The 288,358-nt window shown below is 44.4% G+C and overlaps 1 protein-coding gene across 11 annotated transcripts; it reads right to left on the bottom strand.

Moving 5' to 3' along the window:
• Positions 1–67,875: 67,875 nt before the first annotated feature.
• Positions 67,876–197,983, bottom strand: IL15 (interleukin 15). 11 transcript variants are annotated; one of them, XM_077279249.1, is made up of 8 exons: positions 197,786–197,974; positions 101,801–101,962; positions 100,817–100,879; positions 95,916–95,991; positions 84,837–84,872; positions 82,272–82,316; positions 75,987–76,139; positions 67,876–69,568 (listed from the first exon to the last, which is right to left on the bottom strand). In XM_077279249.1, the coding sequence occupies exons 4-8, from the start codon at positions 95,961–95,963 to the stop codon at positions 69,470–69,472; spliced, it is 381 nt and encodes a 126-aa protein (XP_077135364.1). In that variant the 5' UTR covers positions 95,964–95,991; positions 100,817–100,879; positions 101,801–101,962; positions 197,786–197,974; the 3' UTR covers positions 67,876–69,469. The 11 variants fall into 11 exon arrangements, with proteins under 11 accessions (XP_077135364.1, XP_077135362.1, XP_077135363.1 ...); XM_077279247.1 differs by having other exon boundaries at positions 101,795–101,962; positions 197,655–197,789; XM_077279248.1 differs by having other exon boundaries at positions 197,655–197,789.
• Positions 197,984–288,358: the final 90,375 nt, after the last annotated feature.

The following is a 288,358-nucleotide window of genomic DNA, read 5'->3' as shown; positions in this document are numbered from 1 at the left end:
TCTATCTGCAGCGCTTAGATGTTCCTCCTTCCCCTCTGGCTGCCTGACAGGTACTGCCTGGGTGAAGCCCAGTCAGCTTCTGCCTAACTTCCTATCCAGACCACCAGTTTTACCTAATTGTGAAGAGTGCCCTAATAGATAGGAGCATAGCTCCCCCTGGTGGGCTGGAGTGTGAAGTGTGTTGTGTGGTTTGTGATACCTGGTAAAGAGATCTCCTTTATTGCCTTCAGACGTAACATCACTCCCCCTGGTGGAAGAACGACATTACTACAATGACCAGGACCCTGGGGCGCTGCATAATGACATCATTGTGCCCTCTGAGTTGAGACGTCAGAGCAAAGGGGAAATGCTGGGAGGAGTGTCAGCTGATGCTCCTTCTTTCATCATTGCAATTAACTGTATCATCACATAAGATGCCGACACAGTTGAAAGCGCGGTGCAGTGTGGGAGACCTGCCAGGAATCACAGGCCAAATATACTCGGGGAACCAGCCCAGTGTTGTAGGCCAAATATACTCACCCTGCAGACCAGATTTGGTCCATGGGACAGAGTTTGATGTATGTGAATTATAGGGTGATTCCCCTCCTGAAGAAGAGAAGCCTTAGCGTTCCACATCTTTGGGTTGCTACGTTATCTATAACCTCATATGATTATCCCTATTTCTTATGTGCATATTTTACTTTTTTACTTTTAGCCTCCCTAAAGCTGTCAGTGCTCCGGCACCATCTCCGTAAATTCTATTTCAAACAATCGATTAATGCTTGTCACTCGCTTGCTATACACTCATCCATGAGACTGCAAAAATGTCTTTAGAAGCAGACAATTGTCACTAATTATTTTAACAAATCACTTCTGAAAGTAAACTAGTGAAAGTAAGATAAAGCAGACTCCACCAGCCCATTATCACCAGTCAGCAAACTGGGCTATGATGCTGCTAAGCCCCTTCAGCAGTATCTGTTCATTATAACTGCATGACAGCCAGCTTGTGATCTGAATGCCTGCTGGAGTCAGATAGCGATGAATCCTTTTTGCCATCCTAATGTTCATAATGACAGAAAGAAATGAGAGTCTTCAAAGTGTTTTTTCCTTAAAATGATGGATGTTGATGGAGAATAAGTAAAATAAGAAAAAAAAACTTTTATTTTTTCGGAGCACTTTTATTTCAAGAGAGTTGATGACCGGCCTTCTTTGTTCATAAACTTTCTCTCACAAACATAACTTATTAATTTAGACTGCTACTGTTACTTGCTGCACAGTTATAGGAACACATACTATCCTCATTGGGCGTCATTTATCAAAACTGGTCAGCCAGGAAAACCTGTCAAATAGTCCATAACAACCAATCACAGTGCTGCTTGTAATTTCTTGGCAGCAATTTTGAGAACTCATATCTAAGTTCTGATTGGTTGTTATGGACAAGTAGGACACTTTTTCTGCTAGACCATTTTGATAAAATAAGACTTTAAAATTAAAAAAGATATTCAATATTAGACTAACATACAGTTTGGCCGACCACTAAAAATTATTCTAAGATCGAACCCATCTGTACAGAGAATGAACATATCCACTTTGAATTAAATCCTAAAATTTGCAGTTGAAGGGAATCTGTCAGCAGATTTTTGTTATGTAATCTGAACACAGCAAGAGATAGGGACTGAAAGACAGATTTCAACCATGTGTCACTTTTTTGACTGTGTGCTGTTGTTTACTTACAGTGAAGGTTTTATCATCTGGGGATTATCACTACCAGGACTACAGCTCATGTGATCACTGGTCTGACTCCGCTCCCCTCCTGTGATAAGCAGCTCACTGTCAATAGACAATGTACATAGAGAGCCTCGTGTGGGTGGGGGAAGCTTTTTAAGCTCTGCTTCATGCTGCATCTAAAAACTTTCATTGTGTCACAACTGCTGCACCCAGTAAACTAAGTGATATATTATTGGGATCAGGCTTACTTTTCCTATATTACACGTGTGGTCAAAATTGTTGGTACCCCTCATTCAATGACAGAAAAACCCACAATGGTCAAGAAAAAACTTGAATTTGGCAAAATTAATAATAAATAAAAGATCTTTGAAAATGAACAAATTAAAGTGAGGCATTTCTTTTCAACCATGCTTCCACAGAATTTTTAAAAACATAAAACTCATGAAATAGGCTTGAACAGAAATGATGGTACCCCTGAAAATAATGTGACAAAAGGGACATGTTATATCAAGATGTGTCCACTAATTAGCATCACAGGTGACTACAATCTTTGAATCAGTAAGTGGGACTGTATATAGGGCTACAGATACTCACTGTGCTGTTTGGTGGCATGGTGTGCATCACACTCAACATGGACCAGAGGAAGGGAAGGAAAGAGTTGTCACAGGGAATTAGAAAGAAAATTATAGACAAACATGTTAAAGGTAAAAGTTATAAGACCATCTCCAAGCAGCTTGATGTTCATGTGGCTACAGTGGCACATATTATTCACAAATTTAAGATCCATGGGACTGTAGCCAACTTCCCTGGATGTGGCCGCAGGAGGAAAATTGATGACAAATCAAAGACGGATAATACGAATGGTAACAAAAGAGCCCAGAAAAACTTCTAAACAGATTAAAGGTGAACTTCAAGCTCAAGGAATATCAGTGTCAGATCGCACCAACCATCATTGTAAGAGCCAAAGTGGACTTCTTGGGACATGAGAGGACACCATTGTTGAAAAAAAAATCATAAAAAAGTCAGACTGAAATTTGCCAAACTACATGTTGGCAAGCCACAAAGCTTCTGGGAGAATGCCCTATGGACAGATGAGACGTGGAACTTTTTGGCAAGGCACATCAGCTCCATGTTCACAAACGGAAAAATGAAGCATATCAAGAAAAGAACACTGTCCCTACTGTGAAACATGGAGGAGGTTCTGTTATGTTCTGGGGCTGCTTTGCTGCATCTGGCACAGGGTGTCTAGAATCTGTGCGGGGACAATAAAATCTCAAGATTATCAAAGGATTCTAGAGAGAAATGTGTTGCCCAGTATCAGAAAGCTTGGTCTCAGTCGCAGGTCATGGGTCTTGCAACAGAATAATAACCCAAAACCCAGCTAAAACCACATAAGAATGGCTAAGAGGAAAACATTAGACTATTCTGAAGTGGCCTTCTATGAGCCCTAACCTAAATCCTATTGATCATCTTTGGAAAGAGCTGAAACATGCCGTCTGGAAAAGGCAACCTTCAAACATGAGACAACTGGAGCAGTTTGCTCTTGAGGAGTGGGCCAAAATACCTGTCGAGAGCTGCAGGGTACCATTATTTCTGTCCAGGCCTATTTCATGAGTTTTCTTTATTTTTTTTAATTCTGTGGAGGCATGGTTGAAAAGCAATGTCTGAGTTTTATTTGTTCATTTTCATAGATTTTTTATTTATTACTTTTGGCAGATTCAAGTTATTTATGTGACCATTGTGGGTTTTTCTGTAATTAAACAAGGGGTACCAACAATTTTGACCACGTGTGTATGTTATTCTTAGATTACATGTACAGTTGTAGCCAAAAGTATTGACACCCCTGCAATTCTGTCAGATAGTACTCAGTTTCTTCCTGAAAATGATTGCAAACACAAATTCTTTGGTATTATTATCTTCATTTAATTTGTCCTAAACGAGAAAACACAAAATGAATTGTCCTAAAGCCAAATTGGATATAATTCCACACCAAACATAAAAAAGGGGGTGGACAAAAGTATTGGCACTGTTCGAAAAATCATGTGATGCTTCTCTAATTTGTGTAATTAACAGCACCTGTAACTTACCTGTGGCACCTAACAGGTGTTGGCAATAACTAAATCACACTTGCAGCCAGTTGACATGGATTAAAGTTTACTCAACCTCTGTCCTGTGTCCTTGTGTGTATCACATTGAGCATGGAGAAAAGAAAGAAGACCAAAGAACTGTCTGAGGACTTGAGAAACCAAATTGTGAGGAAGCATGAGCAATCTCAAGGCTACAAGTCCATCTCCAAAGACCTGAATGTTCCTGTGTCTACCGTGCGCAGTGTCATCAAGAAGTTTAAAGCCCATGGCACTGTGGCTAACCTCCTTAGATGTGGACGGAAAAGAAAAATTGACAAGAGATTTCAACGCAAGATTGTGCGGATGTTGGATAAAGAACCTCGACTAACATCCAAACAAGTTCAAGCTCAAGCCAAAACTTACCTGAAAAAGCCTAAAACTTTTTGGAAGAATGTTCTCTGGTCAGATGAGACAAAAGTAGAGCTTTTTGGGCAAAGGTATCAACATAGATTTTACAGGAGAAAAAAAGAGGCATTCAAAGAAAAGAACACGGTCCCTACAGTCAAACATGGCGGAGGTTCCCTGATGTTTTGGGGTTGCTTTGCTGCCTCTGGCACTGGACTGCTTGACCATGTACATGGCATTATGAAGTCTGAAGACTACCAACAAATTTTGCAGCATAATGTAGGGCCCAGAAAGCTGGGTCTCCCTCAGAGGTCATGGGTCTTCCAGCGGGACAATGACCCAAAACAAATTTAAAAAAGCACTAGAAAATAGTTTGAGAGAAAGCACTGGAGACTTCTAAGGTGGCCAGCAATGAGTCCAGACCTGAATCTCGTAGAACACCTGTGGAGAGATCTAAAAATGGCAGTTTGGAGAAGGCACCCTTCAAATATCAGGGACCTGAAGCAGTTTGCCAAAGAAGAATGGTTTAAAATTCCAGCAGAGCATTGTAAGAAACTCGCTGATGGTTACCGGAAGCGGTTGGTCGCAGTTATTTTGGCTAAAGGTTGTGCAACCAAGTATTAGGCTGAGGGTGGCAATACTTTTGTCTGGCCCTTTTTTGGAGTTTTGTGTGAAATGAGCAATGTTTTGCTTTTTGCTTCATTCTCTTTTGTGTTTTTTCATTTAAGACGACAAATTAAATGAAGATAATAATACCAAAGAATTTGTGATTGCAATCATTTTCAGGAAGAAACTGAGTATTATCTGACAGAATTGCAGGGGTGTCAATACTTTTGGCCACAACTGTATAGTGTATATCAGTTATGTGCTGCATACAATAGTTATGCATTTGTAACGCTGCCAAAATAGGGATCAACTCTAAGCATAGTTTATGTCTCATGTATCACGGGTTCACAGAGAGGACCCAGAAGACTGCAGTGTTTGTTTTCACATACTCCTGCACTGACTAGAAGCACTTCACCATCATATTAAACAGTGCAGGTTTCTGATAGCAGTGCAGGGGTTAATCTGTTCAGTTGAGAGCTCTTGGACCTTTCCTGCTTTGATAATCTCAGTTATTCAGTGTTGGACACTCCCCTCTGCTATATATACTTATCTCTGACACTCAGGGTTTGCCATTGGTAGTTTCATACTGCCTGGTTCTGAAGTTGGATGTGTTGGTTGATTGACGAGGCTTTTAGAGAGTTGTACAGAAGACTGATGCTCCTCATCCTCTCCTATTTAGCTTTTCCTTTTTTTACTTCCCAATGTTCCCTCTCTGTTGTGCATGAGTGCATATATTTATATGATTGGTATTTTCATTTATCACTGTACATCTTACCTTGCTAGGCTGGTTTGTGTTTTCTTATACACTACAACTCTCCAACTCCCTGGGTGGAGGATGGGACAGACCAGGGCTGATTTAGGAGCTCAGTAAGGCACGTGACGACAGAGTCTTCAACATCAGAATTCATCTGGGAAGTTGGGATAGCTAGGGTGTCCCTAGCTTTAGTAATAGAGAAGGAGCCCCCTGCAATTGGGTTGTAACATCATGTATGCATTTTACGTTAAGCCCTTGTCACAGGTTCCTTCTCCAGTATCACACAATCAACAGAGCAAGAGAATAGTGAACAATTCCAAGACCTTTATTTAGGCAAAACACGAAAGGTCCATATATATACGATCCATCACACAAAGGATTAAATATTCCAGAACACGAATACAGTTCAGTTACAGAATAAAAGTCCAACAATCCAGCACAGAGGATAACAGTCCATATTCCCTTCTTTCTCTCTGATATGCTCTTCACATCATGGTTCCACATCAGACTGATCTCTGTGTCTCACCTCCCTGATTTTTACAAGTCTCTCCCCTCATTCACAGGCCAGGAGGGGGAAGGTCTCAGGGGCTCATTGTTTCAACAAGCTAGGTCAACATGTCATTAGCATATTAGCAAACAACATTATTCACTGACCCTGTGGAGAGATAACAATACAGAACTGTGGGGAGAATATCAGATGGCAAATAACAACTCATCCTACAAGATACAGTAACACCATGATAATCAGTAAAATAGAAATATACACAAAAATGATACCCACATAGCATATCACACCATCACAACCTCTCCCCCCTCATAATAAGTGAGCATGCCATTAGGTCTACACAGACCACTGGCCTGCTCACTTTAGTCCACTTTGCTCCACTGTTTATAGTTCCTTGTACAGTGGCAGGGGTTGCAATAATCATGAGCACTTGTCCATAAATTCCCGGGTCCTGGCTTTATGGTCATACCAGGCTTTTTGACTGGACTGGGCCGTTCGCTGATGTTCATTAGCCAAGGTAGCTAGCTGGGCGAGACAGTCTCTGAACTCTAGAATGTAGGGAATGATGGGCGTTACGGTATCTGCGATATCTCCCTCCAATTGTTCTTTCAGAAGAAGGCCCACGGACCTTCTGCTCCCACAAAATGACTTTGCAACTCCCCAATATCATTTCCAAGGAGGATATCTGCAGGAAGTCCTCCCATAACGCCAATCCAACACAGTTTTTCTCCAAAACCGAAATCCAAACATACCAAAGCTCTCTGTATATATTTGCGGACACCCCCCGCCAGGACAATGGGAATTCCTGGGCCCTGGTCAATTGCCTCAGGTCGAACCACACGGGGGTCAGCGATAGTCAGGAATGCCCCCATGTCTCTAAATCCTTACACTTTGTATCCATCAATTAAGACATCCTGCAGGTGGCAATGCCGTTGCTCTGTATTTCTGATGGACAAAGGCCGGAGTCCGTACACTCCAGGAGGGGTATCTATGGTGACATGGTCAGTGGTCCACTCTGGTGGGGGTGGGGGTTCCTTTTCCTCAGGCGGGATGGAGTGCACAAGATGCACTGGACGAGGTGGGGCTGCGTGGGGCTCCCTCCGAATCCTTGAGGGACAGCCAGACTGCAAATGTCCAGGTTGCCCACACCCGTAACATCTCCTCTCTGTAATACCCCCAGGTCGTGGTCGGAACTGTTGGGGCCCAGGATTGTGAGCTGTGATTGTCATCAGCCTGCGGCTGGGTGGAGGGGCAGATATAATCGGAGGGGGAAGGGGCACGGTCGAAGGCCGTGGTTCATTGTCCAGAAGCCTCCTCCATTGCAGTCGGATAGTAAGGGCTTCATCGGCCAGGGCTGCAGCTCTATCCACGGTGCACGGCGTGCGCTGCCGGACCCATTCCCGTACCTCTGCGGGGCACTTGGCAAGAAATTGTTCTATAAGGAACGCCTGTATAACATCTTCCACAGTAAAGGCATTTTCTGCCTCCAGCCATCTCCGACATGCCTGGGACATCTTATGTGCATACATCCTAAACGATCCCCCTGTAGTGCATGGGAGGTCTCGGAACTTGGCCCTATATGGGTCTAGGGTGATAGCATGTAATCCAGGATAGTCTGCTTTACAATGTTATAATCCCGATTCCGCTGTGAGTCAATGGTTCGGTAAGCCTCCGCCAGGCTACCGTTCAGGAGTCCCACTAACAAACGCATCCAGCCAGAGTGGGGCACCTCCATCATAGCACACTGCTACTCAAAGTCCTTGAAGAACCCCTCCACATCTCCGGAAGCCTCATCAAATGGCTTAAACTCTGTCTGGGTGCTCCATACAGGCTCCCAGATCGTAGGGTTTACATTCCACATTGCATTACTCCCTCTTTCAAGCTCCATTGCTTCTTGTCTCCCCTGTGCCCGGCGGGCAGCCTCCTCCTTGTACTCCTGAGACACGCCTGGGCCCAGAACCGCCATCTCTTCTTCGTACCACACCACCCACTGGCTTTTTGGGGTGGGGGTCCTCGTCTCCAGTGCTCGTCCTTCAGACATATGGGAGTAGGTGGTCTGGCTAGCACCCACCAGTAGATCGATTAAGGCCTCTTTAGTCAGTCCCCGGTAGTTCAGGCCCAGGTCTCTGGCTCTCTCCTGTAAACTGGATACAGTCCAATTTCTGTACTCACTCTGTGGGTGGTTCTCCATTAGGTTACGCTCTGTTGATCCCGCTGCTTGCCACCAGTTGTCACAGGTTCCTTCTCCGGTATCACACAGTCAACAGAGCAAGAGAATAGTGAACAATTCCAAGACCTTTATTTAGGCAAAACACGAAAGGTCCATATATACGATCCATCACACAAAGGATTAAATATTCCAGAACACGAATACAGTTCAGTTACAGAATAAAAGTCCAACAATCCAGCACAGAGGATAACAGTCCATATTCCCTTCGTTCTCTCTGATATGCTCTTCACATCATGGTTCCACATCAGACTGATCTCTGTGTCTCACCTCCCTGATTTTTACAAGTCTCCCCCCTCAGGAGGGGGAAGGTCTCAGGGGCTCATTGTTTCAACAAGCTAGGTCAACATGTCATTAGCATATTAGCAAACAACATTATTCACTGACCCTGTGGAGAGATAACAATACAGAACTGTGGGGAGAATATCAGATGGCAAATAACAACTCATCCTACAAGATACAGTAACACCATGATAATCAGTAAAATAGAAATATACACAAAAATGATACCCACATAGCATATCACACCATCACAGGCCTGTTCACTCTGTTTTTCTTTACTGCGTCTGGCGGGTTCTGCCTGATCCCCTATGGAACCATAGACTGCAATGACATGAATGGAGTTCAATTGAGCTCCAGGTATGATTTTCTTTTTTTTTCTGAACGTGTCCATCTGATCCAACAGCCTCAGAAAAGGGGACACTTTTAGAAGAAAAAACTCAAACTGAGACTCTAAGAAAATAAATCAGTCATTTTCAAAAAAAGAAAAACACATGGAATTCATTTGAACTCTGCTTATATCATTGCAGTCTGTGGCCTCATCGGGGATTTGTGTGAATGCTAATTCCTATTTTAGGGGAATTCAGGCAGAATCTCTGAAACGCAGTGTGAATAGGGCTTAATATACCATTGTATGGAATAGTGCTATACTATTTCAAACTATCCCAGTGCACCAGCCAGACACAGACATCAACCAGAAAACCCTTTTTTTTAATTAAATCTGTTGCATGTCAAGTCTGTCAGCATTTTTACACCTTTTTTTTCCTATTCAAATGAATGGGAAACAAAAATGCATGTAAAAAAAAGCCAGAAAAAAACGCTGAATTTTTCCTGCCAACACTCTGGTTTTTGATACAGAACGGTTTTCTGAGACTGTAGAAATAATTAACATGAAATGAAAAATCTCCCGCGGCTCCATCAATGTTGCTCCAGTGGTCTATGGTAGTCTTGGCACTTGGCTGCAGTGATCTTGTCATTTTACCTTCTGTTATAGCTGCAAAGTGAATAATGACCATCAGGGACACCGCAGCATCAGCACTACGTGCTGAGCTCCAATTTACCCCTATCACCGCTCACGCAGCGTTCAGCGGAAAGCAGTGATAAAAGGTCCAGGGCAACGATGGTGAGAACACATAGGAAGCCTTGTATTGTACTACTAATACCAGCCTACACAGCTTGTTCTACCAATGGAAGAAGGGCTGCAGCAGTAACTTCTTTCTGCAGTGAGAACCAGTCTGTAACTTGGCATTACTAGTACAATACCATACCAGCAGGACCGCTATCAGGGCATTACTGCCCTTACTGGCCCGGTGAGCAGAGAGGGGCCCCGAGCAGGCCCCTCACTTCTGCACACCTGGTACAGAGAGGCAAGACACAGGTGAGAAGTTTATATATATATATTTATATATGGGTATGTTCCCACGGTCAGTAACCAGCAGCACTTTGAGCACAGCACATGTCCGCTCTGTCCAAAGCGCTGCTGACTTTTGTACGTGCCGTGATTCCGCATGTGCTCATTGAACCGTGCGGAATCGCCATGTCCAATACAGTGTACGGGGACATTTATCTTGCAAAGACTGAGCGTCTCCGTAAGATAAATTGACATGCTGCTGTCTGGAAAGACGCGCCGCATGTGCGTATACGAAGGGAAGCCGGAGGTGTCCATGAACGCATAGTAAAGATGGGATTTCATGAAATCCCATCCACTATGATGTAACATCTGGATGCTGCGGGTTGGACATGGCAGACGTACGCAGCGTCCAACCCCCAGCGTTTACTGACCATGGGAATATACCCTAAGACACTGGCTGCAGTGGTGGGATTCAGGGGGCTCTCACCGGTTCAGTGACACTGCTTGTAAAAATAACAGGCAGTTGCCCGAACCGTCAAGAAGTGGTGCTGCAATCTGGTTTCCTGGCCCGCAATTTTCAACTAAATGTTCATCTGAGGAGGCACATTCAGTCGCAATATATTGCGGTAGAGAAAGCCACCAGATTTCTGCACAGCAGTAGTTACCAGCTGCCAGCCAATCACAGGCCAGCAGCTGACATCAGCGCACGCGTCGCTGGCGTATAACGTCAGTGTCATGCGTCGGCTCATCCGCATCTCAAATAAATGAGGGAGAGGGCACTGCTGGGCCATGGCCAGATAAGGAGAATTTTTTTTTTTACTTTCTTTTTGTACTGAAAGCCACAGGATGGGAGCTCATATGGGGCAGGATGGGAGCTCATATGGGGGCAGGATGGGAGCTCATATGGGGCAGGATGGGAGCTCATATGGGGCAGGATGGGAGCTCATATGGGGGCAGGATGGGAGCTCATATGGGGGCAGGATGGGAGCTCATATGGGGCAGGATGGGAGCTCATATGGGGCAGGATGGGAGCTCATATGCGGCAGGATGGGAGCTCATATGGGGCAGGATGGGAGCTCATATGGGGGCAGGATGGGAGCTCATAAGGGGCAGGATGGGAGCTCATATGCGGCAGGATGGGAGCTCATATGGGGCAGGATGGGAGCTCATATGGGGGCAGGATGACAGCTCATATGGGGGCAGAATGGGAGCTCATGGGGCAGAATGGGAGCTCATATGGGGGAAGAATGGGGGAGCTCATATGTCAGCAGGATGGGAGCTCATATGGGGCAGAATAGGAGCTCATATGGGGCAGGATGGGAACCCATGTGGGGCAGGATGGGTGCTCATATGGGGCAGGATGGGAGCAGGTTGGGAGCTCATATGGGGGCAGGATGAGAGCTCAGAGAGCTCATATGGGGCAAGATGACACCTCAGAGAGCTCATATGGGGGCAGGATGTGAGCTCATATGGGGGCAGGATGGGATCTCATATGGGGCAGGATGGGCTCTCATATGGGGCAGATTGGGAGCTCATATGGGGGCAGGATGGGAGCTCATATGGGAGCAGAATGGTAGCTCACATGGGGCAGAATAGGAGCTCATATGGGGGCAGGATGTGAGCTCATATGGGGGCAGGATGGGAGCTCATATGGGTGCAGGATGGGAGCTCATATGGGGGCAGGATGGAATCTCATATGGGGCAGAATGGGAGCTCATATGGGGCAGATTGGGAGCTCATATGGAGGCAGGATGGGAGTTCATATGGGAGCAGGATGGTAGCTCACATGGGGCAGAATAGGAGCTCATATGGGGGCAGGATGGGAGCTCATATGAGGGCAGGATGGCAGCTCATAGGGGAGAAAGATGGCAGCTCATATGGCAGCAGCATGGGAGCTCATATGGGGCTCAATGGGAGCTCATATGGGGCAGAATGGGAGCTCATATGGGGCAGGATAAGAGCTCTTAAAGGGGCAGGATAGGAGCTCATATGGGGCAGAATTGGAGCTCATATGGGAGCAGGATTGGAGCTCATATGGAGGCAGGATGGGAGCTCATATGGGGGCAGGATGGGAGAACATGGCTGGAGCTAAGAATGAGACACAAGGGGGCAAGGATGGGAAATATCATTACTTTAGAGGCTAATTAAGGGATATTATTACTGCAGTGATGTATTTTATTTTTGGAGGATACTGTTTTCAATCAACGGGGTCCTGTTACTCTACTGAACGACACTATGTCACCTTTTTTCTTTATCTGGTGTAGTGTAGAAATCGGGAAAAATTAAGTAATGTGTTCTGCAAGCAGTGCTCTAGATAACTGTGTTATTTCCTGCAGAGATGAGTCCTGGGTGGAAGAAGTGATGGCGGTCTGTGCTGGATGAAGATGAAAAGTAAAGATGGAAGACTTCATCTCGAGACGTCAATGGTGAGTCAGTGTTTTACGTGTACACACACAGTATACACTGTATATTATATACAAAGCTCCTGTGTACAGTGTCACGAGTGATCACTGTATTAATTGTACACTGACACTATTTACAGAGCTCCTGTGTATAATGTCACAGGTGATCACTGTATTATCTGTACACTGACACTATATACAGATCTCCTGTGTATAATGTCACTGATGATCACTGTATTATCTGTACACTGTCCACCGGTGATCCCTGTATTACTATACACTGACACTATATACAGAGCTCCTGTGTACAATGTCACCAGTGATCCCTGTATTACCTGTACACTGACACTGTATACAAAGTTCAGATCTCCTGTGTATAATGGCACTTATGGTGATATTAGTATTGCGTATTATTTTATTGATGATCAGTATTGTAGTAATCGGTCACTGTGTTGTGGTAATATGTGGTCTGGTCATGGTGTGGCGGTCTTTGTTCCTTGTATGTGGTATTATAGGTCACTATGTGGTGGTAATATGGTGTCTGGTCATGGTCGGTGGTATTTGTCCCTTGTATGTGGTATTATTGGTTATTTTAAAAATTGAAAAACAATTAAAAATATACCTAAATTGTATTGGATATTTTAACAAATGTTTAATAAGTTACAGTAGAGTAGAGCCTGGCCAAAATAGTATACAAAAGCTACTGGCTATGTATGTGATCTGGTGATGGGAACTTGTAATGTGTGATTGGTGAGGACGTGGTGCAGAAGTGGAGTTTTTCCAAGAAAGGGCAATGGGACTGTGGAAGGTTCGTGTGATTGGGGTGGAGCCTGTGTGAAGTCTCAAGGGGGCCAGAAAATGTTGCCAGTATGGGTCACCGAAATTCCTAGTGGCAGTCTTGAATACCAGGCTACCAACATATTGTCTCCACCACAGTCTTCAAAGCACAGCATTTAAATCATGCAGCAACGCTCAAACACTGTGCACTGATTAAGATCTGCTATATCACTATGAAGCCTCATGAGCCTTTCCTTCAGTGTCTGCAAAGTTCATCAGAAGAGATGACTGTCACAGGCTACAGCTTTCTACAGTACTGTAGCCAATAAGAAAGTAATGTATTCTGATGCACTTTACAAAGCCTCATTCAGACATCCCTATACTATAAACATCTGAATGAGGCTTTAGCCTAACATAGTAGTGCTTAGTCAGTGTTCAGAGCAAGGTCCCATATAGACTAAAAAATTAAGTAAAAAATAAAAAAGTAACATTCAAATTAAAATCACCCATCTTCTCCCCCATTAAAGTACTTTTTTTATTCATTAAACCAGTGTATAATTGTACACTGTAGAGTAAGCGTATATTCGCATACTCATCGATCTGTCTCCCCCTCCATTCCCAGCACCGCTTCAGTCCTGTAAGTGTCATCTCCATAGGCTAACAATGTAATAGCGATTTTCAGCTCACACATAATCCCCAAAGTGATTTGCTTGCTCGGAATCTGAAAAGAGGACCAGAGCAGTGGTAGGAACCAGATGAAGATGGCAATTGGTGAGTATATCTGTTATGCGCCAGGATTATCCCACTGCATGGGGTAGATCCCAAGCCTTATCTGCCTCTGTGGTCTCCCATTCTGCTTCGGCCGCAGTGAGAGATGCTCAGCAAAGACTTCGGTCTCAGCATCTTGCCCAGACTCGTGCTGTTCGCTTGGTTACTGCGGCTCTCCAGCCAAAGCTTTAAGGTAGTAACTAGCAAAAGGCAGCAGCAAACAGGCCTTCAAGAGGCTAAGTCCAGAAATCTCCCTACTAAGCATGCTCATGAGATGGCGCCCTCTCATTGGTGGTCGGTTGTCTGCTGCTTGGATGATGTGTCAGTTCCGGATTGGTCTACGAGCAAGGGCCTTTCTGACTGGATTTGAACAGGAACCTATAAAATGTTTCCTGGAGCGCACGCTGGTGCATTAAGATCATTTATACCTTATGAGTGTGTGGAACGTAACGGTTGTGTGAACTTGTCTTTGTGTGCCCAGGGCAGGTAGCCTTTAGAATTCAGGCACCCCCGGAGAGGAGTTTGAGTGAATTTAGGGCAGGCGTATAGCCTTTAGAATTCTGACCTCTCCAGAGAGGAGTTTGTGTGCGTGTACACACACCCCTAAGCCTAATCCCAACCCTTATCCCAACCCTATCCCTAATTCCAACCCTAATCCCAACACTAACCCTAATCCCAACCCTAACCATAACTTTAGCCCCAACCCTAACCCTAACTTTAGAACCAACCCAAATCCTAACCCCAGGCCTTTTGCTCAGCGGTATGATAATAAAGCATTGCTTTTAGCCTTGTTTTTTTTTATTTTACGGTATTCATTGAAGGGATTAACTAATGGGACAGTTTTATAGAGCGGGTCGTTATGGACGCGGTGATACCAAATATTTGTACTTTTATTGTTTTTTTTTATTTACATAAATAAATGGATTTATTGGAAAAATATATTTTTGTTTTCTTTATTTGAGGATTTAAAAAATATATATTTTTAAACATTCTAATTTTTTTTACTTTACAACATTGTCCCAGGTTGGGACATCACTATATCATGTCACTACTGACAGTGGCATCAGAGGGCATTACCAATGCGCAGCATGAGAAGCACCAGGTGGTTTAATTGGGATGTTTCAATGAAAGGTGGGGGGATTAGCCTCTCACCTGGAAGGGTTGTGCACCCCTGAACAACTCCAGTAGCGGACGTCTCTGTGCACTTCTGCTCTGTTGCTCTGAGACCGCTCCTGTGCTTCCTGGTCCGGTCACATGGGTCTAAGATCCAGTCACATGATGTCGCTTCACAGGATGTGACGTCACTTCAGGTCCTGTTGCCTGGAGATGAACTCTATGGCCCCACGCTGCTCCAGCCACAATCCCTCAAGGGGAATATCAATGTTTTTTTGAAAAAATATGTATGTGGTCAATTTACAGACTCAAGCAGTTTTCAATATGTCAGGGGGTGCTGTTTTTAAAATGGCATAGGTTTTGGGGGTTTCCCAATATATAGGACCCCCAAAGTCACTGCAAACATGGATAGGTCCTTAAAAAAATAAATGTTGTAAATTTCCTTGAAAAAATGAAAAATTGCTGCTACATTTTTAAACCTCCTAAAAAGCTAACAAAATAAAAGAACATTTTACAAATGGTGCTGATGTAAAGCAGACATGTGAGAAATGTTATTTATTAATGTTTTTATGTGGTATGACTATCTGGATTAAAGGGATAATCATTCAAAGTTTGAAAATATCCTAATTTTTTTAACATTTTTCTCAAATTTCTGATATGTTTTGTGTTTATTTACACAAATCATCTACCTAAATTTACCATTATCATAAATTATAATGTGCCACAAAAACCAATGTCAAAATCACTGGGATTTGTTGAAGCGTTCCAGAGTTATTACCACATAAAGTGACACTGGTCAGATTTTAAAAACATTGGCCCGTCACTAAGGGGTTAATTGAGCAAGGAAAAAAAAGTCAATTTGAAAATGGTGCCTGATGCACCTGCGCAGTAGCAGCTATCGGTGTCTATAGAAATCCGATAGCTGCTATTGCGCAGGTGCTGGCAGCACCATCTTTCTGGAGAAGAAAAAATGTCCTCCTTCAAGATGGCGCCTCCTGCACAATAGCAGGTTTCGGAGATCGCTGCTGCAAAGGCACGGCGGGTGCCATTTTCCAATTGACTTTTTTTCCCTCGCTCAATTAAATAAGCAAAAGGGATAAAGTGCACAGTAAACATGCGGTTATTCCTGCAGAAGCATTTTTTTTTACTCAGTATGTGCTGATATTCATTATGCAAACTAGGGGGCAGGTCACTGAGGGATCAGTGACCTGTCAGCAGTCTGCATTATTAGGGTATGTGCACACGCTGTGGATTTTGCTGCGGATCTGCAGCGGATTTGACGCTGCGGATCCGCAGCAGTTTTCCCAAAGTTTACAGTACCATGTAAACCTATGGGAAAAAAAAACCGCTGTGCACATGCTGCGGAAAAATCAGCGCGGAAACGCAGCGGATTATTTTCCGCATCATGTCAATTCTTTCTGCGGATTCCGCAGCGGTTTCCAACATGCACCAATAGGAAAGTGCAGTTGAAAACCCACAGAGGAATCCACAGAAGAAACCGCGATGAAATCCGCAGTGAAAACCGCAGTGGTTTTGCACTGCGGATTTTCCAAATCCGCTGAGGAAAAATCAGCAGCAGAATCCGCAACGTGTGCACATACCCTTAGGCTATGTGCACATGCTGCGGATTTTGCTGCAGATCTGTTGCGGATTTGACTCTGCGGATCTTCAGCAGTTTTCCATGAGTTTACAGTACCATGTAAACCTATAGAAAACAAAATCCGCAGTGCACATGCTGCGGAAAAAACATGCGCGGAAACGCAGCGGTTTATATTCCGCAGCATATCAATTCTTTGTGCGGATTCCGCAGCAGTTTACACCTGCTCCTCAACAGGAATCCGCAAGTGTAAAACCGCATGTGGAATCCGCACAAAAACCGCCGAAAAACCGTGGTAGATCCGCAGTGCGGTTTACCTGCGGATTTACCAAAATCAGTGCATAAAAATCCGCAGCGTGTGCACATACCCTGAATATATAATCAGAGCACCACATACACCAACCCAGCCTTAGGGCACGAGAATCTCATTAACACAAAACGGAAAACAAAAGTATAATTTTATTCAGTATAATGGCGCCAACCTGACAGTGTGTAGGTTACTTTGCACACTCCTGCTGACAGGTTCCCTTTAAAAGGGTTTTACCAGGAACAAACTACATTTTAATCAATCGATCTTGGAATAATAGGAAGTTCCACTATTAGATGTACTAAAATGATGTTCCTGTGCTAAGATAATCTTATGAATGTACCCCGCTATGTACTGTCTTATTTGCTGTCTGACCATGCAGAGCTGCTCCAGTTCATGATCGGCACATACTACAACTCCTGGCCAGGGTAGGAAGCATAGGTCAATCAATGATAAGTGAGTATACAGATGAAACAGCATGGGCTCACAGCTGTTGCTTTCTGAGGTAACATTTCCCTGCTTAAGAAGTGAAAGTTTCTTCCATGTCTCTAACTCTGAGCTCATTATACATCAAATCAGTGATGTAGGAGCTTCAGCAGCCGCTGAGCTTATAGGTCAATGACTTGATTTATTATAAGCTCACATGCTCCTCACTAAATTAGAATATCATCAAAAAGTTAATTTATTTCAGCTCTTAAATACAAAACGTGAAACTCATTTTATATAGAGTCATTAAAGAGTGATCTATTTCAAGTGTTTATTTCTGATAATGTTGATGGTTATGACTTACAGCCAATGAAAACCCAAAGGTCATTATTTCGCCTGACTAGCAAGGTAAAAACGGGCTTTGGAGGGAAACTGTTAAAATGTTCTAAATTTTTGATCAACTGGTACTTATGCAAAAATTAGATTTTTGTCACTTATATGTTAGCCAAGGCCACCTGCACCCACTTTTTTGAAAAGTGGTTGAGCTTACCCAAGGGGGGTTTTGGCTGAGCATGGCTAAAAAAAACAGAGGAAAAAAGCTGCAACATGCACGATTTTGTCGGAGAATCGGATGGCACTTGCTCATTCAAGTCTATGAGTCCATGATAAAAATCAGACCTCACTTGGATAACATCCAACTACAGTCCCATTTTCTTGAGCTATCACAATGGAGAAGGTGGAGAAATGTTCTTTTTCTGTACAGCGAGAAAATCGGATCCAATTTTGTTCAGAGTATGAAAAGCATAATTGGACCGTTTTTAATGGGTGGAGAGAAAACGTGAACCTAGCCAAACACTGTTAATACATTTTTTCCAGAAGAGTTGCCTTAAGGTCTCTTTAGCTTTTGCTGGATATCTTCTAGGAGAACCAATACCCTCAAGAGTTATCTGCAATGATTGATTTTCCCATTTTTTTTGCTGTAGGGCACACAAGCAAACCACTCAAAAAAATGGTGCAATAGTCAAAAGTATAAAAATACAAAATCTTTATTAAATATACATGAAATGATACAAGGAATGAAGGTAATGGTGAGTTAAAAACTGCAAACACAGCGTATAAACCGCATGGAGTCAGACAGAGTAACCCACACCAGCGGCCGAGTGCAGTGCATTAGGGACCACAGACCATATAGTAATCACTGCCTGCTCCATATGTAATAATAGAAATAACCAAGCAGGAGCATGTAGGTAAAGTTAGTGAAATCATATATAATTAGGGATATAAAGAGTAGTCACCTAAGCGCATATCATACCGGCAGATGGTGCGGGAAACGTGTCCACTCCAGACCCACCCCGACGCGCGTTTCGGAGTTGTCCTTCTTCAGGGGCGTGTCATGACATTGCCGCACATATAATATATAGCCGTCGTAATTAAAGACCGACCAATAAACCGTCACCCCGCAATCACACGGCACACAGGTCGGCACCTGGAAGGCACGGGCCCATGCCATCCGGCGCCAGACCGCGATCCGGAAGAGAGGGGGCGGAAATTGGGAGTGCGCATAAGCGGAAATGCACTCGCGGCCATACATGAAAAGGGCAATATAGCGAAAATGCAGCACTTTGCCAGAACCTCAAAGGTAACAATATACAGTGCAACAATAACATATAGAAATATGGGCAAAAAACGATCATGCGCACAAAATACACAGTATACCAACAATAACAAAGAGTAAATTATATATTAAATATTAATATTCGCCAGTACACATGTATATTATAATATAAACGATCAAACATATATATATAAATGAAAGTGCAATCATGGCTATTTTCAAAAGAACTACCAATAATTATATACATATATTAGTGCGCCGATAGTACCATAGCAACATGTACATGATGTATAAGTAGCATGCAAAGCGACAGCAAAAAACAGCATATACTACACCAAATATCACCAATATTAAATAGCACATTGCATATAACATCATACATATATACTCATAAGACATCAATATACCAAATAATATAACATAGCTATACCGATGTAATAGACTATAGCTCAGATATCATATACAATAATAAACGATGTAAACAACAAATCAACACAGAGGACGTACCCTCAACATATATATATATATATATATATATATATATATATATATATATATATATATACATACATACACACACATGTGCATATACATACACACACATACACACATACATACATGCAAAAAACATCAAAATGGATGATTCAACGTCAAATTCATATCCAAACGTCTAGGGAGACATGGACCAATCCTGTGTCAATCCAATAGCATGGAGAAAATGGTGTAGACTGCAGGCATATGTCATGACAGACGGTATTAGGAATACTACAAAATATAAAAAAATGAATAAAGTGAGAAAATCACATAAAACAAAAGAATAAAAGACAAATATACAGTGGTTTACAGATAAGGCAAACCCAAAGAAGCAGCCAATTTAAAGAAAAGGGACAAATGAGAGGCATTCATTTAGGCCATATGGATGGACCGTGTTCAGCTGCCATATCCATCTTGTCTCCAGCCTCCCAAGACGTTTGGACAGATTACCTCCACGGATGTTAATCTTAATAGCATCTATACCCCGCACATGCAATAGAGCACTATTGCTATCGTGGAATAACTTAAAATGACGGGGGATTGTTTTCAGGGTGGCTGGTTCCGTGTGGCCAGCCGCCGCCTCAATGCCCAAAACATGTTCCCTGATACGGACCTTAAGTTGCCTGGAGGTAAGTCCAATATATATAAGGCCACACCACATGGACACGTGGCATGATAAACCACGTATCTAGTTGTACATGTGATATGTTGCCTTATTTTATAAATCTTCGTATTGTCAAAATTAGAGAACGTATCAGTACGAACCATGTTAGGGCAGGCGACACAGCCTCCACAAGGAACACAGCCAACCCTCCTAGGGAATCCATCCAAAAAAGTTGTCTTATGGTAGGTATCATAGTGGCTGGAGACGAGGAGGTCCCTCAGATTTTTGGCATGCCTATACGCTATAGACGGTCTATCCGGAATAATTTTAGATAGAGTAGTATCCACCTTGAGTATTGGCCACGCATTCAAAATGGCGGAATGAACGCTGTCGGACTGGGAGTTAAAAGTGGTGACAAATCTTGTCACCTGCTTAGTTGTGGAGGATTGGGATCGTGAATGATTATATAGAAGTAGGTGACTACTCTTTATATCCCTAATTATATATGATTTCACTAACTTTACCTACATGCTCCTGCTTGGTTATTTCTATTATTACAAATGGAGCAGGCAGTGATTACTATATGGTCTGTGGTCCCTAATGCACTGCACTCGGCCGCTGGTGTGGGTTACTCTGTCTGACTCCATGCGGTTTATACGCTGTGTTTGCAGTTTTTAACTCACCATTACTTTCATTCCTTGTATTATTTCATGTATATTTAATAAAGATTTTGTATTTTTATACTTTTGACTATTGCACCATTTTTTTGAGTGGTTTGCTTTTGAGCATTTGGTGTGTCTTGCACTACTCCATCAACAGGTATCTGCTATTTCTTTTATGTCTTTCTATGACAATATGATCAGTAGATATGCATACTTTTGCCTGTTATGTTTTCCTTGTTTATATGTAGGGCACACAAGCAACATCACAGAGGTCCTTTCAGGGGAAAAAGGTATTTCCTAGAGGCTCCTAATAGTAAAACCTAACACTGATCAGCTTGATTTTTGCGCCATTGACTGCATTTGAAAATAATGTCAAAATCAGACATAAAATATTTCCTTTTATAAAATTTTCATTTTATAAATTACATTTTTGCAGAATAAAGTTTCATTGTTTTACATAAAGTACAGTGATGTCTCCAGAATATGCTTCGCACATATTTGTTTTGCACTACACTGTGCATTTCACTTATCAAGGAATAGCACTAGAGGGTTTTTATTTTAAACAGACAAGAATCATTTCGGCACAGGTTTTCCGCTTTGGGCAAGAAAATAAGATGTTTATCTTGGTTAATCTGAAAAAATGTTAAGATTTGTAAAAATCCAAAATGAGATTTATTGTAACATATATCAGAAAAACTATATTTCTTATGGTCGCCTAGAATCAGTTGTGCATGTGTTAAAGGCTTTTTTATGTTATTTCTGTACATGTAGGTAAACTTAGGCATTTACATGGAAAATTCAATTAAAAAAAACAATAAACAGAATTTATTACAATCTGGAGAGTTAAAGAAATCATAATTCAAATGTTTAATATTAAAGTGGTTATCCTTTTGGACCTTTTCTTCCTATGGCGCTAAACACTTATGGCCAGGTAGTTGCTAATTAAGTTAAGCAGTGGGGAGCTGGCTATCAATCAACATTTTTAATACAGGATCTGCCTATAGGGGTGCTGCCTTATACTACAGGGTCTGCCTATAGGGGGGCTGCCTTATATTACAGGGTCTGCCTATAGGGGTGCTGCCTTATACTACAGGGTCTGCCTATAGGGGGGCTGCCTTATATTACAGGGTCTGCCTATAGGGGGGGCTGCCTTATATTACAGGGTTTGCCAATAGGGGTACTGTCTTATACTACAGGATCTGCCTGTGGGGGTGCTGCTTTATATTACAGGATCTACCTATAAGGGTGCTGCCTTATACTACAGGGTCTGCCTATAGGGGTGCTACCTTATATTACAGGATCTGCCTACAGGGGTGCTGCCTTATATTACAGGTTCTGCCAATAGGGGTACTGTCTTATACTATAGGATCTGCTTATGGGGGGTGCTGCCTTATATTACAGGGTCTGCCTATAGGGGTGCTGCCTTATATTACAGGAACTGCCTATGGGGGTGCTGCCTTATATTACAGGATCTGCCTATAGGGGTGCTGCCTTATATTACAGGATCTGCATATAGGGGTGCTGCCTTATACTACAGGGTGTGCCTATAGGGGTGCTGCCTTATATTACAGGGTCTGCCTATAGGGGTGCTGCCTTATATTACAGGGTCTGCCTATAGGGGTACTGTCTTATACTACAGGATCTGCCAATGGGGGTGCTGCCTTATATTACAGGGTCTGCCTATAGGGGTGCTGCCTTATATTACAGGATCTGCCTATAGGGCTGCTGCCTTATATTACAGGATCTCCCTATAGGGGTGCTGCCTTATATTACAGGATCTGCATATAGGGGTGCTGCCTTATACTACAGGGTCTGCCTATAGGGTTGCTGCCTTATATTACAGGATCTGCCTATAGGGGTGCTGCCTTATATTACAGGATCTGCCTATAGGGGTGCTGCCTTATATTACAGGATCTGCCTATAGGGGTGCTGCCTTATATTACAGAGTCTGCATATAGAGGTGCTGCCTTATATTACAGGATCTGCCTATAGGGGTGCTGCCTTATATTATAGGATCTGCATATAGGGATGCTGCCTTATACTACAGGGTCTGCCTATAAGGGTGCTACCTTATATTACAGGATCTGCCTATAGGGGTCCTGCCTTATATTACAGGTTCTGCCTATAGGGGTGCTGTTTTATATTACAGGATCTGCCTATGGGGGATGCATTATACACTGTAAAAATCAGACTGCACTCAGATGTCATCCGAGTGCCATCCTGTGATGAGGTCTTTTGGAATAACTAGGGTGGACCCGCAGATCCACAACAACGAACCTCCCAAGGGTGAGCTGACCAGGTAGACCACCCACTATACAGGGAGTGTTAGGGGCAGACCCAAGGGAGACTATTGCCGCAGAAGCTGGAACCCGGAGACAGGTAGTAGGAGGTACAAAATAGAGAAGCTAGGCGTAGGACGGGTAGAGCGGGGTAAAATGAAGTACAGTTAGGTAAGAGCTGGGTACAGGCGAGACCAAAGGAGCACTGCGAAGTGGAAGACACAAAGGAAGCAGGACAGGACAGAGACACCAGACTAACAGAGTACGGAGAGGACACTGGGAGGGCTGGACTGGACAAGGAGACAAGGAAGCCTGGGAGAGACAGAGAAGCTGAACTGGCTAGACAGAGTGGAGACTCAAAACAGGCAGTGCAAAGACAAAGGTGGACCTGAGTCACAGAAGCACAATTGACAGACAGGCAAGCAGCAGAGGAAGGAATCGCCTTATATACATGGAGTGCTGGAGGACTTCTGGGTCACGGTCCTCCAGGATCACAGAGAGGAGATACAGAGCGCCTGTAAATCAGAAAGAGGAAGTGCTGGAGTGGGCGGTGCGCACGTGCACCTGACGAGCACCAGGGAGCGGAGAAGAATGAAGGAGAGGACGCGCGCCTGCAGGAGGAGCGCGCCACAGCGGGTTAGTATGAGTGGAAGGAGTGGCCGTGACATACAATATAGAGTTTGCCTATTGGGGGTGGATTATACAATATATTGTAGGCCTATGAGGAGTGCATAATACTATATGGAGGCTTATGGGGAGTGCATTATACTACATTTAGGACTATCTGGTGCATTATACTATATGGAGGCTATCTAGGGGGCCATCATACAGTGTGGAGATTATAGTGAGGGGGCCATCGTACAGTGTGGGGATTACAGTGAGGGGGCCATCATACTGTGTTGGAGCCATCAAACAGTTTTTATTTTTTACGGGTGCTGCCTTATACTACAGGAGCTGCCTAATATTGCAGGGTCTGCCTATAGGGTTACTGCCTTATACTACAGGATCTTCCTATAGGCGGGCTGCCTTATACTACAGGAGCTGCCTATAGGAGTGCTGCCTTATACTGCAGGATCTGCCTATAGGGGGCTGCCTTATATTACAGGATCTGCCTATAGGGGTGCTGCCTTATACTACAGGGTCTGCCTATAGGGGTGCTGCCTTATATTACAGGGTCTGCCTATAGGGCTGCTGCCTTATATTACAGGGTTTGCCTATAGGGGTGCTGCCTTATATTACAGGATCTGCCTATAGGGGTGCTGCCTTATATTACAGGTTCTGCCTATAGGGGTGCTGTTTTATACTAAAGGATCTGCCTATGGGGGATGTATTATACAGTATAGAGTTTGCCTATGGGGGTGCATTATACAATATATAGTAGGCCTATGGGGAGTGCATAATACTATATGGAGGCTTATGGGGAGTGCATTATACTACATTTAGGACTATCTGGTGCATTATACTATATGGAGGCTATCTAGGGGGCCATCATACAGTGTGGAGATTATAGTGAGGGGGCCATCGTACAGTGTGGGGATTACAGTGAGGGGGCCATCATACTGTGTTGGAGCCATCAAAGATTTTATTTTTACAGGTGCTGCCTTATACTACAGGTGCTGCGTTATATTGCAGAGTCTGCCTATAGGGTTACTGCCTTATACTACAGGATCTTCCTATAGGGGGGCTGCCTTATACTACAGGATCTGCCTATAGGAGTGCTGCCTTATACTACCGGATCTGCCTATAGGGGTGCTGCCTTATATTACAGGGTCTGCCTATAGGGGTGCTGCCTTATATTACAGGGTCTGCCTATATGGGTACTGTCTTATACTACAGGAACTGCCTATGGGGGTGCTGCCTTATATTATAGGATCTGCCTATAGGGGTGCTGCCTTATACTACAGGATCTGCCTAAAGGGGTGCTGCCTTATACTACAGGGTGTGCCTATAGGGGTGCTGCCTTATATTACAGGGTCTGCCTATAGGGGTGCTGCCTTATATTACAGGATCTGCCTATAGGGGTGCTGCCTTATATTACAGGGTCTGCCTATAGGGGTACTGTCTTATACTACAGGATCTGCCTATAGGGGTGCTGCCTTATATTACAGGATCTGCCTATAGGGCTGCTGCTTTATATTACAGGATCTCCCCCTATAGGGGTGCTGCTTTATATTACAGGATCTGCATATAGGGGTGCTGCCTTATACTACAGGGTCTGCCTATAGGGGTGCTGCCTTATATTACAGGATCTGCCTATAGGGTTGCTGCCTTATATTACAGGATCTGCCTATAGGGGTGCTGCCTTATATTACAGGATCTTCCTATAGGGGTGCTGCCTTATATTACAGGATCTGCCTATAGGGGTGCTGCCTTATATTACAGAGTCTGCCTATAGAGGTGCTGCCTTATATTACAGGATCTGCCTATAGGGGTGCTGCCTTATATTATAGGATCTGCATATAGGGATGCTGCCTTATACTACAGGGTCTGCCTATAAGGGTGCTACCTTATACTACAGGATCTGCCTATAGGGGTCCTGCCTTATATTACAGGTTCTGCCTATAGGGGTGCTGTTTTGTACTACAGGATCTGCCTGTGGGGGATGCATTATACACTGTAAAAATCAGACTGCACTTAGATGTCATCCGAGTGCAGTCCTATGGTGAAGTCTTTTGGAATACCTAGGGTAGACCCGCAGATCCACAAAAACGAACCTCCCAAGGGTGAGCTGACCAGGTAGACCACCCCCTATACAGGGAGCGTTAGAGGCAGACCCAAGGGAGACTATTGCCACAGAAACTGGAACCCGGAGTCAGGTAGTAGGAGGTACAAAATAGAGAAGCTAGGCGTAGGATGGGTAGAGCGGGGTAAAATGAAGTACAGTTAGGTAAGAGCTGGGTACAGGCGAGACCAAAGGAGCACTGCGAAGGGGAAGACACAAAGGAAGCAGGACAGGACAGAGACACCAACAGAGTATGGAGAGTACACTGGGAGGGCTGGACTGGACGAGGAGACAAGGAAGCCTGGGAGAGACAGAGAAGCTGAACTGGCTGGACAGAGTGGAGACTCAAAACAGGCAGTGCAAAGACAAAGGTGGACCTGAGTCATAGAAGCACAAATGACAGATAGGCAAGCAGCAGAGGAAGGAATCGCCTTATATACATGGAGTGCTGGAGGACTTCTGGGTCACGGTCCTCCAGGATCACAGAGAGGAGATACAGAGCGCCTGTAAATCAGAAAGAGGAAGTGCTGGATTGGGCGGTGTGCACGTGCACCCGACGAGAAACCAGGGAGCGGAGAAGAATGAAGGAGAGGACGCGCGCCTGCAGGAGGAGCGCGCCACAGCGGGTAAGTATGAGCGGAAGGAGTGGCCGTGACATACAGTATAGAGTTTGCCTATGGGGGGTGCATTATACAATATATTGTAGGCCTATGAGGAGTGCATAATACTATATGCAGGCTTATGGGGAGTGCATTATACTACATTTAGGACTATCTGGTGCATTATACTATATGGAGGCTGTCTAGGGGGCCATCATACAGTGTGGAGATTGCAGCGCCCCAGAGTCCTGGTCGTTGCAGTAATGTCGCTCTGCCACTAAGGGGAGCGATGTTACGTCTGATTGCACTAAAGGAGTTCACCTGACCAGGTATCACAGTCACACATTACACTTCACACTCCAGCCACCAGGGGGAGCAAAGGGTTGTATGTATTAGGCCACTCCTCACACTCTGGTAAAACTGGGGGTTGGATAGGAAGTTAGAGAGAAGCTGACTGGGTTTTGCCCAGGTAACATCTAGTGAGAGGAGAGCGTTGCATGGGAAGATTCAGGGGGGTCCCTGTCAGGGGTGGGATCCTGACAGAGGCCTAGCGAAAGGACAGATTGTTACGAAGCCGTGCCTGCACCTCATTGCGGCGGCATCTTAAGAAAGGACACGAAGCGAAGGATATTGTGGAAGTGAGAAACGAGATCACAGCACAAAGGCGATAGAACCAGTAGGAGTCGTGCCCCGAGATCGGCAACATCCTACTGAGGCGCGTAGCCGGCGGCCAGAACGCCGAGAAAGTAACAGACTGTACGCATTACTTTGAACCAACGGCAGGACAGTTAACTTTAGGTTCACTGTCTCACCTTTTTCACCTAATGAAGACAACGGAGGCAATTGTGGGAGAGGGGCGTCTCTAGGGTCCCTATAAAATAACTCCAGGCCTACCCCGTCATACGGGTGTGTCTTATCTATATCATCTGGGGGACGGAGAGAGAAAGAACAGAAACATACACGACAGTTGTGAGGACTATCCCGTGGTGCTCAGCAGGGAAGTACTACAACACCCAGGCGCTAGTAGGTAGGCTACTGATTTCCACCTGCAAAGGGAACTCTGGGTGTGCCTTCGGACCGGCCGGTCTCAGCCAGCCCTGTTAACAGTGCTCTGGATTGCGGATGCCGAAGCCTTCAGTAAAGAGGTAAAGAGACTGCAACCTTGTGTCCTCGTTATTTACTGCGACCTACACCGTCACCTACATCTTTAATTGGATGCCCCTTAGCAGGGCCACGGACCGGGTCAGGCCACCGTGACATCCCCAGAACCGAGAGAGACCCGGTACCGAGTACCCCGCTGCCCTGCGTCTGGGGGCGCTCCAAACTTATAGTGAGGGGGCCATCGTACAGTGTGGGGATTACAGTGAGGGGGCCATCATACTGTGTTGGAGCCATCAGTTTTTATTTTTTACGGGTGCTGCCTTATACTACAGGAGCTGCCTAATATTGCAGGGTCTGCCTATAGGGTTACTGCCTTATACTACAGGATCTTCCTATAGGGGGGCTGCCTTATACTACAGGATCTGCCTATAGGAGTGCTGCCTTATACTACAGGATCTGCCTATAGGGGGTCTGCCTTATATTACAGGATCTGCCTATAGGGGTGCTGCCTTATATTACAGGGTCTGCCTATAGGGGTGCTGCCTTATATTACAGGGTCTGCCTATATGGGTACTGTTTTATACTACAGGAACTGCCTATGGGGTGCTGCCTTATATTACAGGATCTGCCTATGGGTGCTGCCTTATATTACAGGATCTGCATATAGGGGTGCTGCTTTATACTACAGGGTCTGCCTATAGGGGTGCTGCCTTATATTACAGGGTCTGCCTATAAGGGTGCTGCCTTACAGGATCTGCCTATAGGGGTACTGCCTTATATTACAGGGTCTGCCTATAGGGATACTGTCTTATACTACAGGATCTGCCTATGGGGTGCTGCCTTCTATTACAGGGTCTGCCTATAGGGGTGCTGCCTTATATAACAGGATCTGCATATAGGGGTGCTGCCTTATATTACAGGGTCTACCTATAGGGGTGCTGCTTTATACTACAGGATCTGCCTATGGGGGTGCTGTTTATACTACAGTATCTGCCTATGAGTGCTACATTATACTATAGAGTCTGCCTATGGGTGCTGCCTTGCGCTATAGAGTCTGCCTATGGGGGATGCATTATACAGTATAGAGTTTGCCTATGGGGGTGCATTATACAATACATAGTAGGCCTATGGGGAGTGTATAATACTATATGGAGGCTTATGGGGAGTGCATTATACTACATTTAGGACTATCTGGTGCATTATACTATATGGAGGCTATCTAGGGGGCCATCATACAGTGTGATTACAGTGCGGGGGCCATCGTACAGTGTGGGGATTACAGTGTGGGAGCCATCATACTGTGTTGGATCCATCAGTTTGGAGGCTACTAAGGGGTCAGTATACTGTGGGTGGTACTATACAGTGAGGGGGCATTATACTGTGTATAAGAGAGCATCATACGGTGTATAGGGGAGCTGTATGGGGGAGACTCGGGACATTATTAAATGTAAAGTGGGCACTTATTGTTATAGGGGAACTCAGGTTACTGTGATTTTCAAAGGGGCACACATGGCATTATTACTTTCTAGGGGCAAAATATGGGCACTGTTTTCTAGGGCACTTGCACCCAGCATTGCTATATTATAGAGGGGTGCTTTAGAATTTAGAGGGCACAGAGAATCACACAGCAGGTGCAGTAATAGGGACACATGCGGCAGCAGTGGCTCACTATTGGGGTATCAGGGGCAGTAATAGGGACATGTGGCAGCAGCGGCCCAGTTTTGGGGTATCAGGGGCAGTAATAGGGACACATACAGCAGCAGCGGCTCAGCATTTGGGGTATCAGCAGGATGAGGAGTTTGTGCAGGTTGGGAATAGATGGTGATGGCTGGAATATGAGAAGTGAAATGTGTCTTTGTTGTATCCTCTGCAGACGAGTCCTGGGTGGAAGAAGTTGTCATGTCGGTCTGGGCCAGATGGAAAAGACGGGAAAAGTGAACGATTCCATCAGAAAGGACGTCAGCGGTAAGTCACTATCTGTAACTCTGCTGTGATCTCTTATATGTTCTGCAGGGCTGGTTCTACCACTGACCATATGGTGGCAATATCCATGTTGATCTTTATATAGAGATTATCTTCAGTAATAGCGCGGTCATCTGCTGAGGTTCTCCTCCACTCTTAAGGTGCGTCACCCAGCTGTATTCAAGGTTACCTGGTTAGGGGCCCACTCAGAAGCTTCACCCCCCTGAACCAAAACCCTAGCTACGCCTCTGCATCAGAGGGATCTTTAAAATAATCTTTTAATCATGCATTTTTATAAAAACTATCTGCCTACGCATTTCTTTGATAGTAGAGTTATAACCTATATAGATGAAGCTGTTAATGTGCCACGGATACATTCTTTCTGGAAATCCACACATTAAATCAATGGAGCGCTTGATTTCAGCAGCTTGGGAAGTTTGGCAGATATTGCTTATAACTTTAAAGGGTATAATACAATGTAAAGGTTTCTTCTTCAGCTTAATACCTTGAAGTGCTGAGTTCATGCAATTTAGCCGGAGCAGCTCCATCAGATGGAGTGCGAAAGCATTAAATATGCACCATGCTACGCAGGAAATGATTACAGAACTTATCGCTCTGTCGGATAGTGTAGCTTATGTGATTCTTCCAGTCTCCATCATTAGGTAATATGCTGTGTAATCACTGCCTCTCTAAGTTTGTCAGAAAATCTTTTTCATTTACTTGTGGTGCCTTAAGGTCAGTGATACTATCAAAGAAACCCTGTAATTGTCAAACAAGCTTTTTCTACCAATTTCTCAAGAAGTTTTACTAGTGGCACGACAAAGACACAATCAACAATAATGTTCTCCACTTCATTTTGTAGTTTCAGAAATGGTGATAATATCAGACTGCACGGTCAGCATATCGTTTTATATAGATATATCCTGAAAGGTTCACCAATCCCCAAAGTAGACATTCTCAGACATTAGCCACATGAAATTTACTGTTCAGTATTATCCTGACTCGGCAGTGAAATTTCACAAAAATAAGATATAATCTCCTACTTTACTGCAGATGACTATGGAAACTAGAACTTCAGGGTAAAATCCCACATGGCAGATTTGGTGATGACATTTTTGCAACTGAAAATCAGTTCCAAATACATATTTTGCTTTGTTTCTGTAGCACGTCTTTGGACTTTTGCAAACCCCAGACACATGAAAATACAGTAGACATTTCTGCACCAAGTCTGCATGTGTGAATACACTGTACATTAACAAACCCTGATTGTAGGAGACAACATCCAGGTATTTTATACCACTTCTGGACCACCCATAGACAATTTTATGTAAGGGCGGTCCGCATTCTGCTCTGCAGTGATGTTCTAAAACGTTGCTGTGCACCCCATGTTGTACAAGCGATCAGCCGGCAAAAATCATCGTACCATATTGGGAAAAAGTAAAAAAGATTAAAAAAAAGTAAAAAAAATTTTTTTAAAAATAATTGTAAAAATATTTTTTTTCAATATCAGAGATAATAATAAAAAAAATCAAGATATTGTATCTGTAAATAAGTATTTGTATGAAAAAAAATATAAACAATAAAAGTAGACGTATTTGGTATTGAAGCATTCGCGACAACCCGACCAATAAAACTGTCCCACTAGTTAACCCATTTAGTGAACACCATAAAAAAATAAATAAAAAACAAGCCAAAAAACAGTGCTTTATCATCATGCCGCCGAACAAAAAGAATAAAACGCAATAAAAAAGACGGATATAACTAAACATGGTACCGCTGAAAACGTAATCCTGTCCTGCAAAACACAAGCTGCAATAAAGCTCCATCAGTGGAAAAATAAAAAAGTTCTAGCTCTCAGAATAAAGCAATGCAAAAATAATTATTTTTTCTATAAAAAAAGTTTTTATTGTGTAAAAGCAGCAAAACATAAGAAAACTATATAAATGAGGAATCGCTGTAATTGTACTGACCCGAAGAATAAAACTGCCTTATCAATTTTACCTCACGCGGAATAGTATAAACTCCCCCCCCCAAAAAAAAAATTCCTGAATTGCTAGGTTTTGTTCATTCTGCCTCCCAAAAATCAGAATAGAAAATGATTAAAAAATGTCATGTGCCCAAAAATGGTACTAATAAAAGCATCAACTCGTCCTGCAAAAAACAAGCCATCACATGACTCTATGGGCCAAAATATGGAAAACCTATAGCTCTCAAAATGTGGTGATGCAAAAACTATTTTTTGGAATAAAAAGCGTTTTTTACTGTGGTATAGCTGAAATTGCACCGATGGGAAGAATAAAGTTGCCTAATCACTTATACCGCATGAGGAACGGCGTAAAAATAAATAAAGCCAATTCTTCACCTAATTTTCATTCTGCCTCCCAAAGATCGCAGTAAGATTTGGTGCACATTTATCCTGCACTCTCTGTTGAGCGCTTGCACCAGGATTTCCATGTAAATCTCTGAAATACATGATTCAGAAGGAACCTTTGGCAGAAGATTCCCTATAATGAGGCAGACGGAGGCACTGTAGACGTGGTCTGACTTGTGATCCGGCAGTGTCCGTCTTTTTAGAATTGCATAAAAGTGCCATCGGCCACAGTTTTGTCCACTGCTGAAAAGAACACCACTGAACAAAGGCCAGACGGAGTCCAAACTAACTCTGCTGCCTCATTATAGTGAATGGATCCCTCGGGGGTTCATCTGAATCACATCACTCAGAGATGTAGATGGAAACCCAAAAGGTAAGTGGTCAGCGTAGAGCGCCAGATAAATGTGATCCCAAACGTTATGTAAAATGTTCCCAATACAAGCTTGAACTCAATCCATAAAAAAGCAAGTCCCCACTCAGGTCTGTCATCTGTTAACGGAAATATAGGGGGCTTCCACGTTACTGGTTGCACAAAGGCTCTGGAAAAGCGAAATTGCTCTTCACCCACCAAAAGAAATTAAGAAAATTCTGCGCTCCCAAATCCAAATGCATCCCTCACTTCTGAGCCCCACAGTGTACCTAAACCACATATATCATCCACGTTCGGCATTTCTGAAATGAGAGCCCGCCTAATTTATGGGTGCATGTCTCCAGAAGCCTGGGCTGGGCATAACGTACTGGTGACTGCAACGTACTGGTCCCGACAAAGTACTGGTTACTAAAATGGCAGTTTGCAATTTTCACTAGGCAACATTCATTCCTGCTTGCTTCTGGAAAATACCCATGGAGTCAAAATCGTCACTACACCTGTAAATAAATTCCCCAAGGGGTATAGTTTCCAAAATGGGGTCACTTGAGGTGGGGATTATGCTCTTCTAGCAATTAGGGGCTCTGTATATGGAGTCTGTAAATTGTTCTAGGAAAATCTGTGCTCCAGGAGCACTCTTTTCCTCCCGAGTCTCTCCACATGGGTAAGTAGTACTGTACAGCCACATATGGAGTATTGCCATGTTCAGTAGAAATTGTGGGACAAATTTCCGTGCCATTTTTACCCATTTCTTGTGTGAAAATTTAAATTCTGGGGCGAAAAAAAAAATGTTGGTGGTTAAAATGCAGTTATTTTTCTTCACTGCCCACTGGTATAAAATTTTATGACACACCCGTGGTGTCAATATGACCACTGCACCCCTAGATTAATTCATTGAGAGGTGTAGTTTGTAAAATGGGGTCACTTATGGGGGTTCTGCTGTTCTGTCACCTCATGATCTCTCCCAGTTTGTCATGGCACCTGCAAACCATAACAGTAAAATCTGGAGCTCCTTGCCTTTTCAGCTGTGCACTGTGCCTGAAAATATTTCCCAATTACATGTATGGTATTGGCGCACTCAGGAAAAAATAGACATCAGTTTGTTGTAAAAAAAATTCCTATTAGCCTACCTATTTTAGTGGTAAAAATTAAATTTATTCTTTCTTCACTGCTCCGTGGTATAAAATTCTGTGAGCACATGTGGTTTCAATATGATCACTGCACCACTAGATGAATTCATTGGGGAGTGTAGTTTGTAAAATGAGTTCACATATGGGGGATTCTGTTGTTCTGGCACCTCAGGGGCTCGGTCAATGTGACATGGCACCCTCAAACCATTCCAGCAAAATCTGAACTCCAATATGGTGCCTCTTCCCTTCTGAGCTTTGCACTGTGCCTCAAAAGTAGTATTCCCCCACATGTGGGATATCGGCATACTCAGGAGAAATTGCACAAAAAATTGTATGGTCTAATTTCTCCTGTTTCCCTTATGAAAATGCAAAATTTGGGGCTAAAATAATATTTTTGTAAGGAAAATGTGATTGTATTATTTTTACGGCTCAACGTTATAAACTACTGTGAAGCACCTGGGAGTTCAAGGTGCTCACCATGCATCTAAATACTTTCCTTAAGGGGCCTAGTTTCCAAAATGGTGTCAGTTGTGGAGGATTTTCACTGTTTAGACACATCAGAGGCTCTTCAAACCTGACATGGCGTACGCCAATTGTTCCAGGAAATTTTACATTCAAAAAGTCAAATGACGCTCCTTTCCTTTCGAGCTCTGGTGTGTGCCCAAACAGTGGTTTTCTCCCTCATATTGGGTATCGGCATGCAAAGGAAAAATAACACAACACATTTTGGGGTCCATTTTTTCCTTTTACCCTTGTCAAAATTAAAAAGTTGGATCTGAAGTAAATTTTTTGTAAAAAAAAGTTAAATGTTCATTTTTTTTCCTTACATTCTAAAAATTCCTGTGAAGCACCTGAAGGGTTGGTAAATTTCATGAATGTAGTTTTGGGTATCGTCTATCATATAGACCTCTCAAAGTCACTTCAAATGTGAGGTGGTCCCTAAAAAAAAAATGTAAATTTTGTTGTAAGAATGAGAAATCGGTATTAAACTTTTAACCCTTGTAACTTCCTAACAAAAAAAAATTCTTTCAAAATTGTGCTGATGTAAAGTAGACATGTGGGAAATATTACTTATTAACTATTTTGTTTGCTATATTTCCATGATTTAAAAGCATGTAATTTCAAATTTGGAAAATTGCTAAATTTTCAAAGTTTTTGTCAAGTTTCAGTTTTTTTTCACAAATAAATACAAGTCATATCAAGGAAATTTTACCACAATCATGAAGTACAATATGACTTGAAAAAACAAACTCAGAATTACCAGGATCTGTTGAAGCATTCTAGAGTTATAACCAAATAAAATGACAGTGGTCAGAATTGTAAAAATTGGCCTGTCATTAATGTGCAAACAACCTTCAGGGGTAAAGGGGTTAATAAGGAGAGGTTTACTCCTTACAGATTTTCATTTAAAAGTTGGGACCACAATAACACAAATAATTCTCAATATATGTAGTTGTGTAATCTGAAACTATAAAGTCTTTGTCTCCATTAACTTATTCTAAATTCTTATCTATACCTCATTTACATCAGGTGCTACAGATGCAAACACCCTATAGCAGAGTTTGTCCTGTGATCAGGAAAAGAAGATCTAAATTAAAAATCTAAAATCTTCAAATTGGAGACCTGCTTCTCATTGCAAAATATTCATTAGCTGTTTTAGCCAATACCTAGAACACATCGTGACCTAGACCATGGTGCTTTCAAGCTTTTAACCTGTGATTGTTTGGAAGCCGGTGGCTTCGCTTACTGTGCCTGCTATTAAAGAAATGAATATTTTCTGCTCTCCACTCTCATGGGCGTGGAGAGTTCTGAATATTAATTGATCTTTAGCAGCGGGCACAGGGGTTAGCCGCGGCAGCTGGCTCCTGCCTCCTTCGACCTGCACCTCCACCGCTGCTGCTCCTCCACCTCCCCACTACAGCAGTACATCATTTCAATTGAATGTGCATATAAGAACACACATTCAGCTGAAATAAAATGCTGCTGTGGTGGCCGGGCAGGGATGCCAAGGGGTCTACAGTGCCTGCGGACCACATGTTAATCTTTATTTTCAGTTTTGGCGGGGTTGGTGGATGTGGTGCTCTCATTATATTTTCAGAATGCAGACTGCTGCCAGGTCACTGATCCAGCACTGACCTGCCCCCTAGTTTGCTTAATGAATATCTGTACATACTGAAGAAAGAGGCAAAAATGCTTCTTCCGGCCATGGCACCTGCTCTGCAGCATAATCGCATGTTTAGTGTGGCAATGATACATTTTCTTGATATTATCCAGCTAGGGAGAAAAAAAAAAACAAATTGAAAATGGCGCCGCCTGCACAGTAGCAGCTATTGGTGTCCAGCTGTGATCCGATAGCTGCTACTGTGCATGTGCCGGCGGTGCCATCTTACTGGAGAAGAAAAAAAATTCTCCCCCAAGATGGCGCCGCCCGCTCCTGCACAGTAGCAGCTATTGGTGTCTAGCTGTGATCTGAGAGCTGCTACTGCACAGGCGTGGGCGCCGCCATCTTGGAGGATTTTTTTTCTCCTCCAGTAAGATGGCGCCGCCGGCACATGTGCAGTAGCAGCTATCAGATCACAGTTAGGCACGGATAACTGCTACTGCGCAGGTGCGAGCGGTGCCATTTTCAAAATTATTTATTTTCCCCTAGCTGGATAACATCAAGAAAATGTATTATTGTCACACTAACCATGCGATTATGCTTCAGAGCAGGTGCCACGGCCGACACCTGCCTGCACAGGCGTTTTTTGTCTCATTCTTCAGTATGTTAAGTATTCTTTATGCAAACTAGGAGGCAGGTCAGTGAGGGAGCAGTGACCTATCAGCAGTCTGCAATATGAATATATAATCAGAGCACCTCATACCCCAACCCCGCCTTAGGGCAGGAGAATCTTATTAACACAAAACTGAAAATAAAGATTAAGAAACAGCCACAAGACGGATTTCATCAACCAAGGTAGCATTTTATTCAGTATAACGGTGCTGACCTCACACTGTCTGTAGGTTACTGTGTAAAATCCTACTGACAGGTTCCCTTTATAGCCTCTTTCCATAGGCGCCCCGCTTGCCTGCTAAAAGGATAAAACTGCCATCTCTATTGCTGTTGGATACTGCAGCATCTTACTACCCTTCTCTTGAGTCCTCTGTTCTTCTTTACACACACCCAAATCAGCTCCAAATCTAAACATGCTCCTCCCTTTCCTCTTGCTAAACTTGAACTCCCTTAAAACCAGGAACTAAAGGTACCTTCACACTAAGCGACTTTGCAACGTTAACGATAGCGATCCGTGACGTTGCAGCGTCCTGGATAGCGATATCGTTGTGTTTGACACGCAGCAGCGATCTGGATCCTGCTGTGATATCGCTGGTCCTTGCTGAAAGTTCAGAACTTTATTTGGTAGTCAGATCGGCGTGTATCGTTGTGTTTGACAGCAAAAGCAACGATGCCAGCGATGTTTTATAATGGTAACCAGGGTAAATATCGGGTTACTAAGCGCAGGGCCGCGCTTAGTAACCCGATGTTTACCCTGGTTACCAGTGTAAATGTAAAAAAAAAAAAAACACTACATACTCACATTCCGGTGTCTGTCACACGTCCCCTGCCGTCCGCTTCCCGCACTGATTGTGAGTGCCGGCCGTAAAGTAATAGCAGAGCACAGCGGTGAGGTCACCGCTGTGCTGTGCTTTACGGCCGGCACTGACACAGTCAGTACGGGAAGCAGACGGCGAGGGACCTGACGGGCACCGGAATGTGAGTATGTAGTGTTTTTTTTTTTTTACATTTACACTGGTACCCAGTGTAAACATCGGGTTACTAAGCGTGGCCCTGCGCTTAGTAACCCGATGTTTACCCTGGTTACCCGGGGACTTCGGCATCGTTGGTCGCTGGAGAGCTGTCTGTGTGACAGCTCCCCAGCGACCACACAACGACTTACGACCTGGCCGTGATCGTTGGTATCGCTGGTCGTGATCGTTGGTAAATCGTTTAGTGTGAAGGTACCTTAACTCTCATTCCCTACTAAGCTCCTTCCCAACCCTGGGCTGGCTTTATAGATATCCCAGTTTACCCCTGTAACAAGAAGCCTACAGCCTTCAGAATGATAAAACATAGAAAATGACAAATCACATATAATACACATTCAAGAGTCTTAAGAAAGGGTGTCCCAAAATTTCTCCACCTTTACATATATTTATTGTATATACCCCATTTATAACCTCCCAGTATAATATCCATCACAAAATGATTAATGTCTTTCATCATATCTGTGATAATAGTACCCCAATAATTTCCTACTAAATCACTAGCCTTCCAGTATTTTTAACATTTTAAAGTAAAGAGCGAAGTATTTCTTATGATCTACATCTTGCCCACTGCAACAATTTACAATAAATTTTATAATGTATGCCTAACACCTTTTTTAGGCTGGTTTCACACTTGCGTTTTGATCTGCAGCGTTTGTACAGAAAAAAACGCATGTGTTTTTTTTCCCTATGTTTAACATTAAAAACGCGTGCGTTTTTTTTGTACGCGTTTGGCCGCACTTAACGACGCATGCATTTTTTGCTGCATGCGTTCTGTTGCAGAAATGCAACATGTAGTAATTTCTAGAGCCGTTTTTTTGCGGCAAAAAACGTATTGTTGTCTATGTAAACGCATGCGTTTTTAAGCACATGTGTTTGCTTGCGTTAAAAACGCATGCGTTTTTATAGAAAAAAACAAGAATAAACCCTGATAAGCCACCCCCCACCATCAAGGTGATAAAGGGATCCTAACCCTAACCATATGACAGTGAATACTCTACGAGTTAATATTTTTAGTACTCTATAGCAATACCGTATATCTTGGGGTGTCCACATTGAACAAAGCTTTTTATTAGAAGAATGTCCTGGTCACCAGGTCAAAATCCCTATGGATCCCTAGGGTTAGGGTTTGGATCCCTTTATCACCTTGATGGTGGGGGGTGGCTTATCAGTTACCTGGTGACCAGGACATTCTTCTAATAAAAAGCTACCCCTAACCCAAACCCTACCCCTAACACTAACCCTAGGGATCCTAACCCTAACCCTACCCCTAGGGATCCTAACCCTCTCCCTAACCCTAACCCTACCCCTAACCCTAGGGATCCTAACCCTAACCCTAGCTATTTCTATTTATAGTGGATTTTCTAGTTGATTTTGATGATTGGCAGCTGTCACACACTTCTCAGCATGCATTTCAAAAACGCAAACGCATGAAAAAACACATGTAAACGCGTCAAAACGCCACGTTTTTTTTATCGCATGCAAAAATGCATGCGTCTAAAAAAACGCAGCGTTTGCACGCGTTTACATGCGTTTTTTCATCACCTGCGTTTTTTTTTAAACGCTGCATTTTTAAACGCAAATGTGAAACCAGCCTTATTCATATAAAACCTTTATTTTTGCAAAATGAATATTTGCCATGCCTGGTATTTGTATTACCCCTGAAGCTGCTAAAGATCATCTTAAGTAAACAAGCATTTTATTTCCTCTTGAAAAATAAGTTCTGCAACATCACTGAAAAAAAAATTGAAAATACTAGTGTGACCCTAAATACACAAAGGGTTTGTCTACTACTAGGACAACAGCTTCTTAAACTAAAAGTCCGGCCCCCAAAATATAATAAGACCTATACTCCCCTCCTGTGCCCGCGTCGCTCCCGCGTTGTCAGTACTCGCTCTCCCAAGGGTTGTGATGCGGTGTTTTGACATGTGATGACGACACCCAATCAGTGCTGCTGTCACTGTCTCCGCCTTCGGACAAACTGAACATAAAGAGGAAGTCCGGGCTACAGCTGATCCCTGGCTTCCTCTTCATGCTCAGTTTGTCCAAAGGCGGAGATTCTTTTTAGAAAGAGGTAAAAAATATCTGCACATAAAACTCAGCGTACCCTCAAGAGAAATTAATGGATCTCAAAACACACACAACAGGTCAGTTTGCACTGTGTAAAAAAAGCACAGCAGGCATTAGATTTAAATAAATCCCATCCACTTTTGCTGGAACTATAAGGCACTGTTGTTTGCACAGCAAAAATACGTAGCATCAAAAATTTACTAGAAATTCATAGTGAAACCTTAGCCTAAATTAACAGCACGCTTTATATTATTTTTTTGTCGGTTTCTTTCTGGTTTTCTTTTGTATTAATGGTTAATTTTAGTATTTGCAGTGAAACCAGCAAACATGTTGCGCTTAATTTTATGCACAGCAGTGCTTTCCACGTACCACAGGTAGTACAATCGCTTTGCAGATAAGACACAGTCACCCTCAGTGTGAAATGGTAAATATATTTAGTACCAGCATTTAAAAAGCTTTACCCCACTAGCAACTATAGGATGAAAGGATAAAGTCCTTTTCTTTGGATTTTCAGATAGGCTGACAGCAGATGGTGATAATATGAGGAACACGTACTAATAGATTAAGGAAATAATAATGGTTTTATTTACACCGGGTATCCTGCTGAAAAAGAAAACTTAAATACGGTATAATTAAAAACAAATACAGTTGCAATTATTACAGAGTCCGCCATCCATCTCCAAAGACAAGCAGCTGTGCAGACTACTGATATCTACAAACAAAAATAATGTATTTGGTAAATACTGAAGTTAAATGAGCCATTACCAAACATCGGCACACCGTGAGTATTATAATTAGAATAACAAATTGATCACATTCAGATACCATTTCTTTACTAATCGCATTACAGAATAACTCTGTATCCTCATTAAACAGGAAGCTTTTTTTAGTTGATCTTCAGATCAGTAAAAAAAAGGTGGCTATTAATGGATTTAGAAAAATGATCAACATGTAAAGATAATTAGGGCTTGCTGAAATCAGCGTATGGATTGGACAAGTGCCATCCGATGTTTTATCAGATAGCCCTTTGACCAGTGTTATTCTATGGGGCAGTGCTGATCAATGGTTTGAAGCACAAATTGGATGCCACTGACCCATTCAAGTCTCTGGGTACATGGAAAACATCAGACTGCTCTTGGATGACAAATTTTGTTCTCCATCTTCTCCACACTTGTGCTACAATTCTATCATCTGAGTAAGCCAGAAGGCATAGACTGTTCTCTAAATCTTGACTTTTGAAATTATGCATTTGTTCTTCAGATGGTCAAGAACCATACACTGTTGTCATGAGTCTTCAATGTTGATTTTTTTTTATATTTTTGAATGGCTGATGTTGGCCTCTTATATCAGCTCCTATAGCTTTTTATCTGCTATCTTTGCAAGACAGTGATGCAGGGTCATTGAACAATGGACGTTTGCTTAATATGTTGAGTCAACCATTGTGTGGGTCCTGTGGCTGGTTGATTTGCAAAATGGTAAAAACTATGCTGACTAAACATTCAAACAATGTGATTTAATCACATCACATCTTCCTCTTGACCTCTGGCTGCTGGTTTGAACAATTGTGAACTATATACAGGGGATATGCCTATTGAAACAATATATTCAAGAGATCCAAACAACCAGAGACATTTTACAAAACCACAGCCAGGAACACTCTACAAGACAGCAGCCAAGACATCATGGCTCCATCACGAGGGACACAGATTTGACTTTCAACAGGATGTCAGCTTAGGGGACCACAGCTCTGGCTGAAAGAATAGAGAACTGCTCCATTGACCATCCCTGAACTCATGGATACGTTTGGGGTAGTCAAGATTTGGACCCACCAGTCACTTGAGCACCATGGATACATTTGGGAATGCCAGGATTTGTAACCACCGGTCACCTGGCTTCATGAAAATGTTTGGAGAAGCCAGGTTGTGACTTTCTGGTCACCTGGCTTTGTACCTCAATGGACTGTCAACTTCCTAAGCTTGTCGTTACCTCCTCTGTGCATGTGACAGGTGGAGGTAGTGTGACCTGGAAGCTTTGAAGTCACAGCTGCTCTTATCCCAGTGAGTCGGCGGAAGGGTGAGACTCTGTAATTTTGCACCGTTTAGGGCATTTTTCTGGGACTGTTCTGTGTTCTTTCCCTGTTTTGTGGTTCAATAAAGTATTGCCACACTGGTTTACCCTCAATTTTGATATGGAAGTGCCAGTCAGGTTTTGTCTGTATTTGACGGTGCACTCCTCCCTCCAGCCTGTGGCGGTTTTAATTGCAGCAGGATCCTATCTACCCATAAATTGAGGTTTTAGCCCACAAGAGGAATTCACACTAGACACGTAGGTTCCTAGCAAACCGGAGATCGCCTTGTCGTTGGCTACTGGGCATGTATGAATTTGCCAAATTATGTGTTAAGTATTTCCATTTTTTCTTATTATCTAGAGCAGTAATGCTATTCATATTTCATATTTACAAGCTTTAGCACTACACTGAGCAACTGTATTTGTTTGTTATATATAGAGATGACTACTCCTAGTTCACACCTGTACACACCAGTTTTCTAATTTGGAAGTGCCAGTCATTTTTTTTTGCTATTTTCATATTTTATGTCACACATATAAACTGTAAAAAATGTACGGGTCTGGGACTATAGATATGGATATATGCATGTGCCCACATTTCAGCATTGTTCCATTATTTTGCATTTTTAATTCTCTCATATCAATATTTATTTACATCCTCTGCACATCTTGGCATTCCTTACACTTTAATTGTTCTTATTATTTTATTTCATAAATTTTGTCTATTCTCTTTTTTCATTATTTCTGATAATTATTAAGTTGTTCACTCACAATTAATTACACTTCTCTTTTTGACATTTTGTCCATATATTTTTATAGATAATATGAATTATATATAATTGTACAGTCTACAGCAATACAGATATTTCCTATAATATATATTTCTCATTATTCTTTACACTGATACATATTTTTTTTTATTTTTTACATCTTAAGTATACTTCCCTCATCTATTGTTAAACAATTCATACCTATAACTGGTCACCATTTTTATATTTGATATTCTTTATATATTTATCTGGTCACCATTTTCATTCTTGTGAAAATTTAGTTGCGGTTCGGCTCCTTATGATGTCTATCATCTAGTGTTCATCTTTGGTAAACTACCCCTCATACACTCATAGTTGACCCACAGAGAAGGCAGTACACATGCGCGTTTTGGTGTCCGGGGCCTTCCTTGCCGACTGCGTCTTTGTGTGCCCTGTGACATCGGGTCACGTGGTTTCCCACATAGTCGCAGGCCACAGGACGCGGTTGTCATGGTTGCTGCCCTTCATGCGTCACACCATGCCTCCTCCATGATCATTGAACAGCACCCACACACCCTCAACTGTTGATTGTCTCATATTGCTTCACATACCATAATCCTTCCTTGATGACTCCCCCCCCCCCCCCCCCGACGAAGGCTGTAGCTGAAACGCACGTCAAGGTGAACGCCACTCGGAAGAGGGAGCATGATAGTGTAAGTCCTTATACCAATATTATTCATCTTTAAGTTATTTATCTCCTGTAATGGCGAATATTTTAAGTGACAGATATTACCCCATGTATTACAGATATGTGGCAGGAAAGGTGTTTTGTCAAGTATATTATTAATGCTCATGATTAAAATTTTGTTTTCTATAATGGCACATTATATACATCTGGATTTTCAATGCACTAGCCTCAGCACTTTCTATGTACCACACATTACAGAACTATGTAATCTTTTTGCAATAGCACTTTACATAAAATATTGTCTTATTTTGTGGTGCCTTGAAGTACACTGCTCAAAAAATAAAGGGAACACTTAAACAACAGAATATAACTCCAGGTAAATCAAACTTCTGTGAAATCAAACTGTCCACTTAGGAAGCAACACTTTGACAATCAATTTCACATGCTGTTGTGCAAATAGAATAGACAACAGATGGAAATTATTGGCAATTATCAAGACACACTCAATAGAAGAGTGATTCTGCAGGTGGGGACCACAGACCACATCTCAGTACCAATGCTTTCTGGCTGATGTTTTGGTCACTTTTGACTGTTGGCTGTGCTTTCACACTCGTGGTAGCATGAGACGGACTCTACAACACACACAAGTGGCTCAGGTAGTGCAGCTCATCCAGGATGGCACATCAATGCGAGCTGTGGCAAGAAAGTTTGCTGTTTGTCATCATAGTGTCCAGAGGCTGGAGGCGCTACTGGGAGACAGGCTAATACACCAGGAGACGTGGAGGGTGCCATATGATTGCAACAACCCAGCAGCAGAACCGCTACCTCAGCCTTTGTGCAAGGAGGAACAGGAGGAGCACTGCCAGAGCCCTGAAAATGACCTCCAGCAGGCCACAAATGTGCATGTGTCTGCACAAACGGTTAGAAGCCGACTCGATGAGTATGGTCTGAGTGCCCGATGTCCACAGATGTGGACAGATTGTGCTCACAGTCCAACACCGTGCAGGACGCTTGGCATTTGCCACAGAACACCAGGATTGGCAAATTCGCCACTGGTGCCCTATGCTCTTCACAGATGAAAGCAGGTTCACACTGAGCATGTGACAGACGTGGCAGAGCCTGGAGACGCCGTGGAGAGCGATCTGCTGCCTGCAACATCCCCCCAGGAAGAAGCGATAGCGAAACGCGCGTCGGGGTTATCCCTCCAAAGCACCACCATTTACACAGGTACTGGCAGCACCTTTTTTAGTAAATTCTTTTGCTGTGACATTGCTGTTGCAATGATTCTTATGTACCTTTAAGCACTGGCACTTTAATAGATTCCTCTTTTTACTGGGCACACTTGCCTCTTATTTTCAATCAATGCAACTTAACATTTAAAGGGAACCTGTCACCCCCAAAATCGACGGTGAGCTAAGCCCACCGGCATCAGGGCTTTATCTACAGCATTCTGGAATGCTGTAGATAAGCCTCCGATGTAACCTAAAAGATTAGAAAAAGAGGTTATATTATACTCACCTGGGCGGGCAGTGCGATCTGATGGGCGTCCCGGTCCGGGGCCTCCCATCTTCATAGGATGACGTCCTCTTCTGGTTTTCACACTGCAGCTCCGGCACAGGCGTACTTTGTCTGCCCAGTTGAGGGCAGAGCAAAGTATTGCAGTGCACAGGTGCCGGGAAAGGTCAGAGACAGGGCAGTCAAAGTACGCCTGCACCGGAGCCGCAGCGTGAAGACCAGAAGAGGACGTCATCTGATGAAGATAGGAGGCTGTAGATAAGCCCCTGATGCTGGTGGGCTTACCTCACCATCGATTTTGGGGGTGACAGGTTCCCTTTAATATTCATAAACCTGTATTTTGTATGAGTTTACACTCAACACATATTTATATAAGCTTTGCAACAAAGTGCCGCCAACACACTTATGTTTTATATGTTTTTGTATATACTGTGTTTTGTATTGAGAATAATTTTCCCACTGGGTTGATATATTTATCCACACTATACGGCTATGCCTAATGGCTTTTTTCTGATTTAATGTGTGTAGTTGCCTGTTTTTCAATGAAACCTACTGGTTGCTTGGAGGTCACTCTGCTCCGGGTTTTCTCCCCCCTTTTTTTTGTTATACTTTGTACATGTTCTCTAGTTTCATTTGAGCTACAATAATAAAAATATTAATTTTATTTTTTGGGTTTGGTTTTTTGATATATTGTTCAATATTGGAAGTCTCCCTATATACCTTGTTATATGGTCTCTTTGAATTGGTTTGATCCTTCAGCATGACAGATTTGGCAGTGGGTCAGTAATGGTGTGGGGTAGCATTTCTTTGGAGGGCCACACAGCCCTCCATGTGCTCGCCAGAGGTAGCCTGACTGCCATTAGGTACCAAGATGAGATCCTCAGACCCTTTGTGAGATCATATGCTGGTACGGTAGGCCCTGGGTTCCTCCTAATGCAGGACAATGCCAGACCTCATGTGGCTGGAGTGTGTCAGCAGGTCCTGCAAGATGAAGGCATTGAATCTATGGGGACTGGCCCGCCCGTTCCCCAGACCTGAATCCGATTAAACACATCTGGGACATCATGTCTCGCACCATCCACCAAAATCACGTTGCACCACAGACTGTCCAGGAGTTGGCGGATGCTTTAGTCCAGGTCTGGTAGGAGATCCCTCAGGAGACCATCCACCGCCTCATCAGGAGCATGCCCAGGCATTGTAGGGAGATCATACAGGCACGTGGAGGCCACACACAATACTGAGCATCATTTCCCTGTCTTGAGGCATTTCCACTGAAGTTGGATCAGCTTGTACCTTCATTTTCCACTTTGATTTTGAGCATCATTCCAACGCCAGACCTCCGTGGGATATTAGTTGTGATTTACGTTGATCATTTTTAGGTTTTATTGTTCTCAACACATTCCACTATGTAATGAATAAAGATTTACAACTGGAATAATTCATTCAGTGATATCTAGGATGTGAGATTTTAGTGTTCCCTTTTATTTTTTTGAGCAGTGTCTATAGGAGTGTTATGTGTGATATGATGACATCTTAATGTGCCAATTTTTGTCGACTTCATATCGATATCTTCTTTAGTCAATACCTACTGGGTGTGCGTCCCTTCTTTTTATTAATATTTTTTATATTTCTAGATTTTATGACATTGGTTTGTTATTCTATTTGTTATCACCTGATCTTAATAAAATATTATTTTGTTTCACAATTTCTTGATGGATTGGGACTTTTATAGTCAGATTTGTTCCTATCTTTTTTCCACTTGCCATGGTGCAGTGGCAAGTGGTGTAGTAGATGTGGGGTTGATGTCAGCTGTTTCATTTTCGCTGACATCAAATACAGGGGTTAGTAATGGAGAGGCATCAATCAGGCACCCCTATTACTAACCCCTTATTCAAATTTAAAAAAGATACAGACAGCGGAAAGTCCTTTATTTGAAAGCCAGAATAGATGCGCCTTTTCTGGAGTGGTTGTGGGCTGCTATTTTTAAGCTGGAGTGAGGGCCAAGATCCATGGGCCCTTCCTAGTCTGAGAATACCAGCCCCCAGCAGTCTGCTTTAGTTTGGCTGGTTATCAAAAATTTATTTAAATAATTAAAAAAAAAAATGGCATATGGACCCCTCTATTTTTGATTACCATCCAGGATAATTCTGACAGATGAGTGCTGCAGCCCACAAGTGTCATCTTTACTTGCGCTGATTATCAAGAATAGAGGGGACACCACACTATTTTTTAAACAGATTATTTATTAATTAAAAACATGTATAGTAAAATACACCCACACTGCACTAAAGTTCAGAGTCCTTACCGGACACATAGTGTGTGGTACCGAATACCCAACAAGGACTTCACACTGGAAGTGTATCGGTTGTGCCTAATAAAGCTTCGTGAAAGGCTGCATTGCAGCCAATCACCAAGCTTTATGAGTGTGGGCACTTGCTACTCCATCTCAGCCATCGCAAGTATTGGCATGATGGTGATTGGGGGGTGCATTACAAAGCTCTGAGAAAGAACACCTGGCGTGTTTGAAAGGCCGTGTTGCTACTTCTGGTTATATGAACCATGTCCTGCTTAATCCTGTTTTATCTGTGAACCAATGAATCGTGGAGAAAAATATTTTGGAAGCTGGTTCACCATCTTTTTTTTTTTACACAAGTGTCCAGACAGGGGACAGTTTTGGAATATGAGGTGGAGGAGGAACAGCAATGTTCACAGCAGGGTGGCTCTCAGATAAGCTCTCGGGCATCACTGGAGTGTGGCCGGAGGGATATTGGGACCGACATGATATACCTCTCACAGAGGACAGCTTGTTGTTGCCTCTGGGCAACCTTGGTACACATGAGCCAATATATTGCTGCAGTGCCTGCACAATGACAGCCATGTCACCCGTATTGCCATCAGTGCACATTACTGGATGGCCACCATGCTAGATTCCTGATATAAAAAGACAACATACCATCATTGCTTCAGTCACTGGAGCGGGATTGAAAAATCCGTCATTACAACAACGCACTGGTAGAGAAACTACTAATGGCTTTCCCACCTGACAGCAGTGTATCAGTGTAACAACAAGGCAGAGGCAGGGGAGGAACTCGCAAACACAGCTGTGGCATCCACACCACCTCGAAAGGCAGGGTTAGCAAAGCCGCAATTTGTCAACACTTTATGAGCACACCACAACATTTGGCACCCCCGTGTGGTACTGCCCATATCAGCAGGAGGCAGCATTTCCTCAACATGTACTCTTCTACCATGTCCATCCATATCCACTTTCTAACTGGTAGGTCTGCCCCCTTTAACAATTGGGTGTCCAAATTGGACACATGGCCAGAGCTTCCCCTTTATGCCTTGGAGGTGCTGGCCTGCCCTGCAGCAAGTGTCATGTCAGAGCGTGTCTTTAGCACTGCCTGTGGTGGCATCACAAACAACCTGTCCACCTGTCCACAGACATGGGGAAGCTAACATTCATAAAAGTGAATATCAGTTCATCGACTCCTGGATTCAGGGCTGAGTGGTCGCATCATGCTATTGCTCAGCAATGCATCCAGATGTATTACCACAATCATGAAGCACCAATAATTCCAATGATGGAGAGCAGGTAGTCCTAACTCTCCCAAGGCACCCTAGGGATGTCCTGACTGGACTACTCCAAAATACAATCGACACTAAAAAACGGAGCAAAAACGTCCACTTCAACATATTTGTATAAAAAATATGAATAAGTTTATTGTAATCACATTAATAATCAATATACAGATCATAAAGACACAAAATACAAAATGTGCATGCTGTCAGCACAGACATATGGCAGGAGGCATTACAAAGAGAATATGACAGTAGCCAAGTTTAGAGGGGGAGTACAAAGAGTACCCTTCAGGTTACAGCATTAGTCCCTATATGATGTGTGGCCCCATGTAAATATATCATTAGATCCAACAGTACCCATCACACGGCCACCACATGGATGAAGTCACATAGTTAAATCCAATAGCTGCTTACCCATTGGTAGTCAGGGTTCGTACTCCCACCTCTCTTGGCTCCCCGGACGCGCGTTTCGCGTGGCTTTTTCAACAGGGTATACATGTAACGCGTCTCATTGTGCTTTAAATACATTAAAAACCAGAAGTGAACGCCGGTAATTCCGGCGCATGCGCAGTGGCGTCCAGAATTCACCAGTCAGCAGAGCCGTCACTGCTGGGCGTGTGTCAGGGCGGAGCTCCGCCGTCTGACTAGCGATAGAAACAACACCCAGTTATGATGGACAGCCCTGTCGGAAGGTGAAAGGAATGGACGGCACCGGGCATGCGCACTATCGACGTCCATTTTCTAAAAGACCATGGCAGCGGCCATCTTTGCGGTGACTGATAGAAGCAAATCACCGCAATAGGGCACAGATATGGAGCACTGAGTACAACCAAACAGACAAGTAAGTGATGAGTGTATAAATAGTGCATATCATAAGGGAAAAAGGAAATAAATGAAAAAAAGGGGAAAAAAAATCGCCATCATCCCAAACAATGGACAATAATGGACATATAAATCTCCAACACCCCTTTATTTATAAGATCACACCAGTGACCCTCGTTATAGAAACCATACATAGCTTAACCGTCCCCAAATCTTAATTGGCCCCATAACTTAAAGGGCTTAATGAATAAAAGGTAAAGTGAACGTGAATAAGAGATGGACAATCCCATCACAAAAGGAGTAAACACCATACATGATCCATACATATTGAATATACATAATAAGTACCAATTAATACATATAAATAACACCACCAAGGGTGTCCCATACAAAAGAACATATGTGACAGAATATGTCTGCAATAGTGTTTCTGAGGCTCCATATATGTGGACAGGAAGACTCCCAATGTTGTGCCATATCGAATCTGTAGCCATGGACGTAAATAAACACTTACTAGAAAAAAACACAAAAAGAACAATTAATACAACAAATTTAAAATGAATGGTGGGTCATACACATGGGAGAGGACAGTCAGGCCCGAAGTCAAAAAGATTTATATATATACATACATACATAATATATCAGCCATATATAGTACTGCAAACTTGTAAAGCAGAACTGAAGCTGTGAGCAAAAAGCGCAGCCGGAAAGGCAGTACAAAAATCACAAAAATGGAGCGAAACTCAATTGTTCATTAAGTCCCCTAGGGGTGAGGGTATCAAGGGTGACAATCCACTTGCATTCACATTGTGCAAGTATTTTTGTCATATTGCCACCCCTAACCCCTCCATGTATTCTATCAATACCTCTCACCTTTAACCCCCTAGGGTCTGATCCGTGGAACATCCAGAAGTGTCTCGGTAAGGTCTTCAAACCTGACGGATCCAACACTTCTTTTGCCGCCAGAATATCTCTTACATGTTCGCGTGTCCGAACTTTCAATTCCCTAGATGTGAGACCAATATAAATCAGGGAGCAGGGACAAGTAGCATAGTATACCACAAAAGTGGTGCTACAGGAGATAAATTCCCTTATCTTAAATTCCCTGCTCCCATCAGAGTTCTTAAAGGTCCCACATCTAAGGATGTTCGGGCACGCGACACAAGAACCACACGGGAAACATCCTCGTCTGGGGTTACTCCTGTCAAGAAAAGTTCTATTTCTTGCTATATAATGGCTTCTTACCAGTGTGTCTTTCAGGTTTCTACCCCTTCGTTGTGTCATGAGGGGGAATTCCGTCAGGCAAGAAGCCAAGGCGCTGTCAGTTTGCAACACGGACCAGTGTTTATTGAGTACCTGACGAATATGGTGCCACTGGCAGTTAGAAGTGGAAATAAATCTAACTGTGGACTCATTGTTCGCTCCAGATTTGTTGGACTGCCCAAGTAAATCCTCTCTCCGTGTCGCCTTTGCCCGTCTATACCCTGCCCTGATGCTACGGCGACTATAGCCACGTGCCCTAAAGCGCTCAGTAAGGGTGGTGGACTGACTCTCGAAGCGGGCCTCTGTAGAGCATACCCGCCTATTCCTCAGGAATTGCCCAACTGGGATGGCTTTAATAACGGAATAATTGTGTGCCGAGGAGGCATGCAGCAAGGAGTTCACTGATGACTCCTTGCGATACAAATCGGTTTCAATGGAACCATCCTCGGCCACAACTAAGGTTATATCCAAAAAATTGATTTTGTTGGAATGCCACGTGTAGGTAAATTTTAAATTAAAATCGTTGGTGTTCAGTACCTGCATAAATTTTGATAGGCTGGCTTCGCCACCCTTCCAGACCATCAAAATGTCGTCGATGTAGCGAAACCAGCCTACCACTGGGTCCACGGCATGTGCGCCATCGCCCTGGAAGATGAATCTTTCCCAGAATCCCAAAAACAAATTAGCATAAGATGGCGCACATGCCGCGCCCATTGCAGTACCTTGTAACTGTAAATAAAACCTGTCCTTGAAAACAAAATAATTATGGGTTAAAATAAATTCAGGTAACTCCAAAATAAATTCAGAAAAATGTCCATCCCAGTTGGTAGTCTCAAGGAAAAAGCGGGCAGCTCTCAGACCATCTTCATGTCTAATTGAGGTATATAAAGAATCAACATCGATGGTAACCAAAATCATATCTGCCTCGAGAGACAGTCCATCCACCCTCCTGAGCACATCGGTAGTGTCTCTGACATAGGAGGGCAGCATCTCCACCAACGGTTTTAAATAAAAATCAACAAATTTACAGATGTTCTCACACAGCCCTCCCATGCCAGAGACAATAGGCCGTTCAGGTGGATTAACGGCGTCCTTGTGCACCTTGGGCAGGGCATAGAAAGTGGCAACCTTAGGGAACTTGGGCATAAGTCCATCAAGGACCTTCTTTGGGACAACACCCGACTTACTTGCCAGATCCAAAATATACTCCAATTTCCCAGAAAAAAACTCAGTGGGATTCTGGGGTAGGAGACGATAAGTTTCTTTACTTTTAAGTTGTCGAAATATTTCCCTTTCATATTTTTCTGTTGGCCAGATCACCACGTTCTTTATATACCTCAATTAGACATGAAGATGGTCTGAGAGCTGCCCGCTTTTTCCTTGAGACTACCAACTGGGATGGCCATTTTTCTGAATTTATTTTGGAGTTACTTTAATTTATTTTAACCCATAATTATTTTGTTTTCAAGGACAGGTTTTATTTACAGTTACAAGGTACTGCAATGGGCGCGGCATGTGCGCCATCTTATGCTAATTTGTTTTTGGGATTCTGGGAAAGATTCATCTTCCAGGGCGATGGCGCACATGCCGCGGACCCAGTGGTAGGCTGGTTTCGCTACATCGATGACATTTTGATGGTCTGGAAGGGTAGCGAAGCCAGCCTATCAAAATTTATGCAGGTACTGAACACCAACGATTTTAATTTAAAATTTACCTACACGTGGCATTCCAACAAAATCAATTTTTTGGATATAACCTTAGTTGTGGCCGAGGATGGTTCCATTGAAACCGATTTGTATCGCAAGGAGTCATCAGTGAACTCCTTGCTGCATGCCTCCTCGGCACACAATTATTCCGTTATTAAAGCCATCCCAGTTGGGCAATTCCTGAGGAATAGGCGGGTATGCTCTACAGAGGCCCGCTTCGAGAGTCAGTCCGCCACCCTTACTGAGCGCTTTAGGGCACGTGGCTATAGTCGCCGTAGCATCAGGGCAGGGTATAGACGGGCAAAGGCGACACGGAGAGAGGATTTACTTGGGCAGTCCAACAAATCTGGAGCGAACAATGAGTCCACAGTTAGATTTATTTCCACTTCTAACTGCCAGTGGCACCATATTCGTCAGGTACTCAATAAACACTGGTCCGTGTTGCAAACTGACAGCGCCTTGGCTTCTTGCCTGACGGAATTCCCCCTCATGACACAACGAAGGGGTAGAAACCTGAAAGACACACTGGTAAGAAGCCATTATATAGCAAGAAATAGAACTTTTCTTGACAGGAGTAACCCCAGACGAGGATGTTTCCCGTGTGGTTCTTGTGTCGCGTGCCCGAACATCCTTAGATGTGGGACCTTTAAGAACTCTGATGGGAGCAGGGAATTTAAGATAAGGGAATTTATCTCCTGTAGCACCACTTTTGTGGTATACTATGCTACTTGTCCCTGCTCCCTGATTTATATTGGTCTCACATCTAGGGAATTGAAAGTTCGGACACGCGAACATGTAAGAGATATTCTGGCGGCAAAAGAAGTGTTGGATCCGTCAGGTTTGAAGACCTTACCGAGACACTTCTGGATGTTCCACGGATCAGACCCTAGGGGGTTAAAGGTTAGAGGTATTGATAGAATACATGGAGGGGTTAGGGGTGGCAATATGACAAAAATACTTGCACAATGTGAATGCAAGTGGATTGTCACCCTTGATACCCTCACCCCTAGGGGACTTAATGAACAATTGAGTTTCGCTCCATTTTTGTGATTTTTGTACTGCCTTTCCGGCTGCGCTTTTTGCTCACAGCTTCAGTTCTGCTTTACAAGTTTGCAGTACTATATATGGCTGATATATTATGTATGTATGTATATATATAAATCTTTTTGACTTCGGGCCTGACTGTCCTCTCCCATGTGTATGACCCACCATTCATTTTAAATTTGTTGTATTAATTGTTCTTTTTGTGTTTTTTTCTAGTAAGTGTTTATTTACGTCCATGGCTACAGATTCGATATGGCACAACATTGGAGTCTTCCTGTCCACATATATGGAGCCTCAGAAACACTATTGCAGACATATTCTGTCACATATGTTCTTTTGTATGGGACACCCTTGGTGGTGTTATTTATATGTATTAATTGGTACTTATTATGTATATTCAATATGTATGGATCATGTATGGTGTTTACTCCTTTTGTGATGGGATTGTCCATCTCTTATTCACGTTTACTTTACCTTTTATTCATTAAGCCCTTTAAGTTATGGGGCCAATTAAGATTTGGGGACGGTTAAGCTATGTATGGTTTCTATAACGAGGGTCACTGGTGTGTTCTTATAAATAAAGGGGTGTTGGAGATTTATATGTCCATTATTGTCCATTGTTTGGGATGATGGCGATTTTTTTTCCCCTTTTTTTCATTTATTTCCTTTTTCCCTTATGATATGCACTATTTATACACTCATCACTTACTTGTCTGTTTGGTTGTACTCAGTGCTCCATATCTGTGCCCTATTGCGGTGATTTGCTTCTATCAGTCACCGCAAAGATGGCCGCTGCCATGGTCTTTTAGAAAATGGACGTCGGTAGTGCACATGCCCGGTGCCGTCCATTCCTTTCAACTTCCGACAGGGCTGTCCATCATAACTGGGTGTTGTTTCTATCGCTAGTCAGACGGCGGAGCTCTGCCCTGACACACGCCCAACAGTGACGGCTCTGCTGACTGGTGAATTCTGGACGCCACTGCGCATGCGCCGGAATTACCGGCGTTCACTTCCGGTTTTTAATGTATTTAAAGCACAATGAGACGCGTTACATGTATACCCTGTTGAAAAAGCCACGCGAAACGCGCGTCCGGGGAGCCAAGAGAGGTGGGAGTACGAACCCTGACTACCAATGGGTAAGCAGCTATTGGATTTAACTATGTGACTTCATCCATGTGGTGGCCGTGTGATGGGTACTATTGGATCTAATGATATATTTACATGGGGCCACACATCATATAGGGACTAATGCTGTAACCTGAAGGGTACTCTTTGTACTCCCCCTCTAAACTTGGCTACTGTCATATTCTCTTTGTAATGCCTCCTGCCATATGTCTGTGCTGACAGCATGCACATTTTGTATTCTGTGTCTTTATGATCTGTATATTGATTATTAATGTGATTACAATAAACTTATTCGTATTTTTTATACAAATATGTTGAAGTGGACGTTTTTTGCTCCGTTTTTTAGTGTCGAATGCATCCAGATGTAGTAGAGTTGGAGCAGATCGTAGGACATAAGGATTATTGACAGACAGGTGAGTACTGTGATTTTTTATTTTTACAGTAATAAATGAGTAGAAGAGGGAGGAGAGTGTTTATTTAAAAGTAAAGGACTTTTTTCTGTGTGCATCTATTTAATTTTCACTATAAAATAAGTATTTATTTAAATAATGAAAAAATACGATGTGGGACACTTCTATTTTTGATAACTAGCCAAGATAAAGCTGACAGCTGAGGGCTGCAGGTATCAGTTTAACTTGCGCTGGTCAGGAGGAATAGAGGAGACCCCACGCCAGTTTTAATTTATTTATTGCACAGGCAGGTGAATACTCTCATGATCGTACGTGTGCTCTCGCTGCTATCAGTGAGACCAGGCATATGATGATGAGTAGTACTCATCAGCCGACGCCTGTGACTGGCGGAAACATTTTTACCGCCAGTCACAGCTCTCTGACCAGTGGTAACGAACTTTCTGCCTATCAGAGCCGGTGTTCCCCACACTGTTACACAGATGAGTGTGGGAAACGACCGGATGTTCAGGCCCCTTAATTAATTTGAATGGGGTCCGGGTTAGAGTTCGGGTACCATTCCGGTACCCAAACGGATTTTTTTTTTTAAATGTACGGTTGAACCAGATGGAGCCCATCACTAATCATTAACATAATCGATCCATTTCGCATGAAGGCATCTACACTTGTGTGAGCTCTTTTAAGTATAATTCTGTTAGAAAAATTACATCATAAACTTATCAAAATGTATTGCATACAAAGAAGTGATATTAAAAATAAAATCATGTTATCAGAATATTTAATAATGAATTATATATATTTGTGCAGATAAATTCACTTTACTGCACTTCCTATTCATAGTAAAATTTCTTTTTGCATCTCTAGTAAATCTGACCAGTCATTGGAATTTACATTGTGAGCAAGGAAAACCAAAAGTAGTCTATATGGATCTCCATCCTCTGTGTATTTAGAGCAGAGGTGGAGAACCACAGATCCACAGGCCATTTACGGCCCACGATGACCTTTTATTTGGCCCGTGGAACAGATTCCTGGGGACCACAATGCTTGGGTCAGCAGCTGTATTTTGGCAGCCATCAGCCCTTTTATTTCTTTTTGCTCTGTGAGTGTGCACACTCAGTGTTCACTGCTGAACACTGCAGAGCGTGCATTGAAACCAATGCCAGCATCAGGACATACTTTGTGGGCAGAGTTAGTGCACGATTTTTGCAACCCCCGAAGGATGGTATAAATATCCAAATGGCCCTTGGCAGAAAAAAAAAGGCTCCCCACCCCTGATTTAGAGCATTATAGGGTTATTCTAAACCTGCCTTTCGGCAGTGTCTCATTACCATCCAGTTGTCTAGGTGGTGGTTGAGTGCTCCTACTTAACTGACAGTTCAGGTTAGTAGCATCACTGTACAAGCAAGAATAATCATGTGCAGCCATTGCAGCTTGATCACGGTCGTGACCTTAACCCACGGCAAAGGCGGTAAAAGTAGAGTGTGTCAGAAAACGATAGCAGGATAATGGGGCACTTTAAGTGAATCATTCCAATGGGAAAGTTATTTTTACCATATCTAGTGATACATAACCAAAATGAATGATTAAAATAGGGATATTTCTACTATTAAAGGGAATTTGAAATAACCTAGGATAAAAACAAAAATTAGCAAATACCCTGCAGTAAGTAAATAGTAACAGTACATGTAAATAACATGGGGTACTTAGTTGATACTATTATACTGTAGAAAAGCAGGAAGTAAGGTCATGGATGGAAGGAACAGTTGTGTGAAAAAGTGTTTGCCCCCCTTCCTTATTTCTTATTATTTTGCATGTTTGTCGCACTTAAATGTTTCAGATCATCAAATTGAAATATTAGATAAAGATAACACAAAATGCAGTTTTTAAATGAAGGTCTTTTTTTATTAAGGGAAAAAGAAATTCAAACCTACAGGACCCTGTGTGAAAAGTTATTGCCCTCCCTCCTTAAAACATAAATTAACTGTGGTTTGTCAAATTCCCTAGGCACACCCAGGCCTGGTTACTGCCACACCTGTTCTCAATCAAGAAATCATTTAAATAGGACCTACCTGACAAAGTGAAGTAGACCAAAAGTTTCTCAATAGCTAGACATGATGCCGCACTCCAATGAATTTCTGGTACAGATGAGAAACAAAAAAATTGAGATCTATAAGTCTGAAAAAGGTTATAAAGACATTTGTAAAGGTTTGGGACTCCAGCGAACCACAGTGAGAGCCATTATCCACAAATGACGAAACCATGGAACAGTGGTGTACCTTGCCAGGAGTGGCCAGCCAAAGTTACCCCAAGAGCGCAGCAATGACAAATCCAAGAGGTCACAAAAGACAACACATTAAAAAAAAACTGCAAGCATCACTTGTCTCAGTTACGGTCAGTGTTCATGACTCCACCGTAATAAACAGACTGGGCACACAAGTAGTTGTTTTGTAGTTTATTGGAGAGATTTCTTGGCTTGAAGAGTGGCTCTTGATAGATCTTCAAATAAAGAGATAAAATCATAGGGACCGAGGTTTTTTTTTTTATTTCCTTGTCAATGCTAATAGGTTATTTCTTGCTTGAAAGGTGTAAGAATTTACTAAAACATCTCTTGGAATATTGGGAGAGATGTAATGAAGCTTCGCTATCCTCTAAGCCTTGGCGAATATCTTATCATTGGGTATGTTTGAAATGAGTTGAGCTACCATTTTGGTGATATAGTTATCTAATTCAATCGGTTGGACTGATTCAGGAATGACCCTTATTTTCAAACTGTTCCTTCTAGAAATGTCTTCAAAATTGGACATACGAGATTTAAAAGAGGAGACTTCTCTTTGTAAAGAATTAATTGAATTCACCATGTCCACATAATTTTGTGTTGTCTTTTAATATATTCTGTTAATTAATTATCGATTCTTACTTTTGTTTTTGTAATTTCAGAGAATGTAACTAACTAAACTATGTGAATAAAGACTTTTTGCAAGGATATCTTGATGTGCATTAATATAATCTTAATGAATGTCTCTGATCGCGTCACTTTAATAAGGGTAACTTTGTCGGTTGCTGTTGTAGGTTTGTGAGGAAAATTACCTTCTGGGTTAGTCAAGTACCTGTCTAAATTATTAACTTGGGTTGGGAAAGGGCGACATTCAAGGGATACAAGTAGAGCATTGCATATTCTCCTCATAATCTCTTATGTTACAGGTGCATTGGTAGCGTGTATGTTTTCAATGAAATAATTATTAATGACCCGAGATGACCGATGACCATTTGACTTGTTAGAATTATTTTGTGATTGGATGTCTTGAGTTTTCAGAGCTTGTATCTGACTTGTCCAAAGGGTATTCAGATTTAACTGAATCAAAGCTATTGCACCTATGATAAGAAGATGTAGCGGATAATTCCTTTCCATATTGTTGGTCTGCCCTAATTCTGAGGATCTTCTGCACATTAGGTGCTAAAATAATAATAATAAAAAAAATACTTGATGTTATTTTTTTTTATTTTTTTTTTAGGCTGATCAGGAGCTCAGCAGAAACACAGCTGCTCCCTGTCCTCAGTAATCCACACCTCCAGGGAAGTTTATTTTCAGTTAATACAGATTTTACCTGTGAAGTGAAAATTTTGAGAGTGAGAGATTAGTCCAGAAGGAGTAAGAAGCAGATTTATCTGATTGTAACATATCCTAAGTGGGTTTTTTTCATGTGTATCATTGATTTATAAAATTAAAATCACTAACTTTTTAAGGTACACACGAGGGTTTTGGTCGGTTACTTTTTATGGCTGTTTTGGGTTGAGATGGGTGCACTTTAGCATTTTTATTTATTTTTTTAATTTTTACTTTATAGGTTAAAAGATTTTATATTTTGATAGAATAGACTTTTACAAATAAAGCAATTTACATTTTAAATGTTTTTTTCATTTCTTTATTTCTAAGTGGAGAAAGGGGAGAGGATTTTCATTTTATTTTTTTTTCTTCAGTATTGCAGTATATTGTGAAAATAACAGTCTCCTGGGCTTCACAGGAATATCAAGATTGTGGTGACAAGTGACGTCGACAGGCAAATGAGGACCTTGTGATGTCACGAAGGGATGGAGCAATGGGGGTAGATTGCACTGTGGTATCCTGGTACCCGTTCTACTGCTGCTGAATGAGACAGTTGTCGTGTGGCAGTAGATTTTATCCAGTGTCAGAATTAGTTTGGGCAGGAGAGATAATGCTGCACATGTGCTCTTCTGCATGCTAGCTATCCTGTTTGCTTCTAGCCAGGACCAGATCCATGTGGCTGCCACACCACAGACTTTGTTTAACCTACCCCCTGCAAAAGGGAATGGTAGGCTCAAAACTGTGAATACTTCCACTCTTTAAATGTGTTTCCACAGAGAGCCAATCTGTGAAGGTCCCTCCTAGATGTAATATTTCTTGGACTGCACATAGCACTTCCTCTAATAGCAAGTGAAGGGAACTCTGCTCCAGCTGCCCTGAGGCCATAACCTCACTTGTCTCATGAGGAGAGAACCATAACTTTCATATGCAGAATATACTGTGAACTTTGCCTTTAAGAGAGAGGCTGTACCCTCTTTCAGTAAAATTGTTATGTTTACAAGTTCACCTGCGTGTCTGGCTGCACAAACCACGGGCGCCCCAATCCTGCACCCAGACACCACCGCTACAGGAGTGCCCCTGGGGGGTCCTATACCATCCACAAGTGCCACCTCCTGCTTTTGACAATTGTTGTGGACACAATGGAAGTGTTGAGGGGTCCAGCGACCCATTTCAGCTACCGTGACATCATTATTTGCTGCCAGTGGGACTACATGCCCCAGCTGGTCCTTCTGCAAAATCTGGCGTATCCCCAGTGGCACACCATAGCACCACTTAAAAGCCGCTGTCAAGGATTAACAGCAATATTAACCCCTTAATCCCATATGATGTACTATCCCATCAAGGTGACCTGGGACTTAATTCCCAGTGACGGGATAGTAAGTCATATGCAATCGGCCGCGCTCACGGGGGGAGCGCGGCCGATCGCGGCCGGGTGTCAGCTGACTATAGCAGCTGACTTCCAGAACTATGTGCCAGGAGCAGTCACGGACCGCACCCAGGACATTAACCCCCCCGGCACACTGCGATCAAACATGATCGCAGAGTTCCGGCGGTATAGGGAAGCATCGCGCAGGGAGGGGGCTCCCTGAGTGCTTCCCGGAGACCCTCGGAGCAACGCGATGTGATCACGTTGCTCCGAGCGTCTCTTACCTCCTCTCCCTGCAGGCCCCGGATCCAAAATGGCCGCGGGGCTGCATCCGGGTCCTGCAGGGAGGTGGCTTACCAAGCACCTGCTCAGAGCAAGCGCTGGTAAGCCTGCAGCACAGGAAGTCAGATCACTGATCTGACAGAGTGCTGTGCAAACTGTCAGATCAGCGATCTGTGATGTCCCCCCCTGGACAAAGTAAAAAAAGTGTAAAAAAAAATTCCACATGTGTAAAAAAAAAAAAGTTCCTAAATAAAGAAAAAAAAAAACAATTATTCCCAAAAATACATTTCTTTATCTAAATAATAAAAAAACAATAAAAGTACACATATTTAGTATCGCCGCGTCCGTAATGACCCGACCTATAAAACTGTCCCACTAGTTAACCCCTTCAGTGAACACCGTAAAAAAAAAAAAACGAGGCAAAAAACAATGCTTTATTATCATACCGCCGAACAAAAAGTGGAATAACATGCGATCAAAAAGACGGATATAAATGACCATGGTACCGATGAAAACGTCATCTTGTCCCGCAAAAAATGAGCCAGCATCATCAAAGAAACAATAAACATGTTATAGTCCTCAGAATAAAGCGATGCCAAAATAATTATTTTTTCTATAAAATAGTTTTTATCGTATAAAAGCGCCAAAACATAAAAAAATGATATAAATGAGGTATCGCTGTAATCGTACTAACCCGAAGAATAAAATTGCTTTATCAATTTTACCAAATGTGGAACGGTATAAACGCCCCCCCCCCCAAAAAAAAAAAAAAAAAAAATTCACGAATAGCTGGTTTTTGGTCATTCTGCCTCACAAAAATAGGAATAAAAAGCAATCAAAAATGTCACGGGCCCGAAAAGGTTACCAATAAAAACGACAACTCGTCCCGCAAAAAACAAGACCTCACATGACTCTGTGGACCAAAATATGGAAAAATTATAGCTCTCAAAATGTGGAGACGCAAAAACGTTTTTGCTATAGAAAGCATCTTTTAGTGTGTGACAGCTGCCAATCATAAAAATGCGCTATAAAAAACGCTATAAAAGTAAATCAAACCCCCCCTTCATCACCCCCTTAGTTAGGGAAAAATAATAAAATTAAAAAAATGTATTTATTTCCATTTTCCCGTTAGGGCTAGGGTTGGGGCTAGGGTTGAGGCTAGGGTTGGGGCTAAAGTTAGGGTTGGGGCTAAAGTTAGGGTTAGGGCTAAAGATAGTGTTAGGGTTTGGATTACATTTACGGTTTGGATTAGGGTTGGGATTAGAGTTAGGGGTGTGTCAGGGTTAGGGGTGTGGTTAGGGCTACAGTTGGGATTAGGGTTAGGGGCGTGTTTGGATTAGGGTTTCAGTTAGAATTGGGGAGTTTCCACTGTTTAGGCACATCAGGGGCTCTCCAAACGCGACATGGCGTCCGATCTCAATTCCAGCCAATTCTGCGTTGAAAAAGTAAAACAGTGCTCCTTCCCTTTCGAGCTCTCCCGTGCGACCAAACAGGGGTTTACCCCAACATATGGGGTATCAGCGTACTCGGGACAAATTGGACAACAACTTTTGGGGTCCAAGTTCTCTTGTTACCCTTGGGAAAATAAAAATTTGGGGGGCTAAAAATCATTTTTGTGGCAAAAAAAAAAGTTTTTTTATTTTCACTGCTGTGCGTTGTAAACTGTAGTGAAACATTTGAGAGTTCAAAGTTCTCACAACACATCTAGATAAGTTCCTTGGGAAGTCTAGTTTCCAATATGGGGTCACTTGTGGGGGGTTTCTACTGTTTGGGTACATCAGGGGCTCTGCAAATGCCACGTGACGCCTGCAGACCAATCCATCTAAGTCTGCATTCCAAATGGTGCTCCTTCCCTTCCGAGCTCTGCCATGCGCCCAAACAGTGGTTCCCCCCCACATATGGGGTATCAGCGTACTCAGCACAAATTGGACAACAACTTTTGGGGTCCAATTTCTCCTGTTACCCTTGTGAAAATACAAAACTGGGGGCTAAAAAAATCATTTTTGTGAAAAGAAAAAAATATTTTTTATTTTCACGGCTCTGCGTTATAAACTGTAGTGAAACTCTTGGGGGTTCAAAGCTCTCAAAACACATCTAGATAAGTTCCTTAGGGGGTCTACTTTCCAAAATGGTGTCACTTGTGGGGTTTTTCAATGTTTAGGCACATCAGGGGCTCTCCAAACGCGACATGGTGTCCCATCTCAATTCCAGTCAATTTTGCATTGAAAAGTCAAACGGCGCTCCTTCCCTTCCGAGCTCTTCCATGCGCCCAAAGAGTCCTTTACCCCCACATATCGGGTATCAGCATACTCAGGACAAATTGCACAACAACTTTTGGGGTCCAATTTATTCTCTTACCCTTGGGAAAATAAAAAATTGGGGGTGAAAAGATCATTTTTGTGAAAAAATATGATTTTTTATTTTTACAGCTCTGCATTATAAACTTCTGTGAAGCACTTGTTGGGTCAAAGTGCTCACCACACATCTAGATAAGTTCCTTAAGGGGTCTAATTTCCAAAATGGTGTCACTTGTGGGGGGTTTCAATGTTTAGGCACATCAGGGGCTCTCCAAACGCAACATGGCATCCCATCTCAATTCCAGTCAAGTTTGCATTGAAAAGTCAAATGGCGCTCCTTCCCTTCCGAGCTCTGCCATGCGCCCAGACAGTGGTTTACCCCCACATATGGGGTATCAGCGTACTTAGGACAAATTGTACAACTTTTGGGGTCCATTTTCTCCTGTTACCCTTGGTAAAATAAAACAAATTGGAGCTGAAATAAATTTGGTGTGAAAAAAGTTAAATGTTCATTTTTATTTAAACATTCCAAAAATTCCTGTGAAACACCTGAAGGGTTAATACATTTCTTGAATGTAGTTTTGAGCACCTTGAGGGGTGCAGTTTTTAGAATGGTGTCACACTTGGGTATTTTCTATCATATAGACCCCTCAAAATGACTTCAAATGAGATGTGGTCCCTAAAAAAAAATGGTGTTGTAAAAATGAGAAATTGCTGGTCAACTTTTAACCCTTATAACTCCCTAACAAAAAAAAAATGTTGGTTCCAAAATTGTGCTGATGTAAAGTAGACATGTGGGAAATGTTACTTATTAAGTATTTTGTGTGACATATCTCTGTGATTTAAGGGCATAAAATTCAAAGTTGGAAAATTGCAAAATTTTCAAAATGTTCGCCAAATTTCCGTTTTTTTCACAAATAAACGCAAGTTGTATCGAAGAAATTTTACCACTATCATGAAGTACAATATGTCACGAGAAAACGTTGTCAGAATCGCTAAGATCTGATGAAGCGTTTCAGAGTTATAACCTCATAAAGGGACAGTGGTCAGAATTGTAAAAATTGGCCCGGTCATTAACGTGCAAACCACTCTCGGGGCTTAAGGGGTTAAACAGTGGATAAACAGCAGCGGAGTTAGAGGCAGTTTTCTGACTCTATTACACAGGTGGCACCTGTCCTGCGTGGAGCAGGCTCAGCTATTTAGCTCACTCCATACAACTACACCTGCTGCATAATATAACCTCCATGAATGGCCTTTTAATGGCTGTGTGAGTTAATAAGTGACGCTGACGACCAGATATTGGGCTGTTCTTCTGAGTACTTGAACAGGTATTTCTCACACTTATTATGCTAATAAGGCATATATATACTTTTTCCACTGGCGCTCCTAATAATATAGCCCTAATTGAATCACCTGCAGCTGAATAGTATTCTTATTCCACCAGAGAATTGAAAATTAATAATAGGCCTTCTTTCCTCTGCTGAAAGATTGTTACAATTCCATTTTGTTCTAATTCTAGTGTCTACATTACATATCTAATTACTAGACTCTGAAAACAAACAATTCAGAATATTCCTGGAGGGGGTTAAATTTGGACTTGGATTGTAAATCTGTAAGTAAACATTTGCTAACCAAACTGTCCTCCTTACTGGAATAATTCTCTGGTCTTTTCATATAATACATTTTAAGGGCCAATACGGCGCATAATTTACTTGACACAAATGAAAGTCTGAAAATGGTAGATGTTGGAGCAAATTTGAATCCCTTTTGTAATAGTGACTCTTCATCTTTTGTTAATATGTTCACTAATATTGAACATCTTTTGACCCTCCCCCAATACCATTTTTTTTGGATAACTTTCCCACCCTACATCCCAATTTCTTCATCTTAACTTTAAAAAGGACAGTCAAGCAGGATTCTTATTATTGCGATGGTCATCTTTATTTCTATTATTCTGACCTTTAAATTATCTTTGTTGTTGACACTTATTTTCATTTTTTTTTCTGTTTATGGTGCTATGTCTATAAGTATTAGCGGACATCCGCAATGATGCGGAATTACTATTAAGTATTACAGAAGATACTCCGCACACTCCATCAGATCCTCCGAGGCCTGTAGTTCCTTTTAAGGGAGGAATAGCTTCTAGATACATGCCCCCTCTATCACCAGGGAACACTATATATTTATTTGAGACCCAGGTACTCAAAGACGTAGAGGCCCTCATCTATCCCAAAGCCCCATCCAATCTTACACCTGAAGAACATAAGGCCTTAGAAGAGATGAAAGGATGGAAGGATACTATAATTCGCCCCGCAGACAAGGGGGGCAAAACGGTTCTTATCCCTAAAGAGCTTTATATTAAAGAAGCATTGAGACAGTTAGAGGATGGTACCACCTATGTTAGACTACCGAAAGACCCTACCAATAATTGGAAGTATTAGCGGACATCCGCAATGATGCGGAATTACTATTAAGTATTACAGAAGATACTCCGCACACTCCATCAGATCCTCCGAGGCCTGTAGTTCCTTTTAAGGGAGGAATAGCTTCTAGATACATGCCCCCTATATCACCAGGGAACACTATAGATTTATTTGAGACCCAGGTACTCAAAGACGTAGAGGCCCTCATCTATCCCAAAGCCCCATCCAATCTTACATCTGAAGAACATAAGGCCTTAGAAGAGATGAAAGGATGGAAGGATACTATAATTCGCCCCGCAGACAAGGGGGGCAAAACGGTTCTTATCCCTAAAGAGGTTTATATTAAAGAAGCATTGAGACAGTTAGAGGATGGTACCACCTATGTTAGACTATTGAAAGACCCTACCAATAAATTCAAGAATGAATTACGCTCACTGTTGAGACATACAGTTGAGTTAGGAGTCCTCTCATCAAAAGTCGCCGAAAAACTGCTGCCGGAGTTCCCCAGGAAACCGCATTGGTATCACGTCCCTAAAATTCACAAGTCTGTAAGGGACCCGCCCGGACGACCTATAGTGTCGGGGGTAGGATCCCTTACAGAGCCACTCTCTAAATATGTTGATTGGTTACTCAGGCCATTGTTGGTACATATCCCTTCGTACATTAAAGATACGGGTGCTTTTTTGAAACAAATACAACAGTTCACGCGGCAGTCGAGTTTTAGATTGGCATCAATAGATGTGACAAGCCTGTATACACGCATCCCACAAGAACAGGGAGTAGATTCAGTACGTCAAATCTTGAATACCACACGTAAGAGCACGGGAGTAGTTGATTTTATTTGCAATAGTCTTAAATTCATCTTGACACACAATGCATTTACATTCTTGGACCTCTGGTACTTACAAGTGGTTGGCACTGCCATGGGGACTCCGGCAGCATGTACTTTCGCAAACCTTTATTTGGGACATTTTGAAGAACTATATGTATATTCCTCCAAGAACATGTTCTTTAAGCACATAAAAATGTATTTACGCTACATCGACGATATGTTTATAGTGTGGGATGGGTCAGAGGAAAGTTTTGACCAGTTTGTCACACTATTGAACAATAATGACATGGGTATGGCCTTTACCTCAGTATTTGGAGGACTCCACCTAGATTTTCTTGATGTGAGTGTAGATATAGTAGATGGGGTTATCAACACGACGCTATACCGTAAAGCCGTGGCCACAAACGCACTGTTGCACTTTGATAGTTATCACCCTTACCATACCAAACATAGTCTTCCGTATGGACAATTAGTTAGAACTAAAAGGACTAACAATACGCCTGGAGGGTTTGTTAAGCAATCTGAGGAGTTGAAGGAGAGACTCAGATATAGGGGATACCCGGAGCATGTATGGCAAGATGCGCGTAAAAAGATAGAGACACGATCCAGTTATGGGAATAATGAAGTAAGGACAAAAGGCAAAAGATTCACCTTCTGTTTCCAATATGGCCCGATGGACAGACAAATAAGAACAGCGATCAGAAATAACTGGCATTTACTTGAGAGAGATAGGGATCTCACAGAGATCGTAGCCAGAGGCCCCCTCATCTCCAATAGAAGGAGCACCAGGGTTAGAGATGTTCTAGTACAGAATCGGGTCAAAGAGGATAAATCTAATAGTTGGCTAGATAATAGTATCCCCCGGGGCAATTATCGATGTGGGCACTGTACTTTCTGTAAACAACATATTGTAGACAAATCGCTACACATCGGACCGATAAGACATGAGGTTAGGGATCTGATCACATGTCAGACCAAGTATGTAGTGTATGTCCTCTGGTGTCCGTGTGGGCGATATTATATCGGCAAAACGATAAGATGCCTATATATTAGGATTAGAGAGCACTGTAGGTCAATTATTACCGGTAAGGGATCACCGAGATTAATAGATCACGTCCGGGACACTCACGATAGTAATCCAGGAATCCTGACCTTCGCCGGTGTAGAGCAGACCAGAGCACCTAAAAGAGGAGGGGACCGGAATAATATGCTACTGAGGAGAGAAGCGGCCTGGATTATACGTACAGGGGCCATGGGTCCGGCTGGACTCAATGATAAAGTGGATATGTCCATATTTTTATAAGTAATACGAGCCCCCATGGAGATCTGAGAGTATACCCATATTTCAAATAGGTGGTATCTTGGAGACATGGCAAAATTATAAATTACATCAATAGGCATAATAGTGGAGAGGGATGCCGAGCAGGTGTTTTCTGTTCTGTCCCCTTCTCACTTTTCCTCTTTTTTCCTCTTATTTTCCGTAAGGGTTATTTCAGGTTTCGGATAGATGTGTAAGCGCAGCAATTATAGTTCGCAGAGACAAGCGCAGGAGACTTAAAGTGAGCAGTAGTAGCGGAAGCATAATAAAATGATGATCGGATTAGGGTAATGTATTGCTAAATTATGCCAAATAGTAATTTGTATGTATACATATATGGTCTTGTACTAGGGTTATCATTATTATCATTGTTTTTAATCATCACATATTGTTTTTATATGTTCACTTGTTTTTTATGTCTTGTGCCAAGAGTGTACGGCATGACGCAGAGGGAGGAGCAAGGTCACTGCACCTGTCTTAAGGCGTCATGTCCGTCCATTCTGTGTACCCGTAGAAGCACCTGGTCGGTGCGAAACGGCCGTCGTTCGGCTCTCACAGATCTTGTAATATACACCCCCGTGCCGTGAAGACGGACTTCCAATAAAATCACCTGCAAAGAGATCGGTGAGTGCGGCCTTCATTTCTTCTTTGGCATATCGTTATGAAAAACACTTTTCTGGCAGAGGCACCCGAGATCAGAGGCGGAGCAGCTAGCTAGTTCGCATTTCAGAGCTCAGCTCATGTCAGCCGGCAGTGCGGGTTGCTGTTTTCTGTGCACATTTTATGTCTATAAATGTAGTAGGTGAATATTACATGTGCTATCCCGAACAAAGGAGAGCTAGTTTCTCAGAAACACGTTGGATTGTTTGGTGCATGCAACGTACCATAGTTGTTGTGACTTCATACAGGAACCTACAGCTCCACTTTTGAAAGGAAGATATCTGTGGAAAGTGCTACCAGTGGGCCACCATCCTCATACATTCAGTGGAATTATACGGCAGATTACAAACTTTGGAAACCATCACCAACCATAATACTTTTGAACACTTACTGGCTTGAACAGGTTGTCTAATCCTTGGTGTTATGTGTTTATCAACCTAATGTGCGTAACATTATATTAGCCTGTACTGTCATTTTGCACTAATAGTCATGTAACAATATAATTAATAGGACAAGTGCAGGATACAGATGTAGCAGTTATTAACTTATCCTGCATGCTGAACTATGCTATTTTTGTAGCACATCTATACTTTTTTTAATAGGAATCCTCTTTTTGTACGAGAGTGACAGTACTGTGACTGTGTGCTATTGTCCGTTATCTCCGGTGTATAAAGGTGACAGTAATCCTGCCTCTGATCATATGGAGTCTGCTGAAAACTCTTCCTAAAAGGACCGTAAATAGGAGTTTAAAAAAGCTCCAGAGGCAAGAGTCAAAATTGCAAGAGTACTATTTTTTAAATAAAGATTACAATATGAAAATAAAAATAATTGGCAAAATTAAAAAAATAATACATGTACAAATCTGTTATAAACAATAGGTAATTTTCTGATACATTCATTTAACAACGCCTCTGAGCCCCCAATGCAGAGAAGAAACCGTGTATAATCTTTTTAATATTAAAAATGAGATTTTACAGTTATTCGTCATTGTTTAGAAAACCAATTCATTAAGCCAATATAGTTAATAAACATAATTTATTATAATCAATATAAAAATACAAAGATATAAACAGATATGTATAAAAGGAGTTCTGTATAACAGGAGTTTTCTTTAATATAGCAATTATTAAATTTCACATCTCAGGCTCTGTTCACACTGGCATCAAGGCTTTGCCTGATGAATCCATTAATAATGGACCAAAATGGAGAACTTACAAATCCTACTGATTTGAAGGGGTTTTCCTTCAAATTAAAAGAAAAGTGGTCCCTAAAGGATTGCCTACTTGTAAAACAACAACTTAGGCTACGTTCACATTTGCGGTCAGCGCCGCAGCGTCGGGCGCCGCAGCGTCGCCGCATGCGTCATGCGCCCCTATATTTAACATGGGGACGCATGGACATGCGTTGTGCTGCGTTTTGCGCCGCATGGCCGCAAGCGTTGGACGCAAGAAACGCTTCAAGTTGCATTTTTTTTGCGTCCAACTTTCGGCCAAAAAGGACGCATGCGGCACAAAACGCAGCGTTTTAGCGTGCGTTTTGCCGCGTTTTTGTTTGCATTGTGCGCTGCGGCGCCGACGCTGCGGCGCACAACGCAAATGTGAACGTAGCCTTAGATAGTACTCATCCTCCCCTAGTCCAACGCGGTCTCTCCACTGCTGATTCAATCTGGGTGTTTTCGCTGCAGTGGAGCATTCACATTAGGGGAGCACAACAACAACACTTCAGCCAACCACTATGTTAGGTGGCTCATACCATCTATATCACTAAAGCCACAAAGCTCAGTGATTAGCTGCAGTGGTGATGTGAGCTGTCAATGTGATGTCTTCAATGCAGCCAAACCACAGAGACCAGAGCAGTGGAGAGCCAGTGCTGGACAGGGAAAGAGTAATTGCTGTCTGAGCTTGTTTCTTTATTAGTATGTAATCCTTAGGGAACCATTTTTTTTTTAAGGAAGATAAAACCCTTTAAGTGATAGCTCAGGTTTGTGTTTTCTTATTTTAGGGAGAGGAGTAGAGTGAACCAAGTATGTTAAATACAACATAAACTTGATGGAACGGAGTATAATTGTAGCCACCAAGGGCTAGGCTCACATCTGTGCTAATATTTTCATATTACTGTTCGGTGAGGGCAGGGCTGTGCGGCTGTCCGCATGAAATTGTAACTCTTTCCACTGCGGTGGTCAGTTTTTGTTTCACAATTGTGCAACCATTGACCTGCCACGAGTGGACGGAGCTTTGGACGTGGTGTCGCCGCACCATCTGGCTTTAGCCTTGAACAAATAGAAAACTGGATGACAGGACCAAATCTGTCATGTGATGGATAGAAATGGCATAAGATACAACCTATTGTTTTTCCAATATTTTATTGGAAATATTAGTCAGTCATTCAGAACTTTTTTTTTCGGACTTTTTTTTGACTGAACTCATAAAGGCGTAAACCTAGACTTAGCAATCAATGGAAATATTTACTGAAACATTTCTGTAGAGTTTTTGTTAACAACATAAAAAAGTAAAATAGTGAGAAAACAGCACTATAAACAGTCTTAATATAAATAATCTGACATCTCCACAGTCATTTCCGATGCAGCAGCTGCTGAGAAAACACGCTGTTAATTACTTAGCATTCATTTTTTGAGCTATTGATTCAAAGCTTTTTATAAATTCCTCAATAGATTTCTCCTCATATTCTTCACATTTTTTACAGGTATTAGGCTACAAAAAGAAAAGTAAAGAACAAATTAATATTGTGTCCTACAATAAAAAAAAAGTCATAATATTCACTTACGGACACAAGACTTACAGTTATATGAAAAAGTTTGGGCACCCCTATTAATCTTAAGCTTAATGTTTTATAAAAATTGTTTTTTTTGCAACAGCTATTTCAGTTTCATATACGGTATCTAATAACTGTTGGACACAGTAATGTTTCTGCCTTGAAATGAGGTTTATTGTACTAACAGAAAATGTGCAATCTGCATTCAAACAAAATTTGACAGGTGCATAAGTATGGGCACCTCACCAGAAAAGTGACATTAATATTTAGTAGATCCTCCTTTTGCAAAAATAACAGCCTCTAGTGCTTCCTGTAGCTTTTAATGAGTTCCTGGATCCTGGATGAAGGTATTTTTGACCATTCCTCTTTACAAAACAATTCCAGTTCAGTTAAGTTTGATGGTCGCCGAGCATGGACAGCTCTCTTCAAATGATCCCACAGATGTTCAATGATATTCAGGTCTGGGGACTGGGATGGCCATTCCAGAACAGTGTAATTGTTCCTCTGCATGAATGCCTGAGTAGCTTTGGAGCGGTGTTTTGGATCATTGTCGTGCTGAAAGATCCATCCCCTGCGTAACTTCAACTTTGTCACTGATTCATGAACATTATTGTCAAGAATCTGCTGATACTGAGAGGAATTTATGCGTCCCTCAACTTTAACAAGATTCTCGGTGCCGGCATTGGCCACACAGCCCCAAGGCATGATGGAACCTCCACCAAATTTTACTGTGGGTAGCAAGTGTTTTTCTTGGAATGCTGTGTTTTTTTGCCGTCATGCATAGCGCCTTTTTGTATGACCAAACAACTCAATCTTGGTTTCATCAGTCCACAGGACCTTCTTCCAAAAAGAAATTGGCTTCTCCAAATGTGCTTTTGCATACCTCAGCCGACTCTGTTTGTGGCGTGCTTGCAGAAACGGCTTCTTTTGCATCACTCTCCCTTACAGCTTCTCCTTGTGCAAAGTGCTTGACTGATCTCACCATTCTTCTCTGCCTTTCTGATGTTTTTCTTGGCTTGCCACTTCTGGCCTTAACAAGAACTGTACCTGTGTTCTTCCATTTCCTTACTATGTTCCTCACAGTGGAAATTGACAGGTTAAATCTCTTAGACAGCTTTTTGTATCCTTCCCCTGAACAACTATGTTGAATAATCTTTGTTTTCAGATCATTTGACAGTTGTTTTGAGGAGCCCATGATGCCACTCTTCAGAGGAGATTCAAACAGGAGAACAACTTGCAAGTGGCCACTTTAAGTAGCTTTTCTCATGATTGCATACACCTGGCTATGAAGTTCAAAGCTCAATGAGGTTACAAAAACAAAAAAAGTGCTTTAGTCAGTAAAAAGTAGGTAGGAGTATTTAAAACAAGAAAACTATAAGGGTGCCCATACTTATGCACTTGTCAAATTTTGTTTGAATGCAGATTGCACATTTTCTGTTAGTACAATAAACCTCATTTCAAGGCAAAAACATTACTGTGTCCAACAGTTATTAGATATATGAAACTGAAATAGCTGTTGCAAAAAAAACAATTTTTATAAAACATTAAGCTTAAGATTAATAGGGGTGCCCAAACTTTTTCATATAACTGTATATAAGGTATGTAATATGTAGTTTCTCCTTAATAATAACAAACCATATTTTTTGGATTATAAGACGCACTGTTTTCCAAAAAATTTCTAGGGAAAAAGGGTGGTGCATCTTAAAATCCGAATATAGCTTACTCGGGGGTGGATGGATGCAGTGGAGCAGGGTCCAAGGAGGCAAGGTTGCTGCAGGAAACTGGCAGTGGCAAACAGGAGTGGGGCGATGCTACAGGGTCCGGGTTAGAAGGAGGGGGTGTTCGGCAGAGTGAGCCTGCAGTGGGCTCCGGGCTTCCAAAAAATGTTGGGAGTCCCCTCACTTCCCATTCTGTGCACTGCGGTTGACTTCGGGAAAATGGCCGCTGGAGGTGGCGCATGCACACATTGAGATCTCGACTCCCAAGATCTTGTCTCAAGATATCTCAGCCTGTGCATGCTCAGACTTTGGAAGCCATTTCCCGAATTCCATCGCAGTGAAAATGATGGGAACTGAGGAGACTCCCGAAATTCTCTGAAAGCCTGGAGCCCTCCACAGACTTGCACTACCGAACACCCTCTCCTTCCAAGCAGCATCACCCCACTCTTGCCACCCCCAGATTCCTGCAGCAACAACCCTGCCTCCTAGGACCCCCCTCTTCCGCAGTCACCCCACCCCCCATAAGCTACTGCAACAGTGGACTATAAGAGACACCAGCATCTTATTTAAAAAAAAAAATTAATATTTGCTTCCTCAAAATCTGGGGAGCGTCTTATAGTCCGGTGTCCAAGCAAATAAGGTAGCACACTGTAGCGCTGAAACACGCAAACATGAAAATTTAACTGCATTACTGCACTAGAAATATGAAAAATGAGAGCGTTTAGCGCATAAAAAAGCCCAATTTTATGTGTACCTGGTAGCCACATTACGGCATCTCTCTTATATCAGGTCCTACGATTTCCTTCCTCACTGAGAATAAACGTCTCCATCTGAATGGGTGCCTATGAAAACCTCTTGTGAGACTACCATTCTCTCTCTGTGGAGGGGTAATGGACCTGCTGTAATTAAAACACCTGTGACTAGGAGGCGGAGTGCTCGGTCAGAAGGCTAAATAATACATTTGAAAAAATGCAGTTAAATTTTCATGTTTCATGTTTGCGTGTTTCAGCGCTACAGTGTGCTACCTTATTTGCTTGAATGTATAGGAGTTGGCGACTCTAGGTTTAGCACCTGTTCACACTTAGTCTATGTATGGATGTGACGGTCAGTTTTTTCAAATGTATTTATTTAGCCTTTTTTCAAATTATAGTCCGGTGTGTCTTACAATCTGCAAAATACGGTAAATTAAATGGATTGTTCACTTTAAAATATAAAATAATTGAAAAGGTTTCCTGTTGTAATTCTATATACAGCGGGAGAAATAAGTATTTAACACATTAACAATTTTCTAAGTAAATACATTTCTAAAGGTACCATTGATATGAAATTCTCACCTGATGATGGTAACAACCCATCCAATCCACATAGGCACAGAAATCAAACCATAGATGTCCATAAATTAAGTTATGTGAAATCATTAGAAATGACACAGGGAAAAAGTATGGAACACGCTTACAGAAATGTATTTAATAGTTTGTACAAAAGCCTTTGTTGGTGATGGCATCTTCAAGACGCCTTCTGTATGGAGAAACTAGTCGCATGCATTGTTCAGGTGTGATTTTGGCCCATTCTTACACACAAACACTAGTCAAATCCTCCTTCTATGAACTCTGATCTATAGGCTCTTGAAGTGTTTTAAATACAACATATGGGTTGCCCTCCCCCATCATGTAGTTCACCATCCTGGTCTATATGTTCCCCTTCCTGGGCCCATCCCAGTATAACGTGGCATGTAGAAGTTTGGGCATTCCTGGTCAACATTACTAGACAGAGAATTACCCAGATAGTTGTCGGCGCTTCCGTCACAAGATTCTTGTGGTAATGAAATAGAATTGTTTATTTAGGAGTTACAGGATAAAACAACGCGTTTTGACTCCAAACATCCAGGAGTCTTCTTCAGGTTATTTAAAAAATATGTATTCGCCGTTTACCGATCGGATACCAAATATGTGTATGTTTGATTTTTGTATGGTTTTATTTTGAATGGGGCGAAAGGGGGGTGATTTGAATTTTCAGATTTTTTTTAATCTTTTTCAATATTTTTAAAAACTTTTTTGTTTTTACTTTTTGCATGCTTCAAATAATCTCCATGGGAGATTAAAATCTGCAGTTGTCCAATCGCCTTTGCTACACACAGACTATGATCAGATCGCCTGTGCGTAGCAGAAATGCTCACTTGCTATGAGCACTGACCACCCGGCAGCGCTTATAGCAATCCGGCAGTGACAACCATAGAGGTCTGCTGGAGACCTCCAGTTGTCATGCCGACCCAACGGTGACCCGCGATCATGTGACAGGGTCACCAATGGGCAGGATTTCCCATGCACTTCCCAGAAGCACGAGTTAAATGTCACTGTCAGAGATTGACAGCGGCATTTAACAGGTTCGCGATTCCACCCGTGGCTATTAGAGGCATAATGTCAGCTGTTCAAAAAAGCTGACATGTGTCGGGAAAGATGTGGGCTCAGCGCCGGAGCCCACATCAAAGGGGGAGAAATGACATGCGCCATACATGTACGGCGCTTGTCGTGAAAGGGTTAAGGGGGGTTTATACCCACTACTGGTGTTGGTTTTTGTTTCAATAAATTGTTTGGGATGAGGAAATCACCATTGCATGCTTTTACCTAAATGCCCTACCAAGATGAGAAAATATCACTATGGCATGAATTTTTCACATTTTCTAAGCATTTTACCAAAGCCAAAAATCCTTAACTTTTTATGAGTAGTGTACTTGGCACATCATATGTACAGTGGATACCTCATCCTGGTATGTACAGTGGGTACGGAAAGTATTCAGACCCCTTTAAATTTGTAACTCTTTTTCATTGCAGCCATTTGGTAAATTAAAAAAAAAAGTTATTTTTTTTCTCATTAATGTACACTCTGCACCCCATCTTGACTGAAAGAAACCAGAAATGTAGAAAGTTTTGAAAATTTATTAAAAAAAAAAAATGAAATATCACATGGTCATAAGTATTCAGACCCTTTGCTCAGACACTCATATTTAAGTCACATGCTGTCCATTTCCTTGTGATCCACCTTGAGATGGTTCTACTCCTTCATTGGAGTTCAGCTGTGCTAAATTAAACTGATAGGACTTGATTTGTAAAGGCACACACCTGTCTATATGAGACCCACAGCTCACAGTGCATTTCAGACCAAATGAGAATCATGAGGTCAAAGGAACTGGCCAAGGAGCTCAGAGACAGAATTGTGTCAAGGCACACATCTGGCCAAGGTTACAAAAGAATGTCTGCAGTACTCAAGGTTCCAAAGAGCACAGTGTCCTCCATAATCCTTAAATGGAAGACGTTTGGGACCAGCAGAAGTCTTCCTAGACCTGGCCGTCCACCAAACTGAGCAATCATGGGAGAAGAGCCTTGGTGAGAGAGGTAAAAAAGAACCTCAAGATCACTGTGGCTGAGCTCCACAGATGCACTAGGGAGATGGGAGAAAGTTCCACAAAGTCAACTATCACTGCAGCCCTCCATCAGTCGGGCCTTTATGGCAGTGGCCCGACGGAAGCCTCTCCTCAGTGCAAAATATATGAAAGTCTGCATAGAGTTTGCTAAAAAATTCATGAAGGACTCCCAAACTATGAGAAATAAGATTCTCTGATCTGATGAGATCAAGACAGGCCTTTCTGGTAATAATTCTAAGCGGTATGTTTGGAGAAAACCAGGCACTGCTCATCACCTGCCCAATACAATCTCAACAGTGAAACATGGTGGTGGCAGCAACATGCTATGGTGGTGTTTTTCAGCTGCAGGGACAGGACGACTGGTTGCAATTGAAGGAAACATGAATGCGGCCAAGTACAGAGATATCCTGGATGAAAAAAACTCTTCCAGAGTGCTCTGGACCTCAGACTTGGCCGAAGGTTCACCTTCCAACAAGATAATGACCCTAAGCAGACAGCTAAAATACCAAAGGAGTGGCTTCAGAACAACTCAACCCAATTGAGCATCTCTGGAGAGACCTGAAAATGGATGTCCACCAGCGTTCACCATCCAACCTGACGAAACTGGAGAGGATCTGCAAGGAAGAATAGCAGAGGATCCCCAAATCCAGGTGTGAAAAACTTGTTGCATCATTCGCAAGAAGACTCATGACTGTACTAGCTCAAAAGGGTGCTTCTACTCAATACTGAGCAAAGGGACTGAATACTTATGACCATGTGATTTTTCAGTTTTTCTTTTTTTAAAAAAAAAAATTGCAAAAATATCTACATTTCTGTTTTTTTTCAGTCAAGACAAGATGGGGTGCATTAATGAAAAAAATGAACTTTTTTGAATTTATAAAATGGCTGCAATGAAACAAAGTGAAAAATTTACAGGGGTCTCAATACTTTCCGTACCCACTGTATGTCCCTTATCCTGGGCAACATGCTGATATACATGTTCCCGTATCCTGGTATATATGTTCTTCATCCTGGTATGCATGTCCCTTATCCTGGGAACCATCATACTATATATATCCTCTTTATCCTGGCATACGTCCCCCATTCTGCAGCTGTTCTTTAATGCATAGAAAATAAATGATCCTAAACACCTTTCCTTCACTCCCCTGCAGCTTATTTTTCTTCATTTTATTATATCACATAACTACAAATTAAGTAAAACATGTTATTGATACTTACCATCTTACTGCTCTCATATTGATAATAGCTCCGCATATGTTGAAGTGTATTGCTAAAGTTCTTGGCTACCTTTTCCTCTAATAAACTGATCTCTTCCAATAATACTTCAAATTCTTTATAAAAGCATTCAAAAATTGATTTTGTACATGTTCCCTGGAAAGAGGATAGGAAAAAAAACTTTAACCTGTTTAATAATGCTTACATCAACATTAGAAACAATAAAATATTCACTGAAATCATTACACTGCTATCATTGACTTTCTTTAATATCAGTGTATAAAAGTATTGAAAGCTGTGGCAGTAGTATAAAAATACAGCCCACTGAACTCACTAATCTACATGAACAATGAATATATGAATTGAACTACATTACTGCTAAATAGACTACATATAAATTGGAGGTGCTTTGCACACAGTTTGATTAAATTGGGTAGCCTCATCTGCCATCGACAAGGCTACGTTTTAAATGTGTACCTACACTAATAGGCTTACCTCTCCAGGGTTTAGGTCTACAAATCCTTCTGTCTTTATGGTGGATATCCAGGGCTTTAAAAAAATAGTCATGTAGTTTCTAACAGAGGCAATTACCTGTCTGTTGTACCCAGCGCCGGTCATTGACTGCTCCTGCCAGAGATTCAGCTACTCCCTGTCAACAGAGCAGTAGTTTCTCTTCCTGTTAACAAAGTGGGACTACTGGTGTCATGCTGATTGACAGCTGCCTAATTGGGGGAAGGCGGCTGTCAATCAACATGACACCAGTAGTTGCGCCCTGTCAACAGGAAGAGAAGCTGCTGACAGGAAGTAACTGAATATCTGGCAGGAGAAGTCAATGTCCAACACTGGGTACAACAGGCAGGTAGTTGCCTCTGTTAGCAACTACATGCCTTTTTTTACCCCTTAACTCCCGGAGCTTTTTTCGGTTTTGCGTTTTCGTTTTTTGCTCCCCTCCTTCCCAGAGCCATAATTTTTTTATTTTTCTGTCAATATGGCCATGTGAGGGCTTGTTTTTTTTCAGGACAAGATGTACTTTTCAACGACACCATTGGTTTTACCATGTTGTGTACTAGAAATCAGGAAAAAAAATTCCAAGTGCGGTGAAATTGCAAAAAAAGTGCAATCCCACATTGGTTTTTTGTTTGGCTTGCTTTCTAGGTTGACTAAATGCTAAAACTGACCTGCCATTATGATTCTCCAGGTCATTACGAGTTCATGGACACCAAACATGTTTAGGTTATTTTTTTTTTATCTAAGTGGTAAAAAAAATTCCAAACTTTGCTGAAAAAAAAAATTGTACAATTTTCCGATACCTGTAGCGTCTCCAGTTTTCGTGATCTCGGGTTGGGTGAGGGCTTATTTTTTGCGGGCTGAGCTGACGTTTTTAATGATACAATTTCGGTGCAGATATATTCTTTTGATCACCCCCGTTATTGCATTTTACTGCAATGTCGCAGTGACCAAAAAAACGTAATTCTGGCGTTTGGAATTTTTTTCTCGCAATGCCGTTTAGTGATCAGGTTAATCCTTTTGTTAATTAATCATTTGGGCAATTCTGAACGTCGCGATACCAAATATGTGTAGGTCTGATTTTATTTTTGTTTTATTTTGAATGGGGTGAAAGGGGGGCGATTTAAACTTTTATATTTTTTTCAGATTTTTATAAAAAAAATTTTTTTTTTTTACTTTTGCCATGCTTCAATAGAAGCTGGCATAGCCTGACCGGCTCGGCTACATAGAGGAGATGCTCAGATCACCCCTATGTAGCAGAATTACAGCACTGCTATGAGCGCTGACCACAGGGTGGCGCTCACAGCAATCCGGCATCAACAACCATATAGTTCTCCAGGAGACCTCTGGTTGTCATGCCGACACACTACTGACCCCGATCACGTGAAGTGGTCAGCGGTGCACGCATTTCCGACCCGATGGTTGGAAGCACTTGTTGAATGTCGCTGTCAAGAGTTTGACAGCGGCATTTAGCTAGTTAATAGGCATGGGCGGATCGCAATTCCACCTGCGCTTATTGCGGGTACATGTCAGCTGTTGAAAACAGCTGACATGTCGTATTTTTGAGGTGGGCTCACCGCCGGAGCCGACATCAAAGTGGGGGTACTGACCTCGAACATACTATTCCATCCGAGGTTAGTAAGGGTTAAAAAGGGCCAACAAGTGCAGGCAAAAGGGCCAACAAGTGCTAAGCATCTCTGGGAACTCCTTCAAGATTGTTGGAAGACCATTCCTGGTGACTACCTCTTGCAGCTCATCAAGAGAATGCCAAGAGTGTTAGAAGCAGTCATCAAAGCAAAAGGTGACTACTTTTAAGAACCTAGAATATAAGACATAATTTCAGTTGTTTCACACTTTTTTGTTAAGTATATAATTCCACATGTGTTAATTTATAGTTTTGATGCCTTCAGTGTGAATGTACAATTTTCATAGTCATAAAAATACAGAAAAATCTTTAAATGAGAAGGTGTGTCCAAACTTTTGGTCTGTACTGTATGTCTCGGTTTTTTTTTTTATAGTGGCAATTTGCATTACCTCAAAATTGTTATGAAGAATGTTTAGATGAATTGCAAAAAATTGCAAAGTCATTCCTTGAAAATTAAAGGGACTGTGTCATCCTCAATTTTTTTTAAAAAAAACTGAAAAAAAAAAATATATAAAGTATAAATGTTTTTTTTTTTTTTAACAATGTTTAATATCTTTAACTTTTAAACACTGGGGGAAGCGGGTGCTGAAATTTGTTATGAAAATCTAGAGTATTGCCGCTCGCTTAATGACTGCAGTAAAAGTGGGCGGCATCTGCTCAAATGTGCGTTATGTCCCTCTTTCTCTTCTGGGTTTTTGCTAAAGGATAATGGAGGATGATGACAACAGTACAGAAGCATTTTTTTGGAGACTGCAAAGTGATAAAGAGATGTGGACAGTGTCACCGAGGACAGCTGACAGATTCGATCATGTTGGTTGGTGCTGCACAGTGTATCATTGGCTGGGGTTACATATGCGCACCATATCACATGCTAGGATTAGATACGCTAAGTGGTTGGCGAGCTGGAAATAGCTACAAGCTACGAGATATTTATCGCACGCTGGGATTAGATACATGACGTGTATAACGCGCTGGGGTTATATACGCAAAGGGTTTAGATAAAGGGCTCAGCACAGTATCAGATAGGATGCAAGTACATACACAGTGTAAATCACATAATAGGTTTAAATAAACTGAGTACATCACAGAATGAGATTAGACACAGTCATGTCCGAAAGTGTTGGCACCCTTGAAACTGTTCCAAAAAATTAGGTATTTCTCCCAAAAAATTATTGCAATTACACATGTTTTGTTATACACGTTTATTTATTGGATCAACACTAGTGATGAGCAAATATACTCGTTACTCGAGCTGCCGCGATGCAAACAATCTCCGAGCAGTCATAAATACTCAGAGGTCACACGAGCATGCTCGGGAAAACCCAAGCAACGAGCATACTCGCTCATCACTAATAAGAAGGCGTACCGTACTAACATGTGGATGTGTTTGGAGGACACTAAGACACATGCGCTACTCAAGGTAAATATTAACCAGATATCTAGGCATCCCTTCCAAATAAGGGGCATTGGGGCATTACCATGACTGTAAGCCCGGCCATACATAGCTGTTAATAATTGCACTATGCCTTTACAAATATTTCTACAGCCTCACCTAACTTCCTTAGACAGCAATCCACAGCCAGCTCTTGGTAGGTAATAGGGAGCTCTCTTTTTGCTACCCCCTCCCGTTATCTTAGCTGATTGGTGACAATTACTCCTTCTATTATAGATGCAGTTTACACTTCGTGTCCTCCAGTCACATGACGAAACACATCCACATATTAGTACGGTACGCCTTCTTATCCTTATTCTCTTTTCCACCCACACCACATGACTGTGCCTTTTTCCTTGTGCTCTTAACTGCATATTTTGACTATTGATTCAACCATGACCATATTGTATATATTATTCTGTATATACTTCATTTTATTTGTTTTTTGTTTTTGTACATATGTTTTGTACGCATTACTCTTGTATATTATTTTGTCCACTCTGTAGTAACTGATGAAGGTCCAAGGGACCGAAACGTTTTTTTGGTACTACAATAAAATCATCACAGTATTAAGTTGAGTGCCAGGTCTTTTCTATTGTATCTCACGGTGTGGGAACCTACCTGGGCACCTCTTACAGTAGTGCTCACACTTTCTCTTCACTTAACTGCTGTAGAGCAGGCCTGTACAACATGCGGCCTGCCACCGGATTTGTTGCAGCCCACAGTGCTGTCAGGGAGATGACTGTTTCTTTCTTCTATATTCAAATGTATTTGCATCTTTTAGAAGTGAATACATTTGAACAATTGAGCGCCTGGACTGAGGCAGAAGAGCTCCCATCAGCTCCCGCCTCGACGTGCAAAGTCATGATGAGGTCCGCAAACTTCTGACCTCACTACACTGCTGCTGGCACCGACACCACAGAGGCAGCAGACAAGGCAGGCTCTGGTAAGCGCTCTATAGAGGAGCCGAAGATTAATGTGCCATCATTGTGGAGCAGAGGGGGTTGATATTACTGTGAGGGGACATAATAGGGTGAATATTGTGAAAGGAGCACAGTATAATGAGAGGTAGTGGGAAGTGCTTTAAGCAGAAGAGTGATGTGGGGGATATTTTGAAGAGGGGCTATGTATATGGCAGGGAGGATATTATGGAGAGGGACAATGTGGGGGATATTTTGCAGAGGGACAGTGTGGGGGAATATTTTGCAGAGGACCAGTGTGGGGGGATATTTTGCAGAGGACCAGTGTGGGGGGATATTTTGCAGAGGACCAGTGTGGGGGGATATTTTGCAGAAGACCAGTGTGGGGGGATATTTTGCAGAGGACCAGTGTGGGGGGATATTTTGGAGATGACCAGTGTGGGGGGATATTTTGCAGAGCAGTAGTGTAGTGGAGATATTTTGCAAAGTAGCAGTGTGAGGGAGATACTTTGTGTAGGAAACAGAATAATTATTTAATCAGACACATAGCCTGGGAGACTTATATTTTTATATATTGGGCCTTATAATATTTTGATTTTTAATGGCACCGTGTCGGGGAGGGCTGTTGAAGACTGAGTAGATGGAAGTCTAGAGAGATTAGCTCTGGGCGTGAAATCTCATCATAGCCTCTGGGCTTCATGGGGACAAAAAAGATGGGAACGATTCAATCAGAGAAGATGCCACCTATAAGGCACTTAGGTGTAAATGTATATTTGTGATACTGCCTGCTTCTCATCAGTGATTCAGTGCTGTGGTTCCTGTATGGTCCACAGTCTGATGATGGCTGGTAAAAACAACTCCTAGTATCTCTCTACCATTGTTGTAGGTTTATGCAATGCAATTGTATAAGGGGCTGACTTGAGATTGTAATTGATCGCTGTACTAAGCGTGGTGATTTATTCATTTACTGACCGAGGTTTTGGTGCTGCATTCATGTACTGATAATAGTTCTGGCACTGCATTAATTTACTGATGGTGGTTATGAAGCTAAACTCTGGTGCTGCAGTGTTTCTGATCTTGCACACATGTAACAAACCAAAACGTGCTTCATGGCAATGTTAAAACTTAATCTAAAATCCTAATTTTTGAGGACTTTTATGAGGAGGATTTGATGAGCTTCTGCACCAGAAACTGAGTAGAATCTCTCCAAATGCTCCTCAAATACTCAAATATTGGATCTGGTGGCGCATTAATGTACTGATGATCGTTCTGGTAATGTAGTCATATAAGTACTCCTTTAAATTTGTTGCTGAACTTGGGATTGGTTTAGTATGGCAATGCAGCCCTTGGACCAAAAAAAAATGTGGCGCACCCCTGCTGTAGATCCACAGGAGAAACTCCTATATGCTGAGACATTGCAGGGAGGAACAAAATGTTCACACACCTGTGCTACGTTTCGGGGTTCCCTCCTCCTTCTTCAAGCATGAGAATTTTAGAGAGTGTGAGACAATTCTGACACAATTATTCTAGCTGTGCTGGGTGCTGATTTTTAAATGATTTGTATGCAAGAAGCCACATTGGAGCTTTAATGTAAGTGCAAATGCATTCTGATCGCCGATTTCTGCATGGTTGTGCGAGTTGCCATTTTCCATAACAGTTCTGGAAAGAGAAGCTTTGTCAACTATGCAAATAACTCTAGCCAAACAATGTATGCATGGCTCTACTAGACAAAGCACTATTATAAGTACTGAGAATAAGTCATGACATTTACCGTACATACTTACAGTATAATCGTCAACTTTTGCAGTGTACAGCTTTAAATCCATTTGCTGCAGCAAAAATACAACATGAGAACAATTAGAATACTATAAAATATGAACAAAAGGGTATTACCGACAAAATATACTAATGGCATATCATTAGTAGATTGTAACAGGCCTAGTGTCCAAACTCCCTCCAAATGCTTAGAACGGAAAAAAAAGAGAGGGTGCATCACTTGGTAAAGTGCAGTGATCCCGTTCAACCCCAAATCAGCCACCCTCCTTAGCCCACACTGTGTAAAAACTGCAACACAGTCTCACCGATCTTGGCTCCAGGTGATGCATATCACCTGGTCAGAAATGACTGTGTCAAGAGAAAAGGTAAAACCACTGCTTTTTTATTCTAGGTGCTTGTTGAGTTTCCATTGATCAGACTCCTACAAACAGGCAATTGAGTCGGGAATCATGGAGTCAGAGACTGTAAAAATGTGCTGACTGACTTTAAACAAAATATTACCAGATAATATTGGTTAATTTAATGTCATAATTTTATAGGAATTTAAACAAGTATATATATATATATATATATATTAATATAAGGCCCTTATTTATTCAAGGATGTTACTATATTACTAAATTAAATTTGTTATGATGACGAATTATTCCCTATTTATGGAGGAGTCCAAGTTGGAGTCACAATGTGGAAAAAATAGTGGATTTGGAGTCTGAACCTTGGCTTATCATCTCAACAGTCTTACTTATAATACAAACAATGAAGACATATCCAACCAGCACATTATTAAAGTCTAGGATGAGAAACCCCTTTTAAAAAAGTGATGTCTAAGATTACACTTTTATTTAGACCTTTTATTTTTGAAGAATAAGAGGGCAATAGGATCTTCATAAAAAGGAGGGAATTCATTTTTAGTGATGCCCAAACAACAACTCTTTTGAATGGCAGCTGTGCTTAAAGGGATTGTCCACTACTAGGACAACCCCTTCTTGATCTAAATTTTTGGCACCGACCCAGCAGTGTCTGCATTCATGTTCCTAGGTTTCTCGTGTGGTTGTTATGACACGTGATCGAGGAGCCCAATTAGCGCTTTCGTCGCTGTCTCCGCCTTCAGACAAATCGAACATCAAGAGAAAGTGAGAGAGCAGCGGCAGCCCTGACTTCCTCTTGATGTTCGATTTGTCCGAAGGCGAAGACAGTGTTGCCAGCGCTGATTGGGCGCCGGGCAAACATGTCATAACAAACCACACGAGAGCTCTTGGAACACGTGACGACACCACTGGAATGGCTGCCCCGCCATGGGAGGAGAATATAATCTCATAGTCTTTGCACTGTACAGTGCCTTGAAATGTATTCATACCCCATGAACTTTTCCACATTTTATAACGTTACACCTACAAACTTAAATGTATTTCATTAGGTTTTTATGTGATATACCAACACAAAGTAATAAGTATTTGTGCAATGTAAAGGTAATGATACACGGTTTTCCATGTATTTTAAAAATATTAATCTGAAGCTTGTGACATGCATTTGTATTCAGCACCCTTAGTCAATACTTTGTAGGACCAGCATTCACTGCAATTACTGCTACAAGTCTTTTGGAGTCTGACCAGCTTTGCATATCTAGATGCTGAAATTTTTGCCCATCCTTCTTTGCAAACTAGCTCTAGCTCAGTGAGATTCAATGGAAAGCGTCTGTGAAACACAATTTTCAAGTCTTGCCACAGATTCTCAATGGGATTTTGGTCTGAACTTTGACTGAGGAATTCAAACACATGAACATGCTTTGACCTAAACCATTCCATTGTATCCCTGGCAGTATGTTTAGGGTTGTTGTCCTGCTGGAAGGTGAACCTACACCCCCAGTCTCAAGTCTTTTGCAGCCTCTAACAGATTTTCCTCCAAGATTAGCTCCATCCATCTTCCCATCAACTCTGACCAGCCTCCCTGTCCCTGTAGTAGAAAAGCATTCCCACTGCATGATGCTGCCACCAACATGTTTGACGGTGCAGATGGTGTTTTCAGGGTGATGTGCTGTGTTAATCTTCCTCTACAAATTGCGTTTTGAATTTAGCCCCAAAAGCTCTACTTTAGTCTCATCTGACCAGAGAACCTTCTTCCACATGCTAGTGGTGCCCCTTACATGGCTTAGTGTAAACAGCAAATACGACTTCTTATGGCTTACTTTAAAAATGGCTTTCTTCCTACCACTCTTCCACAAAGGCCAGATTTCTGCAGTATACAACTTAGTGTTCACACTGGTGTATAACACAGCCGAGTTGGAGTTCTACTGGATAGCACTTGGCCAAATGCTATACTATGTGGCAGTGCAGATATGCAATTATTTTCTCATGCCAATTCTGTAACAGCGACGTCGGTGCTGGTTGGGCGCTGGCATGGGAAGTGTGAAGGGGTTGTCCTAGTAGTGGACAACCCCTTTAAAGAAAGCTCTGGCTTTCACAGGTTTCCCAAGTGAAAACTTAATGGTGGATTACTATTTCTCACAGATTCTGCGTCCTATACTTTTATGATTTTATAAAATTGTATAAGTAGTCTGAAACAGATTTACTCACATAGTTATCTTTCCAATACTTACTGCTTTTAAAAATCTAAAAAAAAAAATAAAAAAAAAGGAAATATATGTAAGTTTAGCAGTTTTAGACATGTTTTATGCAATACATACAGTACACAAAATATGCTGATGTGATGTGCAAATCACATTAAAGATTGTGTGATCCATAACTTCTGATATAACTTGACGGAAATAGAGGTAAAAATTGCTCCACTCTTCTACTCCTGTTCTATATGCATGCAGGTAATAAGAGCTTTAGTTTTTATAATGTGTGTGCAATCATTTGGCAATTTGTATTTTTGATGAATAATTGAATCAATCAAAAAGGCTAATAAACATGAAACCTGATTATGAAAGTAAAAGTGAGGATTTGTCCTTCTTGGAATATCTTTGTGTGCATAATAATTGGGAAACTATTGGGGTGCATAATTACTGTGCAACTATATGAAAAATGCCAATTTTCCATCTCCATTATTTTCATCTGTTAAAGTGAGAATAACTAAACAACTCAAAATGTACAAAAATACTTTTCTGGCATCTAAAAACAAATAGTGTGGTACCAATATAATCAGTCTTCTTTTCAATAACAGTCATAAGCCTTTCTTCCATGGAGTCTGTCAGTTTCTTAATCTGTTGATGATCAACTTTTTGGGTACTATTAACCCCTTAATCCCGTATGACGTACTATCCCGTCAAGGTGACCTGGGACTTAATTCCCGGTGACGGGATAGTACGTCATACGCGATCGGCCGCGCTCACGGGGGGAGCGCGGCCGATCGCGGCCGGGTGTCAGCTGCCTATCGCAGCTGACATCCGGCACTATGTGCCAGGAGCGGTCACGGACCGCCCCCGGCACATTAACCCCCGGCACACCGCGATCAAACATGATCGCAGTGTACCGGCGGTATAGGGAAGCATCGCGCAGGGAGGGGGCTCCCTGCGGGCTTCCCTGAGACCCTCGGAGCAATGCGATCACATCCTCCTTCCTCCCTGCAGGTCCCGGATCCAAGATGGCCGCGGCATCCGGGTCCTGCAGGGAAGGAGGTGGCTTACCGAGTGTCTGCTCAGAGCAGACACTGGTAAGCCTGCACCGATGTAAGTGAGATCGGTGATCTGACAGAGTGCTGTGCACACTATCAGATCTTCGATCTGTGATGTCCCCCCCTGGGACAAAGTAAAAAAAAAAAATTTTCCACGTGTAAAAAAAAATAAAAAAAAAAATTCCTAAATAAATAAAAAAATATATATTATTCCCATAAATACATTTCTTTATCTAAATAAAAAAAACAAAACAATAAAAGTACACATATTTAGTATCGCCGCGTCCGTAACGACCCAACCTATAAAACTGCCCCACTAGTTAACCCCTTCAGTAAACACCGTAAGAAAAAAAAAAAAAAAACGAGGCAAAAAACAACGCTTTATTACCATACCGCCGAACAAAAAGTGGAATAACACGCGATCAAAAAGACTGATATAAATAACCATGGTACCGCTGTAAACGTCATCTTGTCCTGCAAAAAACAAGCTGCCATACAGCATCATCAGCAAAAAAATAAAAAAGTTATAGTCCTGAGAATAAAGCGATACCAAAATAATTATTTTTTCTATAAAATAGTTTTTATCGTATAAAAGCGCCAAAACATAAAAAAATGATATAAATGAGGTATCACTGTAATCGTACTGACCCGACGAATAAAACTGCTTTATCCATTTTACCAAACGTGGAATGGTATAAACGCCTCTCCCAAAAGAAATTCATGAATAGCAGGTTTTTGGTCATTCTGCCTCACAAAAATCGGAATAAAAAGTGATCAAAAACGGTCACGTGTCCGAAAATGTTACCAATAAAAACGTCAGCTCGTCCCGCAAAAAACAAGACCTCACATGACTCTGTGGAGCAAAATGTGGAAAAATTATAGGTCTCAAAATGTGGAGACGCAAAAACTTTTTTGCTATAAAAAGCGTCGCTGGTTTCACACTTGCATTTTTGTCTGCAGCGTTTTTTGCACAAAAAAACGCATGCGTTTTTTCCCTATATTTAACATTGAAAACGCATGCGGTTTTTTGTACGCATTTGGTCGCGTTTTCAAACGCATGCGTTCATTTTCAGAAATACAACCTGCAGTATTTTCTTGCGTTTTTAAGCACATGCGTTTGCGTTAAAAACGCATGCGTTTTTATCGAAAAAAAACAAAACACACTGAAAAGCCACCCACCACCATCAAGGTGATAAAGGGATCCAAACCCTAACCCTAACTCTACCCCTAACCTCACCCCTAACCGTTTAATGAACATTTTCTGACAGTCATAGTGCCACGTATTTAGGTGCCACGTATTTCAGTTGCACGTATTTCAGTGCCACGTATTTCAGTGCCACGTATTTCAGTGCCATGTATCATGTATTTCAGTGCCACGTGTTTCAGTGCCCCGTATTTAAGTGCCACGTATCACATATTTCAGTGCCACGTATCACGTATTTCAGTGCCACGTATTTAAGTGCCACGTATTTCAGTTGCACGTATTTCAGTGCCACGTATTTCAGTGCCACGTATTTCAGTGCCACGTATCACGTATTTCAGTGCCACGTGTTTCAGTGCCACGTATTTAAGTGCCACGTATCACGTATTTCAGTGCCACGTATGACGTATTTCAGTGCCACGTATTTCAGTGCCACGTATTTCAGTGCCACGTATTTCAGTGCCACGTATTTCAGTGCCACGTATCACGTATTTCAGTGCCACGCATGACGTATTTCAGTGCCACGTATTTCAGTGCCACGTATTTCAGTGCCACGTATTTCAGTGCCACGTATCACGTATTTCAGTGCCACGTGTTTCAGTGCCACGTATTTAAGTGCCACGTATCACGTATTTCAGTGCCACGTATGACGTATTTCAGTGCCACGTATTTCAGTGCCACGTATTTCAGTGCCACGTATTTCAGTCACGTTTAGGGTTAGGGGTAGGGTTAGGGCTAGGGTTGGAGGTAAAGTTAGGGTTAGGGTTGGGGCTAAAGTTAGGGTTGGGGCTAAAGTTAGGGTTAGGGTTGGGGTTGGGGCTAAAGTTAGGGTTTGGATTACATTTACGGTTTGGATTAGGGTTGGGATTAGAATTATGGGTGTGTCAGGGCTAGGGGTGTGGTTAGGGTTACCGTTGGGATTAGGGTTAGGGGTGTGTTTGGGTTAGGGTTTCAGGTAGAATTGGGGAGTTTCCACTGTCCAGGCACATCAGGGGCTCTCCAAACGCGACATGGCGTCCAATCTCAATTCCAGCCAATTCTGCGTTGAAAAAGTAAAACAGTGCTCCTTCCCTTCCGAGCTCTCCCGTGCGCCCAAAAAGGGGTTTACCCCAACATATGGGTTATCAGCGTACTCGGGACAAATTGAACAACAACTTCTGGGGTCCAAGTTCTCTTGTTATCCTTGGGAAAATAAACATTTGGGGGGCTAAAAATCATTTTTGTGGGAAAAAAAAGATGTTTTATTTTCACGGCTCTGCGTTATAAACTGTAGTGAAACACTTGGGGGTTCAAAGTTCTCACAACACATCTAGATAAGTTCCCTGGGAGGTCTAGTTTCCAATATGGGGTCACTTGTGCGGGGTTTGTACTGTTTGGGTACATCAGGGGCTCTGCAAATGCAATGTGACGCCTGCAGACCAATCCATTTAAGGCTGCATTCCAAATGGCGCTCCTTCCCTTCCGAGCTCTGTCATGCGCCCAAACAGTGGTTCCCCCCCACATATGGGGTATCAGCGAATTCAGGACAAATTGAAAAACAAATTTTGGGGTCCAATTTATTCTGTTACCCTTGTAAAAATACAAAGCTGGGGGCTAAAAAATCATTTTTGAGAAAAAAAAAAAAATTATTTTTACGGCTCTGCGTTATAATCTGTAGTGAAACACTTGGGGGTTCAAAGCTCTCAAATCACATCTAGATAAGTTCCTTAGGGGGTCTACTTTCCAAAATGGTGTCACTTGTGGGGGGTTTCAATGTTTAGGCACATCAGGGGCTCTCCAAACACAACATGGCGTCCCATCTCAATTCCAGTCAATTTTGCATTGAAAAGTCAAATGGCGCTCCTTCCCTTCCAAGCTCTGCCATGCGCCCAAACAATGGTTTACACCCACATATGGGGTATCAGCGTACTCAGGACAAATTGCACAACATTTTTTGGGGTCCAATTTCTTCTCTTACCCTTGGGAAAATAAAAAATTGGGGGCGAAAAGATCATTTTTGTGAAAAAATATGATTTTTTATTTTTACGGCTCTGCATTATAAACTTCTGTGAAGCACTTGGTGGGTCAAAGTGCTCAACACACATCTAGATAAGTTCCTTAGGGGGTCTACTTTCCAAAATGGTGTCACTTGTAGGGGGTTTCAGTGTTTAGGCACATCAGGGGCTCTCCAAACGCAACATGGCGTCCCATCTCAATTCCAGTCAATTTTGCATTGAAAAGTCAAATGGCGCTCCTTCCCTTCCAAGCTCTGCCATGCGCCCAAACAATGGTTTACACCCACATATGGGGTATCAGCGTACTCAGGACAAATTGTACAACAACTTTTGGGGTCCATTTTCTCCTCTTACCCTTGGTAAAATAAAACAAATTGGAGCTGAAATAAATTTTGTGTGAAAAAAAGTTAAATGTTCATTTTTATTTAAACATTCCAAAAATTCATGTGAAACCCCTGAAGGGTTAATAAACTTCTTGAATGTGGTTTTGAGCACCTTGAGGGGTGCAGTTTTTAGAATGGTGTCACACTTGGGTATTTTCTATCATATAGACCCCTCAAAATGACTTCAAATTAGATGTGGTCCCTAAAAAAAAATGGTGTTGTAAAAATGAGAAATTTCTGGTCAAATTTTAACCCTTATAACTTCCTAACAAAAAAAAATTTTGGTTCCAAAATTGTGCTGATGTAAAGTAGACATGTGGGAAATGTTACTTATTAAGTATTTTGCGTGACATATGTCTGTGATTTAAAGGCATAAAAATTCAAAGTTGGAAAATTGCGAAATTTTCAAAATTTTCGCCAAATTTCCATTTTTTTCACAAATAAACGCAAGTTATATAGAATAAATTTTACCACTACCATGAAGTACAATATGTCACGAGAAAACAATGTCAGAATCGCCAAGATCCGTCGCCAAGATCCGTCAAAGATCCGTTATAGCCTCATAAAGGGACAGTGGTCAGAATTGTAAAAATTGGCCCGGTCATTAACGTGCAAACCACCCTCGGGGCTTAAGGGGTTAAGCACAGGCTCCCAGACAATGTTCAGATTGGTGTTCTGTTTTCCGTCACCGTAAATCTTCAGTTTATGAAGGATCCACAAGTTCTCAATAGGGTTTAGCTCAGGTGAGGAAGAGGCCATTTCATTACTCTTTGATCCTTAAAGGGACTCTGTCACCTGAATTTGGAGGGAACAATCTTCAGCCATAGAGGCGGGGTTTTCGGGTGTTTGATTCACCCTTTCCTTACCCACTGGCTGCATGCTGGCTGCAATATTGGAGTGAAGTTCATTCTCTGTCCTCCATAGTACATGCCTGCACAAGGCAATCTTGCCTTACCCAGGTGTGTACTATGGAGGACAGAGAATGAACTTCAATCTAATATTGCAGCCAGCATGCAGCCAGCGGGTAAGGAAAGGGTGAATCAAACACCCGAAAACCCCGCCCCTATGGCTGAAGATTGTTCCCTCCAAATTCAGGTGACAGAGTCCCTTTAAGGCTATGTGCACACGTAGGAAGGGTCCTCTGCGGGTTCTCCCATAGCGGATTTGATAAATCTGCAGGGCAAAACCGCTGCGGTTATCCCTGCAGATTTATCGCAGTTTGTCTTGCTGTTTCCGCTGCGGGTTTACTCCTGCACTTGTTTTACTATTGATGCTGCATATGCAGCATCAATAGTAATGTTAAAAATATTTAAAAAATGGTTATACTCACCCTCCGACGTCCCGATCTCCTCGGCGCTGCACACGGCGGTCCGGTTCCAAAGATGCTACGTGAGAAGGACCTTTGTGACGTCACGGTCATGTGACCGCGACGTCATCGCAGGTCCTGCTCGTATAGCAACCCTGCGACCGGACGGCCGCGTGCAGCGCTGAGAGGTGAGTATATCATTATTTTTTATTTTAATTCTTTTTTTTTTACACAAATATGGTTCCCAGGGCCTGGAGGAGAGTCTCCTCTCCATCCCGGGTACCATCCGCACATGATCCGCTTGCTTCCCGCATGGTGGGCATAGCCCCATGCGGGAAGTAAGCGGATCAATGCATTCTTATGTATGCAGAATCGCCGAGATTCCGCACAAAGAAGTGACATGCTGCAGATTGTAACCCGCCTCGTCCCCGCGCGTTTTTTTCCGCAGCATGTGCACAGCGTTTTCACCTGCGGTTTCTTATTACGGTGCCGGTGTAAATCCGCTGTGTATCCCGCACAAAGAATGACATGCTGCGCAATGTAAATTGCTACGTTTCAGCACGTTTTTTTCCGCAGCATGGGCACAGCGTTTTCTTTTTCCTATAGGTTTACATTGTACTGTAAACTCATCGGAAACTGCTGCGGACCCGCAGCTGCAGATCTGCTGCAGATCGGCAGCAAAATCCGCATCGTGTGCACAGAGCCTTAATATGCAGAGCTAGCAAGCTGCACCTAATCTAAGCCTGCAGAGCTGGGATTTAACCCTAGCCTACCTGGCATTGCTACAACATCTTGGAGTTGGAAAATATGCATAAAAATTATGATATGGTCAAAATACTCACTTGCCTGATAATTGGATTTTACTACTACACTGTGTGCACTAAGTTGTGTGAGTAAATGATTTTAGGAGCATTTTAAGTCCCCGTCCAATAACTTGTTCTCACTGCTGCAGCGAACTAGAGTAGTGAGTGCTATCTGGTAAAAGATTATAGAAAGGTACACATAGATCTGAAAATAAAACTGCGTGTGTCCTTCTCCAGGGTGTTGGCATGAGCACTGCACATGTGTGTACCAAAAACAGTTTTTACCTTGTGTTGGATAAGAAAAAACATGTTTTTTTTAAAGGGAATCAGTCCCTGAAACCCTGAATCCAACGATGTATCACTTCGCTTACTATCTGCAGCCGTTCTGACGCGATATGAATTTTTAGATTTAGCATGCAGCACAGCTGAGTAAGCTTGCCCTGTTCACATCAGGCTCCATATTTACATTGTCTATAGACAGTGAGCTGTTTTTCACAAGATGACGCAGTGTCGGTCCAGCAAGTCCGTACCCGCTTGTCACAACAATGATAATATCCTAGTGATAAAACCTTCATTGTTAGTAAACATTTCCACTACTAAATAGAAAATCTCTGTGAAAATTAAAATGAGATAATCTAGGTTTATACACACAGGCTTCACTGAAACAGTGCACAATGGTATTGATTGGTTGCTGCGGCCATGGACCTCAGAGTGTGGTGACACAAAACCAAATTTAAATTTTCTTTTTTCAAAGCAGAGGTTTAACTGTGCAAAAGTAGTAAAACATAAGGGCCAATACATCAGTGTTTTTGCCTTAAAATACTGTGACCTTTTGCTAATTTTTGTGCAACATGGAGCTATGCAAAAACGTTGCGACTTTTGGTGTTTTCATGCCAGTTTCAAGTAGAACTGCCAAAATGAAAGGAATCGGGGAGGAGCCAGGCTGTTGCTACACCTGCCCGTCACAGTCATGGAAAGTAACAGCTTCTCTTATGCCAGAAATCTTACTCCAGCCCTTAACTAATTCATTAAGTGGTGTGCAACTCTTAATTAACTCAGCGCATTTTATTCCTACGTATATGCCCTTCATTAAGAGTGCTGTACAAAATATCTGTCTTAATTAATTGCGATTAAAAATTATACATATATGGTATCACTACAATGATACTAATCCACATAGTAAAGGTTACATGTTATTTATACCTCATTGTGAAAAGTGAAAAATTTAAGAAGCAAAAAAAAAAGTCAGAATCAATCCTTTCCGTATCTTCCCTGGTCAACTTGTGGTCACGTATTAGACTTCTGCACAAACAAAAATGGAGGGCACTGTGCCTCCCACTTTTCATTCTATGCCTCTTCCATGGTATTAAGCCTGTTCCACTGAACTAATACAATTACCGTATATACTCGAGTATAAGCCGAGATTTTCAGCCCATTTTTTTAGGCTGAAAGTGCCCCTCTCGGCTTATACTCGAGTCATTGTCAGCGGGGGAGGGGCAGTGGAAGGAGTGGCGGCTGTCACATCTTACTCACCCTCTCCTGACGCATCTCATCATCCTGACGTATCTCAGCATGTCCCTGCTTCTCAGATGGTCCCCGGCGCGGCAGCTCTTTCTGTGTTCAGCGGTCACGTGGTACCGCTCATTAAAGTAATGAATATGCATGCAACTCCACTCACACAGGCGTGGAACGCATATTCATTACTTTAATGAGTGGTACCATGTGACCGCTGAACACAGGAACAAGCTGCCGGCGCGCACCGGAGACCATTGGAGAAGCAGGGACTTGCAGAGACACCGCACCAGGAGGGTGCGAGTATGACGGGGGAGGGTGAGCCATGCGACATTCACCATTCCCCGTTCCACCGCCGGGCTGTCTTCGGCGTCCTCTGGCTGTGACGTTCAGGTCAGTGGTCGCAATGATGTGGTTAGTGAGTGCCCTCTGCCTGAACAGTCACTGCAGAGAGCCGGAAGACACAGCGGCATGCGGCGGTGGAACCGGGACAGGTGAATATCGCAAGTGCCAGGGGCCTGAACCAGCGGTGCCTCCAGCACCTGGCCACCATAGCGCGTGGTGTCCCCACCTGCTCAGGACACCGGCACTCACTGATAAGAGGTGAGTATGTCGGGTTTTTTTTTGTTTCTTTTAATTGCAGCGGCAGCAGCATATGGGGCATATTATTCTATGGAGCATCTTATGGGGCCATCAACCTTTATGGAGTAGTATATGGGGCATATTATTCTATGGAGCATCTTATGGGGCAATCAACCTTTATGGAGCAGCACATGGGGCATATTATGATATGGAGCATCTTATGGGGCCATCAACTTTTATAGAGCAGCATATGGGACATATTATGCTATGGAGCATCTTATGGGGCCATCAACCTTCATGCAACAGCATATGGGGCATATTATTCTATGGAGCATCTTATGGGGCCATCAACCTTTATGGAGAAGTATATGCGGCATATTATGCTATGGAGCATCTTATGGGGCCATCAACCTTTATGGAGCAGCATATGGGGCATATTATTCTATGAAGCATCTTATGGGGCCATCAACTTTTATGGAGCATTACATGGGGCATATTATTCTATGGAACATCTTATGGCGCCATCAACCATTATGGAGCATTTAACCTTTGTGCAACATTATATGGGGCATATTTTAATATGGAGCATCTAATGAGTCATTATTAACCTTTGTGCAGCATTATATTGGGCATATTTTTGTATGGAGCATTATATGGGGCGTATTTTGTATGGAGCATCTTATGGGGCCCATCATGAACTGTACGGAGCATTATATGGGGCTCTTGATTCAATATGGATATTCAAAATCATTTAACCTATTGATGTCTCAATCAATTTAACTTTTATTGGTATCTATTTTTATTTTTGAAATTTACCAGTAGCTGCTGCATTTCCCACCCTAGGTGTCACAATTCATGTATGGATCTCAGATTAAAACTTTTTCCTTTCAGGCTATCGGGGGGTTAATGCAGTTTTTCCCCGATTGCCGCTGGTGTAATTACATTGCTGCCTAGTCTGCTGATGTGGGTGGTGACCACTCCCACCTTCTTTCAAAAGGTAACCTGATGCATCAGCTGACTGTTGGTTATACAGGTCCTTTTGGAGACCAACCTAGCTGGAGAAGGAGCTTGCTGAGTGCTGTGGTTCTTCAGCTGAATACCTATATCTGGTGCCCTTCTCTGCTGTGCGGTGCATTGCAGCATAGAAAGCTAAGAGTGGTGTTTATTGTTGCTTTGTCCCTTTGTTGTCTGTAACTTCCCGTGTTGTATTAGTGCAGCAGTGGGCCAGTGCTCTCACCTGCCAGTTCCCTACTTAGGGATAAGAGCAGGGCAAGTGAGGGACTAGGTGTCCTGCTCGGTGACTGGTTGAAAGAACTCGTATAGGGATGCTAGTAAGATCAGGGCACAACCTCAGGTGAGTGCAGGAGGTGTCCATTCCCGGTCCCCTACCGACAGAGCCCAACGTTGTTAAAGTGTCCCCGCTGTACCCTTGTGTGTTTCGCAATTTTGTGACCATCCCCTTGTCAGGACGGGTCACACTAGGACAGTCACTTCGTGACACTAGCTTATACTCGAGTCAATAAGTTTTCCCAGTTTTTTTGTGGAAAAATTAGGCTTATATTCGGGTCGGCTTATACTCGGGTCGGCTTATACTCGAGTATATACGGTACATCACTTGAGTTCCCAGGATTCTAGCAGGCGCTCTCATGTGAGCTAACCTTGCTTAATACCTTTTTGGTGATCTGGTTTTCTCTTTTTCGGGCTATATTATACATATATTGATTGTATTTCTTGTGGGTGAGGGCATTGTAGGTTCTTCCATTTATTGTTGGGTTGCTACTTACTATATGGTTGCACTTTTGCAGGCTGGATTTTTTGCATATATCCCCATATTGGGTGCTGAATAATTGTTTATTCTATCTGTACATGTATTTGGCTTGTTTATTTAGGTAGAGGGGGAGCAGCAAGACATAGCCCCATTATGGGCAATAGAGTTGTTGGTATTTTTATGTGTTTTTAATGTTCATGTTTCTGGTTTAGTGTATATTAATAAAGCATTACTATTTAATTGTGATCTCTGTATTTGCGCATGTCTCCTTTCTTTCTTTTGCAAATGTATCTCGCTGCCTAAGTACTCTGTGGATATAGTGGAGGGTTATAAAATTTTTGTTTCTCAATTATATCATTTTCAGTTCTACAGTGTCATGCTGACATCTAAAGAAGGGATATTATCAGCAATCTGTGCAACATTAGCAACAAACACAGAAACCTAAGTAAATAAAAACAATGCTGAAGTAAATGTATCTAAAGGATACTTGCTTCTTTAAGAGCTTTCAGTTCCTTTAATATAAGTTTCCCAGATTTCATTTCAGTAAGACCATAATTACTTGCAAAGCTGAAAGTGAAAACAAAGAGAAAATATAAATGTTAAGTTTCCTAAATGCTCTTGTGCTACATATCTGTAATCTACTTTTACATTTTAATTATTAAATATATTGTTAAAGTGAACCTGTCAATACATTTTCCCATTATAAATTATATCCATTATCTTTTAGTAGCATGAATCAAAATGAACTCGGGTATCATTTTTCCTCAGAAACGCTGTGGTATTTTAAAGAAAATATAGTGCGAAGATAAGACAGGGACCATAGTCAAAGACCAGGTCTTTCTCTTGGGTCAACATGGAGAATGACCGGTCAATTGCAGCAGAGCGGGCTAGCGACGTAACGGGACTAGTCTGGTTTCCCAGTGCTGCTGCAGGTGATTGACATGTCTGCATATGTACACACGAGTGAGAGACTTGTCAATCACCCAGGGTGGGGCTGAGAAGAGCTGCATCTTTAAACCAAATCATCTCTTAAATGCCACAGCGTTTAAGAGAAAAATATACCATCCTGCAATCATGCAGCAAGGATCTGATTCACGCTGCCTGTGGTTTGAGCAGCATGAAATAGATGACAGGTTTCATTTAATACCACTCCTGTAACCCAAGTAAGAGTCCAACTCCCCTGCATACTTAAGAAAATATCTTTTATAATTGTTCTGCTCCTGATACGAATCGGCACGGTGCGGTCTGATGGGTGTGTCTTGACAAGTGGTGGGGAATCTTTTTTCTGCCAAGGGCCATGTGGATATTTATACCATCCTTCGGGGGCCGTACAAACTCTGCCCACAAAGTACATCCTGACTAGCACTGGCATCAGGACGTAATCTTTCATTGCACGCCACCGCCAGAATTTAGTTTTTTTGATCGCCGCTACATTGCAATAAAATGCAGTAACCGGTAATCAAAACATTGTATCTACACCAAAATTGTATCAAGCTCGATGTGCAAAAAATAAGCCCTCACCCAACCCCAGATCACAAAAAATGGAGATGGTACGGGTCTTGGAAATGGCCACATGTTTTTTCTAATAAAGTTTGGATTTTTTTTCACCACCTATACCAGGGGTGGGGAATTTTTTTTCTGCCAAGGGCTATTTGGATATTTATACCATCCTTCGGGGGCCGTACAAACTCCGCCCACAAAATACATCCTGACTCTAGCACTGGTGTCAGGACGTAATCTTTCATTGCATGCCCTTCAGTGTTCAGTAGTGAACACTGCATGTGTGTGCTAACAGAGCAAGAAATTAATGAGCTGGTGGCAATCAAAATACAGCTGCCTGCCCAAGCACTGTGGTCCCCGAGAATCTGCCCGGGGGCCGGATAAAAGGTCATTGAGGGCCGTAAATGGCCCGGGGCCTGAGGTTCCCCACCCCTGGTATAGACCATGCTTGGTAAGATCCTATATCCCTGTATTGGCATCCTCATGCCATAATTAATAAGACTGCCATCTCCAATACCATTCACAGAGGCTGTTCAACACTCATGCCTGCACAGTAGGTAACAAAAACTGCATGATGGGCTATAAGACGCGCATCAGCAATGTCAATCAAGTCAGGAGGACTGCATTTGTGGGGGGGGGAGGCACTGAAAACTGGCTGGATACAGCCATTGGACTGTCAGGTGCCAACTAGCATACAAAGCTGTACAATTACCAATGCTATTTTCTCAGGTATGCACCGAAGCGGGGCTCTTATAAAGAGATTACTGTAAAAAACGACTGGAAGGGTGGTGAATATAATTTATACAGGGAAACCAGGGGGACAGGTTCCCTTTAAGAAGTGAGTGGACCATTTTCTAAACAAATGACCAGTGTCTTTTTAGGACATATGGAAGATGTTCTTCTCTTCACAGTAAAATAAATACCTATATTATAGTAGAGGCCATCTTTGTAAAATACATACAATGTGCAATACCTAGAACTTAAACACAATTGTATACTATAGAGACATGCCAGAGGTTATAATTGGTAAAGGTCTTTGTCCTTAGAATGAAATGTGCAAATAACCCCTCTTGCAAATTTTGGTTTTGATTCTACATTTTTATTCATACAATTTACAGGACATTTTAAAAAAATATGATGGAATATTTATGATGGTTTTACACCTTTTATACCGGTTTTACCTTATTTTAAACAAAGGGCGGTAATAGAAATGCAAAGGGCACGTGAGATCCAAAACACAGCAGACGGCTTTATCCATAAAAAGATATTAGATTAATCATCAAAGTACATACATGATCGAGAAAAAATAAGGTGGCTAGCATTTCCTTATTTTTAGAGATTTTAAAAATACATTTCATACAAACAATGTTATGAACTACTTTGTTCCTAGGAAACAAATCAGTTGTTATTGTTATTAATCATGGCATTTTCCCACAGAGTTGAACGATAATGAACGTATAAGGTGAAGGAGTGCTCAATATATGTATGGTCACTCCACCTCTCCCTAGAGATCGAAGACAGACCGAACATGGAAAGCCATGTACAGATTTCCTGAGGCTGAGAAGGGGGCCGAGGCTGACATGTAGACTGACCACCGCGATAAAGTTTACATGAACAGGCACACGGCTTTTATAGCAACTCACAGACAGGAAAGCTTCTTTAAATTATTAAATTCAACTGAATCCTCGGCAAGATAAAAAGATTAAACAGAAATAATATTCACTGACAACCCCTTTACGTACTGAAGATTTTTGAGCTTTTTTTAATCTCTGCATTCCATCAGAAACAACTTTCTAAATTTGGTGTCTTTTTATATTCATGGCATGTTGCATTTTTGCGGTATGTCAGTTACTGTTTATATAAACATTTTCTTTATATAAATCAAATTTATTTAAATATTTTTTTTCTTGCAAGTCATTTATTTTTTAAATATTTTATCAATTAACTTTAATTATTGTGTTTTACTTTTAACCCCTTAATGAGCGTCGATACGCATAGCAACGGTGACTGTTAAGGGCCCTCATTCCCTCTTCAGCCAAAATTCCTACGGGTGATAGCTGTACTGTATATGACAGGTAAACACCCTGTGGTATCGGCCCAGGTTGGTTTTGGAGCAACTCCTTAAATACAGCTGTCAATCACAACAGTGGTATCTAAGCAGTTAAAAGTGGGTTAAAAGACAAGATCGTAATCGCGAGTGCATTGATATCATGAGATCATTTGATAGGCTCAGGGTATGGTGGCCTGTGAGATCCAGGTATAAGCTGATTCTCATGGCCTGTGAGATCCAGGTATAAGCTGGGTCTCATAGGCAGAGTCAATGACTCACTGACAAGTCTCATGGACTGAGGTACACGGGTACCGCAGTGTATGAGCCCATAGATCAAAGTGAAAACTGTACAAATCCCACAGTAGGCTTAGTGAAAAGTTAAATAAGTGTGAAAAAAAAACAAAGAACACAAAAATCCCAAAACCCTGTTTTGCCACTAAGAACGCAACCGTAGTGATAGAACAAAGATTAAAAGAAGACATAATAGGTATCACTGCCATGCAATATGGTTTTTGTTTCCTGAAGAAGAAGTAGGCTACGCTTATAAAAGTATAGAAAAATTTTAAAAAACAACTTTTTTTTTACATTATCTCCGGCATTTGATATTTCTTCCATCACCTGGTAGTGTGGATACAGACCACAAACTTTCCATTTGTTACACATTTCTCTGGTGAAATCACCCGTGGATCTTCAGCAGTCATAGGGGCCAGATTTATCAAACTACATTATGCCAGAATTTTGTCAGAAAGTTTTGAAAAGTCATCAAATTTTAGCTTAACGCCAGGCTGCGCTAAAAATTTATGACTTTTGACATTCTCAAGGCATTTTTGCCCAGCTTTGACCAAGTGGGTGGAGTCGAGATAAAATGGTGGTGTAGAAACTTCAACACAGTAAATTCATGACGAGCAGCAGTGTTTCTTATGCCACAAATCTTACCTCAGTCTGTAATTTTGGCGAGGTGCCCACCACTTTTACGATATTCCAGATTCACTAACAGGCCTATGCCTCTTAATGAATCAGGAGTGTCTAACTCCAGCATGTCCCTTCTTCAAGACCGGTGTGCCCAATGCGGGTCTTGATGAATAGAAGCCAAGGTGTTGTCATTGTGACAAATACTACTTTTTTTAAAGCTTAATTTCTTAACTTCTGGTACATAGTTACAGTTAGAATTCCAACAAAATAAAGTTAAAAAGAGTGCAACACTTCCCCGATAGATGCCGAGGAGGAAAAAAATCTGACATTAACTTTCAAAACACAATACTTTTGTTACCAGGTGTGATAAGCTGCCATCGACATGTTTGGAAGCATCTTCTGTCCTTCCACATGAAGGCTCATCTAAGTGTTCATGTGCACAGAGAAGGCGAGATACAAAGAAGGAACTTAAAACAACCCCCTTTTTCATGCCCTGTTGGAACATATGGATGTAACAGAGGAAAGTCCCCTGTCTCAGATACCTCATCTACTGGCCAGAGTGGAGTGCTGGTGCAATGAGTAAATATCATGTACCCCAGCACCGGGGTCTCCTGTGATCTACAAGCCTCCCGGAGTCTCTTGTGAACTACACGCCTCCCGGCATCTCTTGTGAACTACACGCCTCCCGGCATCTCTTGTGAACTACACGCCTCCCAGCGTCTACCGTGATCTGCACGCCCCGTTGTCTCACGTGATCTACATGCCACAACCCCAGTGTCTACTAAGTGATGTATACAGTAGTACAAGTCTCATATGTGATGTATATACTGCAGACCCCCCTCCCCCGCTTAAGTTCTATAACTGAGCAGTGACGAATTTCCCACTGTGAGGACACCTGCAGTGTAAAATACATCTGTGTTCAGAACTTACTGCTGCGAGATTCTTTTCAAAATTCATCTTAAAGAGTTGACTGTGCTCCAGACCGATGCAAATCTGGAAAAGTAGTTGCAAGTAGCAAAATTATTAAGCCATCATATCCAGCCATCACTTTATGGATGAATTAATTAAATGTATAACCAAATATAGGATGATAGATTTCAAGTTAATAATTTTGTAACCCCCCCTCCCCCCCGAGTGATGGTGTAAAATATCCAAATGGCCCATGGCAGAAAAAAAGTTGCCCACCCATGATCTAGATACTTAAACCACCAATTTATCTGGATTCTCTAGAACACAATTTATATGGTCATTGGTTACGGAACACTTCATAATACGTTTTTTTTCCTGGTTGATGAGGGGAACCAATAAAATAATCATGCATACGGCGGGGTCATCTAAGCTAAGATTGGAGCGGATGTTTTCTTTATCAAACCAAACTTTTCCTAATAGCCAAATCTAGTTATTTCAAATTCTGTCAAATTATGCTGCCGTTAAGGGATATTAAACATATTTTTTTAAAGATTCAGACTTCCACAAATACACTTAAAAGTTGTTTTTTTAAATATGGTTTAAACTGGGTTCACATATAGATGTCTGAGAAATCAGACCGATGTAACAGCTAATGAAATTGTGAAGTTGGTCCTAGTCTGTCATTTATAACCTATTTTGATTGTTTAGAGACAAAACTCCTCTTCCTCATTTAAGATTATCCTTAGAAAGGTGGGGTTTTTTAAAAAAAATTTATTCACAACATTGGGAGCAGTCTTTCACATTTTCCAGAAGCTGTTTACATGCTCTAATCATTGTAATTATCAGAAAAAATTCTACACGTCAGAGGAGTTTTCTGGCAGATGAGGTATATTTTTAGCCTTTCATTTCACAATTTACATACAACAATTAAGCGGGTTCTGGTCTGATCGGACCAATATGGATCAAATTTTATGGTATTTAAAAAACACCATTACTCACCAATACCTTAAGGTGATGTTAAATATTAATACAATTCGAGAATTCATTTATCAATGAGAATCCAGGAATAAAGTCGGTTACGATCTGTGAAGGTCATCATGGAGTAATTTACACTGTCGGAATGCCTCCAAAACTTCGTCTAGAACAGGCAACATTCCTACCAAAAGGCTGTTAAAAAAGAGAAAACATTTCTGTTAATACATATTGTAAGTTACGATATGCACAGTCAGACATTCCTGATTAGAATCATTGCAAACTTAAAGGGAACCTGTCACCCCCAAAATCGAGGGTGAGCTAAGCCCACCGGCATCAGGGGCATTCCAGAATGCTGTAGATAAGCCCCCGATGTATCCTAAAAGATGAGAAAAAGAGGTTAGATTATACTCACCCAGGGGCGGTCCCGCTGCGGTGCGGTCCGGTCCAATGGGCGTCGCGGTCCGGTCCCTCCCATCTTCTTACAATGATGTCCTCTTCTTGTCTTCACTCTGCGGCTCCGGCGCAGGCGTACTTTGTCTGCCCTGTTGAGGGCAGAGCAAAGTACTGCAGTGCGCAGGCGCCGGGAAAGTTCAGAGAGGCCTGGCACCTGCGCACTGCAGTACTTTGCTCTGCCCTCAACAGGGCAGACAAAGTACGCCTGCGCCGGAGCGTGAAGACAAGAAGAGGACGTCATCCTAAGAAGTTGGGAGGCCCCAGATCGAACCGGACCGCGACGCCCATCGGATCGAACCGCCCACGTGAGTATAATCTAACCTCTTTTTCTCATCTTTCAGGATACATCGGGGGCTTATCTACAGCATTACAGAATGCTGTAGATAAGCTCCTGATGAAGGTGGGCTTAGCTCACCTTCGATTTTGAGGGTGACAAGTTCCCTTTAAACTTCATTGTAAAAACCAAGAGGTAAAATTATGAAATGTCGACAACATAGGGAAAATAAAAGAAGAACCCAGATTTCACTTTGAGTAACTGCGATTTTAGGAGTTTGCTTTAGGATAATGCTAGGCTATGTTCACATGATGCGTTTTTGCTGCATTTTTTATGCAAATCTTAAGCTGTGTTTCACATTACAAGCAAAGCAAATGAGATTTCAGAAATGTCATGCAGACACATTGGTTTTATTTTCCTGACTGATTCGGAAAACTGCTGCATTTTAAAAAAAACTGCAGCATTTCGCTTCTTTCAGCATTTTTTGGCCCATAAACAATGGGTAAGTGCAAAAACGCAGGAAACAACACAGGCATCAGGTCTTGCTGAGTTTTTGGTGCAAAAACTTGAAGGAAGTTGCATTATGATTTTTCTTGGGGTACTAAAATGTATCTGCATGCACAACTATGTATATATAGAGATAAATAGATTTATTACCCATAAATAAATATTTGTATGAAAGAAAAAAAAACAAACAAGAAAGGTACACATATTTGGTATTGCAGAGTCCGTAACGACACTACTTATAAAATTGTCTCACCAGATAACCCCTTCAGTGAACAATGTAAAAAAAAAAAACACACACAAGGCAAAAAATGATGCTTTTTCGGAATACTGCCAAACAAAAAGTGGAATAAAACGCGATAAAAAGAAAAAAAGACGAATGCGAATAAAAATTGTATTGCTGAAGACGTCGTATTGTCCCACAAAAAACAAGACGCCATACAGCTCCATCAGCGGAAAGATAAAAAAGTTATAGCTCTCAAAATAAAGTGATGAAAAAATTATTTTTTTCTATAAAATAGTTTTTACTGTCTAAAATCGCCAAAACATAAAAAAATATATAAGTGTGTTATCGCTGTAATCGTACTGATCTGTAGAATAAAGCTGCGTTATCAATTTTACTACACGTGGAATGGCATAAAGAAAAAAAACAAAACAATTCCTGAATTGCTGGTTTTTGTTCATTCTGCCCCCCAAAGATCGAAAGTGATAAAAAATAATTATGGGCTCGAAAATGGTACCAATAAAAACTTCAACTCGTCCCTAAAAAGCCCTCCTTAAAAAGCATAGCAGATAAAGGAGAACGGATAGGGAAGGAACACTATAGATGGCTTCCTCAGGACCGCCAGAATGCAAATAGCCTCAACAAGCAGCATTTGTACAATGTTGCGCAGGATGTGGTCGTGGGAGGACAAGAATACAGGACCTACACGGTGGGTTAATGACATACAGGACATTACGGTCAGGGACATACTAGATGCCACTGTACAATGGTAGATTATCCCTTCTAGTAGTTATACAGACACGAACCTGTTACTCCTTCATAGAGTTTATATTACTCCATACATCAAGTCAAAAACGTCTCCTTCGGGTACTTTTGCCATATCACCATATGTGGGATTGTACCAAAGTTCAAAAATTATGGAAGTCTATTCATGCTAAACTCCAGAATCTCTGTGGGATTATATTTCTACTCATGCCACAATGGGCTATCTTTAACCCCCAAGGGTGGTTTGCATGTTAATGACCGGGCCACTTTTTACAATTCTGACCACTGTCCCTTTATGAGGTTATAACTTTGGAACGCTTGCATGGATCCCAGTGATTCTAACATTTTTTTTTCTCGTGACATATTGTGCTTCATGTTAGTGGTAAAATTTCCTTGACATTACTTGTGTTTATTTGTCAAAAAAACTGAAATTTGGGGAAAAATTTGAAAATTTCGCAATTTTCCAACTTTAAATTTTCATGCCCTTAAATCACAGAGATATGTTACACAAAATACTTAAGTAACATTTTCCACATGTCTACTTTACATCAGCACAATTTTGGAACCAAAATTTTTTGGGTAAGAGAGTTTATAAGGGTTAAAAGTTGACCAGCAATTTCTCATTTTTACAACACCATTTTTTTAGGGACCACACCACATTTGAAGTCACTTTGAGGGGTCTATATGATAGAAAATACCCAAATGTGACACCATTCTAAAAACAGCACCCCTCAAGGGGCTCAAAATCACATTCGAGAAGTTTATTAACCCTTCAGGCATTTCAGGAATGTTTAAATAAAAATGAACATTTTTTTTCACAAAAAATTTATTTCAGATACAATTTGTTATATTTTATTAATGGTAACAGGAGAAATTGGACCCCAAGAGTTGTTGTGCAATTTGTCCTGAGCACACAAATACCCTACATGTGGGGGTAAACCACTGTTTGGGCGCATGACAGAGCTCGGAAGGGAAGGAGTGCCGTTTGACTTTTCAATGCAAAATTGACTGGAATTGAGAGAGGACGCAATGTCGCGTTTGGAGAGCCCCTGATGTGCCTAAACAGTGGAAACCCCCCACAAGTGACACCATTTTGGAAAGTAGACCCCATAAGGAACTTATCTAGATGTGTTGTGAGAACTTTGAATGCCCAAGTGTTTCACTACAGTTTATAACGCACAGCCGTGAAAATAAAAAATCTTTTTTTTTCCACAAAAATAAAAATTTGGGGGGCTAAAAAATTAATTTTGTGGGAAAAAAAGATTTTTTATTTTCACGGCTCTGCGTTATAAACTGTAGTGAAACACTTGGGGGTTGAAAGTTCTCACAACACATCTAGATAAGTTCCTTGGGGGGTCTAGTTTCCAATATGGGGTCACTTGTGGGAGGTTTTTACTGTTTAGGTACATCAGGGGCTCTGCAAACACAACGTGATGCCCGCAGACAATTCCATTAAAGTCTGCATTCCAAACGGCGCTCCTTCCCTTCCGAGCTCTGCCATGCGCCCAAACGGTGGTTCCCCCCCAACATATGGGGTATCAGCGTACTCAGGACAAATTGCACAACAACTTTTGGGGTCCAATTTCTCTTGTTACCCTTGGGAAAATACAACACTGGGGGCTAAAAAAAAAATAATTTTCTCAAGAGTAACAAGAGAAATTGGACCCCAAAAGTTGTTGTCCAATTTGTCCTGAGTACGCTGAAACCCCATATGTTGGAGTAAACCCGTTTGGGCGTATGGGAGAGCTTGGAAGGGAAGGAGCACTGTTTTACTTTTTCAAAGCAGAATTGGCTGGAATTGAGATCGGACGCCATGTCGCATTTGGAGAGCCCCTGATGTGCCTAAACAGTGGAAACCCCCCTATTCTAACTTCAACCCTAACCCCAACACACCCCTAACCCTAATCCCAACCCTAACCACACCCCTAACTCCAACACACCCCTAACCCTAATCCCAACCCTAATCCCAAATGTAAATGTAATCCAAACCCTAACCCTAGCCCCAACCCTAACCCTTACCCCAATCCTAACTTTAGCCCCAACCCTAACTTTAGCCCTAACCCTAAAGGGAAAAATAGAAATAAATTTTTTTGTTTTATTATTTTTCCCTAACTAATGCGGTGATAAAGGAGGGTTTGATTTACTATTTATAGCGGGTTTTTATATTTGGCAGCTGTCACACACTAAAAGACGCTTTTTATTGCAAAAAAATTTTTTTTTGCATTAACACATTTTGAGAGCTATAATTTTTCAATATTTTGGTCCATGAAGTCATGTGAGGTCTTGTTTTTTGCGGGACGAGTTGACGTTTTATTGGTACCATTTTTGGGCACATGAAATTTTTTGATCGCTTTTTATTCTGATTTTTGTTAGGCAGAATGAACAAAAACCAGCAATTCATGAAATTCTTTTGGGAGGGCGTTTAAACCGTTCCGCGTTTGGTAAAATTGATAAAGCAGTTTTATTCTTTGGGTCAGTACGATTACAGCTATACCTCATTTATATTTTATGTTTTGGCGCTTTTATATAAAAACTATTTTATAGAAAAAATAAGGGAGGAGGTCGGAGGAGACGATCGGAACTATGCGATCACATCGCGTTGTTACGAGGGTGTCAGGGAAGCACGCAGGGAGCCCCATCCCTGTGTGATGCTTCCCTATGCCACCGCAACGCTGCGATCATGTTTGATTGCAGTGTTTCAAAGGTTAAAGTGCCGGGAGCGGTCCGTGACTGCTCCTGGCACATAGTGCCGGATGTCAGCTGTAATAATCAGCTGACACCTGGCTGCGATCGGCCGCGCTCCCCCCGTGTGCGCGGCTGATCGCCTATGACGTACTATCCCGTCCCTGGGAATTAAGTCACAGGTCACCTCGACGGGATAGTACGTCAGATGGCAGAAAGGGGTTAACATTTTAGACACTACTCCATATAAATTCCCTAAACACATTAAGGCTATGTTGGCAATCTGGGCCTCAGCTACCAGAAAAAGTATCCTGCAACATTGCCGAATCCACTACCACCATCAAAATCACTCATACAATCCAAAATAATGTTTCTTTTTCGGATGGATTGGCTTGATACCCTTACCAGTAAGGAAAAATTAACTGGGAAATTTTTAGTACATGGTCACTGTTCATACTATCGCTCCCTCAAGACACCAGAGACAAATTCAGGACACAATTGGGGAACACTCAATGGTACCTTCTGCAGACAATCAGCGGATCCACTCCTATACCTTGTATGGTTTGGGAGAGGTCGTGAGGGTGGGGGTATGTTTATGCAGCTCCTTCAAAGATATGTACAACTTTTCCATTTATTATGCTCTTAAACTCTTTCTTTAAGAATATGTACAACTTTCCTTTTTGCTATGCCTTTAACCCCTTCATGCCCTTGGGATTTTCAATTTTTCCATGTTCCTTTTTCGCTCCCCTCCTTCCCAGAGCCATAACTTCTTTATTTTTCCATCAATATGGCCATGTGAGGGCTTATTTTTTGCGAAACAAATAGATTTGATATATATATATATATAAGCATTTTTTAGCGTGTGACAGCAGCCAAATACAAAAACCCGATATAAACCTGTAGATAAATTCCCGTAATTATAAATATATATATATATATATATATATATATGTATATATATATATATTCCAAAACAGGGTCGCTTGAATGGGGGGGGGGGGGATTCTGCTCATTTATCACTTAGGGACTCTGTATATGGAGTCTGCTAACTATTCTGGGAAAATCTGCACTACAGGAGACAAAGGAAGCTTCTTCCATTCTGAGCTTTGCACTGTGCCTCAAAAGTAGTTTACGATCACATATCGAGTATCAGTGTAATCACAACAAATTTTGGGGCTAAAACACTTTTGGGTGAAAAATATATATATTTTTTCATTTTCACAGATCAATGTTGCTATGTGGAGCACAAGCGATCAGATGATTGCAGCTTCTAGTCTCCCATGGAAACTACTGAAGCAAGTAAAAAACAAAAAAAGTAAAAAAAATATATATATACAGCTCTGCAAAATGTTCAGTTTGTCTGATTTTTCCCTTTATAGGTATATTTTTGAGTAAAATGTAAATTGTTCTTTTATTCTATAAACTTCTGACATGTCTCCGAATTTCCAAGCAATAAATTTTGTATTTTTTTTCTGACAAAGAAAAATGGTCAAAATAAAAAAAACAAAGTGTTTTCAGACCTCAAATAATGCAAAGAAAACAAGTTCATAATCATTTAGAAACAACAATACTAATGTTTTAACTCAGGAGGAGCTCAGAAATCAAAATTTTGTGGAATAACCATGATTTTTAATCACAGCTTTCATGTGCCTTGGCATGCTTTCCACCAGTCTTTCACACTGCTTCTGGAGTAAAAATGTAAGCAGTTCTTCTTTGTTTGATGGCTTGTGACTATCCATCATCCTCTTGATTACATTCCAGAGGTTTTCATTGGGGTTCAGGTCTGGAGATTGGGCTGTATATGTAAACAAACCCGGCACTCAACTTAATGCTAGTGGCTTGAGAATTTATTATGTAGAACCAACAAAACGTTTCGGTCTCATGCGACCTTCTTCAGTTACGTATTTGAGAAGATAGCGTGTCAGTATTGTAGCGCCCCCACTGCCGCAGGGCCGAGGGGTACCCGGTACCGGGCCTCTGAGTCTCTGCTCTGGGGTTGTCACGGTGGCTAGGCCCAGTCCGTGACCCTGCCGAGGGGCGCACAGTAAATGAAAGATGTGGATGGTGGTGGTGGTGCGGTGCAGTAAATAACGAGGACACCAGGTTGCAGTCTCTTTACCTCTTTACTGAAGGTCTCTGGGTCCTCAGTCCAGAATACGGTTCACCAGGCTGCGCAAGTCCGGCCGGCCCAATAGCACCTCCAGAGTTCTCTTAGCAGGTGGAAATCTGTGCCTTCCTTCTAGCGCTAGGTGTTGTGGTCCTTCCCTGCTGTGCTTACAGAAAGTCCCCACAACTGTTGTGTCTGTTTCTTAAGTTCCCTCACAACTCGATTAGATGATGTTCTGCTAATCCTCCGTCCCTCCCTGGTGTTCTGGTTGGGACGGCACCCGTTTGACGGGTAGGCTCGGAGCTCTTCCGGGACCCTAGAGTCGCCCCTCTCCACAAGTTGCCCCCCAAGACTGCATAGGTGATTTAAGTTAGACAGCCCGCCTTAGACTGACTGTCCTGCCGCTGTTTGGAGTATTGCTTGAAGCTGAATGTTATGATACTCCCTCGGCGTTCCGGCCACCGGTAGTGCGCCTCAGTAGGATGTTGCTTCGGTCTTACAGCACGACTCCTACTGGTATTTCTCCTTTTGCGTGATCTCGTTTCTCACTCAGCACAATCTATCTTGCTTCTAATCCTTCCTTGGGCACCGCCGCTATCCTGAGCAGGCACGGTCCCGTTACGTTCGTTCAAGTTGCCAAGCCTCTGTCAGGATCCCACCCCTGACAGAGACCCTACTGTATCTTCCCCCACAACACCCTCTGCCACAAGGTGTTGCCTGGTTCCAACCCAGTCAGCTTTCTCCTCTAACTTCCTGCCTGACCCCCAGTTTACCCACTATGGTGGGGAGTGGCCTAGTGAATAGAACCCTTAGCTCCCCCCGGAGGCCCGGCTGTGAAATGTATTGGTGTCTGTGATACCTGATCAGATGAAATCCTTCAGTGCCATCAGACGCACCATAGCTCCCCATAGTGGCGGAGCCACAGTACTGCAGCGACCAGGACTCTGGGGCGCTGCACTCCCCCCTGGTTAAACACAGTACTCCGGGACTGGGAAGAAAACAACAATACAAGTTAGCAAAAAGACATACAGTTTTGTTGAGTGCAATAACAATAAGTATACGTAACAGAGCTTCCCTTTATGGGAGGTGAGGACACTTGAACGTTACAAACATGGTTAGATATCATAGCAACATGCTATAACTAGATGGGTATTTCCTGAAGGAACTACAGATAGTGCTTTGGAATGGTGCCCAGGCTGCCCCTGCAAGACTTTCACACTTGGGTGCCCCTCAGGCGCTGGTTTGGTAGTTGTAGCCTCAGGGTTGAGGCTTGGTGGGCCGGGTCACTCTGGGTCCCATTTGGTGGGCCGGGTCACTCTGGGTCCCATTTGGTGGGCCGGGTCACTCTGGGTCCCATTTGGTGGGCCGGGTCACTCTGGGTCCCATTTGGTGGGCCGGGTCACTCTGGGTCCCATTTGGTGGGCCGGGTCACTCTGGGTCCCATTTGGTGGCCCGGGTCACTCTGGGTCCCATTTGGTGGGCCGGGTCACTCTGGGTCCCATTTGGTGGCCCGGGTCACTCTGGGTCCCATTTGGTGGCCCGGGTCACTCTGGGTCCCATTTGGTGGCCCGGGTCACTCTGGGTCCCATTTGGTGGCCCGGGTCACTCTGGGTCCCATTTGGTGGCCCGGGTCACTCTGGGCCCGATTTGGTGGCCCGGGTCACTCTGGGCCCGATTTGGTCAACCCGGGTCACTCTGGGTCCGATTTGGTGGCCCGGGTCACTCTGGGTCCGATTTGGTGGCCCGGGTCACTCTGGGTCCGATTTGGTGGCCCGGGTCACTCTGGGTCCGATTTGGTGGCCCGGGTCACTCTGGGTCCGATTTGGTGGCCCGGGTCACTCTGGGTCCGATTTGGTGGCCCGGGTCACTCTGGGTCCGATTTGGTGGCCCGGGTCACTCTGGGTCCGATTTGGTGGCCCGGGTCACTCTGGGTCCGATTTGGTGGCCCGGGTCACTCTGGGTCCGATTTGGTGGCCCGGGTCACTCTGGGTCCGATTTGGTGGCCCGGGTCACTCTGGGTCCGATTTGGTGGCCCGGGTCACTCTGGGTCCGATTTGGTGGCCCGGGTCACTCTGGGTCCGATTTGGTGGCCCGGGTCACTCTGGGTCCGATTTGGTGGCCCGGGACACTCTGGGTCCGATTTGGTGGCCCGGGTCACTCTGGGTCCGATTTGGTGGCCCGGGTCACTCTGGGTCCGATTTGGTGGCCCGGGTCACTCTGGGTCCGATTTGGTGGCCCGGGTCACTCTGGGTCCGATTTGGTGGCCCGGGTCACTCTGGGTCCGATTTGGTGGCCCGGGTCACTCTGGGTCCGATTTGGTGGCCCGGGTCACTCTGGGTCCGATTTGACGGGCGGCGCCACTCTGGGTCCGATTTGGCGGGCGGCGCCACTCTGGGTCCGATTTGGCGGGCGGCGCCACTCTGGGTCCGATTTGGCGGGCGGCGCCACTCTGGGTCCGATTTGGCGGGCGGCGCCACTCTGGGTCCGATTTGGCGGGCGGCGCCACTCTGGGTCCGATTTGGCGGGCGGCGCCACTCTGGGTCCGATTTGGCGGGCGGCGCCACTCTGGGTCCGATTTGGCGGGCGGCGCCACTCTGGGTCCGATTTGGCGGGCGGCGCCACTCTGGGTCCGACTTGACGGGCGGCGCCACTCTGGGTCCGATTTGGCGGGCGGGGGCACTCTGGGTCCGATTTGGCAAGCGGGGGCACTCTGGTCCGATTTGGTGGGCTGGGTCCGATTTGGTGAGTGGGGCAATAATGATAAGACTACAGATAGTGCTTTGTAATTGTGCTGTACTGTCACTTTAAGAGCTGATATTATCTGACAAAACTTGTGACCTGGTGGGCTGGTAGAGTTTATAGGCGTTGGCATAGTAACTGGGTCTCACTGCGCATATCAATGAGGTAATCAGCCAGGTGGCAGTTATTTTTAGAAATTGCCTCAGAAATCAGGCCCATTATAAACGTATTGGAAAATTTCCCTATTGAAATGCATTGAGACACTTTTTTCAAACGCAAATTGCGCCAAAACTACAAATCCGATCGACACGAAAAATACTTAGCACACCTCTCAGGAACGCTGGCTTCGAAATGACACCTCACTGGAGTCTGTGAGTTTAGCGGTTCGGGCCGCATTACGTGCGGACTGAATAATAATAATAAGAACTAGATGGGTATTTCCTGAAGGAACTACAGATAGTGCTTTGGAATGGTGCCCGGGTTGCCCCAGCAAGACTTTCACACTTGGGATCCCCTCAGGCAGTCCGATTTGGCGGCCGGCGCCACTCTGGGTCCGATTTGGCGGGCGGCGCCACTCTGGGTCCGATTTGGCGGGCGGCGCCACTCTGGGTCCGATTTGGCGGGCGGCGCCACTCTGGGTCCGATTTGGCGGGCGGCGACACTCTGGGTCCGATTTGGCGGGCGGCGCCACTCTGGGACCCGATTTGGCGGGCGGCGCCACTCTGGGTCCGATTTGGCGGGCGGCGCCACTCTGGGTCCGATTTGGCGGGCGGCGCCACTCTGGGTCCGATTTGGCGGGCGGCGCCACTCTGGGTCCGATTTGGCGGGCGGCGCCACTCTGGGTCCGATTTGGCGGGCGGCGCCACTCTGGGTCCGATTTGGCGGGCGGCGCCACTCTGGGTCCGATTTGGCGGGCGGCGCCACTCTGGGTCCGATTTGGCGGGCGGCGCCACTCTGGGTCCGATTTGGCGGGCGGCGCCACTCTGGGTCCGATTTGGCGGGCGGCGCCACTCTGGGTCCGATTTGGCGGGCGGCGCCACTCTGGGTCCGATTTGGCGGGCGGCGCCACTCTGGGTCCGATTTGGCGGGCTGGGTCCGATTTGGTGAGCGGGGCAATAATTATAATAAGACTATAGATAGTGCTTTGAAATTGTGCTGTGCTATCACTTTAAGAGCTGATATTATCTGCCAAAACTGTCCTGCTAGGGTCATGTACAGTTCGCAGGCGTTGGCATAGTAACTGGGCCTGACTGAGCATATCAATGAGCTAATCAGCCAGGTGGCAGGTACATTTCAAATTGCCTCAGAAACCCGGCCATTATAACCTATGTGAAAATTTCCCTATTGAAAAGCATTACAATGAGGGGAAAAAACATTTTCAAACGCAAATTGCGCCAAAACTACAAATCCGATCGACACGAAAAATACTTAGCACACCTCTTGGGGACGCTGGCTTCGAAATGACACCTCACTGGAGTCTGTGAGTGAAGCGGTTCGGGCCGCATTACGTGCGGACTGAATAATAATAAGAACTAGATGGGTATTTCCTGAAGGAACTACAGATAGTGCTTTGGAATGGTGCCCGGGCTGCCCCTGCAAGACTTTCACACTTGGGTGCCCCTCAGGCGGTCCGATTTGGTGGGTTGGGTCAATCTGGGTCTGATTTTGTGGGCGGGGAAAATCTAGGTCCGATTCGGTGGGCGGGGTCACTTTTGGTCCGATTCTGTGGGCGCGGCCACTCTGGGTCCGATTCGGTGGGCGGAGCCACTCTGGGTCCGATTTGGTGGGCGGGGCACCTTAGGGACCAATTTGGTGGGTGGGGTCACTCGGTCCGATTTGGTGGGCTGGGCACCTCAGGGTCTCATTTGGTGGGCTGGGCACCTCAGGGTCCGATTTGGTGGGTGGGGTCACTCTGGGTCCGATTTGGTGGAAGGGGTCACTCTGGGTTTGATTTGGTGGAAGGGGTCACTCTGGGTTCGATTTGGTGGGCGGAGCCACTCTGGGTCCGATTTGGTGGGCGGGGTCACTTTGGGTCCGATTTGGTGGGCGGGGTCACTCTGGGTCCGATTTGGTGAGCCGGGCCCCTCGGGGTCCGATTTGGTGAGCGGGGTAATCTACTATATAATTGTCTAAGGGCACTTCCGTCTTTCTGTCTCACAACACCGCTACGTCATCATCTCATGAGACCGCAATGCACTCTTGGGACCGGAGCGCGCAACAAGCATCGGGTACCGGCCACTCCAGGTGCAACAAGCATCGTGTACCGGCCGCTCTAGGAGGTGCAACAACCATCAGATACCGGCCGCTCCAGGAGGTGAGTATGTAACTTTTTTATTTTAATTCTTTTTTTTTTTTTTAACAGGGATATGCAGTATACTATGTGACTGGACAATATACTACGTGACTGGGCAGTATAACTACGTGGCTCTGCGCTGTATACTGCGTGGCTCTGCGCTGTATACTGCGTGGCTCTGCGCTGTATACTACGCGGCTCTGCGCTGTATACTACGCGGCTCTGCGCTGTATACTGCGCGGCTCTGCGCTTTGTACTGCGCGGCTCTGCGCTATATACTGCGTGGCTCTTCGCTGTATACTGCGCGGCTCTGCGCTGTGTACTGCGCGGCTCTGCGCTGTGTACTGCGCGTGTCCGTGCTGTGTACTGCGTGTGTCTGCGCTGTATACTGCGCGGCTCTGCGCTGTGTACTGCGCGGCTCTGCACTGTGTACTGCACGGCTCTGCGCTGTATACTGCGGGGCTCTGCGCTGTATACTGCGGGGCTCTGCGCTGTATACTACGCGGCTCTGCGCTGTATACTGCGCGGCTCTACGCTGTGTACTGCGCGGCTCTGCGCTGTATACTGCGCGGCTCTGCGCTGTATACTGGGCGGCTCTGCGCTGTGTACTGCGCGGCTCTGCGCTGTATACTGCGCGGCTCTGCGCTGTATACTGCACGGCTCTGCGCTGTGTACTGCGCGGCTCTGCGCTGTGTACTGCGCGGCTCTGCGCTGTGTACTGCGCGGCTCTGCGCTGTGTACTGCGCGGCTCTGCGCTGTGTACTGCGCGGCTCTGCGCTGTGTACTGCGCGGCTCTGCGCTGTGTACTGCGCGGCTCTGCGCTGTGTACTGCGCGGCTCTGCGCTGTGTACTGCGCGGCTCTGCGCTTTATACTGCGCGGCTCTGCGCTGTGTACTGCGCGGCTCTGCGCTGTGCACTGCGCGGCTCTGCGCTGTGCACTGCGCGGCTCTGCGCGGTATACTGCGCGGCTCTGCGCTTTATACTGCGCGGCTCTGCGCTGTGTACTGCGCGGCTCTGCGCTGTATACTGCGCGGCTCTGCGCTGTGTACTGCGCGGCTCTGCGCTGTGTACTGCGCGGCTCTCCGCTTTATACTGCGCGGCTCTGCGCTGTGTACTGCGCGGCTCTGCGCTGTGTACTGCGCGGCTCTGCACTTTATACTGCGCGGCTCTGCGCTTTGTACTGCGCGGCTCTGCGCTGTGTACTGCGCGGCTCTGCGCTGTGTACTGCGCGGCTCTGCGCTGTGTACTGCGCGGCTCTGCGCTGTGTACTGCGCGGCTCTGCGCTGTGTACTGCGCGGCTCTGCGCTGTATACTGCGCGGCTCTGCGCTGTGTACTGCGCGGCTCTGCGCTGTGTACTGCGCGGCTCTGCGCTGTGTACTGCGCGGCTCTGCGCTGTGTACTGCGCGGCTCTGCGCTTTATACTGCGCGACTCTGCGCTTTGTACTGCGCGGCTCTGCGCTGTGTACTGCGCGGCTCTGCGCTGTGTACTGCGCGGCTCTGCGCTGTGTACTGCGCGGCTCTGCGCTGTGTACTGCGCGGCTCTGCGCTGTGTACTGCGCGGCTCTGCGCTGTGTACTGCGCGGCTCTGCGCTGTATACTGCGCGGCTCTGCGCTGTGTACTGCGCGGCTCTGCGCTGTGTACTGCGCGGCTCTGCACTGTATACTGCGTGGCTCTGCGCTGTGTACTGCGCGGCTCTGCGCTGTGTACTGCGTGGCTCTGCGCTTTATACTGCGCGACTCTGCGCTTTGTACTGCGCGGCTCTGCGCTGTGTACTGCGCGGCTCTGCGCTGTGTACTGCGCGGCTCTGCGCTGTGTACTGCGCGGCTCTGCGCTTTATACTGCGCGACTCTGCGCTTTGTACTGCGCGGCTCTGCGCTGTGTACTGCGCGGCTCTGCGCTGTGTACTGCGCGGCTCTGCGCTGTGTACTGCGCGGCTCTGCGCTGTGTACTGCGCGGCTCTGCACTGTATACTGCGTGGCTCTGCGCTGTGTACTGCGGGGCTCTGCGCTTTATACTGCGCGACTCTGCGCTTTGTACTGCGCGGCTCTGCGCTGTGTACTGCGCGGCTCTGCGCTGTGTACTGCGCGGCTCTGCGCTGTGTACTGCGCGGCTCTGCGCTGTGTACTGCGCGGCTCTGCGCTTTATACTGCGCGACTCTGCGCTGTGTACTGCGCGGCTCTGCACTGTATACTGCGTGGCTCTGCGCTGTGTACTGCGCGGCTCTGCGCTGTGTACTGCGTGGCTCTGCGCTTTATACTGCGCGACTCTGCGCTTTGTACTGCGCGGCTCTGCGCTGTGTACTGCGCGGCTCTGCACTGTATACTGCGTGGCTCTGCGCTGTGTACTGCGCGGCTCTGCGCTATGTACTGCGCGGCTCTGCGCTTTATACTGCGCGACTCTGCGCTTTGTACTGCGCGGCTCTGCGCTGTGTACTGCGCGGCTCTGCACTGTATACTGCGTGGCTGTGCAATATACTACGTGGACATGCATATTCTAGAATACCCGATGAGTTAGAATCGGGCCACAGTCTAATAATCATAAGACTAAGGATAGTGGTTTGGAATTGTGCTGTACTGTCACTTTAAGAGCTGATATTATCTGACAAAACTTGTGACCTGGTGAGCTGATGTAGACTTCATAGGCGTTGGCATAGTAACTGTGTCTGACTGCGCATATCAATGAGCTAATCAGCCAGGTGGCAGTTATTTTTAGAAATTGCCTCAGAAACCAGCCCATTATAAACGTATGGGACAATTTCCCTATTGAAACGCATTGAAAGACTTTTTTCAAACACAAATTGCGCAAAAACTACAAATCCGATCGGCACGAAAAATACTTAGCACACCTCTTGGGGACGCTGGCTTCGAAATGACACCTCACTGGAGTCTGTGAGTTTAGCGGTTCGGGCCGCATTACGTGCGGACTGAATAATAAGAATAAGAAGAAGTTTACCACGGTGGAATAACAGTATAGTGCTTTGTTCCAAAGCACTATAATTAACTTTCCTTTTACCCAACCGGGTATTCTACTAAGTGCAAAATTGTTGAACAATAATTTAACATTGCCTTTAAGGACATACACTCTGCATCCACTAAAGACCTTCTTATAATCACATTATAAGGCAATTTAACTTTTCCATTCTCCTTCTTTAAATCTGCAGGACCGCCTGTCCTAACGGCACCAGACCTACTGCCTCTCCCTTCTATGCAGGACCGTCCCGTTCAGCCCGGGCCTACTGCCTTTTCAACTACTATACACAGTATAGAACATAACATTACTTTCAGTTTAAGAGCACCGAGCCATTTTTACATGACTCCTCTGAGGACTCAGGGTTCACCTTCTATCCCCACTATCTATCAACATTATCAAAAACAGTTTCTTTTATCGAACATTAAGCCTTCTCATTATCTTTCTCACTAACATGCATGCTGGACACCACATCTACCCCTACGGGCCCACTGCATCCTTCTTCTATCTTTCACTTTCTTTCGGAGAACCTCATCAGCATTTCTTTACAATTAACTAGTTGGATACATATAACTTCCTCATATAAACATTATCATCACTTTCTTTCATCAAACATTATTGCTATCTCTTAGCCTTTAAAGCAATATCACCATTTAAGTGCAACACATGAACGTCCCCTTTAAGAGGGGACCAAGTCTCTATGAGGTAGCACGTCTTCTCAAGCTACCAGTCCGTACTCGGCAAAGGTTCCAGTGTGGTATCTTCACAAAGAGTCCTTTTTGAAGTAAAACCAGTAGGGAGCACCTTTAATAAGGTGCAAACTATGTACAAAAAGTTTGTATCATGCACTGTTCATGATTGCGGCAGTTCTTTTCAACTGAAAACTTGTGCAACAAAGAAAACTCAGAAAAATAAACAAAACAATAGGGATCCCGGGTCAACAAAAGGATCCCCTTAAGAATTAACCCTAAACGGGTTTTAGCAGCAACATAAGGGAACAGTAACTATTTACATTTATAAAGCATTTATGCTTACTCATTTTTCGGGGAAGAAGGTGGTTTCCTTCCGGGCCTCACCAGACCAACGGGTCGTGCTGCCGATCCAGGAAGCGGTTCTGGTCCCAGCAATGACAGGATCCCTCGCCGCGATGTTCTTTTCACTGATGATCCCGCACGCCCCCAAGGTACATGGTGGGTCCGGGTTCCCCGCCGCTCCGCAGGGACAGGTTCTGTGGCTTCTGCAGCAGGAGGTTCATCCTCTGATGCTCCGGCAGTGGCTTGGAGTGCGACGCACCGCTGGACGCCCCGCGCCATCCAGCCAGCTTCGCCTGTTGCCCTCCTCCACCTGGTGTAAGTTACAGCATCACCTGGCTCCAGGTCGCGAGCGAACCTTCCTCCGCAGGGCTCTACCTCCTCCCGGTCCACGTGGACTTGTAGCGGCTCCCCGATCTCCTGTATAACCCCTCTTCCATGTCGGGGGTTGAAGGAGACCACTACACCCCAGTGGGACGATGGGACCTCTGCGACGTAGGTCAGATCAACCTGGGTTGCCGGTTGTGGTCGGTCTCGCCATGCAGCCACCAAGCGCCGCAGGTTTCCGGCCTCTGGCATGATCTTCAGGCCCTGCGTCTGCAGCGCACTTTCAGCCGCGGCCGGGTTGGGAGGAGCAGGGGACACCGGAGACAAACGGACCTCCGTGGGCTGGCCCAGCCGAGCGAGCACGCGAGCATCAGCCTCCAAGAGGCGTGCTATCCGGCGGGCCTCGGCTGCAGCTACACACTCCTCAGACGGTGGCAAGGGGGGTTGGCCCATCGGTGGCTCCGTGAGGGTCAGTCCCCGCAATGTTGGTGCATCCGGGGCTGTGTCGAGTGGCGCAGCCTCAGGCTGGATCGGGTCAGTCCCACGCGGTGTTCCCGGTGTCGCCATCTTTTCTCCTTCTCCAGTGTCCTCTTCCCGCGGTCTCTTTCGTGGGCGGCCCCGTCTCCATGGTCTCCACCCTCCAAACAGGATCAGGAGGCGGACCTCAGCTGTTGACGGACACGTCCTCAGGACACAGAAATACTTAGACTGGGCGGCCATTGTTGTTCGCGCTCTCCAGCTTGCCTACGCCCACTCCACGCCCCTCTTCTTCTCCTGCGCTCTCCTCAGCGCTATAATGGCGGCGGATTTTGGCGGTAAATGGCACAGCACAGTCTTTGCAATAAAGTACAGTCCAAGCCCAACAAACCACAGTTCCAAGGCACACATGACCTGATTCTTCAGGCTTAAGTAGATCCTGTTCCTGACGCCAAGTATTGTAGCGCCCCCACTGCCGCAGGGCCGAGGGGTACCCGGTACCGGGCCTCTGAGTCTCTGCTCTGGGGTTGTCACGGTGGCTAGGCCCAGTCCGTGACCCTGCCGAGGGGCGCACAGTAAATGAAAGATGTGGATGGTGGTGGTGGTGCGGTGCAGTAAATAACGAGGACACCAGGTTGCAGTCTCTTTACCTCTTTACTGAAGGTCTCTGGGTCCTCAGTCCAGAATACGGTTCACCAGGCTGCGCAAGTCCGGCCGGCCCAATAGCACCTCCAGAGTTCTCTTAGCAGGTGGAAATCTGTGCCTTCCTTCTAGCACTAGGTGTTGTGGTCCTTCCCTGCTGTGCTTACAGAAAGTCCCCACAACTGTTGTGTCTGTTTCTTAAGTTCCCTCACAACTCGATTAGATGATGTTCTGCTAATCCTCCGTCCCTCCCTGGTGTTCTGGTTGGGACGGCACCCGTTTGACGGGTAGGCTCGGAGCTCTTCCGGGACCCTAGAGTCGCCCCTCTCCACAAGTTGCCCCCCAAGACTGCATAGGTGATTTAAGTTAGACAGCCCGCCTTAGACTGACTGTCCTGCCGCTGTTTGGAGTATTGCTTGAAGCTGAATGTTATGATACTCCCTCGGCGTTCCGGCCACCGGTAGTGCGCCTCAGTAGGATGTTGCTTCGGTCTTACAGCACGACTCCTACTGGTATTTCTCCTTTTACGTGATCTCGTTTCTCACTCAGCACAATCTATCTCGTTTCTAATCCTTCCTTGGGCACCGCCGCTATCCTGAGCAGGCACGGCCCCGTTACGTTCGTTCAAGTTGCCAAGCCTCTGTCAGGATCCCACCCCTGACAGAGACCCTACTGTATCTTCCCCCACAACACCCTCTGCCACAAGGTGTTGCCTGGTTCCAACCCAGTCAGCTTTCTCCTCTAACTTCCTGCCTGACCCCCAGTTTACCCACTATGGTGGGGAGTGGCCTAGTGAATAGAACCCTTAGCTCCCCCCGGAGGCCTGGCTGTGAAATGTATTGGTGTCTGTGATACCTGATCAGATGAACTCCTTCAGTGCCATCAGACGCACCATAGCTCCCCATAGTGGCGGAGCCACAGTACTGCAACGACCAGGACTCTGGGGCGCTGCACCTACGTGAACTTAAACAGTAGGTCAACTTGGAGTCACTGGGGTGCCAGTGCCCTGCTATTGGAATAGGCTGAAAGCTTATTGTATCCGGAGTATGATGCGGAGTCCACCGCTAGTCTCTGTGTATGCCGGAGATTGGGCTGCACATGACAGGGTTTTGATGTGGTGGTCTCTTAATTTTTGCCAGAGCTGTATATAAGTTCAAATCAACCCCTTTTGTTCGATTCAAAATAAAACAATTAAAAAAAAAAAAAATACACATATTTGGTATTGCCGCATTCTGAAATGCCCTATCTATCAAGATATAAAAATAATTAATTCGATCAGTAAACGGCATAACAAGAAAAAAAATCAAAACGTGGAGAATTAAGTTTTTTTGGTCCCTACAACACTGCAATACAATGCAATAACGGGCAATCAAAACATCTTATCTATTCCAAATTGGTATTAATAAAAAACGTCAGCTCGGCACACAAAACAATAAGCCCTCACCCAGACCCACATACCAAAAAATGGAGATGCTTCGAGTCTTGGAAAATGGCGACACTTTTTTTGAAAAAATGTTGGATCTTTGTTCACCACTTAAATAAAAAAAAGAACCTATACACTACCGTTCAAAAGTTTAAGGTCACTTAGTAATTTCCTTTTTTTTTTTCTAATGAAGCTAACAAAGTGATTCAGAAATACACTCTATATACATTGTTAATGTGGTAAATGACTATTCTAGCTGCAAACGTCCTGTTTGTAATGCAATATCTTGATAGGTGTATAGAGGCCCATTTCCAACAACCATCACTCCAGTGTTCTTATGGTACTGTGTTTGCTAACTGTGTAAGAAGGCTAATGGATGGTTAGAATACCCTTGAAACCCTTGTGCAAGTATGTTAGAACAGCTAAAAACTGTTTGGCTGATTAGAGAACCTATAAACCCGACCTTCCTTTGAGCTAGTTGAGAATCTGGAGCATTACACTTGGTTGGTTCCATTAACCTCTCAAAATGGCCAAAAAAAAGAACTTTCATGTGAAACTCGACAGTCTATTCTTGTTCTTAGAAATGAAGGCTATTCCATGCAAGAAATTGCCAAGAAACTGAAGATTTCCTACAACGATGTGTACTACTCCCTTCAGAGGAGAGCAGAAACAGGCTATAACCAGAGTAGAAAGAGAAGTGGGAGGCACCACTGCACAACTGAGCAACAAGTCAAGTACATTAGAGTCTGTAGTTTGAGAAATCGATGCCTCATAGGTCCTCAGCTGGCAGCTTCATTAAATAATACATGCAAAACGCCAGTGTCAACATTTACAGTGAAGAGGCAACTCCGGGATTCTGGCCTTCAGGGCAGAGTGGCAAAGAAAAAGCCATATCCGAGACTGGCTAATAAAAAGAAAAGATTAATATGGGCAAAAGAACACAGACATTGGACAGAGGAAGATTGGAAAAAAGTGTTATGGACAGACGAATCCAAGCTTGAGGTGTTTGGATCACACAGAAGAACATTTGTGAGACACAGAACAGCTGAAAAGATGCTGGAAGAATGCCTGACGCCATCTGTCAAGCATGGTGGAGGTAATGTGATGGTCTGGGGTTGCTTTGGTGCTGGTAAAGTGGGTGATTTGTACAAGGTAAAATGAATTTTGAATAAGGAAGGCTATAACTCCATTTTGCAACGCCATTGCTTACCCTGTGGACAGCGCTTGATTAGAGCCAACTTCATCCTACAACAGGACAATGACCGAAAGCACACCTCCAAATTATGAAAGAACTATTTAGGGAAGAAGCAGGCAGCTGGTATTCTATCTGTAATGGTGTGGCCAGCGCAGTCACCAGATCTCAACCTCATTGAGCTGTTGTGGGAGCAGCTTGACCGTATGGTACGCAAAAAGTGCCCATCAAGCCAAACCAACTTCTGGGAGGGACTTCAGGAAGCATGGGGTGAAATTTCTCCAGATTACCTCAGCAAATTAACAGCTAGAATGCCAAAGGTCTGCAATGCTGTAATTGCTGCAAAGGGAGCATTCTTTGACAAAAGCAAAGTTTGAAGGAGAAAATAATTATTTCAAATAAAAATCTTTTTTTCAAACCTTGTCAGTGTCTGGACTAGTTAGATTTTCAATTCATTTGGCAACTCATTTGATTAATAAAGGTATGAGTTTTCATGGAAAACACAAAATTGTCTGGGTGACCCTAAACTTTGGAACGGTAGTGTACATGTTTTGTATGTACGAACTTGTAATGACCTGGCAAATCATATTGGTAGGTCAGTTTTAGCATTTAGTTAACATGGTGAAAAAAAAAAATTATGAAGTTCCACTTTTTTGCAATTTCACCGCAATTAGAATTTTTTCTCTGTTTTCCAGTACACGATATGGTAAAATCAAATGGTGTCATTCAAAAGTACAACTCGTCCCGCAAAGAACAAGACTTCACATGGCCATCCTGAAGGAAAAATAAAAAATATATAGCCTCAGGGAAAAAGGGGAGCAAAAAACAGAAATGCAAAAATGGAAATACCCATGGTCTTTAAGGGGTTAACTCTACATTCCTTCATATTATTAGTTTTTCTCCATTCTGTTGTAGAGATATAGGGTGCCAAAATGACTGGGGCCGATTGGTTATTATTTTTTTTTTTTATCACTTAACTGGGCGTCTGATACTGTTCTTTGGCCTGTATACTTTCAACCCACCATGACGCTGTTCATGACTCTGCCTAACATATATATTTGCTAGAGCATACAAACAAAAGAATACAGCAGCACTGTAAGCACTAAGATGTATGCAATCATTGAGTATATGAAATTTAAACTGAATACTGCTATATAGAATATATTTATAAAAATGAAGGTACTTAATACAAAAATTGGCCAATTTATAAGAGCCCATGAGCCGTAACAAGGAGTACCTTCCTTTGATGGGGCCCTTACCCAATGTCATGCTTCTCCTGGGCTAAAAGCCTACAAATTGAGGTGGTTGTGACCGGAAGTCTAGGTAGCTGGAAGTGTCTCAAAGAGCTCCAGAATCACCAAGCTCAATACGAGTATTTCAGGGGTGGGGGAAACCCCCCATCTATATCTACCCCTGGTTATAAATACAACTGAGGATCTGTTTGACCCTTCTCACAGCTCCCTCCGTCATCACCTGAGGTGAGGTCTATTTTGCAGGCTGAAGCCGCAGGCTTTCTTGCCACCAGCTTATATCCACACTTGTCGCCCCTCCAGCAGTTGTACCTGTGTGGATTGTGAGGAGTAGTAGAGGGGCCTTGCCGAGTGTTCTGCTGCCTCTATCCACTCACCTCAGCTGCTGCCTCTATCCACTCACCTCAGCCGCTGCCGATCGGCTTGAATGGTAAAACCACCAATGGGACCTGCACAGCTCTTGCTTACTGCACGCTGCTTACCAGCGACGCTGCCATCTATCCTTGCCTCTTGTGACATCACCAGTCTCAAATATACACATACATATATATACACACATATCTATCTATATATATATATATATATATATATATATATATATATATATATATATATATATATATATATACACACACACACACAGTACAGACCAAAAGTTTGGACACCTTCTCATTTAAAGACTTTTCTGTATTTTCATGACCATGAAAATTGTACATTCACACTGAAGGCATCAAAACTATGAATTAACACATGTGGAATTATATACTTAACAAAAAAGTGTGAAACAACTGAAATTATGTCTTATATTCTAGGTTCTTCAAAGTAGCCACCTTCTGCTTTGCTGACTGCTTTGCACACTCTTGGCATTCTCTTGATGAGCTTCAAGAGGTAGTCACCGGGAATGGTCTTCCAACAATCTTGAAGGAGTTACCAGAGATGCTTAGCACTTGTTGGCCCTTTTGCCTTCACTCTGCGGTCCAGCTCACCCCAAACCATCTCGATTGGGTTCAGGTCTGGTGACTGTGGAGGCTAGGTCATCTGGCGAAGCACCCCATCACTCTCCTTCTTGGTCAAATAGCCCTTACACAGCCTGGAGGTGTGTTTGGGGTCATTGTCCTGTTGAAAAATAAATGATGGTTCAACTAAACGCACACCGGATGGAATAGCATGCCGCTGCAAGATGCTGTGGTAGCCATGCCGGTTCAGTATGCCTTCAATTTTGAATAAATCCCCAACAGTGTCACCAGCAAAGCATCCCCACACCATCACACCTCCTCCATGCTTCACGGTGGGAACCAGGCATGTAGAGTCCATCCATTCACGGTTCAGAGAGAGAGAGTCAGTAATCAAGCATTTTCTTCTTCTCTGCTGCCATCTTGTAGTCAAAGCAATCACTGCACTTAGGAATATAAAGTCTCTCCGCTGCCATCTTGTGATCAGAGCGGGCATTTCAGTTGGGCGTGTTGTTTTTCAGTTGCCAACTTGTGGTCAAAGCAAACGTTTCATAGCAGAGACTAGACCTCCATGTGCTTGTGGAGAGCACAAAACATCATTCCTCTGTTGACCACCAATATAGGAGTCATGAAAATGAGACTTCCAGGTCAAGTGACAACTATGCGAGGCTCGTTCATTTTATTTTCCATTCCTACAATCTAAAGGTACCTTCACACTAAACGATATCGCTAGCGATCCGTGACGTTGCAGCGTCCTGGCTAGCGATATCGTTGTGTTTGACAGGCAGCAGCGATCAGGATCCTGCTGTGACATCGTTGGTCGGAGCTAGGAGGCCAGCACCTTATTTTGTCGCTGGATCTCCCGCAGACATCGCTGAATCGGTGTGTGTGACACCGATCCAGCGATGTCTTCACTGGTAACCAGGGTAAACATTGGGTTACTAAGCGCAGGGCCGCGCTTACTAACCCGATGTTTACCCTGGTTACCAGCGTAAACGTAAAAAAAACAAACACTACATACTTACATTCCGGTGTCTGTCCCCCGGCGTCCGCTTCCCTGCACTGTGTAAGCGCCGGCCGGCCGGAAAGCAAAGCACAGCGGTGACGTCACCGCTGTGCTTTCCGGCTGGCGCTTACACAGTGCAGGGAAGCACAGCGCCGGGGGACAGACACCAGAATGTAAGTATGTAGTGTTTGTTTTTTTTACGTTTACGCTGGTAACCAGGGTAAACATCGGGTTACTAAGCGCGGCCCTGCGCTTAGTAACCCGATGTTTACCCTGGTTACCAGGGGACTTCGTATAGTTGGTCGCTGGAGAGCTGTCTGTGTGACAGCTCTCCAGCGACCACACAGCGACGCTGCAGTGATCGGGATCGTTGTCTAGATCGCTGCAGCGTCGCTAAATGTGACGGTACCTTTACGCACTTTAGTATCTTAGCTATTTGCTCTTGGACAATTGATGAGATATTAGGCGATAATTGCTCTTTTTTCCTCTACAACCCACATGTATGGACCGTTACAACTTCCACAGCCATTGTCCTCACGTCTTTCAATTCCACAGGATTCCTCCAACATGGCACCAGCTTCAGACTTGGGCGGTCAGAACCTACCATATATACTCGAGTATAAGCCGACCCAAGTATAAGCCGAGGCACCTAAATTTGCCATAAAAAACTAGGAAAACTTATTGACTTGAGTATAAGCCGGGTATGTATTGTCCCTTTATCCGTATTCTTGTATACATGGCTCCCCATCCCTGTCCTTGTATGCATTGCTCCTCATCCCCTATCCCTGTAATGCATGGTTCCGATGAAAAAAAACAACAAAACCCCCCCACATCCTACTTACCTTCCCTGTGCGCCCTCGCTGCATCTCGTTCCGGCACCAGCAGCTCTTCCGGCCGAGCGATCACGTGTCCCTGCTCATTTAGGTAATGAATATTCACTCCACGCCTATGTAAGTGGAGAAACGTGAATATTTATTGCCTTAATGAGCGGGGGACACGTGATCGCTCGGCCGGAAGAGCTGCTGGTGACGGCCAGAACAAGATGCAGCGAGGGTGCACAAGGAGGGTAAGTAGGATGTGTGCTGGAAGCCGTCGGCTGCAGCTATAACTGCGTGCTATAAGAGAATTGAATACTCACTGCCAGCGCAGTGAATATTCATTTCTCTTTAGAAGTGGGCATGGGCTTTAGCTGCAGCCACCGACTCCTGCCTCTGTGATCCGCTGCTCCACCGCTCCCCCTTCCCTGCCATCTTTCTGGGACAAAGACTTGTGTATAAGCTGAGGGGGGCGTTTTCAGCACAAAAAATGTGCTGAAAAACTCGGCTTATACACGAGTATATACGTTATTTGCAGAAGGCATCGACTAACATGTCATCCGCAGCAAAAAAACACTGGTGGACAGCTCATCTCTTGCGGATGAGGTTACTACCAAACTTCTGCCCGAAATCACTGCAACAATCCAATCCACCCCTAACAAGGCGCTACAGGGGTTGCAACACAAACAAGATCAAACAGGCCAAACATTTGTCCAAGCTGGAAACACGGATATTGACCATCAAGGAGGTCTTCACCAGTGACCATGCCAAACTATTGTCCCTTGTTCATGATAACGCTACTCTGAGGGACCGCCTTGACGATCTCGAAAATCATAGGAGCAACTTGTGTATATTAGGTGTACCAGAATCCTTTCAACAAGGATCCCTAAAATCCATTTGTAAAAATGACATTCCAAAGGCCTTACATCTACCAGAGGGCAAAAAATGTAGAGTCAACAGGGTTGCCCCCCTACATCTTCGTTATAGGACCATGACATACGCGGACCATGGCAAGTTTCTTGACTTCAACGACAAAGCTGATATTATTCGAGCATATAAACAACTGAGAAAACCATTAATTTTGCCGGGCCTCAATGTATTTTTGTCTGAGGACTTTTCCGTTGAGGTCACCAGGAAACCCAGAGTCTTCAGGACCATCTATACTAAACTATACAAGGAAAATGCAATCAATTCAATTACGTTATCCAGCTATATTGAGGATAAAGGGGACTGATGGTTCCTTCTCCACTTTCATATCTCCAGATAAAGCTGAAACCTTTGTAACCAACCTCCTTCATCCCAAAGACCCCAACAGACCAGTTAGACCCCCTCAAGAAGGCAATAGTCATAATCGGTCTCAGAACTCTGAGGAATCATCAAAGCATGACGCCCCAAGAGAGCAGAGAACCAACAAACATGAAATAAGGGGCGCTAAATGACTCACAGTCAATTATCCTTTAAGGTTTAATGTTTTCTAGGTGTTTGTTCTCAGCTATCCACTAATAATAATGGTTGTAGAGGGGGAAACAATTTCTCTCCCTCACATGGTCGGATAGAAGTGAAGTCAATTACTATGCATCCCCTAGCGAGTTGGTTTACATTTCTTCAACTCTGCCTAGGTCGTTCTCTGTTCTAATGTTTGAATAGTATCTAGTTTATGATATGTTTAGCTTTTAAAGGTTAAGCTTATTTTCATGCTATTTTTTCATAGGCATCTAACTACCAGTCATCTTAATCTTCTCTCTTAAGCCGCCCACTCCAGTTGTGAGGGTTATGGCTCTCACTTAAACTTCCCAACACATAGAACTCTCCTAAATCCTAATAATGTTTTATATTATTTAATAAGGATTGGGATAAGGAGCCATGCAGACAAGGATAGGGATGAGGAGCCATGCATACCAGGATAGGTATGAGGAGCCATGCATACCAGGATAGGGATGAGGGGACAATGCATACCAGGCTGATATTTGAGTCGATAAGTTTTCACAGTTTTTTGTGGTAAAATTAGGTGCCTCAGCTTCAACTCGGGTCGGCTTATACTTAACTTGGAAATCTCCCCATCCTGAAATCAGTCTTTAATAAAAATACTTCTAAGTAACCCAATCTTGGCATATATTAAACTATTGCTTAAACCAGGCAAAGAGCTGATATCACCTAATTCTTACAGACCAATCTCCTTAAATAACGATGCAAAAAACATCTAAAAAATTGTAACAGACCAGTTAGCTTTCTTCCTCCCTTACCTCATTTCGCCTTCTCAAGTGGACTTTATAAAAGGCCATTCAGAGGCTCTTAATATCTGGAATGTCCTGGATAAAATACAATAGTCCTCTCCAGCCATCATAACAATTGACATAGAAAAAGCTTTTGGTAACATAATACTTTGAGTAACTATTCCCATTTTTATCTAAAATGTCAATGTCAGGCCCCTTCTTTGAATACATACCAAACTCCTCCCCCACAGCTCAAGTATATACCCTTTGTTTTTTTTTTATCAAAGTCTTTTCCTTTGGAAAAGGGTACGGAGACAGGGTTGCCCATTATCCCCACTTTTTTTTTTATTTAGCTATTGAACCCTTGGTTTGTACCCTATCCAATCCTAGCACATTTAGGGGGCATCCAAATTAACAAAAAAAAACATCCAGACAGCCTTTTTTTGCAGATGTCATATTATACATGTCTAATCCTGTGGATTACTTTGGGTTTAAAATTAATGTAAGCGCAAAATAGTTCCCCTAACAGAGAAAGGGGAAAATGGCTTCTGCAATCTATCTCTATGAGGCATAACCATTGCAACCTCATTCATAACTAATTTAGGCATTAAGATCAGTCGTATACCCTCTTCAATATACCTACTCCCTAAACTATCCTCCTCTTATAAAGAAAATTTTAGACCAACTAAAATCGTGGCAGGACTTTCCTCATCCTTTTAAGAGTAGGGCTCGCCTAATTAAAATAAGTATGGCTAAGTTTATGTACCGGCTACAAACCATCCTGCTCCTACTCAAGCATATTGACATCACTATTCTCAATAAGGCCGTTAGCCACTTATTGTGGAGAGGCAATCAGCCTCAATAATCCTATGGCATCATAGGGCAATGGAGGTATCAACCTCCCCAATGTTAAAAACCTGGATTGCCGTTTACGCTATATAATTGACTGGTTCCACAAAATGCATACCTACTCCAACTTTCCGTTAGAATCCGATTTTGCTTATCCCTATAGCTTAATTGCACTTTTACACTCCCCCATCACCTCCCAACCTGCTATTAAATGCTCAATAATAATTAGAGATGCAATCTCTACATAGAAAGCAATGAGGAAAAAGTTTAGTCTTTCCTTTAGAGTTTCCAAACACCTCCCCATTTGGTACAATCCTGAATACGCTCAGGGCTTGGAAAACAAACTATTCTAAGCATGGCGTCAAGCCGGCATAAATAATGTCTCCCACCCAAATGAGCCCAGATGGTTGACATGTACTGAATGTCTAGAAAAAATAAACAATTCAAGCCTCGTTACTTACAGTTTGAACAAATTAAGCTCTCCGTAATGGCCAACTTACGAGAGGTTACCTTGGAAGTGATACAAAATAAGCTGAACTTCATCCTATTATTCGCATTCTATACTCACTCAATATCAACACAATACAGTAAAAACAATATACACCCGGACATCTATAAATATTGGAAGAAACTTTTAGAAGATGTTGAAATTGCTGTCAAGATGAGAGTGGGATGGACCTTATTCAGGAAAAATTATTATCTGCGAAATAGGAGAGAAACGTAAATTAAAATTATGCATGGGGCAATTTATGCATTTAATATACTTAGAACAGTCTCTCACTTTGATAGACTAACAGAGTGTCCTAAAATGTAATCTTCTCAAGTCCAATCTTCTCTACCGGTGATCTTCCACATCTTCCACCTGCCGGTGATATTAAATATACTTTCCCACAGCGTGGTTCCAAGAGCGATATTGTCTTGTATACTGGCCCTTGGAATACTTCTATGTGAGGACATACGTTCTTTTTACTTGTGGACTCGCTTTACCACTAGTGGCATAGCGATTGGTTTCTGAGCGCAGTTTTGGACTTTTACTATTTCAATCTATACTACGATTTGTGGGACTGCCCTAAGATAGCATCCTTCTGGAAAATGGTTACGAATATTATTGTCATCCTCTGGGGCTCTGACTACTCATTAGTTCCCCATTCAGCTCAATTGTCAGTCAATCTAAGGGTCCTCCAAAACTGATCCACACTTTAATACTTCTAACAAGAAAAACACTTCTTAAATTCTGGTTAGAACCCTCTATTCACTCTATCCCTGAATTACTAGCTCAAATTAAACATTATATGAAGGTTGAAAAATGAGATGCAGTTGGTAATTTAGAACCGCCGGAAGGACATTTTCTGTTAAAGTGTAAACAATTTATTATAAAGTTCTGCTCTCAAGAAGAAAAAAAGCACTGTAACACCATGTATCAATGATGTTTGGCACATCTTGGAGGATCTCAAAGATAACCTGGGCTTACTCCACATTTCTAGTTAGGAAAATAGTTACAAATGATATCATTCACAATAATTTAGATGTTTATAGAATATAACTGATTAATTTGTTGTTTTTCACTAATCTCATCTTACAACAGCCTTGGCACTTGGTCTGAAATATCATTTCTGCTTGTATTAAACAATACTGTTAAAAAAAAAAATTCAATAAAAATTATATATACAAAAAAGGCTACAAATTTAATGGGCAGGTAGGATCTAACAAGAGGTATGACATTGGGTTAGGTATTCTTTGTCGCGGCTGGGGAACTCTCATGAATTGGCCAATTTATACCCCAAGTACCTTCATTTTTATAAGTATATTCTACATAGCAGTAATGCAGTTCACATTTCATGTATTCAATGTTTGCATCCTTTTTAGCGCTTACAGAGTGTTACTGCATACTTGTGTTTGCATATTATGCAGTCATAGCAGGTTGCACCTTTTCACACTTGCTTTATTCTATTTGGAGATATACATGGTAGTTGCTATAACACCCATCTATGCCAGGGCAGGAAGGCTGCAATAACACACAGTGTTAAATGGTGGAGTAGGAAGCCAATGGCCAGCTAACACCCACCAATTTGTTTTTAGCTCTCTGTACTGAAATTAGTGATTGACATTAGAAAGAAGTGGAACTGATTTTTACCACGATGTATTTCTGCCATCTGGCTGTGCTTTAAGACACTATGAGCAAATGTCGATCAACTATCCAATGGATAGCTCAACACTAAGATTTCTGAGGGTCTGATGCCCAAAAAAACAAACTGATCGACTGTTATTGAATGTGCAGCGGCCACTGACGGGTGATACAGATGAGTGCCTATTCTCTTGAAAGTAGGATAGATCATCAATATAAATTTTACAGGAAATGCTCTTTATGGATGAGTTCCCTGATGGTGCACAAATTGTGTTCTTTGCTGCGATAGCCAAAAAGAAATTTGATTTCACCAACTTTTGGTCTCACTTTTAGCAACCGATTTAGAAATTCCAGGCATAAGGTTCCATAAAACCAAGCTTACAACTAAGCAAACAAAATAGCAATGTCATAGGAAGCCTTTCTATCTGGTCCATTCATTCAATTTCTTCCCCAAAAGACTTGCTTTGCTCAAATATACTGTGTCTATGTCAATTATTGAAGAAACTTGAGAATCACAGCTCAACAACATCCAAAAGGCCACACAAGGTTACAAACACATCTGCCAAGCGAGTAAAAATTGCTATCCTTAGATTAAATGCTAAGTGCCTCTGAAAGCAACATAGGCTTGTCTGAGGCTATACAATGCCTGTAATAAATGGTTCTTGTGCTTAAGTTCACAATGCAAGGCGACTGAGGTAGTGTAAGGTCATCACAGCATGAAAATCTTTGCCTGATGACTCAGGGTTTGTCATTGTATGGCGAGTCGTGTGCTCACTAGGTAAGCTGAGGTTTACACATTTATGGTGCAGTTATTAATGTCATTACACCAGCTTTCTGCAGTAAATATGGTTAGGCACAAACTTATTGCATTAACAGTTTAACCCCTTAACCCCGGAGCCATTTTCCATTTTTGCGCTTTAGTTTTTTGCTCCCCTTCGTCCCAGAGCTATAACTTTTTTTAGTTTTCAGTCAATATGGCCGTGTGAGGGTTTGTTTTTTTGCGGGACAAGTTGCACTTTTCAATGACACCATTGGTTTAACATATGTACTGGAATACAGGAAAACAATCCCAAGTGCAGTGAAATTGAAAAAAAAAAAGTGCAATTCCACAGTTTTTTGCTTTGTTTTTTTTACCATGTTCACTAAATGCTAAAACGGATCTGCCATTATGATTCTCCAGGTCACTATGAGTTCACAGACACCAAACATGTCTAGGTTCTTTTTCCTTTAAAGGTGGTGAAAAAAAATCCAAAATTTGTTAGAAAAAAAAGGGGGCCATTTCCAAGACCTGTAGAGTCTCCATTTTCGTGATCTGGGGTTGGGTGAGGACTTATTTTTTGTGCACCGAGCTGACAATTTTATTGATACAATTTTGGTGTAGATACAATGTTTTGATAGCCGGTTATTGCATTTTATTGCAATGCAGCGGCAACCAAAAATACGAATTCGGATGGTTTGAATTTTTTCCTCATTATGTCATTTAACAATCGGGTTAATTCTGTTTATATATTGATTGATCAGGCGATTCTGAACACGCAATACCAAATATGTCTATGTTTGACTTTTTTTATTGTTATATGTTGAATGGAGCGAAAGGGGGGTGATTTGAACTTTTATATTTACTTTTTACATGCTTCAATAATCTCCATGGGAGAGCTGTAGTACTTTGATCGCCTCTGCTACACACAGGCGATGATCAGATCTTCTGTGTGTAGCAGAAATGCTCACGTGCCATGAGCATCGACCACGGTGCAGCGCTCATAGCAATCTGGCAATGACAACCAGAGAGGTGTGCTGCATGCCGACCCATCAGTCACACGCGATCATGTGATGGGATCACCGATGGGCAGAGCCAGTGATGCACTTCCAGTAAGAGAGTTAAATGCCGCTGTCACAGATTAACAGCAGCAGCTAACTAGTTACAGCTGCGGGTGGATTGCGATTGCATAGATTACCTGTCATGTGCCCTGAAAGGTAAGGTCTCAGCGCCAGGGCCTGCACCAAACATGGGGATTCTGACATGTGCGCATTATTAAGGCATATGTCGGAAAGGGGTTAAGTCATCATGAGGATGATCATAAGACCTTCATATTGTTACTATACCATTTTTCTGGCACACATTAAAGTTCATATACACTGCACTATTATCATGAATAAACTTTCCTAGGAATGCTTATTTCTAGATAATCAGTCACTCCATGAATAAGCAAACTGCTTGTTCGTGAATATCCAAAAAATAGAACCAAGACGGAAGCTTTGTGCCAATAAAAACATGAATTTTATTAATAATACATTAAAATTCTAATAAAGTCCAAATGACAATCAGTGGTAAGACATAAGACAGAATACATACTGTCTGCTGAGGAAATACATATGTCAGTACACCTATCAAACAAAAAAGTGTTCCCTAATCGATACAGCCCAGAAAAGAGAAAATGTATGGATTATATAGATATTTAGTAGCCTAAATGCTTAAGTATACACCATACCATATATATGGGCTAAATAGAAATGCATAGGTCAGCATTGCATGTCATTACATAAGCTGGGGCTGCGTAATGTATTAAATAGAATAAAGAGGTATATACCCCTAAAAAATATATAAATTAGCCCTTAAAAAAGTTGACAATGGTATCACTGTGTGTAGCCAAAAATACTTGCCACATGGTAGTGCTCAAATGTAAGGCATAATAAAGGTATATGAAGTAATGCCACTATGTATATTAGTATACTGACCGTATGCCAAGTAATGCACAGACATGAGAATAGGGAGAGGTGAAAGTATGTTTACCTGTATCAGCAGAACAGTAAATGGACCCCGACGCGCGTTTCGCGGTTAAGCTTCGTCCAGGGGAGTAGACCCCTAAGGCTACTTTCACACTAGCGTCGGGACATGGCCGTCGCCATGCGTCAGCCCGACGTACCAACGCACGTTGTGAAAATAATGAACAACGGGGGCAGCGGATGCAGTTTTTCAACGCATCCGCTGCCCCATTCTAATGTCCGGGGAGGAGGGGGCGAAGTTTCGGCCACGCTTGCGCGGTCGGAAATGGCGGACACGACGCACAAAAAAAAGTCACATGTAACTTTTTTTGTGCCGACGGTCTGCCAAAACACGACGCATCCGTCGCACGACGGATGCGACGTGTGGCCATACATTGCAATGCGTCGCTAATGCAAGCCTATGGAGAAAAAACGCATCCTGCGGGCAACTTTGCAGGATGCGCTTTTTCTCTAAAACGACGCATTGCGACGGACAGCAAGCGACGCTAGTGTGAAAGTAGCCTAATCGGCTGAGCACTAGCTGGAAATCAGCTTCCCTTAGTTTGTAGGTGGCATACTGCCAAACATCTGAGACAGAAACAAAAGGGTCTTGTGTTATCTCAAACCAATAGAAAAAACTGAATACTAGCAGTCCTCAGTAACAGCATGGTGAAAAGCTAAAACACACACACTGCACACTTTTCTAGTCCAGTTCTGAATCTGTGCAACACGTGGATTGACTGAGTACAACAAAGGAAATCCGGCCACAAAATGAATGACAGTCCCACTGCTACACCTGCCCATAACTGCATAAAGATCCAGGTCCAAAAGCAGTATATATCCTAGAGATAGATACTTCCTGGAGACTAGCATACATAAGAAAGGAATCTAAGGGGAATGTAGCTATCCACAAACACTTGTCCTGTCACCATTTTACAATTGCTCATCACAGAGATCACACAGTAAACACAAACCGCACATACATAGTGGGAGCGATATAGTAGCCGCAGTGTACTAGGATGACGGAAGTGAATGAGAATGGCCGCATTATGCAAACTGTACAGAACACCAGGGGGCACTATTCTGTTAAAGGGAATCTGTCAACAGGTTTTAGCTATGTAATCGGAAGACAGCATGCTGTAGGGGTTAAACACTGCATTCAAGAGGTGTCACTTATTAGGCTGTGTGCAGTTTAATTATAATGAAGGTTTGGGGACTAGCTCCCTCATGCCAAGTCATCCGACCTCAAAGACTCCTACCTGCCTGATATTGGCAGGGGAAGCTTTCTCTGCTGCATGCTACATCTAAGAACAGTTTGTGTCACAACTCAACTACTGCACCCAGTAAACGAAGTGATACATCGCTGGAATCAAGGTCTCTTTTCCTACATTATCCTGCTCAGATGAGGTAGCAAAACCTGATGTCAGGTTCCCATTACAGATTCTGTTTGGTCATATTAGCTCCTGCCACATTTATACCTAGGAAGCATGACACAAGTGCAGCAAACATGCTACTTATCCCCAACATACAAATTGGATAGATGCCACCAATACATAGGACACATGCCACTGACAGATATACATGGACACAATAGCACTGACATGTCTATAGATACACAGTATATAGATAAATAGAAAGATATATATATATATATATATATATATATATATATATATATATATATATATATAGATAGATAGATATATATAGATAGATATACAGTACAGACCAAAAGTTTGGACACACCTTCTCATTTAAAGAGTTTTATGTATTTTCATGACTATGAAAATAGTACATCCACACTGAAGGCATCAAAACTATGAATTAACACATGTGGAATTATATACTTAACAAAAAAGTGTGAAACAACTGAAAATATGTCTTATATTCTAGGTTCTTCAAAGTAGCCACCTTTTGCTTTGATGAATGCTTTGCACACTCTTGGCATTCTCTTGATGAGCTTCAAGAGGTAGTCACCGGGAATGGTTTTCACTTCACAGATGTGCCCTGTCAGGTTTAATAAGTGGGATTTCTTGCCTTATAAATGGGATTGGGACCATCAGTTGTGTTGTGCAGAAGTCTTGTGGATACACAGCTGATAGTCCTACTGAATAGACTGTTAGAATTTGTATTATGGCAAGAAAAAAGCAGCAAAGAAAAACAAGTGGCCATCATTACTTTAAGAAATGAAGGTCAATCAGTCCGAAAAATTGGGAAAACTTTGAAAGTGTCCCCAAGTGCAGTGGCAAAAACCATCAAGCGCTACAAAGAAACTGGCTCACATGAAGACCGCCCCAGGAATGGAAGACCAAGAGTCACCTCTGCTTCTGAGGATAAGTTTATCCGAATCACCAGCCTTAGAAATCGCAGGTTAACAGCAGCTCAGATTAGAGACCAGGTCAATGCCACACAGAGTTCTAACAGCAGACACATCTCTACAACAACTGTTAAGAGGAGACTTTGCGCAGGTCTTCATGGTAAAATAGAGACTTGTTTGGGCTAAAGAACACAAGGAATGGACATAAGACCAATGGAAATCTGTGCTTTGGTCTGATGAGTCCAAATTTGAGATCTTTGGTTCCAACCACCATGTCTTTGTGTGACGCAGAACAGGTGAACGGATGGACTCTACATGCCTAGTTCCCACTGTGAAGCGTGGAGGAGGAGGTGTGATGGTGTGGGGGTGCTTTGCTGGTGACACTGTTGGGGATTTATTCAAAATTGAAGGCATACTGAACCGGCATGGCTACCACAGCATCTTGCAGCGGCATGCTATTTCATCCGGTTTGCGTTTAGTTGGACCATCATTTATTTTTCAACAGGATAATGACCCCAAACACACCTCCAGGCTGTGTAAGGGCTATTTGACCAAGAAAGAGAGTGATAGGGTGCTACGCCAGATGACCTGGCCTCCACAGTCACCAGACCTGAACCCAATCGAGATGGTTTGGGGTGAGCTGGACCGCAGAGGGAATGCTAAAGGGCCAACAAGTGCTAAGCATCTCTGGGAACTCCTTCAAGATTGTTGGAAGACCATATCCGGTGACTACCTCTTGAAGCTCATCAAGAGAATGCCAAGAGTTTGCAAAGCATTCATCAAAGCAAAAGGTGCCGAAGATTTCATCCATTATAAGTTCATGCTAAAAACATACAACTCTGCCCTTCACCTCTCCAAACAAACCTATTTCAACACCCTCATCACCTCGCTGTCCAATAACCCTAAACGTCTCTTCGACACTTTCCAGTCCCTACTCAACCCAAGAGAGCAGGCCCCAACCACAGATCTCCGCGCTGACGATCTGGCCAATTACTTCAAAGAAAAAATTGACCACATTCGACAGGAAATCATCTCCCAATCTCTTCATACCATGCACTGTCCTCCCTCCCCCACTGCATCTAGTTCACTCTCTGACTTTGAACCAGTTACAGAAGAAGAAGTAAGCAGGCTCCTTGCATCTTCTCGCCCGACCATTTGCACCAGTGACCCCATTCCGTCACATCTCCTCCAGTCCCTTTCCCCGGCTGTCACCTCTCACCTAACAAAAATATTCAACCTTTCCCTCACTTCCGGTATTTTTCCCTCCTCATTTAAGCATGCCATCATACATCCATTACTTAACCCCTCTGTGACCTTTGACGTACTATCCCGTCGAGGTGACCTGGGCCTATCTGACCCTTGACGGGATAGTACGTCATAGCCGATCGGCCGCGCTCACGGGGGGAGCGCGGCCGATCGCGGCCGGGTGTCAGCTGCATATCGCAGCTGACATCCGGCACTATGTGCCAGGAGCGGTCACGGACCGCCCCCGGCACATTAACCCCCGGCACACCGCGATCAAATATGATCGCGATGTGCCGGCGATGCAGGGAAGCATCGCGCAGGGAGGGGGCTCCCTGCGGGCTTCCCTGAGCCCCCCGCAGCAACGCGATGTGATCGCGTTGCTGCGAGGGTCTCCTACCTCCTTCCTGGCTGCAGGTCCCGGATCCAAGATGGCCGCGGATCCGGGTCCTGCAGGGAGGGAGGTGGCTTACTGAGTGTCTGCTCAGAGCAGACACTTGGTAAGCCTGCAGCCCTGCACAGCAGATCGTCGATCTGGCAGAGTGCTGTGCACACTGCCAGATCAATGATCTGTGATGTCCCCCCCTGGGACAAAGTAAAAAAGTTAAAAAAAAATTTTTCCACATGTGTAAAAAAAAAAAAAAAAAAAAATCCTAAATAAATAATAAAAAAAAAATATATATTATTCCCATAAATACATTTCTTTATCTAAATAAAAAAAACAAAACAATAAAAGTACACATATTTAGTATCGCCGCGTCCGTAACGACCCAACCTATAAAACTGCCCCACTAGTTAACCCCTTCAGTAAACACCGTAAGAAAAAAAAAAAAAAAACGAGGCAAAAAACAACGCTTTATTACCATACCGCCGAACAAAAAGTGGAATAACACGCGATCAAAAAGACTGATATAAATATCCATGGTACCGCTGAAAACGTCATCTTGTCCCGCAAAAAACAAGCCGCCATACAGCATCATCAGCAAAAAAATAAAAAAGTTATAGTCCTGAGAATAAAGCGATACGAAAATAATTATTTTTTCTATATTTTAGTTTTTATCGTATAAAAGCGCCAAAACATAAAAAAATGATATAATGAGATATCGCTGTAATCGTACTGACCCGAAGAATAAAACTGCTTTATCAATTTTACCAAACGCGGAACGGTATAAACGCCTCCCCCAAAAGAAATTCATGAATAGCTGGTTTTTGGTCATTCTGCCTCACAAAAATCGGAATAAAAAGCGATCAAAAACGGTCACGTGTCCGAAAATGTTACCAATAAAAACGTCAACTCGTCCCGCAAAAAACAAGACCTCACATGACTCTGTGGAGCAAAATGTGGAAAAATTATAGGTCTCAAAATGTGGAGACGCAAAAACTTTTTTGCTATAAAAAGCGTCGCTGGTTTCACACTTGCGTTTTTGTCTGCAGCGTTTTTTGCACAAAAAAACGCATGCGTTTTTTCCCTATATTTAACATTGAAAACGCATGCGGTTTTTTTGTACGCGTTTGGTCGCGTTTTCAAACGCATGCGTTTTTTTTCTGCATGCGTTCATTTTCAGAAATACAACCTGCAGTATTTTCTTGCGTTTTTAAGCACATGCGTTTGTTTGCGTTAAAAACGCATGCATTTAAACACACTGAAAAGCCACCCACCACCATCAAGGTGATAAAGGGATCCAAACCCTAACCCTAACTCTACCCCTAACCTCACCCCTAACCGTTTAATGAACATTTTCTGACAGTCATAGTGCCACGTATTTCAGTGCCACGTATTTCAGTGCCACGTATTTCAGTGCCACGTGTTTCAGTGCCACGTATCACATATTTCAGTGCCACGTATCACGTATTTCAGTGCCACGTATCACGTATTTCAGTGCCACATATTTCAGTACCACGTATTTCAGTGCCACGTATTTCAGTGCCACGTATTTCAGTGCCACGTATTTCAGTGCCACGTATTTCAGTGCCACGTATCACGTATTTCAGTGCCACGTATTTCAGTGCCACGTATTTCAGTGCCACGTATTTCAGTGCCACGTATTTCAGTGCCACGTATTTCAGTGCCACGTATCACGTATTTCAGTGCCACGTGTTTCAGTGCCACGTATTTAAGTGCCACGTATCACGTATTTCAGTGCCACGTATTTCAGTGCCACGTATTTCAGTGCCACGTATTTCAGTGCCACGTATCACGTATTTCAGTGCCACGTATTTCAGTGCCACGTATTTCAGTGCCACGTATTTCAGTGCCACGTATTAGTGCCACGTATCACATATTTCAGTGCCACGTATTTCAGTGCCACGTATTTCAGTGCCACGTATTTCAGTGCCACGTATTTCAGTGCCACGTATTTCAGTGCCACGTATTTCAGTGCCACGTATCACGTATTTCAGTGCCACGTGTTTCAGTGCCACGTATTTAAGTGCCACGTATCACGTATTTCAGTGCCACGTATTTCAGTGCCACGTATTTCAGTGCCACGTATTTCAGTGCCACGTATTTCAGTGCCACGTATTTCAGTCACGTTTAGGGTTAGGGTTAGGGGTAGGGTTAGGGTTAGGGCTAGGGTTGGAGGTAAAGTTAGGGTTGGGGCTAAAGTTAGGGTTGGGGCTAAAGTTAGGGTTAGGGTTTGGATTACATTTACGTTTGGATTAGGGTTGGGATTAGAATTATGGGTGTGTCAGGGCTAGGGGTGTGGTTAGGGTTACCGTTGGGATTAGGGTTAGGGGTGTGTTTGGGTTAGGGTTTCAGGTAGAATTGGGGAGTTTCCACTGTCCAGGCACATCAGGGGCTCTACAAGCGCGACATGGCGTCCAATCTCAATTCCAGCCAATTCTGCGTTGAAAAAGTAAAACAGTGCTCCTTCCCTTCCGAGCTCTCCCGTGCGCCCAAAAAGGGGTTTACCCCAACATATGTGTTATCAGCGTACTCGGGACAAATTGAACAACAACTTCTGGGGTCCAAGTTCTCTTGTTATCCTTAGGAAAATAAAAATTTGGGGGGCTAAAAATCATTTTTGTGGGAAAAAAAAGATGTTTTATTTTCACGGCTCTGCGTTATAAACTGTAGTGAAACACTTGGGGGTTCAAAGTTCTCACAACACATCTAGATAAGTTCCTTGGGAGGTCTAGTTTCCAATATGGGGTCACTTGTGGGGGGTTTGTACTGTTTGGGTACATCAGGGGCTCTGCAAATGCAACGTGACGCCTGCAGACCAATCCATTTAAGGCTGCATTCCAAATGGCGCTCCTTCCCTTCCGAGCTCTGTCATGCACCCAAACAGTGGTTCCCCCCCACATATGGGGTATCAGCGTACTCAGGACAAATTGCACAACATTTTTTGGGGTCCAATTTCTTCTCTTACCCTTGGGAAAATAAAAAATTGGGGGCAAAAAGATCATTTTTGTGAAAAAATATGATTTTTTATTTTTACGGCTCTGCATTATAAACTTCTGTGAAGCACTTGGTGGGTCAAAGTGCTCACCACACATCTAGATAAGTTCCTTAGGGGGTCTACTTTCCAAAATGGTGTCACTTGTAGGGAGTTTCAATGTTTAGGCACATCAGGGGCTCTCCAAACGCAACATGGCGTCCCATCTCAATTCCAGTCAATTTTGCATTGAAAAGTCAAATGGCGCTCCTTCCCTTCCAAGCTCTGCCATGCGCCCAAACAATGGTTTACACCCACACATGGGGTATCATCGTACTCAGGACAAATTGCACAACATTTTTTGGGGTCCAATTTCTTCTCTTACCCTTGGGAAAATAAAAAATTGGGGGCAAAAAGATCATTTTTGTGAAAAAATATGATTTTTTATTTTTACGGCTCTGCATTATAAACTTCTGTGAAGCACTTGGTGGGTCGAAGTGCTCACCACACATCAAGATAAGTTCCTTAGGGGGTTTACTTTCCAAAATGGTGTCACTTGTAGGGGGTTTCAGTGTTTAGGCACATCAGGGGCTCTCCAAACGCAACATGGCGTCCCATCTCAATTCCAGTCAATTTTGCATTGAAAAGTCAAATGGCGCTCCTTTCCTTCCGAGCTCTGCCATACGCCCAAACAGTGGTTTACCCTCACATATGGGGTATCAGCGTACTCAGGACAAATTGTACAACAACTTTGGGGGTCCATTTTCTCCTGTTACCCTTGGTAAAATAAAACAAATTGGAGCTGAAATAAATTGTGTGTGAAAAAAAGTTAAATGCTCATTTTTATTTAAACATTCAAAAAATTCCTGTGAAACACCTGAAGGGTTAATAAACTTCTTGAATGTGGTTTTGAGCACCTTGAGGGGTGCAGTTTTTAGAATGGTGTCACACTTGAGTATTTTCTATCATATAGACCCCTCAAAATGACTTCAAATGAGATGTGGTCCCTAAAAAAAAATGGTGTTGTAAAAATGAGAAATTGCTGGTCAACTTTTAACCCTTATAACTCCGTCACAAAAAAAAATTTTGGTTCCAAAATTGTACTGATGTAAAGTAGACATGTGGGAAATGTTACTTATTAAGTATTTTGCGTGACATATGTCTGTGATTTAAGGGCATAAAAATTCAAAGTTGGAAAATTGCGAAATTTTCAAAATTTTCGCCAAATATTCGTTTTTTTCACAAATAAATGCAAGTTATATCGAATAAATTTTACCACTAACATGAAGTACAATATGTCACGAGAAAACAATGTCAGAATCGCCAAGATCCGTCAAAGCGTTCCAGAGTTATAGCCTCATAAAGGGACAGTGGTCAGAATTGTAAAAATTGGCCCGGTCATTAACGTGCAAACCACCCTTGGGGGTGAAGGGGTTAAAAAACCCTCCCTCGACCAAAATTGTGCCGCTAATTATAGACCTGTCTCTAATCTTCCCTTCATCTCTAAACTCCTCGAACGCCTGGTCCACTCCCGTCTTACCCGCTATCTCTCAGATAACGCTCTTCTCGACCCTCTTCAATCTGGCTTCCGCTCTTTACACTCTACTGAAACTGCCCTCACTAAAGTCTCTAATGACCTACTAACAGCTAAATCTAATGGTCACTACTCCATGCTAATTCTCTTGGATCTCTCCGCAGCATTCGACACTATGGATCATCAGCTCCTCCTCACTATGCTCCGCTCCATCGGCATCAAGGACACCGTTCTCTCTTGGTTCTCCTCCTATCTCTCTGACCGATCCTTCACTGTATGTTTTGCTGGTTCCTCCTCCTCTCACCTTCCCCTTACTGTTGGGGTTCCTCAAGGATCAGTCCTAGGCCCCCTCCTCTTCTCTTTGTATACTGCCCCTATTGGACAAACAATCAGTAGATTTGGTTTCCAGTACTATCTCTATGCTGACGACACCCAATTATACACCTCTTCTCCTGCTTTCACGACGACCTTCTTAGAAAACACCAGTGATTGTCTTACCGCTGTCTCTAACATCATGTCCTCCCTCTATCTGAAACTGAACCTGTCAAAAACTGAACTCCTCGTGTTCTCTCCCTCTACTAACCTACCTTTGCCTGACATTGCCATCTCCGTGTGCGGTTCCATCATTACTCCAAAGCAACATGCCCGCTGCCTTGGGGTCATCCTTGATTCCGAGCTTTCATTCACCCCCCACATCCGATCATTGGCTCGCTCTTCTTATCTGCATCTCAAAAACATTTCTAGAATTCGCCCTTTTCTTACTTTTGACTCTGCATAAACTCTTACTGTCTCACTTATTCATTCTCGTCTGGACTATTGTAACTCTCTACTAATCGGCCTCCCTCTTACCAAACTCTCCCCGCTCCAATCTGTCCTGAATGCTGCTGCCAGGATCATATTCCTCACCAACCGTTACACCGGTGCCTCTACCCTGTGCCAGTCATTACATTGGCTACCCATCCACGCCAGAATCCAGTACAAAACTACTACCCTCATCCACAAAGCACTCCATGGCTCAGCACCACCCTACATCTCCTCTCTGGTCTCAGTCTACCACCCTACCCGTGCCCTCCGCTCCGCTAATGACCTCAGGTTAGCATCCTCAATAATCAGAACCTCCCATTCCCGTCTCCAAGACTTTACACGTGCTGCGCCGATTCTTTGGAATGCACTACCCAGGTTAATACGATTAATCCCCAATCCCCACAGTTTTAAGCGTGCCCTAAAAATGCATTTGTTCACACTGGCCTACCGCCTCAACGCATTAACCTAACTATCCCTGTGTGGCCTATTAACCCCTTCCCGACATTTGACGTACTATCCCGTCGAGGTGGGGTGGGCCCGTATGACCGCCGACGGGATAGTACGTCATCATCGATCAGCGGCGCTCACGGGGGGAGCGCGGCCGATCGCGGCCGGGTGTCAGCTGCATATCGCAGCTGACATCCGGCACTATGTGCCAGGAGCGGTCACGGACCGCCCCCGGCACATTAACCCCCGGCACACCGCGATCAAACATGATCGCAGTGTACCGGCGGTATAGGGAAGCATCGCGCAGGGAGGGGGCTCCCTGCGGGCTTCCCTGAGACCCCCGGAGCAACGCGATGTGATCGCGTTGCTCTGAGGGTCTCCTACCTCCCTCCTCGCCGCAGGTCCCGGATCCAAGATGGCCGCGGCATCCGGGTCCTGCAGGGAGGGAGGTGGCTTACCGAGTGTCTGCTCAGAGCAGACACTTGGAAAGCCTGCAGCCCTGCACAGCAGATCGTCGATCTGGCAGAGTGCTGTGCACACTGCCAGATCAATGATCTGTGATGTCCCCCCCTGGGACAAAGTAAAAAAGTAAAAAAAAATTTTTTACACATGTGTAAAAAAAAATAAAAAAAAAATTCCTAAATAAATAATAATAAAAAAAATATATTATTCCCATAAATACATTTCTTTATCTAAATAAAAAAAACAAAACAATAAAAGTACACATATTTAGTATCGCCGCGTCCGTAACGACCCAACCTATAAAACTGCCCCACTAGTTAACCCCTTCAGTAAACACCGTAAGAAAAAAAAAAAAAAAACGAGGCAAAAAACAACGCTTTATTACCATACCGCCGAACAAAAAGTGGAATAACACACGATCAAAAAGACTGATATAAATATCCATGGTACCGCTGAAAACGTCATCTTGTCCCGCAAAAAAAAAGCCGCCATACAGCATCATCAGCAAAAAAATAAAAAAGTTATAGTCCTGAGAATAAAGCGATACCAAAATAATTATTTTTTCTATATTTTAGTTTTTATCGTATAAAAGCGCCAAAACATAAAAAAATGATATAAATGAGATATCGCTGTAATCGTACTGACCCGACGAATAAAACTGCTTTATCAATTTTACCAAACGCGGAACGGTATAAACGCCTCTCCCAAAAGAAATTCATGAATAGCAGGTTTTTGGTCATTCTGCCTCACAAAAATCGGAATAAAAAGCGATCAAAAATGGTCACGTGTCCGAAAATGTTACCAATAAAAACGTCAACTCGTCCCGCAAAAAACAAGACCTCACATGACTCTGTGGAGCAAAATGTGGAAAAATTATAGGTCTCAAAATGTGGAGACGCAAAAACTTTTTTGCTATAAAAAGCGTCGCTGGTTTCACACTTGCGTTTTTGTCTGCAGCGTTTTTTGCACAAAAAACCGCATGCGTTTTTTCCCTATATTTGACATTGAAAACGCATGCGGTTTTTTTGTACGCGTTTGGTCGCGTTTTCAAACGCATGCGGTTTTTTTCTGCATGCGTTCATTTTCAGAAATACAACCTGCAGTATTTTCTTGCGTTTTTAAGCACATGCGTTTGTTTGCGTTAAAAACGCATGCATTTTTATCGAAAAAAAACAGAAAACACACTGAAAAGCCACCCACCACCATCAAGGTGATAAAGGGATCCAAACCCTAACCCTAACTCTACCCCTAACCTCACCCCTAACCGTTTAATGAACATTTTCTGACAATCATAGTGCCACGTATTTCAGTGCCACGTATTTCAGTGCCACGTATTTCAGTGCCACGTATTTCAGTGCCACGTATTTCTGTGCCACGTATTTCAGTGCCACGTGTTTCAGTGCCACGTATTTCAGTGCCACGTATCACGTATTTCAGTGCCACATATTTTAGTACCACGTATTTCAGTGCCACGTATTTCAGTGCCACGTATTTCAGTGCCACGTATTTCAGTGCCACGTGTTTCAGTGCCACGTGTTTCAGTGCCACGTATTTAAGTGCCACGTATCACATATTTCAGTGCCACGTATTTCAGTGCCACGTATTTCAGTGCCACGTATTTCAGTGCCACGTATTTCAGTGCCACGTATTTCAGTGCCACGTATTTCAGTGCCACGTATCACATATTTCAGTGCCACGTATTTAAGTGCCACGTATTTCAGTGCCACATATTTCAGTGCCACGTATCACGTATTTCAGTGCCACGTGTTTCAGTGCCACGTATTTCAGTGCCACGTATTTCAGTGCCACATATTTCAGTGCCACGTATTTCAGTGCCACGTATTTTAGGGCCACGTATTTCAGTGCCACGTGTTTCAGTGCCACGTGTTTCAGTGCCACGTGTTTCAGTGCCACGTATTTCAGTGCCACGTATTTCAGTGCCACGTATTTCAGTGCCACGTATTTCAGTGCCACGTATTTCAGTGCCACGTATCACGTATTTCAGTGCCACGTGTTTCAGTGCCACGTATTTAAGTGCCACGTATCACGTATTTCAGTGCCACGTATTTCAGTGCCACGTATTTCAGTGCCACGTATTTCAGTGCCACGTATTTCAGTGCCACGTATTTCAGTGCCACGTATTTTAGTGACACGTATTTTAGTGACACGTATTTCAGTCACGTTTAGGGTTAGGGTGAGGGGTAGGGTTAGGGTTAGGGCTAGGGTTGGAGGTAAAGTTAGGGTTAGGGTTTGGATTACATTTACGTTTGGATTAGGGTTGGGATTAGAATTATGGGTGTGTCAGGGCTAGGGGTGTGGTTAGGGTTACCGTTGGGATTAGGGTTAGGGGTGTGTTTGGGTTAGGGTTTCAGGTAGAATTGGGGAGTTTCCACTGTCCAGGCACATCAGGGGCTCTCCAAGCGCGACATGGCGTCCAATCTCAATTCCAGCCAATTCTGCGTTGAAAAAGTAAAACAGTGCTCCTTCCCTTCCGAGCTCTCCCGTGCGCCCAAAAAGGGGTTTACCCCAACATATGTGTTATCAGCGTACTCGGGACAAATTGAACAACAACTTCTGGGGTCCAAGTTCTCTTGTTATCCTTAGGAAAATAAAAATTTGGGGGGCTAAAAATCATTTTTGTGGGAAAAAAAAGATGTTTTATTTTCACGGCTCTGCGTTATAAACTGTAGTGAAACACTTGGGGGTTCAAAGTTCTCACAACACATCTAGATAAGTTCCTTGGGAGGTCTAGTTTCCAATATGGGGTCACTTGTGGGGGGTTTGTACTGTTTGGGTACATCAGGGGCTCTGCAAATGCAACGTGACGCCTGCAGACCAATCCATTTAAGGCTGCATTCCAAATGGCGCTCCTTCCCTTCCGAGCTCTGTCATGCACCCAAACAGTGGTTCCCCCCCACATATGGGGTATCAGCGTACTCAGGACAAATTGGACAACAACTTTTGGGGTCTAATTTATCCTGTTACCCTTGTAAAAATACAAAACTGGGGGCTAAAAAATCATTTTTGTGAAAAAAAAAAAGAATTTTTATTTTCACGGCTTTGCGCTATAAACTTTAGTGAAACACTTGGGGGTTCAAAGTTCTCAAAACACATCTAGATAAGTTCCTTGGGAGGTCTAGTTTCCAATATGGGGTCACTTGTGGGGGGTTTGTACTGTTTGGGTACATCAGGGGCTCTGCAAATGCAACGTGACGGCTGCTGACCAATCCATTTAAGTCTGCATTCCAAATGGCGCTCCTTCCCTTCCGAGCTCTGTCATGCGCCCAAACAGTGGTTCCCCCCCACATATGGGGTATCAGCGTACTCAGGACAAATTGGAAAACAAATTTTGGGGTCCAATTTATTCTGTTACCCTTGTAAAAATACAAAGCTGGGTGCTAAAAAAATCATTTTTGAGAAAAAAAATAAAAATTATTTTCACGGCTCTGCGTTATAATCTGTAGTGAAACACTTGGGGGTTCAAAGCTCTCAAAACACATCTAGATAAGATCCTTAGGGGGTCTACTTTCCAAAATGGTGTCACTTGTAGGGAGTTTCAATGTTTAGGCACATCAGGGGCTCTCCAAACGCAACATGGCGTCCCATCTCAATTCCAGTCAATTTTGCATTGAAAAGTCAAATGGCGCTCCTTCCCTTCCAAGCTCTGCCATGCGCCCAAACAATGGTTTACACCCACATATGGGGTATCAGCGTACTCAGGACAAATTGGCCAACATTTTTTGGGGTCCAATTTCTTCTCTTACCCTTGGGAAAATAAAAAATTGGGGGCGAAAAGATCATTTTTGTGAAAAAATATGATTTTTTATTTTTACGGCTCTGCATTATAAACTTCTGTGAAGCACTTGGTGGGTCAAAGTGCTCACCACACATCTAGATAAGTTCCTTAGGGGGTCTACTTTCCAAAATGGTGTCACTTGTAGGGAGTTTCAATGTTTAGGCACATCAGGGGCTCTCCAAACGCAACATGGCGTCCCATCTCAATTCCAGTCAATTTTGCATTGAAAAGTCAAATGGCGCTCCTTCCCTTCCAAGCTCTGCCATGCGCCCAAACAATGGTTTACACCCACATATGGGGTATCATCGTACTCAGGACAAATTGGCCAACATTTTTTGGGGTCCAATTTCTTCTCTTACCCTTGGGAAAATAAAAAATTGGGGGCGAAAAGATCATTTTTGTGAAAAAATATGATTTTTTATTTTTACGGCTCTGCATTATAAACTTCTGTGAAGCACTTGGTGGGTCAAAGTGCTCACCACACATCTAGATAAGTTCCTTAGGGGGTCTACTTTCCAAAATGGTGTCACTTGTAGGGAGTTTCAATGTTTAGGCACATCAGGGGCTCTCCAAACGCAACATGGCGTCCCATCTCAATTCCAGTCAATTTTGCATTGAAAAGTCAAATGGCGCTCCTTCCCTTCCAAGCTCTGCCATGCGCCCAAACAATGGTTTACACCCACATATGGGGTATCATCGTACTCAGGACAAATTGCACAACATTTTTTGGGGTCCAATTTCTTCTCTTACCCTTGGGAAAATAAAAAATTGGGGGCGAAAAGATCATTTTTGTGAAACAATATGATTTTTTATTTTTACGGCTCTGCATTATAAACTTCTGTGAAGCACTTGGTGGGTCAAAGTGCTCACCACACATCAAGATAAGTTCCTTAGGGGGTCTACTTTCCAAAATGGTGTCACTTGTAGGGGGTTTCAGTGTTTAGGCACATCAGGGGCTCTCCAAACGCAACATGGCGTCCCATCTCAATTCCAGTCAATTTTGCATTGAAAAGTCAAATGGCGCTCCTTTCCTTCCGAGCTCTGCCATACGCCCAAACAGTGGTTTACCCCCACATATGGGGTATCAGCGTACTCAGGACAAATTGTACAACAACTTTGGGGGTCCATTTTCTCCTGTTACCCTTGGTAAAATAAAACAAATTGGAGCTGAAATAAATTTTGTGTGAAAAAAAGTTAAATGTTCATTTTTATTTAAACATTCCAAAAATTCCTGTGAAACACCTGAAGGGTTAATAAACTTCTTGAATGTGGTTTTGAGCACCTTGAGGGGTGCAGTTTTTAGAATGGTGTCACACTTGGGTATTTTCTATCATATAGACCCCTCAAAATGACTTCAAATGAGATGTGGTCCCTAAAAAAAAATGGTGTTGTAAAAATGAGAAATTGCTGGTCAACTTTTAACCCTTATAACTCCGTCACAAAAAAAAATTTTGGTTCCAAAATTGTACTGATGTAAAGTAGACATGTGGGAAATGTTACTTATTAAGTATTTTGCGTGACATATGTCTGTGATTTAAGGGCATAAAAATTCAAAGTTGGAAAATTGCAAAATTTTCAAAATTTTCGCCAAATTTCCATTTTTTTCACAAATAAACGCAAGTTATATCGAATAAATTTTACCACTAACATGAAGTACAATATGTCACGAGAAAACAATGTCAGAATCGCCAAGATCCGTCAAAGCGTTCCAGAGTTATAGCCTCATAAAGGGACAGTGGTCAGAATTGTAAAAATTGGCCCGGTCATTAACGTGCAAACCACCCTTGGGGGTGAAGGGGTTAAAAAAAAAAAAAAAAAACACAATCAGGTTCCTCGCATCATGTTCTCATACACTTTATGCAGTTAATAGCACTCTGTGTCTGTACTGCTGCATACTTAGGCTGTTAACTGGTTCATGCAGCTTTACATGAACACCCGAGCTTTACACTATGGCTGGTCCAAATAACTAAAGCAATTGTTACCATCCACCTCTCGTGTCTCCCCTTTTCCTCATAGGTTGTAAGCTTGCGAGCAGGGCCCTCATTCCTACTGGTATCTGTTTTGAACTGTGATTTCTGTTATGCTGTAATGTCTATTGTCTGTACAAGTCCCCTCTAGAAGTTGTAAAGTGCTGTGGAATATGTTGGCGCTATATAAATAAAAATTATTATTATTATTATAATTACTTTGAAGAACCTGGAATATAAGACATATTTTCAGTTGTTTCACACTTTTTTGTTAAGTATATAATTCCACATGTAACTCATAGTTTTGATGCCTTCAGAGTGAATGTACAATTTTCATAGTCATGAAAATACAGAAAAAATCTTTAAATAAGGTGTGTCCAAACTTTTGGTCTGTACTGTATATGCACATATATCACACAATATCTTTTGAATAGAATATTGAAACTCATCCCATTCACAATCATAAAAGGGGTTGTACGGTTTAAAAAAAATCTTGGTCCCTGGGTGCAGTTTGTTATTAAAATGTAAAAAATGTGTTAGATAGACAGGTTACTCGTCTCATGCAGGGCTGTGGAGCCGGAGTCGTGGACTAGGTGTCCATTTTGGTGAAGTCGGAGAGGGTTTAAAATGGACTGACTCAAACTCCTGAAATATAAATTGGGTACAGTAGTTCAGTGCAGGGTGTGCTGTAAATGTTTTCATAATAATTTGGGAAAGTTATGAAATGTCCTATAAATGTCTGTTCTGTTCCCGATCTCAGGATCTAGGCTATTAGTCGAGATGAATCTGTAGTACCCTTTATGTACATGCTCAGTAGTGACAAGTGCTGGGGAGTCACGGTCCAGAGACAGCGAAATTGAGAAGTCGGAGTCAGAGATTTCACTTACCGACTCCAAAGCCCTGGTTTCAAGCAGCTACTTACCCATAGCTCTCAAGCATTCCCAGAATCAAAGGGACGGTCCCGATTTGAGGGGAGGCAAAAATAAAAAAATTCAGCAAAAATGTAATTACCAGAGAAAATTGTTATTGTGAAGTTTGGTGCAGACACTTGCAAAAAACAAAACGCACAGTATTTATTCATCATGTGAACACGGCCTCACAGACACACAAAAAAGCAAGAGTTCATATAGCGAAGCTTACATAAAAATTAGAACGTTATGACGGCTCTAACTATGAATGAATGAATGAATGAATGAATGAATGAATGAAGTACAGATGACATCACACTAGCCCTGGCTAATCAAAAGCGAGATTTGCAGGCATCCCATCTAGCCACCAGCAACCACTGACCTGGAGGCTAGATTAGAGTCCATTGAACCAATCCACTCATCTACACCATGTTCCAAATTATTATGCAAATTACATTTTTCTCGGATTTTCCTAAATGGTCCGTGCAAATGACAGTCAGTCTAATAAAAGTCATCACCTGTTAGAGTATACATCGAATTTTATTGAAGGAACCTCCCAATGATAACAGTATAATCTCCAAAATGAATAAAGAAAACTCAAAATGCACTGTTCCAAATTATTAGGCACAGTAGAATTTCTAAACATTTGATATGTTTTAAAGAACTGAAAATTTTCATTTGTGGAATTTTCAGTATTAGGTCACATTCACTGAACAAAAAAGCTATTTACCTCCAAAACATCCTAACAGGCCAAGTTACATATTAACACAGGACACGGTCTTTGATATCACCTTCACAATTCTTGCATCCATTGAACTTGGGAGTTTTTGGAGAGTTTCTGAATTTCTTTGCATGAAGTCAGAATAGCCTCCCAGAGCTGCTGTTTTGATGTGAACTGCCTCCCACCCTCATAGATCTTTTGCTTGATGATACTCCAAAGGTTCTCTATAGGGTTGAGGACAGGGGAAGATGGTGGCCACACCATGAGTTTCTCCCCTTTTATGCCCATAGCAGCCAATGACTCAGAGGTATTCTTTGCAGCATGAGATGGTGCATTGTCATGCATGAAGATGATTTTGCTCTTGAAGGCACGTTTCTGCTTTTTATACCATGGAAGAAAGTTGTCAGTCAGAAACTCTATATACTTTGCAGAGGTCATTTTCACACCTTCAGGAACCTTAAAGGGCCCCACCAGCTGTTTCTCCATGATTCCGCCCCAAAACATGATTCCTCCACCTCCTTGCTGACGTCCCAGCCTTGTTGGGACATAGTGGCCATCCACCAACCATCCACTACTCCATCCATCTGGACCAACCAGGGTTGCTCGACACTCATCAGTAAACAAGACTGTTTGAAAATTAGTCTTCATGTATATCTGGGCCCACTGCTTGTGAACACTGTTTAAGGGTGGCCGAATAGTAGGTTTATGCACCACAGCAAGCCTTTGAAGGATCCTACACCTTGAGCTTCGAGGGACTCTAGAGGCACCAGCAGCTTCAAATACCGTATTTTTTTGGACTATAAGACGCACCGGACTATAAGGCGCACCCAGGTTTTAGAGGTGGAACATAGGGAAAAAAATATGTGAAGCAAAAAAATGTGGTAAAATATTTAATAACATACTATAATATGTGGTGTTATTATATATAATAGTATGTTATTATGCGGGACCAGTGTGGTGTCTGAAGTATTATATGAAGATGCTGGAGGGTGAGTATAAGAATGGGGGCGCAGGGCTTATATTGAAAGCACCACTCCAGCACTGCAAAATAACACTGGAGTGCTGCTTTAAAATCCCAAGGGAGAACTATAACTCCCAGCATGTCCTGCAGATCCTATGACATGCTGGGAGTTATAGTTCACTAAAGGAGTGGAAGAGTGCTTTATTGTGTTTTGGAAAGACTAACCTCTTAATTGTGGCAGCCAGCCAGCCACTATGGTGAGGTAAAAGTATCCCATGACTGCACACAGAGCCCTCCCTCTTGTTGCCTTTCCACAGCACAGGTAATGGAAGCCAGCAGATTCTAGTGTTGGAGTCTGAAGGACCTGTGATGATGTCAAGAAGAGGGAGGGCTCTGTGCTGCCATGTGATGCTCCAGCCCGCCCACTTCTGACATCATCACAGGTCCTCCTGCACAGCACTCAGCTCCAGCCCAGGAAGGTACCAGCGATCTCCGGACCCTGCTGCTGCTGCCTCCTCCTCCCCCGGACACACGGATCTCCCCAGCTGCTGCAGGATTCAGCGTTGAGGAATCCATGTGTGTCGCTGCTTAAGTGCAGTATTCATTTGCTGCTCTGGGCTCACTGCTCAGCTGATAGATGGGCGGGGAGTAGCTAATGAATATTCACTGCACTTAATCATCGGGACCACATGGTTTCCCCAGCAGCTGATTCCCGGCAGTGTGGACATTTTTCTGCCTCCTGAAGTGGGATATCATTGCGATCCCACTCACTGCTGCCCCCCTCCCCACATGCTACATCCCTACCATAAGATGCACCCACACTTTCCTCCCAAATTTGGAGGAAAAAAAGTGCGTCTTATGGTCAGAAAAATACGGTATCTAATGTTTTCATAGCTATCATTCTACAGGAAACAACCTAGAGTACCTAGGTCCCGGTTGGAAGAATACAGATCTGAACCATTGACCATCGCTGAACCATGGAAACGTTTGGAGAAAGCCAGGATTGTGACCCGCCGGTCACCTGGCTCCATGGAGATGTTCAGAGAAGCCAGGTTTCGACCCTTGGGTCAACTGGCCTTTTACCTCAATGGACTGTTATCTTCCTAAGCTTGTCGTTACCTTCTCTCTGGGTGTGTGCCACAGGTGGGTAGTCGACTTGGGGGAGTTCTAACGTAACAGCTGCCATTATCCCGGCAAGCCAGCGGAAGGGTGAGACCCTGTAATGTGCACCAACTTGGATAATTTCTATTTGCTAGTTGTCCGAGTAGCGTTTTGGCCACGTTAAAGGGAGAGCAGGATGATCCCTGGTCCATGTGTTTTCGGCTAGTGGACTGGGGCATCTGCCGACCCCCTGTGTCTCCACACTCGCTATCCCAGGCATCTGGTGGATGTCCCTCACTACCACCGCCCCCTCTGATGTTTTTTTCCTGCCAAGGTAGAAAAGGTAAATGATTTGTTCCTCTTTCTTATTTGTAAAAGGTGGGAAGTATGTTAACCCTGACTGAGATCTCTCACAAGTTCCATTAATGCATGGAGCACCACATGACTCAGTATGTTTACCTGCACATGTTTCACTCCTAGGACTAACAGAGATCTCAGTCACATAAGTTTTCTATGGGATTAAGATCTGGAGACTGGCTAGGCCACTCCATGACTTTAATGTGTGTCTTTTTGAGTCACTCCTTTGTTGCCTTGGCTGTATGTTTTGGGTCATTGTCTTGCTGGAAGACCCAGCCATGACCCATTTTTAATGTCCTGGTGGAGGGAAGGAGGTTGTCACACAGGATTTTACGGTACATAGCTCCATCCATTCTCCCACTGATGTGGTGAAGTAGTCCTGGGCCCTTAGAGAAACACCCCCCAAAACATAATGTTTTCACCTCCGTGCTTGACAGTGGGGACGGATTTCTTTGGGTCATAGGCAGCATTTCTCTTCCTCCAAACACGGCGAGTTTAGTTAATGCAAAAGAGCTCAATTTTTGTTTCATCTAACCACAGCACCTTCTCCGAATCACTCACAGAATCATCCAGGTGTTCAAACTTCAGATGGGTCTGCACATGTGCCTTTTTGAGCAGGAGGACCTTGCGGCCACTGCAGGATTTTAAACCTTTACAGCGTAATGTGTTACCAATGGTTTTCTTGGGGACTGTGGTCCCAGCTGCCTTGAGATCATTAACAAGTTCCCTCTGTGTAGCTTTAGGCTGATCTCTCACCTTCCTCATGATCAAGGACACCCCACGAGGTGAGATTTTGCATGGTGTCCCAGATCAATGTCGAATGACAGTCATTTTATATTTCTTCCATTTTCTTACTATTGCAGCAACAGTTGACTCCTTCTCGCCCAGCGTCTTACTTATGGTTTTGTAGCCCATTGTGCAGGTCTAGATCATGTCCCTGACATCCTTATAAAGCTCTTTGCTCTTGCCCATGTTGTAGAGGTTAGAGTCTGACTGATTAATTGAGTCTATGGACAGGAGTCTTTTATAAAGGTGACTATGCAAGACAGCTGTCTTTAATGCAGGCAACGAGATGATTAGGAGCGTCTACCTGGTCTGTAGGAGCCAGAACTCTTTATGGTTGGTAGGGGATCAAACACTTATTTCTCACTGCAAAATACAAATACATTTATATAATTTATACAATGTGATTTTCTGGATTTTAGTTTTGATATTCTATCTCTCAATGTTAAAATTAACATACCCTTAAAATTACAGACTGTTCATGTCTTTGTCAGTGGGCAAAGTTACAAAATCAGCAAGGGATCAAAATACTTATTTCCCCCACTGTAGCCCAGTATCAAAAGGAGTCAAGTATTCGATTTTCACTTTTAGTAAAAAACACGTGTAACCGTTTTGCATCACGCCCATTTCTTTACCATTTCTGTTTAACAAGGACCATGTCAATTTTAACTTGAGGACATGGATATTTTTTATTATTTTGTCTCTGATGTCTGGAAGACATAACTTTTTGTTTCACGTGGTTGTATGAGGCTTTGCTTCTAGCATGACCACTTGTACTTTATGTTAGATGTCACCATAACACTGTGTTTTTACACCTGCGGATTCCAATTATGGAACAGGTGTAAAACGATGCGGAATACGCACAAAGACTTGGCATGCTGCGGAAAATAAACCGCAGCGTTTCCATGCGGAATTTTCCACAGCATGTGCACTGCGGATTTGGTTTTCCACAGGTTTACATGGTACTGTACACCGCATGGAAAACTGCTGCGAATCTGCAGCGTCAAATCCGTAACGTGTGCACAGACCCCAACACTGATTACACAAGGACGACAAGACTGATTTCTTCACCCCAGTTATTTTAATCAGTATAACACTGCCAACCTGACAATGCCTGTAGTTTACTTAGCAAAATCCTGCTGACAGGTTCGCTTTAAATCGTTATTTGCTTTAGAAAAAACAGAAATGGAATGGAAAAAATATACAAACAAAACTTTTTTTGAAAAATTTTAGGAATTGTATTCCAGCTCATTATAGCTCTACAGAAATAAAATAAGTGATTTGTCTATTTGTGAATACAGAATTGTATCTACTGGAGGAGCTACAGGGAAGCTTGGGTGATTTGATGGTGTAATAAGTCTGATGGGAGAGAACTTCATACTTTTATTAAGTTAGGAAATTGTACTAGGGGGAGCTACAATAGGCTAGCTGGCTTAGGCTACTTTCACACAACAGGTTTTTTGTTTCAGGCAGAATCCGGCTAATGTTTCAAAAAACCGATCCGTTGGAAATAGTGTAAAAACTGATGCAACGGATCAGTTTTTCTGCCGGATCCGGTTTTTTCATTTTTAGTATGGAGTTTACATTGACTGCCTGGAAAAGGGAAGAGAGAGGGAGAGAGAGAGACCTCAAAACGGAAAATCTGTATGAATTCCATGGAAAATGCTTGGAAAACCAGAATCGGAGGCTGCATTCATTGTTTCACATGTCCGTTTCACACGTTTTTGGCCAGTTCCGTCACTGTGCGCTTTTTTCGCCGGACGAAAAACGTTCATCTGGACGTTTTCTCCGTCTGCCGCAAACGACTATTTGGATGGATCCGGAAAAAAACGGATGAAACGTCTGACCATCAGGCGCAATCCGGCACTAATACAACTCTATCAGAAAAAAACGGATCCGGCGCAAAAAAAAAAACTGATCCTTTTTTTCAAAAATTGCCGGATTGTGCCTGAAACAAAAAAACTGATGTGTGAAAGTAGCCTTAGGAAAATGTTGGGGTCTTCATGTTTGTAACGATTAAGCTGTTACCATGTAATACTTGTTACTGAAAAAAACCTGCATTAACTTTTTTTTCTGTAAAAAGATTGAAAATTATGCAATAAAAAGTTGCATAAAAAAGCAACAATGCAATTTACTTATTAAAAGTAGCTTACCATGCCACCTTGGCAGTTTATTTGTGATGGCCAGTGCCCTAGGCAAGGAGGGCACTCTAGTAAGTTTTTTGCAATATAGCCTGCAGCGCTGATCTGAAACTCCAGTGCCTTAATGTTGCAGAGGCAAAATGGACTCGCCAACTGTCCAACCATTCAGGTTTCCAGATGACTGCACTGCCTGAACCCACAGTGGGCCTCTTGCCCCCACCTAAGGCTATGTTCACATTTGCGTTGTTGGGCGCAGCGTCGCCGACGCAACGCAAAACGCATACACAACGCAGAGTTTTTTTACGCATGCGTTCAACGTTTACATGAATTTTGGCTGCAGAAAAACTGCATCATGTAGCGTCGGCTGCGCCCGGACTGTTGCGCCCAAATGATGCATGCGTCAGACAACGCTAGACAACGCATACCGGCGCATGCCCATGCGCCCCCCCATGTTAAAGATAGGGGCGCATGACGCATGTGTCGGTATCCGTCGGCGACGCTGCACCCAACAACGCAAATGTGAACGTAGCCTTACCTGGCCTCTTTTATACCAGACAGCTTATGCACAAGGCATTTGCTTTGTATGCTGATGATTTTCGTCAGGACTTTATGTGAGGACAGAATAGAACTTCTTTAGCCTCACACTGTGTGAGGCCTCAGCATATCATTAGTGCAGTCTGCTGTAACCAGTCAGTAGACATACAGCAGTTGCACAGTGGCCCAGTGCAAAGGTGACAGCGGAGCCTTTACAACTGCACAATAATCTTTTCACAGGGAATAGCTTCTTGCAGTTGGAATGCTTTTAGAGGGAGGGGCTTAATAATTGGGGTGGAGCTTTCCATCTGCAGGATTGATCTTGTTGGAGATGAGTATTCATTGGATCTGGTAAAATGAAAAAAAAAAAAAAAAGATGATTTGGTACAGTGTTTAGCCAGTAGAAAAATTGTAGTTACTTATCGATAACGGTATTTCTCTGATCCCATGATGGCACCACGGAGAGAGGGGTCCGCCCCCAGGGACAGGAAACCTACAGGTGAAAAAGGGCGTACCTCTCTCCCACATCAGTTGGTTTACAGAGCCTTATACAGAACTTCAGCTGCAACTCAACGTTTCTACAAATTAAACTTAATTAAATTAACTTAACAGAGGCACCGTGACTAAAGCTAATGACTAATACATTATAATGTGCACACCTGTGTGTGAAAAGGGAGGGAATATACGGGTGCCATCATGGGATCAGAGAAATACCGTTATCGGTAAGTAACTACAATTTTCTCTATCCCCATGATGGCACCATGGAGAGATTTGCATAGATTGTAACTCTTAGGGAGGGACCACTGCCTCTTGAACCCTTCGCCCAAAGGTGAGATCAGAGGAGGTCAGGTCTAAACGGTAATGTTTGAAAAATGTAGACTGGGAAGACCAAGTGGCCGCTCTACATATCTGTTGTATTGAAGCGCCAGCTCTCTCCGCCCAGGATGATGCCACTGCTCTGGTTGAATGAGCTTTTATATTCTCCGGGATGGCAGACCCGCCAGATGAGTAGGATAGGGCGATGGCATCTCTTATCCACCTCACTAACGTGGCTTTCGATGCTTTTTGTCCCTTCCGTGGGCCCTGGAAGCAGACAAACAGAGCCCTATCCTTCCTGCACTCCTTAGTGGCTGAAAGATATTGGGCTAGGCATCTTTTTACATCTAGGGTATGCAGTGTTTTTCCCCCCTCATTTTTGGGGTTGGGACAAAATGAGGGCAGAGAGATCTCTTGTGTCCTATGAAATTGTGACGCGATTTTAGGGAGGTAAGCCGGGTCAGTTTTAAGAATGACTCTATCGTCGAGGATTTGAGTAAAGGGTGGACATGCAGATAATGCTTGTATATCGCTGACGCGGCAGGCCGAGGTTAGGGCCACTAGGAGTGCGGTTTTTAGAGATAAGATCTTTAAAGGGACGTCTGCCAGGGGCTCAAAGGGAGGTTTGGTTAGAGCATTTAAAACAAGGTTTAGATCCCATGGGGGAGCATTATGAAGAGGGATAGGCCTGGACCTACCCGAGGCTTTAATGAATCTCATGATCCAGCGATTTTTGGCTAGATCATGATTATACAAAGCTCCCAAGGCCGCTACCTGAACCTTTAGAGTACTTGTAGCTAGGCCTTTTTCCAGCCCCTTCTGTAGGAACTCAAGAATCTTTCCTATTGGGATTTCCCTGGATGGATCTGTGCCCAATACTGACATGAACTTTTTCCACACTTTCCCATATATTTTAGTGGTTACGAGTTTTCTACTCTGTAATAAAGTAGACACTAGGCTGGGTGAGAAACCTTTATCACTTAGTAGCTTCCTTTCAAAAGCCAGGCTGTCATGTGTAGGCTCTTTACACTGGGGTGGAAGACTGGACCCTGGGATAAAAGATTCGGAGTGTCTGGTAGAACCCAACGGCTTGCTACGGACATTTTTCTTAGCCAAGAAAACCATATTCTGCGGGGCCAGAATGGAGCTATTACTATCACTGTTGCTCCCTCCTCCCGAATTTTCCTCAGTACTAAGGGGATAAGGGATATCGGAGGGAACGCGTAAGCGAGGCGATAGTTCCAGGGAATTGTAAGAGCATCCAGAGCTACTGGGCCCCCCCTGGGATCGATTGAGCAGAATGTTTTTACCTTCTGGTTTCGACTGTTCGCAAATAAATCTATTTCTGGCTGTCCCCAACGTTTTACGATCTGGTTGAACACTGTTTGTTTTAGCTCCCACTCCCCCTGTTTTAAGCGTGTCCTGCTCAAGAAGTCTGCCGTTTGGTTTTATGAACCTTTTATGTAGAGAGCTGTTAAGGATTTCAGATTGTGTTCTGCTAAGTGGAGGATGGATTGGGTCACCTCCATCAGTGCTCGAGATCTGGTGCCTCCTTGGTGGTTTAGATACGCTACCACTACCTGGTTGTCTGAAAAGACTTTTACGTGATGGGAGTGAAGGAGATTTAGAAAGTGCATTAGGGCCAACTTTACCGCTAATAGTTCTTTCATGTTTGAAGAGACTAGCTCTTGACTTTTGCTCCAATTCCCTTGTGCAACTTGATCGTCTATGTGTGCGCCCCACCCCCAGGGGCTTGCATCAGTCGTCAGGATTTTCTCTGTCGGTAGTGCCCAAGGAACCCCTTTGGTTAATTTGACCGGGTTTGCCCACCACCCTAGGGAGTGTATCGTGCTTGATGAGATGTTTAACTGCCCGTCTAAATTTCCGCGCAGAGATAGGCTTGAATCTAAAGTCTCCCATTGTAGGTCCCGGGTAGGACACCGTGCCCACTGCACGGCCGGGATACAAGCTGTCATGGAGCCCAGCAGGGACATTGCCTTTGCCAGAGTGGTGACTGGAGACATCGTCAACTGTGACACAGCCTGTGTCATTTTTTGAATCTTCCCCTGAGCAAGGTAGCACGTCTGCGCGGTCGAGTCCAGGACTATCCCTAAGTACTCCTGTACCTGGGAGGGCACTACCCTGGATTTGGGCATGTTTAGCAGCCAACCTAGACTCGACAGTGAAGCCATGACCAAATCCAACTGTTGCTTGCAATGTTGGAATGAGGTCCCTACCACCAGGAGGTCGTCCAGATAGGGAACTATTAGAACATTCTGTTCCCGTATGTGGGCCATCACTTCTGACATTATCTTCGTGAATACCCGAGGTGCGATAGCTAACCCGAAGTGGAGAGCCCAGAATTGGTAGTGTTTTACTTCCCCCTGGATATTCACTGCCAGTCTGAGATACTTCTGATAATCCCTGTGAATAGGCACATGGTAATATGCATCTCGTAAATCTAGAACAGTCATGAAACACAAGGGAAAGAGTATTTTCATGCAAGATTTTATGGTCTCCATTTTGAAGTGCGGAATCTCGAGGAAACTGTTTAATCTTTTGAGATTTATGATCGTTCTGTATGATCCGTCCGGTTTCCTCCGAAGGAAGAGGGGCGAGTAGAAGCCCATGCCTCTTTCCTGATATGGGACTTCTTGTAAGACTCTTTTCTGGATCAAGTTCAAAATTTCTCCCTGGAGAGCTGACTGTTCGTGTGCCTGTCTCTGTGGTGTTATCATGAAGGAATTGCCCAGTGAAATGCGTAATTTTAGTTTGAGACCTTCTCGTATTATCCCTAATATCCAGGGACTGTTTGAAATTCTTTCCCAGGCTGGAAGAAAACTGGCTAGTCTCCCTCCGACCTGGGGAACACGTTCATTGTGTTTTCTTATTATCGGGGGGAGTTTTGTTAAACAAAAATCCTCTGTTTTTATTTCTTTTGTCTTCCCATGCCTCCTTATTCCCTTTTGGGGGTCTCCTCCGCATGAACTTTCTGTTCCGAAAGGGGCGCCTGCAAGACTGGTTGGGGAACCCGGGAAAGGATTTCTTTTTATCCCCGGCTTTGTCGAGGATGTCATCTAATGTTGATCCAAACAGAAATTCGCCTTCGCAAGGTATTGAGCATAGTTTTGTTTTTGTCTGCAAATCCCCTGGCCAACACTTTAGCCACAGGGCACGTCTTGCGGCGTTCGAGAAGGAGGCTGACCTGGCTGCTAATCTGGCTGAATCTACCGATGCGTCAGCCAAAAAGGCTGCCGCACCTTTCATCACAAACACCGATTTTTGGATTTTCTCTCTTGCAACTTTCCCCTTTAATTGAGAATCCAGGTGCTCGAGCCATACCATCAGGGCGCGGGCCGTGCAGGTGGCCGCAATGGCTGGTTTCAGTCCTCCCCCTGCCGCTTCCCAGGAGCTTTTCAAGAAAATCTCAGCTTTCTTGTCCATTGGGTCTTTTTAGGTACCCGTGTCCTCGAAAGGCAGGGCGAATTTTTTAGAGGCCTTTGCTATGGCCACATCTAATTTTGGTGCCTTACTCCAGGATGAGCAGGCCGGGTCGTCAAAAGGGTATTTTCTTTTGGGAGTCAAGAGAACTTTTTTGTCCGTTTTTTTCCACTCTCTCTTAATTAGTGAATTTTCTCATTTATTGGGAACGCTCTTCTTTTCTTTTGTTCCAACCCGCTGAACATTATATCCTGCGCCGTTTTTTTAGGACGTTCGTCTACCAGACCCATTGTTTTCCTGACGGCCTTTACCAAGGCGTCTGTCTCTTCGATAGGGAAGCAACTGTGTCCCCCTTCAGAGGATAGTGAAGAGGTGTCGGAGGCTGATGAATCACCAGAGTCGGATATTTCGCTTTCCGACTCACCCGTACTAGGTTCAGGGGATTTATGACTTGTTTTGCGTTTTTTCTTTGACGTTTTAATGCCTTTGAGGGCACTCTCCACCTGACTCCTTATTAATGATTTTAGGTCTGAGGCAAATGCCGGAGACTCTTCCTGAATTGTCTTCTCTATGTAAGTGCTGCATAGCTTCTTCTCCCATGAGGAAGGTAACTCTTCCGGACAAAGCATTAAGCTACTTACGGGTAGCGGCATTTTTCGGAGGCCCATGACAGCACCACGAGAGAGGGGATCCGCCCCTTTAGGAACAGGAAACCCACAGATACAAAAGGGCGGCACCTCTCCCACGCATCAGTTGGATTACAGAGCCAGAGAGGACTACCGCAGTTAATGACAAGCAAACACAATATTGCATACAATTAAACACAATGACTTTAATAAAGTAACACACGTGAGAAGATAACATTTTTTCTTTACATTATCTATAACTTCAAGATGTGCAACCCCATGTGAAAAGGGAGGGAACTAAGGGTGCTGTCATGGGCCTCCGAAAAATGCCGCTACCCGTAAGTAGCTTAATGCTTTATTCGGACTCCCATGACGGCACCACGAGAGATTTACAGAGATGTAAGACATTTTTAGGGAGGGACCACAGCCTGCAGCACCCTTAACCCGAAGGTGAGATCTGAGGAGAACCCCAAGTCCAATCTATAGTGTTTGAAAAAGGTGGAAGGGGATGACCATGTGGCCGCCTTACATATCTGGTCGACCGACACTCCAGACCTCTCTGCCCAGGATGACGCCATGGCTCGGGTGGAATGTGCCCTCAGATTCTGCGGAGCCGGACCCCCACCTGTCGTGTAAGCAAGAGAGATAGCCTCCCTAATCCATTTAGCTAGTATGTATTTAGATGCTCTAGCCCCTTTCCTTGGACCTTGGAAGGACAGGAATAGCGCATTGTCCTTCTTCCAATCATTAGTGACCGAGATATATTGAAGAAGGCATCTCCTGACATCTAAGGTATGGAGCTCCCTTTCTTTAGGGTTAGACGGATTAGGGATAAATGAAGGTAAAACTATTTCCTGCGATCTGTGAAACTGAGATACTACTTTTGGTAAGTAGGCTGGGTCCGGTCTAAGGATAACTCTATCCTGGAGAAATTCTATATACGGGGGAAGTCTAGAGAGTGCCTGGATGTCTCCTATCCTACGAGCAGATGTTATAGCTATTAGGAAAGCTGTTTTGAGAGACAACATCCTGACTGAGGCTTCATTCAACGGCTCAAAAGGGGGTTTTGTCAAAGAAGAAAGGACAAGATTTAAATCCCATGGTACCATTTTGTTTCTATAAAGTGGTCTAATTCTACCGACCGCCTTAATGAATCTCGACACCCAGTAGTTTTCCGCAATATTACATGAGAACAGGGCCCCAAGTGCAGAAACTTGTACTTTTAATGTGCTTGTGGAGAGTTTTAACTCTAACCCTCTTTGCAAAAATTCCAATATTTGACGTATTGGTACACCGTCATTAATATTAAATTCTGAGGAAATTAAGAACTTTCTCCAGGTTCTGGAGTAGATTCTTGTTGTTATTGGCTTTCTACTTCTTAAAAGGGTATCGACTAATTTAGGAGAGAAGCCTTTATTTTCTAACAATGACCGCTCAAACTCCAAGCCGTCAAATGAAGTCCCTTCACCTGTGGATGGAGTATCGGCCCCTGGGAGAGCAAATTTGGGATGTCTGGAAGTACCCAGGGATCGCCCACTGACATCATCCTGAGCCATGAAAACCAGGTTCTCCTGGGCCAAAAGGGAGCAATCAGAATGAGTCTCGCACGATCCTCTCTGACCTTCCTCACCACTAGAGGTAGTAGGTTCAGTGGCGGGAAGGCGTAGGCCAGAGAAAAATCCCATTTTATGAGGAATGCATCCACTGCCAGTGGATTCTCCCTGGGATTTAGGGAACAAAAGTTTTTTACTTTTTTGTTTTCTCTTGTGGCAAATAGGTCCACTACCGGTTGACCCCACAAGCATACAATCTGTCTGAAGATGTCTCCGTTTAGAGACCATTCTCCTTGCTTTAGAACATTGCGGCTGAGAAAGTCCGCTTTTATGTTGTCTTTTCCTGTGATGTGCAGAGCAGTCAAAGATTGTAAATTCTCTTCTGCCATCCGGAGGAGACGATCTGTGATCTGCATCAGAGCCTCGGAGTGTGTCCCTCCTTGATGATTTATATAGGAGACTGCCACCCGGTTGTCTGAGAGGATCCTGACGTGGTGGCCCTGCAGATACATGAGGAGGTTTTTAACTGACAATTCGATTGCTAATAATTCTCTCTGATTGGAAGAGGACGTTGAGTATGGTTCCCATTGGCCTTGCACTATAATGTCATTCATGTGAGCCCCCCAACCTGAGGAGCTGGCATCCGTAGTCACAACCCGGGACACGTCTATCATCCAGGGAACACCTGCTGATAAATTATCCCTATCCAGCCACCAATTTAGGGATTTGAGAGTTGCTGGTTCTAGCGTTATTTTTCCCTCTAATACACCCCTCAAGATCCTATCCTTAACCAAAATCTCTTTTTGGAGGGATCTAGTGTGAAAGTGTGCCCACCTTACCGCTGGTATGCACGATGTGAGCGACCCCAACAGGGACATAGCTTGCCGCAGGGTCATAGAGGGTGTATTTACTGCTTTTAGTACCTGATGCTGAATCTGAGATAGTTTATTTTCTGGAAGATAACACTGCTGTGTAGTTGAATCTAGTAATAAGCCCAGAAACTTCTGAATTTTTTGAGGCTGTAATCGAGATTTTTCAAAATTAATTATCCAGCCTAGGCGTTCCAGCGTAACCTTAGTTAGTTCTAGTTGGGACAAACAGTGTTCTACCGAGTTACCTATTATGAGGAAATCGTCAAGGTATGGGACAATAAGGACATTAGATTCTCGTAAGTGGGCCATCACCTCTGCCACTATTTTTGTGAATACCCTAGGGGCTGATGTTATACCGAAAGGAAGAGCTCTATACTGAAAGTGATAAATAACTCCTCCCATTAATACTGCTACCCTCAAGAACTGCTGGAAATCCACATGAATAGGTACGTGGTAATAGGCATCCTTTAAGTCGACTACCACCATGAAGCAGTTTTTGAATAGTATCTTTATTGTCGAGCTGATGGACTCCATCTTAAAGGTATGCTTAACCAAAAAACTATTAAGATGTCTGAGATTTATAATGGTTCTATACGAGTTATCCGGTTTCTGAATAAGAAACAAGGGAGAATAGAATCCTTTCCCTCTATCAGTCTCTGGAACTTGTGTAAGAACATTTTTAGAACAGAGAGACCAAACCTCTTCTTCTAGAGCAGATTGCTCTAGGGGATTAGAACGTAAGGGTGTTAACATAAATTTATCCTGTGGGGTATGGCAAAACTCAAAAGTAAGACCTCGAGAAATAGTATCCTGCACCCAGACACTATTCGTGATCTTTGACCATTCTGATCCAAAATGCAAAAGTCTGCCCCCCACCGGGGCTCCTAGTCATTTATCCTCCTTCTTCCTTTCTTTTGAGGAACGACGGAACATATATCCCGTACCTCGTCTACGTCTGTCGTCCCACCTAGACCGATCCCTTGAAGGTGAAAAGGTACGCTTCCCTCCGCGACCAAACCTTCTTTTATTAAAGGGACGACGGTAGGACCCCAGCAGGTTGGGGAACTTCTTTTTGTCGTCTCCCGCTTTCTCTAGGAGTTCATCTAAGGTGGGTCCGAATAGATACTCCCCTTTACATGGAATGATGCAGAGTTTTGATTTTGACTGTATATCGCCTGGCCAACATTTCAGCCAAAGCGCCCTTCTGGCCGCATTTGAGAGTCCTGCTGCCCTAGCAGCCATTTTGACAGAGTCAATAGACGCATCTGATAAAAAAGCGGCTGCTTCTTGGATCAGTGGCAAGGCGGTCAGGATAGAATCCCTTGATGCACCTTCTTTTAACTGAGTCTCTAATTGTTCCAACCAGACCATCATTGATCTGGCCGTACAGGTTGAAGCCACCGCAGGCCTTAAAGAACCGGCCGCCATCTCCCAGGTACTTTTTAGAAAGGTGTCCGCTTTTCTATCAAGGGGGTCCTTAAGGGTCCCCATGTCCTCAAAAGGGAGAGAGGCCCGTTTGGCCACCTTGGCTATTGCCGCATCCAACTTGGGGGCTTTTTCCCAGTTGGTGACTGCAGGATCATCAAACGGGTATCTGCGCTTCTGCGCTGGAGGTAATGAACCCTTTCTCTCAGGTTTTTTCCACTCTTTATGGATAAGAGCCTGGATTTTTTCATTGAGCGGGAAGACTCTACGTTTTTTCTGCTCCAACCCACTAAACATAATTTCCTCCTTGGAAAGTTGGGGTCTCGGTTCCGTTATGCCCATCGTTCCTCTAACCGCCTTGACCAGCTTATCCACTCGTTCAAGGGGTAGACAGAAGCGGGCGGTGTCCTCATCCGAGGAAGAGGATGACGCAGCCGAACCAGAGAAAACTTCCTCCTTATCCTCTTCTACTGAAGAATCGGAGAGTAGCGGAGCTTTGGATTTAGAGCTTCCTGCTTGAGAAAAACCCTTTAAGGATTGTCTGACCTCCATCCTGATCATCTCCTTTAAGCTGGTGGTCATAGTAAGGGATTCCTCCGCCACCTGAGGGGGGTAAGTAAAGCAATCTAATCCCTGTAGATATAATGCTGTCCCCCTCTCCCCTTTACTGAGACCTCACCGTCTGCTGTATACAGGGGCCACATAACTTTTTAGGGCACGAATCAGGTAGGGGAACTCCGCAGATTCCACATTCCCTGTGTTTCGCCTTCCCGGCACATTTCTTCCCCTATAATGGAACATATGAGGGGAATCATGTCACTGAGTGAACTTTCACGAAGATCACTTACCAGCGCTGCCCAAGAAAAAGTACCGGAATGCGAGGGGGATTTCTCCTGGCTGACGTTCCAGACCCCTGTCTGGAGGTGCTTTTGTGGCCAGATTCACTACTCCTCTTGTCGCGATCCTTCTCTTTAGGCTTCTGGGCTTCCAGAAGCTGCACGTGCTCGTCCTCCATCTTCACCAGATATGAGGCCAGAAGCAAGGGATCACGATCCGGAGTTCTTTTTATAATCTCTCCCCCAGCCAGCAGCTGTGCCTAGCGCTCCCCTGATTACTTCATCCGGCCTCCCCCTGGTGCAGGTGGTAAACCCTGGGGCTCAGAACGCCGGCGACGCTATACCGGTGGGCGCCGCCATCTTGGAAATCACTGCGCATGCGCAGGACCCCAGAAACCCGGAAGTGACTGCCGACTCCTCTCCCCGGCGTCACCCGGCCTCCCAGCGCTTCCCCTCAGCGCACAGAGCGGCGAGGACGCCGGACAGAGCCGCAGCACCTCCGGATGGCGCCCAGCATCGCCGCATTCCCGAGACCCCGGCACCCAGAAGGAGGGGACCCAGGGGACATACTCACGCGGCGCTGGTCTAGAGTCAGGACACCACCGGTGACCGCTCTCTGCTGGAATGTCGGCCATATGCAGCCCTGCCAGGACCATTGCGACATCTACCAGGGATTCCGCACCGGCCGAGGTATGAGACCCCCCCGCTACCTGAGTCGGCCGGCCGGCCTGGGATCCTTTTGAAAATCTGTAGGATCCCGTCCCGTTAGGAACAGGAAACCAACTGATGCGTGGGAGAGGTGCCGCCCTTTTGTATCTGTGGGTTTCCTGTTCCTAAAGGGGCGGATCCCCTCTCTCGTGGTGCTGTCATGGGAGTCCGAATAAATAGCACATATCCTGTGCTTTGATTTGATTACACACTTCCTTCCCTAGAAGAAAAGAGTGACCGTATATCAAAATCCGAACTTTCACGTAGATCACTCACCCTCCTGTGAACAAGAGATACCGTCTCGGGCCTGGGTACTATATCCACCGCTGGGTTCGTCACAGGCCGCGTAGTTTTCGCAGAAGCTCGGCTGCGTTGTGACCCTGAGCGTCCGCTGCTGCTGCGCTGCTGAGAGGAAGTACTCTTGCGCTGATGCTGTGTGCGCTGCTGCCGCTGTGCTTGCGCTTGCTCAGGAGATAGCTGTATAACCTCCTGCGCATCCTGCTGCTCCTGGTCGCTCATGGTCCGGCACGGTTTAGTGAAGGTAGCTGAGCAGCGAATTCAGGCTGCTCAGCTGTTTAAATTTGCCGCTCTTATTGCCTCACTTCCGGTGAACCGGAAGTGCTCCCGTCGTACCTGCGCTTTAACCTGCTGAGAGGCACGCGCGCGCCATGCTGGTCACCGGCTCCCGGGGTGTCGGACATGCCGCCGCAGCCGCCGCTGTTATGCGCCGGCAATTCTTTTCGGCGGCCGCTGCCGCCGCCTCAGTGCTCCAGCCACAGCCTTCTTTAGGGCAGGATTTTCCTGCCGGGGCCCACCCTTCACTTATTAGTCTCCGGCGACGATGGCGCCGGCGTCCGGCTGCCCCATGTCCGGCCTCCTGTATGGGACTCCATGGTTTGGTAGCCGCCGCTGCCCCCATGCGCTGTTAAGCAGCGATACGGAGGCTATCTCGGTGACCGCCGTCACCTCCTCCTTCCTCCCCCCCCTTTTTTTTTTTTTTTTTTTTAATTTTTTTTTTTTTGGGGGGAGACAGGCTCAATCCTCTTCACTGCCTCCCCCTCCTCACTCACCCTCCAGGTCCGCCGACCTCAGCGGTGGTGCTTCAGGGAAGGAGAAAAAAGAAGGGGGGAGAAAAAACCTACTGAACCCAGCCGTGACAGGGCGCCCCCTGCCAGGAACCGAACTGGATCAGCCCCTGGATCTTCAGGTACGTGCTGTAGGTTCCCCGTCAGGGACAGGAAACCAACTGATGTGGGAGAGAGGTACGCCTTTTTTCACCTGTAGGTTTCCTGTCCCTGGGGGCGGACCCCTCTCTCTCCGTGGTGCCATCATGGGGATAGAGAAAAAGATATAGAGTGCTCTCAGTGGGAGAACCAAAATAGGAATCTTGTGGGTGTGATACCTTTTAATGGCTAATAAAATATAGTGAATGATGATACAAAGCAAGCTTTCGAGACTGCTTACATCCTTTACCAGCCTGATGAAGGGACAGAAGAAGTCTCGAAAGCTTGCTTTGTAACATCATTCACTATATTTTATTAGCCATTAAAAGGTATCACACCCACAAGATTCCTATTTTGGTTCTCCCACAGAGTACTCTATATCTTGGATCTGATAAGTATTGCTAACACTGACTCAAAGAAAACTGATATTTTACAATGTTGTTTGTGCTACTTACAATCTGTACTTGTGCAATGAACTTGTTTCCCATGTTGTGCTCATCATGTGTGCTATGAATATTTTATGTCTGAAGTGTGTGAATAGCACTGGTGGAACCTGCGCACTGTTCTACGTGTGCATAGTGCATTTGCGTTTTACTTGTATACAATGCGCAGAATGCCTGTGTGACATACATGCTCTTGTATGATATGTGCATAGTGTTTTGTGTGTGTTCAAGCACATTTTGTTTCTATGACATGTGCGTTCCGCTTCTCCCATGTCTAATGTGTGTGTATAGTGCCTTTGTAATAAGTGCTACCGTATTTTTCCGACCATAAGACGCACTTTTTTTCCTCCAAATTTGGGAGGAAAGTGTGGGTGCGTCTTATGGTACGGATGTAGCATGTCGGGAGGGGGGCAGCAGTGAGTGGGATCGCACTGTTATCCCACTTCAGAATGTCCCTGCTGCCCGGAATCAGCGCTGGGAAAACCATGTGGTCCCGATGATTAAGTGCAGTGAATATTCATTAGCGGCTCCCCGCCCACCGATCAGCTGAGCTGTGAGGGAGCAGCAAATGAATAGTGCACTTAAGCAGGGACACGCATGGCTTCCTCAGCGCTGATTGCTGCAGCAGCTAGGGAGATTTGTGTATCCTGGGGAGGAGGCAGCAGCAGGGGCCATAGCGGAGGGGAGATCGCTGTATACCTGCCTGCCATGCCTGGATGCCGAGTGCTGTGCACAAACAGGACCTGTGTGATGTCAGGAGTGGGCGGGCTGGAGCATCACATGGCAGCTCAGAGCCCTCCCTCTTCTTGACATCATCACAGGTCCTTCAGGCTCTCCACTAGAATCTGCAGCTTCCTCATAACCTGTGCTGTGGAAAGGCAACAAGAGGGAGGGTTCTGTGTGCAGTCATGGGATGCTTTTACCTCACCACAGTGGCTGGCTGGCTGCCACAATTAAGAGGTTAGTCTTTACAATACACAATAAAGCACTCTGCCACTCCTGTGGTGAACTATAACTCCCAGCATGTCATAGGATCTGCAGGACATGCTGGGAGTTATAGTTCTCCCATGGGATTTTAAAGCAGCACTCCAGTGCTATTTTGCAGTGCTGGAGTGGTGCTTTCAATATCAGCCCTTTGCCCCCATTCTTATACTCACCCTCCAGCATCTTCATATAGTACTTCACAGCCACCACACTGGTCCCGCAGCTTCCAACATAATAACATACTATTATATGTAATAACACCACATATAATAGTATGTTATTTGTGTTATTAAATATTTTACCACATTTTTTTGCTTCAAATATTTTTTTTCCCTATTTTCCACCTCTAAAACCTGGGTGCGCCTTATAGTCCGGTGCGTATTATAGTCCGAAAAATACGGTAATTATTATGCTTGTGTATAATATGCACACTCTTCTTGTATGACATACAGTTATGCTCAAAAGTTTACATACCCCGGCAGAATTTTTGCTTTCTTGGCCTTTTTTTTATAAGAATATGAATGATCACACCAAATCTTTTTCTCCACTCATAGTTAGTGGTTGGGTGCAGCCATTTATTGTCAAACTACTGTGTTTTCTCTTTGTAAATCGTAAGGGTATGTGCACACGTTGCAGATTTGCCTGCGGATTTTTCTGTACTAAATCCGCAGCTCTTGGCAGAAAACGCAGGCGCGTTTTTGATGCTTTTTTGCGTGGTTTTGATGCGTTTTTTGCGCGGTTTTTGATGCATTTTTGTATGCGTTTTTGAAAGCTAAATAAAGATGTATTATTGAACAAAAAAAAAGATTTGTGATATCATGTCTTGCCCAACCTCCTCTTTTAGATTTGTGCAACCCACACTCCATTACACAGACAGATCGATAGATAGATAGATAGATAGATAGATAGATAGATAGATAGATAGATAGATAGATAGGAATGAGATAGATATATCTATGGATAGATGTAGATAGATATATGGATAGTTAGGCTACTTTCACACATCAGGTTTTTGCCGTCAGGCATAATCCGGCGAGTTTTGGAAAAAAAAAAAACGGATCCGTTTTTTTTTTGCCGGAACCGTTTTTTTCTCATAGAGTTGTATTAGCGCCGGATTGCACCTGATGGCCACACGTTTCATCCGTTTTTTGCCGGATCCGTCAGAAAAGCTGTTTCCGGCGGACAGAGAAAACGTACAGAAGAACGTTTTTTCTGTAGGGCGAAAAAACGCACAGCGATGGATCTGGCAAAAAACGTATGAAACTGAGATATGAAATGAATCCGGTCTCCGAATCCGGTTTTTCATGCATTTTTGCCATTGAAATCATGCACATCTTCCATTCTCTCTCTCTAAAAAAAAAAGGATCAGTTGCATCAGTTTTTCACTATTTGCAACGGATCCGTTTTTTCAAAAATTCGCCGGATCATGTTACTGCATGTATGTATTGTATGTTATATGTTATATGTTGTATGTTCTGTTATACGTTGTATGTACTGTTATATGTTGTATGTTATATGTTCTGTAATATGTTGTATGTTCTGTTGTATGTTATATGTTTTTGTTTTTATTTTTACATTCAACACATTAGCCGGATGATGGGACTACTACTGTCCCATCATTGGCTAATGTGTCAATCACTGTCACTGCAGCAGGCATAGCCCGATGGGACCCAACCTTAACCCTAGCCCAACCTTAACCCCTAGCCCATCCTTAACCCCTAGCCCAACCTTAACCCTAATTTAAGCTTAACCCTAGCCCCAACCCTAATCCTAGCCCCAACCCTAGCCCCAACACTAACCCTAGCCCTAACCCTAATCCTAGTCCAACCCTAATCCTAGTCCAACCCTAATCCTAGCGGAAAAATGGAAATACGTTTTTTAATTTTATTATTTTTACCTAACTAAGAGGGTGATAAAGGGGGGGTTTGATTTACTATTTTTTTTTATTTTGATAGGGTCTATCACAGTGATCAAAATGAACCAATAGGAAAAATTTCCTATGGTTGCCGGGTGCCGGCTGGCAGATCTCAACAGGTGCACTACGCATGCGCCCACCATTTTCTTCCCGGAAGACGCCACCAGCCAAAGGAAATCACAGGGGGATGCAGGAGGATCCAGGGACACTGGATGTACCGGGGTGGATCAGGGACCCAATTTCTCACTCCTCTGATGTGCGATCATATGAGAGGAGAGAGAAATTAACCCCTTTACCACCAAGGGTGGTTTGCACGTTAATGACCAGGCCAATTTTTACAATTCTGACCACTGTCCCTTTATGAGGTTATAACTCTGGAACGCTTCAACGGATCCCGGTGATTCAGACACTGTTTTCTCGTGACATATTGTACTTCATGATAGTGGTAAAATTTCTTTGATATCACCTAGATTTATTTGGGAAAAAAACGGAAATTTGGCAAAAATTTTGAAAATTTCGCAATTTTCCAACTTTGAATTTTTATTCAATTAAATGAGAGATATGTCACACAAAATACTTAAGTAACATTTCCCACATGTCTACTTTACATCAGCACAATTTTGGAACCAAATTTTTTTTTTTGTTAGGGAGTTATAAGGGTGAAAAGTTGACCAGCAATTTCTCATTTTTACAACACCATTTTTTTTTTAGGGACCACATCTCATTTGAAGTCATTTTGAGGGGTCTATATGATAGAAAATAACCAAGTGTGACACCATTCTAAAAACCGCACCCCTCAAGATGCTCAAAACCACATTCAAGAAGTTTATTAACCCTTCAGGTGTTTCACAGGAATTTTTGGAATGTTTAAATAAAAATGAACATTTAACTTTTTTTCACAAAAAATTTACTTCAGCTCCAATTTGTTTTATTTTACCAAGGGTAACAGGAGAAAGTGGACCCCAAAAATTGTTGTACAATTTGTCCTGAGTACGCTGATACCCAATATGTGGGGGTAAACCACTGTTTGGGCACATGGCAGAGTTCGGAAGTGAAGGAGCGCCATTTGACTTTTCAATGCATAATTGACTGGAATTGAGATGGAAGCCATGTTGCGTTTGGAGAGCCCCTGATGTGCCTAAACATTGAAACCCCCCACAAGTGACACCATTTTGGAAAGTAGACCCCCTAAGGAACTTATCTAGATGTGTGGTGAGCACTTTGACCCACCAAGTGCTTCACAGAAGTTTATGATTCAGAGACACAAAAATAAAAAATCATTTTCACAAAAATGATCTTTTCACCCCCAATTTTTTATTTTCCCAAGGGTAAGAGAAGAAACTGGACCCCAAAAGTTGTTGTACCATTTGTCCTGAGTACACCGATACCCCATATGTGGGGGTAAACCCATATGTGGGGGTAAACCACTGTTTGGGCGCATGGCAGAGCTCGGAAGGGAAGGAGCGCCATTTGACTTTTCAATGCAAAATTGACTGGAACTGAAGTGGGACGCCATGTTGCGTTTGGAGAGCCACTGATGTGCCTAAACATTGAAACCCCCCACAAGTGACGCTATTTTGGAAAGTAGACCCCCTAAGGAACTCATCTAGATGTGTTGTGAGAGCTTTGAACCCCCAAGAGTTTCACTACAGTTTATAACGCAGAGCTGTGAAAATAAAAAATCTTTTTTTTCCACAAATTATTTTTTAGCCAACAGTTTTGTACTTTTCCAAGGGTAACAGTTGAAATTGGACCCCAAAAGTTGTTGTCCAGTGTGTCCTGAGTACGCAGATACCCCATATGTTGGGGTGAACCCCTGTTTGGGCGCACAGGAGAGCTCGGAAGGGAATGAGCACTGTTTTACTTTTTCAACGCAGAATTGGCTGGAATTGAGATCGGACGCCATGTCGCGTTTGGAGAGCCCCTGATCTGCCTAAACAGTGGAAACCCCCCAATTATAACTGAAACCCTAATCCAAACACACCCCTAACCCTAATCCCTACAGTAACCCTAACCACACCCCTAACCCTGACACACCTCTAACCCTAATCCCAACCCTATTCCCAACCGTGAATGTAATCCAAACCCTAACTTTAGCCCCAACCCTAACTGTAGCCTTAACCCTAGCCCCAACCCTAACCCTAGCCCCAACCCTAATGGGAAAATGGAAATAAATATATTTTTTTTATTTTTCCCTAACTAAGTGGGTGATGAATGGGGGTTTGATTTACTTTTATAGCAGGTTTTTTAGCAGATTTTTCTGACTGGCAGCCGTCACACACTAAAAGACGCTTTTTATTGCAAAAAATATTTTTTGCGTTACCGCATTTTAAGGGCTATAATTTTTCCATATTTTGGTCCACAGAGTCATGTGAGGTCTTGTTTTTTGCGGGACAAGTTGACGTTTTTATTGGTAACATTTTCGGGCATGTGACATTTTTTGATCGCTTTTTATTCCGATTTTTGTGAGGCAGAATGACCAAAAACCAGCTATTCATGAATTTCTTTTGGAATGGGGGGGGAGCGTTTATACCGTTCCGCGTTTGGTAAAATGGATAAAGCAGTTTTATTCTTCGGGTCAGTACGATTACAGCGATACCTCATTTATATTTTTTTTATGTTTTGGCGCTTTTATACGATAAAAACTATTTTATAGATAAAATAATTATTTTTGCATCGCTTTATTCTGAGGACTATAATTTTTTTATTTTTTCGCTGATGATGCTGTATGGCGGCTCGTTTTTTGCGGGACAAGATGACGTTTTCAGCAGTACCATGGTTATTTATATCCGTCTTTTTGATCGTGTGTAAGGCTACGTTCACATTAGCGTTAAGCTAATGTGCGTCGGGTTTGCGTCGGCGACGCAGCGGCGACGCATGCGTCATGCGCCCCCTATACTTAACATGGGGGACGCATGCGTTTTTTTTTGTTGCGTTGTGCCACACATGCGTCTTTTTTGCCGCAAGCGTCGGACCAAGAAAACGCAACAAGTTGCATTTTTCTTGCGTCCGATTTTCGGCAAAATCCGACGCATGCATCGCAAAACGCAGCGTTTTTGCGTGCGTTTTGCCGCGTTTTTGCGTGCGTTGTGCGTTGCGTCGCCGACGCAGCGGCGCACAACGCTAGTGTGAACGTAGCCTTATTCCACTTTTTGTTTGGCGGTATGATAATAAAGTGGTTTTTTTTTTTTGTTTTTGTTTTTTACGGTGTTCACTAGTGTTGAGCATTCCGATACCGCAAGTATCGGGTATCGGCCGATATTTGCGGTATCGGAATTCCGATACCGAGATCCGATACTTTTGTGGTATCGGGTATCGGTATCGAAACAACATTAATGTAAAAATGTGTAAAAGAGAGAATTAAAATAAAAAATATTGCTATACTCACCTCTCCGACGCAGCCTGCACCTTACCGAGGGAAGCGGCAGCGTTCTTTGTTTAAAATTCGCGCTTTTCTTTCCTTACGTGAAGTCCCGGCTTTGTGATTGGTTGCGTCGCAGTCACATGGGCGACGCAACCAATCACAGCAAGCCGTGACGTAATTTCAGGTCCTTAAGGATTTTAAAATTATGTCCCGGCTTTGTGATTGGTTGCGTCGCAGTCACATGGGCGACGCAACCAATCACAAGCCGTGACGTCACGGGAGGCTGGACACGCGCGCATTTTAAAATGCGCGCTTGTCCAGCCTCCCGTGACGTCCCGGCTTGTGATTGGTTGCGTCGCGATCAACCAATCACAAGCCGGGAGGCTGGACACGCGCTCATTTTAAAATGCGCGCTTGTCCAGCCTCCCGTGACGTCCCGGCTTGTGATTGGTTGCGTCGCGATCAACCAATCACAAGCCGGGAGGCTGGACAAGCGCGCATTTTAAAATGCGCGCGTGTCCAGCCTCCCGGCTTGTGATTGGTTGACCGCGACGCAACCAATCACAAAGCCGGGACGTAATTTTAAAATCCTGAAGGACCTGAAATTACGTCACGGCTTGCTGTGATTGGTTGCGTCGCCCATGTGACTGCGACGCAACCAATCACAACGCCGGAACGTAATTTTAAAATCCTGAAGGACCTGAAATTACGTCACGGCTTGCTGTGATTGGTTGCGTCCCGGCCACATGGGCGGCACGCGACCAATCACAAGCCGGGACTTCACGTAAAGGAAAGAAAAGCGCAAATTTTAAACAAAGAACGCTGCCGCTTCCCTCGGTAAGGTGCAGGCTGCGTCGGAGAGGTGAGTATAGCAATATTTTTTATTTTAATTCTTTATTTTACACATTAATATGGATCCCAGGGCCTGAAGGAGAGTTTTCTCTCCTTCAGACCCTGGGAACCATCAGGGATACCGTCCGATACATGAGTCCCATTGACTTGTATTGGTATCGGGTATCGGTATCGGATTGGATCCGATACTTTGCCGGTATCGGCTGATACTTTCCGATACCGATACTTTCAAGTATCGGACGGTATCGCTCAACACTAGTGTTCACTGAAGGGGTTAACTAGTGGGACAGTTTTATAGGTCGGGTCGTTAAGAACGCGGCGATACTAAATGTGTACTTTTATTGTTTTTTTTTTATTTAGATAAAGAAAAGTATTTATGGGAACAATATATATTTTTTTTTAGGAATTTTTTTTTTTTTTACACATGTGAATATATTTTTTTTACACTATAACATTGCCCCAGGGGGGGCATCATGTTATAGTGTAAGATCGCTGATCTGACACTTTGCTGTGCACTGTGTCAGATCAGCGATCTGACGTGCACTCCTGCAGGCTTACCAGCGCTTGCTCTGAGTAGGCGCTGGTAAGCCACCTCCTTGCAGGACCCGTATGCAGCCCCGCGACCATTTTGGATCCGGAGCCTGCAGGAAGGAGGAGACCCTCGGAGCAATGCGTTCACATCACGTTGCTCCGGAAGTCTCAGGGAAGCATGCAGGGAGCCCCCTCCCTGCGCGATGCTTCCATATACCGCCGGAACACCGCGATCATGTTTGATCGCAGTGTGCCGGGAGTTAATGTGCTGGGGGCGGTCCGTTTGTCTGATTTTTCTCCTTATAGGTAAACTTCTGACAACGTCTCTGAATTTCCAAGCAATAAATTTTGTATTGTTTGTCTGACAAAGAAAAATGGTTTCTTACTGTACTGCACTAATATTTTGAGCACTGCATATCACGGCATTTGGCAAATAGTGATATGTCCTGTAAGCAGTTATTACTATACTAGATGGTGGCCCGATTCTAACGCATCGGGTATTCTAGAATATGTTTGTAGTTTATTTATGAAGATTTCAGAATAATGCAATGAATACACAGGATTCGTCCAGCCGGGCACGACCAATTAGCAAAGCGTGGTTCAAATCCCTCGCCAATTTGCGGCCGGACTGCGTCTGTCGATGACTGTTCGCGGCCGGCCAGCCGCGAACAAACAGTAAAGCCAGGGCCGGCTCCAGGTTTTTGAGGGCCCCGGGCGAAAGAGTCTCACAGCCCACGTAGCATATAACACAGCCCACGCAGTATATAGCACAGCCCACGCAGTATATAGCACAGCCCACGCAGTATATAGCACAGCCCACGCAGTATATAGCACAGCCCACGCAGTATGTAGCAATGTGGGCACCATATCCCTGTTAAAAAAAAAGAATTAAAATAAAAAATAGTTATATACTCACCTTCCGGCGGCCCCCGAATCCAGCCCAGGTCTTTAGCGATGCTCCTCGTGTGGCTCCGTTCCCAGTAATGGCTTGCGGCAATAACACGTGATGATGTAGCGGTCTCGCGAGACCGCTACGTCATCTGGGGTCACTGCCGCAATGCATTCTTGGGACCGAAGTGTCGCGAGGAGCGGGAAAGGCTGCCATGGACGCCGGAAAGTAAGAATATAATGATTTTTTTTTATTATTATTTTTAACATTATATGTTTCTACTATTGATGCTGCATAGGCTGCATTGGGAAAAAAAAATCCTTCCCGACTCCACATACAGCAATCAGACTAGTTCCCTGGATCAACGCCCTATCAAGGAATCTAGTATACATATATTCATCCACGGATACTAAGGGAATTGAGCTCAGTAACTGACAGACCGCTGTATCGCATATTATTAGACTCTCTTATAACAAGTCGATGCCATAGAATTGGAGGATGGCTGATGCGATACCGATATATAAGAAAAAAGGTAGTTCCAGGTAATTACCATCCAGTAAGCCTGATATCAGTAGTGTGCAAAGTTTTTAAGGGCATCATATAAGAGATGACCTGCAGAAATATTTTGCAGATAATAATATGATGAATGACAACCAGCATGGATTCATGAAAGATAGGTCGTGTCTATCCAACATGTTGGGTTTCTATGAGGAGGCAAGTGCAAATCTGGATATTAGTAATGAAGCTGATGTAATTTAGGCTACTTTCACACTAGCGTTGGCACGGGGCCGTCGCTATGCGTTGGCCCGACGCCCGTTGTGAAAATAAAGCCCGACGTGGGCAGCGGAAGCAGTTTTACAATGCTGTGAAGTCCGGGGAGGAGGGGGCGGAGTTCCGGCCGCACATGCGCGGTCGGAAATGGTGGTCCCGACGCACGAAAAAACGTTACATGTAACTTTTTATGTGCCGACGGGCCGACGCTTCCAGTGTGCGACGCTTGTGACGTATGGACATACGTCGCAATGCGCCACTAATGTAAGTATATGGGCAAAAAAACGCATCCTGCGGGCACGTTTGCAGGATGCACTTTTTCTGCCACAGCGGTGCATTGCGACGTATTCCAAACGACGCTAGTGTGAAAGTAGCCATATCTGGACTTTGCAAAGGCATTTGATACTGTACCACATAACAGCCATATACTGAAGCTACAGAAGCAAGGACTAGGGGAAACTATATGCCGATGGGCAAGGAACTGGCTAAAAAACAGGAAACAAAGTCGTCATAAATGGTACGTTCTCTAAATGGGATATAGTCAGCTGTGGGGTACCGCAGGGATCTGTGATTCTATTAACCTCTTTATTAATGATCTGGTGGATGGAATTGTGGGTTAAGTGTCAGTCTTGACTGACGACAACAAACTGTAGGATATTAAAATCTGACCTTGACAGTGCAATATTATAAAACGATCTGGATAAGATGACTGAATGGGCAAACACTTGGCAAATGAGGTTTAAAGGGAACCTGTCAGCAGGATTGTGCATAGTAACCTACAGACAGTATCATGTCGGCACCATTATACTGATCAAAATGATACCTTGGTTGATAAAATCGATCTTATGGTTGTTGTGTAATCTTTATTTGCAGTTTTTAGTTAATGATATGTCTGTTTTCCGAAGCGCCCTGTGGGGGGTCTCTTCATGTGGTGCTCTGATTAAGTATTGATAATCCAGACTCCTGACAGGTTACTGATCCCTCACTGACCTGCTCCCTAGTTTGCATAATGAATATCTGTACATAATGAAGAAAACAAATTTAAAAAACCTTCTGCAGGCAGGTGACAATGGTGGCACCTGCGCTGCAGCATAATTACATGTTTACTAATGTGCTAATAATAACTGTGCTTGATGTTATTCAGGTAGTACAAAAAAAAAATAATCAAATTTTAAAATGGCACCTGCAGGGCCTGCATAGTAGCAGCTATCAGTGTATATAGAGGTGATCTGATTGCTGCTATTGAGCAGGCACCGGTAGCGCCACCTTTCTGGAGAAGAAAAAAAATTTGAGAGATCAGTGACCTGTCAGCAGTCTGCATTATGAATACCTAAGCAGGGCACCACATGAAGACCCCTCCAGGCCCGTCCCAAATACCGTATATATACTCAAGTATAAGCCGAGATTTTCAGCCCACTTTTTTGGGCTGAAAGTGCCACTCTCGGCTTATACTCGAGTCATTGTCGGCGGGGGGGGAGGGAGCGGCGCTGTGACATACTCACCTGCTCCTGGCGCGGTCCCTGCATGTCCGATGGTCTCCGGGCAGCTCTTCCTGTGTTCAGCGGTCACGTGGTACCACTCATATGGACGTATATTCATTATTGTAATGAGCAGTACGTGACCGCTGAACATAGGAAGATGCCGCCGGCTCCCGGAGACCATCTGACAGTGAGATGCTGCCAGGGACCGCGCCGGGAGCAGGTGAGTATGACGGGGGAGGTGAGCATTGCGCGATAGTCACCTTCCTCGTTCCACGGCTGCGCGATGCTCTGTCTTCCGTCCTCTGCACTTACTGTTCAGGTCAGAGGGTGCGATGATGCGATTAGTGTGCGCGCCGCCCTCTGCCTGAACAGTCAGTGCAGAGGATGGAAGACAGAGCGGCGCGTGGAACGAGGAAGGTGACTATCGCAAGTGTCGGGGGCCTGAGCGAAGAGAGGTGAGTATGTGATTTTTTTTATTTTAATCTCAGCAACAGCATATTGGCCATAATGTATGGAGCATCTTTTGGGGCCATAATGTATGGAGCATCTTATGGGGCCATAATGTGTGGAGCATCTTATGGGGCCATAATGTGTGGAGCATCTTATGGGGCCATAATGTGTGGAGCATCTTATGGGGATAATGTGTGGAGCATCTTATGATCCATAATGTGTGGAGCATCTTATGGGGCCATAATGTGTGGAGCATCTTATGGGGCCATAATGTGTGGAGCATCTTATGGGGCCATAATGTGTGGAGCATCTTATGGGGCCATAATGTGTGGAGCATCTTATGATCCATAATGTGTGGAGCATCTTATGGGGCCATAATGTGTGGAGCATCTTATGGGGGATAATGTGTGGAGCATCTCATGGGGGATAATGTGTGGAGCATCTTATGGGGCCATAATGTATGGAGCATCTTATGGGGCCATAATGTATGGAGCATCTTATGGGGCCATAATGTATGGAGCATGTTATGGGGCCATAATGTATGGAGCATCTTATGGGGCCATAATGTGTGGAGCATCTTATGGGGCCATAATGTATGGAGCGTCTCATGGGCCAAAATGTGTGGAGCATCTTATTGGGCCATAATGTGTGGAGCATCTTATTGGGCCATAATGTGTGGAGCATCTCATGGGGCATTATGTGTGGACCATCTCATGGGGCCATCAACCTTTATGCAGCATTCCATGGGGCAAATGTTTCTATGGAGCATCTCATGGGGCCATTAGTAAAACCTTTATGCAGTATTATATGGGGCATATTTTAATATGGAGCATTATATGGGGCGTATTTTGTATGGAGCATCTTATGGGGCCCATCATGAACTGTATGGAGCATTATATGGGGCTCCTGATTCAATATGGATATTCAAAAACACAACCTATTGATGTCTCAATTAATTTTACTTTTATTGCTATCTATGTTTATTTTTGACATTTACCAGTAGCTGCTGCATTTTCCCAGTTTTTTGTGGCAAAATTAGGGGGGTCGGCTTATACTCGGGTCGGCTTATACTCGAGTATATACGGTATATTATTAACTCAAAACTGAAAATAAAGAGTAAACAACAATCACAAGACGGATTTAATCAACCAAGGTATCACTTTAACTCCTTACCGACATGCGCCGTACATATACTGCTCTGCAGGAGCTGCGCTACGGCAAACAACAGTATATGTACGGCGGCACGATCACATGGCATCACGCTGAGAGGCGCGGCGATCGGGTGTGGGTGTCAGCTCCGTGTTAGAGCTGACACCCTGCAGCAACGCCCACGATCGGTGCTAGCACTGATCGTGGGCAATTAACCCCTCTGGTGCCGCTGTCAGTATTGACAGCACTATAGAGGAGCATCGTGTAGGGAATGAGTTCTCCGCGCTTCCATCAGGACAACGCGATTCTGTCCTTATGGTCTCCATGGAGACGCCCGGCCACAATATGGCCACGGGATGATTTGGTGTACTGAAGGGAAGGTGGCTTGTGAGAGCCTGCTGAGAGCGCCTCCTTTCCTGTCAGTCATATGCTGCTCTGATACTCTGCTGTGCAGATGCATTGCAGCAGAGTACCAGACCAGTGATCTGATGATTTACAGTGATGTCCCAGGATGGGACAATGTTATATATATGGGACGAAGAAGGAGCACCTCCTTCGAAACGCGTTGGTTGGTTGTCCTGACAAGCACCCGCCCAACTTGTGACGTCACTACCTTAGCAACGCCCCCCTTTTACACCGCTACTGCTCCGGCGTTGCTTCCGGCCGGGGCATGCTAGGAGTGAGTGGTTCCTGTCCTTGCTAGACGCCCAGCGTTCAACCTCCCACCTGGGCACAGTCGGCTCCGGATTTCCCTAGAGGTACACGGTCCAGCCCGGCTCATCAGCAGAAGGGACTTGGACATCTAGCGACCTCCACAACCATCTTCACGCCTACATCTAGTAAGTGCATGTGTATGAATGTAAATACAGAAGGGAGCCGTATGACTGCCAGCGTCTAGCGCATGACTGGCAGCGTCTAGCGGGTAAAATCGCCATCCCGCTGTAATCACAGCACTTGGACATTTTTCTGCATACCGGACCTACTTCACTAATCAGAGCGCAATTGGCTCCGCTTTTCCCTCACAGCAGGCAGCGCTGAAGTGTACGTAGTATTCCTTCCCCATTAGCGCAGGTGTGTTATCGGTATATTACATATATACATTCACCGGCCACTTTATTAGGTACACCATGCTAGTAACGGGTTGGACCCCCTTTTGCCTTCAGAACTGCCTCAATTCTTCGTGGCATAGATTCAACAAGGTGCTGGAAGCATTCCTCAGAGATTTTGGTCCATATTGACATGATGGCATCACACAGTTGCCGCAGATTTGTCGGCTGCACATCCCAAAGATGCTCCATACAAGGCAGGATGGATCCATGCTTTCATGTTGTTTACGCCAAATTCTGACCCTACCATCCGAATGTCGCAGCAGAAATCGAGACTCATCAGACCAAGCAACGTTTTTCCAATCTTCTACTGTCCAATTTCGATGAGCTTGTACAAATTGTAGCCTCAGTTTCCTGTTCTTAGCTGAAAGGAGTGGTACCCGGTGTGGTCTTCTGCTGCTGTAGCCCATCTGCCTCAAAGTTCGACGCACTGTGCGTTCAGAGATGCTCTTAGGCCTACCTTGGTTGTAACGGGTGGCGATTTGAGTCACTGTTGCCTTTCTATCAGCTCGAACCAGTCTGCCCATTCTCCTCTGACCTCTGGCATTAACAAGGCATTTCCGCCCACAGAACTGCCGCTCACTGTTTTTTTTTTCTTTTTCGGACCATTCTCTGTAAACCCTAGAGATGGTTGTGCGTGAAAATCCCAGTAGATCAGCAGTTTTTGAAATACTCAGACCAGCCCTTCTGGCACCAACAACCATGCCACGTTCAAAGGCACTCAAATCACCTTTCTTCCCCATACTGATGCTCGGTTTGAACTGCAGGAGATTGTCTTGACCATGTCTACATGCCTAAATGCAGTGAGTTGCCGCCATGTGATTGGCTGATTAGAAATTAAGTGTTAACAAGAAGTGGACAGGTGTACCTAATAAAGTGGCCGGTGAGTGTATATATAGTACAGACCAAAAGTTTGGACACACCTTCTCATTTAAAGATTTTTCTGTATTTTCGGGACTATGATAATTGTACATTCACACTGAAGGCATCGAAACTATGAATTAACACATGTGGAATTATATACTTAACAAAAAAGAGTGAAACAACTGAAATTATGTCTTATATTCTAGGTTCTTCAAAGTAGCCACCTTTTGCTTTGATGACTGCTTTGCACACTCTTGGCATTCTCTTGATAAGCTTCAAGAGGTAGTCACCGGGAATGGTCTTCCAACAATCTTGAAGGAGTTCCCAGAGATGCTTAGCACTTGTTGGCCCTTTTGTCTTCACTCTGCGGTCCAGCTCACCCAAAAAAATCTCGATTGGGTTCAGGTCTGGTGACTGTGGAGGCCAGGTCATCCGACGTAGCACCCCATCACTCTCCTTCTTGGTCAAACAGCCCTTACACAGCCTGGAGGTGTGTTTGGGGTCATTGTCCTGTTGAAAAATAAATGATCATCCAACTAAACGCAAACCGGATGGAATAGCATGCCGCTGCAAGATGCAGTGGTAGCCATGCTGGTTCAGTATGCCTTAAATTTTGAATAAATCCCCAACAGTGTCACCAGCAAATCCACCCCACACCATCACACCTCCTCCTCCATGCTTCACGGTGGGAACCAGGCATGTAGAGTCCATCCGTTCACCTTTTCTGCATCGCACAAAGACACAGTGGTTGGAACCAAACATCTCAAATTTGGACTCATCAGACCAAAGCACAGATTTCCACTGGTCTAATGTCCATTCCTTGTGTTCTTTAGTCCAAACAAGTCTCTTCTGCTTGTTGCCTGTCCTTAACAGTGGTTTCCTAGCAGCTATTTTACCATGAAAGCCTGCTGCACAAAGTCTCCTCTTAACAGTTGTTGTAGAGATGTGTCTGCTGCTGGAACTCTGTGTGGCATTGACCTGGTCTCTAATCTGAGCTGCTGTTAACCTGCGATTTCTGAGGCTGGTGACTTGGATAAACTTATCCTCAGAAGCAGAGGTGACTCTTAGTCTTCCTTTCCTGGGGCGATCCTCATGTGAGCCAGTTTCTTTGTAGCGCTTGATGGTTTTTGCCACTGCAATTGGGGACACTTTCAAAGTTTTTCCAATTTTTCGGACTGACTTACCTTCATTTCTTAAAGTAGTGATGGCCACTCGTTTTTCTTTACTTAGAATTTGTATTATGGCAAGAAAAAAGCAGCTAACAGTCTATTCAGTAGGACTATCAGCTGTGTATCCACCAGACTTCTGCTCAACACAAATGATGGTCCCAACCCCATTTATAAGGCAAGAAATCCCACTTATTAAACCTGACAGGGCACACCTGTGAAGTGAAAACCATTCCCGGTGACTACCTCTTGAAGCTCATCAAGAGAATGCCAAGACTGTGCAAAGCAGTCATCAAAGCAAAAGGTGGCTACTTTGAAGAACCTAGAATATAAGACATAATTTCAGTAGTTTCACACTTTTTTGTTAAGTATATAATTCCACATGTGTTGATTCATAGTTTTGATGCCTTTAGTGTGAATGTACAATTTTCATAGTCATGAAAATACAGAAAAATCTTTAAACGAGAAGGTGTATCCAAACTTTTGGTCTGTACTGTGTGTGTATATATATATATATATATATATATATATATATATATATATATATATATATATATATATATATATATATATATATATATATATATATATATATATTAAAAAGTGTAAAAACATTTTTTGAAAAATCCCCAAGAGAAAATTTTTTTTTTTCCAATAAATACATTTATGTAAAAAATACAAAACTATTCACATATATGGTATCGCCATGTCCGTAACGACACACACAATAAAACTATTCCACTAGTTAACCCCTTCAGTGGACACCGTAAAAAAAAAAATGAAGTAAGAAAACACTTTTATCATTATACAGCCGAAAAGTGCAATAAAACGTGATCAAAAAGACAAATATACATAAAAATGGTACTGCTGAAAACATCATGTTGTCCTGCAAAAGACGTCATACAGCTCCAACAGCAAAAAAATAATTATATAATATAGCTCTCAGAATAAAGTAATGAAAAAATTACTTTCTAAAAAAAAATGTATTTTTATTGCGTAAAAGCACCAAAATAAATTGGCTATCATTGTAATCGTACTGACCCGAAGAATAAAGCTGCCTTATCAATTTTACCACATGCAGAATGGTATTTTTAAAAAAATAAAAAAAAAAAACTATTCCTGAATTGCTGGTTTCTGTTCATTCTGTCTCCCAAAAATCGGAATAGAAAGTGATCAAAAACTGTCATGTGCCTGAAAACAGAACCAATAAAAACGTCACCTCGTCACACCTTTTAGTGTGACAGCAGCCAAGCATAAAAACCTGATGTAAATCTAGTATCGTTGTACTTGCACCGACCTGAAGAGTAAAGTCGCCGTATCACTTATGCCGCACGAGGAAAGGCGTTAAAAGTGAAACCAATTCTTCATATGCTATTAATTTTTTCATTCTGCCTCCCAAAGATCGCAGTAAGGCTCGGGGCACATTTATCCTGCACTCTACGCTGAGTGCTTACACCAGGGTTTCCGTGTAAATCTCAAATACGTGATTTAGTCGAAACCTCTGGTGGAAGATTCCCTATAATGAGGCAGATGGGGGCACTGTGGACGCCGTCTAACCTGTGATCCAGCAGTGTACGTCTTTTTAGGATTGCATAAAGGTGATGTCAGCGACAGTTTTGTGCACTTCTGAAAAGAAGGACACCGCTAAACAGAGGCCAGACAGAGTCCAGAGTAACTCTGATGCCTCATTATAGTAACAAACATATTCCACAAGGGAATAACGATGTACAAGTCCAATGTAGCTTTAAATATCTTTATTATAAACCATTAAAAAGATTGACAGGTGCATGTCATATCAAAACCATGAGGAAACATGAACCTAAGGGCACACTCCCCTCCCCCCCATGATTCCCAATCATTACCAAATACACATAATTATCAAATACAATCCGGGTACAATCCCTTTGAAGCTGGCCTGCACCACTGGTGTCACCTGACTATGGCCCGTAATTAGACTGTCCCACCAAGAGACATGACTACAAATATGTAAGCCACACTACATACCCTAAAGTGTAGAGTGCGCAGCAAATGGTAGAGGATCAGGGGAGTGTGCGCCCGCCCCAACGCGCGTTTCGGTCCGTCCTTCGTCACTCATTATAGTGAAAGGATCCCTTGGGGTTTCATCTGAATCACGTCACTCAGAGATTTAGATAGAAACCCCAAAGTAAGTGCTCAGCGTAGAGCGCCGGATAAATGTGATCCCAAATGTTATGTAAAATGCTACCAAAAAAAGCTTCCACTCAATCCACAAAAAAGTACAAGCCTTCACTTAGGTCTGTCATCTTAACAGAAATATAGGGGACTTCCACACTGCTGGTAGTACAAAGGCTCTGGAAAAGCGAAATGGCTCCTCATCTGCCAAAAGAAATTCAGCAAATTGTCCGCTAACAAATCTAAATACCCCCTCCCTTCTGAGCCCCACAGTGTACCTAAACCTCATATAGCATCCACATTTGGCATTTATGAAGCAATGAAAGCCCGCCTAACTTACAGGTGCATGCCTGCAGAAGCACGGGCTGGGAATAATGTACTGGTGACTGCAATGTACTGATCACTTCAGCGTACTACAGCGGCAGTTTGCAATTTTCATTTGGCATCCTTCATTGCTGCTTGTTTCTGGAAAATACTCATGGAGTAAAAATCAGCACTACACATGTAGATAAACTCCCAAAAGGGTATAATTTACAAATTGGGGTCACTTCAGGGGGGATTCTGCTCTTCTAGCAATTGGGGGCTCTGTATATGTAGTCCACAAACACTTCTAGAAAAATCTGCGCTCCAGGAGGCAAACAGCGCTCCATTTCTCCTGAGTCTCTCTGTATGGCTAAGTAGTACTGTACAGCCACATATGGCGTATTGCCATGTTCAGTAGAAATTGTGTGACAAATTTTGTGCGATTTTTACCCATTTATTGTGTTAAAATGTAAAATCTAGGGCTAAGACTAATTTGTGGTTGTAAAAATTTAGCTATTTTTTCTTCACTACTGAATGGTATAAAATGCTGTGACACACCTGTGGTGCCAGTATGTTCACTGCACCCCTAGATAAATTCATTGAGAGGTGTATTTTGTAAAATTGGGTCACTTATGGGGGATTCTACTGTGTTGGCACCTCATGGGCCATGGTACCTGCAAACCATAACCGTAAAATCTGGCACTCCTTGCCTTCTGAGCCTTGCACTGTGCTTGAAAAATATTTCCCGATTACATGAAGGTTATTGGCACTCTCAGGAAAAAATGGACCTGTTTGTTGTAAAAAAAAAAAAAAAAATTCCCATTAGCCTTTAGAACAATTAAAAACATTTTTGTGAGGAAAATGTGATTTTATTATTTTCATGGCTCAATGTTATAAAAATCTGTGAACCACCTGGGGGTCCAAGGTGCTCACTAAGCATCAAAAAACATTTCTTGAGGGCTCTATTTTCCAAAATGGGGTCAATTGTGGGGGGTTACCACTGTTTAGGCACATCAGGGGCTCTCCAAGTGGGACATGATTCCAGGAAATTTTACATTCAAAAAGTCAAATGGCGCTCCTTCCCTTCCGAGCCCTGCCGTGCGCCCAAACAGTGGTTTTCTCCCTCATATGGTGTATCGGCGTACTCAGGAGGAACTGCACAACAAATTGTATCATGCAATTTCTCCTGTTACCCTTATGAAAATGAAATATTTTGTGCTGAAAACACTTTTGGGGGAAAATTAGATTTTTTTTTATTTTTACAGCTCAACGTTATAAACTTCTGTGAAGCACCTGAGGGTTCAATGTGCTCTCCACACATCTGTATCAGTTCCCAGAGGGGTCTAGTTTCCAAAATGGTGTCACTTGTGGGGGATTTTCACTGTTTAGGCACATCAGAGGCTCAAACACGACATGGCATCCAGCAATTGTTCCAGCAAGTTTTACATTCAAAAAGTGAAATGGCGATCTTTCCCTTCCGAGCTCTGCCGTGCGCCCAAACAGTGTTTTTCTCCCTCATATGGACACAAATTTTGGTGTCCATTTTTTCCTGTTACCCAAAATAAAATAAAAATTAGATCTGAAGTCAGTTTTTTGTGAAAAAGTTAGGGTTTTTTTTTCCAAAAACATTCCTGTGAAGCACCTGAAGGGTTAATAAGCTTCTTGAATGTAGTTTTGAGTACCTTGAGGGGTGTAGTTTTTAGAATTGTTTCACTTTGGGTATCTTCTTTCATACAGACCCCTCAAGGTCACTTCAAATGTGAAATAGTCCCTAAACAAAATGGGTTTGTAAATTTTTTTGGGAAAAATTAAAAATCACTGGTCAAATTTAACCCTTATAACTTCCTAACAAAAAAATATTGGTTCCAAAATTGTGCTGATGTAAAGTACCAATGTGGTAAATGTTATTTATTAACTATTTTGTGTGACAGAACTCTGTGACTTAAGGGCATGAAAATTCAAAATTTGAAAATTGCGAAATTTTTCAAAGTTTCGCCAAATTTCCCTTTTTTTCACAAATAAATGCAAGTCTTACCGAATAAATTTTACCACAATCATAAAGCACAATACGTCACGAAACAACAGTCTCAAAATCACCAGGATCCGTTGAAGCGTTCCAGAGTTCTAACCTCATAAAGTGACAGTGGTCAGAATTGCAAAGATTGGCCCGGTCATTAACATTCAATCCACTCTCGGGAGTAAAGGGGTTAGGCTATGTGAACACGTTCAAGAATTTTCAAGTTTTTTCGCTATAAAAACGCTATAAAACTGCGAAAAACCGCACACATTAAGCATCCTATTATTAGAATGCATTCCGCATTTTTTGTACACATGCTGCGTTTTTTTCCGCGGCGGAATCGCATTCCAGAAAAAAATGCAGCATGTTCATTCTTTGTGCAGAATCGCAGAGATTCCGCACACATAGGAATGCATTGATCCGCTTACTTTCCGCATGAGGCTATGCCCACCATGCGGGAAGTAAGCGGATCATGTGCGGTTGGTACCCATGGTGGAGGAGAGGAGACTCTCCTCCAGGCCCTGGGAACCATATAACCATATAATATATATATAAAAAAAAAAAAAAAAAAAATTACCGTATATACTCAAGTATAAGCCGACCCGAGTATAAGCCGACCCTCTAATTTTGCCACAAAAAACTGGGAAAACTTAATGACTTGAGTATAAGCCTAGGGTGGAAAATGCAGCAGCTACTGGTAAATTTCAAAAATAAAAATAGATACCGATAAAAGTAAAATTAATTGAGACATCAGTAGTTTAAGTGTTTTTGAATATCCATATTGAATCAGGAGCCCCATATAATGCTCCATACAGTTCATGATGGTCCCATAAGATGCTCCATACAAAATACGCCCCATATAATGCTCCATACAGTGTATGATGGGCTCCATAAGATGCTCCATATTAAAATATGCCCCATATAATGCAGCACAAATGTTGATTATGACCCCATAAGATGCTCCATACAGACATTTGCCCCATATAATGCTGCAAAAATGTTCATTATGGCCCCACAAGATGCTCCATACAGACATTTTATCAGGACTAAGGAAGTGGAACCTCTGGGTCACGGCTTCAGAGCCCCCGAGGACGAGTGAACCAGATGATGCCACCCCCTGTACAGGGAGAGTTAGGGACAGGTCCAAGGAAGGTGAAGCCGCAACTGCCGGAGCGAAAGGGATGACTGAAGATAGAACAAAGAGAGAACGGAAGACGGAGGGAAGACGGAGCTACTGAATTGACTAGAATGGCGGAGGTACTGGACAGATAGAGGCAGCAAAGACTAAGTACTAACCGGTAAGATGGAAGCACACGTTAGATGGAAACAATGGAGACTCAAGACTGGCAGGAACGGGAGGCACGCAGGAGTGGAAGGTACAGCAGGAACATAGGACTGGACGGTACGGCAAGAACACTGGACTGGCAGGAACGGCAGGAACACCGGACTGGCAGGAACGGCAGGAACACCGGACTGGCGGGAAACGGCAGGAACACAGGACTGGCAGGGTACGGCAGGAACACAGGACTGGCAGCGTACGGCAGGAACACAGGACTGGCAGCGTACGGCAGGAACACAGGACTGGCAGCGTACGGCAGGAACACAGGACTGGCAGCGTACGGCAGGAACACAGGACTGGCAGCGTACGGCAGGAACACAGGACTGGCAGCGTACGGCAGGAACACAGGACTGGCAGCGTACGGCAGGAACACAGGACTGGCAGCGTACGGCAGGAACACAGGACTGGCAGCGTACGGCAGGAACACAGGACTGGCAGCGTACGGCAGGAACACAGGACTGGCAGCGTACGGCAGGAACACAGGACTGGCAGCGTACGGCAGGAACACAGGACTGGCAGCGTACGGCAGGAACACAGGACTGGCAGCGTACGGCAGGAACACAGGACTGGCAGCGTACGGCAGGAACACAGGACTGGCAGCGTACGGCAGGAACACAGGACTGGCAGCGTACGGCAGGAACACAGGACTGGCAGCGTACGGCAGGAACACAGGACTGGCAGCGTACGGCAGGAACACAGGACTGGCAGCGTACGGCAGGAACACAGGACTGGCAGCGTACGGCAGGAACACAGGACTGGCAGCGTACGGCAGGAACACAGGACTGGCAGCGTACGGCAGGAACACAGGACTGGCAGCGTACGGCAGGAACACAGGACTGGCAGCGTACGGCAGGAACACAGGACTGGCAGCGTACGGCAGGAACACAGGACTGGCAGCGTACGGCAGGAACACAGGACTGGCAGCGTACGGCAGGAACACAGGACTGGCAGCGTACGGCAGGAACACAGGACTGGCAGCGTACGGCAGGAACACAGGACTGGCAGCGTACGGCAGGAACACAGGACTGGCAGCGTACGGCAGGAACACAGGACTGGCAGCGTACGGCAGGAACACAGGACTGGCAGCGTACGGCAGGAACACAGGACCGGCAGCGTACGGCAGGAACACAGGACCGGCAGGATACAGCAGGAACACAGGACTGGCAGGGACGGCAAACAGGCAGTCAGAGTAAGAGCAAAGATGCAAGGAACGGAGCCTAGGAACCTAAGGAGATGCTAGCGGTAAGCCAGTGAGCGCAATAGAAAAGGTACCCGACGGGCGCCGCCATATTGGAGGCGGAGCCGCCAGGTCACGACCTCCCAGAAGCCCCAGCGAAGAAAGGAGCGCGTCTGCGCATGCGTGGACCGCAGGATGGACGAGCGCCGGAGAAGCTGGAAGACAGAGAGCAGGATGGAGCATCGGGAGCGCGCCGGCCGGACAGGTAAGTATGAGGAAGCGGCGTAACACATTTGCCCCATACAGTGCTGCACAAATGCTGATTATGGCCCCATAAGATGCTCCATAGACACATTTGCCTCGTATAATGCTCCACAAATGCTGATTATGGCCCCATAAGATTCTCCATAGAGATATTTGCCCCATATAATGCTGCACATGGCCCCATAAGATGCTCCATACAGATATTTGCCCCATATGCTGTTGCTGCAATTAAAAAAATTAAAAAAAAAATCACATAGTCAACTCTGAGGCCCCCGGCACTAGCTATACTCACCTTTCCCGTTCCACCGTCGGCGCCGCTGTGTCTTCCCCATCCTGCGCACTGATGCTCAGGCAGAGGGCGGCGCGCACTAATTGCATCATCGCGCCCTCTAACCTGAGCGTCAGTGCAGAGGACGCAGAAGACACAGCGGCGCTGACGGTGGAACGGGGAGCAGGTGAATATCGCGAATACTCACCTGCTCCTGGCGCAGTCCCTGCACGTCTGTTCCCTGGCGCCGGCAGCTTCTTCCTGTAGTGAGCGGTCACACAGTACCGCTCATTACAGTAATGAATATGCGGCTCCACCCCTATGGGAGTGGAGTCCATATTCATTACTGTAATGAGCGGTACCGTGTGACCGCTCACTACAGGAAGAAGCTGTCAGCGCTCGGAGAACCAGGGACCTCACCAGGAGCAGGTGAGTATTATTAGACAGCTGCCGCTCCCCCTTCCCTGCAGACCCTTGGGTATAACTCGAGTATAAGCCGAGAGGGGCAATTTCAGCCTAAAAAAAAATGGGGTGAATTTCTCAGCTTATACTCAAGTATATACGGTAAAATATAAAAATCGTGATATTCTCACCTTCCGGCGTCCCCGGCAGTCTTCCCACTCCTCGCGATGCTCCCGTTCCCAAGGATGCTTTGCGGCAATGACCTGTGATGACGTAGCGGTCTCGTGAGACCGCTACGTCATCTGGGGTCATTGCCGCTAGGCATTACTGGCGGGAAGACTGCCGGGGACGCCGGAAGGTAAGAATATCACGATTTTTTATTATTTTTAACATTAGATCTTTTTACTATTGATGCTGCATAGGCAGCATCAATAATAAAAAGTTGGTCACACTTGTCAAACACTATGTTTGACAAGTGTGACCAACCTGTCAATCAGTTTCCAAGCGATGCTACAGATCACTTGGAAAACGCTAGCATTCTGCAAGCTAATGACGCTTGTAAAACGCTAGTGTTTAGCGGGAAAACGCATGCTAATTCCGCATGCGTTTTTCCCGTGGCATGCAGTTCCTGAATTGCCGTGGAAATTTCAGCGGCAATTCCAGATGTGTGCACATAGCCTTAAGGTTGAATTTCCACAATGAGTTTTTGGTGAGTTTTGGAAGCGGTGTTTTTTTCATTGAGCAAAAAAGGTAGCATGTTACCAGTTCTAGTAAAATGGACAGGATGTATAGAAATCTCATGCTCCTTACAGTTCTAGCAAAATGGAAGGGATGTATAGAAATCTCATGCCCACTGTGCTTTTTTATGCTAAGTAAATTGACCTGCGATGTGTGTTTTAAATACACAGTATGTCCCTTTGTCTTGCAGGTACGTCATGTTTTATGTCACGTTTCTGCTGCACAAATGCACTAAAACTGCATGTAATCCACATATGACTATCAAAGTGTTTTTAAAGTCAAATGCCAGAAAGTAATCAAAACAAAGCAGCTTTATTTGAAATATTACATATAAAAAAAAATAAAAAAATGAAGTACATATTAGATAAAAGCACATGTAAAAAAATGTTACCTACTAGATGCACAAAATCTGTAAAATAAAAACATGGGAATTTAGCCTAAAACTTAGCATTTTGTTCACATAAGAAAACAGACAAACAAAATGTATCAAAAACACAAAGTGTGAACAAGACGTAGTAGTCACATTAAAAGAAACCGTTTACGTCAGCTATTACTATGGGCATACAGATAACAGAAATGTTAATGTAGTCTTACCTGTATGCCTGTTGTTGTCTAGATGTGGAGAAATAAACTTCTATTTCTTTATGCTAATGATTTCTTCCAGGCTTTGGGGCCTGCGGTGCCTGGAAGAAATCCCTGCCTCCTCTCATTATATCACCCATGCACGCGTCGTCATACTTACTTGTGACATGCAGTTGTGGTGCCTGAATCCTGCGCATGCGCCCTGCACTTGCTCGACAATCTGTACCTCTTTGTTTTTTCTATGGTCTGTGTATTCAGCATTCTTGTGCGCAGGTACACAGGAACGCTGAATACACTAACCATAGAGAGAAGGAAGAGGTACAAATTGTTGAGCGAGTGCAGGACGCATGCGCGGGACTGTGAAGTCTAAGTACCTAAATATGACCGCGAATCAATATGTCCATCATAGCATATCCGTAAGTACCAGCAGGGGAATTTGCAAAGCCATACAAAACATCACAAAAGGAAGCTGGGTGTATCAAGATTTTGGAGTTTGTTAGGCTTTAGGATTTTTATTTATTTATTTATTTTTAAGGCTACGTTCTCACTATGAGTTTTTGGTGATTTTTTTATGCAGCAAATTTTTGAAAAACTGCAAGTATCCCATTTTACTTAATAGGTGCAGAAAATCTGCAACATCAAAAACTCATCGTGGGAACGTAGACTGTTAAATTATATTTAAAAAAAGACTGTGCTTTACAGCTACGGTAATTTTGACTTCTCCTTTAAACTCTGTAAAGAAGCTCCTCAATATAACTGCAGTTTATTATCTGCAACAGAAACTGAAAACAAATGAGCACCGCAGATCAATTTCTTATCCACACGGCATTGTGACGTAGTGATGAGAAATAGGAGTTGTCTTCAGCTTTGCTGCTGCTCTAGGCTAGGTCAACACAGCAACTTTAGTCGCAAAACAAATCAGGTATCGCAATATCGAAGCCAAATACAAGCAGGGGTCCTGCGACAGTGCCAAGCAAGTTTAAAAAGAATCCAGTGCGGTTGGACTTTTTACAAATTGCTTGCCGCAGTACCCCCAGGGGTGGCATTGCAAGCCCATTGACTTGTATTGGTCTGTGATGTAGTAGCAAGACCTAGCAAATTTTGCCTGTGTGACTTGTGTCACTGTAAAGGTCACCGTGAAGCTGGAGAAAAATCGCTAATAATTTGGGAATTACACATCCTATACACTCTGGTTAAAGGGAACCTGTCACCCCCAAAATGGCTGGTGAGGTAAGCTCACCGGCATCAGGGGCTTATCTACAGCATTCTGTAATGCTGTAGATAAGCCGCCGATGTTACCTGAAATAAAAGAGGAGAAAAAGACGTTAGATTATACTCACCCAGGGGCGGTCCCGATGCGGTCTGGTCAAATGGGTGTCTCCGGTCCGCTCCGGCGCGCCTCCCATCTTCATTCCATGACGCCCTCTTCAGGTCTTTACGCCGCGGCTCCGGCGCAGGCGTACTTTGTCTGCCCTGTTCAGGGCAGAGCAAAGTACTGCAGTGCGCAGGTGCCGGGCCTCTCTGACCTTTCCGGCGCCTGCGCACTGCAGTACTTTGCTCTGCCCTCAACAGGGCAGACAAAGTACGCCTGCGCCGGAGCCGCGGCGTAAAGACCCGAATAGGACGTCATGGAATGAAGATAGGAGGCGCCGGAGCGGACCGGAGACACCCATCCGACCTGACCGCAGTGGGCCGCCCCTGGGTGAGTATAATCTAACGTCTTTTTCTCCTCTTTCAGGTAACATCGGCGGCTTATCTACAGCATTACAGAATGCTGTAGATAAGCCCCTGATGCCGGTGAGCTTACCTCACCAGCCATTTTGGGGGTGACAGGTTCCCTTTAACTATTGGTAGACCTCCTAGTAAATGAAAACACCAGGCTGGTCCACATATGATTGTGCAATTATGTTTTAGAACAAGAAGGGGGTGGCTATAGAGAAGGCAGACACTGATTATTACCATCTCTGCCTTCCTGATTGCTGTATACACAGTACTGAACACGCACTGTATATACAGTTGCCACATATTGGGAGAGAGCAGGAGCTGCTGACTCTTAGCAGACCCAAATCTGCTCTGCAGCTCAGGCAGGAGGCTGTCCTGTTACTGGGGCTACTACGATAGTACAGGTTAGGCCGGGGTCACACTTGCAGGTTCAATGCAAGAAACTCACACGAGTCTCTCGCATCAATACCCGGCACTGCCACAGGCACTCGGGACCAGAGTGTTCAGCTGCATAGAAATACATGCAGCCGCACACTCCGATGCCGAGTGCCGGGTATTGATGCGAGAGACTCGTGCGAGTTTGCACTCGCATTGCACTCGCAAGTGTGACCCCGGCCTTACAGGGGAAATCAGCAATAATGAGAAATGTTATTTAAGTGTCTTTTCACATTATGGGCGAGCGGTCACAATGTGTGAAATATGTGAAATAAATAATAGTTTCTAAAGACTTGTGCACATTGCTGTATTTTCAGTCAGAGTGTGATCCGATAAAACAACGACCAATGTTATGCTGTTGGGCCGTGCACATGTTACATTTTTTCCACAGACCACACCGGTCCAGGGATAATAATTGCTGCATGCCCAATTTGAATCAGATATTCAGATGGCTCTTGGCCATGCAAGTCAACGAATAAAGCACTGGACTGCACTCGGATGACATCTGAGTGCAGTCCGATTTCCTCAGACTGACGGAATGGAGAAGATGACATTTTTTTCCCCACCTGAGAGAATAGGATCACGCTGTTCTCATACACCGAATCGGCCCAATTCTCTTGGAGGAGAGATTATCTGTTGGTGTGCAACTCGCCTTTGGCTACGTGCACACGTTGCGGAATGGTGTGCGGATTTTTCAGCACTGTTTTTGCAAAATCCGCAGGTAAACCGCACTGCGGATTACCCTCGGGTTTACCAAGGTTTTTGTGCGGATCCCACCTGCGGATTCCTATTGAGGAGCAGGTGTAAACCGCTGCGGAATCCGCACAAAGAATTGACATGCTGCATAAAAAACAACGCTGTGTTTCTGCGCGTTTTTTCCCGCCGCACTGCGGATTTTGGTTTCCATACATTTACATGGTACTGTACACCGCATGGAAAACAGCTGCAGATCCGCAGCCAAATCCGCAACGTGTGCACATACCCTTACTCTGCTCTCAAATTTAAATAAATAAATGATGTCTGACAAATAATTGAGACGGGGAAATCAATGTAAAATGCAGTTCAATGATTGCAAAAGAAAATGTGAAAAACAGGCACAAGTTTCCTTCTTTCCTTCCTTTATACATTTACACCATGTCAGCAAAAAAAAAAATCAGAATCTAACAACGTCACAAACATTAGGCCCTTACATATCACAGAGGGAAAAGGCATCAATTATATAAAAATAATAAAAAGAGTGTGTCAGGTCATGAATGGGGAATGTGGCCCGGTCATGCAGTGGTTAAACAACAATGAAGTGTTTGTCCCTGAGTAACCACAACACTAGATACACATGGGAGCCATGGTGTCAGGGAAGCAGAGGACTACTACCCTCACCGGAGTCAGGGAGGGCGCAATACTGGTGACATTACCCCACAGACCTGCAGCAGTCACCGACTCCCCTCACACAGGACAACGCGCACCAGCAGCTGCACAGTCTGCACAGTAACTTACGGCTACATTTCTCCGGCGCGGAAAGCTCAGGAACTTCTGTCAGTGACTGCAAACAGCATGGAGTGACTGCAAACAGCATGGAGCGTCCGCAGCGGCAGTGGGATCCCAGCTCTGAGCTGTCAGCTTCCTACCTCATGGTCAGCAGGTAGCGCCGTCCTGCATGAGAGCAGCAGCAGGAGCCATGGAGCGTCTGCCGAGACTTCCCGCCCCCTCCAGACACAAGTCTGTGCCGTGCCCAGAAGTGCACGCAGTCGGCCAATTCCACCGTGGATTCCATTTCCAGCCTTTCAGTTCCTGTGGTGCGTGGTGCCGTTCTCTGCCCCTGTGTGCTGCGTTTTCTCCTGCATTTCTGTCACGTTTTCTCACGTGGAGCTCTCTATAAGGCCATGGTCACACTATCAGTATTTAGTCAGTATTTTACCTCAGTATCTGTAAGCCTAAACCAGGGGAGGAACAATCAGAGGAAAAATATAATAGAAACGCGTCACCACTTCTGCATTTATCACCCACTGCTGATTTTGGCTTACAAATACTGATGTGAAATACTAATATGTGTCCACGTTCAGGATGGCCGGCGGTATCGCCGCAGCGGCGAAGCCGCTCGGCGCTAAGCCCTGCCCCCTTTCTGGGACGCGATCATGCCGGATGTGTTAACTGTACACATCCGGGATCATCGCACCCCTCGCCATAGGGTCCTGTGATATTACTTGCGGCGACGCAGCGTCACCGCAGGTAGCACGGACATGCTGCTATCTGAAAAGATGCGCAGCATGTCCGGAGTCGCAAGCCTGCCGCGTGCGGGTTACCACGCATAGTGGACACGGGATTTCAAAAAATCCCCTCCACTATGCTGGAACATCTGGACGCAGCAGCGTCTACTGACCGTGGACACTCACCCTAATAGTGCGAACCGTAGCCTTAGGCTCAGCTTGCACATACATTTTGGAAAAAAAATTTTGCAGATAAAATGTACAGTAGAGTTTATATGATGTTCTGTCTTTCCTCAGTCTCCCATTTTTGGCTCTTGGAAAAAGTCAACATTTTGGGTGTTTTTGGGTCTGTTTTTGACATGTCAAGCACCTGAGGAAAGAGGAAAAAATGCCAGGAAAAAAAAATCACAAGAAAATGCTGTTTTTCATTTCGCTACAAAAGTTGGGAAAAAATGTGAATACGAGCCCTATTATAGGAGAGTCACCTCAGGGATCGGGTAATCTCCCTTGTCCACCTCCTGCCCTGCACAAGATAACCAAGGTCTAGGGTGCCATTCAAATAGATTAAAATGGTTGTCCTCCTTTGGGGACATTTTTTTTTCTTAAGGGGGTGGTCAGAAACTAATATTGCTTTTCAACCTAAATGTCTATTTATTTTAATAATATAACTGTTTTTCTAATATGGTTTAATTCAAAAGTCCCTACCCTTCACTCTGATTACTAACTGCTCTTTTTTTGGTTATAACCTATGTCACGGGGTCCTTCTCCGATACCACACAATGAACAGAGCGAGGGAAGTGTGAACAATCCCAAGACCTTTATTATAGGCAAAACTAAAAGGTCCATAAACAATCCACCACACTGAGGATACAATAGTCCAGAACACGAATGCATTTCAGTCACAGGATAAAATGTCCAAGGAGATGAGAGTCCAATAATCCAGCAGAGGATAAAAAATCCATATGCTTCCCTTTCTCTCTGACGTGCTGTGTTCACACCATCCTCACCACATGGGAACTGACTTCCCCCAGCTCCTGTCCTCCCCAGCCCCCTCCTTAAGTCCATGGGTGGTTTTCAGGCCTCCCAGACCTGACAAAGGTGCCTCAGGATTAAGGCACTACAGGGGGTCATCAGGAGGTATAGATACAGTCAGGCTGCAGACAGTAAGTGAGCTAATTCAATTGTCAGCCTTTTGGAAGGTAATTGAGACTAGACAATATGGGGAATACGCGGAATGATACAGGGCAACAAGAGAACACTATGAAAATCAGAAAAATATAAATATACCCAAAATGATACCCACATAACATATCACACCATCACAACCTATTTCTGTTTTAATGACACTTCTTTTGAGAACCCCAAGTGAAGTGACCCAGTCGAGAGTGTGTCCTTCCCTTTAAGTAATCCTGGATTGTGAGTAGCTTCTGTACACTACAGCTCACTCTCTAACTGCCCCTCTACATTATCCCCTGCATTTGTGCGCTGAAATTCTCCATTTCTAGTCACCTCCATTTTAGAGGCAATGCATTTCTCATTTGCTGTGTTCTGGCGTCATCTAATGGAGAAAGTGTACAATGACTCATAATTATTGTTTTGTAAAGAGCTGAGATGTTAATCCGGTGTCCTATTGGCCAACTCCTAGTCATATAGTCAATAGGAGGAGCTGTTTTCAGGCAAGTCTAGAATGTTGTTTAGACTGAGGCAGTTAGGGACTGACACTGAAATTCAGCCCTGGCATTTAAAATCACACAGGCCCATGCTGTTCCCATCCCCAAGCACCAGATGGGATATATTACTAATATTACCCTGGATGGAAGAAAGCAAGATTTACTACAAGACCAACATTTCTAATGATTCACGTGGTCTGCTGGGGTACTGTTATGATCTGGTGACCCTGGAGCCACATGAGACGTTCTCTGGAGTAGGTGGTACCTGTACTGACCGCAATCCCTGAACTGACACCGCAACTAGAAGTAGCCGTGGGGTGTACCTAACACGTCCTAGACACCTCGACACAGCCGGAGGACTAAATACCCCTATAGATGGAAATGGGAATTCTATTTTGCCTCAGAGCAGAACCCCAAAGGATAGGCAGCCCCCCACAAATATTGACTGTGAGTATAAGAGGAAGGACATATGCAGACAGAAAGCAGAATTTAGCAAAAGAGGCACTTCTAGCTAAATAGAAAAGGATAGGACAGAATTCTAAGCGGTCAGTATTAAAACCCTAAAAATATCCACAGCAGAAAATACAAAATATACTACATCTAACTAAATACATAGAATGTATATCTGCCTCTCCAGAGAATCCAGCATGACTGAAAAATCCAAACAAAGTCTAAGCAGGACAAAAACACAATGGATTGCACTGAGATGTAAAGCACACTACATATGTGCTACACAGACAAAAAAAAAACAACTTAGCTGAATTGACAGCAGGGCATGAGGAGCCAGACAGAGATGCAATCCCTCCAAGTACAATGGACAACTGGCAGGGAATAATGGATCCTGCACACCTAAATACCTAGTAGAGCTGCAATCAGCAGAAACACCTGCCCTGGATTACAACCCAGAGACAACTGCACTACCACCAAGAACCACCGGAGGGAGCCCAAGAGCAGAATTCACAACAGTACCCCCCCCCCCCCCCTTGAAGAGGGCTCACCGAACCCTCACCAGAGCCCCCAGGCCGATCAGGACGAGCCAGATGAAAGGCATGGACCAAATCAGCAGCATGGACATCAGAGGCAAAAACCCAAGAATTATCCTCCTGGCCATAACCCTTCCATTTGACCAGATACTGAAGCTTCCGCCTCGAAAAACGAGAATCCAAAATTTTCTCAACCACATACTCCAACTCCCCATCAACCAACACAGGGGCAGGAGGATCAACAGAGGGAACAACGGGTACCACATATTTCCGCAATAAAGATCTATGGAAGACATTATGGATAGCAAAAGAGGCCGGAAGTGCCAATCGAAAAGACACCGGATTAATAATCTCAGAAATCCTATAAGGACCAATAAACCGAGACTTAAACTTAGGAGAAGAAACCTTCATAGGAACATGACGGGAAGACAACCAGACCAGATCCCCAAAACGAAGCCGGGAACCAACACCCCGACGACGGTTAGCAAAACGTTGAGCCTTCTCCTGAGACAACACCAAATTGTCTACCACATGAGTCCAAATCTGCTGAAACCTGTCAACCACAGAATCCACACCAGGACAATCAGAAGGCTCAACCTGCCCTGAAGAAAAACGAGGATGAAAACCAAAATTACAAAAGAAGGGCGAAACCAAGGTAGCCGAACTAGCCCGATTATTAAGGGCAAACTCGGCCAATGGCAAGAAAGCCACCCAATCATCCTGATCAGCAGACACAAAGCATCTTAAATAAGTTTCCAAAGTCTGATTAGTTCGCTCGGTTTGGTCATTTGTCTGAGGATGAAATGCAGAAGAAAAAGACAAATCAATGCCCAGCCTAGCACAAAAGGCCCGCCAAAACCTAGAAACAAACTGGGAACCTCTGTCGGACACAATATTCTCCGGAATACCATGCAAACGAACCACATGCTGAAAAAACAACGGAACCAAATCAGAAGAGGAAGGCAATTTAGGCAAAGGCACCAAATGAACCATCTTGGAGAACCGGTCACAAACCACCCAGATAACCGACATCCTCTGGGAAACCGGAATATCTGAAATAAAATCCATAGAAATATGCGTCCAGGGCCTCTCAGGGACCGGCAAAGGCAAAAGCAACCCACTAGCACAGGAACAACAAGGCTTGGCCCGCGCACAAGTCCCACAGGACTGCACAAAAGAACGCACATCACGCGACAAAGAAGGCCACCAAAAGGACCTACCAACCAAATCTCTGGTGCCAAAAATACCAGGATGGCCAGCCAACACTGAACAATGAACCTCAGAAATCACTCTACTAGTCCATCTATCAGCAACAAACAGTTTCCCCAGTGGACAGCGGTCAGGTTTATCAGCCTGAAATTCCTGAAGAACCCGTCGTAAATCAGGAAATGGCAGAAAGGACCACCCCTTCCTTCAGAATGCCGACCGGTTCAAGGACCTCAGGAGAATCAGGCAAAAAAATCCTAGAGAGGGCATCAGCCTTAATATTCTTAGAACCAGGAAGATACGAGACCACGAAATCAAAACGGGAGAAAAACAGGGACCATCGAGCCTGTCTAGGATTCAACCGTTTGGCAGACTCGAGGTAAATCAGATTTTTATGATCGGTCAAGACCACAATACGGTGCTTGGCTCCCTCAAGCCAATGTCGCCACTCCTCATCACCCACTTCATAGCCAACAACTCCCAATTGCCGACATCATAATTGCGTTCCGCAGGCGAAAACTTACGGGAAAAGAAGGCACAAGGCTTCATCAAGGAACCATCAGAATTCCTCTGAGACAAAACGGCCCCTGCCCCAACCTCAGAAGCGTCAACCTCAACCTGAAACAGAAGAGAAACATCTGGCTGACGCAACACCGGGGCAGAAGTAAATCGGCGTTTAAGCTCCTGAAAGGCAGAGACAGCCGCAGAGGACCAATTCGTCACATCAGCGCCCTTCTTCGTCAAATCGGTCAAGGGTTTAACCACGCTGGAGAAATTAGCAATGAAACGGCGATAAAAATTTGCAAAACCCCAAAATTTCTGAAGGCTCTTCACGGATGTGGGTTGAATCCAATCATAAATGGCCTGAACCTTAACCGGATCCATCTCCATAGATGAGGGAGAAAAAATGAAGCCCAAAAAAGAAACCTTCTGCACCCCAAAGAGGCACTTGGACCCCTTCACAAACAAAGCATTGTCACGAAGGATCTGAAATACCATCCTGACCTGTTCCACATGAGACTCCCAATCATCAGAAAAAAATCAAAATATCATCCAAATATACAATCAAGAATTTATCAACATAAGTCCGGAAGATATCATGCATGAAGGATTGAAAAACCGATGGAGCATTAGTGAGCCCGAATGGCATCACAAGGTATTCAAAATGGCCTTCGGGCGTATTAAACGGCGCGGTCAACCAATCACAAGCCGGGAGGCTGGACACGCGCGCATTTTAAAATGCCCGCGAGTCCAGCCTCCCGTGACGTCCCGGCTTGTGATTGGTTGACCGCGCCGCAACCAATCACAAGCCGGGACGTCACGGGAGGCTGGACTCGCGGGCATTTTAAAATGCGCGCGTGTTCTGCCTCCCGGCTTGTGATTGGTTGACCGCGCCGCAACCAATCACAAGCCGGGACGTCACGGGAGGCTGGACTCGCGGGCATTTTAAAATGCGCGCGTGTCCAGCCTCCCGGCTTGTGATTGGTTGACCGCGCCGCAACCAATCACAAGCCGGGACGTCACGGGAGGCTGGACTCGCGGGCATTTTAAAATGCGCGCGTGTCCAGCCTCCCGGCTTGTGATTGGTTGACCGCGCCGCAACCAATCACAAGCCGGGACGTCACGGGAGGCTGGACTCGCGGGCATTTTAAAATGCGCGCGTGTCCAGCCTCCCGTGACGTCACGGCTTGTGATTGGTTGCGTCGCCCATGTGACTGCGACGCAACCAATCACAAAGCCGGGACGTAATTTTAAAATCCTTAAGGACCTGAAATTACGTCACGGCTTGCTGTGATTGGTTGCGTCGCCCATGTGACTGCGACGCAACCAATCACAAAGCCGGAGCGTAATTTTAAAATACTGAATGACCTGAAATTACGTCACGGCTTGCTGTGATTGGTTGCGTTGCGGTCACATGGGCGGCACGCGACCAATCACAAGCCGGGACTTCACGTAAGGAAAGAAAAGCGCAAATTTTAAACAAAGAACGCTGCCGCTTCCCGCGCTGAGGTTCAGGCTGCGTCGGAGAGGTGAGTATAGCAATATTTTTTATTTTAATTCTTTCTTTTACACATTAATATGGATCCCAGGGCCTGAAGGAGAGTTTCCTCTCCTTCAGACCCTGAGAACCATCAGGAATACCGTCCGATACTTGAGTCCCATTGACTTGTATTGGTATCGGGTATCGGTATCGGATTGGATCCGATACTTTGCCGGTATCGGCCGATACTTTCCGATACCGATACTTTCAAGTATCGGACGGTATCGCTCAACACTAGTGTTGACTAAATGGAGTGATGATGCTTTGGCGGCAATTTTCAGAAAGGGTCTTTCTGAATCCGTCAAAGATGTTATGGTGGGGTTTCCCACGCCTTCCGGTCTGAGTGATTCTCTCTCTGGTCATTCAGATTGATCGGTGCTTGCGGGAGCGCAGAACTGTGCGCGCTGTGGAGTTGTCCTCAGAGCAGAGTCCTGAGCCAATGCAGTGTGATAGGATTCTGTCTAGAACGGAACAACATGGATTCAGACGTCAGAATAGGTTGTGTTATTATTGTGGCGACGCTTCTCATGTCATTTCAGTCTGCCCTAAGCGGACAAAGAGGATCGCTAGTTCATTTACCATCAGTACTGTACAACCTAAATTTCTGTTATCGGTGTCCTTGATCTGCTCATTGTCATCATTTTCTGTCATGGCGTTTGTGGATTCAGGCGCCGCCTTGAACTTAATGGATTTTGAGTTTGCCAGGCGTTGTGGTTTTCCCTTGCAGCCTTTGCAGAACCCTATTCCTTTAAGGGGGATTGATGCTACACCTTTGGCAAAAAATAAGCCTCAGTTTTGGACACAGGTGACCATGTGCATGGCGCCAGCCCATCAGGAAGATTGTCGATTTCTGTTGTTACATAATTTGCATGATGCTATCGTGCTGGGTTTTCCGTGGTTGCAGGTACATAATCCTGTGTTGGATTGGAAGTCTATGTCTGTGACTAGTTGGGGATGTCAGGGGGTTCATAATGAAGTTCCTTTGATGTCAATCTCCTCTTCTTCCTCTTCTGAAATTCCAGAGTTTTTGTCTGATTTTCAGGATGTATTAGATGAGCCCAGGTCCAGTTCCCTCCCACCGCATAGGGACTGTGATTGTGCGATTGACTTGATTCCAGGCTGTAAGTTTCCTAAGGGCTGACTTTTCAACCTGTCTGTGCCTGAACATACCGCCATGCGGAGTTATGTTAAGGAGTCTTTGGAGAAAGGGCATATTTGGCCATCTTCTTCACCGTTGGGAGCGGGTTTTTTTTTTGTTGCTAAGAAGGATGGCTCCTTGAGACCCTGTATTGATTATCGCCTCTTGAATAAGATCACGGTCAAGTTTCAATACCCTTTACCTCTGCTTTCTGATTTGTTTGCTAGGATTAAGGGGGCTAGTTGGTTTACGAAGATTGACCTTCGGGGGGCATATAATCTTGTTCATATTAAGCAGGGTGGTGAATGGAAAACTGCGTTTAATACGCCCGAAGGCCATTTTGAATACCTTGTGATGCCATTCGGGCTCTCTAATGCTCCATCTGTTTTTCAGTCCTTCATGCACAATATCTTCCGGACTTATCTTGATAAATTCATGATTGTATATTTGGATGACATTTTAATTTTTTCCGATGATTGGGAGTCCCATGTGGAACAGGTGGTATTTCAGATCCTTCGTGATAATGCCTTGTTTGTGAAGGGGTCTAAGTGTCTCTTTGGAGTGCAGAAGGTTTCTTTTTTGGGCTTCATTTTTTCTCCCTCATCTGTAGAGATGGATCCGGTTAAGGTTCAGGCCATTCATGATTGGATTCAACCCACATCCGTGAAGAGCCTTCAGAAATTTTTGGGCTTTGCTAATTTTTATCGCCGTTTCATTGCTAACTTCTCCAGTGTGGTTAAACCCTTGACCGATTTGACGAAGAAAGGCGCTGATGTGACGAATTGGTCCTCTGCGGCTGTCTCTGCCTTTCAGGAGCTTAAACGCCAATTTACTTCTGCCCCGGTCTTGTGTGAACCGGATGTTTCTCTTCCATTTCAGGTTGAGGTTGACGCTTCTGAGATTGGGGCAGGGGCCATTTTGTCTCAGAGGGATCCTGTTGGTTCCTTGATGAAACCGTGTGCATTCTTTTCCCGTAAATTTTCGCCTGCTGAACGCAATTATGATGTCGGCAATCGGGAGTTGTTGGCTATGAAGTGGGCATTTGAGGAGTGGCGACATTGGCTTGAGGGAGCTAAGCACCGTATTGTGGTCTTGACTGATCATAAAAATCTGATTTACCTCGAGTCTGCCAAGTGGCTGAATCCTAGACAGGCTCGATGGTCCTTGTTTTTTTCCCATTTTAATTTCGTGGTCTCGTATCTTCCGGGTTCTAAGAACATTAAGGCTGATGCCCTCTCTAGGAGTTTTTTGCCCGATTCTCCTGAGGTCCTTGAACCGGTTGGCATTCTGAAAGAAGGGGTGGTTCTTTCTGCCATTTCCCCTGATTTACAACGGGTTCTTCAGGAATTTCAGGCTGACAAACCTGTTTGTTCCTGATAGATGGACTAGTAGAGTGATTTCTGAGGTTCATTGTTCTGTGTTCGCTGGCCATCCTGGTATTTTTTGTACCAGAGATTTGGTGGGTAGGTCCTTTTGGTGGCCTTCTTTGTCACGTGATGTGCGTTCTTTTGTGCAGTCCTGTGGGACTTGTGCGCGGGCCAAGCCTTGTTGTTCCCGTGCTAGCGGGTTGCTTTTTCCTTTGCCGGTCCCTGAGAGGCCTTGGACGCATATTTCTATGGATTTTATTTCTGATCTTCCGGTTTCCCAGAGGATGTCTGTTATCTGGGTTGTTTGACCGGTTCTCTAAGATGGTTCATTTGGTGCCTTTGCCTAAATTGCCTTCCTCTTCTGATTTGGTTCCGTTGTTTTTTCAGCATGTGGTTCGTTTGCATGTGTAAGAATCATGTCGGTCTGGTAGTCGGGGCAGGTATATCTCGCCCAGGTATTTGTCCTATGTGAATTAGGCTGCTCAGTATCTTCAGGATAATGATGGGTTAATGAGTGCAGGAATAAAGGATGACAAGCTGAGGGTTTCCGGCGTCAGCCTGGGGCACACAGATTGCCTGTCTGTGTGAGACAAACGTGAGTGAGAGCTCTGCTCAAGGACTGTGTGTTGTTCGCTGGGAGGGAGAAGCCCCCCCAGTTGTTGAGATAGCATCGTATCTGTTTAGCCGGACAGGCTAGGATTTATTTTTATGCTTTGTTTTATCTATGTTGCTTTCACGTTAATAAATCTGACCTGAAGTCAGTCTGCTAAGAAACCTGCTGTACGCCTCAGATTCATTGCACAAACCACGTGACCTTTGACCCCAGCAAAGGCGATCCCGGAGTGTTTTGTCACATTGTGGTGGAGAACGCGGGCAATAACGTGGCACAGGCGACAGTATGGAAGACGTGGTGAAAGCCCTAGTGCAGGCCACTGCCACACAGCATGAAGCTAACCGCTTGATGGCCGCACAGCTGAAGGAGTTAGTGGACATGACAGCTGCAGACCGCCACCTTCTCCAACAGGTGGCGCAGCGCCTGGTGAGCATGCCTGAGGTGGACCCGGAAGCAGAGACCCGAAGGATCCATGTGAGTCGGTACTGGCAAAAGTTGACTGCAGAAGATGACGTCGAAGCATACCTGACAACGTTTGAGCGGACGGCGTTGAGGGAGAAGTGGCCGAAGGCACGATGGGCCGATTTGATTGCTCCGTTTCTCTCCGGCGAGGCCCAAAAAGCTTACCATGACTTGGACCCGGAAGTCGCTCAGGACTTTGAGAAGCTGAAAGTTGAGATCCTGGCCCGGCTGGGTGTAACGACGGCTGTCCGTGCACAGAGGGCGGTCTCAGATGTTCGACCTGATCTGCTTGACAAAGAAATGGCTGCAACCCGAGGTACTGACAACACCCGAAATAATCCAGCGGATTGTCTTGGACAAGTACCTGAAAGTACTACCACCAGCGCTGAAAAGGTGGGTAAGCCAAGGAAATCCCACGACAGCGGATCAACTTTTGGAGTTGGTCGAGCGTTATTCCGTGGCCGAAGGACTTCCCGACGAAACCGCTAGCACCCGGTCTGTGGCTTCTCCTCGTGGAACCGGTAAGACTGTTCCATTGACTACGGGTGAAGGAAAATTGCCAAAAACTGTGGGGGAGGAACACGGGACTGCTCGCACTCCGAGACCGAGAGTGTTGGACGGTGGTCTCAGTAGGGGGCCTGTTAGGTGTTTCCGCTGCCGTGAGAAGGGCCATATTTCTGCGAACTGTCCTGTTACCACTGAACCTATGCAGTGCGATGTTACAGACTCTAAGAAACGCATGTCTTTGGTTACACTAGTGAATGTGAATGCGGGTCAAAGTGATATAGCAAAACACCAGTGTGAATTATCTGTTGATGGGAAAAGTGTTGTGGCATTACTAGACTCTGGAAGTGTGGTGACTCTGGTGAAAGCTAGTCTGGTGGCACTTCCATCTGGTTCGACTGACAAATTTTCTGTAACGTGTGTGCATGGTGACACCTGCTCGTACCTAACAGCGGTCATATCGATTTCCACTCCCTATGGGTCTGTGCAACACAAAGTGGGACTCGTTCCCGCATTGTTACAGGATGTAATCCTGGGCAGGGATTTTCCCCATTTCTGGCAGTTGTGGGAGAATCAGTTGCTCCTTCACGGTAGCTGTGAGTCTTTTCCCATGCCATCTGGAGGTCCCGAACTCCTAGAGGAGGTCCCACAGGAAGACGTTGCTGGGGAGGTTATTGAAACTAACCTTCAGTTCCCCTTCTCAGTTCTGGCGGGGGAAACTGAGGAAACTCAGCGAGAGGCGGAGGCAGACAGCCATCCAGCACCTTGTCTGCCAGATTTGGGAGTCCAGTTGGATGACTTCCACAGCGAGCAAATGAAAGACCCTACCCTTATTCCGGCTAGGAAAAATGTAAAAATGATAGATGGGGTACCCGTAGAACCTGACACTAGGCTAGCGTACCCGTACATGGTTCTTGAAAATGATTTGCTCTACCAGGTAGAGAAAAAAGGAGAAGACACTGTGCAACAGTTAGTGGTACCCAAACCTTATCGGCGGAAGGTACTGGACCTGGCCCACGGACACATAATGGGGGGACATCTGGGGGTACAGAAAACCACAGAAAGGATATTGCATTGTTTTTTGTGGCCCGGAATACATAGTGATGTACGTAACTATTGTGAGTCCTGTCCAGAGTGCCAAATCTCTGCGCCTAAAACTCGGTTCTGTAGCCCTTTGGTACCCCTCCCTATCATTGGAGTCCCTTTTGAGAGAATTGGGATGGATCTGGTTGGGCCCCTTCCCCGGTCCGCACGTGGGCACCAACATATCCTCGTCATCATGGACTATGCCACTCGTTACCCAGAAGCCATCCCTTTGCGTAACACTGCTACCAAAGCGATCGCCAAAGAGTTGGTACAAGTGTTTAGTCAGGTGGGAATTCCAAAACAGATACTCACCGACCAGGGGACTCCTTTTATGTCGAGGGTGATGAAGGAGCTCTGCAGACTCTTACAAATAGACCAGTTGCGTACGTCTATCACCCTCAAACAGATGGCCTGGTTGAGCGGTTCAACAAAACCTTAAAACAGATGCTCCGGAAGGCGATAGACAAAGATGGGAAGAACTGGAATTACTTGCTACCCTATTTGCTGTTTGCCATTAGGGAAGTTCCCCAGTCTTCCACAGGGTTTTCGCCTTTCGAACTGTTGTACGCCCGTCGTCCCCGGGGACTGTTGGACGTCGCAAAAGAAACCTGGGAAGGTCAAGTCACTCTCTTTAAAACGGTGATCGACCATGTAACACAAATGCAGGACCGTATTGCCGCTGTCATGCCCATTGTTAGGGACCATATGTTACAGGCCCAGGGAGCCCAGAGGCAAAGTTATGATAGAGGTGCTAAGGTCCGTACGTTTGCATCCGGGGATAGAGTGTTGGTCCTAATCCCTACAGTGGATAGTAAATTTCTAGCGAAATGGCAGGGCCCCTTTGAGGTCAAGGAAAGAGTTGGGGAAGTGAACTATAAAGTGTACCAGCCCGGTAAGAGAAAACCAGAACAGATTTATCATGTGAATCTGATAAAACCCTGGAAAGACCGCTCTGCCTTAACGGCGGATCTGCCCCGTCCGGTTTGCGCACCTACCGTAGCAGAGGTGCAGATTGCCGAGACTCTCTCGGAACAACAAAAATCTGAGGTTAAGCAGTTTTTGTTACAGAACCGACAGTTTTTCTCGGAAAAACCTGGCCAGACTAAGCTGGTGAAACATGAGATTGTTACAGAGCCTGGTGTCACAGTTCATGTGAAGCCATACCGGATTCCGGAAGCACGCCGTGAAGCCGTCTCCCGGGAGGTGGTGGCAATGTTGGACTTAAGAGTCATTGAGGAGTCACACAGCGCCTGGTCCAGTCCAATCGTGTTGATACCAAAGCCGGATGGCTCCATACGGTTTTGTAATGACTTTAGGAAACTGAATGCGGTTTCTAAATTTGATGCGTACCCTATGCCTCGGGTCGATGAGTTGATCGACCGGCTGGGTAAAGCCCGATACATTACGACCCTGGATCTAACAAAGGGGTACTGGCAGATCCCTCTTGCCGAGGCGGCCAAAGAGAAGACGGCATTTGCTACACCGGAAGGTCTGTTCCAGTATGTCTACATGCCGTTTGGACTTCACGGAGCTCCAGCAACGTTCCAGAGGTTGATGGATCGAGTCTTGAGGCCCCACAGGCAGTACGCTTCGGCCTACCTGGATGACATCATAATTTACAGCTTGGACTGGGAAACTCACCTCCGGAAGGTACAGGCCGTGATTGATGACCTGCGGGACGCAGGCTTAACGGCAAACCCCAAGAAATGTCACATCGGGCTTGAAGAAGCCCGATACTTGGGATACGTGATTGGCAGAGGAGTGGATAAACCACAGATCGACAAAATACAGGCCATTCAGGGCTGGCCGCAACCAGTGAACAAGAAACAAGTACAAGCTTTCCTGGGGATCGCCGGCTATTATCGCCGGTTCATACCCAATTTTGCAGCCATGGCTACCCCCTTGACGGATCTTACCAAAGGGAAGGGTTCCGTCATGGTAAAATGGACCTCAGCGGCTGGAGAGGCCTTCCACAGCCTGAAACGAGCTTTGTGCTCTCAGCCCATACTAGTGACTCCTGATTTCAGCAGCGAGTTTGTGGTCCAAACTGATGCTTCTGATACTGGGGTCGGAGCTGTACTTTCCCAGGTGAGGGACGGAGTCGAACACCCGGTCCTCTACCTCAGCCGGAAACTGAATGTACATGAGCAGAGGTATGCCGTGGTTGAAAAAGAGTGCCTAGCCATTAAATGGGCTCTCGAATCCCTCAAGTATTACCTGGCAGGTAGGAAGTTTAAGCTGGTCACGGACCATGCCCCTCTCAAGTGGATGCACCTCCACAAAGACCGTAATAGTCGGGTAACCCGGTGGTTCCTTGCCCTGCAGGCTTACTCTTTCACGGTGGAGCACCGCCCCGGGGTGCAGATGGGGAATTGTTATGGTTCTCAATGGCAAGAGAACATAGCCCAGCAAACATACGAACTAGCTCTTGGAAGGATGGAAACTAAACTGACCATGAACTAAACCTGCCGCACAACTAACAGTAGCCGGGTAGCGTAGCCTGCGTTTTATCCCTAGACGCCCAGCGCCGGCCGGAGGACTAACTAATCCTGGCAGAGGAAAATATAGTCCTGGCTCACCTCTAGAGAAATTTCCCCGAAAGGCAGACAGAGGCCCCCACAAATATTGGCGGTGATTTTAGATGAAATGACAAACGTAGTATGAAAATAGGTTTAGCAAAATTGAGGTCCGCTTACTAGATAGCAGGAAGACAGAAAGGGCACTTTCATGGTCAGCTGAAAACCCTATCAAAATACCATCCTGAAATTACTTTAAGACTCTAGTATTAACTCATAACATCAGAGTGGCAATTTCAGATCACAAGAGCTTTCCAGACACAGAAACGAAACTACAGCTGTGAACTGGAACAAAATGCAAAAACAAACAAGGACTAAGTCCAACTTAGCTGGGAGTTGTCTAGCAGCAGGAACATGCACAGAAAGGCTTCTGATTACAATGTTGACCGGCATGGAAGTGACAGAGGAGCAAGGCTAAATAGCGACTCCCACATCCTGATGGAAACAGGTGAACAGAGAGGATGATGCACACCAGTTCAATTCCACCAGTGGCCACCGGGGGAGCCCAAAATCCAATTTCACAACAGTACCCCCCCCCTCAAGGAGGGGGCACCGAACCCTCCCCAGAACCACCAGGGCGATCAGGATGAGCCCTATGAAAGGCACGGACCAAATCGGAGGCATGAACATCAGAGGCAGTCACCCAAGAATTATCCTCCTGACCGTATCCCTTCCATTTGACCAGATACTGGAGTTTCCGTCTGGAAACACGGGAGTCCAAGATTTTTTCCACAACGTACTCCAACTCGCCCTCAACCAACACCGGAGCAGGAGGCTCAACGGAAGGCACAACCGGTACCTCATACCTGCGCAATAATGACCGATGAAAAACATTATGAATAGAAAAAGATGCAGGGAGGTCCAAACGGAAGGACACAGGGTTAAGAATCTCCAATATCTTGTACGGGCCGATGAACCGAGGCTTAAACTTGGGAGAAGAAACCCTCATAGGGACAAAACGAGAAGACAACCACACCAAGTCCCCAACACAAAGCCGAGGACCAACCCGACGCCGGCGGTTGGCAAAAAGCTGAGTCTTCTCCTGGGACAACTTCAAATTGTCCACTACCTGCCCCCAAATCTGATGCAACCTCTCCACCACAGCATCCACTCCAGGACAATCCGAAGATTCCACCTGACCAGAAGAAAATCGAGGATGAAACCCCGAATTACAGAAAAAGGGAGACACCAAGGTGGCAGAACTGGCCCGATTATTGAGGGCAAACTCCGCTAAAGGCAAAAAAGCAACCCAATCATCCTGACCTGCAGACACAAAACACATCAAATATGTCTCCAAGGTCTGATTCGTCCGCTCGGTCTGGCCATTGGTCTGAGGATGGAAAGCAGACGAGAAAGACAAATCTATGCCCATCCTAGCACAGAATGCTCGCCAAAATCTAGACACGAATTGGGTACCTCTGTCAGAAACGATATTCTCCGGAATACCATGCAAACGGACCACATTTTGAAAAAACAGAGGAACCAACTCGGAAGAAGAAGGCAACTTAGGCAGGGGAACCAAATGGACCATCTTAGAGAAACGATCACACACCACCCAGATGACAGACATCTTCTGAGAAACAGGAAGATCCGAAATAAAATCCATCGAGATGTGCGTCCAGGGCCTCTTCGGGATAGGCAAGGGCAACAACAATCCACTAGCCCGAGAACAACAAGGCTTGGCCCAAGCACAAACGTCACAAGACTGCACGAAGCCTCGCACATCTCGAGACAGGGAAGGCCACCAGAAGGACCTTGCCACCAAATCCCTGGTACCAAAGATTCCAGGATGACCTGCCAACGCAGAAGAATGAACCTCAGAAATGACTTTACTGGTCCAATCATCAGGAACAAACAGTCTACCAGGTGGGCAACGATCAGGTCTATCCGCCTGAAACTCCTGCAAGGCCCGCCGCAGGTCTGGAGAAACGGCAGACAATATCACTCCATCCTTAAGGATACCTGTAGGTTCAGAATTACCAGGGGAGTCAGGCTCAAAACTCCTAGAAAGGGCATCCGCCTTAACATTCTTAGAACCCGGCAGGTAGGACACCACAAAATTAAACCGAGAGAAAAACAACGACCAGCGCGCCTGTCTAGGATTCAGGCGTCTGGCGGACTCAAGATAAATTAGATTTTTGTGGTCAGTCAATACCACCACCTGATGTCTAGCCCCCTCAAGCCAATGACGCCACTCCTCAAAAGCCCACTTCATGGCCAAAAGCTCCCGATTCCCAACATCATAATTCCGCTCGGCGGGCGAAAATTTACGCGAGAAAAAAGCACAAGGTCTCATCACGGAGCAATCGGAACTTCTCTGCGACAAAACCGCCCCAGCTCCGATTTCAGAAGCGTCGACCTCAACCTGAAAAGGAAGAGCAACATCAGGCTGACGCAACACAGGGGCGGAAGAAAAGCAGCGCTTAAGCTCCCGAAAGGCCTCCACAGCAGTAGGGGACCAATCAGCAACATCAGCACCCTTCTTAGTCAAATCAGTCAATGGTTTAACAACATCAGAAAAACCAGCAATAAATCGACGATAAAAGTTAGCAAAGCCCAAAAATTTCTGAAGACTCTTAAGAGAAGAGGGTTGCGTCCAATCACAAATAGCCTGAACCTTGACAGGATCCATCTCGATGGAAGAGGGGGAAAAAATATATCCCAAAAAGGAAATCTTTTGAACCCCAAAAACACACTTAGAACCCTTCACACACAAGGAATTAGACCGCAAAACCTGAAAAACCCTCCTGACCTGCTGGACATGAGAGTCCCAGTCATCCGAAAAAATCAAAATATCATCCAGATACACAATCATAAATTTATCCAAATAATCACGGAAAATGTCATGCATAAAGGACTGAAAGACTGAAGGGGCATTTGAAAGACCAAAAGGCATCACCAAATACTCAAAGTGGCCCTCGGGCGTATTAAATGCGGTTTTCCACTCATCCCCCTGCTTAATTCACACCAAATTATACGCCCCACGAAGATCTATCTTAGAGAACCACTTGGCCCCCTTTATGCGAGCAAACAAATCAGTCAGCAGTGGCAACGGATATTGATATTTAACCGTGATTTTATTCAAAAGCCGATAATCAATGCACGGCCTCAAAGAGCCATCTTTCTTAGCCACAAAGAAAAAACCGGCTCCTAAGGGAGATGACGAAGGACGAATATGTCCCTTTTCCAAGGACTCCTTTATATATTCTCGCATAGCAGCATGTTCAGGCACAGACAGATTAAATAAACGACCCTTAGGGTATTTACTACCCGGAATCAAATCTATGGCACAATCGCACTCCCGGTGCGGAGGTAATGAACCAAGCTTAGGTTCTTCAAAAACGTCACGATATTCAGTCAAGAATTCAGGAATCTCAGAGGGAATAGATGATGAAATGGAAACCACAGGTACGTCCCCATGCGTCCCCTTACATCCCCAGCTTAACACAGACATAGCTTTCCAGTCAAGGACTGGGTTATGAGATTGCAGCCATGGCAATCCAAGCACCAACACATCATGTAGGTTATACAGCACAAGAAAGCGAATAATCTCCTGGTGATCCGGATTAATCCGCATAGTTACTTGTGTCCAGTATTGTGGTTTATTGCTAGCCAATGGGGTGGAGTCAATCCCCTTCAGGGGTATAGGAGTTTCAAGAGGCTCTAAATCATACCCACAGCGTTTGGCAAAGGACCAATCCATAAGACTCAAAGCGGCGCCAGAGTCGACATAGGCATCCGCGGTAATAGATGATAAAGAACAAATCAGGGTCACAGATAGAATAAACTTAGACTGTAAAGTGCCAATTGAAACAGACTTATCAAGCTTCTTAGTACGCTTAGAGCATGCTGATATAACATGAGTTGAATCACCGCAATAGAAGCACAACCCATTTTTTCGTCTAAAATTCTGCCGTTCACTTCTGGACAGAATTCTATCACATTGCATATTCTCTGGCGTCTTCTCAGTAGACACCGCCAAATGGTGCACAGGTTTGCGCTCCCGCAGACGCCTATCGATCTGGATAGCCATTGTCATGGACTCATTCAGACCCGCAGGCACAGGGAACCCCACCATAACATCCTTAATGGCATCAGAGAGACCCTCTCTGAAATTCGCCGCCAGGGCGCACTCATTCCACTGAGTAAGCACAGCCCATTTACGGAATTTCTGGCAGTATATTTCAGCTTCGTCTTGCCCCTGAGATAGGGACATCAAGGCCTTTTCCGCCTGAAGTTCTAACTGAGGTTCCTCATAAAGCAACCCCAAGGCCAGAAAAAACGCATCCACATTGAGCAACGCAGGATCCCCTGGAGCCAATGCAAAAGCCCAATCCTGAGGGTCGCCCCGGAGCAAAGAAATCACAATCCTGACCTGCTGAGCAGGATCTCCAGCAGAGCGAGATTTCAGGGACAAAAACAACTTGCAATTATTTTTGAAATTTTGAAAGCAAGATCTATTCCCCGAGAAAAATTCAGGCAAAGGAATTCTAGGTTCAGATATAGGAACATGAACAACAAAATCTTGTAAGTTTTGAACTTTCGTGGTGAGATTATTCAAACCTGCAGCTAAACTCTGAATATCCATTTTAAACAGGTGAACACAGAGCCATTCCAGGATTAGAAGGAGAGAGAGAGAGAGAGAAAGGCTGCAATATAGGCAGACTTGCAAGAGATTCAATTACAAGCACACTCAGAACTGAGAAAAAAAAAAAAAAAATCTTCAGCAGACTTCTCTTTTCTCTCCTTTCTCTGTCAATTAATTTAACCCTTTTAGGCCGGTCAAACTGTTATGGTTCTCAATGGCAAGAGAACATAGCCCAGCAAACATACGAACTAGCTCTTGGAAGGATGGAAACTAAACTGACCATGAACTAAACCTGCCGCACAACTAACAGTAGCCGGGTAGCGTAGCCTGCGTTTTATCCCTAGACGCCCAGCGCCGGCCGGAGGACTAACTAATCCTGGCAGAGGAAAATATAGTCCTGGCTCACCTCTAGAGAAATTTCCCCGAAAGGCAGACAGAGGCCCCCACAAATATTGGCGGTGATTTTAGATGAAATGACAAACGTAGTATGAAAATAGGTTTAGCAAAATTGAGGTCCGCTTACTAGATAGCAGGAAGACAGAAAGGGCACTTTCATGGTCCGCTGAAAACCCTATCAAAATACCATCCTGAAATTACTTTAAGACTCTAGTATTAACTCATAACATCAGAGTGGCAATTTCAGATCACAAGAGCTTTCCAGACACAGAAACGAAACTACAGCTGTGAACTGGAACAAAATGCAAAAACAAACAAGGACTAAGTCCAACTTAGCTGGGAGTTGTCTAGCAGCAGGAACATGCACAGAAAGGCTTCTGATTACAATGTTGACCGGCATGGAAGTGACAGAGGAGCAAGGCTAAATAGCGACTCCCACATCCTGATGGAAACAGGTGAACAGAGAGGATGATGCACACCAGTTCAATTCCACCAGTGGCCACCGGGGGAGCCCAAAATCCAATTTCACAACAGGGAATGCTGATGCCCTGTCCCGAGTGCACTGTTTTGAGAGTGTTCTTGCTCGACCTGAGTGGTCTGAGCAGGGGGGGAGGATATGTAAGAATCATGTCGGTCTGGTAGTCGGGGGCAGGTATATCTCGCCCAGGTATTTGTCCTATGTGAATTAGGCTGCTCAGTATCTTCAGGATAATGATGGGTTAATGAGTGCAGGAATAAAGGATGACCAGCTGAGGGTTTCCGGCGTCAGCCTGGGGCACACAGATTGCCTGTCTGTGTGAGACAAACATGAGTGAGAGCTGTGCTCAAGGACTGTGTGTTGTTCGCTGGGAGGGAGAAGCCCCCCCAGTTGTTGAGATAGCATCGTATCTGTTTAGTTAGTGCCGGACAGGCTAGGATTTATTTTTATGCTTTGTTTTATCTATGTTGCTTTCACGTTAATAAATCTGACCTGAAGTCAGTCTGCTAAGAAACCTGCTGTACGCCTCAGATTCAATGCACAAGCCACGTGACCTTTGACCCCAGCAAAGGCGATCCCGGAGTGTTTTGTCACACATGGTATTCCGGAGAATATTGTGTCTGACAGAGGTTCCCAGTTTGTTTCTAGGTTTTAGCGGGCCTTTTGTGCTAGGCTGGGCATTGATTTGTCTTTTTCTTTCGCATTTCATCCCCAGACAAATAGCCAGACCGAGCGAACTAATCAGACTTTGGAAACTTATTTGAGATGCTTTGTGTCTGCTGATCAGGATGATTGGGTGGCTTTCTTGCCATTGGCCGAGTTTGCCCTTAATAATCGGGCTAGTTCGGCTACCTTGGTTTCACCCTTCTTTTGTAATTTTGGTTTTCATCCTCGTTTTTCTTCGGGGCAGGTTGAGCCTTCGGATTGTCCTGGTGTAGATTCTGTGATTGACAGGTTGCAGCAGATTTGGGCTCATGTGGTGGACAATTTGGTGTTGTCCCAGGAGGAGGCTCAACATTTTGCTAACCGTCGTCGGTGTGTTGGTTCCCGGCTTCGGGTGGGGGATCTGGTTTGGTTGTCTTCCCGTCATGTTCCTATGAAGGTTTCTTCCCCTAAGTTTAAGCTTCTAACAAGCGATATGTGTCAGATCCTAACACTTTCAATAAATCTCTAGAAAATGATATATAAATAGCAAAGAGAATCCTTAGAGAAGATAAAACATAACTTTTAATACTGTTATTATAAAAACATATTATGGACACACAAAAACAACGTGATAAAGTGCAAACAGTGCATACCAGTGCTCAGTTAAAAAATGGTTTTGTCTCACCAATTAGACGTTTTGACAGGAGCCATTAGATGCTTTAAGGGGGAGGGGGAAGAAAGAGTTGACTATACTACCCCAGTCGTGCCCCTGTGTTGCTCCTGCCCTGACAAGGGCAGTACCCAAGTCAGACTAAATATTTGTACCCACCACAAGGAATTAAACTACCCTACGCGTTTCCTCTCACGTAAGTGAGACTCATCAGGGGAACTACAAAATTGTGGGATATGCTATTCAAAAGAGGCGCCCCTCCATCGGGAGGTGGCTGCTATGTGTCCGGTGCTATCGGTTTCTAGCACAGACTAAATGGTAGACTACCATTTAGTCTGTGCTAGAAACCGATAGCACCGGACACATAGCAGCCACCTCCCGATGGAGGGGCGCCTCTTTTGAATAGCATATCCCACAATTTTGTAGTTCCCCTGATGAGTCTCACTTACGTGAGAGGAAACGCGTAGGGTAGTTTAATTCCTTGTGGTGGGTACAAATATTTAGTCTGACTTGGGTACTGCCCTTGTCAGGGCAGGAGCAACACAGGGGCACGACTGGGGTAGTATAGTCAACTCTTTCTTCCCCCTCCCCCTTAAAGCATCTAATGGCTCCTGTCAAAACGTCTAATTGGTGAGACAAAACCATTTTTTAACTGAGCACTGGTATGCACTGTTTGCACTTTATCACGTTGTTTTTGTGTGTCCATAATATGTTTTTATAATAACAGTATTAAAAGTTATGTTTTATCTTCTCTAAGGATTCTCTTTGCTATTTATATACCCTAAGTTTAAGCCTCGGTTTATTGGTCCTTATAGGATTTCTGAGATTATTAATCCGGTGTCTTTTCGATTGGCCCTTCCGGCCTCTTTTGCTATCCATGATGTCTTCCATAGATCTTTATTGCGGAAATATGTGGTGCCCGTTGTTCCCTCTGTTGATCCTCCGGCCCCTGTGTTGGTTGATGGGGAGTTGGAGTATGTGGTTGAGAAAATTTTGGATTCTCGCTTTTCGAGGCGAAGGCTTCAGTACCTTGTCAAATGGAAGGGTTATGGCCAGGAAGATAATTCTTGGGGTTTTGCCTCTGATGTCCATGCTGCTGATTTGGTCCGTGCCTTTCATCTGGCTCGTCCTGATTGGCCTGGGGGCTCTGGTGAGGGTTCGGTGAGGTGACCCCTCCTCAACGGGGGGGGGGGTACTGTTGTGAATTCTGCTCTTGGGTTCCCCCCGGTGGTTGCTGATGGTAATGCAGTTATCCCTGGGTTGCAATCCTGGGCAGGTGTTCCTGCTGATTGCAGCTCTGACTGGGGTATTTAGGTGTGCAGGATTCATTAGCCCTTGCCAGTTGTCCATTGTTCTTGGAGGTTATGCATCTCTGTCTGGTTCCTCTTGCCCTGCTGCCAAATCAGCCAAGGTAAGTGTCTGGTTTTGTTTCTGCTGCACACATGCTGTGTGCTTTACAATTCAGTGCTATTCATTGTTTTTTCTTGTCCAGCTTAGACTGTGTTTGGATATTTTCTGTCAAGTTGGATTCTCAGGAGATGCAGAGATACATTTCCTGTCTTTAGTTAGATGGTGGAATTTTTGTATTATCTGCTGTGGATATTTTTAGGGTTTTTTACTGACCGCTTACTATTCTGTCCTATCCTTTCCTGTTATGATCCGGTGGTAGGATCTCAAAACTGACCTGACACATATGACCAGAATATAGGACAAGTTCTGGGGATGTGGAAGCTATACTGACCGCAATCCTGATCCTATCCACAAACACTAAAGGCAGCTGTGGAGCGTTCCTAAAATCCTAGACGCCTCGTTCACAGCCTGAGAAACTGACTACCCCTAGAGAGAAAGAAAAGACCTCACTTGCCTCAGAGAAATAACCCCAAAGTTATAGTCAGCCCCCCACAAATAATAACGGTGAGTTAAGGGGAAAAGACAAACGTAGAAATGAAACAGGTTCAGCAAATGAGGCCCGCTAACACTAGATAGACTGAAAATAGATAGGAGTCTGTGCGGTCAGTACAAAAACTATCAAAAATAAACCACGCAGAGAATACAAGAACCCCCACACCGACTCACGATGTGAGGGGCGCACTCTGCACCCCAGAACTAACCAGCAAGCGAAAAATCACATATAAGCAAGCTGGACTGAACTCATCATATACAGAGAAACGTTTTCAAGGAAATAATGAGCAAAATGAACAAACAAACTTAACTTCTCCAGCAGGAGACTGGTCACAAGGAATATTCAGGAACTCTCAGAAACAGGACTGAATACACCGACAGCAGGCAACAAATGAAGGTCCAGGTGAGTTAAATAGGCCCAGCATAGAAGGAAATGAAGCAGCTGAGCCCAGCCATATCGCTAAAGGCCACCAGAGGGAGCCCAAGAACAAACTCACACAGTACCACTCATGACCACAGGAGGGAGCCCGAGAACGGAATTCACAACAGTACCCCCCCCCCTTGAGGAGGGGTCACCGAACCCTCACCAGAGATCCCTGGCCGATCAGGACGAGCCGAATGAAAGGCACGAACCAAATCGACCGCATGGACATCGGAGGCGACAACCCAGGAATTATCCTCCTGACCATAGCCCTTCCATTTAACTAAGTACTGAAGCTTCCGTCTCGAAATACGAGAATCCAAGATCTTCTCCACCACATACTCCAACTCCCCCTCGACCAAGACAGGAGCAGGAGGATCAACAGAAGGGACCACAGGCACCACATATCTCCGCAACAATGACCTATGGAACACATTATGAATGGCAAACGATGTTGGGAGGTCCAAACGAAATGACACAGGGTTGAGGATTTCCAAAATCTTATAAGGACCGATGAAACGAGGCTTGAACTTAGGAGAGGAAACCTTCATCGGGACATAACGAGAAGACAACCACACCAAATCCCCCACGCGAAGTCGGGGACCCACACAGCGACGGTGGTTACCAAAGCGCTGAGCCTTCTCTTGGGACAACGTCAAATTGTCCACCACATGGTTCCAAATCTGCTGCAACCTATCCACCACAGAATCCACCCCATGACAGTCAGAGGGTTCAACCTGACCCGAGGAAAAACGAGGATGAAAACCAGAATTGCAAAAGAAAGGTGAAACCAAAGTAGCAGAACTAGCCCGATTATTGAGGGCGAACTCAGCCAATGGCAAAAAAGTCACCCAATCATCCTGATCAGCAGAAACAAAACATCTCAAATAAGTTTCCAAGGTCTGATTAGTTCGTTCGGTTTGGCCATTCGTCTGAGGATGGAAGGCCGACGAAAAAGACAATTCAATGCCCATCTTAGCACAAAAGGGCCGCCAAAATCTGGACACAAACTGGGATCCTCTGTCAGACACAATGTTCTCCGGAATACCATGTAAATGAACCACATTCTGAAAAAACAGTGGCACCAAATCGGAGGAGGAAGGCAGCTTAGGCAAAGGTACCAAATGGACCATTTTAGAAAAACGATCACAAACCACCCAGATGACAGACATCCTCTGAGAGACAGGAAGATCCGAAATAAAATCCATGGAAATATGCGTCCAAGGCCTCTTCGGGACAGGCAAAGGCAAAAGCAATCCACTGGCACGAGAACAGCAAGGCTTGGCCCGAGCACAAATCCCACAGGACTGCACAAAGGAACGCACATCCCGCGACAAGGAAGGCCACCAAAAGGACCTCGCCACCAAATCCCTGGTACCAAAAATCCCAGAATGACCTGCCAACACCGAAGAATGAACCTCGGAAATAACTCTACTGGTCCATCTGTCCGGGACAAACAGTCTCTCCGTTGGACAACGGTCAGGTCTATTGGCCTGAAACTCCTGCAACACCCGTCGCAGATCAGGAGAGATGGCAGACAAAATCACCCCTTCTTTGAGGACACCAGTCGGTTCAGAAACTTCCGGGGAGTCAGGTACAAAACTCCTAGAAAGGGCATCAGCCTTCACGTTTTTCGAACCCAGAAGATATGAAACCACGAAATTGAAACGAGAGAAAAACAGCGACCATCGAGCCTGTCTCGGATTCAACCGTTTGGCAGACTCGAGATAAGTCAAATTCTTGTGATCCGTCAAGACCACCACACGATGCTTGGCTCCCTCAAGCCAATGTCGCCACTCCTCAAATGCCCACTTCATTGCCAACAACTCACGATTACCAACATCATAATTCCGCTCGGCAGGCGAAAACTTTCTTGAAAAGAAAGCACATGGTCTCATCACACAGCCATCAGAGCTTCTCTGCGACAAGACAGCCCCTGCTCCAATCTCAGAAGCATCAACCTCGACCTGAAAGGGAAGAGAGACATCGGGCTGGCGCAAGACAGGAGCCGAAGAAAATCGACGTTTCAGCTCCTGAAAGGCCTCCACGGCCGCAGGAGACCAATTCGTCACATCAGAACCCTTCTTGGTCAAATCCGTCAAAGGCTTAACCACACTAGAAAAATTAGTGATGAAGCGACGGTAAAAATTAGCAAAACCCAAGAACTTCTGAAGACTCTTCACAGATGTAGGTTGAGTCCAGTCATAAATAGCCTGGACCTTGACTGGATCCATCTCAATAGTAGAAGGAGAAAAAATAAAGCCCAAAAAGGAAACCTTCTGGACTCCGAAGAGACATTTAGAGCCCTTCACAAACAAGGCATTGGCACGCAGGACCTGAAATACCATCCTGTCCTGCTTCACATGAGACTCCCAATCATCAGAAAAGACCAAAATATCATCCAGGTACACAATCATAAATCTATCCAGATACTCTCGGAAGATGTCATGCATGAAGGACTGAAACACAGAGGGGGCATTAGAAAGCCCAAAAGGCATCACCAAGTACTCAAAATGGCCTTCGGGCGTATTAAATGCTGTTTTCCATTCATCGCCCTGCTTTATGCGCACAAGATTATACGCTTCTCGAAGATCTATCTTGGTGAACCAACTGGCCCCCCTAATCTGGGCAAACAGATCGGACAACAGTGGCAAGGGGTACTGAAATTTGACCGTGATGTTATTTAGAAGGCGATAATCTATACAGGGTCTCAGAGAACCATCCTTCTTGGCCACAAAAAAGAACCCCGCACCCAAAGGGGACGAGGACGGGCGAATATGCCCCTTCTCCAAGGACTCCTTTATATAACTCCGCATAGCGGCATGTTCTGGTACAGATAAATTAAAAAGTCGTCCCTTAGGGAACTTACTACCAGGAATCAGATTTATAGCACAATCACAATCCCTATGAGGAGGTAGAGCACTAGATTTGGGCTCATCAAATACATCCTGGTAGTCCGACAAAAAATCAGGGACTTCAGAAGGAGTAGAAGAAGCAATTGACACCAAAGGAGCATCGCCATGAATTCCCTGGCAACCCCAACTTGACACAGACATTGCTTTCCAATCCAGGACTGGATTATGAGCCTGCAGCCATGGCAGACCCAACACGACAACATCATGCAAATTATGTAGCACAAGAAAGCGAATCACCTCCTGATGTGCAGGAGCCATGCACATGGTCACTTGGGTCCAGTACTGAGGTTTATTCTTGGCCAATGGCGTAGCATCAATTTTCTTTAGTGGAATAGGGAACTGTAAAGGCTCCAAGATAAAACCACAGCGCCTGGCAAATGACAAATCCATCAAATTCAGGGCGGCACCTGAATCCACAAAAGCCATAACTGAGTAGGATGACAGAGAGCAAATCAAAGTAACAGACAAAATGAATTTAGGTTGTACAGTACCAATGGTGACAGACTTGGCGAACCTTTTTGTGCGCTTAGAACACTCTGAGATAACATGAGTAGAATCACCACAGTAAAAGCACAACCCATTCTGACGTCTGTGGTTTTGCCGTTCAACTCTGGTCAGAATCCTGTCGCATTGCATAGGCTCAGGTTTCTGCTCAGAAAATACCGCCAGATGGTGCACAGGTTTGCGCTCCCGCAGACGCCGATCTATCTGAAAGGCCAAAGACATAGACTCATTCAGACCCACAGGCGTGGGGAACCCCACCATAACATCTTTAAGGGCTTCAGAAAGACCCTTTCTGAAAATCGCCGCCAGGGCGCACTCATTCCATTGAGTGAGCACAGACCACTTCCTAAACTTCTGACAGTAAACCTCTGCTTCATCTTGACCCTGAGAGAGAGCCAGCAAAACCAGATTAGGTTCCTCATAAAGCACTCCAAGTGCCAGAAAAAACGCATCCACATTTAGCAATGCAGGATCTCCTGGCGCCAGAGAGAATGCCCAATCTTGAGGGTCACCACGTAACAAAGAAATAACAATTTTAACTTGCTGAACAGAATCACCAGAGGAGCGAGGTCTCAGAGAAAGGAATAACTTACAATTATTCTTAAAGTTCAAAAACCTAGATCTATCTCCGGAAAACAGCTCAGGAATTGGTATTTTAGGCTCTGACATAGGACTGCGGACTACATAATCCAGAATGCCCTGTACCCTTGCAGTGAGATGATCCACACTAGAAGACAGACTCTGAATGTCCATATCTGCAGCTGAGTTCAGAACCACCCAGAGATTAAGGGGAGGAGAGAAACTAAACACAGTGCAGAGGAAAGAAAAAAAAATAACTTCAGGATTTCTCTTCTCCCTCTTCTGCTGCATTAAAACTTTAGGGCCTGCTGTACTGTTATGATCCGGTGGTAGGATCTCAAAACTGACCTGACACATATGACCAGAATATAGGACAAGTTCTGGGGATGTGGAAGCTATACTGACCGCAATCCTGATCCTATCCACAAACACTAAAGGCAGCTGTGGAGCGTTCCTAAAATCCTAGACGCCTCGTTCACAGCCTGAGAAACTGACTACCCCTAGAGAGAAAGCAAAGACCTCACTTGCCTCAGAGAAATAACCCTAAAGTTATAGTCAGCCCCCCACAAATAATAACGGTGAGTTAAGGGGAAAAGACAAACGTAGAAATGAAACAGGTTCAGCAAATGAGGCCCGCTAACACTAGATAGACTGAAAATAGATAGGAGTCTGTGCGGTCAATACAAAAACTATCAAAAATAAACCACACAGAGAATACAAGAACCCCCACACCGACTCACGATGTGAGGGGCGCTGTTATGATCCTAGTGGTAGAGGATCTCAGGAGTTGTAGCTAAGTCTGCAACCACAAAAACCAGCTCATAGGGAGGTGGTAACTTGGCTGACCGCATACCTGATCCTAGCACAACAACTAGAAGCAGCCGGGGAACGTACCTACGTTGGTTCTAGACGACTCGCACCAGCCAGAGAACTAACTAACCCTTTCAGAGAAAATAAGACCTCGCTTGCCTCAAGAGAAAGGACCCCAAAGTTAATATACAAGCCCCCAACAAATAATAACGGTGAGGTAAGAAGAAAAGACAAACGTAAGAATGAACTAGATTTAGCAAAGAGAGGCCCACTAATTAATAGCAGAAAATAGGAAGCGGACTTATGCGGTCAGCAAAAACCCTACAAAAATCTCCACGCTGAATATCCAAGAACCCCCGCACCGACTAACGGTGTGGGGGGAGAATATCAGCCCCCTTAGAGCTTCCAGCAAAATCAGGAATCACATTTTGTACAAGCTGGAACAAAATAAGAACAAATGCAAATAAACCAAAATAAGAAAGCAGACTTAGCTTATCTTGCAAAAATCAGAGGACCAGGAGTCAGGAGAAAACAGACATAGACTGATTACATCGATTCCAGGCACTAGACTGAGTTTCCAGGAAGTCTAAATAGGAACACCCAAAGCCTAACGAACCAGGTGGGTACCAACCTGGAGAAAGACAATCCAAGTGTCATACCGCTAGTGATCACAAGAGGGAGCCAAGAAATACAGTTCACAACAGGGCGCACTCTGCACCCCAGAACTAACCAGCAAGCGAAAAATCACATATAAGCAAGCTGGACTGAACTCATCATATACAGAGAAACGTTTTCAAGGAAATAATGAGCAAAATGAACAAACAAACTTAACTTCTCCAGCAGGAGACTGGTCACAAGGAATATTCAGGAACTCTCAGAAACAGGACTGAATACACCGACAGCAGGCAACAAATGAAGGTCCAGGTGAGTTAAATAGGCCCAGCATAGAAGGAAATGAAGCAGCTGAGCCTAGCCATATCGCTAAATGCCACCAGAGGGAGCCCAAGAACAAACTCACACAGTACCACTCATGACCACAGGAGGGAGCCCGAGAACGGAATTTACAACACTTTCCTATTTAGCTAGCATAGCCTCTTTTGCTAAATCCTGATTTCTGCCTGCGTTTGTCTTTCCTCTTATACTCACAGTCAATATTTGTGGGGGGCTGCCTATCCTTTGGGGCTCTGCTCTGAGGCAAGATAGAATTCCCATTTCCATCTATAGGGGTATTTAGTCCTCCGGCTGTGTCGAGGTGTCTAGGATGTGTTAGGTACACCCCACAGCTACTTCTAGTTGCGGTGTCAGTTTAGGGTTTGTGGTCAGTACAGGTGCCACCTTCTCCTGAGAAAGTCTCATGCGGCTCCAAGGTCACAGGATCATAACAGAGGACTATGTGGTGCCAATAATACTGTATAGAGTGCTATGAGGTGCCCATAATACTGTATGGAGGGCTATGTGGTGCCCATAATACTGTATGGAGGACTATACTGTCTGGTTTCTGACCTATTGTACAATGTACAATAGATATCACTCATGAAATGAAAGAAGTGAAATCTTTGGCATTGTACTATACCTATATTTCTCTGCTCTATCTGTGCATTATGAATTGTGGTATGTGTTAAAGGGGCCCACTGAGACTCTTTCATCCAGGGCCCAGAAAAACCTGGAGCTGGCCCTGTATACACTGCACAGTACCACTTCTCCTGTCTTGTTGTCTGAGAGGCGACATTGAACTTTGGGAGGGTTAATATTGGTTTTGTATTTTCAATATTGCTATGGCCAAATAAAAATAAAATATTGGAAAAGCTGTTTAAATGGATTGGATTATCCCAAGTAATACACTCTCCTCTGGATAGAGGATAACTTTCCAATTGCTGGAGATCCCACTGCTGGGACCCCCATGATCTTGAAATTCACAGCTCTGTAGAGCACCATAAAAATGTTTTTAGGAAAGTGAGGGGCACGACAAAGTAAAGCAAAATTCACTGATCGGGGTGAGGAGTGTTGTAGTTTGTGGGCTGGTGGGGTTTGTGCAGCAGGGCTGCTTTTTTGTCCCAGTGCGGCCCTGCCTTAAACCCTCTATATGCATCACTAGCCTTCTGCAAAAGACCTGACCCATAGGTATGCAGCGCCCCAGAGTCCTGGTCATTGCAGTAACGTCTCTCTGCCGCTAAGGGGAGTGATGGTACGTCTGATGGCACTAAAAGAGTTCACCTGACCAGGTATCACAGTCACACACTACACTTCACACTCTGGCCACCAGGGGGAGCAAAAGGTTCTATGTATTAGGCCACTCCTCACACTCTGGTAAAACTGGGGGTTGGATAGGAAGTTAGAGAGAAGCTGACTGGGTTTTGCCCAGGTAACATCTAGTGAGAGAGAGCGTTGCTTGGGAAGATTCAGATCGTTACGGAGCCGTGCCTGCACCTCATTGCGGCGGCATCCTAAGAAAGGACACGAAGCGAAGTATATTGTGGAGAAGTGAGAAATGAAATCACAGCACAAAGGAGCTAGAACCAGAAGGAGTCGTGCCCCAAGATCGGCACCATCGTTCTGAGGCGCGTAGCCGGCGGCCGGAACGCCGAGGAAGTAATAGACTCTACGCATTACTTTGAACTACGGCAGGGCAGTTAACTCTAGGTTGGCTGTCTCACCTTTACACCTAATGAAGACAACGGAGGCAATTGTGGGAGAGGGGCGTCTCTAGGGTCCCTATAAAATAACTCCAGGCCTACCCCGTCATATGGGTGCATCCTATCCAAACCATCTGGGGGACGGAGAGAAAGAACAGAAACATACACGACAGTTGTGAGGACTATCCCGTGGTGCTCAGCAGGGAGGTACTACAACACACAGGCGCTAGTAGGAAGGCTACTGATTTCCACCTGCAAAGGGAACTCTGGATGTGCCTTCGGACCGGCCGGTCTCAGCCAGCCCTGTTAGCAGTGCTCTGGATTAAGGGTGCCGAAGCCTTCAGTAAAGAGGTAAAGAGACTGCAACCCTGTGTCCTCGTCATTTACTGCGACCTACACCATTACCATCTACTCATCAAGGGAAGCCCTGGGGACACACTTCACCTGTGGGAAGTTACAACATCTAGCTGCCATTCCATCACCCCAGCAGACCCCTAGCAGCGTCATTCACCCTGACCGAATACCACAGGTGGCGTCACAAACACTAGACAAACAAGACCTTTAATTGGACGCCCCTCAAAGGGCCACGGACCGGGTCAGGCCACCGTGACATCCCACGAACCGAAAGACCCGGTACCGAGTACCCCATTGCCCTTGCGTGGGGGCGCTCCAGGTATATCTCTAGAACCAAATGATAACATGCCCAGGAAAGATTCACTTGACAACTTTATCTAATGGAAACCTAAACTCCCCTGCACTGTGTCAATCACAATACACAAGTATTCAACACAACAGGATGGGACAACCTCTTTTTTCTCTTGCTAGTGGAATGCCAAATTCCTTGCAGACTAGCTCAAACGTACTCAGCATCTGACTACACCCATCACCAACCTTTGGTCCTACAAACAAAAAAATAATTATCGAAGTAATTCGCGACCCCCCCTTTCATTTGGATTGCAACTGCCTACTCTAGGAAACAAGAGAATGCTTCTAAGTAGAAACAGGGTAACAAACAACTTATTGGTAAGTAAGCATTTATCTATATAAAACAAACCTTTAAACTGGAAACCCAAGGAGTGTATCTGGGTGTATAGTGAGTAATCTGAATGCTACTTCGATATCCGCATTTGCCATTAAGGCACCGGGACCAAAACTTTTGATTACCTCTTCTGCCTTATCAAATGATGTATAACATACTGACTTTAAATTATCATCTATGCTCTCAGGTAATGAGGAACTGTAAGGAAATGATAAATGATGAAATAATAATAATAAATGAACCTCATCCTCTTTATTTTCTATCCTAGTTAATAAATTAATTGCACCAGATCTTTTCCTTAATAGAGATTGTAACTTTTCACAATTAAAGTAATTTTGATCACGGATGCCCAAACTTTTACATGTCACTGTTTATATAAATTATTAAGCAAAATGTGCTCATTTTAGCAATAATAAAAAAGCTATGCAAGTTTTTCAGCATAAAGTGCCACATGCATAGTTTACTTCTTAGCAGGCTGCGCTTATGTCCTCAAGAGTCGTTGGCCGCCTGTCCCGAAGCCATTCCTGTGTCTCGGGGGTTAGTCCATTAAAGAATCGTTCTAACAAGAAGAGCTGGAGGTCGTCCTCCTTAGTGGTTGCTTGGCTCCCTTGTACCCACTGTAGCAGTGACCGCCGTAATTTACAGGCCCATTCAGCGTGGGTATCGGTTACGCGCTTTATAAGTCCGTGGAACTTTTGGCGGTATGCCTCTGGTGTCAGTGCATACCGGGCCAAGATCACTTCTTTGATCCGCTCATAGTCCATACAGTCCTCATCAGGTACCGTGCGATAGGCTTCCGCTGCCCGGCTTGTCAGCTTGCTGGCCAGAATCTGAACCCGTTCCTCCGGCTTCACTTGATGAAGGGCACACTGCCGCTCAAAGTCCTGCAGAAAGCCATCAATGTCTTCCTCTGCCTCCCCCAACTGTTGGAAGGCATTATACTGGATCTTTTTGTGGCTTACTGTTGAAGGTACCTGGGCGGAGGCCAGAGCTCCCCCTGCTCGCTGACTCTCCTCTCTCCGTTCTGCCATCTCCATCTTGGCCAGCTCCACTTTGGTCCGCTCTGCCATCTCCATCTTGGCTAGCTCTATCCTCGGCCATCTTTTCCTTCAGATCAGTACGCACATCAGCCATCACCTCTCGTATGATCTCTACTGCAGGGTTTGGGCCATAGAACGCCAGTCGGTTTTCTTTACCTCTCTCTGGAATTCAGTCTCCTCCACGTACACATTGGGGGGCGCTGCACTGTCGTGTTCCATAATGGCTGCTATCAAATCTGCTTTTGTTTTGTTGCTGGCGATTAACCCTCGGGCTTCCACCAGATCTTTTAATGTAGTCCTCTTTACCTTCTGGTAGTTGTTTTCCATTCGGTCCTTTCCTCCTGTAGACAGGGTATCATATCCCGCTGTCTGCCACCAGTGTAACGGGGACTACCGTGCTGGAGTACCTCTTTCAGTACCACCCCGTGTTTCAGGAGGTCCACTCTGCTTTGGCTGGAGTCTGAATGAAGGACGCTGGCTGGAATTGCTTGGTTACATGGGCGCATATAAAAGATCACTGCTTCTCCACGTATTTCCAGTGTGACAACACTTTACTCACAGGACACAGAATATATCACACAGATACAAAGGGCAGGCCAATTCAAAAGAGGCAGGCCAGATATACATTACAATAGTCGCAGCTGGCCGGAACCTGCCGCTATTTACTGTGGGAATTACAAAGGTGGGGGAGGTCAGAAGGGGGATATCTTGTCCCCTCTGCCCAGGGGCGCAGCCTGTGGGCTGATGCATTAGGGACATGCATCTCACATGGAACCTATTATACATACATATAACTGCACAACATATTCTGGGTGCTGGGGGGTTCCGTAACACACTATTTTTGATCAAAAATAGTATTACTAAGAATCCTGTGTTATTTAGATGCACTTTTGCTTTTTACTTATTTAGTTACAGCAGGGTTTTGCTCATTTTGTTTCTTGTAGGTTTTGTATGCGTTATGGCCAATGTGAACACACGTTTATGTTACATAGTTATTAACCCCTTAACGACCGCCGATACGCCTTTTAACGGCGGCTGCTAAAGGTACTTAAACCACAGCGCCGTTAATTAACGGCGCTGTGGAAAAAGTGAATAGCGCCCCCCCCAGAGTCGGATTTTCTCTGGGGTCTCGGTTGCCGAGGGTAGCCGAGACCCCAGAGAACATGATTCGGGGGGTTTTTACCGACCCCCGGGTTGCGATCGCCGGTAATTAACCGTTTACCGGCGGTCGCAACAAAAAAAAAAAAAACGCGATTTGCCATTTAATTTCTCTGTCCTCCGATGTGATCGCACATCGGAGGACAGAGAAATAGGGTCCCCGATGGCCCCCGATAGCCCCCCAATACTCACCTACCTCCCCCGGTGCTCCTCGTGGCTCCCGATGGGCGCCGCCATCTTTTTTCCGGGGAAAAGATGGCGGGCGCATGCGCAGTACGCTCGCCGCCTGGCACCCGGAAGATCTTTGGGGTCTCGGCTGCCGGGGGTAGCCGAGACCCCAAAGAACATTATCGGGGTCGGTTTGCACCGAGCCCTGTTTTGCGATCGCTGGTAATTAACAGTTTACCGGCGACCGCAAAAAAAAAAAAAAAAAAAGCGATCTGTAACTCTCTGTCCTCTGATGTGATCACACATCAGAGGACAGAGAAATAGGGGGATTCGGGGACCCTAACATACTCACCCGGTGTCCCTGGGTCCTCTTCTGTCTTCTCCTGCTGGCCGGCTTTTTCATCATGGCGGGCGCATGCGCAGTGCGCCCGCCATCTGCTGCCATCTGCCGGCCGACAGGAGAGACGAGTTGGGGCTAAAATTAAGGTTAGGGTTAGGGTTGGGGCTAAATTTAGGGTTAGGGTTAGGGTTGGGGCTAAATTTAGGGTTAGGGTTAGGGTTGGGGCTAAATTTAGGGTTAGGTTTAGGGTTGGGGCTAAATTTAGGGTTAGGGTTAGGGTTGGGGCTAAATTTAGGGTTAGGGCTAGGGTTAGGGTTAGGCTACTTTCACACTAGCGTTTTTTGGCTTCCGCCGCAATGCGTCGTTGGAGAAAAAAACGCATCCTGCAAAAGTGCTTGCAGGATGCGTTTTTTCTCCATTGGCTTGCATTAGCGACGCATTGTGACAGATTGCCACACGTCGCATCCGTCATGCGACGGATGCGTCGTGCTTTGGCGGACCGTCGGCACAAAAAAGCTACATGTAACTTTTTTGTGCGACGTGTCCACCATTTCCGACCGCGCATGCGCGGCCGGAACTCCGCCCCCGCCTCCTCGCACCTCACAATGGGGCAGCGGATGCGTTGAAAAAACAGCATCCGCTGCACCCATTGTGCGGCGCTTACGACGCTAGCGTCGGTACATCGGCCCGACACACTGCGATGGGCCGAGTACGACGCTAGTGTGAAAGTAGCCTTAGGCTTTTTTCACACTTGCATCGGTACGAGGCGGTCGCAATGCGTCGGCCCGACGTACGTTGTGAAAATTGTGCACAACGTGGGCAGCGGATGCAGTTTTTCAACGCATCCGCTGCCCAGTCTATGTCCTGGGGAGGAGGGGGCAGAGTTACGGCCATGCATGCGCGGAAATGGCGGACGCGACGTACAAAAAAAAGGTTACATTGAACTTTTTTTGTGACGACGGGGCTAAAGTTATGGTTAGGGTTGGGGCTAAAGTTAGGGTTAGGGTTGGGGCTAAAGTTAGGGTTAGAGTTGGGATTAGGGTTAGGGTTTGGAGTAGGGTTGGGATTAGGGTTACATTTGGGATTAGGGTTGGTATTAGGGTTACGTTTGGGATTAGGGTTAGGGGTGTGTTGGATTTAGGGTTTTGATTAGGGTTATGGTTAGGGTTGAGATTAGGGCTGTTTTGGGGTTAGGGTTGTGATTATCGTTAGGGTTGTGATTAGGATTATGGATCGGGTTGAGATTAGGGTTAGGGGTGTGTTGGAGTTAGGGTTGGAGTTATAATTTGGGGGTTTCCACTGTTTAGGTACATCAGGGGGTCTCCAAACACGACAGCCAATTTTGCGCTAAAAAAGTCAAATGGTGCTCCCTCCCTTCTGAGCTCTGCCGTGCGCCCAAACAGTGGTTTACCCCCACATATGGGGCATCAGCGTACTCGGGATAAATTGGACAACAACTTTTGGGGTCCAATTTCTCCTGTTACCCTTGTGAAAATAAAAACTTGGGGGCTAAAATCTTTTTTGTGGAAAAAAAAATTATTTTTTTATTTTCACTACTCTGCATTATAAACTTCTGTGAAGCACTTGAGCATTCAAAGTTCTCACCACATATCTAGATAAGTTCCTTAGGGGGTCTAGTTTCCAAAATTTGGTCACTTGTGGGGGGTTTCTACTGTTTAGGTACATCAGGGGCTCTGCAAATGCAACATAACACCCACAGACAATGCTATCAAAGTCTGAATTCCAAAATGGCGCTCCTTCTCTTCCGAGCTCTGCCGTGTGCCAAAACAGTGGTTTACCCCCACATATGGGGTACCAGCATACTCAGGATAAATGGGAGAACAAATATTGGCATCCAATTTCTCTTGTTACCCTTGTGAAAATAAAAACTTGGGGGCTAAAAAATCTTTTTTGTGGAAAAAAAAAATATTTTCTATTTTCACTACTCTGCATTATAAACTTCTGTGAAGCACTTGGGCATTCAAAGTTCTCACCACATATCTAGATAAGTTCCTTGGGGGGTCTAGTTTTCAAAATGGGGTCACTTGTGGGGGTTTCTACTGTTTAGGTACATTAGGGGTCTGCAAACGCAACATAACGCCCGCAGACAATTCTATCAAAGTCTGCATTCCAAAATGGCGCTCCTTCCCTTCCGAGCTCTGCCGTGCGCCCAAACAGTGGTTTACCCCCACATATGGGGTACCAGCATACTCAGGACAAATTGGACAACAACTTTTGGGGTCCAATTTCTCTTGTTACCCTTGTGAAAATAAAAACTTGAGGGCTAAAAATCTTTATTGTTAAAAAAAATATATTTTTTATTTTCACGACTCTGCATTATAAACTTCTGTGATGCACTTGGGCATTCAAAGTTCTCACTACACATCTAGATAAGTTCCATGGGGAGTCTAGTTTCCAAAATGGGGTCACTTTTGGGGGGTTCCTACTGTTTAGGCACATCAGGGGCTCTCCAAACGCGACATGGCGTCCGATCTCAATTCCAGTCAATTTTGCATTGAAAAGTCAAATGGCGCTCCTTTGCTTCCGAGCTCAGTCATGCGCCCAAACAGTGGTTTACCCCCACATATGGGGTGTCGGCGTACTCAAGACAAATTGTACAACAACTTCTGGGGTCCATTTTCTCCTGTTACCCTTGGTAAAATAAAAATTTGGAGGCAAAAAGATCATTTTTGTAGAAAAAATGCGATTTTTTTATTTTCACGGCTCTACGTTATAAACTTCTGTGAAGCACCTGGGGGTTTAAAGTGCTTACCACACATCTAGATAAGTTCCTTAAGGGGTCTAGTTTCCAAAATGGTGTCATTTGTGGGGGGTCTCCACTGTTTAGGCACATCATCGGCTCTCCAAACGTGACATGGCGTCCGATCTCAATTCCAGCCAATTCTACATTGAAAATGTAAAACGACACTCCTTCTCTTCCAAGCTCTGCGGTGCGCCCAAACAGTGGTTTACCCCCACATATGGGGTATCGGCGTACTCAGGAGAAATTGCACAACAACTTTTGTGGTCTAATTTCTCCTGTTACCCTTGTGAAAATAAGAATTTGTGGGCGAAAAAATCATTTTTGTGAAAACAAATGCGATTTTTTATTTTCACGGCTCTACGTTATAAACTTCTGTGAAGCACCTGGGGGTTTAAAGTGCTCACCACACATCTAGATAAGTTCCTTAAGGGGTCTAGTTTCCAAAATGGTGTCACTTGTGGGGGGTTTCCACTGTTTAGGCACATTAGGGGTTCTCCAAACGCGACATGGCGTCCGATCTCAATTCCAGCCAATTCTGCATTGAAACAGTCAAACGGTGCTCCTTCACTTCCAAGCTCTGCGGTGCGCCCAAACAGTGGTTTACCTCCACATATGGGGTATCGGCGTACTCAGGAAAAATTGCACAACAAAACTTGTGGTTAAATTTCTGTTTTTACACTTGTGAAAATTTAAAAAAATGGTTCTGAAGTAAAATGTTTGCAAAAAAAAGTTAAATGTTCTTTTTTTTCTTCCACAGTGTTTCAGTTCCTGTGAAGTACGTAAAGGGTTAATAAACTTCTTGAATGTGGTTTTGAGCAGCTTGAGGGGTGCAGTTTTTAGAATGGTGTCACACTTGGTTATTTTCTATCATATAGACCCCTCAAAATGACTTCAAAGGTGATGTGGTCCCTAAAAAAAACATGGTGTTGTAAAAATGAGAAATTGCTGGTCAACTTTTAACCCTTATAACTCCCTAACAAAAAAAAAAATTGTTTCCAAAATTGTGCTGATGTAAAGTAGACATGTGGGAAATGTTATTTATTAACTATTTTTTGTGACATATGTCTCTGATTTAAGGGCATAAAAATACAAAGTTTGAAAATTGCAAAATTTTAAAAATTTTCGCCATATTTCCATTTTTTTCATAAATAAACGCAAGTAATATCGAAGAAATGTTACCACTAACTTGAAGTACAATATGTCCCGAAAAAACAATCTCAGAATCAGCGGGATCCGATAAAGCGTTCCAGAGTTATAACCTCTTAAAGTGACAGTGGTCAGAATTGTAAAAATTGGCTCGGTCATTAAGTACCAAATTGGCTCTGTCACTAAGGGGTTAAGGTTGAAGGAAGACTTTAAGTCCATCTAGTTCAACCCATAGCCTACCCTCACATGCCCTAACATGTTGATCCAGAGGAAGGCAAAAAAAACCATGTGGCAAAGAGTAAGCTCCACCTTGGGGAAAAAAAATCCTTCCCGACTCCACATACGGCAATCAGACTAGTTCCCTGGATCAACGCCCTATCAAGGAATCTAGTGTATATACCCTGTAACATTATACTTTTCCAGAAAGGTATCCAGTCCCCTCTTAAATTTAAGTAATGAATCACTCATTACAACATCATACGGCAGAGAGTTCCATAGTCTCACTGCTCTTACAGTAAAGAATCCGCGTCTGTTATTATGCTTAAACCTTCTTTCCTCCAGACGTAGAGGATGCCCCCTTGTCCCTGTCACCGGTCTATGATTAAAAAGATTATCAGAAAGGTCTTTGTACTGTCCCCTCATATATTTATACATTAACATAAGATCACCCCTTAGCCTTCGTTTTTCCAAACTAAATAGCCCCAAGTGTAATAACCTGTCTTGGTATTGCAGACCCCCCAGTCCTCTAATAACCTTGGTCGCTCTTCTCTGCACCCGCTCCAGTTCAGCTATGTCTTTCTTATACACCGGAGACCAGAACTGTGCACAGTATTCTAAGTGTGGTCGAACTAGTGACTTGTATAGAGGTAAAATTATGCTCTCCTCATGAGCATCTATGCCTCTTTTAATGCATCCCATTATTTTATTTGCCTTTGTAGCAGCTGCCTGACACTGGCCACTGATTATGAGTTTGTCATCCACCCATACACCCAGATCTTTTTTATTGACGGTTTTGCCCAGAGTTTTAGAATTAAGCACATAGTTATACATCTTATTACTTCTACCCAAGTGCATGACCTTACATTTATCCCCATTAAAGCTCATTTGCCATTTATCAGCCCAAGCTTCTAGTTTACATAAATCATCCTGTAATATAAAATTGTCCTCCACTGTATTGATTACCCTGCAGAGTTTAGTGTCATCTGCAAATATTGAAATTCTACTCTGAATGCCCCCTACAAGGTCATTAAGTAATATGTTAAAAAGAAGAGGGCCCAATACTGACCCCTGTGGTACCCCACTGCTAACCGCGACCCAGTCCGAGTGTGCTCCATTAATAACCACCCTTTGTTTCCTATCCCTGAGCCAGCTCTCAATCCACTTACACATATTTTCCCCTACCCCCATTATTCTCATTTTGTGTAACAACCTTTTGTGTTCTATCAAAAGCTTTTGAAAAGTCCATATACACTACATCCACTGGGCTCCCTTGGTCCAGTCCGGAACTTACCTCTTCATAGAAGCTGATCAAATTAGTCTGACATGAACGGTCCCTAGTAAACCCGTGTGCTCATCTATACCAACTTAAACCAAGCTCAATTTTTTTTTCTCTGTATTTTTGCATACTGTGCAAGCCCGGGTGTGGCCTCCCTCTCCTGAGCTGGAAATTACATTGAAAGGCTCTAGCAGACTGGTGTCCCTGGGTTGGGACCCGGTCCTTTTGTCCTCTCATCACACACTGAGGTCAACTCTGAAACATGGTAAGGTTTTTAATATTGGACAGCATAGGACCATCCCAATCAGGGTCACCTTGTCGATGGTGGAATGGCTTTTATGCTATTTTTGATCAAAAACAGTATTATTATGAACCCTGTGTTACAGCAGGGTTTTTGCTCATTTTGTTTCTTGTAGGTTTTGTATGCTTTATGGCCAATGTGAACATGCGTTTATGTGCTCATGTATACCAACTTAAACCAAGCTAAAAAAATTTTCATGTGTATTTTTGCGTTCTGCGTACTCACTCTGCTGAGCTGGAAATTGCATTGAAAGGATTCCCCAGAGTGGTGTCCATGGGTCGGGACCCGATCCTTTTGTCTGCCCTTATTTACACACTGGGTCAACTCTAACACATGGTAAGATTTTTAATATTAGACAGCATAGGACCGTCCCAATCAGGATCATCTTGTCGATGGTGGGATGGCTATTATGCTATTTTTAATCAAAAACAGTATTACTAAGAACCCTGTGTTATTTAGATGCACTTTTGCTTTTTACTTACCATATTTTTCGGATTATAAAATGCACTGTGGTACAGCGGTGTGAGGTGGTGATACGGCGGCTAGTGGTAGCCCTGCGGCGGTTGCATTTGGCAGCCCCCATTCTTCTTCTGGGGTCCGGCATCTGACTTCCAGCTTCACACTCGGCGCAGATGGAGGAAAGCCGAGATCTCCATCCATGCCTGCCTCTATGCGATTTCTTCAGGAAAATGGCCGTGTATGTGGCGTAGGCGCAGATGGATATCTCAACACCAAGATCTCGGGAGATGAGATCTCAGTGCCAAGATCTCCATCTGCGCATGTGCCGCCCCGGCAGCCATTTTCCAGGAGTCCACCAGATTGTAAAAAGTGCGGGGGCTCTGGGCTTTCAAAAATTGTCGGTGGAGCACCCGCTCCACCGATCACCCGCAGCACCACTCTTGCGTCCTCCAGCAGCAACCCTGGGACCCTGCTCCACTGCAGCCTGCACCATTGAACACCCACAGCGTCGCACATCCGAACACCTCTTTCTCCCAGTCTGGGGTCTGCAACATGGCCCCACTCCTGCCTCCGCTAGCAGCGACCCTGGGACCCCGCTTCACCGCAGCCACCACTCCCGGTAAGCAATAAGACACCTGGATTGTAAGAAGCACCACCATATTATTAAAAAAAGCTTTTTTTTTCAATTTTTCTCCTCAAAATTTGGGGTGCGTCTTATAATCCAATGCGTCTTTTAAACAGCAAAATATGGTATTTACTTACAGCAGGGTTTTTGCTCATTTTGTTTCTTGTAGGTTTTGTATGCTTTATGGCCAATGTGAACAAGTGTTTATGTGCTCATGTATACCAACTTAAACCAATCTCAATTTTTTTTTGCAAATATAGCAGTGGGGCAATGCGGAAAGGTGAGTACTGCATTATACTCTATGGGACCGCATTATACTCTGTGGGGCGGAATTATACTCTATGGAGTGGCAGTATACTCTGTGGCGCTGGCATTATACTTTATGGGGGTTGCATTATACTCTCTGGAGCTGCATTATACTCTATAGAGGGAATTATACTATATGAAGGACTATGGGGGGTGCATTATACAATATGGAGAACTATGGGATGCAATATACTATATTGAGGACTATGGGGAGTGTATTATGCTGTATGGAGGACTATAGGGGGTGCATTATACTATATGGAGGACTAAGGGGCACATTATACTATGTGGAGGACTATAAGGTGTGCATTATACTATATGGAGGACTAAGGGGCACATTATACTATGTGGAGGACTATAAGGTGTGCATTATACTATATGGACCACTATGGGGTGCAGCATACTATATGGAGGACTATGGAGTGCATTATACTAAATGAGCAAAAAGCTTCTTATTCTTTGAGTGATTGGATTGTTTATGCCAGAACAAAAATCATTATTCTCAGCATTATTATTATTCTGCCTTAGAGCTACGGGACACACGCCGGCACTGAGCTGCACCTCGTTTGAACCTCTTATATTAGCCTATATAGGCATTTATCATTTGAGGACTCTTTCTCTCCGTATACAGACCCCCTTGAGAAAGGCATTGTTTTGCCGAAACGTTGGGAAGTTTGATGTCTGTTTTGTTTGGCTGGCTGTCTCCGTCAATAAATAAATTTTCTGAAAATATAAAAAACAAGTTGTGGACTAGTTGAGTGCCGAAGGTTTTCCTTCTCTATATTTTAGCTTTTTTTTTCCTTTGAGCACCACATACATTGCTTAAGAGTGCACCACTTTTGATCTGACTACATTATTCTCAGCAGCACATCGCCTAGTGAAAACATACACTCACCGGCCACTTTATTAGGTACACCATGCTAGTAACGGGTTGGACCCCCTTTTGCCTTCAGAACTGCCTCAATTCTTCGTGGCATAGATTCAACAAGGTGCTGGAAGCATTCCTCAGAGATTTTGGTCCATATTGACATGATGGCATCACACAGTTGCCGCAGATTTGTCGGCTGCACATCCCAAAGATGCTCCATACAAGGCAGGATGGATCCATGCTTTCATGTTGTTTACGCCAAATTCTGACCCTACCATCCGAATGTCGCAGCAGAAATCGAGACTCATCAGACCAAGCAACGTTTTTCCAATCTTCTACTGTCCAATTTCGATGAGCTTGTACAAATTGTAGCCTCAGTTTCCTGTTCTTAGCTGAAAGGAGTGGTACCCGGTGTGGTCTTCTGCTGCTGTAGCCCATCTGCCTCAAAGTTCGACGCACTGTGCGTTCAGAGATGCTCTTAGGCCTACCTTGGTTGTAACGGGTGGCGATTTGAGTCACTGTTGCCTTTCTATCAGCTCGAACCAGTCTGCCCATTCTCCTCTGACCTCTGGCATCAACAAGGCATTTCCGCCCACAGAACTGCCGCTCACTGGATTTTTTTTCTTTTTCGGACCATTCTCTGTAAACCCTAGAGATGGTTGTGCGTGAAAATCCCAGTAGATCAGCAGTTTTTGAAATACTCAGACCAGCCCTTCTGGCACCAACAACCATGCCACGTTCAAAGGCACTCAAATCACCTTTCTTCCCCATACTGATGCTCGGTTTGAACTGCAGGAGATTGTCTTGACCATGTCTACATGCCTAAATGCACTGAGTTGCCGCCATGTGATTGGCTGATTAGAAATTAAGTGTTAACAAGAAGTTGGACAGGTGTACCTAATAAAGTGGCCGGTGAGTGTATATGCTGCTGATAACCTTATACTGTATGGGGACAGATTGATCTGCTAGTGATCGTTCTGTACCCATAATCCTTCCTCAGCCACTGTACAGAGTTCGGGAAACAAGCTTCTAATGACTCCAATATTATCAATCATGCTCGTTAAGCGGCCTGAACTCAGCGCTTGTAAACACAACCAAAATGTTTCTGTGTGATGGTGCAATAAGTTAGCATTTGGGGCCCCACTTTAAACTTTTACCCAGGGCCCCACTTTGTCTAAAACCGGCCATGCTTTTGACTTATGATCTAGTAAGCTTTCTACTATTTACCCAGGCCTCTCACCATCCACTGTTTGCATGGCAGTACTAGGGATTTTCAAAGAACTTTGTCATAGTCTTAAAACATATAAATAACTTGATTTGTTTTTCATCTTTCACAAAAGATTGTAGAACCAGAAAGTCAAGAAAAGCACATCAATGACTATGCAGATACATCATTGGCAAGGATAACAGGAATTTGTTGATTAAAATCTGACTAAGGGTATGTGCACACGTTGCAAATTCTCTGCAGATCCGCAGCGTTTTTTGCAGTGCAGAAATGCTGCAGATCCGCAATTGATTTACAGTACAATGTAAATCAATGAGAAAAAAATGCTGTGCACATGTTGCGGAAAGTCGGCTGCGGAAACGCTGTGGTTTAAAAGTAGTAGCATGTCACTTCTTTTTTGTGAATCTGCAGCGTTTTTGTACCCATTCCATTATAGAAAACCGCAGGGGAAAAAAACGCAGCAAATCCGCAAGAAAACCGCAGCAAAAACACACAAAAACGCTGCGGAACCGCACAAAAAACGCGACAAATCCGCAGGTGTTTTTTCTGCCATCCTGAAGAAGAGTCAGGTAATTTCTTTTAGCTGCTTCACAGCTTTTAAAGCTTGAAGCATGTAAAAGTAGTTAAAAAAAACAGAACCTATACACAGCAATTCATGTTGACAATGATGTGCATATGTTCATTATTTTTAAAGGGAACCTGTCACCCCCAAAATGGAAGGTGAGCTAAGCCCACCGGCATCAGGGGCTTATCTACAGCATTCTGTATCCTAAAAGATGAGAAAAAGAGGTTAAATTATACTCACCCAGGGGCAGTCCGGTCTGATGGGTGTCGCGGTCCATTCCGGCACCTCCTATCTTCATCAGATGACGTCCTCGGCTTGTCTTCACGCTGTGGCTCTGGCGCAGGCGTACTTTGTCTACCCTGTTGAGGGCAGAGCAAAGTACTGCAGTGCGCAGGTGCCAGGCCTCTCTGACCTTTCCCGGTGCCTGCGCACTGCAGTACTTTGCTCAACAGGGCAGACGCCTGCACTGGAGCTGCAGCGTGAAGACAAGAAGAGGATGTCATCGTAAGAAGATGGGAGGCCCCAGACCAGACCGCGACACCCATCGTACCGAGACCACCCCTGGGTGAGTATAATCTAACTCCAGAATGCTGTAGATAAGCCCCTGATGCTGGTGGGCTTAGCTCACCTTTCATTTTGGGGTGACAGGTTCCCTTTAACGGTTATAGAGTGGGTTTTCTGGCCTGGTTTCTGTTATGACGAAGAGGTCCTGTGCAACCTCGAAACGGCCTCATCTCTCAGTGTGCTCAGCTACCTTAATCAGACTGCTTAACATGCCAGAGACTATGTCCAGCGGACTACTTTATCTGCTTCACCCTTGACTGACCAGTGAGGCACCGTTTTTCATGTATGTATTTTCAAACTATGTACATCCTCAATGAATTCTATGGTTTTATTTATCATGACATAAAAAAAATCTGGTTCTTACAGGGTCTTAACCCCAAGCCTGTTTTCACCTTCATGACCAGGCCAAATTTTACAAATCTGACCATTGTCACTAAATTGCTAATAACTCTGGAACGCTTCAACATATCCCAGTGAATCTGAGACTTTTTTTATTGTGAAATATTGTATTTCATGACAATAATAAAATTTGTTCGGTTTGGCTTGCGTTTATTTGTGAAAAAATAGTAACTTTTAAAACAATTTTTTTCTGTTAGGAAGTTAGAAGGGTTAAAAGTTTTCTCATTTTTCCAAAAATATTTTAAAAAATTCTAAAAACCGCACCCCTCAAAGTCCTCAAAACCACATTCAAAAACTTTATTAACCCTACAGGTGCTTCACAGGAATTAATGTAATGTGGAAGGAAAAAATTAGCATTTAACTTTTTTTTCACAAAAATTTTAATTTAGACCCAATTTTTTACATTTGCACAGGAGAAAATGAACCCCCAAATTTATTACACAATATCTCCTGAGTATGCCAATATCCCTTATGTGGGAGAAAACAACTGTTTGGGTGCACGTTTGACTTTTGGAGCTCATTTTGGAAACTAGACCCCTCAAGGGATGTATCTAGATGTTTGCTGAGCACCTTAAACTCCCAGGTGCTTCACAGAAGTTTATAACGTATAGCTGTGAAAATAATAAAATCACATTTTTCGCAGAAATTTTCACAAGGGTAACAGGAGATAATGGAACCAATAATTTGTTGTACAATTTCTCCTGAGTATGCAGATACCCCATATGTGGGGGAAAGCTACTGTTTGGGTGCATGGCAGGGCTCAGAAAAAAGGGAGTGTTGTTTTGGAACGCAGACTTTGATGGAATGGTCTTCAGGCATTATGTTGCGTTTGAAGAACCCCTGATGTGCCTAAACAGTGCAAACCCGCCACAAATGAACTCATTTTGGAAACCAGACCCCTCAAGGAATTTATCTAGACATGCTGTGAGCACCTTTAACTCACATGTGCGTCACATAATTTTACAATGTTGATCTGAGAAAATAAAAAAAATATATTTTTCCACCCAAAATATTTTTAGACCCAAATGTTTTCATTTTAACAAGGATAACAGCATAACGTACAGTACACAGATACCCCATATGTGGTCAAAAGCTACTTTTGAGGCACAGTACAAAGATCAAAAGGGACGAAGAGCCATATTGGCATTCAGTTCTTGATGGAATCATTGGAGAGTGCAATGTCACATTGGCAGAGCTCCTGAGGTACAGAACAGCAGAAACCCCAATAAGTGACTTCATTTTACAAAATGCACCCCTCAATGAATTCATCTAAGGGTGCAGTGATCAAATTGACACCACTGGTGTGTCACAGAGTGTTATACTATTGGGTAGTAAAGAAAAAATAATTACATTTTTACCACCAACATTTTGTTTTAACCCCAGATTTTACATTTTCACACATGGAAATGAGTAAAAATTGGCACCAAAATGTCCCCCAAAATTTCTGCTGAATGATGAAATGCCCCATATTTGGCTGTATGGTACTGCTTAGCAGTACAGATAGTCTTGGGAAGGACAGATCGCTATTTGCCTCCAGGAACGCAGATTTTATTATAATAGTTTCTGGACTCCATACACAGAGCCCTTAAGTGTTAGAAGAGCAGAATCTCCCCTCAAGCTACCCCTTTTTGGAAATAATACCCACTTGGGAATTTATCCACAGGAGTAGTGACTATTTTGTCTCCATGGGTGTTTAAAGAAAACTAGGCTTTGCCCACACCACAATGTTTCACTCAGCGCCCGTCTCTGTGCACCCACTGGTACCCGGGAATCCCCACTGTGGCCGTCCTGGGTCTCTGTTTTGCAGTCTAACCCCATCTGCAGCGTGCAGCAGGTCCCTGCTCTCTCTTTCCTCCGGCGGGAACTCTCTGACTTTTCCTGCGCTAGACCCTCTCTTCTCCCCTCGCTTACCACGCCCCTTCTCTGCAGGTCATGGGTTCTTTCTGTCTCCCATTTCCTTCCCCCCTGCAACACTGGACACGGCCTTGGCAGTTCCGGACCCGGTGTCTCATAGGTACCCACAGCTCGGGTCTTCATCCTTACACATGCTTCTGGAGACATGCATCTGTAAATTAGGCGAGTTCTCACTGCTACAGTTATGACAAACATGTGGATGCTATATATGGTTTAGGCACACTGGGGCTCAGAACGAAGGGGGCATTTGGATTTGGGAACTTTGCTCAATTTCTATTGTAGGCAAGGAGCCATTTCACTTTTTCAGAGCCTTTGTACTACCAGTAACATGGCAGCCTCCTATATTTCCATTAACAGTAGAGATGAGCGAATCTGTTCGGGTCCTTCCTTATTCACCAAGCTATAGAGCTGTCCTGCGCCACAGCTACATGTGTCGCAGCTGTTTCACTGTCACAACACTTGCATGGAGAGCCTGTTTGTTGCGGCGCTGAACAGCTGATAAGCAGGAGCGATCTAGGTAGCCGGGTTCCCTCTGCAGCTTATTCAGTAAGCGCTATAGCTTGCCGAATAAGGAGGGAGCCCAACAGATTCGCTCATCTCTAGATAATAGATGATGGACCCGAGTGGGGACATGCTGTTTTAGTGGATTGATTTGAAGCTTTTGTTTGGAGTTTGGAACATTTTACATATTGTTGGTTTCACATTTATTCAGCTCTATGCTGACCACTTACTTTGGGGTTTCCATGTAAATCTCCAAGTGACTTGATTCAGATGAAACCCCCTAGGGATCCATTCACTATAATGAGGCAGCTAAGTTAGTTTGGACTTCATCTGGCCTATGTTCAGCAGTTTCCTTCTTTTAGGAAGTGCACAAAACTGTGATTTATCCTGCGTAGAGCGCAGCATAAATGTGCTCCAAGCCTTACTGCAATCTTCGGGAAGCAGAATGAAAAAATTAACAGCAGGTGAAGTATTGGTGTTATTTATTTTTTACGTTGTTCCTTGTGCCCTATAAATGATTAGACAACTTTATTATACCAGATTTATATGTTTGGTTTTTTTTGGCTTCTGTCACACACTAAAAAACGTTTATTTCAAAAACAGGGTTTTTGCATTGCCATATTTTGAGACTTATAATTTTTCCATATTTCAGCATGTGAGGGCTCATTTTCAGTCATGTGAGGGCTTGTTTTTGTGGGACGAGTTGACGTTTTTATTGGTACCATTTTCGGGCACAACATTTTTTGCTCGCTTTCTTTCCAATTTTTGGGAGGTAGAATGAACGGAAACCACCAATTCAGGAATGGTTTTTTTTACATGCCGTTCTGCTTGTGATAAAATTAATAAGTCAGCTTTACTCTTTGGGTCAGTACATTTACAGTGATAACACATTTATATTGATAATTTATGTTTTGGAGCTTTTACACAATAAAAACTATTTTATAGAAAAAAGAATTATTTTTGCATTGCTGTATTCTGAGAACTATAGCTTTTTTATTTTTCCGCTAATAGAGCTGTATGGCAGCTTGTTTTTTGCGGAACAAAATGAAGTTTTCAGTGATACCATTTTAACTTACATTCGCCTTTTTTATCACATTTTATTCCACTTTTTATTTCGCGGTATGATGAAAATGCATCAGTTTTTGCTCCATTGTATTTTTCTTTTACGGTGTGCACTGAAGGGGTTAACTAATTAAACAGTTTTATGAGGAAAATCATTCTGAACATGCCAATAGCAAATGTGTACTTTTCTCTTTTTTTTTGCACAAAAATACAAATTTATGGGTAATGTATATATATGTATATATACTAGATGGAGGCGGTAATGTCACGGTGGGGGCAGGCTTTGCAGCATTGAGAATCTCCCCCCCCCCCCCCCCATGTGCTCACCCATCTATCCACTCTCTCTTTCCCCATGTACTGACTTCTCCGGTCTGTGCTCTCTAAGGAGCCATGTTGGTGTTGATATTTGCTTTTTAAAGGGGTTTTCCCACGAACGAAAGTTCATATTAAAAATTGTGTGTGACCTTGTACAGAACATACCCCACAGCTCCTGGGCAGGGGAGAAGGCAAAAGACAATACTGACATTACAAATGTTTAAAATATTGTTTAAAAACAGTCAGTGCAATATTTTACCTGACAAAAGAAATCCTCTGTGATCCCCTGCTGTAATTTCAGTAATGTCTTTTGCTTCTTCCCCTGTCCAGGAGATGTGGTATGCTCCGTACAAACAGTTTGTGCAGACACATGCACATTTGTGGCCCGCTAGAGGACATTTTGCAGGGCTCTGGCAGTGCTCCTCCTGTTCCTCCTTGCACAAAGGCTCAGGTAGCTAAAATCCATTGTTTGTGTCATCTGTTGAGGGCAAGTCCCTATCCAAAGCTATTCAACTAGTCAACGAGCAAGTATTGCTCCGGATAGGAACTCTGCACATTGAGAAGATCATCTTCTTTGTGCTTCCTAGCCTTTCTCATCTGCTTCGTCTGGGTCTTCCATGGCTCTGCATGCATGAATCCGTCCTGGACTGGAGATTCGAAAATGCTTAATTGGGGTCAGTCTTGTCATGAGAAGTGTCTTGGATCTGTAAGACTGGCTTGGCCACCGGTAGCACCATTTTCTCTGTCAGGATTACTATCTGTCTACTGGTCATATGCGGACGTCTTCATCAAAAAAGAAGTAGAGATGTTACCACTAGAGTTGAGCAAATTTGTTCGGGTTCCCTCTTTTTTTGGCAAGCTATAGCGCTTACCGAATAAGCTGCAGAGGGAACCCAGCTTCCTGGATCACGCTGGCTGATCAGCTGATCGGCGCCGCAGCTGCACGTGTCTGTGTGTTGGGCTCTCCATGCATGTACTGTGACTGTGACACAGCCACGACACATGCAGCTGCAGTGCTGATCAGCTGGCATGGTCCAGGAAGCCGGGTTCCCTCTGCAGCTTATTTGGTAAGCGCTGTAGCTTGCCAAATAAGAGGGAACCCAAACAAATTCGCTCAACTCTAGTTACCACCATGTAGGCCGTATGACTGCCTTATAGTCCTGCTTCCGGGATCCTCACCTCCATGAGGCTGTATTTACCATCTGTCCCAGACAGAGACTCTAACAATGTCCAAGTATGTCAGGGAGACTTTGGCTAGGTGTTTCATTCAGAAATCCTCTTCTCCAGCTGGAGCCGGCTTCTTGTTTGTGAAGAAAAAGGGACGGGACCGTCCAACCTTTCATCGATTACAGGGGTCTCAATCAGATCACGTTTAAGAACAAATATCTGTTGCCATTGATTCAGTTTGACCTCCTCAGAGGTGCTAAGATCCTTAGCAAACTGGATCTGTGAGGAACCTGCAAAATAATCCAGATACGTCGAGGAAGTGAATGGAAGACAGCTTCAACACCCGGGACAGTCATTATGAATACCGAGTTGTGCTGTCTCAACAATGCCTCAGCTGTCTTCCAACAGTTTGTGAACATCTTTCAATACCTCCTCTATGCTTGTGTTGTGGTTTACCTGGATGATATCTTGGTCTTCTCTTCTGATCTGCCCTCTCATAGGCAGAACGTTCACCAAGTTCTGCAGTGACTTAGAGGGAATCACCTGTATGCTAAATTTGAGAAATAGATGCTTCATCTTCTGGGGCTGAGGCAGTTCTTACCAAGATGCCTCCTTCCAGATATATGGTGACCTGCGGTTTCTTCTCTAAGGTCTTCTCTGCTCAGGAGCGCAGCTACTCAATTGGTGACAGAGAGTTGTTATACCGACCAAAAGAACCTTGCCTATCTGCAGACTAAACCCGCGTCAGCTAGTCACTATTTTTTGCCCTTTTGATTTTGTTCTGCATATTCCGGCAGCTGATAAGAACATCAAAGCTTATGCACTTTCACGCTCTTTCCTGCCCACTGATTAAGATGAGAAACCTCAACCGATCATCGAGCAGTCCAAGATAGTTGCTGTGGCTCTGGTAAACCTGTCCCAAATTCCTCCAGGTAAGACCTAGAGAATTAGACAAGAGATGGGTTTTGCAATGGGAGCACTCCTCCAAGGTGGCCGGCCATGCTGGGCAGAAAAATACATTGCAGCTCTTATGACATCATTAGTGGTGGCCTACCATGCATAAGGAAATCATGGTGTTAGTTTGTGCCTGTTCTTCCTGCGCCCACAACAAGAACCCTAGGCAACTCCTGTCCAGGCGACTCAATTATCATTCCCTTTGCCTTGGCAGGATATTGCTATGGACTTTATTACAGATCTTCCTTTATCCTCGGTATGTTCAGTCATCTGGGTAGTGGTGTATCGCTACTCGAAGATGGCCCATTTCACCCCATTACCAGGTCTTGCATCTGCTCTAAAAGTAGGGGCTGCTCAGTAAAGACGTCGGTCTCAGCATCTTGCTCAAACTAGGGCTGTTTACTTGGTTACTGCTGGCCTTCCAGCCAAAGCTATGGTAATCAGCAATAAGCAGCAGCAAACAGACACTCCAGAGGCTAAGTCCAGAAATCACTCTACTGAGCAAGCTCGTGAGATGGCAACTTCTCATTGGTGGTCAGTTGTCAGCTGCTCGGGTGATGTGGCAATCCGGATTGGTCCTCGAGCAAGGTCCTGTCTGACTGGACTTAAGCGGAACTTATAAAAGGTTCTCTGGAGCGCATGCTGGCACGCTAAGATCACTTATATTATATGTGTGTGTGGAACATTACGGTAGTGTGGACTTGTCTGCGTGTGCTCAGGGCTGACATATAGCCTTTAGAATTCTGGCACCTCCGGAGAGGAGTTTGTGTGCATGCATACGCTGTTATTTTGTCCACTACTTGTTCCCTTGCCCCTGAGAGGGTTGCATTCACCTGTGAAGTAACGGAATTTCACGTAGCGCCATTTTCATTAGCGCGCCATATAGCTGCGCCATACTGTCTAGGGGCAGCTGTATCTCCGTCTATACCCCTCTATGAAGCTAACAGAGTTGGGTAATTAGTTTCAATTCAACAGGGTGACAATTAACCCCATGTGTTTTTAAGATCGCTTACCGCACGCTTCCGCCATTGTTTACTAGCTCCGGTTTTCCATCTTTGCCTGGTGGACCCCTGGTTACGATCGCACTTCATCATAATTTATATTTAGTGTGATCAGCCAACCCTAACACACTCAGTCTTAGAAAAATCTTCACAGAAATCTTGAATGAATTCTGGTGAGTAGAACCCAAAGATCTCGACAGACATTTGGAAAAGCTACAGTCACCCCATGACCTAATCTCTTCAGTCTCCCAATTAATTGCAGGATTGTGCTGTATAAACCATGACAGGACTAGCACTAATTTGGCAGGGGGAGAAGGAAAAATCAAGAATTAAATTGATTCAATATGTAACACTCCTATTTTCATACACAAATTGTCTCTGCAGAGAGGAAGAGGACTAGAACTCTAGTGACACCTATTGGAAGTAGCAATCCTAAAAGTCAATGTCGCCCCTTTAACGAGCTTTGTCACATGACTTAGGATAAAAGCCTAACAATAATCTCAATTTGCAGACACTGTGTTTCAGGGTACTGCCCCTCGTCAGTGCAAAGTGTGAGATCTGGTATGGCTGTTTGAGAGGCGTTGGACCAGGGTCCAAGAAGTATCATTTCTGCTTGCGGAGAGTAACATGTTAGGGTACCGTCACACAGTGCCATTTTCATCGCTACGACGGCACGATTCGTGACGTTGCAGCGTCGTATAAGTATCGCTCCAGCGTCGTATACTGCGGTCACACGTTGCAATATACGGCGCTGGAGCGATAATTTCATGACGTATTTGCGATGTAGAAGCCGTTGGTTACTGTGCGCACATCGTATACAACCTGTGTCACACAATGCAATCATGCCGCCACAGCGGGACACTAGACGACGAAAGAAAGTTTCAAACGATCTGCTACGACGTACGATTCTCAGCGGGGATCCGGATCGCAGTAGCGTGTCAGACACTACGATATCGTAAATGCATCGCTGGAACGTCACGAATCGTGCCGTCGTAGCGATCAAAATTGCACTGTGTGACGGTACCCTTAAGCATGCTGAGATGAGGAGAATTAAAGCCGCAATGGTCCTCTGGGAAATCTGCAAATTGTCTCTTCAGAGAGGAAGAGGAATAGAACTCTAGTGCCACCTATTGGAAGTGGCAATATATGGCCATATATGCATTTAGCAAGCATATACACCAGTTTTCCATAATCCATCCTACTACCATGAAAATGGTGACAGTGGTAGAGATATCCTGCACTAGAAACAATGAAAGTAGTAATAAAACTATATGATGTATTTATATTTTATATGCGGCCTTGAACAAGATGGCACTGAACATTCGTGCATGGAGATACGAGCAATCAATTCCTTTTATTCTTTGCATAAGCTTAGCGCTTTGATAACACATCTGTCAATATTAATTCTTAAAGCCAGTCTTTTCTTTGTAATATCTATAATTTTCTATCCCTTTTTATTGTAGCATTGATTTAAAATTATGTAACAAAAGTAGGAATTAGTCCTACCGGTAAGTATGTTTCCAGGAGTCCATCATGACAGCACCACCAGGAGGTTGTCCTTCTTATCCTTGATAGGGACAGGAAACACAGAAGAGGTTAAATAGCCCCTCCCCACCTCCACCCCTCAGTGATTTTCCAAGTACCACACCAGGATGGATGCAACTCTATTTTATTGAAATTCCCTTCTTCCCATGTTTACATCACATATCAGAGGGGAACTCAAGGGAGGGTATATAAGGGGTGCTGTCATGATGGACTCCTGGAAACATACTTACCGGTAGGACTAATTCCTACTTTCCAGGACGTCCCTCCTGACAGCACCACCAGGAGAAATACCAAATAACTCCTTTATTTTTTAGGGCGGGATTACAGCCTGGAGGACTTTCCTCCCAAATGTAGTCTGTTGATTCACAGTTACATCTAACTTATAATGTCTACAAAAGGTATTTGACCTCGACCATGTTGCAGCTCTGCATATTTGGTCCATAGAAGCCCCAGCGCTTTCTGCCCATGAGGCTGAGATTGCTCTCAACGAATGTGCCTTGAGACTTTCTGGAGGAGTTCTTCCTGCCGAGATATAGGCTGCCGTGATGGTAGATTTAATCCATCTTGCTAGAGTAGCTTTGGATGCTTTTTTCCCCTTGTTTTTCCCGGTCATCTGGATGAAGAGGTTAGAGTCAATTCTCCAGCTATCTGTAATCTCCAAGTAGTGTAGAATTGTTCTTTTTACGTCTAGAGCGTGGAGAAATCGCTCTTTGTCATTACTGAAGTTCTGGCAGAATGTAGGTAGAACAATCTCTTGACTTCTGTGGAAGTCTGTAACCACTTTAGGAAGGAACCCGGGATTTAGTTTAAGGATGATACAGTCATCCTGGACTTTTAAGTATGGATGTTTAATAGAGAAAGATTGGATCTCACCAACGCGACGTGCTGACGTTATTGCCACTAGAAAAAGGGCTTTAAGTGTTACGGCTTTCAGGTCTGCCTGACCTAATGGCTCATAAGGTGCTTTACAAAGTTCATTTAGCACTACGTTTAGGTCCCAGGGAGGCACTGAACTGCGAATTGTAGGCCTAAGTCTCTGAATGGCCTTGACGAACCTCACTATCCAAGGATGGGAGGCTAGTTGGAAGTCATAGAAGGAACTGAGGGCCGAGATCTGTACCTTCAGTGTACTAGGCCTTAGTCCCTTATCGAAACCTGACTGGAGGAAGTCTAAGATTTTTGGAATATCTGGACCATGAGAGACCGATACAGGAACTGTACTCTGAGAACAAAACTTTTTCCATATCTTCCTGTATATTGCGGCAGTTACCGGTTTCCTACTGTTTTGAATAGTAGCAATGACTGGTTCTGAGAGGCCTTTTGATCTTAGGATCTCTTTTTCAGGATCCATGCCGCTAACTGTAGAAGGCCCGGGTTTTGATGGACTAGGGGCCCTTGAGACAGAAGGTCTGGTACCGCTGGTAGATGGATTGGATCCTCCCAGGACATGCTCTTTAGAAGAGGAAACCAGCTCCTTTTGGGCCAGTATGGGGCTATCAAGATAACTGATGTCTGGCTCTCCTGAATCTTCCTCAATACTCTCGGTATTAGGGCCAATGGAGGAAAAGCATAAGCCAACTTCATGTCCCAGTTCTGAGCTAGCGCATCTATTCCCGATGGTCTGTCTCCTGGGTTTAGTGAGAAAAATCTTTTTGTCTTTGCGTTCTTCCCTGAGGCAAATAGATCTACTTCCGGGAAGCCCCACCGTTGGGTTATCTGGAGGAAGATCTGGTCGTTTAAGGACCATTCTGTAGGACATAGTCTCTGCCTGCTTAGGAAGTCGGCTACCTGGATTTTGGTTCCTTTCAGGTGTATCGCCGTTATTGATCTGACGGTCTGCTCTGCCCAAGAGAATATTGTGTTCGATAGGTCCTGTAAGTGACGATGCTTTGGACCTCCCTGGTGAAGTAGAAAGGCTACTGTAGTCGAGTTGTCTGAAAAGACACGGATATGTTGGTCTTTTAACCTTCCCTGGAATGCGTTTAAGGCCTCCCAGACTGCCCTTAGTTCTCTGTAATTTGAAGACCTGGTTTGTACTGATACGGGCCAAGTCCCCTGGGAGTAATTCCCTTCTATGTGTGCTCCCCAGCCGCTGTGACTTGCATCTGTAGTGATATTTACCGACGGAGATGTTCTCCAGGGTCTTCCTTTCCCGAGATTTCCTGTTATGGTCCACCATGACAGTGAACCTTTTGTATCCAGGGATAATCGTATTTTGTTGTCCAGGGTTACGTCCCTGCCGTCCCAAAGCGAGAGGATCTCTTGCTGCAGGGGTCTTGAGTGATACTGGCTCCACTGGACGCTGGAAATACAAGAGGTCATTAAACCCAATACTCGCATGGCTTTCCTTATGGATGTTTGCTTTTGCTTTTGTAATTTTTGGATTTCTTTTTTGAATGACTCCTGCTTGTGAAGTGGGAGGTACGTATGTTCCTGAACTGAGTCTAGGATTACCCCAAGAAATGATTTCCTTGTTTCGGGTTTGAGGCTTGACTTTTTGAAATTTATTAGCCATCCTAGCTTTTCCAGGAGTGAAATAGTTGTTGATAAGTTCTCTTCCATCTGTTGTGGAGAGTCCGCTATGAGCAGGATGTCGTCTAGATAAGGGACGTTAAGTATCCCTTTCTCTCTCAAGAACGCCATCACTTCTGCCATGAGTTTGGTGAATACTCTGGGAGCAGACGAGATGCCGAAAGGTAGACATGTGAACTGATAGTGCAGGATTTGGCCCTGGTCTTTTATGGTGAATCTGAGATACTGTTGGTGTGAGGCGGAGATGGGAACCTGATAATAGGCACTTTTTAGGTCTAATGTGCTCATTACTGAACCTTCCCGGATTAGAGGTTTTGCAGATTTGAGAGATTCCATTTTGAATCGTTTGTAAGTAACTGACCGATTCAGAGGTTTTAGGTTTATAATCGTACGGAATTCTCCGTTTGGCTTTTTTATGGAGAATAGACTCGAGTAGTGTCCTCTGAACCTTTGGGCATGGGGTACCGGAATGATGGCTTTTATCTGGATAAGTTCCTGAATATCCTTCAGAAGTCTTTGCTGAGTCGATAAAGACTGGGTCTGAGTTAGGCAAAATCTTTTGGGAGGTGTTTGGCTGAACTCTATTTTGTATCCTCGTTCTATCAAACTTAGGATCCATGGGTTCTGAGAGATGTTTTGCCAACCTTGTAGGAAGTACTGAAGCCTTCCCCCCACTAGATTGGCGTCATTGTTTATTAGATCTTGATTTTTGGTCTTGAAAGGTACCTCTGCCTCTACCACCTTTCGGGTAGCTCCATCTTCCACCTTTCCCTTTTCCTCTATAGTCCTGTCTGGGATGGAAACGAGACCTACGAAAGGGCGGCGTGTTTTTTGGTTTTTCTTCTGGGAAACCCTTTTTCTTATCCGCTGCTTTTTCAAGCAACTCGTCCAGTACTGGACCAAAAACGTGAAGGCCAGAAAAGGCTATTGAACACAGTTTGTTCTTTGACTGTGTATCGCCGGACCATGATCTGAGCCACAGAGCTCTTCTCGCTGCATTGGATAAAGCATTGTTCCTTGCAGCAAACCGCACTGACTCTGCCGAGGCATCGGCCATAAAGTCTGTTGCCATCTTTAGGAGTGGTAAAGATTTTAGAATCTCGTCTCTAGGCGTTTTATTATTAATCTGGGTCTCAAGTTTCTCTACCCACAGGGACATTGATCTGGCAACTGAGGTGGCCGCAATATTGGTTTTCATGACAGCAGCCGAGGCCTCCCAGGCCTTTTTGAGGAGATCTTCAGATCTTTTGTCCATAGGATCCTTGAGACCCGAGGAATCCTCAAAAGGGATGGCGGTCTTTTTTGAGACCTTGGCTACGGGTATATCCACTTTAGGAACAGATTCCCAGATTTTGGTCTCCTCTGGATCAAAGGGCAGGCGATATTTGAAATCTCTTGGGACTATCAGTTTTTTCCCTACATCGCCCCATTCTTCTAAGATCATTTCTTGAATATGACGATTTACGGGAAACACTCTGCTTCTACGAGCTCTGAGCCCCCCAAACATTTCGTCTTGGACTGTAAGGGGTTCTGTGGCCTCCTCTACTCTCATGGTATCTCTGACGGCCTGTAGTAGTGTCTCAGTGTGTTCAGAAGAAAATAGATATCTCTTCTTTTCCTCTGTGAGGATATTTGAAGAGCGTTCTCCCTCCATGGAATCGGATACGGAGTAGGCTGAAAGCTCCCCTTCTTCTGAACTAAGATCCTGCTCCCACCTAGGTCTCTTAGGGCGGGGAGAATCGACTGGCAACAGCGCTGATACTGTGGACTGTACTTCTTCCCTGATCATAGTTTTAATACTATCCAGGAGGGAAGTCTGTTCTCCTTTAAGAAGTCCTGCCATGCATTTATCACATACTTTCTTGCTATGCCCCTCTGGTAGCCTGCTGGAGCATAGAGGGCATTTTGTCCTGCGCTTTTGGCCTGATGCTGGGCGGTTGGACATCCCCTTATCCTGCAATAGACATAGAGAGGCCCTGTAGCTTGTGTTATGATATGTGATACAGACCCCCTTTGTATAACTTACATGATCGGGGGCGAGCTCTGAGGACAGGGTTTCCTGACGATCTGCACTCTCCATTTCTCTAGGAACAGTGTGCAGTCAGATGTTTCTGATTAAATAGGGCTCTCACCTGTCTTCAAAACATCTGATTCGTCCTCCTTCCGAGCTCAGCTGCCGGTGATTACTGCAGGTCTCTGACGCCCACTGCTGCTGGGCGGGGATTCTTTTCTTCAGCTGTTATAATACAGCCTGACGCCTGCTTCCGGCGTCCCCCGAGCTGCCCGGGAACGCCACCGGAAGTTCCCATTGGTGGTTACAGCGTCGCTGCAGCGGCGCGCCCCAGAGACGCGGCACACACGCCAGTGCGTCGCCTCGGTGACGCGGCACGCCAGAGACGCGGCGCGCTCTGATGACGCGGCGTCCCGATGACGCGGCACCCCTGACGACGCGGCGCGCTCTGATGATGCGGCACGCCCCCCGCAGGCCCAACCCAGCGCGCTCTCCGGCGTGGGTTGGGAGAATCACCGCCGGTATCCGGGTGCAGCAAAAAGGTGCAGAGCCCTCTGAAGAGGGATGCACCGAAGTCGGGAGCACAGCTCGACCGGCGCTGAGGGACCTCCAGCGGTATCAGCGCAATTATGCGGCGCCCTGCACCGCCTGCTCAGAGCCCTCGGGAGAGGGATGAGACTGCTCCGGGAGCCCTGCTCGACCGGTTACGTGGATCTTCAGCACGGTAAGCCGTGCCATCGCTCCTCTGCGTCTGTCCCTGATAGGGACAGGAAAAACACTGAGGGGTGGAGGTGGGGAGGGGCTATTTAACCTCTTCTGTGTTTCCTGTCCCTATCAAGGATAAGAAGGACAACCTCCTGGTGGTGCTGTCAGGAGGGACGTCCTGGAAAGTATAAATAACTCAGAAAAGTTCTGTATAGTCATTGAACTTTTGTTTTAGACTTTAGTTATTTTATTAATATTGATTCCTATACAACTGAAATCCAATTGACTTATTACATTTCCCTTTTTTTAGTACTATTATAAATGCAAAAAACTAATGCGGGATCAAATGTAACAGGAGTCAAACATAATACTCACAATAACTCACATGGTGTCCCTTTTTGATAAAACATCTACTTATTCCTGACAAAACACGTGACACTGATGAGTTTAATAACATAAGTTAAAATGTAACTATCAATATCACTTTGTATTTTTTTCATCAACATCACATCCACTATAGAAAGATTGGAAAACTATATATTGTTTGCTGTATACAGTCATTTACAAATGCAGATGGATAACACTGGTCAACGCAATTTTTCTGGCAAAAGGTTTTAAAACATATTTTAAGTCAATTTTGGCTGCTGATTACAAATATGAACTCCGTTTTTGGCTATCACATCAGGATTTCAAGATATTTTCAATTTTTGATGAAAATAACTCCTAATGTTTTATGATAAAAACACATGATTTTCGGTACTACATTTTGTATATTCTTAATCAAGGAATAACAGAGATTACAAAGTCTATGTACAGCAAATCAAATATACTTACAGAATTAAACTACAAAATATAAAAACACATATATATGGCACACAGATGAATGGCAAATGGCAGTTATTTGAACTTTCTTTTCTTGGCTGATCTGTGATGTACAGCTTCTGGGTTGTCTCTCATCAAGCTCCAGCAATAGTCAGCCATCATATGTGAGTCCCACCGGCCTTGATACCGTTCTTCCATTGTTTTAATGTCCTGATGAAAACGTTCCCCTTGTTCCTCGCTCACATCCCCAAGGTTCTCTGGAAAAAAGTCCAAATGGCTGTGTAAATAGTGAATCTTGATACTCATTCTACATCCAAGATTTTGCAGACTCATTAGTAGCTCTTCCACAATCTCTTCATAGTTGTCTGCTTTCTTATTTCCTAGAAAATTCTGCACCACATTACAAAATGCATTCCAAGCTCTTTCTTCTGTCTCATTCATTGATGTGATAAAATTTGGGTCTCTCATAAGTGTTCTTATTTGAGGTCCATCAATTATTCCAGCCTTTTTCTTCTCTTCACTAAGACCAGGAAAAGTTGAACATATATAGTTAAAGCATTCTCCACTGTGATAGAGCTTTGACGAACTGCTTCATCAATCCAAGATTTATGTGTAAGGGAGGAAAGACAATATTCTTCCTATCCACTAGAGGATCATGGATGACATTCTTATCGCCAGATGTCAAACTCTGTCGCTGAGGCCATTCAGTTTTCACCCAATGCTCTGCTGTAGCTCTACTGTCCCAGTAGCACAGAAAACAAAGGTGTTTTGTGTACCCTCCTTGCAGACCCAGAAGAAAGTTAACCATTTTCAAATCAACACAAAATAACCACCCAAATTAAACAAAATTTACCTTAGTGAACCGTATAAACCGGCACTTTTCATACACTACTTATATTTATCATGGAATGCATGTAGATGTTCTATATACCTATAGCGCAAAAACGTGATGTGATAGAGCAATTATAAGATCAGATTTGAATTCAGCACCCTCAAATTAGTCTAAAACTGTTCTTAAAGTCCATGCCAGAAATTTTTTATTTTTTTTTGTAGACCAGTGTAATCATTATCAAGTCATAATCAATTTTCTACTCTAGGAAGTTTAACCTAAGGCCTCATTCAGACATCTATGAATCACGTACACACCGAGGCGGAGCTGGGGTTTTGGTTCAGGGGGGACGAAACTTCTCAGTGGGTCCCTAACCAGGTAACCTTGATTACAACTCGGTGACGCACCCTAATAGTGGAAGAGAACCTCAGCAGATGACAGCGATGTTGCTGAAAATAATCTCTATACAAAGACCAACATGGATATTACTGCCATATGGTCAGTGGTAGATACCAGTCCTACAGAACATATAGAGATCAAAGCACAGTTACAGATAGTGACTTACCGCTGATGTTCTTTCTGATGGAATAGTTCATTTTTCCCGTCTTTTCCATCTGGCCCAGACCGACACGACAACTTCTCCATCCACGACTCGGCTGCAGAGAATGCAACAAAGACACATTTCACTTCTCATATTCCAGCCCCATCACCATCTAGTCCCAACCTGCACAAACTCCTCATCCTGCTGATACCCCAATGCTGAGCCCCTGCTGCCATGTGTCCCTATTACTGCACCTACTGTGTGGTTCTCTGTGCCTTCTAAATTCTAAAGCAACCCTCTATAATATAGTAAAGCCGGGTGCAAGTGCCCTAGAAAACAGTGCCCATATTTTGCCTTTTAGAAAGTAATAATGCCCTGTGCGCCCATTTGATAGTCACAGTGACCTGAGTTCCCCTATAACAATAAGTGCCGACTTTACATTTAACAATGTCCCGAGTTTCCCCTGTACAGCTCCCCTATACACAGTATGATGCTCTTATACACAGTATACTGCCCCCTCACTGTATAGTACCACCCACACAGTATACTGACCCCTTAGTAGCCCCCAAACTGTTTGATGGCTCAACACTGTATGATGACCCCTTCATTGTAATCTCCACACTATGATGGCCGCCTAGATAGCCTCCATATAGTATAATGCACCAGATAGTCCCCAATATAGTATAATGCACTCCCCATAGGCCTTCATATAGTATAATGCATTCCCCATAGGCCTACTATATATTGCATAATGCAATCCCATAGGCAGACTCTATAGCATAAGGCAGCCCCCATAGACAGACTCTATAGCATAAGGCAGCCACCACAGGCAGACTCTATAGCCTAAGGCAGCCCCATAGGCAGACTCTATAGCATAAGGCAGCCCCCACAGGCAGACTCTGTATAGCACAAGGCAGCACCCATAGGCAGACTTGGTAATAAGGCAGCCCCCATAGGCAGACTCTGTAGCACAAGGCAGCACCCATAGGCAGACTTGGTAATAAGGCAGCCCCCATAGGCAGACTCTAGCATAAGGCAACCCCCATAGGCAGAACTCTGAAATAAGGCAGCCCCCATAGACAGACTCTGTAGTATAAAAAAGCCCCCATAGGCAGACTCTGTAATAAGGCAGCCCCCCATAGGCAGACTCTGTAGTATAAGACAGCCCACATAGGCATACTCTGTAATAAGGCAGCCCCCCATAGGCAGACTTTGTAACAAGGCAGCCCCCCAAAGGCAGACTCTGTAATAAGGCAGCCCACATAGGCAGACTCTGTGATAAGGCAGCCCCCCATAAGCAGACTCTGTAACAAGGCAGCCCCCCATAGGCAGACTCTGTAATAAGGCAGACTCTGTAATAAGGCAGCCCGCCATAGGCAGACTCTGTTATAAGGCAGCCCCCATAGGCAGACTCTGTAATAAGGCAGACTCTGTAATAAGGCAGCCCGCCATAGGCAGACTGTTATAAGGCAGCCCACATAGGCAGACTCTGTAATAAGGCAGCCCCCATAGGCAGACTCTGTTATAAGGCAGCCCCCATAAGCAGACTCTGTAATAAGGCAGCCCCCCATAGGCAGACTCTGTGACAAGGCAGCCCCCCATAGGCAGACTCTGTTATAAGGCAGCCCCCCATAGGCAGGCTCTGTTATAAGGCAGCCCGCCATAGGCAGACTCTGTTATAAGGCAGCCATATAGTCAGACTCTGTAATAAGGCAGCCCCCATAGGCAGACTCTGTGATAAGGCAGTCCCCCATAGGCAGACTCTCTAATAAGGCAGCCCGCCATAGGCAGACTCTGTTATAAGGCAGCCACATAGGCAGACTCTAATAAGGCAGCCCCCATAGGCAGACTCTGTTATACGGCAGCCCCCATAGGCAGACTCTGTTATAAGGCAGCCCCCATAAGCAGACTCTGTAATAAGGCAGACCCCCATAGGCAGACTCTGTGACAAGGCAGCCCCCCATAGGCAGACTCTGTGATAAGGCAGCCCCCCATAGGCAGACTCTGTTATAAGGCAGCCCACATAGGCAGACTCTGTAATAAGGCAGCCCCCCATAGGCAGACTCTGTATCATAAGTAAATTCAAAAAAGTTCATTTTTCTCATTAACCCCCGTAGGCAGACTCTATAGCATAAGGCAGCCCCCACAGGCAGACTCTATAGCATAAGGCAGCCCCATAGGCAGACTCACTAGCATAAGGCAGCTCCCATAGGCAGACTCTATAGCACAAGGCAGCCCCCATAGGCAGACTCTGTAGCACAAGGCAGCACCCACAGGCAGACTCTGTAGTATAAGGAAGCCCCCCATAGGCAGACTCTGCAGTAAGGCAGCCCCCCATAGGCAGACTCTGTAGCATAAAGCAGCCCCCATAGGCAGACTCTGAAATAAGGCAGCACCCATAGACAGACTCTGTAGTATAAGGAAGCCCCCATAGGCAGACTCTGTAATAAGGCAGACCCCATAGGCAGACTCTGTGATAAGGCAGCCCCCAATAAGCAGACTCTGTTATAAGGCAGCCACATAGTCAGACTCTGTAATAAGGCAGCCCCCATAGACAGACTCTGTAGTATAAAGAAGCCCCCATAGGCAGACTCTAATAAGGCAGACCCCATAGGCAGACTCTGTAATAAGGCAGCCCGCCATAGGCAGACTCTGTTATAAGGCAGCCACATAGGCAGACTCTGTAATGAGGCAGCCCCCATAGGCAGACTCTGTTATAAGGCAGCCCACATAGGCAGACTCTGTAATAAGGCAGCCCCATAGGCAGACTCTGTAGCATAAGTAAATTCAAAAAAGTTCATTTTTCTCATTAACCCCTTAACCCCCAAGGGTGGTTTGCATGTTAATGACTGGGCCAATTTTTACAATTCTGACCACTGTCACTTTATGAGGTTATAACTTTGGAATGCTTGCATGGATCCCGGTGATTTTGACATTGTTTTCTCATGACGTATTGTACTTCATGTTTATATTGTAACCACGGGCACACATTAACCTCTTTCTGACCTCGGATGGGATAGTATGTCCGAGGCCAGATACCCCGCTTTGATACAGGGCTCCGGCGGTGAGCCCGCATCATAGCCGGGACATGTCAGCTGTTTTGAACAGCTGACATGTGCCCGCAATAGCGGCGGGTGAAATCGCTATTCACCCGCCGCTATTAACTAGTTAAATGCCGCTGTCAAACGCAGACAGCGGCATTTAACTGGAAATGAGCGCATCGCTAACCCCCGTCACATGATCGGGGGTCAGTGATGCATCAGAATGGCCACAACCAATCAGCGACGCGGGATTTCTGTGACAGACAGACAAACAGACGGAAGTGAACCTTAGACAATTATATAGTAGGATTGGTGAAGAAAGATATTAGTCATAACCTTAAAGATATCAGCAAGGGGTCCATACATATCCATAAGAATCTTTCTCCCTTAGAGAATGAGGCAATCAAAACACTACAGGAAAATAAACAAATTGTAATCAAACCCACCAACAAAGGCGGTACAATTGTTGTCATGGATAAATCTCATTACGTCTCCATTATCCAATCACAACTCATGATCGGCTTACTTATACGCCCATTGACCGAGACCCCTCTGCTGATATAGTTAAGGAGATACGGCGGCTGGTAGATTTCTATGCCACATCTGGTGTCATTGACTCAAAGTTAAAAGAATTTCTAATCAACCAACACCCTATAACACCAGTATTCTATATTCTTCCAAAGGCGCATAAGAATTTAATGAATCCACCTGGATGCCCGATTGTGGCATCCACCAACTCTATTCTGTCACCCCTGGCTATTACCCTCAACCAAATTTTAACCCCCTCTTAATTCATGTTTCTTCTTACCTTAGGGACATGTCCGATTTCCTAACCAAACTACGCGATGTATGCCCGATTCCTTCTGGATCTATATTAGTTACTCTAGATGTAAATAGCTTATATACTTGCATTGATCACAATAGGGAGATTTTGGTAATACAACAATTTTTGACCAAACATACTAGTTTTCCTCCACAACAGCTACAGCTCTGTTTCGATTCACTCCATATTTTGCATAGGAATTTTTTTCTGTTTGCAGATCAATATTACCAACAGTGTACCGGGATCCCCTTATGCTAATATTTTTATATCTTGTTTTGAGGAAACTTAAGTCTACACAAATAAACTGTTTCAAACACAATCCATTTATTGGAAGAGATACATCGATGATGTATTCATGATTTGGAAAGGTGATGAAGAATTGCTTAATGAGTTTGTACACGACATTAATACCTCCATTCCTAACCTCACTTTTTCAATACATTCCAGTTATATTAGTATCAACTTTTTGGATACTCTCATTACGGTCAAAAACAATGGTGAACTTGATATTGATTTATACCAGAAAACGACAGACAAAAACAGTTTGTTACACTTCACAAGCTGCCATCCCCCACATGTCAAGAAATCTTTACCGAAATCCCAACATCACCGGATTGCACGTATTGTGTCTTCTTCCTCACTCTTTCAAACTAAAGAAAGGAATTTACATAGGATTCCCTCTATCAGCACATACCACCCATTTATGGACACTATTAAGAATCCTATATTCCGCCATTGGCATCTCCTTGGTAAATCATATCCAGACATACCAGAATTTCAGGACTTACCCATTATGTGCTACAAAAAAAAACCCATCCTTAGGAATCTCTTGGTAAGAGCCAATATTGGCTCTAGTTAACCTTACAGTACACAGAGAACCTTACTGACACAGAAAAGAGGTACTTTTTCCTGTCTTCACTGTTTGCAGTGCTTAAACATAACTAGGGGCGATTGATTCACTCACCCCAGATCTGGTCAGATCTGGCAAATCTTTTCCGATTACAGTTTTTTTTACATGTGAATCATCTTATGTAATATGTCTGATCAAATGTCCTTGCGGTCTCGGATACGTTGGGGGATCTACTCAGCATATCCGGGACAGGATATCACAACATAAATCGACGATTTGTTGTAAAGGATGTCAATTCTTTGTGCGGATTCCACAGCGGTTTACACCTGCTCCATAATAGGAATCCGCAGGTGTAAAACCGCAGGTGAAATCCACACAAAAAACGCGGAAAAAAACACAGTAAATCTGTGGTAATTCCGCAGGTAATCCGCAGTGTGGATTACCTGCGGATTTACCAAAATCAGTCCGGAAAAATCTGCAGAGTAATCCGCAGCATGTGCTCAAAACCACATTCAAGAAGTTTATTAACCCTTCAAGTGCTTCACAGGAATTTTTGGAATGTTCTAAAAAAAATGAACATTGAACTTTTTTCACAAAAAATGTAATTCAGATCCAATTTGTTTTATTTTACCAAGGGTAACAGGAGAAATGGGACCCCAAAACTTGTTGTACAATTTTTCCTGAGTACGCTTATGCGCCATATGTGGGGGTAAACCACTGTTTGGGCACATGGCAGAGCTTGGAAGGGAAGTGGCGCCGTTTGACTTTTCAATGGAAAATTGACTGGAATTGAAATAGGATGCCATGTCGCATTTGGAAAGCCCCTGATGTGCCTAAACAGTAGAAACTCCCCACAAGTGACACCATTTTGGAAAGTAGACCCCCTAAGGAACTTATCTAGATGTGTGGTGAGCACTTTGGACCCCCAAGTGCTTCACAGAAGTTTATGATATAGAGTTGTAAAAATAAAAAATCATATTTTTTTTCACAACAATGATCTTTTGCCCCCAATGTTCTTTCCCAAGGGTAACAAGAGAAATTGGACCACAAAAGTTGTTGTCCAATAAGTCCTGAGTATACTGATACCCCATATGTGGGGGTAATACTGATACCCCATATGTGGGGGTAAACCACTGTTTGTGTGCACGGCAGAGCTCAGCAGGGAAGGCGCACTGTTTTACTTTTTCAACGCAGAATTGGCTGGAATTGAGATCGGACGCCATGTCGCATTTGGAGAGCCCTTGATGTGCCTAAACAGTATAATCCCTCCAATTTTATCTCCAACCCTAACCCAAACACACCCCTAACCCTAATCCCAACCCTAACCCTAACCACACCCCTAACCCTGACACACCCTAATCTCAACCCTAATCCCCAACCGTAACTGTAATCCAAACCCTAACCCCATCTCTAGCCCCAACCCTAACCTTAGCCCCAACCCTAACCCTAATTGGAAAATAGAAATAAATACTTTTTTTATTTCATTATTTTTCCCTAACTAAGGTGTAATAGGGTGCAGGGTTGAGTATGTCACCACGGTACAGACAGACCAACTGTTGAGGGGGATTTATTAACAGGAGTAAGATTCTCCTCGCAGGGAGAAAACAGGGGGTTAGTAGAGATAAAGCAAACAGTATAACAATACACAGCAAGCTAACTGAAGCTATGAAACAGTTAAGCGGAATAGAAATGGTTAACGAGTGTTCTTGTAACTTATCAGTCCAGCGAGGTCCTGACTGGAGGGTCCTTATTCCAACATGGGTACAGTCACCAGCAGCACTTCTGGTTTTCTGAAGTCTCTCCTCTGTCTCCTGGGAACTGGAGACTCCGGGGTTAAATCTTTGCAGTCTTTTTCTCAGAGTGAAACTGGAAGCAGGAAGTAGCACAGTCACACTGCTCAGACTTCTGCACGAGTCTCTGTATGTTGTGCTGGCAGTCTCTCTGCAGTAGCAATGCTGCACACACACTGGGCAGTTTACTTATCACACTCAGGGGTCTTGGCTTGTCACTGCGGTCACCGGGGCTGCGCGCTCGGGTCACTGTCTCTGCACTGTCAGGGGAAAAGTCTTTTCTGATTACAGAGGCTTCCGAGTCCACACCCTCACATACAGCCTTCACTATGGTGGGTATCTCAGCCTCAGTGCCCTCACAGGGAGCATTCGTGGGGAGCACGGCGCTACAGCCTGCTTTCTCTCTCACACGCTGTCCCCTCTGTCCCGCACGCTCTGCTTTCCCACTCTTTTTCTGACCACACTCCTCTCTTCCTCCCCGCTCCCAGCAGTCACATGGTCTCCTCTGTCCAGGGCAGAAGTCCTCCCCCCAACAACCCAGCTGTCCGACTAAGTGGTTCCAGGTAAGGAGCAGGGAAAGCAACCTCCTTTGGGCTCGTCTTCCTCTTCACCCACTTACAAAGGGGTGATGAAGGGGGTTTGATTTACTATTTATAGCAGGTTTTATAGTGGGTTTTTGTTTGGCAGCTGTCACACACTAAAATATGCTTTTTATTGCAAAAAATAGTTTTTGCATCACCACATTTTGAGACCTATAATTTTTCCATATTTTGGCCCACAGAGTCATGTGTGGCCTTGTTTTTTGCGGGACGAGTTGACGTTTTTATTGGTGCCATTTTCGGTAACATGGCATTTTTTGATCGCTTTTTATTACGATTGTTGGGAGGCAGAATGAACAAAAACCAGCAATTCATGAATTTATTTTGGGTGGGGTATTTATACCATTCCACGTGTGGTAAAATTGATAAAGCAGTTTTATTCTTTGGGTTAGTACAATTACAGCGATAGCTCATTTAGATCATCTTTTTATGTTTTTGGCGCTTTTATACAATAAAAACTATTTTATATAAAAAATAATTATTTTTGCATCGCTTTATTCTGAGGGCTATAACTTTTTTAGTTTTTTTGCAGATGACTGTATGGTGGCTCATTTTTTGCGAGACAAGATGACGTTTTCAGTGGTATCATATTTATTTATATCCATCTTTTTGATCACGTGTTACTCCACTTTTTGTTCAGGGGTATGATGATAAAGCATTGCTTTTTGCCTCATTTTTTATTTTTATTTTTTACGGTGTTCACTGAAGGGGTTAACAGTTTTATAGGTCGGGTCGTTATGGAAGCAGCGAAACTAAATATGTGTACCTTTATTGTTTTTTTTTTTATTTACATAAAGAAATGTATTTTTTTTTGAAAAATATTTATTTTTTTCTTTATTTAGGATTTTTTTGAAAACATTTTTTTTTTAACTTTTTTGCATTGTCTCAGGGAGGGACATCACTGTATAAACCAATAGAGGCAGCGAAGGAGTAATTTTCCAATATAACAACCTTTATTTATAATATCAAAAGATAAAATGACATATTACAATAACACCATTAACCACATATAGAAACCATGAGTACACATGAGATTCCAATTCTCATTGTACCCTACTCTGGCTGTATTTATCATACTTTACTGGGATAAAGTGCATGGGCCTCACAACAGAACTGCATATCAAATATAGTAGTTCCTGTGTAAATCACTATTGCACCTAACCCGTTGTTATATTCCAATAAAAAGGCATCATAAGATCATCACAATTTACCTGTGGTCATGATGTCCTGACATGTGTGACTCAGTGCCGCACCTCGACGCGCGTTTCACCGCCTCTGCAGTTTTGTCAGGAGGTTGTTAAATAAAGGTTGTTATATTAGAAAATTACTCTTTTGTTGCCTCTATTGGTATATGATCTCTAGTGAAGGTATTCCTATCAGATTAGTATATGAGGTGTTCTCTTTAAGTGTACATCACTGTCTAAAGTCAGATCGCTGATCTCACACTTTGCAGAGCACTGTGTCAGATCAGCGATCTGACAGGCAGTGTAGGAGGCTTGCCGGCGCCTGCTCTCAGCAGGCACTATTAGGCCACCTCCCTGCAGGACCCGGAAGGACCCCTCGGCCATCTTGGACCCGGGGTCCTGCAGGGAGGAGACCCTCTAAACAATGCGATCACATCGAGTTGTTCTGAGTGTCTCAGGGATGCACGCAGGGAGCCCCCTCCCTGTGCAATGCTTCCTTATGCCACCGGAACGCTGCGATCTTGTTTGATCGCAGTGTTACGGGGGTTAAAGTGTCAGGAGCGGTCCGTGACCGCTCCTGGCACATAGTCCCGGGTGTCAGCTGTGATAATCAACTGATACCTCACGGGAGGATCGCGTATGACACACTATCTCGTCCATGGGAATTAAGTCCCAAGTCACATGGACGGAATAGTACGGCCGATTTCAGAAAGGGGTTAATGTACACTCTGCACCCCATCTTGACTGAAAAAAAAACAGAACTGTAGAAATGTTTTCAAATTTAATAAAAAGAAAAACTTAAATATCACATGGTCATAAGTATTTAGACCCTTTGCTAAGACACTCATATTTAAGTCACATGCTGTCCATTTACTTGTGATCCTCCTTGAGATGGTTCTACTCCTTCATTGGAGTCCAGCTGTGTTTAATTAAACTGATAGAACTTGATTTGGAAAGGCACACACCTGTCTATATAAGACCTCACAGCTCACAGTGCATGTCAGACCAAATAAGAATCATGAGGTCAAAGGAACTGGCCAAGGAGCTCAGATGTTGTGCTAATAATAGGGTGCCAACCTCTGCAGCAACGCAGGGATACGATAGTGGCTGAATAGGGTGAGGCACTGCCCCCCTGGTCTATGTTTTGTTGTTGTTGTCCCTTTAATGATTTATGGCGGTGGTTCTATTTATATATTTTTTATTACATGTTGTATCATTACAATTTTAATTAATTATTAAAAGTTATATATAATGAAGTGCAGGATCTCCACAGTGAAATAAATGTTCAAAAATAATACTTCTACTATAGGATCCTAAAAAAACTGAATTTCTTCTCATTTTATAGACACTAAAACTCTGTCCTAAGTGACGTTACTCTACATGTATCAATATAAAACCTCGTTTGCTAAGTGTTTGCCCATTCAGACATCTGATCCAGATCATTTTGTAATATTGTACTGTCATGGTCAGTTTTCAAAATTCAATTTTTATTGAAAGATATAATTTTCAATTACAAAAATGCAAAAAAGAATAAACAAGACAATATTAGTATCAATATATCATAGAATATGAGTATAACATCCAATAAAGCATCAAGTTATATGAAGAAAAAGGAGAGCAGGGAAGGGAACATTTTTAAGCCATCAATATTCCAATTATGAGGTTACTAAAATCCAGTGGAAACCATGAAAAATGCAGCCAAGCAAAACAAAGCGGAGCACAGTCAGTAAAGAGAAGAAATGTACCAGTGAAAAGGGTGGGTCACATCAGTGGGGGATTGAGCAATCAAATGTTCCATCCTATGTAGAAGGGCTATTTCAGAGAACCAATCCGCCAGAGTAGGCGGAGAAGTACTTTTACAGTGATGAGGAATAATATTCTTAACCGCCTGTTTAAGGTGGATTACTAAAGATCTTTTGTATCTGTGATCTCGACGTAGGGCTAGGATGGTACAGTATGTGCTTTAGGATTTTTGACAGGGTTTCAGGACTGAAGGATGTGGGTTCCCAAGGAGTGTAGTTAATGCCTTTACTGCAAAGTCAAACGTTTACATACATTTAATTAGCATTTGGTACTATGGCCCTTAAACTGAATCACTTGGGTCAAACATTTGAGAAATCCTTCCATAAGCTTCTCAAAATAGTTGGTCGGAATTTGGGCCCATTCCTCCTGACAAAACTGGTGTAACTGATCCAGGTTTGTAGGTCTCCTTGCCCGTACCTGCCTTTTCAGCTTTGCCCATAAATTTTCAATAGGATTTAGATCAGGGCTTTGTGATGGTCACTCCAAAACATTGACTTTATTATCCTTAAACCACTTTGTTACCATTTGGCAGTATGCTTGTCCATTTGGAAGACCCACTTCCTCTCAAGCTTTAACTTCCTGGCTGATATCTTGAGATGTTGCTCCAGTACTGCCACATAATCTTCTTTTCACATGATGCCATCTATTTTGTGATGTGCACCAGTCACTCTTTGCAGCAAAACAACCCCACAACATGATGCTGCCACCCCCGGGTTTCACAATTGGGCTGGTGTTCTTTGGCTTCCAAGCTTCTCCCTTTTTCCTCTAAATGTAATGATGGTCATTATGCCCAAAAAGTAAAATTTTAGATTCATCCTACCACAGGACATGTCTCCAAAAATGAAGGTCTTTGTTCATGTATGCATTTTCAAACATTAATCTGGCTTTTTATGTTTCTTTTGGAGTTGTGGCTTCTTCCTGGCAGAGTGGCCTTTCGGCCCATGTTGATGCAGTAGTCGTTTCAGTGTGGATATTGACTCAATCTTACCATCTTCTGCCATCATCTTCACAAGGTCTTTTGCTTTTGTCCTTGCATTGATGTGCACATGTCGGACCAAAGTATGTTCATCTCTGCTACACAGAACCCGTCTCCTTCCTGAGCGGTATGATGGCTGGACATTCCCATCTTATTTGTACTTGCGTATAATTGTTTGAACAGATGAATGAGGCACCTTCAGGTATCTTGAAATTGTACCATTTCAGCTTTGCCCATAAATTTTCAATAGGATTGAGATCAGTGCTTTGTGAAAAGCCTGAAGGACTACGGCCGTTTTGCTCCTTCTTAATGATGGACCCGTAGAAGCGCTACGAAGGTGCGAAACAGCTGTAGTCCATCAAACTTTTCACCAGCACACCGCACTTTAAGATGTTATGATGTTATCCTAACAATGGAATAAAAGAAACACATCAGCAAGGATCAGGTGAGTGCTCCAATTCTCCAAGTCCTTGTGATCCATTTATATATACTCTGTGTAAGCACCACCCTGAAGCGATCCAAAGGAGGTATATGAGTTGTTGGTCAGAAAGATGCTAATAAGCTTTCAGTAATTGGTGCCTAGTTATTGTGCTCAAATTGGGTAGTAATAATTATTTTTGCAGATGGGGGTGTGGTGTTCCTTAAAATGAGTCTCCTGTAAGCAGGCTATCTCTACTTTTTTCTTCTGAAGGAGTCTAAGAGAATAACAAAAAATACAGTGGTAAGAGCCAAAATATGTAGAACCAAGCTGGGTAAAGTCCCCTATCGCTCGGTAGAGTCCCTATGAGGAGAAAGTGACAGCCAGGCATCGCACGGGGGAGGGAGGGTGCGCCCCTAAGATTGACAAACTGGCTAGGTGGAACTTTCAAACATATAACTCGTTCATTTCTGAGAACAGTAATTAGAACATTAATTAGAACATGAGAGTTACCAGCATATGAACTTGCTAAGGTGATAGTAATTAGGCCCCAACTAAGTGTATCACAGCATACAAGCACCTACTAACAAGTAAGGCTACTTTCACACTAGCGTTTTTTTGCATATGTCGCAATGCGTCGTTTTGGCGAAAAAACGCATCCTGCAAAGTCATCTGCAGGATGCGTTTTTTCCCCATAGACTTAACATTAGCGACGCATTGCGACGTATTGACACATGTCGCAACCATCGTGCGACGGTTGCGTCGTGTTGTGGCAGACTGCCGGCCGCAAAAAACATTACATGTTTTTTAGTGCCAACGGTCCGCCATTTCCAACCGCGCATGCGCGGCCGGAACTCCGCCCCCGTTGCCTCCGCTGCCCCCGTTGTGCAGCGCTTGCACAGTATGCGTCGGTACGTCGGGCCGACGCAGCGCGACGGCCCCGTACCGACGCTAGTGTGAAAGTAGCCTTACACACAGGCATAATAGTATTCATATTGCGTATACATAACAGTTGGCATATCAGGATACAGTTTATATTTCAAATTTGAATACTTCCATCTGGGGTCTTGGTCAGCTTTTAATATCCTACATAGTTTGGTGTCATCAGCAAAGACTGACACTTTACTCTCAATCCCATCCATAAGGTCATTAATGAAGTGTCATGACTCTGGATGGGCTGGTTCTGGCTCCTTCCTGGTCAAGTCTGGGTTAAATTAGTCCGCCTCTCTTTGATTCTGGGGCAGCCATTTAATGATGGTAGTTCCTGGGTTCTGAGTTGGTTATACTTCCGTCTACTCGGTTTGAGTTAGCTGACCCAGGTTATTCGTCTGTAATCATTATGCCTCTGTGTGTGTGTGCCTTGCTGTGTATGACCTGATTTGCCCCCTGACTACTGCCCCTGTTTTCTGCTTGGTACTTCTCTGTCTAACCTGGCTTTCTGACCCCTTGACTTGTCTCTGACTAATCTGCTGTTTTTCCCCTTGGTATCTCGCTCCCGTCTGGTTCCTGACCCTCGGCTTGTCCTTTGACTACATCTCTGTCTTAGTACTTTTGTGTCCTGTATTTTTTGGTAGACCCTCCATTCTCGCACAGTAGCTCCGCCCCCATCGTCCCTGCAGTGATCACGTGACCTGCCAAGTTCAGATCCTGTGTGCCCCATTCCTCCCTCTCCCTGCGCTCCCGCTAGCGCCCTCTTAGGCTGCCTCTCTACGACAACAGGCAGCATCATTACATAAAGAGATTAAAAAGAATCAGTCCTAGTACAGATCCCTGCGTTACCCCAATGCTGACTATATCCCATTTACAGAAAGTGCCATTTACGACAACTCTTTGTTTCCTGCCTTTTTGCCAGTTCCTTGCCTATTTGCACACAGTTTCCACCAGTCCTTGCTTCTGTAGCTTCAGTATAAGGCCGGGGACACACTTAACGTATAAAAAAACGGTCTGTTTTTCACGGCCGAGAATCGCACAAATGTTTCAAAAACAGTGATCCGTGTGCAGTGCGAGGATGCAATTTCCTCGCATCAAATGATCCGTGTGACATCCGTATGGCATCCGTATGCCGAGATTTTCTCGCAAGCTTGCAAAACCGACATCTAATGGATTTATGTGCTCAAATGTTCGGGAAAACATATATACAGTATATATATATATATATATATATATATATATATATATATATATATATGTCATTGAGACACATATATATATATTCTGTATTTATATTTCATTCAGCGCGATATCTGTGAAAAGCCGGTAATTCAATTGCCGGCTTTTCATTTCTCCTTCACAAACCCGACAGGATATGAGACATGGTTTTCATACAGTAAACCATCTCATATTCCCATTTTTTTTGCATATTCCACACTACTAATGTTAGTAGTGTGTATGTGCAAAATTTGGCCGCTGTAGCTGCTCAAATAAAGGGTTAAATGGCGGAAAAAATTGGCGTGGGCTCCCGCGCAATTTTCTCCGCCAGAGTGGTAAAGCCAGTGACTGAGGGCAGATATTAATAGCCAGGAGAGGGTCCATGGTTATTGGCCCCCCCGTGGCTACAAACATCTGCCCCCAGCCACCCCAGAAAAGGCACATCTGGAAGATGCGCCAATTCTGGCACTTGGCCACTCTCTTCCCACTCCCTGTAGCGGTGGGCTATGGGGTAATGAAGGGTTAATGCCACCTTGCTATTGTAAGGTGACATTAAGCCAGATTAATAATGGAGAGGCGTCAATTATGTCACCTATCCATTATTAATCCAATTGTTTGAAAGGGTTAAAAAACACACACACACATGATTTAAAAGTATTTTAATGAAATAAACACAGCGGTTGTTTTAATATTTTATTGCTCTCTCATTCCATTTTCAGACCCTCGCTTTGCAAAACAATAAACACACAATATACATACCCTCTCTGATGAACTGTCACGTCCCACGAAGTAATCCATCTGAAGGGGTTAACTAATATTACAGGCAGAGCTGCGATAATCCACTCGCTCGTGCCTGTAATCCCCCGGGTGCTGAAAGGAAAGCAGTGATCTATACTTACATTCAGTCGCGGTGATGCGCCCCCTGGTGGATGTCCTCATATGACCTGGAGCCTGGGGAAAAGTTCCCAGGCTGCAGTTCATGAGAACATCCAGCAGAGGCGCATCACCGCGACTGAATGTAAGTACACATCACTGCTTTCCTTTCAGCACCCGGGGATTACAGGCACGAGCGAGTGGATTATCGCAGCTCTGCCTGTAATATTAGTTAACCCCTTCAGATGGATTACTTCGTGGGACGTGACAGTTCATCAGAGAGGGTATGTATGTTGTGTGTTTATTGTTTTGCCAAGCGAGGGTCTGAAAATGGAATGAGAGAGCAATAAAATATTAAAACAACCGCTGTGTTTATTTCAATAAAATACTTTTAAATCATGTGTGTGTGTTTTTTAACCCTTTCAAACAATTGGATTAATAATGGATAGATGTCATAATTGACGCCTCTCCATTATTAATCTGGCTTAATGTCACCTTACAATAGCAAGGTGGCATTAACCCTTCATTACCCCATATCCCACCGCTACAGGGAGTGGGAAGAGAGTGGCCAAGTGCCAGAATTGGCGCATCTTCCAGATGTGCCTTTTCTGGGGTGGCTGGGGGCAGATGTTTTTAGCCATGGGGGGGCCAATAACCATGGACCCTCTCCTGGCTATTAATATCTGCCCTCAGTCACTGGCTTTACCATTCTGGCGGAGAAAATTGCGCGGGAGCCCACGCCAATTTTTTCCGCCATTTAACCCTTTATTTGAGCAGCTACAGCGGCCAAATTTTGCACATACACACTACTAACATTAGTAGTGTGGAATATGCAAAAAAAAGGGGATATGAGATGGTTTACTGTATGTAAACCATGTCTCATATCCTGTCGGGTTTGTGAAGGAGAAATGCAAAGCCGGCAATTGAATTACCGGCTTTTCTATAGAACACCGCTGCGTATTTCTCGCAATGCACACGCATGGTCCGTGTGTAATCCGATTTTTTCTCGCACCCATAGACTTGCATTGGCGAGTCTCGGCCGAGATACGCTGACAATCGCAGCCTGCTGCGAGTTCCCTCGGATCCGAAATACGGTGGAGAAAATATCGGATGATGGGAGCTGCACCATAGATTAACATTGGGCCGAGTGCTATGCGATTTTTTATCGCATAGCACTCGTCCGTATTACGGTCTAGTGTGACCCCGGCCTAAGGCTGTTAAGTGGTATAGTATCAAATGCCTTTGCAAAGTCCAGATAAATCACAGCAGCCACGTTACCAATATCCAGATTTGCCCTTACCTCCTCATAGAAACCCAACATGTTGGTGAGAAATGACTTATCTTTCATGAATCTGTGCTAGTTGTCAGTTATTATATTATTCTCTGCAATATATTTCTTCAGGTCATCTCTAATAATGCCCTCAAATACTGTGCACACTACTGATGTCAGACTTACCAGACAGTAGTTGCCTGGATCCACCTTCTTACCTTTATTAAAGATCATTACCCTGTCAGCCATCCTAGAAACCTGTGGCACCAACCCTGTAATAAGGCAGTCTGAGAAGATGAGATACAGCCGTCCTGTCAATTACTGAGCTAAATTCCTTCAATATTCGTGGATGAAAGCCACCTTGCCCAGGGGATTTGTCATTATTTAATTTGCTCAGACACAGTCGTACTTCTTCTTGTGTTAAACTAGTTATAATAACAAGTGGAATATTATGGAAGAGTGGAAAGAAGAAAAACAATTTTGAAATCAAGACATTAGAATTCCGATTTGCAGTATGAAAAAAGCCATGTAGTGGACACAGCTTGCATTTAGGCGAAGGTCCTCTGGTTAGATGAGACCAAAGTAAAATGCTATGTGTGGTCAAATACAAACACTGCACATCACCCTGAAACCATCAGCAAACATGGCGGTGGCAGCATCATGCTGTGGGGATGCTTTTCTTCAGCAGGGACAGGGAACCTGGTCAGAGTTGATGGGAAGATGGATGGAGCTAAGTACAGAGCAATATTTGAGGGAAAACTTGTTAGAAGCTGCAAAAGACTTGAGATTGGGGCACAGGTTCACCTTCCTGGAGGACAATGATGCCAAAGCTACAAACGAATGGTTTAGGTCAAAGCATGTATGTGTGTGAATGGCCCAATTGCAGTCCTAACCTAAATCCCATTGAGAATCTGTGGCAAGACTTGAATATTACTGTTCATATGCTTTCCATGCAATCTCTCTGAGCTAGAGCTACTTTGCAAAGAAGAATGGACAAATATTTTGGCCTCTAGATGTGCAAAGACATACCACAAAAGACTTGCAGCAGTATTTGCACTGAAAGGTGGTCGTGTAAAGTATTGATTCAGCGAGGCCGAATACAAATACAGGTCACGATTTTCAGATTTAGATTTTTAAAATATTTAGAAAACCTTGTATCGTTTCCTTTACACTTCACAAATACTTGCTACTTTATGTTGGTATTTCACATAAAATACATTTACCGTATATACTGGTGTATAAGTCGACCCGAGTATAAGCTGAGTCACCTAATTTTGCCACAAAAAACTGGGAAAATTTATTGACTCGAGTATAAGCAGGGTATGCATTGTCCCCTCATCCCTATCCAGGTATGCATGACTCCCCATCCCTGTCCTTGTATGCATGGTTACCCGTCCCTGTCCTTGCTTGCATGGCTCCTCATCCCTGTCCTTGTATGCATGGCTCCCTATCCCTGTCCTTGTATGCAGTTCTCCCCATCCCCGTCCTTGTATGCATGGCTCCCTATCCCTGTCCTTGTATGCAGTTCTCCCCATCCCCGTCCTTGTATGCATGGCTCCCCGTCCCTGTATGCATTGTTCCTTATCCCCTATCCTTGTATGCATGGCTTCTAAATTAAAAAAAATGCTACTTACTTTACTTGCGTGCCCTCGCTGCATCTCGTTTCGACGCCAGCGGGTCTTCTGGCCGAGCGATCATGTGTCCCCGCTCATTAAGGTAATTAATATTCACTTCACGCCTATGGGAGTGGAGAGGGGTAAATATTCCTTACCTTAATGAGCGGGCACCCATGCTAGCCCGGCCGCTGCTGGAAGCCGGCGGCTGCCGCTCTAACTATGGAAGCTATAAGAGAAATTAATATTCACTGCTAGTGCAGTGAATATTCATTTCTCTTTAGCAGCTGGCACAGGCTTTAGCTGCAGCCGCCATCTCCTGCCCCTGTGACCACTCTCCCTCCCCTTCCGTCTTTCTGGGACAATGACTCGTTTATAAGCAGAGGGGGCGTTTTCAGCACAAATATATGTGCTGAAAAGCTTGGCTTATACATAAGTATATACGTTAAGCTTGTGGTTGTGACGTGAAAAAAATGTGGAAAAGTACAAGGGGTACAAATACCTTTTCAAGGCAGTATATATATATATATATATATATATATATATATACTATATAATTGTCTAAGGGTCACTTCCATCCGTCTGTCCTTCTGTCTTTCTGTCATGGATATTCATTGGTTGCGGCCTCTGTCTGTCATGGAATCCAAGTCGCTGATTGGTCTCGCCAGCTGCCTATCATGGCTGCCGCAACCAATCAGCGACGGCCACAGTCCGATTAGTCCCTCCCTACTCCCCTGCAGTCAGTGCCCGGCGCCCGCTCCATACTCCCCGCAGTCACCGCTCACACAAGGATAATGCCAGCGGTAACGGACCGCGTTATGCCGCGGGTAACTCACTCCGTTACCGCCGCTATTAACCCTGTGTGACCAAGTTTTTACTATTGATGCTGCCTATGCAGCGTCAATAGTAAAAACATTTAATGTTAAAAATAATAAAAAAATAAAAAATCATTATATACTCACCTTCCTCCGCCTTTCCCGCTCCTCGCGACGCTCCGGTGAGCGCTCCATGCAAGCGGCAGGTTCCGGTGGCAAGGATGGTATGCGAGAAGGACGTGCCATGACGTCACGGTCACGTGACCGCGACATCATCACAGGTCCTGCGCGCCTGCGCGAGAAGGACCTGCCATGATGTCACGGTCATGTGACCGTGATGTCATCACACCCTGGACCCGGAAGCTGCCGCCTGCACCGCACACAGGCGACAGAACTACAAGGGCCCTCAGAAGGTGAGTATATGTTTATTTTTTTTATTTTTTAACCTGTGACATATGTGGCTGGGCAATATACTACGTAGCTGGGCAATATACTACGCGACTGGCCAATATACTACGTGGCTGGGCAATATGCACAGAAAATGGCATGCTTATATAAATATGCAAAACAGGGCAGTAGGTATACTCTCGGCGTCCCCAGAGAACCATATAGTAGAGGAGTGCCCCTATGTGGATAAAGAAGCTAATGCTAACCATAGGGCCCCAATAAGCCTACTGAATAGCAGCAAGAGGTAAGCATATATCTCCCCAAAAAAAGGTTTGTCTAAGAGGCAACTTCTATTTATAAAGAAGCAAAACTACAAATGTAGTAGAAATATAAGCCTATTAAATAGTATGGAGACGATTAGGGTTCACATGCCATCACAATAAAAGAACGAGGGAAAACCTATGCCAGGAGGTTAAGCCAAGAGGGTGCATATAGCAAGAAAGATCACCATGTCAGGCAGTCCAGTACGTGGCGTTAGCCGTCTAGAAGTCAAAGAGGGAATAGTCCCGGGACCAAAGTAGTGTGGGGAAAGCCCCACGCGTATCGCTGCAGGATGCAGCTTTGTCAGGGGAAGTGACAGGGGAGGGAGTCAGGGAGTCTTAAATAGCGGTCAATCAGTTGGTCACAAGTAGTAACAGGTGTGTAATATCAGAAGGAAAGGCAAGAGCCCGAAATCATACCGCAGAAATCCAGAAGCAGAGGACACCAGTCGGCGCACGCGCAGAATCCAGGAAACCAATGCAGGAGAGGGGTAAGACCACAAGCCGCGCAGGCCAACAGGGAGGAATGAAAGCTCGCGTGTGCAGAGCATAACTCCCGGTGCCATAGTACAGTGCAGGCATGGGGAATGCATAGCCACGCAGGCCCACAGGGAGGAATGAAAGCTTGCGCACGCGCAGAGCACAACCCCCGGCGCAACAGAACAGCGCAGGCGTGGGGAGTACATAGAAACTGCCGCTCAAGACCGGTGCAGGCACACCGCAACAACAGAATGCAAGAGAGGCAAGAGCACAAATGGTAAGCGAGTATGTATCCATACAAAAGTAAAAGGGATTGAGTTACACACCCCAATCCAAAAAGAGAAAAAAGGGGGTAAACAAAAAGTATGGATGTACATACGATGGCAAGAATAACCCAAAACTGCGGTGAAAAGAAAGCTGAATAAAAAAAAACCATATGGATTACTGCTCAATAATTTACTTAATATATTAGACACATAATATCAAGAGGTTCACAAGGGGGTGCCACCAGTAGGTATGGGTGCACATAAAGGAATGTCAAAACACGGCCCCTAGTTAATATGACATGGCCCTCAAAAGGACAGAACCACAAGCCCACAAATGTGTCGATATGATGGAGTAACGGGCTGCCAATATGGCCAACATGAAAAAGTCAAACTTAAGTAGATAAAACAAGAGTTGTCCATCAAGGCGAAAGGCAGAGAAGTAGATGTCCAGAAAGACTTTTTTTCCCTTTTTCCCCTTTCTTTCTTTTTTTTTCCTTTTTCATCCCGTAGAGTCATCCCAGAAAACTTGTAAATAATAGTTCTTCATTGAGCCCGGTAGGTGAAAGGCTCCGTAGATTGAAAATCCACAGAGATTCGATTTGAAGAAACCGCTTTCTGTGGTTTCCGCCTCTAGCATTAAGCTGAATTTTCTGTAAGCCAAAAAAGGAAATATGAGCAGAGGAGCTGTCATGTTCAGTTAAGAAATGCAAGGCAATTGGAGACACTGTCTTACCCTTTTTAATATCTGAGGCTGCCAGATGTATCGTGGACAGATGTTTTTGTACCCTCTTTCTAAACTCCTGAGAAGTCTGGCCCACATACACCTTATTGCAGGGGCAGATGATGGCATAAATCACGTTAGCCGTCTTACAATTAATGTAGGATGTCAACCGATATGACTTTGAGTCAAGAGGGTTAATAAAGAAATCTCTGGTGACTGGGATATGTTGACAGACACTACATTCCCCACAAGGGAATGACCCCCTCAGGCGTATGCCACGATTCAGACTAATAGAGGGACGTAAAACGTGGCTCCTAGTCAAAATGTCCCCTAGGTTAGGAGCCCTCTTGGCCGTCAAGGCAGGGCGAGGAGTGACCAAGGGGGAGGTCTGTGCGTCCGTTGTGAGGATATCCCAATGGGATGCTAGAATACCCCTCACCCGGTTCCATTGATCATTGTAGTCTGTGATGAATCGGACACTTCTGTCATGATGGCGATCACTAGAAGAAATTAGCAGGTCCTGATTCAGTCCCTTGGCCCTTTGGAAAGTTCAGGAGATTGTTTTCTTCGGGTAGACCCGCTGCCTGAATCTTGTGGTAAGGGCCCTAGATTGTAAAAGAAAATCCTCATCCACAGTGCAATTACGACGAGCCCTTAGAAACTGGCCGGTTGGGATACCCCTTCTGGTATGGAGGGGGTGAAAACTGTCAAACCTGAGTAGACTATTAGTCGCAGTAGACTTGCGGTAGAGATCCGTAACCAGGCCTTTGTCCAGGATAAAAACTTTCAAATCCAAAAATGTCACTGAATCAGGGGAAAGAGAGTGTGTGAGGATGATGTTTAAATTGTTGTGGTTCAGCTTGTCGAGAAAATCAAGGCACTCCTGCTCCGTACCGAATTATTAGGCAACTTAATAAAAACCAAATATATTCCCATCTCACTTGTCTATTTTCACCAGGTAAACCAATAACGCTGTGGAGTAGTTGGAGGCATGTGACGGAGCATTTTCCTGCATGAAAATCATGTTTTTCTTGAACGATACCGACTTCTTCCTGAACCACTGCTTGAAGAAGTTGTCTTCCAGAAACTGGCAGTAGGTCTGGGAGTTGAGCTTCACTCCATCCTCAACTCTAAAAGGTCCCACAAGTTCATCTTTGATGATATCAGCCCATACCAGTACCCACCTCCACCTTGCTGGCGTCTGAGTCGGAGTGGAGCTCTCTGCCCTTTACTGATCCAGCCTCTGGCCCATCCATCTGGCCCATCAAGAGTCACTCTCATTTCATCAGTCCATAAAACCTTTGAAAAGTCAGTCTTAAGATATTTCTTGGCCCAGTCTTGACGTTTTATCTTATGTTTCTTGTTCAAAGGTGGTCATTTTTCAGCCTTCCTTACCTTGGCCATGTCCCTGAGTATCGCACACCTTGTGCTTTTTGTTACTCCAAAAACGTTGCAGCTCTGAAATATTGCAAAACTGGCGGCAAATGGCATTTTGGCAGTGTCACCCTTGATTTTCCTCAATTCATGGGCAGTTATTTTGCACCTTTTTTGCCCAACACGCTTTTTGCGGCCCTGTTCGTTATTTGCCATGAGACGCTTGATTGTTCGGTGATCACGCTTCAAAAGTTTGACAGTTTCAAGACTGCTGCATCCCTCTGCAAGACATCTCACAATTTTGGACTTTTCAGAGCCCGTCAAATCACTCTTCTGACCCATTTTGTCAAAGGAAAGGAAGTGGCCTAATAATTAAGCACACCTTATATAGGGTTTTGATATCATTAGACAGCACCCCTCCTCATTACAGAGATGCACATCACCTGATTTACTTAATTGGTAGTTGGCTCTCAAGCCTGAACAGCTTGGAGTAGGAAAACATGTATAAAGAGTATTGTGTGATCAAAATACAACTTGCCTAATAATTCTGCACACAGTGTACTTTGCACAGTGCAAAGCTCAGAAGGGAAGGAGCACCATATTATACTGCAGATTTTAATGTTATGGTTGGCAGGTCCCATGACAAACTGTAAGATTCCCTGAGATGCCAAAACAGCAGAACCATTTTACAAAGTACACCTCTCATTAAATTCATCTAGGGGTGCAGTGATCATATTGACACTACAGGTGTGTCACATAATATTATATCATTGGGCAGTGAAGAAAAAATTATTCCATTTTTACCACAAAAAATTTGTTTTAGCCCCAGATTTTATGTTTTCACATGGGGAAATGGGAAACATGGCATCAAAATTTGTCACACATGTATAAAAAGTATCATGTCATCAAAATACAACTTGCCTAATAATTCTGCACACAGTGTATGAGAGTCAAAATGAGAAAACAATTCCAGAAAATCACCTTGTCTGATTTGGCAAGATTTATTTTACTAATTATGGTCGAAAATAAGTATTTGGTTGTCATGCTCGCGCCCAGACTGGTTGGCGCGGGCGTGCGGGGGAGTGGCCCCACTGGACCACAGACCAAACCTCCCTGGAAGGGGCGTAACTAAGTAGCTTCCTAGGTGTTCGCTGGAGCCTCTGATGGTGAGGTCAGACTTGTGCAATAGGAAGCTACCAGGTACCACTCCAGGGTGGAGTCTGGTTGTGGCTGCTGATCCCACCGGGGAACGGAACATAGACAAGCAAGCGGGCACGACTGGCACATAGGCAGGCAGACGGGTACAACAGGAACACTGTCAGGCAGGCGGGCACGGCTGGCTCTCTGGTAGGCAGGTGGGCACGGCTGGCTCTCTGGAAAGGCAGGCGGGCACGGCTGGCTCTCTGGCAGGACTGGTGGACAAGACTGGTACACTGGAAGAACCGGTAGGGACCGGTCTGCAGGCAGGTATGTAGAATGGGTAAGAACCTGTTCAGACACGAGGACCTAGGAATAAGTAGATAAAGACCGCAAGAGCGGATGCAGAGCGAAAGCACAGGAGCTAGAGCCAAGAACAGAAATGCAGGAGGCGGAGCCAAGAGCAGGCGGCGGAGCCAAGTGCAGACAGGCAGGAGGCGGAGCCAAGAGCAGGCGGCGGAGCCAAGTGCAGACAGGCAGGAGGCGGAGCCAAGAGCAGGCGGCGGAGCCAAGTGCAGGAGAGGTAGAACCGCAAGGAGCGGAGCCAGGTAGAACCGCAAGGAGCGGAGCCAGGTAGAACCGCAAGGAGCGGAGCCAGGTAGAACCGCAAGGAGCGGAGCCAGGTAGAACCGCAAGGAGCGGAGCCAGGTAGAACCGCAAGGAGCGGAGAGGTGCTGCGGGAGGGGTCTCTGCAGCAAAGCTGAGCAGAGCCACAAAGAATGTGGAGAGAAGCTGCAGCAAGGGATAACTGCAACAGCAGAAGATAAGCTCAGTAGAAAGGAGCAGAAACGCAGAAGTGAGGAGCAGAGGTAAAGTCACAAAGGTTCAGAGCAGGCAGAGCTGCAAGAGTGCGGAGTGAAAGCAGACTGAGAATATAAGGAAAGACAACAGGGAAGGAAGCCAAAGACTAGGAGACAGAGATAAGACTAAGTACAGACAAGGCAATGGAACAAGACACAAGGACAAAGACACTGGGACCAGGATATACTGCCTCCTGGTGGGCGGACAACAAGACCAAGGAAATAACACAGAGAATCCTCCAGAGAGGGAGTAACTCAGAGCAAGGCCAGGCAAACTCAGAAGCAAGACACTAACTGAGCTAACACATTGCACAGGCCCAGACCACTGGGTGGAGCTGAACTAAATACTGGAGGTCTCCTGGCAATTGGTCAGGAACAGATTGGACAGATGCACCTGATTCCTATAAGAACCAGAGAGTTCAGGCGCCGCCCCTCTATACACAGATCTATGAAGCATGCAGAGAGCAGAGACACAGAACATGGAGCTGGCAAGAAACAGAAACCACATTATGACCTGGAGCAGTGGGTAAGATAGTGTGAGAAATGCGAGGCCATGCCGTGATGCCAGCAGAGTTGTTACAGTACCCCCCCCCCCCCTTTACGGCCCCTCTTCTTCAAGCCCGCCAGAATAACTTGTAGAAGAAGGATGGGAGCACACATAGTCCAGGCCAACATGACATCTTCAGGGTAGAAGGTGGCAGGAGGGTCACCAGGTATCTCAGAAAACAAAGTCTTTTGGTACTCAACAGGGTTAGCTTCATCAGAAATCTCGAATAGCAAAGTCTCATTGTACCCAATAGGGTTAGCTTTCTCAATGGACTGGACCATCTCCTCAGGGTAGACAAGAAGCAGGGACTTGGAAGCTACCGACTTGTTATCTTCACCAGCCGGCCACATGGAAGCAGAAGGAATACTCACAGGATACACCCTCTGCCCAATATCCAGAGACAAGCTTTCAGATGGCAGAGATGTTCTAGAGTACTGAACACAGGAAAAGTCACTAGAGAAGAGTGTGGAGAACAGCTCCACCGGGTCAGAGAAAAATTGAGGTGAACAAACTTCTGTTTTGAAGTCTTCACCAGCCGGCCATAAGGACGCAGAAGGTATAAACATAGGAACCATCTTGTGCCCGTTAACCAGAAGAAATCGTCCAAGCGGCGGGGATGTTCCTAGGAACGGATTACAGGTATAGTCGTTGGAGATGTGTGGAGAGATAGTCACCGCCTCCCCATGTTCGGTGACATTAGCACACCTTGATTCGACTACTAAGTGTTTACTGGTATAGTCGCTGGAGATGTGTGGAGACATAGTCACCGTTTCCCCATCTTCGGTGACGTCAGCACACCTTGGCTCGTCGACTAGCAGACCAGCTGAAGAAGATAAAACTGCTGAGTGTCTTTGACGCATGGGAACCAGACAGTTCTCAAGACTGGGTAAGTTCAAACGAAGCACTTTACTGGAACCCTTGACCAGAGCAGGTGGTAGAGTCCTTGGCTCAGAATGACCCATGGGCATAACAGACAGCATGTGGAAGACAAACTTCTTCGTGTATAAGGCTCCTACTTGGAGCTGTAGTTGTCCTTGTAGGACTAGACTGCTCTTTAGCAGGGCTCGGCCATTATCAGGCAACGCCCACACTGGGTTCTGGAGCTGTAGAACGGAGACCATACACCGACTCCATATGACAGGCGGCTTAGACACACCAAAGCTCCCAAAAGGCAGAGAAACAGTCATAGACTTTAGCGGCAGGGAGTTATTCTCACCAAGGGCAGTCTCTCCTACTGACCCGAGGTTTTTGAGCTTGAGATCCCCTGGACAGAGGCCATCCAGGTGTTCCTCACAACAGCAGCGACATTGTATGCCCTTCTTATGGCTGATTTCAGGCTGCTGCTTTGCCAGCCCACTCTCATCAACCTTCTTAGGCTTCATACGGGTAGCTGCTTTAATGGGTACAGGAACTGGAGGGTCACAGACGGTCATGGCTTGACGTGGGGGTTTCTTCACGGGTTTCGCCCGTCTGGAGCGCCTCTCGGATCTAGATGGGGAAGACTTAACAGGAGCAGCAGGACAAGGCTTGTCAAATACTTTACGGAAGGCCACTAGGAAGGCTTCTAGGTTCATGACGATAGGATCCCCTGCTTCCCAGAGGGGAGTTATCCATATTAGAGCATCTTCGGCCAGGTAGGACATGATGTAACCCACCTTGACCCAGTCAGAGGGAAAACAAGCTGCATTCTGCAGGATGTAGCGTAAGCACTGTTTCAGGAACCCCTGGCATTCTTCAGGATTCCCATAGAACCTAGGTGGGTCAGCTGGGTAGTGCTCCTCCTCATAGGCCTGAAGTTGCTTGAAGAGAGCATTAGAGACTATAATTGGGTCAGAGGTCTCTTCAATCTGAACCACCCTTGGTGGAACAAATTTATCAGGTTGCTCATACGGGCAGAGAGAAAGTTCATCATGCTCTGCGAGCGGTAGGACATGGGATACAGCGGAGGCCATGGCCTGTGCAAACTGTCATGCTCGCGCCCAGACTGGTTGGCGCGGGTGTGCGGGGGAGTGGCCCCACTGGACCACAGACCAAACCTCCCTGGAAGGGGCGTAACTAAGTAGCTTCCTAGGTGTTCGCTGGAGCCTCTGATGGTGAGGTCAGACTTGTGCAATAGGAAGCTACCAGGTACCACTCCAGGGTGGAGTCTGGTTGTGGCTGCTGATCCCACCGGGGAACGGAACATAGACAAGCAAGCGGGCACGGCTGGCACATAAGCAGGCAGATGGGTACAACAGGAACACTGTCAGGCAGGCGGGCACGGCTGGCTCTCTGGTAGGCAGGTGGGCACGGCTGGCTCTCTGGAAAGGCAGGCGGGCACGGCTGGCTCTCTGGCAGGACTGGTGGACAAGACTGGTACACTGGAAGAACCGGTAGGGACCGGTCTGCAGGCAGGTATGTAGAACGGGTAAGAACCTGTTCAGACACGAGGACCTAGGAATAAGTAGATAAAGACCGCAAGAGCGGATGCAGAGCGAAAGCACAGGAGCTAGAGCCAAGAACAGAAATGCAGGAGGCGGAGCCAAGAGAAGGAGGCGGAGCCAAGTGCAGACAGGCAGGAGGCGGAGCCAAGAGCAGGCGGCGGAGCCAAGTGCAGACAGGCAGGAGGCGGAGCCAAGAGCAGGCGGCGGAGCCAAGTGCAGACAGGCAGGAGGCGGAGCCAAGAGCTGGCGGCGGAGCCAAGTGCAGGAGAGGTAGAACCGCAAGGAGCGGAGCCAGGTAGAACCGCAAGGAGCGGAGCCAGGTAGAACCGCAAGGAGCGGAGCCAGGTAGAACCGCAAGGAGCGGAGAGGTGCTGCGGGAGGGGTCTCTGCAGCAAAGCTGAGCAGAGCCACAAAGAATGTGGAGAGAAGCTGCAGCAAGGGATAACTGCAACAGCAGAAGATAAGCTCAGTAGAAAGGAGCAGAAACGCAGAAGTGAGGAGCAGAGGTAAAGTCACAAAGGTTCAGAGCAGGCAGAGCTGCAAGAGTGCGGAGTGAAAGCAAACTGAGAATATAAGGAAAGACAACAGGGAAGGAAGCCAAAGACTAGGAGACAGAGATAAGACTAAGTACAGACAAGGCAATGGAACAAGACACAAGGACAAAGACACTGGGACCAGGATATACTGCCTCCTGGTGGGCGGACAACAAGACCAAGGAAATAACACAGAGAATCCTCCAGAGAGGGAGTAACTCAGAGAAAGGCCAGGCAAACTCAGAAGCAAGACACTAACTGAGCTAACACATTGCACAGGCCCAGACCACTGGGTGGAGCAGAACTAAATACTGGAGGTCTCCTGGCAATTGGTCAGGAACAGATTGGACAGATGCACCTGATTCCTATAAGAACCAGAGAGTTCAGGCGCCGCCCCTCTATACACAGATCTATGAAGCATGCAGAGAGCAGAGACACAGAACATGGAGCTGGCAAGAAACAGAAACCACATTATGACCTGGAGCAGTGGGTAAGATAGTGTGAGAAATGCGAGGCCATGCCGTGATGCCAGCAGAGTTGTTACAGTGGTCACCTAAAAACATGCAAGATTTTGGGCTCTCACAGACCTGTAACTTCTTCTTTAACCCCTTCATGACCCAGCCTATTTTGGCCTTAATGACCTTGCCGTTTTTTGCAATTCTGACCAGTGTCCCTTTATGAGGTAATAACTCAGGAACGCTTCAACGGATCCTAGCGATTCTGAGATTGTTTTTTCGTGACATATTGGGCTTCATGTTAGTGGTAAATTTAGGTCGATAATTTCTGAGTTTATTTGTGAAAAAACGGAAATTTGGCGAAAATTTTGAAAATTTCGCAATTTTCACATTTTGAATTTTTATTCTGTTAAACCAGAGAGTTATGTGACACAAAATAGTTAATAAACAACGTTTCCCACATGTCTACTTTACATCAGCACAATTTTGGAAACAATTTTTTTTTTTGCTAGGAAGTTATAAGGGTTAAAATTTGACCAGTGATTTCTCATTTTTACAACAAAATTTACAAAACCATTTTTTTTAGGGACCACCTCACATTTGAAGTCATTTTGAGGGTTCTATATGGCTGAAAATACCCAAAAGTGACACCATTCTAAAAACTGCACCCCTCAAGGTGCTCAAAACCACATTCAAGAAGTTTATTAACCCTTCAGGTGTTTCACAGCAGCAGAAGCAACATGGAAGTAAAAAATGAACATTTAACTTTTTAGTCACAAAAATGATCTTTTAGCAACAATTCTTTTATTTTCCCAAGGGTAAAAGGAGAAACTGGACCACGGACGTTGTTGTCCAATTTGTCCTGAGTATGCTGATACCTCATATGTGGGGGTAAACCACTGTTTGGGCGCACGGCAGGGCTCGGAAGGGAAGGAGCGCCATTTGACTTTTTGAATGAAAAATTGGCTCCAATCTTTAGCGGACACCATGTCGCGTTTGGAGAGCCCCCGTGTGCCTAAACATTGGAGCTCCCCCACAAGTGACCCCATTTTGGAAACTAGACCCCCCAAGGAACTTATCTAGAAGCATAGTGAGCACTTTAAACCCCCATGTGCTTCACAAATTGATCCGTAAAAATGAAAAAGTACTTGTTTTTCACAAAAAAATTATTTTAGCCTCAATTTTTTCATTTTCACATGGGCATCAGGATAAAATGGATCCTAAATTTTGTTGGGCAATTTCTCCTGAGTACACCAATACCTCACATGTGGGGGTAAACCACTGTTTGGGCACATGGTAAGGCTCGGAAGGGAAGGAGCGCCATTTGACTTTTTGAATGAAAAATTATCTCCATCGTTAGCGGACACCATGTCGCGTTTGGAAAGCCCCTCTGTGCCTAAACATTGGAGCTCCTCCACAAGTGACCCCATTTTGGAAACTAGACCCCCCAAGGAACTCATCTAGAGGCATAGTGAGCACTTTAAACCCCCAGGTGCTTCACAAATTGATCCGCAAAAATGAAAAAGTACTTTTTTTTCACACAAAATTTCTTTTAGCCTCAATTCTTTCATTTTCACATGGGCAACAGGATAAAATGGATCCTAAAATTTGTTGGGCAATTTCTCCTGAGTATGCCGATACCCCATATGTGGGGGTAAACCACTGTTTGGGCGCACGGCAGGGCTCGGAAGGGAAGGCACGCCATTTGGTTTTTTGAATGGAAAATTAGCTCCAATCATT

Source organism: Ranitomeya variabilis, chromosome 1 (assembly GCF_051348905.1).
Source record: "Ranitomeya variabilis isolate aRanVar5 chromosome 1, aRanVar5.hap1, whole genome shotgun sequence".
NCBI lineage: Eukaryota > Metazoa > Chordata > Amphibia > Anura > Dendrobatidae > Ranitomeya > Ranitomeya variabilis.
This window is presented reverse-complemented; position numbering and strand designations above follow the sequence as displayed.

Coding starts and splice junctions, on each gene's coding strand:
- IL15 (XM_077279243.1), bottom strand. CDS start 101,841: ATGAATTCTCGAATTGTATTAATATTTAACATCACCTTAAGGTATTG. Junction 84,873..95,915: donor AACTGAAAGCTCTTAAAGAA/GCAAGTATCCTT, acceptor TTTTTTTTTTAG/ATTTTTAAAAGCAGTAAGTA. Junction 69,569..75,986: donor AATATGAGAGCAGTAAGATG/GTAAGTATCAAT, acceptor TTCTTTTTGTAG/CCTAATACCTGTAAAAAATG.